The sequence below is a fragment of the Manacus vitellinus genome, unplaced genomic scaffold (assembly GCF_001715985.3).
Source record: "Manacus vitellinus isolate BGI_N305 unplaced genomic scaffold, ASM171598v3 scaffold_31_pilon, whole genome shotgun sequence".
Classification (NCBI taxonomy): Eukaryota; Metazoa; Chordata; class Aves; order Passeriformes; family Pipridae; genus Manacus; species Manacus vitellinus.
This window is the reverse complement of record NW_021940379.1, coordinates 5,938,214-6,202,978: the sequence shown is the minus strand read 5'-3', so window position 1 is coordinate 6,202,978 and position 264,765 is coordinate 5,938,214. Positions and strand designations below refer to the sequence as shown.

Here is a 264,765-nt window from a genome sequence, read left to right as displayed (position 1 = left end):
GGGGGAATGCACAGAACTCGTTAGCCTGTCTGGAGTTGTGCTGCTCCTCTGGAGCTGAGCTGCTCCTGCCTGGCGCTGCCTCTGCTCTCCTGCATCGTGATGGGTTTTGGAGGCTTTTGTCTCACCCTTTTGACAGCACATATGCAGAGGCATTACATTGTTCATTCTCTGTGCGTGATATACCTCTTGTGGTTTGAATATTTGTAATTAGAGCAGCTCCCGGGCACAGGAAGAGGCAGTTTGTACGTGGGGGTTTTCAGTGGTTCGTTGTATTGTAGCCACGTACCATCTTCATGGAAGAAGAGAGTGCTTTTATGCATGAGAACGTTCCAAGTCCATAAAATATTAACTTTACTATGAAAGATAGTGCTATTATCTTATATCTATATGTGAATATGTAAATCTGTACCAGATATACATATTCACAAAACTGAAATTTTCCTAAAAGATGTCCAATGGAAGAAGCTGCTCAGACAGACAGTCCAACTGGTTCCTGTAATCCTGACCATAAAGACCTGTCTGGTTTCACTGGAAGCTTGCTCTCACAGGATCACTGCTCATCCTAAGTTTCTACAACTGTGGGGTAATCAATGACACCTACCAATGCCAGGGAAAACCCTCAAGGAATTAGTGTAATACAGCAGTGATTATAACAGAGGTGACAAACCTGTTACAAAGTAAACCATGACATCTTATTTTTCCAGGTCTGATGACTAATAAGGAATCTATCTCTTCATATTCCAGATTTTCTCTTACCTCTTGTCTGTATATGATTTTCTTTTCTGCTGATTGATTTGTGTACTTTTGGCCATGTTGGAATGACGAGACAGTGACATCTGGTGTCCAGTTCTGTGTATGCATTTTATATTTTGCTACCTCACCATGAAAGTTACCCCAAATTCTGGTAATAACTGTAAGAAAACCATTATATAAACAGATCGATTATTTTCAGTGAGAAAGACCTCAGCAGGTGCCATGAAGTGCATATGTGAACATCACAATTTTAACCTAATCTGCTGGAGAACTAAGTATTAAGTGGCTGCTTCTCCACATTGCCCATTGCCACCAAGCTGTCCCCAGCCAGGTCCCACAGTGCCCCCATGGGTAGGGACTTGTGTCCCATCTGCTGGGGGCTTGGCCTGAGCTGTTGACTGGCCAGACATGTAGAGGGCTGTCTGTTATTTTTAGCTGTGGAGGAAGCAATCTTTGAAACAGATTGCTGACTTCTCTCTGTACCCCTTCACAAAAACAAAGCAACCCCCCCCCAACTCCTCAACCTAATCTGCCGTCACAGCTTTGGTGTTTTTTTCGTAAGTGGGCTGCCAGCAGGGCTCCTGCTAATAGTGTGATGCCTCAGCAGGCTGCACTTTCTGGGCCTCTTAATTTCATAAACAGAAACATCAGTGCCTCTCCTCCCTTCAGGCTGGGAAGGGGATGTTTATACTGTCTCTATCAGCACAGTGCTGTGGCTGCTAAAGCTTTTTCTCTGCTCCATCACACCACTGCTTCAGCTCTCCAATGTTCCTGGGGTTGTTCTGATGATATTGGAGAATAGATTGAATTTACCCAGAGATTCATGAATAAGAAAGAAATCAAGAGCAATAAAGTACAGAGCTGCCTCTTTAATCAAATGGGTTTCCTGCATTGTCCTGTAAGGAGCTGAGGATAAATGGCACTGTGTTGGGTCATTATCCTCCTTGGCACTGCCACCAGTGCTGCGAGTCAGGATAAACAAGGCTGTTGTTCTGGGAAGCAATTTGACCAAATGCTTCATTATCCCCCCCACACCATTTTCTTGGCTCCTCTGCATGGCTGGATATCTCAATGAGACCTGTGGTACCCACTGTGGGGAGAAGCTGTGATGCTCCATCCTCTCCCGCTCCCATTTGAGGCCTTTTCTCTCAGGTGGCAGAAGTGGCTCCGTGGCCTCAGTCACCAAGCTTGGCTCAGTGTGTGCACATTTGGGGTTAAACCCTACAAGTCCTGCTCTAAAAGGGATTTTGGGCAGAGCCCTCACACAGCCACAGCCCTCAGGCTCCTGCTTGAGCCTCCAGAGGTTTCTGCTCAGGGCAGCACTGTGGCCCTGGGGACCCACTGGAATGCTGGCAGGATGGATCCCAGACTCCTCCAGTCCAGGGCTGCCTGTTTAGCACACACACAACTAAACCATCTTCTTCTTGGTCTGCTCTCAGAGCCCAGCCAGGCTGGTAGCAAAGGTCACAATCTTTTCCTTCCTTCCTTCCTTCCTTTCTTCCTTCCCTCCTCTGTCATTCCATCATCTCATCTAGAAATAAATTTAAATTATCATAAATTACTTCTCAGTGCCATTAGTATCTCCACTGGGGTGGATAAAATGCTACAAAATTTACAAGACTAATTTCTTTACATATTGGTTCTTTCTGTGTTCCCAGCTCCTGCAGGGTTTTGTAGATATGAAAATTATGGTTGATCGGTTTTGGAAGTAAGTTTTAATTATTAATATTGTAATAAAACTATTATGGTGATTTTTGGAGTTGTTAAAGATATTTTCAGTTGTTGTCATTTTCCTAACTGTACCACTGGGTAGAAATAAGAATGGTGATTGCAGTCCCCTGACCTAGTGAGAGTAACCTGACAAATAGTAACATTCCAAAGCTTTTTTTCAATCTTTCTTTTTTTCCCCCCCATCATCTGAGCAAAGATGGATTTTTCTATAATATAATTATAAAAGATTCATAAACAATAACATTTTCCTTATTGTAAGGGTACATTTTAAATTACATTTAAAGCATCTGAAAGTAATTTATCCCAGAGCTGCATGGTGTCACTTGAGAAAAGAAAATCAAAATTGCTTTTGAATTTGCTGTGACTTCAGTAGTACTTGTAATGGCAGCTCAAGCTGCTGCTCAGAAAAACAGAGTCCCTGAGCATCTTGAGGTATGAGGTGTGTATATGTAATTTCCTCAGCTTTAAAGCTTCACTGCCTCATTCAGGTGTCTCTGGTTCCCCTGACCTTGTGAATATTTTAATGTTGTGCTTTCCAGAAATGACTATTGCAGCTGCAATTGAACATTTTAATTTGAGTGCTGTTTTGCAGTGGGTAATGCTATAAAGCCAAATTAGACAAATTACAATGTATGTTCATAGAAATTAATTGTTCCTAATGATTTCCTGCCCAAATATATATTCCTTTCTATGAATGAAATGGAAAGACGGTTCTTTACTCTGGCAAAATGTCCATATGTTTGTGCAGATCTTAATTTGCAGTCTCATTATAGTTCTGAATTATACTAAAATGTATAACTATTATATTTTTGTGGACTTTTTTTTCTTCTTGACTCTTTTGCTCTCCCTGCTGCCCACGGGTGGTTTGAAATTACAGCTGGTTTACTGTTCTGTTCAAGTTTGCTTTGATACTGTAGAAAATGATCTATTTTTTGATTGTGGCCGTGAGAAATCTGTTGGCTGTCTTCAGTAGAATAAATAGTTTTTATCCTTAAATCTCCACTTTGCATAACATTTGTATCCACAACTCCAGGCAGATGTTACATTTCAGCTCATGAAGTGCTGCAGGTTCTGGGCAGCTAGGGAACTCAAGTAGAAAATATTTCTTCTGCATCAGGACACAATAAAATATTATGAGTATGGATCTGTTAAAATATAGATCCTGTTGTTTATGTGGTGATATTTCTCTGGCAATATAAGGCATTCACTCCACATTCTGATAATCACTGAAATCACCAGCCTGCATCACTTCTTCAGGGTTCATTTGTTAAAATAAATATATTTTTTTGTGCTTTGTTGGTTTTTTGTTTGGTTGGTTTGGCTTATGTTGGGTTTTATTTTTTTAATCAAATGAATATTCTTTATGCTACATGTATGACATTAAAAAGCCCAGTCTTGTTCAGATAGTCCTTTTAATAAAGGATCTTGTGCTACATTAATGTGAGACCAAATCACTAAGTATGGAATATCCCAGAAAATAAAGACCTGAAAAGGCAAAGCAGTAACAGCAATAAACTTTTTGTCTTTCAGGAGTACAGAGACCTTGAGAGCAGAGCGTGAGCTTCCCCACCAGGAGGGAACACAACCCCTTGGATGGCTCAGCCTCACACACAGCCCTGGGGAAATGTGAAGGGGAGGACTCAGCAAAAGCAAAGGGTTCACTAATGTGAAATCCCAGCAAGAGGAAACACATACCCTTGAAAAAGAGGTGGAGGAGGTGCTGCAGTGGTAACTGGTGCAGAGAAACAACAGGATCCACTCTGATTTCACACTGGGAAAGATGCTGATCTCATGCACTTTGAGGAGCGCTGGTAAGTCCTGAAAAATTTGCTGTGGTTGCAGAATGATGACTCTGCAAAGTGTTTGATTGTCACAGGTAACATCAGCCCTAATGACAGAGCAACCTGGTTTAACCCACTTCAACCCTTCCATCATCTGACAACCTCCTTCCACCCTCGTCATCTGGCACGGAGAGCTGGAGGTGTGTTACCAAGGGGTATAACAGTTACAACTGATCTGTTTTTCAGAAGTTAACAGAAATGTGATGGCATAAAAAAATGAAGCTTTTAAGTGTTTCCCAGTCTACCCTATTTCTATCTCTCTCAGTTCTCACCCGTGCCAGAGGATATGGCAAGTCCTGCAATCAGTAGGCACTGTAAAGATAAAATGGCCAAGTGAAGATGGCAACGAAGGACAGGTGGTGAAACCCAGCAAGAAACATCTACATAGTTGTAAACAAAGGCAGTACATTTTAATGGTGTTATGGAAATGATCACCAATCATTTTGAGAAGGGTTAAGTGTGATTAGCAAAGGAGAAAAAAAAGACAGCTTTTGTTTATGCCTTAGCTCAGCAAAACTTTTGCAGGGTAACTTAAGTGTGGCAGTGTAGGTTTGCATTCAAATCTTAAAGAAAATCTCACCTCTTGAGATTGTCTTGAATGGTACTTCAAACCTGGATTAATGGGGGTAGAGGCTACCACAAGTCTCATTTCCACTGGAATTCCACAGCAGCCTGTCCAGTCTCTCAGGAGGAGGCAAAATTAATCACTCAGGTCCAGACAGTGACTTGTGACTTCCCCATTAGGAGGAGAAAACTACTCTTCCTAAAGCTGACTGGGGAAAAAATATTGCCTGAGGCACGTTGCTCTTTTTCATGAGGCATAACAGTATGTAAGTTGGAAGAATAAAGAATAAATGGAGGAAGCAGAGAGGAAATGTTGACTTAGGTGTTATTGCAAGTCACCAACACATGACTTTCCAGGGCGAGACCTTCGTGCTGGCCATGGCAACACTTTATAATCCCGTGTTTGCACAAGGACTCTGCTTGTCATAAGATCATTTATCTGTTCATAGCACAGCCTCAAACTGCTGTACAAAGAGGTAGACAAAAAATATTTGATGTTGTTTGAAATCACCTGCCTCACCTCCTGCCTCACAGAAGTGGGATGGCTCTTGGAGACAGAACACGTTGACAGTGTCAGCCCAAGGCATAAATTTTCTCAGAGGAGAAAATCCTATCTTGAGCCCCAAGCTACCTCTTTTTCTGTAAACCTATAAGATACATAAGTTTATATGATTTCAGTGTGAAGTTTTCCATTTTTTGAATCACAGAAGCCAGACTGAGCTCTGAATGCTTTTAAACATGTTGGTGACTCTTTCCTTTCTCCTCAGCTGTGCCCACCCAGACTTATTGCTAATTAATGTGCCTTTTTTTTTGGAGGGGGGGCATTTGGTGTTTGCCCCAAAGGGCTGAAAACAAGTGTTGCAAATGGAAAGAGCTGGTAATTTTTGTGACTGGTGCTGATTTGAGAGGCTTTCAGAGGAGGCAGAGCCTGACTGTGCAGAACCTGCTGCCTGGGGATTACCAATGCTGCAGCATTTCCTGCTCTGTCCCTCACTGCTCCCTGGGGAGAGGCTGCTTTCCTTTCTGTTGTTCAAAAATTCGTGTTATTGCTAGCCAAATGGATGGTCTGGAAATGTTAAATGGGCACTAATTTAAAACCAGCAGAATGCAATAAGTTTGGGGCTAAAAGAATTTTAAAAATAAGTAGCATCAGCTAAATTTGGAAAGCAGAGAAAAACTAATTAATAGAAGTGTATTTGAAGGAACATACAAAATGAGGCATGAAAACTTATATAACAAGTTCTCTTTTGGCAAGAAATATAGCACAAAATATGGAAAGAGTGATGGAAGTGGATAATAATGGTTTGAATGTTTTAAACAGGTTAGGGTTTGGAATATTTTCCACTTGAAGTGAATGCAGACTTCATGTGTTATTCAAAGGCTTGGAAGTCTTTTTTCTTTAACCAGGAAAGGCAGTAATAGATGTAGGTCAACCTGCTGGATAGTTGACAAAATATAATACAGAGGGACAGGAAAATATCTTTTCTTTTTTTTTCTCTCTTTCTGCAGTGCTACACAGGTGCTGTTTGGAGGTGTTGACAGTTTTTTCCCTTCCAATTTTAATTCCACCCAGAAAACACCATTCCTCTAGTGCCATTACCAGTGGACTAGTCCAAGAAGATATACAGATTTATGGAATTATAACAGACCTCATTTTTCTTGCTCAAACTAACACTTATCAGCAATTTTGATGATGTGTTGGAATCTGCCTAGATACTAAAGGCTCTTCCCAGTTAAATAAGTGTTGAAACTAAGTTGAGGCATTTGCTATTGCAAAAATCACTTTATTAAACTCTTTCATAACTATTCCATTCCAGCATAAATTCACTTGACTTTACTACAGAAAACTGTCTTCCTTAACAATTGTAAGTCATTGATGGCATATAATTTACCCTCCCAAAATCAATCCAGAAAGACAATGCTCAGGCATCTATTATTTTCCTAGAGGAATGTTTATAAGCACAGGAGGACAGTGCAGCCTGATAGTGAGGATTGCAGGTTTCCACCTCCTGGTTCTGTCAAAACTATCATAATGATGAAAAATGTTGACCAGGAGAGATCTGATGGGTGATTATATTTTGGCATCCAGGTGCTCTATCAAACTCTGTGTGGTCAGCAGGTCGAGGCAGGTGATTCTCCCCCTCTTCTCTGCCCTTGTGAGACCTCACCTGCAGCTCTGCATCCAGGTTTGGGATCCCCAACCAGACACAGATGTGGAGATTTTAGGACAAGTCCAGGGGAGGCCACAAACATGATCCAAGGGCTGGAGCACCTCTGCTGTGAAGACAGGCTGAGGGAGTTGGGTCATTCAGCCTGGAGAGGAGAAGGCTCCAGGGAGAACTCATTGAGGCCTTCCACTAATTAAAGAGGGCTTATAAAAAAGATTTTACACGGGCAGATAGTGATAGGACAAGGGGGAAGAGTTTTAAACTAAAAGAATGGAGATTTAGATTAGATGTTGGGGAGAAATTCTTTACTGTGAGGGAGGTGAGGCACTGGCACAGGTTGCCCAGTGGATGTCCTGTCCCTGGAAGTGTCCAAGGCCAGGTTGGATGGAGCTCTGAGCAACCTGAGTTGTCCCTCCCTACAGCAGATGGCCTTTGGGGTCCTTCCAACCCAAGCCTTTCTATGATTGAGTTGGTAGGAGAAAAGGAAAATTCACATACTGTGTGTAATATCTAAAGCTAAAGAAAATATGCCATAAGATACGAGATTTCAGGTGAAATTAAGCAGTTTTTTCCCCAAACTATCTGTGGTATTTCACATAATTGCTGTTCTGCTGTTGCTATGGTAATGACAGCATTTCTCTGTCTCTATAGTCCTCTTTTCTGTCATTCAGATCTACTTACTACATGGGCCCACTTCTGCTCAACAGATGAATTGCCCATCTAGATGATCTTTCTTTTTTTTTTTCATCTTGCTTTACAGCCTCATACCAGAGACTTACTTTAAGTCTACAGAGAACTTAAAAATAGTTATATGCTTAAAGGCTTAGCTGGACTGGTACCAGTGCATTATTTCTCACCACTGCTGCAAAAGTGATGGGAGCTCTCCCAGAGTATTTAAAGAATCTCTTAAATCAAGGCCAACATTTTCTCTTGAACTTCTTTAGCAAATTGGCATAAGAAAGACTGAAATTATGTCTATGCTATTTTAGCGACTGTAAACTTTCCTCATCTTGTGTGATCTCATATTTAGAGCTTGGCTGAGGGGAAAGGATTGGGGACTGACTGCTGAGCATTATTCATGGTTTATAGTGCACACCAGGATGCAGTGTGTGATTAGGACATGGGAGTTTTTCTTCATTTGGAAGGCTGTTTATAGAATTTCACAATCCAAATGACAAGGTTCACTGCTAGTGGGCAGACAATTATCACAGTAACAGAACATCACAGAGCAGAAATATTGTCATTTCTCAGGCATAATGGACACTTCACTTTCATCTTTTAGAAAATCAGAACTATTGACTTTGTGGGGGGAAAAAAAAAAGAGGAGAATGAAGTGCAAACTTTTAAGATGGGAAATTTTTATTACACAAATGGTTTGTGACTGATTAAGCCAGATTAACCCTTCTCAGAATGGGTTTGTCCATGGCAGTGTCGTGCAGTAGCATGAGAAGAGTTATCTGAGGGTGTGATTTGTAGCAAAAAAAAATGGTGCATATACTACTTGAGGGAGAAAATAAATCCAGTATTTCCTGGACAACAGAACCCATTCTGGTTGAATTTATCTCCACCTAAATTGTGGTCTTTGGAACTAGTTTGTTTTGGCTCTCATTCACTCTTCAGTACAGCGTGAATGACATCTTAGTTAAATTATCTTTGTGGTGCCTGCTCTGAATATGTTCTCCAGGATACTGCTATCACTTAGCAGAGCATCTGCTATTTTTTCCATAGACAAAGATAACTTTGAACTAAACTCTGAACCTCTCAGGATCAAAATATCCACGCTCCAAAACTGACCTCTGCTCCTGCATGATGTGTAGGAAAAAAACCACAATGGACAGATGGTGAGACGCTTTTCTTTCCAATATTATCTTGTTTCAGCCTCTTACCCCAACTTCTGCAGCAGACTTTTTATTTTCTTGGAGGAAACCAAGTGCATGAAAACATGAGAAAATGCAAATAGGGTAGACTGAGCTAACAAAACATATAATGTTGTTTTCTTCCCAATTTTCAGAAAAACATTAATCTTGTCTTATCTTTTTCATCTGAAAAATACAGTTTTCCTATTTCCAGTTGTTCAGTGACAAACTCCAACTTGACCAGAGTCCAGCTTGTAGCAGACTGGCAGCTGTAGACAGCATCTGTAATTTTTCTCCTGCCAGTTTTGCTGTGGTTTGTTGTTTGTTTTTTTTTTCTAACTGCTTTCCCATGGGACTCACTCCCATTTTGAAGCCTGAGTTGTATCCAGCACCAAACCCCTGCAGAAACCACTGGCCATGGCAGTGGCACCTGGAGCCTCAGTGTTTAAAGGCACCTACTGGCCAAGTTTGCACTGATGGGAGGATCTTGTCTCCTCTCTGTGGCCCAGTTTCCTCAAAAAGAGCAAAAAATTGTACACTTTGCGTTTACACTACGAAAAAAATGGATTTTAAAGGTAGTACACCACTGTAACTCATCCACAGATTTATGTGAAGGCAGAAACAAGGCACGCCACGTATTTTAGAGTTTTATAAATGAAAAAAGAACCACAGTAGGTTCAATTAACTGCTAAAGCTGCATAGAGAGCTGCAGAGAAATGCTAAGGCAATTTTGGCTCTTTTTTACTTCTGTATTATACATTGTAATGGCATTTATGGATATCCTGCCTCCTCAGTTCCACTCAGTATGTGAAGGATTGAACCTCAAATCAAAGCAGATTCAGATTTTTACACTGACAAAGACCAGAAACCGGTTGGAGAATCGAGTTATTAAGAAAGTCATTGAGGGGATTCAGGAGTTGAGAAGGTGATCTTTGGGAAGATGAAAAGATGAAAGTTTTTAATGGTTTGCCTGGGATGTCACTCTCTAAATTGACTGTATTTTTATCATTTTTTAAATCCATTTTACGAGGGTGATTATCAAGTCAGATGGTTCTTTTCAGCTCATAGTGACACATAGTGAAATTTAAAAAACCCACATCTCAAACTATATTTGAAAGGAGGATAGACTTTAATCCACATTTATAGACCACAAATGAGCAATGAAAACTGACATGAAGAAATTCTTGTGGTTCATCCACCTCTGCAGCCCATAGCAGAATGTTTTAACTCAGACTGCTCTGGTCCATAGTGCAACAGTAACAGGAAAATATTAATTATCTTAAACAACCAACAGAATGTCTTAAGATCCTGCTGAAACCCTCTTTCTTTGAAGAGTCAAAGAACACTGACATATTAGCTGACATTGTCTTTCACATAATAAAGGTGTGAATTTATTAGAATTTCTTCTTTCCATTGTAAAGAAAAGTAATTAACAGTACTCAACACTGGTTAAAAAGATACAAATTTCAGTAAGTGTAATGTATTACAGATATAAAGTGGATTTTTTTCCTAAATATGCCATATTTTAAATCCTTTGTAAGATCTGCTAAAGCAGCATCATTCTCCCTGAATAATGCTGTCTAATTCAACTTGTTTGTACTCAATGCTGAGGTATATTTATTTTTCCAGCAAAAGATGAGCTAACATTGACTAATCTATTTTCAAATTCCAGATGTGAAACTCAATTTATGAAGAATTTAGTGCTTAAGAACTCATAAAGTCAATGTCAAAGTTCGAGCCAGAGCCACAGGCTCTTATTATGTATAAGAATTAAATGAAATGATTTGGTAAATGCAGAGAGGACAAGAAAAAGAAGTGTCATTTAAAACAAGAACAACACTTGGAAGCCTCTTTAATGAAGAGGTGTGTTTTTGTCAGATGCTCTTTTGGGTTTGACTTTATGTGATTGACTGGAGTAATGTGTAGATCCCAACTTCCCAGAGACTTCTGCTTGTGCTGGATCCCATGGGATTACTGCTGGGATTAAATACAGGGCTGTCTGTGTGTTTGAGTGGAGCAGGGACAGTGGGACTGCACTGAAGTTCCTTGGGAGACCAACAGAACTATTTGTCTTCTGGTGAAAGGACAAATCTGCAAAGAAATTAATTTGGAGAATTCACTTGAGACTGCGAGTTACCTTCTGGAAGAGACCCTATCACACTGCAGACTAGATGACATTTTCAATAATATGATTTTTCTCAACAGAATGAGAAGGATTCTGATTCATAATTATATAGAACCACATGATCAGCTGATCAAAATCCCTGGATTTCAAGTAATGTGCATTCATTATACTGACTCCAGAAGTTACATACTCCAAAATTACCAATATTTCTTTTCTTTTGACTCATTCCTTCAGCCTTCACCTTTGAGAGCTGTTTCCTTTGCTCTATTTTCAGAGTAGGGTACTACTGATATAATGTTGATATAATAATGAAACCTTATACAAAGTTCATAATACTATATTTAAATGCAAATAAATCTTGAATTTGGGGTGTTACTAGTACAATGTTAACAAGCATCCCTGTAAGTCAGGATTGGAACAGGAAGCTGGGGTAATCTTTTGATGTCAGAGGAGAGATTTTGCCTGTGGAAGAATCCCCCATTAATGATCTTCATGCTCTCAGCTGACACAAACAAAGTGATGCCAACCAGATGCTTCCCAGGAATTGAGCTGAATTGCACAAAGATTGAAAAACCAACTTTTAACAACCAGGCACAGTGTTTCTGTGTTCTGAGGATCAGCTCTTACATTTAGTCTTGATGGCTCAGAGAATGTCATAGAGATTTCTGGAGACTCAGCTCCTGTATGTTTTCATTTGTCTCGTGGTAAAAAGGCTTATCAGCTGCAGCAGCTATAACACTATTTTCTCCTCATGCTTTCCAGAGGGAATTTCATCATTGTAGAACCTGTATCAAAACCTGTTTCTGGTGAGGTGTTCTTGGTCTCTCCAAGTGTCTGCAGGTTTGTTGCTTGATGATGTTACTTATTAGGTTGTGATGGCCATGATTTTTTTTCAAAGACAGTTCTCCTAGGAATTGTTTATGCCTATCACCACCCCAAAAGCACTTACAGTTCCTGTGTAAAGAGCAAAAAATTAACTGAGAAAAAAAAGACTTGTTCCCCTTGCTGTGCCACAGTGCAGTGGGCTACAGAAGAGTTTAATTCCTTGCACAGATTGATGTGTGGGAGAGTGGGAAGTGATCTCAGATCCCCTGTGGTGCTGAGATATAGGCCTATCCTTCTTGTTCAATTTAATTTAGAATAAGTATTCATTTCTAACAGTGCTTCTGTATAAATCATTTAGTAATAATCCATCCTCTTGGAAGCAAACCTATAACAATCAGCTGGATGTGAGTAATTGGTACTAAAAGATAGGTGAAAGTGTCTCTTTCCCTATAAAAATGTCCCCCTTTCAGAATCAGCTCAGCATTTTCTCTCTCCTCCAGAGGCAGGAGTGTTTGGGCTGCAAAAGGATAGAAAAAGAGTTTTGTTTTCATTAAAAATTCCTTTTGCAAAGATCAGTAAGAGAAGCCCCAGACCTTCATTGAAAGAAATGGGTTCCTGCAGCAATTCACCAAACATCTGGAGCAAGTTGTCACTTGGCCTGGGGCCATTGGAGTTCCAGGCAGCTTTGGATTCATTAATATTACCAGCTTGAATATTTCCAATAATTAGCCAGGCCCCTCTGGTGAAGGGTAGATAGTCTTTATAACTCTGAAGTCATGTCTCAATTACAGGAAAGAAAGTGAGTGGCTCCTCACATATGGTACAATAGGTAGTTTGGACATCTGTTTTCTCTGGGTGATTAACCAACCTGATGTCTCAGAGAGCTTTCTACTTTCTTTTCTCGTCTTTTTGCACAAAAAGTTGATTTTAGTTATCACAGGTTTAATTTAGTGACCCATGGAATCAAATGTGTTGCTGGAAGACATGGAAAGATTTAATGATTACTTCTTTTTAATGGTTGTTAGTGGTTTTTCCTTGATTGGTTTTTTTTTCCTCACTCCCCCCCAAGATCTCTTGCTCTCCAGGAAGCAATGCCTTTATTTCTTCTCCTATATCATTTTATGAAGGAACATTTTGGCAAACCATTAAAAATGCTTTGTGGAGAAATTAAATGCCACGAGAAGTGGAGATCAGGAGGCACATTTTAAAACTATTTAGCAATAAAATCCAAGGATCCTTGGAGAAAGTCATAATACTGCATATGCTGGGAAAACAGGGCTCTGTAGGTGTGTGCTGGACCTTCCTTCTTTAGAAGATAGTGATAGACCACAGAGGCCTCACATTCATGAGGAATTTAATCATCCTGAAATCAAGGAGAGTTTTTCTGGGAGCTTCAGCTGGGGCTGAAATTTCACCTTTGCTTTCTGGAAAAGGTGTTGGCTGCTTCACAGTTTAATGTGATTTATTTGTTACTTTCTTTTAAGTTCATCCTCTGATTAACTGAGTCTTGTGTGGGGTCTTGCTTAAAAGAGGGAACAAAGTGTGGATTAGAGAAAGCCAGGCACAAAAGGGTATTTATTCATGCTCTCTTTTATCAAAGTTTATTCTTTCACTCCTACAAAAGGTTAAAATGTACAAATACCTGACAAGGAGAATAATCACAAGGATAAATAGGTATGAGACGGATTATTGTGCTTAAAAAAAAAATTAGGAAGAAATATTTTAATATTTTAATGTTTCTTTCTAAAGAGAAATACTAAAATCATATACCATGGAAGTGGAGCTGAAAAGACACATTAACAATATCTGTGCTGCTCATTACTCCAGCCATGCAAGCTGATACAGAATTTGGCAACTAAAGAGCAGGAGATTTTTCCTGGAACCGAGTAGCTGGTATAAATTGCAGACTCATGGTCCATACATTAATTTTCAAGCAGATGCATAAAGCCATTGAGTTTGAGTATCTTGCACAATTTCCTCTATTAATGCCCCGTGCTCTGAGATCCAGGCTCATTATCTGTGTCCTGACATTGGCTTTTTGTCCTTGTGTACAGGGCCAGTATCAAAACTTGAAACAAAGAAATGCTCAGTTTAAATGAATTCCTGCAAGAAAATCATCCGTGTGCATGACAGCATTGCTAATTTTCTGTCATCTTGGCAGATAGAATAATTCACTGATGATACATTTGATGGTAAGGGGCTTGAATCTTGGCTTCTCCTTATTAGCCACTGGCAGTAACCCAGTCACAGAAACCTTCACTGGGCTCATTTTTACATATATTTTACAATATAAGCTGGGAAAAAAACTGTGAAATTGGTAGCAATTTGTTTTTTTTTTTTTATATTTGTGTTTAAATGTGTAATTAGAATCTGGCTTCACTGACTGATTACATGATCTGTGTGCCTACAGTTGCCTGCTGCCCTAAAAATTAGAGAGGAGCAATCAGGCTTTGGTGTCACAGACACTTCAGGCCTGAAACCAAATCAGAAAGACTTGTTTCTTTTCTCTCTCCAGTAAGTACTGGCACTGCCCCATCCAACCACCCCCCAACGAGTTCTCTTGACATTTACTTCTGGCTGGAGAACAATCATATCACTTTTTTTTTTTCCCCTCTAAATATAGTAGCTGAGAAACACACCTATTGGGCTTTGCTGTAGGTATCACTGGCTTTTAGCAAGTACATCAAAAAGTCTTTTTTCAAAAAGTTTTGCCCTGTTCTTTTTCAGATAATGAGAATTACCTATGGGTTTTTTTTTCTTCTTCTCCCAATTGCTTAGCAACCTTCAAGAGCTGGTTGATATATCAGTTCATATATATACATAGATCATGGGGCAATCCCTAGAGCTGGAATTTCACATTTTTTTCCACACAAATCTCTACAGAGCTTCAAATGTAATTTGACACACTTGCTCTCATGGAATTTCTTCTGTTGTCAACAAGCTGTGTACTGTTATTTGGAAATCCACTTCTGATAGCCATTAATTATGCCTAGTTAGTGTCAAAATAGTTAATTCCTTTTCTTCATTTTTTTTTTAGACTTAATAGCATGCTATCATCTGGCAACTTTATCTCTGTTTTAGTGAACAGCACCAACACATTAAAATGATGTGAAAATTATTGCATTAACTTCACAGAAAAAAAAGAAAACACATTAGTACGAGAAGCACATTGAATTCCTCAAGGATACCTCAAGTGCATGGATTTTGATCTTGATTAGAAGCCCTTCTGCAGAAATTGTTATTTTAGGATGTTAGCTACCCTTTTTCCCAATTTGCAATAAATTACCACTGTATGTCATAGATAGAGATATATATATTCTGTACAGCTACAATAGAATCTTAATGCATATAAGGACATCTTAGAGGATATAGTTAATTAGTTACAATACAAGTAATCACAGTTTTTAATGATTTTGGATGGAGGTCTAGGAGTGAGCTAGCATGACATATCTGTGTTTAAACAGATTTATCTGGAATATTAGCAGTATATAGACAAATGGACAGATTCTCTTTTTTGTTGCACTGTCACTGTTACCAGTTTTCCCACTGAGACTTCACCCACCTGTTGCAAAAACTTATGTGCTGTTCTAGATGTTGAAACCTTTCAGGGCCCTTAACTACCATAAGTTTTATCAAATCAACCAGAATTTATCTGCATTGTAGGAACTATTTCAGGCTGCTCCTGCTGCACAAAGCAGCTGTATATCTGGCACAGCTCAAAATAACATGAAACATCCAGATTTGGGGGTGAAATTCAAACTTTGCCAAGTGCCAAAGTGTGTTAGCAGATATCTCACTCCTCACTGACATTCTGTCTACCTGACTTGCTCAGGAGCTTCTGCAAACCCAGACAGACAGGTATGTTCACCTGTAGGTACCCAGAGATTTGCCAGTTTGGCCCTAAGCCTGTGAAGTGATCTACCTTATGACAGCAAAAATGGTCGTTCAAAAACTGCCTTGCAAAAATTGGAGACTGATAAAAAAACCCAGAAATCTTTCACTCAGTCTCTCATTTGTAAATCAGTAGTTCTTGACTCTCCCTCAAAAAAATGACCTTTCTGACCCATCAAATATTAGAAGCCCGTGGCATGTTGATCTTTCTCTGTTGTCTCTTCCCATAATTTCCAACCTCTCTCCCCATTTTACCAGTTTCCTGTGTCAGATTGTTAAGTGATTGTTCCCAGCTTCAGTTCTCATGGCCAAAACTCTCAATATGAGTCTTTCTCTGCCATTACTACGTTTTGCTGACTTTATTATTCCCTCACAGATTTCTAGGCCTGAAGGGAGCCTGACATCACGTAGCCTCAGCTACTCTTAAATCAGCTGTAGGGTTTCACTCTTTTATTGAGCCCAGTATTAGATTTAGATCTTTCCTGAAGCTATCTCTCTGATCCAGAAGACTTCAGGACATGGAGGCCTCCTGTCTTTCTTGGTCACCCGTCCCTCATTCCCTCCTGTCTCTCTCCTGGCATGACAGCTGGCTGAAGCCACCAGTCCTTCTCATGGCATCCTGCAAAGACCTCCTGCAGTGTCCCAGAGTTGGCTGCACTGCCCCACCTCGGGTTGTGGCAGAAAGGGCTTTGCCCAGACTGAGCAAATACTTGGGTGTTCCCACTCCCCAGGAGCCCCAGAGAGGACCAAGATTTCCTCCTGTGTGTGCACTGGGTGTGTGCTGTCACACCTCACATCCACCAGTGCACTGAGATGGATCTGTAGCAGATAATACATCAGCAAATCTCTCACTTTGTGCCCCACCCTGCTTTCTGCTCTAATTAGAATTGTGCTTTTAGGAAAGCCATTGTTTGACATATTGTTCATCCTCCCTTTTTTTTTTTTTTTCCCCTGCAGGCAGAGCAATTTTCCTTGATATTTCACCATCTGGGAATCCTTCTCTTCTCTGAATTTAAATGTTCTGCAGTCTCAGAAAGGCAGCTCTGTTCTCTCAGTTATTAATTATTCTCATTGTCTTGATTAATTTTCCTATGATTGGGTATCAGTATAAGAATTGTCCTGAACCTAGAGCTGTGAGGTAGAAGCCTGGAGGTCTGGGTCTGGATTTGGTTTTGGGATTAACTGATACACCCTAACTCCCTGGTGGAATAAGTCAGGATCTTCTGGCTACACCCCCTGCAATTTGCAGGATTTATGGCTCACACTTCTCCATTAGCCATTAGCATTGCTTTCCCTCCCCTGGCACAGTCCTGGGGGCTGTAGAATGGACACATTCATATTCTCCAACAGTCTCTTCTCTTTACCTTTACATTTTATTCCCCCCTATTTAAGTTGTGATTTCTTTAGCCTGCATTTCTCAGACGTCCTTTCTAGTTTTTGAAGATGATTTCATCTCTTGTCTCTGGAGGAATCTGACCTACAATGTAATTCAATATATTGCTTCAAAGCACCCAGAATGCCATGACCCTGCATCCCACGCCTTAATCTTAATTTCTGAAACTGTGTGAAATGAAGCCTGTACAGAGATATGTTTTTCAGGGAGACTTGAATTCTATTTTGTGTTTTCACCTTTCTGCCAGTCAATGTTTTCACACACTGAGTTATTCTTGTTTATTTTCAGACCTTCTTTATCTGGGGAAAAAAGGGAAAAAAAAATAAGCTCCATTTTGAATCCTCTGTCTGACATTTAGCATGAATTTTTATACCAATGATACCAACAGATTGCCAGATGTACTTTTAACTTCTCTACTTTAGAGATAAGAATGATATTAATCCTATCTTTTTCAGTAGTCTCCCAAAGTATTTACCTGCCTGGAATCATCATATTTATTTATTTTTGGATTCTAAATTCTTTTTTTTTTAATATCCCTCCAATATGCTTTTCATTTCAAGTTGCTTAGATGACTCATTACTAGTCTCAGGTAGAGGATGCATTTTCTGTGCCAGCCAATGAATAACAACTTTAGATGGATTCTTTTCCGTGGATGATTTTTATGATTATTATTTTTAATCTTAGCTATGCCTCCTTTCATGATGTGCTGCTGGGTACTAGCAATAGATCTGACTGCAGTTTGCACTGCAACTCTTTTTCTGACCATTTAAAGGAGCATTAAGGTGGGAGTAAATTATTTGTTGCTTTTTCCTGATCCTCTTAAACTGCCAACATAGTGAGAAGAGGATTTTGTGTACAAGACAGCTGTATTCTAAACGTTTCTAAAGAAGCAATAAGGAGTTTAGTCCCAAATGGATAAAGGTGAGAAATTTGGCTGTATATTTTTAAAATAAAGTTTTGTGTGCTAGAGGACTTCATTTAGAAAGCAATGATTTGAGTAGTTCTCCTGTTCTCACCAAGAATAATGTGGGAGAGGCCAGTTCCTACCCATTGGAGAAGGATGATCCTTACCCCAGGCATTTTTCTGGTTTTGTCATATAAATCATAATAGGTATTATAATTTTCTGTATTTTCTTCAGAGGATGGTCTTATGGTATTGCAGTTACAAGGATGTACCTTCAGACTCTCAGAGTGTCGTGGGGATATAAATAGAAATAATCCAAAACTCAGAGCAGATTTTGCATCAGGGCAATCCCTTCTCTAACTATTCCTACTCCTCAGGGCTTGTCTACCTTTAGCATTTTTCACTGAGGGACAATTGTTCCTGAATAATTTTATCTCCAGGCTCCCTGGTTGGCTTCACATCACCTGATTGCAAAGGTGTGGCAGTGCAGGGGTTCACACCTGAACTGCTCATCTGAGTTGTCAGTGCCAGCAGGAGTTTTTTCCCTTGTGGGAGTCCCTGGCAAATCTTTGGAGGATAAGATAACAAACATTGGCTTCTTTCCCTCGACTTCATATCCTGATTTCTGCATGGCAGGTGTTTTAACTCAGGTGTGTTCTTCCATGTCCTGGTTCAGAGGGGGGCTCAGCTCAAGCAGAATGTGGAGACCATCCCCCCAAACAGGAGTATTGTCGTGGACTTTTGCAGCTGAAGCACCTACTCCACTATAATTCAAATATGCTATTAGAGAATTTATTGGAAAAAATTCCATGAAAACACAATACTCTGTGGCTTAATACTCTGTTTTCTCAGCTAAGTATACTCTGCTTGCCAAATACTGAGCTGCAGTAAGAAAGGTGTCTTGAATGTACAAGGACAGAATATATTCATCAATCTACCTTAATTGTGTTTGGACTAGGCTTTTCCCCCTCCTTTTTCCTGTGCTGAAGATGTTGTATAGGATGGCCTTGTGACAGTCATAACTGCAGCTACAAACTGCAACTATTTACTCTGTATGAAATTTTCATGATAATGGAACAAGGTGTGCCAACAGGAGCCTAAAGTGTCAAGGGAGCCAGGTTTACAGTGGATTAAACTGGACTTCAAAAGTTTAATATATGGACAAAAGGCTGCAAAGGGTGGCAGGTAGTTATTACACTGATTAAACAACAGTAAAAAATAAATTAAGTGCTCATAAAGCTGAATCAAAATCTGAAAGTAGGCAAAATGGAGCTTAAGGGAACTTAAGGAAACTTTCCATCCATTTCTTTTTGCTGGAACATACAAAATGTGGTTTCCTGGCTATTTCTGTTGTAACTACACTTTAGCAATAAAACTGAGAGCCCACCAGATTAATGTGGGCTGCAAATAATTTTGAAACCAAAATGAAGCATTCTTCAAAATAAGGGAAAATTACATGTAAGTCTTAGAATGTTCTTTCCCCGAGGCCAGAGCTAGAAGATAGCTGAAATTATATTTTAAATGGGTTGTGTTTTTCTTCTCCTTTCAAAAGCATACCAATTACTCCTACAGTGAGCAGCTCTGGTTTCCCCTGCCTGAGAAGACATTTCTTAGATTATAGATAAGAGCACAATTCGATGTCCAGATGTGCATTAGCAAAGAAACAACTCCTTGCACCTTCAGGCCCTGCCTGCCATCTGTATGGTTCAGTGTGCCAGATTTGGACATCTGCCTTGGAGATGTCCATGGGCAAAAAAAAACATCCTCAGGTTTCCTCTGGGTGTCCCCCCTTGGTTTTCACGAGCAAAACTTCTCACCCAGGCACTCAGAAATTATTTACCACCTGCTACGTTCAGAGACTGGGATTTCCAGTGTTACCATCCCAGAGATTAAAAGCCCATTTTTTTTTACTGCTAGTGAAGTCAGGAGAGTTGCAATGGGTTTGGATGGGAACAACTGGGGGAAAGGATAGGAAGACTGGTTACAGAGGTGGTGCAGAGAATGAATCTCCACAATTTAACTTAAAAACCAGCAGACAAGGCTGCTGTAAAACTGCAGATGACACACAGCCTTTATCACTCATTCTGAATCCACCCTCAAACCAGCTGCTAGACTTTGAAGCACTTGTTGATGAAGGGAGTTGGGAGTTATGACTCTGAAAACATCAACTTCCTTTTGTCCTTAAGTTAGTACATAGCAGGAACAAAAAGCAGTATGGAGATAAGTAGCAGTTTGCTTTCTGGTTTTAATTAAGTTTGGCAAAATAAGGTCAGAAGAGGAGTATTTGAAGTTGCCTTGGGGATTTTTCAGACTTTTGCAGTCAAACTGCTGCTAAAAATATAAAGAAAAATATGAGATACAGTTTGGAGCATCATTGTCATAATTGCTTTGGAATCAGTCTCATACCCTCTAAAAGAAATGTGAAAGATTTCTGTTGACATGTTTGGAAAATGGATTGACCCAGTGTTTACTCAGTAAAATAATTTGATGTAATCCTGATCCACAGCTGGTTTCTGGCATTTGCTGAAGCAAAGAGTTGAAGAGGGGAAAAAAAAAAAGAGCAAGTAAATGTTGGAAACTGGCAAGGAAGTGTTAAGAACATTAAATATTTGCATCAAATAATTGTTTTTGTGTTTTACTCTCCAAATGAGCTTAGACATTGTGTATTGGTTACGTGTTTTATTTCTTCTTCTAAATTGTCTGAGCCTAAAAGCTTTCTACACTGTTCGACACAGGCATGTCAGAGGCCATGCATTAAGTTGCTCATCTTGCCAGGTTCCTGCAAAAAACAGGCTCAGAGATGTGTGAATTTCTATAGGAAGTTCACAAGGAAAAAATCCTGTGAAACCTCAGCTGAGAAATACGGAGCATGAGCCAGTTTTGTGCATCATCCAGAGCCAGTTTTGTGCATCATCCAGTTTCCATTCTTTCCCCACATCCTCTTTATCCTGTTCACCATCTTAGCAGCAGTCAGATGATCTCAGGCACTGAAGGATTCAGGATTCCTTCAGGCACTGAAGGAATACAGCAGAGCATCAGCCTCAGTGCAAATTAACCATGTGCAATATGCCTGTGCCCAATTCAGGTGAGCTGAAATGCCCCAAAAGCTGAGCATTAGTTCAAGTGCTTCAGAAAATCAGAATCACCATCAGTGATTATGAAACCCTTCGGAGGCCAAGAAGTTGAAAAGCACTTTTAAAAGATAAATGAAAATAATTAATGACTGTTATACTGCTGATAAAACAATGACATATGCAACTCGTTAGTACTCAGTCCTTATGTATTTTATTAAGATTAATGTTGTCAAGTTTATTTCCAGCAAGACATGACTTTTCCACCCTTAGAAACTTAGGATATGTAAGAAGGTGAACAGCTGCATCTTATCTGGTTAGCCTGGCTTGTTGCCAAGTGACACGATGGGAGAGAGTTTAAAATCCCTGCTTTTAAACCTTAGCAAAGAAGTTTTTTCTCCTCTCTTTCAAACCTGCACTGCTGTAATTATGAAAAGCCACTCATTTTTCCCATCACCTACAGGCAGAAGCTGTAGGCTACCACTTCTTTTCCTGTACAGCTGTCTGGTTCAGTAAATACATCTTCAGGGACTCATTTGCATTAGTTACCAAGAGATGATTTGCAGCAGTGAATGGCGGTTTGTGCTTTGTAATGGGCTTTCTCAGCCCTCACTTTCTAACATGATTATGAGCTCTTCTGCTCTTAAGGGAAGAGCACAGATCCAATGCTGTGCAGGAGACCTGAAGGTTAAGCCTGAGTAGGCAGGAGGGGCATCATCTGGCATTCCCCATAGTACCTTGTAGCACATTGATGCCAGACTTTCAGCCAAGGTCCAGCAAGGTTTCCATTTTTGAGGCCTGACAACTGGTTTTTTGCAGTTTCATTAGAGTTTCGTTTCATACTTTAGGAGCTCAGGAGAGAGAGTAAAGTCAACCTTAGTGATATCTGTAGTCATTAAAAAAGTAGAACAAGACAGCCAAAGGGGTCTGCATTTGGATTATTTCGAAGTGTTTAATGTGTGGATGCGTTATTTGAAAAACCACATCAACGAGAACCCGGCAGATGAGGCATTTTGGTTTTAGTGGAAAAAGAAAGAGGAGATGCTGAACCCTTCGTTGGGTAGGAGAACTTTTTCCCTGAGTAAAATGTTCTGACAGACACCTGCAGGTGGGTAGAAGTGGGGAAGGGAGGGGACTCTTCTCAGCCAGTCTTAACTCTTGTCTCAAAATTAAAGAATTCAGAGGAACCTTTTGGAACACGCTAGAAAATCTGGAGGGGACAGCCCCCACTGCTTTCAAAACCTCACTGTACTTGTTTCTTTAGGTAAAGCTGCACAGTTGTGATTTCAGGTTTTCAGCAACACACACTCAGGCACTTTATCACGAAGTGTTTCTCCTGGCTGGGCTGCAGAAAAACCCATGATGGCAAGAATTAAGAGTAACAAGCTCATTATCTTCCAATGGGGGCTCTCTTACTGGGCACTGTGAGTATTTCTGTGCTCACACAGAAACTGCTGTGCAGTAACTGCTTTACCTGTTGTGCACTGAGTTTCCAAGTGAAAAAAGGTATTTTCACCAAATAATGTATTATTCAGATTGATGTGCATATTGTTGTGATGTAAGTTTTTCAGGGTTTCTTCTGGTGCAAATCAGATTGAGTCTGAACTAAGGTGTTTTGTCTTGCAAATTTTTAAATTAATGATAATAATATTAGAGTGATAAAATTTTATTATGTAGCCATGAATATAAATTATTTATCTCATTGGATAACACATTTGAGATATCTTCTATTGTAATCTGGAGTGAGAAAAGAGAAGAAAAGGGAAAATATTCTGAATTGCAAATATAATTTAAAAATATGATTTGAAGTGGCCTTAATCATCACAGATACCTGTGTTCCACGTTGAAGAACAGGTTTTAAAAAACATCTGCAGAATATGCACGATTTTTTTTGTTCAACTTTCAGTGTTGTTCTCTCTAAAATTGTTCAAAACCATGTTGAAAACCAAAAGCCATTCAGTTCTTTGGGATCAGCTGCCTATAGATGTGTTAGCCCACCATTACAGCAGTCCTTCAGCTTTACCAGGTAGATAAATAGATAATCTGTATCTGATAGATACAGATACTGTTCACTCTGTTCTTACCTCGTTACACACCTTTGTTTCATAGATAATGATTATATCCATCAAAACCCATTTTAATTAGCAGGTTCAGCCCTTTTATCCTTAACATTTCAACCTTTTTTTTTATTTCCTCAGACCTTTTATCAGATCTATCTGCCAATAGTACTTCTTGCCTACAACAAATATTATTTTGAAGTCATACTCCAAACGTGAGAAGGACAATCCGTTTGCCCCCAGTTAGGACTGTTCTGTGGTTGATCAAAAATGAGGGTGGTGTTGTGAAATAATAGTATTGGGATAGATGATTGATGTCTCTAATTGGAGCCTGTGCTTTCAGGCTGGGTAGGCAGACCAAAGCCTAACTGGACATGAAAGCTGAATTCACATCTCACCCTTACAAATGAGCTCTCTCAGCTGGGCTTGGAGCATGTTGTTTAATCAGTGAGGAGCAGCCTCTGCTGAGATGCCTGATGTTGTTCCTATTTGTCATTAAATGGAGGGCATCAGTCTCCCAGACTCTCCCTTCAACCTTTGTATTAAATTTCTTGTAAATAAAACAAAAGCACTGATTAGTGATGTCTGACAGGGCTGCGGGTGCCTTTCTAGACCGGAGACCAAGTATAAAAATGAATCTTCGTAAAATCAAAAGCTTCCCTTTGTCTTGGAAGGTGAGGGGAGGATTATGGATAACTGAAGGTGGGAAAAGAAAATTGCCAGATCTGAAACATAATCACATTGTCATTCCCTCCATCAAAAAATCGATTTTGGTTGCTCTCTTTCCCCGGTTGATTTGTCTTGGAAGAAGTTCATATTTTAGAGATAACAAACGTCCTTTTACCTTGTCAGGTAACTTGTAAAAATGTAATTTTGCTTCTTGAATTACTATACAATGCTGAGTGTTTAGCATCCTGCCTTTCCTCACTGTATGAGCTTGCAGAGAATTGGGTTTGTTGCCAAATATACATCCACAGTTCTACTGAGGCCTTTCCTTCCTTCATGCAACATCTAGCCCTGCATCTTCTCCCTCCCATGCATTTCTTTGGGTCCTTTGCCTCTCCTCCATCCATGTCCTTTTCTTCTATGTTTAAAAACTCTTTGCTGTCTTTCCTGACATGCCTGGAAATGTGATGAGTTCTGACCATTTAAGCTAAAATGTGCCTTTGGTTGCATAGGTACCTCCACATGCAAATAGATTAGTTCTGGTTTTAGACTGAGAAATACAGAGATTTAACTTACAATAGAATCAGAGATACAAAATGAATGGGTTTGATGCTTTGCATTTGGGAATAACACAGCTGGGAATAGCATTCCTTCCTACTTGCCAGTACATAGAAAAGTGTGTTTCTTGATATTGATCAAATAAAATACATTTTATTACACTATAGTTGCAGATGGAGAGACAGAGGGGAACCCTTGTAGCAGTGAGAACTGTATTTGGAAGAAAAATAGCTTTAGGACTGAAAACTAAACAATATTGCTTAGATAACATGATAATGTTCTCTGTAGAAAGCTCTGAACAGATCAGACTGGAACTTACTGAATGACTCAGGAAGCTGATTATAGACAGCCCTTGGCTATTTGTCTGAAAGTACACCTTGAATTGTGCATGGATTTATTTGCTAATCATAGTAGTTCATGCAATTTACCTAATCCAGCACATCTACCTTCAGATACTATGTCTTGCTTGGATCTTTCTACCTTATGTGACTTGAATAAAAATTTCCATAAAACCTCTGGATTTCTCTTCCAGAATGCCTGCTCACCTGTGGGCAGGTGCACAAGCAGGAGAGAAGAGTTCACTGAAGAAGCAGCAGCAACAGCACAGAATTCTATGCAGTCTGCTCTGAACAGAGGCTGTAGCAGACTCTGTTCCTCAGTTAAATCCAATTCAAAACTTCACCAGGTTCAAGTGGGAATTAACTTGACCATAAGTGTTGTTCTGGCCTTCTGCAAAGGTCTGAAATCTTGCCAGAATTTGTACCTGGAATGGATTTGTTATAATAATTTAAATTAGGACATGATAACATTTGTACTCGCAGGTGGCACAGAGGAACAAAAGGGGCTGATCTTGCAGCAAAGAAATAAAAATAAAAGGTCAGTTAAATTAGTTAAGTGCATAGCCAGAGCCAATGTGAGATGCTTCAGTGCATCTTAAGACCTTGAGTTAGAAGGTAAAAGCAAACCCAGTGATCACAGCAGCTCTTTGCTCTCAGCAGCAGGTAGGATATGGCATCATTTGCAATTGATCTTCCTGTTTTCTGCTATGCATGTTCCCCAGCATTTATAATAATTTTGATGAGATCTACAACCAGAAATGCTCATTACAATAGCAGGTAATTATATACATTTTCCTCTTACTCAGGAAGCTTTCCTGTTTCTTTGAGCCAGTGAAACCATTAAGTGAATGCAAGTGTAAGCATCAAAATTAACATTTAAGCAGGACATTTCCAGAGGGCCATGACCCTTGTGGATGGCCAGGAATCATGCTAGTAGTTAACTGAGGTAACCTCTCTTGGAAGTGTTGTTCTTCACAGCAGGAGTCAGGCAATAATAAATCCAGGTGTTCAATTCCTTCTTTACTCCTCTTTAGCACCAAACATTTCTCAATCTTTGGTTGTGTTTGCAAGCCTTTCTGTGTGATTCTGTATTATTTCTCACATAATTCTCAATGTGGAACCATTTGGGAGCTTTATCTTCTATGAAAATGGACCTTGCTGCCTTGAACACAAGCAAGATACTTTTTTATCTCATTTTTAACCCCTTTGGAGTTCCCAGTTTGTAATGAATTGCAAATTCAAGTCAGTTTTGACTGAGGTGTACTCCAGCACCTGAGGCTTGTATGCTGCCTCAATGACAACAGTTTTGCATGTAACATTTATCTTTTCTTCAGTTTTTCTGAAGATCTGATCTCTGAAGAACTGATCTCTCATCAGTTCCTGGGGGAATTGGTTTTATCATGTTTCCAACCCTTCCACTTTCACACATCTAAAGCATCATTTTTCTGTTCTGAAAACCCAGCATCTGGTTGTGCTCACACTGAGCAAAATGAAATAGTAGAGGCAAGGGCATCCCAATAAGAGCACTAAAGAAATCACAGTCGGTTGCCATTTCCAGGAACATGCAGCACTTCTGCAAGACAATACCATGATTACCTTGCACTTGGAAGTGCTGCAAACTCTTTCCACAACTTTCATGGGTGTTTGCCTCAGAACTGAATGACTCCAGTTTAATTTAAATGTAAATGAAAATTGCATAGTGTTTAAATGTTTAACAACCACACGGAGGATTTTGCACAGAGCAGAATTGTTCACCTCCTGTGTTCTGTTGTGGTTATTATTCATTCATTGCTGCATCTAAAATCTTTAATCAGATCCAGATGATATTCTCCCTCCCTCCCCTTTCCATGTAGATGGCCCTTAGGAAGACTTCCCCAGGACTGTGCCAGCTTGGCTTCTGCAAGATACTGCTGGTTTCCTAAATCCTGGCTGGAAAACAACTTTTGTGATTGCAGAGCATAACTAATGCCTTCTAATACTTTCTTTGCAATGAGTAGCAAAATCCAAGCAAATGCAGGAGTTAGTTCCTGCAGCAATTCCAGATCCTGGCAGACTCTCCTCAGGAGCTCCTGGCCTCTTTTCACTGCAGTAAACTGCATCTTTGAAAAGAAGGACAACAGGTAGTCCTTTTAACTTGAAGCTTCTGGAGGGTTTAGAGGGATTGTTCCACAGTCTCAGAGATCAGAATAAGAAGGCTTGTCCATATCTTTAAAACCTCTATTATGTTATACTTTGTACAGCCATTTATTCTTAGGAGCTCACTATTCTTGTAAAGTCTTTCTTACTGGTAATTTAGATATTATTCTGGACATTCCATTGGTGTCATTATGGGTCTTGATCTACTTTATGTCTATGCAGTCTCCAGGCTCTTCTTTTGTAATTAGAAAATGTTACTTTTTTTAACAAAATTGCAAAAATAGGATCAAGTCAATCTTGTGTTACACAGACCTGTGGTAGAGTGATGCTCCTCTCCCTGCTCTGTCCCTGTGGACATCCAGGTGGGTCAGCAGTAACAGTACACCTGTTTAGAACTCCTCCAGCAATGCAGTTCTGATATGATTTTCCTTTTCATTAAATAGCTACACTATTGTGATTGCAAAAAAAAGGTCATCTTGGCTGTCAGAATTATTGCATATTCTAGTTACAGGTTCTTGCTACAGTCTATTTAATTCCTCTGCCAAAAAAAATTCTATTTTTTATCACCTCCAGCCTTTGCCAGTCCAGAGTTTTCCATATTTCCTATATGTGTTCAAATTAATAAGTGTAGGATTTGCTTTAAATGCCATAACATTAAAAATAGATATATTGAACCTTGCTGAATTTCACATTATTTTTAATTCTCTGACTTGCACGGAGATCTCTGGCTTGGGAACCTGTGAATAGTATGGACAATTCATTCTTCACACTGTCCAAGAGCTATGGATTTAATCCTACACATGGTAAATTTGTCAAATTAACAGATTCTTCAGTTTTGTTCTGGCTGCTGCTGGTGGGAAGCAAATAGAGGTGGAAAACCCATCCATCTGACTAGGAGCTGGCTCCAACCTCCAAGATGTAGGTAGCAACCACAAAAGTAGGTGATGGTGACTGCTGCAGGGAAAGCTGTAAATCAGGTTTTGTTGTACACGAGTTTCTTGGTGGGACAGTGCATGAGCTCAGCAGCTCTGCTGCAAAAGCAAAATGAACCCAATGTACAAAATTAATGCAATGCACTGAATACTCACAGCTGTATATACACATCTGTTCTGCCCAATTCATGCAAAGAGCAACTGAGTTCATATTAACAGGGTATACATATATTTATATATATGAGTTCATATTAACAGGTGGGTAGCTGACACTTGCACTCCAAATATTGGGCTGAACACAGAATACAATAAACCCTAGTGCACTCTGAGACAGCAGGAGTTCCCCAAGCAAGTGTACCCTCATACACCACATTATAGCAAAAGTAATTATTGAATTTACTCTGCAGAGCAACTGTGATAAATAATTTTAGTCCTTTAGTTACTCGCTTTAAAGAAGCCACATAAATAATTACTGATTTACTGACAGCGATTTAGTTGGTCTAACAACCCAAGATTAATAATACCCTCTTGGGCTTGTTTTCTGGAATAATAGCTTAGGTGCCATTTCTAAACATTATATATCTTTATCTTGGACTCTGATAACTGCCAGCCCATCCTGATCCAGGGAGCTATGAACATGCAGCTAAAATGGAGATTTCTTTTACCTCAGTAAATCTCTTCCCTTTAGTGCCTGTTTTTGCAATAGTCAGGATTCTAGTGAGGCAATCTTAATTTATTAGTTTAATCTGGGAAATTAGTTGCTGTAGGGTTTGGTTATACAGATCAATGGACAATAAAAAACATTTTGACTTGAGTGAGATTTCTTTTCCTTTCACAAGGATGCGAAGAGAATACTGAAAACATTTTGAGTATTATTGTTTTAGAGACTGAAATTCAAATACAAGGTCATTCAAAAGAAATATTGCACTGAAATCTCTGATAAAGGGAAGTTTGCTTCTACTCAGCTATAGCTGCCTGCAACTGCATAGAGACACAATACATTAAAAGTTTAAACAAGTAACAACTCTTATGTTAGAGCATCCCCTCCAAATATTATCATAAATTGTGCTTCAAAGGAAAAAAAAAAGGAAACATTTTTCAAGGCTTCGAGCTGATTTAGGAATTTAAGTTTCATCATCAGGGACATGGGGCCAAAACCACATAACTGTATCTTCAAAAGCATTTTCTGAAAGTAATTGGACTATAGTTGCTCTTTGAACGTTTTGCTAGGTCTCCATTTGCATCTGAGGAGTTAAGCATGTTTTAATGCCTGTGCCTATGTGATTTAGACTTTAAGAACTGCTCAGTGCCTTTTACTACTTGGGCTTCCAGCTGCCCAGTCACTTACGAAAGCAGGATTTAGCTGTTCAAATCCTTTAGACCTTGTGGTGCTTAGTGCAATGGCACGAAAAAAATTGAACCTGGGTGCTTAAAGATACAGCTTAAGTGCTCAGCAGCACGTTATAAAATGCCTACATAGGCTAGGCTTGAATTCAGTTTAAGACAAAATCACATAAGTGCCCATGGTGTTTATTGAATAGGGTGCAATTAGTGTATTAAAAAAATGATCAAACACCTTTTATATTTGTGCTTTTACTCTAAAGGGTTTTGTAGAATTTAGAGGGCTTTTTTAGCTTTAGCTTCCACCTCAGTATATTTGAGTGTAACATAGTCTTTAATTCTTTTCCCCCTTTTGTTTAGTATAGAGATGAAAAGCAGGGACCTGTTGAATGAGTTGAAGAATCTCCACTACTACTCTGACACTGGACTGCTGTGTAACTTGTGTGTTTTGGTTGCTTTAAGTTAAGGTATTTTCCCTGAAACATAATTTTCTTCATGATGAAACACAGTATGAGGAGGAAGTTGCACTTCAGAGCAACCTGGCAACAAAACATTGGTTTTTTCACCTCAGGTCTTCTGCTAATGTCCCTAATGCATTCATTAGAGAGACAATGGGTCAGTGTGGCACAGAACCAGAACAATATTCACACCAGGAGGTGTGAAAACACAATATTGAGACAGAGAATGGAATTCTTTTCGTGCACGGAATAGAAATAACCTGAAGATACATTATCTGGGTTTGATTTCCCCGAGTATTTTTCCCCCTCTTCTTACATTTCCTTTCAGAAATTTCATTTCTGTAGACAGACCAGGCTGCCCTACTGGGTTGTGGGGGTTAAGATTGTTCTTTTTGGTTGTTGATCTTCCTAAAGCTGATTTCTTTGAAAAAGTCACAAATGTCCAAGTCCTTCTGTTGGCATCCTGACATTTGACAGCAGGACTGGTCTGGATTTTCAGTTTGTAGCTAGTTTGAAGATAAAAAAAGTCTGATATTTGAGCCCAAATAGCTCAGATTTTCAAATCTACAAGTTTAAAGGTACATATTGATACATATTTGCATGCATACAGAGATCTCTAAAGAGTAGCAGACTTGCTTCTGACTTACAATTTGACTTATAGCTGGGAGACAGGAGTTCAGTAGAAATAGACAACTAAGGTTATATTAACTCAATAAAAAATGTAAGTTCTAACTCAAAAAATCCAGCATCTTTCAACAGAAGTCGAGTGATTTTCTCATTTTTCTGGACAACTTCTCTCAAGAGTTCATTACTCTTCCTCGATTAAATCTTTTCTAATGATTTCTGCCTGAATGAGAAGCAGAGAAATGGTAGTCACAAATCAGTCCTTAGACAGATTCTGACAGCAATGTGTATAACTCATTTATGTTCAGCTGGATATGTCTTTGATTCTTCTTCTAAGGGAAAGGGTTCCAGCAGCAACAAATATCCTAAGGGTGTAAATTCTAAGAAGGGAAACTTCTATCGTGTTAGAGCTGGCAGTAATTAGAAAATTGGAAAAAAATGTTGCAAGTTTATCAGGAATAAATGTCATAGTAAAAAAAGGGAACCGGTGTAATAATGCTAAACATTTAAGTTATTACAGTCCATTTATCTCGTAGAATTTATTTAGCTGGAGGAGAACAAAAGGCAACTTTTGCCTCTTTGTTGTATTTTTATAATTGGAGTGTATAAACAGTTTGGTCTGTGACTTAGCCCACTTGGAATTGAGTGACAGGCACCTTCTGGCTTGAGTAGAGTGACTTAGGAAGATTATCCTAGTCCAGACCAAGTGCTACAGAAGCTTCTTGATGCAATCAAAGCTTCCAGTGAAAGTTACAGGCAAATTTTCAGTTTATCCAAAGGATACTATCACATTCCAGCCTCAAGCAGGGTGCTCATGCCTGTACCTAACCTTGCCCTTTGCTTGGCTTTGCAGGCACACGTGTTACCAGACAGGGGGGTGAGAATCTCATTGCAGTGGGAACAGAACATTTCTTGTTCTGGAATGGACAGATCTTCATTTTGTGGTGTGTTGGCATCTTAACTTTATTTAGACTGAAACAAAAATTAGAAAACAGAAGTGGCTGTTACTCCAGCTGGGATGGTGGAGTTGAGTGGTATCTTTTCAGCATCATGGTACTCAAAGGATGCTCTTTTTGCTGGGAGGAAGAGAAGGGCTCAGCCTCCTCAGCTCCCTGAGCAAACCTGTGCTTACAGAAAATTAAACATGTGCTAGGTGCACACCAGCACCTTCCCTCAGTTTGGCCTTCCAGACAGAAGGGAGAGAAAAATATTCCTTTTCCCCTCAGCCACCTTTCATTAGTTGTTTTTCCCTTTTATCTACTTTTCCTCATAAGGCTGATTGTAAATACTGCCTTTTCTGACAGAGAACTGGGCTGCTCTGAGCAAGATAACAAACGTGCTCTTTCTCCCACTTTCCTTATATAAAATAACATTTCTTATTCTATTTGCTTTGCTGCCAGCTCTTATCTGTAATTTGGATCATAAACCAGGACTGTCTTTTTCCAGGAACACTGAATAATATAATGACTGGCAAACTGTGAGGATATTTTTCTTTATTAGTTTTTTTTTTCCTGTTGTTCTGAATTTATTGATGTTTCAAAATAGATTTGGTAACTATTCATACCCTATAGAAAAAGCAGAAACAAGAGCCTTTTATCCTCTTCATTTCTGGATGCTATGTCATCTTGTTTTCCAGTGTTGTCTTTCCCTTCTTTATTGAAAATTAGAGATGGATTTTTTTCAGTGATGTTAATGTGAGTCAAGGTCTGATTCAAAACTTACTGATGTTAGCACCAAAAATTTTGGTCATCTTCCACTGGTGGTGAGTACAACTGGGAATGTTACTGTATGGTGAGGGAATCAGGTCCTTGGGAAGGATTCCTGGCTTAGGCCCTGCTTAAGAACGACTTCCAAAAGAAGATATTCAAATGTTCCTTCAAGACTGATATTAGCAGTTCTGAAAGGGACCACACAGAGAGCTGGCTCTGTGCAACAGGTGCCAAGGAAAAGGGTGATTAATAAAAATAGATTATAGAGCCACCTCCAGAAACTGCTCTTACTAGTCATGGTGCCAGCACAAGGACCAGCAAGTAAAGTCAGGGAGAGATGTAGCACAAAAGAAAGGTTTTACTGCTCATTGTTCACCAAGTTTATGTACTGCCTTTTCACATCCATCCTACTGACCAGCCAGGGGACCAGCTATTACTCTGTTTATGCAACCTTGTTTCCTGCTGGCCCCTAAACACTTCTGTCATCGAGAGTATTATTTATATATAAAATAACAACAGTGAATAGCAAATAAGCACAGTAAATACTGTACAAGAAACTGCTCAAGAGAATACTTTTCACAGATTAGGGCACAGTTTACTGTTCTGTCACTAAATCTCCTGATATGACTCCAACTGCTAAAGGGAAGTGAATGAATTTTTGACTGAGGTGTGTTGGGGTTTGCATTTGTCGTCCAGTAGATCCATCAAGGCCTTCCTGTCATGCTTATTATTGTGGTGCTTGCCTCCTAGAACAGTCAAACTTAATTCCTTATTGACTGAGGCCTAAGGAGGACTAACAGGAGACCAGGAAAGTCAGGATCACTGGTATCAGCTGCAGGCAATGAGTCCAACCAGTGGTAGGAGGTACTGGCCTGGGGCAAGTTGCTGATTAAAAGCTGCTTTTCTGAGAGAGTCCTGACATAACCCTCAGTAAGGGCCTCTTTATTTCTCTTGAATGCCAATGGAATTATTAACAAGAAAATCAATTTTAAGTGCTGCTTCCAGTTTGGGTTTCCATGGAGACTGCTGACCTACTGTTGGAACAAGGCAAGCTTGGGGGGCAACACCTGTCTGGGCATAGGCTGTGACTTGGATGAAAATGCAGCAAATTACAGCTGTGTGTATCCAAGGCAGGGTTTATCCAGATGTGGTGAATCTCAGGGTCAATGGTTTTCTTCTTCAGATAAATCCTTTTTCCCTGCACCCTTGCAGGCTATGAGATAGCAGAGAAATTAGGCTGGAGATCAGTGACAAGAAACGTTCAAGCAGATCCTGCCTTGAGTCAAGGGCATAAAACAGGGCCTGGGCAAAGCCACATTCCCACAGTCCACTGCTGGGCTTTGAGTGGCAAAGGGTGAAATAACCTTCATTATGGGAATCTATTCATTGCCTGCTGCCAATTCACCCTTTGCATGGTGCTGTGATAGCACAGAACTGGGCCCAGTGACTGTGCTCCTGCCTGAGCAGGGCTTCAGAAACTTGTGGGGCAAACAGTAATTTTTACACTATTGCTTAGAGAAGCAGTTCTATTAAATTCAAACCAGCTACTTCTACGTTCATGCCCTTGATCTGTCTGTGTGGGGAAAACACCTTCCACAGAAACTGGTGTCTTCAGAGCCCCAACGTCCCTCACCTGCCAAGTTAAACTATAAAAGTAAATCAGGCAGCGAGAGGTGGTGCTGGGCAGCAGCTGCCAGTCCAAACACCACACCAGCCCAGAAGGAAGCAGGAGGCCCAGAGCACGAGCCAAAAAAGCAGAGGGGAGGTAAGGACCCAAATCAGAGCCTTCAGCAGGGCTGCAGTTGGGTTTTAGCTGCCTCAGAGTCAGCCAGAGACGGGTCCTCAGGTGGCACCAGCTCCGTAACTTAATTGATGCCAATTCACAGCACTTCAGGATCTCCTTCACAGAGCGTCTGGGCTCATGGAGAGCATGTTTTCAGAAAGCTCTTGGCCAGAGATGGATTTCTGTAAGTGAGTGTTTACAAATAAACCACTTACCACCTGGGCTCTACAGATAGCCACAGATTTCTGTTTATCACAGAACCTCATCCTCCCCAGCCAGGCAGAGCAACGCCAGGTGCCGATGTTAGAGGGGAAAATGGAAAATGTAGGCAGTGCAGAAAGGGACATTTACAGTATCTGATGAAAGTGCTGGCAAGACCAAGGCTGAAGAGTTAAATGAGCTAAAGAGGTATTTATGGGAAGGGAAGTAAGCAGCTTGAAAGAATGAAAAAGGAAACAAGAGCTGTGAACTTATTTGATTACCACAAACAGAGACCAGCTGCCTCACACATCCCAGACAAATACAGTTTGACTTGCAATTAATTTCATTCTATAAAACCCACCATCTGTAGGGAAGAAAAAGCAGAAGGTAAAAGTAACATAACATCTTCCCTATGCCAGTCCCAAAAATTAATACTGAAAAAGCAGCAGTACCTATAGACCACACAGGAGGCAATTGCCTGTATTTTGGGACATCTGCTCTAGTTTCACTTGAATAGATAATGCTAGATAAGTAAAACAGAAGAGATTGGGGAATGACTACACAAGTGACAAAACATTGTTCTTAAAGGCTTGTGGGAGGCACCTAGTGGTAGTGATGCACTTTAAGAAGAATGTTAATTGCCAGATAGACGAGATAACTGGAATTCGTGAGTTTTAAATGTGTTTATTTTTAAGTGTCATGAACTAAAAGTACTATTCAAACTGAAAATGCAAAAAGTATTAAAAAATGCTTGCAACTAAGAATCAGATTATACCTTTAGGTTTCAAATTGCTAAAAGAAGAGGTGCTATCCACGTATGCAGTTAAAACAAGGGGCTGTAGCTCTGGTCCATCCCTGGTGCTCTGCAGAGGAAATAATTACAGCTACCATAGTCCTGGTGCTTGTGTCTGATTTAGTCAGAAGCAGAGACACACTGGTTTTATAGATGATGTGTTGTGAGGTACTGGTTTTACAGATGATGTGTTGTTATGCTTTAGTATCACTGTTATCATGTATGAGAATTTTATTGTTCTCTGGCAGGAATATCTTGAAGGAGTGTGAGGGACTTTGGCCATGACAGTAAGTGATCAATTCTACTGTGGTTTTTGGGGAATTTCTTGTTTAGCAGAAAAGTAAATATTACTCCTCTTGGCACTCCCCATCACCCCTGTCCCTCCCAGGCAGGTATCTCTGTTCCTCTGAAAATGGGGGTTATTGTGCACTCTGACCCATCAGCAGGTCCTGTGTGTGCTGTCCTTTTTGCACAGATGTTTCTTGACTGAAATCAGATATTTTTGGCCAGGATCCCGCTGTGCTGGCAGCTGGAGGGAGTTTGAAGATGTGTATATGCAGTGTGTACACCACTTTCATAGACAAAGTGGGTTGCTGCCTGTGACTCTTGGCTCAAGCAAATAAGGCTGCAGCCTGTCTTGGACTGCTCATTTTGCATGGCAGTTTCTGGAGCTGATTTTTGTTTGTTTATTTGTTTGGGTTTTTTGGAGGGGTGTGTGTCTCATTTTGGGGAGGTTTTCCCCCTTGAATTGCATTTATAAGTTCTTATTTTCTCATTGGGAAAGTGCAATGTTTCACAAATTGTAGTGCACAGAAAGAAAGTAGAGCTTAGCTGTTTTGAGCTTCCTGATGTGCCTTTCTCTTAGTGCCATTACTGAGGCTGTTATCTGAAAAAAAAATAGCTCTATTAAATGAAAAGCTTTGATATGGAGGAAGAAGATTATCTGATATTTCTTTTCTTGTTAAATTATTGTACTGATGCACAGCCAGAAGGGACTGCATTTTTCTCTCACAAAGAACAGTTAGATGTTCATAGGACCAAACATTTCCTTAATGGGAAGATATTATTGAAAGTTGCTCTACAAAATGTTTGTCATTATGAGTTGTGGCGAATGTAAGAGTTACAGGGCTGGTATTTCAGGGAGTTTGCAGGCACACACGAGCTCTGCAGGAGGATTTAGGTGGTTGAAGGAAGAGAGCAGCAGAGTGGGATGTGGGAGAGGGAGGAATGATGCCAGGGCTGGGGAGCCCACTCAAGGTGGGGAGCGTTGCTTCAGCCTGAATGCAGAGCTGCTGTGGCTGCAGGAAACAGGGCTCAAGGGCTTTTCCTTGCCTCAGGCTTTCTCACAGTTGCCTTTGGTGGTCCCTCTTGGTGTGCCAGCACGTGTGTGGGGACTTCTGTGAGCCCTCTAAGTGCTGCTGTCAGCCAAGCCCCAGAGCAGAGGTGGGATTGCACAAGGCAGCAAGTGCTGGGCTTCAGACTCCTCAGTGTGGCTTTGTGGTGCCTCCTCCTTTCATGGGTCTATTCTGTTGATAGACTGGAAAATAAGTTTGATTTCAGAAGTTTGATTTCGATGGCCATGGATTCAAAGAGGAATTATTCACAGAAGTGACTGTTTTGAAGTCCTAGCACAACTATTACCCTTCCCTGTCCACTGAAATCCTCCTAAACGGCTCCTCTGATCCAAATAATCTCTGCTCTTAAGATGGCAGAGCACAGCATGAGTTATTTTATTTTGTGTCCTGTGTTGGGTGTCTGAGGCACACTACTCAGCAAGTATAAAATAATAACTGATTTTGACAGAAATGCCTTACACACTGGAGGATCTTCAGGCAACCAGAATGTGGCTTTCACACATTTTTTTCCAACTACACTGTAGAACAGAATGTGAAAATCCAGATTTCTGACATTCTGGGTGATTCCTGCTCCCCTGCTGAACAAAAAAGAAAAGCCCACACTGCTGCACTGGGGTGGTTTTTGTCTGTGACAAATGCACTGACATGACTTCTTCTGTGATTATTCTTTTTCCTTAATGGGTTTGAGGGGAGAGGAAGTTCCTTGGCAGTATTATGGAGAGAAGCAGCAACTACACTGTGTAGAGAGGAGACATAAGTCATGTAATACATCTGCAGCAGAGCTGTAGAACAAAATGCTGTGCTCTCCCTCTCCCCTGCAAGGTGTAAGGGATGCAAATTCCACCTCCCAGGAGGCTGTCTCTGGTTTTAGCTGGGAGAAGGGCACTCCTGAAGGCAATATGAGCTGTGAAAGAAAAAAAGGGCAATAAAGGAAACATAATTTGTGCCGTAAGCGAATAAAAGTGAATAGAAACGTAAATGAATAAAAACACAGTCGTGGATGAGGAGTGCAAGTGCAGTAAAGAAATGGTGAAGCATTTACTGCAGACTTTGCTGCAAAGACCCACTGAGGCTGCTGAGTGTATCTGTTCAAACTTGTATTCTGTTCAGGAGAGGTTTGTGTGTGTTTGTAGCACCACCATATTCAAGAGATGAATATTCCAAGGTCTGGCTGTCAGTATTTCCAGGGCACAGATCAACTCCCTCAGGATGTGAGATCTTCTCACACCAGCAGGGTTCAGTCAATTATTAGCTGCTGGTGTTATCAACATTTTACTCAGACTGTTTTCTCCTCCACACGGTGTGCGTGGGCTGCATGGTGATGCTCTCTGTGTGCCATTTGTCCTACACAGAAGTTTTGACATCTTTTAATTAAGTTTTCTTTCTCAGACTCTGATTGAACGCTGTTCCTAACACCTGATGAGCAGTAAAGGCTCCAGCAGGCTGCTTAGAGAGTTCCCAACATTGAACTAATTTCTTTTGGCAGGTGATAATCAGCCCCTTGTTTTGATATCCCCTTAGTTTGAAATTCTGATAAATTATTTATAACCTCACTAACTAATGGAAAGTCTGGTTTTAAGAACTAATTCTGGGATACCTTTTGCATGCTATGTGTTGGTTTGCTGCTATTAGCAGGCAATATTTAGCAGCCTTTCAGGGATATGAAAGCATAGGACTGAAAAATATCCTTCCATCATGGCGTTGATATGTAAACTTGCACTATTGATTACACATCAGAGATTTTAATGCATAATATACAATTTAAATGCCCAATATTCAGCTTACCACTTGTAAAACACAGGACACAGATACTTTTTTTTATAATTATGCTCTTTGCTGCTGCTGCAAAAAGCCATCCATGCAAATATTCACAGTTGCTGAGCTTCAGAACCTGAAGCCTCCCACATAGTCTTCAGCAGAGAGCAGGAAAGGCCACAGGTCAGTAAGAGGACTGAGCTTTGCCCTTTTTCCTCTATGAACACATGCCCACATATTCCTCCCTCTTTTTTCTTTTTTTTTTTTATTATTTTAGAGATGGAAAATTACGACAAATTAGTGATACACGACTGGCTAAATGAGAAGGTGCCACATCAAAAAAGAGTCACATTTAGTTGACCTGTGCAGAATCTGAAACGAAAATGCCAGGAGAAAACATTCTGCAAGCACCATAATTTTAGGTTGTCCAAATCCTACTGTGTAAGACACAGGTTTTCCAAGAAGCATTTGATCTTTGCCTGACTTGAGACGCTTTTGGAACGTAAAAACTTGGTTTTGTTTTATTGTGCATTTTCTTTCAGAATATTATGGGCATGAACTAAAACTTTAGGCTTTTGCAGCGGCAGAGCTGCTAATTCAGATGCAATTTTTTTTCTTGACCTTTTTAATGCTTTATTCTCTGTTTCTAAGTAGATGCAAGCAAATGCTTAGCACCAAGAATGCTTAAAGGAACACGTGCAATGCCCAATCAAGCCTGCTTTTGGACAAGAACCACAGAAAATAACAGAGGGAGAGAAAATTCCAGTTGCCTTTGGTGTAGGTAAATTGGACAGCCTAAAACTGCTCTGCTGGGAACTACTTTGAGCAAATCAGCCATTGATCAAGGAAGGTGTTTGGTAAAGATGCACTCAACAGTGCTTAGAAGTCCCTTATGACTCCATTTTTCTGTCATGTGTCAGCACCTGGTGAAGATGCTGATGTCAGTGGGACTGTAATCATCCTTGACAAGATGAAATATGGCCTCCAAATTCCAAGAACATATGGGATTATTGAGAAGGAAAATTGTGTGAACAAGGGCAATTATAGCAATAACTATCCATGACATATTACATGGAGCCATCCAAGCATAACATAGACATAATGAAAGTATTTTTAAAGGCAAACATGATGTAAACCAGTGCCAAAATTATCTAATTTATTATTCTGTCATGGATGATAAATGTTAATAACCTCTGTGTTTCACAGCATAGCAAGAAAGCTTTCTTTTATGCATGCCTTGCTATATGATTTGAAGGCATACAAAGGGAAAAAGGTTTATTTGAATATGGAAAGAGGACGAAAAACCTTCCTCATCCAAATTCCAATCTTTAATTTTTCAGGATATAATTGCTCTGGTTAATTTTCATCACACACCCCACCACATCTACACACCTATGCAACCCAGAGGAGGCAGCTGGCAGCCTATTAATCACCACAGAACCAGCTTTAACCTTGAAAACCTGAGCTGCAGGATTGCATCCCTCTGATGGAGCTGCTTGTTCATTGAGATGTAACATCTCTGGATTTACACTGCCCTTTTCAGGTAAAAGTGCAATAGTGGTAAAGTTTTAAACAAGATGCATCAGTTAAGAAATCCCCACTTTTAAAATTCATTTCATTGTGACCCTTTGACCTGCTACAGAGTGAAACCAGTCCTAGAGCCAAAGCTTCAGAATAATCTTAACAAATACAAAACTCTTTTAGGAAATTAAGATTTCTTATTTATTTGAGGGGAAAAAAACAACAAAACTAAATTATTTTACTGCTTACTGGCAAAGTCAGTCTTGCTACATTACCTGTTTTTAAAACTCAAATCTCATTCAATTAAGCTTTGATACTGTTGACAAAATGATGCTGTCCTGAAAAAAAAAATATTGCAATAGCTGCTATATACAAGCCCATAAATAAAACTGCAAGATTTTCAAGCTTCAAAAGATTGAGGACAGGAAGAGACTGTTTAGAGATTCATTTGAACACTTCGTATTCAGTACATTTGCTGCATTCAGTACCAACAAAAACACATTGAATCAAACAAGAAGAGTGGACTTAGATGGCAACGTGGTTTTTTTTACTGGTTTATCAAAAACAGAAGAAACCCCATCCCCAGTGCAGTATTATAAATACAGTGCTCCTGCTCCTGGGGCACGACCAACAAGATAAACTCCTTCACGAGCCACGTTCAACAGTTAAATCAGGGATGCAGGTTATCCCCAGTGGATCTCAGGAGATACAGGATAACAAATGCTCCCTCAACACACAATACATCTATGTCACATTCAAAAGGATAAAGCCAAATACATTTCTATGCTTGTCTTATTTTTGGAGAATAATTTTAAAATAGGGCAATACCTGGATGGAAAACTGGTTCAGCCCTTTATGCCACTGTCATTTTGTGCTGTCATTGGTATATCATGGGTTTTTTTCAAATGGACCTTGGGCAGTGACAGAGGTGACCAAGAAACATCAGCACAGGAGGGAATGCAGGCAATGAAAATTGTCTAGAGGGGAATACTCTTAAAATTAAGATTTTTTTTTTAAAAAATCTTTTATATCTTGTCTGGTTCACTCACGGAACTGTTTGTGCTATGATACAATGATCAGAAGAGAAATGATCAAGGAAGGTTTCAATCTATATCTCTGGTCACAGTGTAAAGAAATCAAAAACAAACCAAAAAATCAGACCCACAGTAAAAAAGCTCATATGCTCCAGTATAAAAACTATGCTTAAATATGTTGTCTGCACACAATACAAACTCTGAACTCTGTTGTCACAGTACTGTTCTGTTACAATCTCCTCCATACATTCCAAGGGCTCCGTCCACTGTGTCTTTTGGGGCAAAAAAAATATTTTCAGGCCACAAAAAGCCCATATATTTGCACAGTAATGCAGAAAAGGCAGGAAAAAGCCATACACAAAAGCCAAAATAAACACACAGCCATTTACATATTTAGCTTTTACTGACCCTCCATTTGGAGTTAGTTCTCAACAATTGGAGTTATTTAGCATTAGGAAACACGAGATTAAAGCCTATATATTTCATGCATGTATATGTGTGATATGCACTATGCCACATTCTGCTCTGTTCCAGCTGCAGAAATCCAGCATAGATCTGGTGCAAATAAGATAATTTCTTTAGAATGTTTTAATTTGTAGTCCCAAACTAACTTGGGTGGGGTCTGGAGTTTCAGTTTGGGGACCACACCAAAAATTCTTGGCCAGGAAGGGGAAAGGGGAGAAAAGGTTGGTCCAAACTAAAAGAGATAATTTTTCTTAGTGTAGGAAGGAAACATGAACAAAACTTAATTTGGGATCAAACAGAAATGAAATGCATTAAGTTTCTCTAAACTTTCAATTCCACGCCTTTTGGATTAAACACTTCACTACATTCAGTCCCAGCAGATGGATGTTTCCTGTTCCCTAAAGATCATTTTAATTTTATTTTATTTTTGATAAATTTACTATCTAGTAGAAAATTTCCACTCTGCACATTAGGATGTAAATACCTGTTCTCTTGGAAATCAATAACAGATATCTGGCTGGATTCACTGGGACCAGAAACGGTCTGAGCTGCTGAAGATACAAACATTTAATTAAGGTAAAAAAAAAATAATCACAAAACCTCTTAGCAAAACGTGAGGCTGAAGATTTGCATATTTTCTGCTTGTTGTAGTACTTTGATAGCTCAGTGCATTAGGAAAGCTAATTACCTTGGTGATTCCTGCAAACCAGTAAACCCAGTCTGTTACGGGGAGAGCAGACAGGGAAGAGCTGGGGATAAGGAGACAAGGGGAGGGGATCTCATCTTTGGAAATTGTTCTGGAGACCCTGGCTGCTAAGTCCTAGAGCAAGGCACATACTCAGGGACTCTGACCAGCCCCAGGACTTAAACTCTGCTTTCCTCCAGCTGGGAAGGTGCCTGGTTGGCACAGCGAGATCGAACTCTCTTGTGCTCCAAACACCACTCCGAGAACCTACAAAACACTGCTCTAAACAAACAGTATTTTTTCTCCTTAGAGTTGCTTCACAGCAGTACTAAAACAGCAGCTATTAAGTGCTGAGCAGAGTTTAAAACCACAGAAGGGACTGCAGAGACTTATTTAAAAGCTGTCTGTAGGTAACAATACACAGACTTATTTGTAGGCTGGCTGTCTTCACAGTGTATCATTGTGTTTCATCTTCGTGGTAGGAATTCAGTGTCTTGAAAGGACCAGTAAAAGCAGAAAGATAAGTCACAGTGCCAGGTTTTGATTTCTAAAAGCTGCAGAGAGTTTAAGAAATGCACTTGATGGACAGCTGTTGATTGCATCCCAAGGCTCCAGGCAAAGCAGTGGAATAATTTGTATTGAGACATGTCAGCAGACACAAATCAGCAATACAGAGGTTCTGGGCTGCTAGAGGACAACCTTAGCCATTTCTGCCTCTGATAGAAAAGGTGCCAACAGGAAGATCTAAAATACTAATGGACCACATACAGGAGATTTACATGTTACGTGTGCTCTTTATGTGCATACAGCTAATATGTGTGTATTAACTCTGCTAATCCATGCCCACACTGGGAGTGGAGTAGCTGGAACCTGCTTCTCCCTCAAGTCCTGGCTTCCCTGTAGCATTTAAATTAATCACCATACTATTTTGAATAAACTGCACTTCAATAACCGGATTCTGTAAGGTCATAAATGTAAACAGAGAGAGCACAGCGAGCCCGGAATAGCCCCATTACAACACCCCAATGGGAAGCATTTCATTTGAGGGCATAAAAATCCATCTTTCCAGAGGTACGTTGCCTTTCCTCAGTCCTGGGAGCTGGAATGATTCAGAGAGCAATAAGCCCTTTTTGCATACCTAGTGTTTTCATCATTGCTGACAAAACCATCCAGTGTATATTTGTGCTGGTTATTTTTGCAGGTATTGCTCAGAGCCAAGTGGTAGAATGTGCTACAGTTCTGAAGGCAAGCAGATGAGGGCTATTTACTCGACAAAACAACATGGCAATTCCCAATTTATTAGGCAGTGATTATAAAAAAAAAAAAAAGGCAGTTTTCTACTGTTACAAACAGTGAGAAAAAGCTGGTGGACACGGTGTCAGAGGTCCTGAATGTATGGCTTGATTTTCTCCGAGGAGCTGCTGTCGCTGTCACACTGCTGATAAATCAACACGGTTGGCTGAGTTGGTGCTTTTATCCCAGGTGTTCAGCTTGGTGGGGGTTGTGCCTGGCCTGTTCCCAGTCATCTGGAAAGCAAAATAGTACAGAAAATAGATTTATTTATTTCTCCAGACCACTCTTGCCCGGATGAAATAACAGCTTTGAAAGCATCTCTTTGCATTACAGTGTTGTCACAGGGGCTTGGGAGCATATGCCATAAAGGATTCTTAAGCAGTTATTGCCAGGATCTAAGGTGATTGGCAACGATAACTTAATAATATCTATCACTTCAGGTGTCTGGCTCTTCATAAAAACAAATGTCTTTTGCCTCTAGGCAATTTAAGGAAAGGGATAAAAGCATATTTACCTGTTGCCTCAAGAGTTCATCCCTCAGGTTTAAATGTAAGGATGCCCTATCAAAAAGCCATCATCATCATCATCAGAGCAATACACTGCTGGAATGCAAAAGTCCATTACAATTGGTGGGAATGATCTGATTGAACTCCAGAGTTCATAAATTATACTCCAGGGCTCATAAACCCCTGTTTCCTTTTATTTGATAGTTTACCAGAAAGCAGAATCTTGTCCTTTGCTTTCAAAACAGGTATTGCAGCTGCAACTTAATGCTTACTGATTCCACCTGTCTACAGGATGCACTAGGTTAGGACTAAAAATACCCATTTGCCTTCTCACGTCCTGTTCTTTCCAAGAGAATTTAATGGGGAACACTTTTAATTTAAAAGTGGGGGGGGGGAAGGAGGAATACTCACAATGTCTGAATTGAAGGGTTTCACATTGATGTTGCGAGTGGAACTACTGGTGAGGGACCAGACCTTGGTTTTGTGCTTAAAGGCAGCTCTGACCTGTGGGGGGAAAAGTGAAACCAGGTAGAAGATTTCTTTTGAAAAAGTTATGTTCATTTTCACAGGGGGAGCCTACAATCATTTCCCCATTATCCTTCCTCCACATCAACATCACTGTGCCAATAAACAAGACACAATCTTTATATTTATATAAAGATTTATATAAATTATATAAATAATATATATAAATAATATATAAATATATAAGTATATAAATATATTATATATATATAAATATATAAATAATAATATATAAAATAATATATCTATGAATACATATAAATGACTTATATAATTATTAATATAATTTATATAATTGTTTCTATAATATAATTATTATTTATTATTATACACTTTTCTTTATATTTATGGTCTTATTTTAAAATTTAACTTTACTTTTCTGAGATGTGACTGTTACCATTCATCTCATTAAAAAAAAATAATGAAAAATAATAAAAGTAAAAAAAAAAACCAAACTGCAGTGCATATAAAGATACATTCCCAGCATTTGCAGTCCTGGTTTGAATGATTTCATGAAATGCCCCTATACTGTTTTCAGCAGCTCTTATCCTTTTTATTTGTTTCAAACCTTTCTTAAATGCTAATTAAAACAAATGTCAAGCACGGGCCAAAATGCCGGGAGTTACAAAGCCACTAACAGTCATGTATTAATTAAAAGGCAATCAGTGACAGAGTAGACAACAATAATGGGGAGTCTGTTCTAGTTCTGCACTTACATTCTTTTAAGTTGTTAACACCAAATTCGTTAACACCAAATTTGTTGACACCATTTGGTTACATACCTCTGAGTTCAGAAGACAGTGAAATAGGAACATGAAAAATCCCTGGAAACAGATAAAAGGGAGAAGGGTGAGGGCTGGCTGTGAAGAATCAAATCCACCAATGTCATACACAGCAGCTATTGGGTAGCTGGGCATCTATAAATATCACAGAGTGCACTAAACTGTGCCCCGAGTGACACCTCAGAGACCTGCAGCATTAGGTAACTATGAGGCTTGTCTAGAACTCTTCCTGTAAGAAAGCACCTCCTAAAAACTTGCAGTACTAAAGGAAAAATCTGGCTGAAAACAGGCAGGAATTCCGTTTTCGTGACAACAAGAGAACTTTTTGTTTGTGCTTGCGAAGACCAAGGCAGAGGGAAATGCTATTTGGGAAACACCAGCTCAGTATTTTCCACACTAGAAAAGCACTAGGAAAATTTTCAAAGCAGAAGTTTGCTATCTGTGGGCTTTTTGTCCAATGTAAAGTGAAAAAGTTCCATCCTCTTTTCCTCCCAGAATAATTCTATATTTTTGGGGGGGAGTATTCAGCCAAACTTTTTTTTTTTTGTTATTTTGGATGAAAATCAGAACTTTTTTTACCAGCTCATGAGCAGAACCTCGTTTCACTCTTTTTGTGTCCATGAGACAAATAGGAGATTTACAGGAGTTTATTTTTGATTCCTCTTTGTAATTATTATTTGGGAAAGAACTGTAAGAACCTATAGGTTTAGGCCTCTACTGAAATGTCTGCTTAAAGCTAAGCAGATGTTTATATTCCTTCTTGGACAGAGCTATTTTTCTGGTTTGGTGCACCAGGAAGATGAGGGTCTAGTTGTCTGCATACAAGAGCCACGTGCAGCACATGGAATAGCTCCACTTTTGATCTTCCCCACAAACTCCTGTTCACTTTCATTCAGTCTCAGTAATGAGGCCTTAAATTGACAGTGAAAAATTGGCCTGGTATCTCTGCTGAAGAATCCTGCCCGTGGTACATGGCCCAGGAAGAATGGATTTCATTTCTCAAGCTCGCTGTCTCATTTATTTAATTATTGCTACTGGAAACACTAAGGAGTGGGATGGATACAAGTTCTGTTCAGAGACAAGCTATTGCCAGCACTGTGTGGTCAACACAGGCTTAAAAGACAGAGGAAGGAAAACACAGGAAAAAAAAATGCAATAAGCACAAGCATTGGAAAATGTTACTAATGATCCATTTAATTGGATCTCGGCACCAGTTCTGTAGCCAGAGACCTTCCCACCAGGTACTTACTTGTAGTGAATTGAACACAGCAAATATATACTGAAATACTAATGTGTGGGCATTGACAGCCAAAATCCCAAAGATCCACGAGCTTCCCAAGATTGGTAAGAGAACAGCGACGGCTTTAGCTGTCAGTCTGAAAGAGAGAACGAGAACAGCCAAGGTGAGGAGACAGTTAAACAGATTTCAGCCCCCACAATGTGTGTAACTCTCTTTGCCATGGAATTCTTTTCATGGGCAAGCCTTTTAATTATTTTTCATCTATGGAAATGGAGATAACAGAATCTTGGTATCACATGGGATGGATATAGATTGGGAGTCAATGACTGAGGGTGCAGGGGAAGAGATGCAGAGATGGTCCTAAAACTATTGAAATATCTTCAGTTTACAGTGAAATATCATTTTATCAGTGAGGAGTCAATTGTAAGAGTCAAAAACAGAGACCAGAAACTGGAAAAACGAAACCCACTGTATAGTACATCCAAACTATATATGTTCAGTATACAGTTGAGTCAAGAAAACATGGTATTTCCCTTACAGAAAGTGGTTTGGGATTTTTAATCACCACAAATGGGAATAAACATGTAACTCTGCCAAATGCAAATCCTCTAACACCTCAGCATTATTCTGCTACCACCCTGCCTTGTTCAGAGTTGATTCAGAGAAAAGTACATCAAATATTTAAATAGCTTGTGTTTCTTGGAGATCCCTACTGATATATGTTCACTCTGCTTAGTCTGGAGGAACTTGGCAGAATTTCAATGGAAGGTAGTATGACAGCTGAAAAGCTAATAGCACTGAGAATATAAAAGGGATTTTTGGGTTTGCCTTAATGAGTTATGTACAGGGTGTTTATTATGTACAGGGTGTTTGTTATGGTGGAAGATGAATTGAGTTGTAGTATATCAGAGAATTAAACAATCACAGAAAGTTTTCTGCAGCAGCCGAATTCGGTGGAGCAGATTTTATATAAAGACTAAACAAAGGGAACCACAGAGAAAATAAAGGCTTTGGGCTCAGAATTGTGAGGTCGCAGTGAGGTCTCCCCAGTGTGTTTGTAGCTGTCTCCATTAAACACCAAAGAATCACTTTCCACTTCCTTCATCTGCAAGAGGAATTAGGGGCAACCAAACCTCCCCTAGAGATCAGGACCCTGCAGCAGAGGTGTGGGAAACACCTGCATCCATTTTCTGCTCTAATCCAGCAGGGATTGGTGTGCCCAACACAGCTACACTTGTAAAACTGTCTGCATTGCAAACCACCCTGATTTCTTCTTCTTCTTTCTTTTATTCTCACACTCGCCACTTTTATGTATTTTTCAGTTTGGAATATAATTTTCCCCAGCTGGTTTGTTGCCAAAAGTGTTTCCAAATACTTGTTTTTGAGTCAGAGCATAAAAAGCTTCATCTCTAATTTGTAGTTGGGGGCAGAATAGAGTCAGGCCCTCAATTCCAATATTTTCAAACCCATTCTTACAGAGTGGATTTTTAGAAGCCTTTAACATCACAAATGTCTCATATACTTTTAAAAATCATGTATTAATAAAGACTGCTCACTACTAAGCCCAGAGTTCAGCACATGTGCAGCAGAAATTCACAGCTAAAAATGAAAATAGAATACAGACATGGGATTTTCCTCGCAGAAGTATTAATGTTTCATGCACACTCATTTAGAGGAGCAGCCATGTGAGGATGAAATTCATTTAAGACTGTCTAAGGGTCAGCTCTGCATATGATTCACTTAAATCTCATTAGTTTTTTTCCTAATTATTGCATAACTTTCTATGCTTACATGCTCTGAATTTCATCCTACATATGACTTTATTCATTCAAGGCATTTATGAGCTTTACTCACCAATCAAAGGACTCAGCTCTATTGTTTATGGTGCTCTTTTATTTTCTTCCACTTACCCCTCCCCTTCCCACCCTTCTTTCTTTTTATCTTTGAACTTTAAAAAAGAAAAATACTGACTGTAAAATGCTGTGTCAGAACACCATTAAGGTAGCAAGGTTAAAAAATCTTAGAAATACTAAAGTTAATATTCCACTAGGTACATTAATTCTGACACTCTGCACATACTTTATTTTTTTTTCTTATTCCCATTTTTCTTTTCCACATGAATATTTTAGCAGATTAGTTCTAGTACACTAAGATATAAAGCACAATCAAATAGATGTTGTTTTTGGAGAAGGAATACTTCTCCATGCATGACTTAAGCTGAGCGACTTAAAAAAAATGTCACTAGCATCACTTGAGTCTATAAAATGGGTGACATGAAGAAGCAATAATTTGGGGCAGGGGCAGGTCTTACTTTGCAGATACTGAGGTTCAGCCCCACCAGGACTTCAAAAACTCTGCTAAAATCTTTCTTTGTCCCTGTGCCCAAATGTGTCAGAAGACAGAATGGCCACTGCTTTAGAAAGGACCCTCCAAATTTCTGCTGTGTGCTTGTTCTCATGCTCTGGTCTTTGAAATCAGAAGGAACTCAGCAACCTGTTTCTCTCATACACTTTTAAAAGCTCAGATATTGTCACTCTTCTGCAGTCTAACAGCACCAATTTAGGTGAGCTTTTTGTCTCTCTGCACCTAAGTACACTGAAGGATCAGTCCTATTAATTAATTTGTAACAAAGCAAAACCAGCACAAAAGATTTCTTTTCTCCTTTCTATTGTTTTATCTTGCCTATATACATATATATATTTAAGCATATACCTGTTATTACTTGGACAACCTCTGGAAAACACAAAAATACTTTGAGTCTGAATAAATTTTTATATCTAGAGTATATGAAAAAGCCTTTGGGGTATTATTAGCTGTACATGACCTATCTATCAAATCAGTTTATGATTCAGGGTTATTCTCACTCTGCCCCAACACCAACAATCTCTTTGGTTGGGTCACAGAGACTTCTGAAGCGCCACTCACCAAGAACCACTTTGGCACAGCTTATTCAGATTTGTAAGCTTTTCCAAGCTGAAAAGCAGCCATGAATTAGTGCTGCACAGCACCACATCCTCTGCCATCAGAGGCTGCTCTTCAGATGTGGTAGGTCCTTGTAAATCCATACATAATCCCAGCACTCACAGTGGAATCCCACTTCCAGAGGGCCAGAGTGGAGTCTTTTAAATATCCTTAGATACATTATCCATTAATTTCTAAGCTATCCATTTAACATGCACTCACCCTTTTATTTTCCAGCTGAAAAAAAAAGTGTTTTTCTTTCCTTTCCCTCTTTCCTTTTCCTCTTCTTACAGCTTAATTCTAATTCCTGAGAGGTAAACCCTGCTCATCAGAGATCTTCCCCTCCAAATTTCTTCGACCGGCTTTTTTTTCACTTGCTTTTCTTTTAACATTCACTCCAGTGCAGGATTTTGATGTTTTCTGTATATCTTGCTCAGTCAGAGCCAGGCATTTCCCTCCAGCTGAAATCCTGGAGTGTGCACTAATCAATCAGCAGAGGAAGGGAAGTTTTCTGAGTTGGACAATTATCACGGCTCTGTCGAAGCCCCGGTGTGAAAGAAGTGCAGGTTCCAGCCCCTCCGAGGCGTGTTTTCATTACCAACATCATATAAAATCGTTGCACTGTTACTAAAGTTACCAGGGATGTTTTTCCAAGAGCACAGCCGGGCCTTCCAGTTTTATTGTATTTGCAATTGGTGTGGAACAGCTCTGCTCAGTTGTGATTGCTCCCTTCCCCTTAGTTAATCTCTGCCCTTTTCTGCTGTTGCCCTGAGCACTCTGTCGATGCCTCACAGCGAGGCAGAACGACTCCACTGACAGCTTACAAGAAGGAAATTTCACTCCTCGCAGAAAGAAAACTTTATTACTTCTGTAAAGGGGGCCCCCTAATTCACAAATCAATTTTATTGGTTCTATGTGGAGCACTAATCCTTTTAAGATTTCTGACATCCACTTTTCAGCCCTGATGCCTGTTGAAGTAAGAACTAAATTCAGACCCATAAGCCAAGATTATGTAATCATTGGAGGAAATGCTGTCTGAAAAAAAAGGCAGAAATCCTTCACCACAATTCACCAAAATTGATAACTTGACAAATAAGTCTTTTAACTGAAGTTTCTCTCTTGTTTCTTGAACTCCTCACAAGTCACTTCCAGCAATATCCTTTGTGCTTCGTATAAAATAAATAAATCCCCAGACCAGTAAATAACATTTTGGACTAATGCCTGGGAAAAATGGAATTTAGCTTGGGTTTCCCATTCGTTACAAGCAGCACTCACCCATTTCTAAGCTGGAAGCTGGAGAGCTGCTGGGAAGCCACAGGCAGCAATTCTGCCTGGGAATGGAAATGTTTTTCATGCAAGTTCAGCACACACCTTGTCAGAGGAACAGCAGGTCTCTGACCATGAGAGCACCCTGTCCTGCTGCTCCCTTTGCTCTCTTGAGCTCCTTTCGTTGCTCCAAGGAGTAAAACCAACACCAAGAAGGTTTAGGTGGTGAGTTGTCACCAATGTCAAACAGACAGATGGAAGGATATTGGTAACACCTCATATTTTTTAGGGATTTAAATAGCAATAAAAACACAGGGCTGATCCACAGCCACTGATACCATCAGGAATTTAGAGGAATGAGGTCCCTTGTGCTCCTCAAGAGAAAAATGGAGTCTTGGCAGAGTAGTGCACTGAGGGTGGTGTGAGCTGCTCAGCAGAGCAGCCAAAGCTCGGGCTCAGAGTCAAATCCCTCGGGCCCATTTTGAACTTAGCAACCAATTTACTCCCCACACTGCACCAAGTGACATCAGAGGAGGTGTGGGGGCGTTTCATTAAAAGAAATTAATCTCTGAACTCTGCCAGACATCTTGCTCTAGCGGGTAGAGCTCTCATCTTAGGAAGGACAGGCATGGATATTACTTCTGCTCCTGACACCAAGCTCATGAACTCCTGCAAATATAGCTCTACCTCCTTCTCCTCCTACACTTTGTCTTGGACAAAAAGGCTGATGGCACAAGGAATGGCTTTTAATTAGCACATACACGTTTCCTTGCCTAATCTTGGGTGATTTCTAGGCTCAGCTGTAAATTAAAAAAAAACAATAATAAAAAAAGAAGACAAAGCTACTGGTAATTGCAGAGGCCATTTCCCATTTTCCCAAATGTTATTTGCACTTTCAAAGTAATGCTGTGAAACTGAATAAGAACTATAAATTCACAGTCACTTCAGATCATTGCTTTCTCATGAGTGCCATTTATAACCCAGGAAGACCTTGATAATCAAAAGTATTGTAGCTACAAAAAAAGCAATTTAGGCTGCAACAGCAACTAAATCAGATTGATTTTTATCACATGAGTGGAAGGGGGGGTGGCATTACTCCTTTTCTGTACACTCTCAACCACAGACCCTCACAGTGAGGAAGATGTAGCCAAAGTAGTGTCACCTCTCACAGGCCTTCCCAAAAATTTAAAACTGCCTTTGGTAGGTGCAGCATTTGCCCAGAATATTGGAGTCTGGGCTCAAATCACTCACTCTTCTGTCCAAGGGAGTGCAGTGTCCTTCCTTCCAGAAAAGCATTTTGACTCCCGGCTTGGTGCTCATTCTCGCCTATTTAACCTGTTCCACTTATATTAAATAGTTAATATATAATATATCTGAACTCCACAGATTAGTCATCAGGCACTCCCTGAGAGAGGAGAGTCCTACCTAATCCTTGCTTTATTAATATTTCTGAATTTATATTAAATATTCAGTAGAGCAGGGACTGAAATTCAAGTCTCATTTCAAATCCCCATCAAGCCTGAAAAAATTAAGTCCATGACCAGAAATGGAGCTACTTTAAGAATTTTAATACTGAGAAGGCAATTCCAGTGACTGGCAGAGCTGACTTTTGACTTAAGCACCTAACCAGGGATTTAGGAATCCATGCCTTGCTAAGGCCTCCCAGAGGTCAAGTCCCATGTCATCTCCACTGCTTCTGGATTCTAAAACTGCAAAAGAAAAAAAGTATACTTCCCCCCCCCTCAAAAAAAAAACCAATAAGTACTGAACCAAAACATGTTCTTCTCCTTGTCTTTAATGTAAGCTATTAAAAAAACATAAAGAATTAAAATATAATGTCCTTGCAAGCCGAATTTTCAGTGTTTATGATTTCCCTAGAGGAACTGGATTTGCAGTGGGGTTTTTCCATTATTTTTCTACAGTTCCTTTCTCCAACCATTTTTGTTGCTAATTCTCTCACTGCACTGCTGCTGAGACAGCATTCTCTGCTTCTCCATCCCCAAGCCCAAGGTAAGAGCTAATTTTCCACTGAACTTTGCCATTGAGTCATCAAAGAAAATAAGAGCCTATTATCACAGTGGAAAGATGTCCCATATGCAGCCAAGAAGTGTCAATAACTGGGTTTGGATGAGGAGACCTTCACTGAGCAGCTTTGTGGCACAGCACACCCAGCTCTACACAAACTCATTCCCAAGAGACACCCAAAAGCTTCTCTGTTCTTGGTGAAGTCACCATTTTTAAAAGGTGACTGGGACCAGGTGCTAATGAATAGTCTTGTTGCATATTTGTGCTTTAATCATCAAAACAATGTGTGTCTCTGCACTTCCTCTCAAGCTCTGCTTCTCCTGAAGCATCACTTGAACCTCAGGAAGAGCCCCAGTGTAAGAGAACATGTTTTCCCTTTTCCATAGCAACTGCTAAAGGAGCATGCAGCACAAATATCTGCAGTCAGACAGTCACTGCAGGTGTGCTGAGAACAATCCCAACCCTTCTGTGTACGACCATTTAGAATAAATTCACAGGCAGTGGTGCTCTGGGCACTCTGCATGTGTGAGAACAAGTCTGATCCCTCAGACTTCCCCCTTCTTCTAACAGGGACATTGTGCCCAGATCTGCACTGGACTGAGCCCAGGAGAAGGAATTTGTTGTAACAGTTTATTCCCAGAAAACTCGTTACGTTTTTCTTTCGAGGACGAGGCAATGGAAGTGTCTGAAAGGGCCTGTGGGTGCCAGGTGGAGAAGGCAACGTGTCACCTACCTTTTTCCTCCAACATTTACACCTAATAACTTCTTCCACTACAATCTCCATTGTTTCATTCATTTTCCAAGCTCCCAGTGCAGGACTTCTTCCATCTCATGACAGCTTTCTGTCCCTAGGTATGTTGTCAGTGTGAGCCATGAATCTGCATCAGCCCAGCTCTTACTATTTTTAAATGGCTAAATCTCTGCAAGTCTTCTTGAAACAATATAATGAAAATTAGTCTTATTGCTCTATTTACAGCCATCTCAATCTTTTTTATAGTTATTGTATCATGTGGGGAATATCTCTGTTTTCCTGGCAGTAAACTAAGATGACAGACTCAATGCTAAAAAAGAGGGATTGTCAAATTACAGAAGTTATGAAAAGGACCTCAGAGTGTTCACTTTTCCTTACATAACAAGAGATTTGGAGGAAGTATTCACATGACTGGAATACTGATATGAAAGGGCACAGATTGTTCAGAAAGGACACACAGGGAAAAAGAAAGGGTCTGTTAAAAGCATAGACCTGCTCAAAGAACCAGGAACTAGAGGCAGACAGACCTTTCAAAAATCTCTGTGCAAAACTAAAGTATGGCAAAAATGAAGAACAGTGTGACAATGAACATCTATAGTGGCTCTCCAAACCAGAAGGCTAATGTGGATGGGGCCTTTTTTCCCCAAACATCTCAAGAGTTGTCCAAAGCACAGAATTAGGTGTCAATATGGAGCCATCTTTGTTTAATTATTTATAATTATAATGAAACACAGTTTATAGACCTGTTTTTTAAGATTTATAAAGCTGCAGTCAGTGATGGAAAGTCATTATGATTTTTTTTTCCTTACTCTGGGATGTCAAACCAGGAACATCATATGCTAAAAAGATGAAGTAGCCCCCACTTTGTGCTCTGTGCTGATGATGTTTGTGCTGGAGCATCATGTTGGGGTTTGGATTTTCAAAAGTTTGGTCCTTTGGAAAGACTGGAGGCAACCAATTAAAATTATTGATAATCTAGAAAACATGGCCTATCAAAAATGGGACAGGCTGCAATTTGTCCTTTCTTAAACTGTTCTTGTAGAAATGTCAAGGTTTTTAAGAGAAAAACCTTCTGAGCTCGTTACACCCTGCAGAGACTTAAATATCCATCACCAGAGCCTTTCCCAGTACAAGTGATTGTGTTCTATACACATTTCAAAATGGTCAGAGGCAATTACATAACCACTTGGAAATTTTTAGCAGACAAGTGGCAATGAAATCCACAGCTTGGTAGTTCTGTAGCCTGGGAACACCCAGAAAAAAAGCAGCCTCCTGCAGGAATCTGTAGGTTTGGCAAATATTTCTGGCTTTTAGCTTGAAGTCAGTGGGGCCCGTGGTTTAATTTAGGATGACAAAGTAACAATCACATCAAATCATGCACAAAATTTCTGTGGAGTAACGTTCTCCCCCCTCAGAGGAGCTGAACTCTGAAAATGATCCCTTGACCTGAACAGCCTCAGTGACCCTTAATTATGCAACAATATCAACAGAACGATCGTTCTCCCATTTCCATGGCAACGGCCCCAGGAACGGCAAAGCTGTCAAGGTCGGGCCCATGAACTGAGAAAGAAAAGCAGTTTTCTGTGTGATGGTTCACACGAGCTCTGAGTGCAGCAGTGGCAAAGAAACAGCCACGTCCTTGCTTGATCGTCCGTCTCAAATGTACAAATGGGGGGAGAAAAAAAGGATTGTGAGGATTGCTGGAGCACAGCTACAATCACTGCCCTGGGTTCTGCCAGCGGCTGCTGCTTGGGAGGACAACTCAAACTGCACAGAAACATCCAGCTCTATGCCATGGTGCAACGTGAGGAACTTGGTTTCTCATTAAACTGGTGTTAAAAAAGGCAGGCAACACGTGGCTTTAGAGTGTTTATCAAAATTAATGCCACAGTCGATGCTTAAGGCACATTATGTGTAAGTATCCTCATTATTCCCAAGGAGAGGTCACTTTGCAGATCAGGATTGGTGCAAGAAAGGAAATCAGTTTGGGAAGAACAGAAAAGTGAAAAGTGCATTGGCTGAGGCAAACTTTAGAGTCCTTCATTTTCTGCTTGGGTGTTGGAAGAGAAACCTTTTTCTTTAAGCTCTTGAGAAAAAAAGATGTGCAAAGCAAAACTCTAAGAATTTAATTCCACGGGGTGACTGCAAACACTATCCTGCTGCTTTCATTAATGAGTGGGAGATGTTCACTTTAATCACCCTGCCTCTGAACTGGTCCCTCTGCCTCCATGGCTTTTTGGAACCATCTCAAGCCCTTTGCTGCACTGGGGAAGGCTGGGTTCCATATACACCATGAACATGAAAAATAGACTCTGTGGTCACATATTGATTTATTTTCATTTCTGAGTTGAGAGTTTGCTGATTGTCTTATTCTGGACTGTGGGCTCAGACAAATAACTCCTGAAATGCTTCTTTATGCAGCTCCACACATATTTATCACATCTGTCTCTTTGCTGCTCACATTTTGACCAAGTGATCTGAATCATTACTACATCTACTCACATGAGGACACTCAGAGCTGCTTTGCTCTGCTACTGTATTCATATATTCCCTAGTTTTTAATATCATTATTAAATGGCATTATTAAAAGGCAGCTAACTTGGGAGGACAACTGGAGAAGCTACAGGAGACTTATTTGGGATAAGAAACCATGCAGAGTTAAAGAACATGGCCCTTCCTGGGGTGGTTACAGCAATTCACTTCCAAAATCTCACTATTCCTCATGTTCTTGTGCTTTCAGTTATCATCTCACTTAACTTTTTCATTATTTCTAGTATTGCTCCAAAAGAAAAGTGCTTTTTATTCAGTTTCTTTCACTAAAATGTGTTTCTGCCTCACATCTTTTTCAGCTGAAAAGAATTGAGCATAATGTCCCATTTCTATTTCCAAAACACCTGTAGCATATCTATCATTAATGGCATTCTATTACTGACCTGGAGAGAGTACCTGAAAGTTTTAAAGTAATTTTGATTCTAAGATAGGACTTTTTCTTTATTGTAATTACCTGTATTTTTCATTTATTTAATTTTATTTTGAGAGGCCATTATAGGGAAAATATATAAACCACACTTAGCTAAGGGCTGTGCCAGCCTGGGCAGTGATTTACAGGTTGCCCAGGACTCTGCACAAGGTGCATGCTTAAATCAGCATTTACCTTCTGCAGTGCCATAACTATAATATCTGTTCTTATTATTCTGCATAAAGCTGACACAGAATTCCAGGGTTATAAATTGGACCGAGGATGTAAATGAAGCAGTTCTAGCAAGGTCTTGAAGTTATTGCTGTTCACAGGGAATTGTGCCATTTCGTGATGGAGGATCAGCATTTAATTGTTACTCTGGTACCAGGCATGAAGCTGTGACTCAGAGCACCATCCTCCTCCCACTCCAGGCATTTTCAAGGCTTCAAATCAGATATTAAAAAACTGGAAACTAAATACAACCGGGACATTTTTTTAGAAATAACAAATTAATGTGAACTTCAAAGCTATAGATTTTCAAAACCTGAAAGTTTCTGCTGTTATAATTCTGAGATAAAGAAGACAAGCTATTCCTTAGACAGCTCTGGCAGCAGGGAAGAGGACACTGGGGTGACACCACACCTGCTCTGTTTTCACATGTCTCAATCTCACACAGTTAACAACACCCTTGACCCAACTCCTCTCTAGCTGGCACTTTTTATGCAGCAAAATACTCATCAGGAGTGATCCAATCTTAGGTATGGGGCCAGCAGAGAGTTTTTTCCTCATTAAATGCTGTATAAATCCTGATTTGCCTTAAGAAGGCCCCAACTGAACACAGTGTTCCCTCAGCTCCTGCAGGGAACAGATTACACCTGCAGAGACTGCTCTTGGAATCCAGCAGGGACTGATAGGTTGGAATCAAGGAATTGATTCAACCACAGATCAATAATTACAACAGAGGCTTCTAGACATTCCCATCTAGACAAGATGATAAACAGCTGAAGGGTGCCTTGGGATGGCCCCTTCTCTCACACCCTTCACTCCCATCACTGACTCTGTTGCTTTCACAGCAAAGTTCCATCACAGGGATTAATTAACCAAGTTTTAGTAAGCCTTAGTCCATCCTGACATTCAGATGTGAAAACAAACATGCCTAAGCATCTCTGATAAAAATTATTATATTTTTATACTCACCAAATCCAGCACCTCTTAACTATCAAGTTTTCCAAATATACTTTGTACCTACATGTACTTACTACCCTTCCTAACACAGAAATAGGCATGTGAGCATCAAAGCTGCTTGTTTGCTTTGGAGCCAAAATGAACAGGCCCTGGAGCAGCAAATCCTGCTTAAGGAGTAATGACAGACAGAAAACTATTCCCACAAAGGACGATTTTGGCTCAGAAGGAGACAACCAAGGTAAAAATAAGCTGTGGAAAGGCTCACAGTGTCATCTCGTCCAGCTCAGCCATCAGAAGGGGTCTGTTGTCGCTCCTGGCACCAGAATCAGCCCTGACAGGCAGCTGCACAACCACTTCTGAGAGCTCTTCAAAGGCAGCAGCTCAGCAGCTCTCCAGGTGATCAGCTCCATTACTTTGCAAGTCCCCTCCCACTACAGGAAGCTTAAAGATATTTGATTTTTCCATCAGTTTAAGCCTGTTACTATTTGTCCCTGTTTCTCTGGTTTTGCAGAGTAGCCTCCTCTCTACAGCTATGCTTTACATACTTTTAATCTTTTAATACTCCTCCCAAAATGTGCCTGAAATGCGCCTGAACAATCACAGCATGGCCTGGAGCCTTTCTCCAGTGCTGAGACTCTGAGCCTCTGCAGTAAAGAAACCACTACCATTACTGTCATTATGATCCCTAAAAGATTAGCACTTCCTCATTAATGCCCTCATTGGCAACATTCAAACCCATGTTATTTCCAGTCTAAAACTCTGAGTCTAATAAGGAGATACCCAAATTGCATTTGTATTTGTCATATTCAATGAGCCAAAAATTTAATTAGGTTGAAAACATTATCATTGGCATTAGCACTTCAGCTCACTAATTGTCACCGCTTAATACTTTCATTTTAATTATTTCCTTTATTATCAGTCAACTCCCCCCCTTCCAACAGTGTCTGTGAGGTACATCCCTCATGCTGTTTGAAGTGGTGTTCAATGAACACGATTCCTCACAGACAGGGAGGAATTGTCAAGAAAAGGAATATCTGGAAGCAGGTTTCACACTACTCTGTCTAATGGATGGCTCTCCTTCAGCAAAGGGAAAAAGTTCTTTTCTTTTTCAGCAGAGCACACAAAAACAGGTGCTTCGTGCCTCACGGGGTTGCTCTGCAAGCATCTGCCACCCAGAAAGGCACAGAAAGGATTTTCTAGTGCTACAGATTTTGATTCCCTGCAGACTTTCAGAAGAGTTTGCAGGTTGTAACTTGCTTCTCACCCCTTGTAGAAGGAGGAAAAAAAAAAAAAAAAAAGGAAAAATTGTCTAATGGCACCACAAAGGGGAGGAATTTAGTTGTGGAGGGAGATTACAGTATCTCCTTTGGCAGGAGAGCTCTCCTGAGCTTCAAGCAAGAGCTGTGATTGACAAGCACATTCTGTGAAAAAGAACAGCTGGGAATAATCCTTAGAACGAGGAGTCGTTGGACACCAAATGACACGAAACAGGGATGGTATCGCAGGAGCAAAACACAACAAATACACAATATCCTGCAGAAAAAATGGCCGATGTGGAAGCACCAAAGATATCAGCACCAACTGCCAGCGCTGGTATCCGAGGCAGGAGGTGACTGGTGTGTTTACAAACAAAGTAAAATATCGATGCAGAGTCGTGGCACTGAAGGGATCAGTGATTAAACGGATGAACAATTTGCCACAGCAGAGTGGGTGTGCTGAGGGGAGGTAATAGATGGCTTTGCAAAGTGCTTTGGAACGGCCAATTACACGGTTAAACCGTGCAGGTGTCTGCAGCACCACGAGCTGGAGGGGGACAACCCTCTGGGATTCGCACCTGGCAAAGGGAAATACTTCCATAGAATCATAGAATCACAGAATCAGCTGGGTTGGAAGGGACCTCCGAGATCATCAAGTCCAACCCTTGATCCAACCCCGCTGTGGTTCCCAGCCCATGGCACTGATGCCACATCCAGTCTTATCTTAAACACCTCCAGGGATGGAGAATCCACCCCCTCCCTGGGCAGCCCATTCCAATGGCTGAGCACCCTCTCTGCAAAGAAATTCTTCTTAATATCCAACCTAAACCTCTCCTGGCACAGCTCAAGACTGAGCCCTCTTGTCTTGCTGATCCTTGCCTGGGAAAAGAGACCAACCCCCACCTGGCTACCCCCTCCTTTCAGGGAGTTGCAGAGAGTGAGGATGTCTCCCCTGAACCTCCTCTTCTCCAGGCTGAACAGCCCCAGCTCCCTCAGCCTCTCCTCATGGGACTTGTGTTTTCTTTACAGCTTTTTTGTTTTGTTTTGTTTTCCCAAATAACCAAAGTAAGGAATGGATTTGCATCAAACCTACATGTTCCATTTTCAGTTTCGTGCAGAGGGGGCTGTGATATGTGGAAACATGCAGAACACAGCAGCTTCCATGACTTACTCGCCTGCTGAGCTTTCCTTGAAGTCCTGTTTTCCTCCCATGCATTGAAGCTACTGCCATTTGTTCCAAATTTCAGTCCTTAATTTAACTAAACAGAAGAAGTATTTTTGCAATGGAGAACTGTTTTACTGAGTGGAGCTTTGAGGGACGGAGAAAATAAGCAAAATGAAAGAAAGAATGGGGTTAAAGGCTAAGAAATATCTCTAATTTTGCTGTAATTGCTTTCTCCATGGATGATTATGATAGCTATCACTTCTGGTTCACTGGGTGCTGAAGTGTACACTTCACAAAAAAGACAGAGATTTTTTCCAACTCGTTGGACCATTTCAGAGCAAGCAGTGAGAAAGTATTCAATAAGAGTTGGACTTGACAGTTTACTCAAGAAAAGTTAATTAAACTGTCTCTTCTGGACAACACAATGCAGAAGTGAACTGGCTGGGAAATCACAGGGGTATGGCTGAGTAGATTAAAACTATTTCCTGCAAAAGAGATGTGCTTTTTATTTCTTCCTCTATTATCATTAATATTAGTCTTAGTGCAAAACTAAAATATTTGAGAATTTTGTCATATTTTAACCCTTGTAACCCAGGAGCCAGGCAACTCAGGTAGTCAAATAATTACCTGTGATAGGCAAAACCAGGGAAGGGTTCTTCCCAAGGGGAACAAAATGTGCACATTTCTAGCACACTGTCACATTAGGGTTTTTTTCTCACTGTAACAGAGAAGTACCTTTGCAAACAAACACAGGAGTGAGAGTTTGAGGGGGTAGAGCAGCAAGAAAAAAAGCTATTTAGGTCTTAATAAGAGATAATGAATGCACTGTTAGAGTTAAGTCTTTGGATGCAGCAGAAATAAGTAAGAAAAAGAGTTCAAATGGTCCATAACTCAGAAATGTAATCATGTGCCTTTTCAAGCACATGAGCAATTCCATTAAACTAAGCTGCTTTAATTGCATTAAGCTTACAGAGGCTACTCATGTGCTTAAACTCAAACATATGATTAGTTATTTCCCTAAAAAAAGAAGGGATAATTCAAACAAATGCTGTATGTGTGCATTTAAATGTTTCAAGGTATTAGATTCAGCATCCTATGAACTAAAACATTCAAATTAGCTTTTTGGCAGAAAATCTGTTCCCTGGATGCAAAATGTTCTCACAAAGACACATTTGAATTACTGCTCGAAATTATTTTGCTGAGAGTCAATAGCTAATCTTCTAATAAAAGGTTCAAGGACAATCAATCACAACTAAGTGAAAAGTTCCTGTTCTATATATTTGTTCGACACGCTTCAAAAACAAAACAAAAAGCATGTTCTTAAGTAAATTCAACTAATAAATAGGAGCTGATAATTCTTTGCTCAGCTCTTACCAGCAAACTGCTCTTGCTGAATTAAAGAACTAAAAAGTGGCTATTTTTACACACATACAAAAATTACTACAACAACCAAGTACTTGCTGTTGAGACTTTCACAGTATTCTATTATGCATTAATTAACGTCTCTGATCAGATACTGATTAATTATATTCATTTTGCCCTAAATTACTGGGTATTTTGCAGTTTATGTATCACAAAAACTTGCTCTTTTATGCTGCTCCTTCAGTTTATCCTATACTTTGTTTTGGGGGCACTATTATTATTTACATGAAACAAACAAATGACCACACGAGTAGGTCTGGAACTAAAACAAAATGTTCAACAAGATGCTTTTGATGCCTCCACTGTGACAAGTAACATCTGAACTTGAAGAGGTCAACCAGCCAACAATGTACTGCACTTCGTTCTGTGAGAAATGTGAATGGGGAACATGAATAATAAATTAGTTCTATGGCAAAAAAAAAAGAAAATGGAATTTTGTTCACAACTTCCTTTTCTGTTTTGGCTTTTAAACACGAAGTTTGACAGGTGCTGCCTTCAGAGTGGAGCACTGGCTCACCCTGATGCCTATTCTGCAGTCACGTTTGAGTCAGCACTTGAGAGGACCTGTTGCCATATGGAAAATCAGGAACAATTACTCTAAATAATTACATCAGTTTATTGCTGTCTGTTGCCAAGAGAAACAAGCCTTGTTGGTAATATCCACTTGCGTTGCCAAGTAACTTAATCTTTCAGGAAACTAAATGTGCTCCAGGCCCAGCACTTCTCTAGCAATAAATACCCATTCTAACTGATATCATGATGACTCAAAGTGAGTCTTTGCTCTGACTATTTCCTGAGGTAATCTCTGCTCAGTTATGGGCTGATGATGGCCTTGGAGGTGTGAGTTATCACTCCTGGCTTGAGACCTGCAGAGGTGCTTTGGGAGTACAAACCAGTCAGTCTGGGCTTCCCTCAGCCCTTGGGGAGAAATCAGAACTTTTAAGGCCAGTGAGATGAACACTAAACAGACAAGTTGAACTGCTTGGTGTCAGCAGCCATTTCTCCACAGCTCAGGAGTCCCAGTGGAGGTGGTGTCAGCTGTACTGAGCTCTGGAGTTTAGGGGAGATGAAGCCAGGTGAGGTCCTGTCCCACCCAGGCTGCCAGCAGCAGTGGAAGCCAATCTTTGTCAGCATGATTAAACCTCTCCTTTGGCAGTAGAGCCTGGCAAGAGGTGAGCCTGTTCTGTAAAACCTCTAGGCTGGGACTTTCAGGCTACGACAACTGCTCAGGTTTGAAGGCAGCAACATCTCAAGTGTGAGGCCTCTCAGTCAGGTGCTTCTGGGCAGATGTGTTGGCCTGAGTCACCAAGGAAAGGAAAGGTGGCACTGGCACCTCCCTGATGCTCCTGCCACAGGCACTTTGGGCATTCCTCAGCCAGTTTGCCAGGCCTTCCATTCATTATCACTCCTAAATGTCTAACCCTGCTGTTTAACTGCTGTCATTCAAACTGTTGCAGACAAAAACTGACTGTTTCTCTCTGCGCTTTCCACTTAAATTTCGTTCCAGCCTGAAAAGGCAGCACTGAAATCCCCCCTTTTTCCTCTCACGAGTTTATTGGATTGAGCAGTTTTCCCTTCCACAGCTCCTGGCACTGCATTTCTCATTTTCTGTCTCTGAGACCACAAACACAGCCCTGAAGGAACCACTTCTGCCTCGTGTCCCACTCGAACGCCGCGAACAACTGAGACGTGGTGACAAAGTGCTTTCCTGTCTCACCAGAGTCACGTCGTGCCATTTGGATTCAGCTCTGTGTTTGTGAGAAGGGGTTGATAAACTCCTCCTAACACACTGCAGCTCTGCCTGTGGCTCATCTCAGTGAACTGCAGCACTCACAGGGATGCCCCGCAGGCCCTTTATTTAAGGCTCACATTACACAAAGTGCTTTGCAGCCTTCGGTGATCCCTCCCTAAGCCAACTGAACTTGTTGATTCAAAAACCACCTCACAGTCCTCGCTGGCAGCGACCTGACAGAAACTACAAAGCTTATTATGTTTGTCTGATTTCTCTGTGTTCTGTCACTGTTTCGTTTTGCTGTGCTTATCCACTCTCAGGCGTTAACAACCTGCAATCAGCACCCTGCATCCTTTAGTGCTCCGAGCCACTGGGCTTTTTTCACTATGAAAAACCCTTCCCTTGTCATTCTGCTGTCAGAGCAGAACCTTCTTTTGTTTTGTTCCCTTCTTTTTTTGGGGGGGAAATGATAACACGGGCAGAATGATTTCACATTACACACATAAACCTCTTCACCTGTATAAAGAATACTGATGACAAGAGAATGAAACTCAGTGTTACAAAGGCCTTATAATTATCTTTTTTTCCAACAGAGCAGTTACTTTCTCCGTGACATCCCCTGTACATGAAACTCTAATTCATCATGCCTCACTGCTGTGTCAATCAGAGTATAAATACTCTCCAGGATCTGATTTGAACAGATATTTATGCCCTCCTCATTTAAAACTTCTTTTGAAGACTCATTTCTGTAATGATATCTACAGAAGAAGAGCTATTCTGTATGTTCTGTTTACCTTCTATTATACTTTATTGACTTAATTGAGTTCTGTGAGGAAAGATGTTCTATCAGAGCAGATTTCCCCTAAATAATTTAACAATTTAATGTTTCCAGCTGTATTGTTCCATTGGTTATCATTTTTCTCCCCCGCCATCACTTTTGTCAGGTCAAATCCTAAAAGTGTAATGTAAAAACTTCTTGACACAGAGAGAATCTCTGAGCCAGAGTGTCTGGAGAAGTCACATTTTCAGTACAGAGCTACACCATTCCAAATCTACTGCTGATAATATTGGACATATACTCCTCATTGAAGGGATTACATCTTATTCCTAGACCAATCATTCATCCATGGATTTATTTATGTGCACACACATAGTTTTCTTTGAAAAAATTAATATATATTAGTCTGCAGGGTACAGTGTGTATTGAAGATATTCCTTGCAATCCAAGTAAAATATCTAAGTACATAGAGCAATCTGTGTAGCTTCTCCTCTACTTATAGAGTTGTTTCTTTGTCTTCATACCTCTAATAATGCAGAGAAATTGGCATTGACAATATAGAGTTATTTGTTTCCTAAGGTTCTATGTTTCCTTTGTACTTCTGAAGGTCACAGGGACTCAGCCAAACCTGAAACAGTCATTTTGATTCCCAATTTTTTCTTTTCACTCCAGTGTAATTATCTTATAGATTTTCATGTAGATTATTTACTGTTTTTCTCTTCCTGTTGGATAAGTGTACAATAACTAAACTAACTTCGATTAGGTAACTGTCACCAATATTTAAAACTTAATGACACTTTCAAAATTACATAAGTAATCCAAGCATAAAAATTATTCTTTATGATACCATTTCAGAACAGTGGCACCAAATCCCTATTGTACAATAGCCTGTGTCTCAGAAACATTAAACAGAAACCATCATCACATTTTTCTTCTATGTAAGTTCTCTATTCCTTTAGTTATATACAGTGTCCTTTCTATATTTGGACCGAAGCACCTTTAGGAGATAGAAAATGGAATATTCAGCATCTTAATTTAACCTCAGTATATTAAATTATCTTCTTAGCTAGCCATATGTAATCTTATATATTTTAGAAATCAGAATTTGTCCTTGTGTATTCAGCAGTAGCTTTGTGCCTGCCTTACATTATTTCCCCTCCAGACTTACTGGTGCTATTTTAAAGATGATTCACTCTCAGAGGCCACCATCCCCAGAGGCTCAAGGCACTGTGATATAAAGACCTGCTTGGATTTAAGCACACATTTAAATCCAGCATAAGTCTCTGTGCTTTGCAGTATCAAGAGAGTCTTAAAGATAAGCATATGCCTAAATATTATGCTGAACTGGGCTTAGAAACAAGGTCCATCCTCTGAAGGAGCAGAATAGTTCCAATAGCCCAGCACAGATTAATGATGCTGTGTGGGATTTAGCTTTGAATACAGCAGGAAGAGGAAAGTCTCCATTAATAAAAGGGAAAATCACGAATCAGCAAATGCTGAAGACTGTAATAAGCAAGAAAACACTTTAGCTCCTGCTGAGCCACAGGTTTCATCCTGTGCAGCATTCAGCTTTAATAAAATATAGGTTAACTGGCTGCATTCAAGAGAATGATAAGCCACCTTTCACATTATTTGTTTTTTACTGAAGAGGAATGATGTCAATGTTCTGGGAGCAGGTCCACGATTTAACATTGCTTGAGTGACGTTGTTACAATATAATTTGAATGAGAAAAACTTACTTGAAGGCATTAGCATCTCCATGGACCTTATAGTTGTCTGCACTGATTCTGGAGATGACTCTTGTGACAGCAATGAGAATGCCAATATTGACCTGGAGAAGATGAAGGAACAAGACTTGGTAAGGAAAGCAAGTTCTGACCGTGTCAGAGGTGCAGGCTGCCCGAGGAGGGGATTGTAAAAATACAGCAGAAAACAGAAATTTGGTATTTATTTGGCAAAAAATGTTTTCAGTGTTGGACTGTTATAGTTTACCCCTTGTCAGTGATTTCTTTCCCCCCACAGTGGATAGTTCTTGCTTGTGTTCTCTTTCCTCCAGCAGTCCTTGGGAAAAGTTGGGATTGATACATTGCTTCACAGCCAAAGAAATGCTCGGGATCCCTGCTGTACAAATCAATACCTTAACAGCCTTCTGCCAGCTGACAAACCAGACAAGAACTTCACCAGCCAGGGCACGTGTCTGCATTCCCTTTGGTTTTGTGCCTGCCTGTGCACAGACTCCAGGGTGTACAACTCCCTTTTCTTACCAAAGTCTGCTCGCAGTTGAAGCCCAAGACTATTTTAAAACAGCGATGAGAAAAATATGTTAAGCCTGAACTCTGGTCTTCAAAGGCCCTGCTGCCTTTGATGTCGGGTCCAGCAGAAACATCAATAAAATGAAAAGAATTCCCAACAGAAAAGTAGGAAATCTTGAAAAGACTAACACTGAAAATGTCCAACAAAAGAAAGTTTGTGCTGGAGTCGCAGGTGAAGGAAGAAGGAAATCACTTAAAGGAAATGTGGCAAAGACTGTCTTGCTGTGCAAAGACCTTGGGTTTAAAGAATAAAGAAGAGTCAAGAATGTGAAGGTGAAAGACGTATTTCCCCCTTCCTGCCCAAATTTATACACCAGCTACAAAGCATCAAGTTAAGAGCAAAACTATCCTCAACTACAGAACAAAAAGAAAGAGAAGACTTCAAAAAAGTGCTGTTCCTTCACTAAAACTCAATAATCATTCTCTATTTGACACAAATATTCTAATTCTGAGGATGAGAGCGTGAATTATAAATGTTTAAGTTTGATGCTAATGACTTCCTTGGTATTTTTCAAATCTTCTGACCACTCTTTCAATTTTAGATTTCTAAGGGCAGATCATCACCTGCTGTAAAGTCAGAGCATAGTTGTGATAATTCCTTTCTGCCACATCTTTTGAGTCTGTCCAAAGAATACCCTGTGGAACCGACAGTTCTTCAATAACAAGAGTACTTGTTGTTCAATCAGCTTTACAGAGAGAAATAAGAGGTGAAATTCAATGATCTTGGGATCATTTCCCCTATTCCCACCAAATCATATTTTGTAAATAACTTTTATAAGTCCTTTGAGGTGGTAATGAGCATTTTTGAGAAACCCATTTATCTGCTCTACTTGGAATCTTTCACACTCTCACTCAAACTGGACCTGAACCTTTAGATCTGGTTATGAAAACAGCACAAGACAAATTAGACAAATTAGATGGTTTTCTAACACACAAGTTCTTCAGTATTTATAACTGATTTTTAATTTTTTCATATAAAAGAAATTAAATATAAAATTCATTTCCTAGGTAATTTGGATGGTGTAAAGTGGATTTAAAAGGCCTTGAGCTTCTCCTCTGGTGCAGTCAGTGTGACTATACCTTTTCCAGGGTGCAATGTTTAAAAGATGAGAAGGGAATATTGTGATCTCACTGCTGATGTAGAAAAAGGTACTCAAGTCCTGAAATTCTATATTTAAATTTCCTGAACCACTTAAAAATTTTTGCTTAGGTATTTTGAGAAATTAAAGTAATCTCATCCAGCCTAAATAAACAGATTAGCTACAAATGCCTACCTTTATTAATGCTTCAGTAAGTAAAGCATGGAGTTATTTCCACTGCCCTTACAATGGGAAACCAAAATACAGCCACTGAGTTGTTCTTTCAGTGATTTTTTTTTTTTTTTGGCATCTGACATAAATACTTTGCCAATGATTTGAACAGGAGAATGTTTAGTTGATGAAACACTCGTTATTCTTTAACCTATATTAGAATGTTCAAACTATGAGAATAAATATTTAGATGAGGCCACTGTATACAGTTCCTACCTCTTCCTTTCCTGAAAGGCCAGATAACCTGACAATGGTAGTTATTTTGCCTTAAAATTAGACTGGAACTTAGAATGGTTTTGCTTCCAGGTACTGGCCACACTCTACTTTAAAAAAAATATAACTACTAACATTAGTGCTTGTTCACTAATTCAGGACTCCTTTCAAGGCATCTTGTCCAACCCCAGGCACTCACAACTCTCTGCAGAGTCAGCAGGAGCTGCCAGTTCCCATTACTGGAGCCTTGATCCAAAGCCCACCGGAGCCCGCGGAAAGGTCCCGATGACATCAGGGAGCTCTGGCTCGCTCTAGTGGCAACTTCATCTGACCAAAAACTGTCAGATCAGGGAGAGGCTTAAATGAACAAAAAGAACCTCTTTCAAAAGCTTTTCTCGTCAAAGTTTTGCCAGACCAGATGCAGTGAGACAAATTCTTTTCCCTCTCTTCAGTCGCTTTGCAAGGATTTCACCTAGATTTCCTCCAAGTCACATGAGGTTTTTGTTTCTTCTTAAATACAGGGCAGAAATCCCATGTGTAAAACCCTCTGATGTGGTGTGTTCCATGCTAGCCAAGAAAAGGCTTGGCAGTACAGAGGAACTAAAAAAAAAGCAACTTAACATATTGCCTTAATTAAATCCATTGACCAGCTTTCCTCTAAAACCACAAACTATTTTGGGCTCCACTTCAGTTTCGGGCAATAGCACAGGGAGTTTAAGTGACTTCCAATTGAGGTTTAACTTCCTCTGTCATGGTGTGAGTGAATTTGATCCTTAACATGACATCACTGGTCACACACCAACACTGCAGCCCATTGCTGGGGCACATCAGAAACCATTCCTGGGCAATCAGCACTTCCAAACACAGCCAGTCGATTGAGTTACATGGATGTTAAAATTTGGGAGATATGTAGTAGCCTGATGCTACTTTTAGCTATCCCAGAGCAACTGCAGATGGAATAGAGTACACTGAATTATTTTGCAAATTAATTTGGGTTAGTGCATGTAGTATCACACCAGTTAGAGCTGAATATCAGAGCAAAAGCTTTGAGGTTGGAAAGGAAATACAGAAGAAAACAGATAAAGGAGCCCAACTTCTGCACTTTCCTAATATTAATCCTTAATATTGAATCTGTGCCCTTGTTCAAAAAAATCTTGCATGCTTTCCTGTTGGTTAAGTAAGAAGAACTTTAATTTTAACATAATGAAGGAATTTAATCTTAAAAGAATAAAAGTGTTCATAGCTGAGTGCTAATAAGAAAAAATGAGAAGTTTAGCAGGTGTGGTCTAATCCACCACAGCATTTAAGTAGGTACTTGATTTCAACGAGACTGAGGAATCCTACTGTCTCAGGGCCTTTAAACACTATATGTTCAACTCTGCCACCTTTTCCCATGATAAGTGATGCTTAATAAGAGACACAAGTTGTCACTTTTCAATCAATGTGAGTTGGACTCACAGTCTGACTGCAGAGTGAGACACTATCCATCACAACTGGTAAATAAAGGTGGGAATAAATACCATAAGGAACTTACTAAATCTTTTATGATCAACAGGTGTGGAGGAGATAATACTATTTTATAGATTGAGTATTCATGGGCAAGTACCAGCGGAAGACAATGATGGCAATCTCAGCCCAGGACCCAAGTTCCACAGGGTCCCATCTGAAGACAGTGGTCACAAAGCTGATGTCCCCACAGCACAGAACCCTTAGCAATATGCCAATGATATTCATTTAGCTCCATAAAAAGGCTGTTTTTACAAAAGACTGGTAAAAAAACCTGCAGGAAAATAACTACTTACAGGAAAAACAACAGAAAGGACTTGTCACTATAGCCCAGTATCTCCCCCTGCAGTGGATTGTTCAATCTGCAGCTCACCCACTGCTCCAGGAACACAGATGCTTTCCACAGAATTTCCTTAATTCTGCCATGTCTATGGAAACACACCAAGGCAGCAGATGGCTGATAACAAGCAAAGCCTTCTGCCAGAAGTTCTAATGTCTTGTATCAAAAATTCAGGTGCTTTGACAAGTGGGTTTTTTTTTCCACATGTCCCAGGCCAATTTTGGCTGAGCTTAGTTCGGTTTGCAAACTAATTGCAAGAATTTTTTTGTGAAGCTGCCTGAAGAGGATGATATAGAGGCTCATGTGTTGTGGTTTGGAGGGTGGGGGAGAGTGATCTTTAAGATGTAGGTAGAAGCCAAAAAACCTACATATAGAAGGAACTATTTCCTTCATCACATCCCTTGACTAAAACCCACAGAAAGAGCACGTTGGGTATGGGAATCCATATAGGGTTGGGAGGTTCTGTGAATTACTGCCTAGAAAAGTACGTGTGAGTGTTTTTTCCCAGTCACACTCCCTACACATCACTCTGTTTTAAGGCTCCATGATGTCTGTGTTGCCTGTGAGGCTGTGGCAGGACAAAACTGAACTGTGTCTGCCTTGTCTCTAGGGAGTGGGAGTTAAAAAGAGCAGTCCCCCTGTTTTCCTCACAGCATAATCCTTTTTCTTGGCAGAGAGAAACTGTGGATGGAACCAGTCAAAACCTGCTTTTTGAGGAGTGTTTTCGAAGTTAAACATCAGTTCATGCAACTGGTGGCTCATTTGTTATTTAAAGAGCACAGGCACACACGCACACAAAATACTGTTTAGCCTTGTTATTTCCCTATAGGCACTAACACATTTTTCAGCTGGAATATTCAATGCCCAGAGAGGGTAATTTGTCAGCCAGCTTGCTGCTATTTTGGGCAGACCTGGGTTTAGACTTATTTAACAAATTGCTCTATGTGAATCAACCTTGTGAGCTCACTCTTTCTCTTTCTGAAAATATTTGTACCCCTACAAGAATATAATTAGAGCTGCACAAATGTTATATATCATAAGTTAGAGCCAGACAGCTAAACTCTTACTTTCACTGGCAAGCACCTCTGCATGCAAATTGCTGAAGGCTGTGCTTGTTCAGGTGAGCTGCTGTGTTTTGGTTAACACCATCTTTGGACAGCAGCTTGGAAAGATTTGGTGTTATTGCCTGCACCTCATTTCCTCCTCTGATGCTAAACAATGACCAAAAAGCTAGTGCTAACGTGGGCAGGAGACACATGAATATTAGATTATTTTAATTGCTCTCCAATCATCAATGTCTACATATCTCTGAAAATAAACTCACATACAGAAGGTTCAAGAGACAGTCAACAAGGAATTAAAGTTTGTTGGAACAAAATCCATAGCTGTTTAGCCAGCTCTAACCTAGTGATCAACATTTCTTATTTACAGGTATATGCTCTCACTGAGGTAAAAGAAATTCTGCCCTTACTGTTTAGGGACTTTCGAGTGTTGCCATTAATAATTTGATTAAAATGCTAACATGAGACAGTTTCTGTCACATCAATATGGCAACCATTTGCATTGTTTTTTAATATATGTTTATATAACCTAGTTTTTCAGAGGCTGTATGGTGGGTGGAAGGTGCTGGGCTGGGATGCCTGGAAGAGATGCTGATTCCACTGTCTCCCAGGCAAATGTTAGGATGGCCACTCACCCACAGCACAAAATCCCCTGTGATGGTAAAGGTCAGCCAAGGAGCCATCTTCTGTTTGCCAAATAGTTCCAGAGATATGCAATGGTAAACACTAGTTATATTTATTATTTATTTATTTATTTATTTGTCCCTCCTTCCTTTGGCTTGTGAGCAGGATTTCTGGGGGGGGGTTATGCGAGATGAAATCTGGGATGTTTCTTTATTTTTTTTAAAAGGTCCATGCCTATTAAACCTAAACAGAGCTTTAAAGCCAACCTGATTTCACTAATCAGTGAGTCTATTTCATCTCCATACTTTCGCTCTGACATTATAACTTCTATCAAAAATTGCAGATGACCTGATCAATAAAAGTATTAGAAACTGTGGTGAAGAGGTGCTAATCTCCCACTTAGTCCCTGCAAACACCCCTGTCTCCTTAAGTAGTCACAGTGGTTAAGCTACAGCTCACTGTAGTTGGCTGTGTGAGCAAAATTAAACTGCTGCAGAGCTTTCCTGGTGCAGCATCCGAGCCCTGAACCTGCCCCCTCCCCTGGAAGGACACTGCTCATTAGAGGTGTTTGTGGCAGCCACCTGAACCCTCAAACCTCACCTTAACAGCCCTGCCTCGATCAGCCACACACTCTGCCCTACCTGACACCAAAGATCAGAGGAACAGAACAAATTCCTTAGTGCTGGAAGGAGACAGATGTGGAGGCAGCTTTTTGCCATCCCCAGAGCCCACCCAAGGGGTGACAGCTCTTGTTGTTCTACCCCACTCTTGCAAACTCTGCTGGTGACCATCTTCACTGGGGACACTCACAAAAGCTTCAGACACCAGTGGGATGGAATCAGGCTTTCAGCTTTTACTGGTGCATATGGAACACAAACCACAGAGTCTGTTCTTTTGGGGGTTCTTTCTGTTCTTTTGGGTTCTTTCTGAGAATTGTTGAAACTCCCAAGATTACTTGGTCCTACACAATTATTAATGACACCAGCAGGGCTGCTCCAGTATTTTAGGTCCTATCTTTGCAATAGTGAAATTACTAGTGTAAGAATTAATATGCATAAACCAATACAATACAAAAAAACTGGAGGAGGAACCAAGTAGTTCTGGAACATTCACGACTGCTCTTTCACTGGGCTGGCACAAGGATTGACCCCAAGCCTTCAACCAGTTCTGCTGACACAGAAATGCTACAAGAAAACAGCAACTGCTGTGGTTTTACCTACCAGAATGACAAACATTGCAGGCACCACAAAAGCCCAGATTGCTCCATTCTCCAGTGAAAGCCAGCAGCTGCAGGGAGAAATCAGAACGATTTCAGATGAAGCACACGGTCATTTAATTAGTAATGTTCTTAATTTAAAAGAGGCAATTCAAAAAGAGTGCAAAAAGACCGGTGAATTTTAAAAGCAAGAGACGTGATAGAGCACCAGGAAGAAGCTCCTTTCCCCCTCACACTCAGGGAACCCAAGGCAGGATCTCATTTGGATTTGTGTCTTGCAAAGAGTCAGTGACAGCTCTGCCCCAGCCCACTTTCAAACAGCATCAGGTGTGGAAAGATGGGAAAAAAGGAAATGTTTTATTTGCTCTTTGTTGTTCTTGTATCCTCAGCCACAGGCAGTGATTTCAGTGCTGGAGCACTGTCACTGCAGCCAGGGACAAATTGAAGCCTTCCCTGCCTTGCCTGGCCGGTGTTGGGGAAGGGGCTGCTCAACACACTCTCAGCTTCGTGGGCCCTTCTTCCAGCCCAGATGAGATAAGCCAGGGTACCACACACAAAATAACAATCTTTGCTCCAAAGCTTCTGCTTACATTATGGTAGGATTAAATCCTATCTTGGTCTTTCGGTTAAATTCTCTCTTCTTTTCCTAAATTAGAAAGGAACTTAATTTTCCAAATGTTGGACATGATCCATTCTAGATCTTGAGATGTGAAGGAAAAATCAGATTATTTTAGCCACTTTCCCCCAAGTAAGTGTGTTTCTGTTCCAGAACTGCAGTTTTCTTCAGAAGATTGAATATCTTTAATCAGAGATTACCCTGAGCAGGGGGTGAGCAGGGAGCTTACTGAGGAGGCCTCGTGCCTCTGCAGTGAAAGATAAAACAGGCAAAACATCTCAGGAGCTTTTTGTGCATCAGCTCAGCAGTGAAAAGCAAACCTGAGGCTTCTATGTTTAAGAAAATCCCAGAATATGTCTAAGAATAAGAAAGAGTCATGCTTTTGCAAGTTATCTCCCCTGCTCCTCAGGAGGATCTTGCAGCTCCACAGCCCTGTTAACACATCTACGAGTTTCCTCCACGTCAGATTTTCCATCCTTTTTGCACCTGGAGTGGGGACATTTTTGTACTCACTTGCCACTTTCTCCATAGCTGTCTAGGGATGCTGTTGCAGAAATGACACAAATCACCAGTGGGCAGCCTGCAGAAAGGCAAAGGCAGTGGCAATATTAGGAACAAAAGCACCATCTTCCAGTAAACCCAGCAAGTTCTGCCAGATTTTGTATGAACAGAACAGCTCAGAGTCATTTTCAAATTAAGTCTAACTTGACATCCTCCTGCAGCTGTGTAATCCAGCTTGCTTTAATCAATTGATGTCAGAAAAACAAAATGGCTTTTCAATAAAGCACTAGTTTAACAGTTAAACTGAATTAGTGCAAATTTCCTTGACAATTGTAGTCCTCTTTCAGCCTGGTTTTTGTTGGTGTAATTTCTGCCTCTTGCTACTGAAGTAGTGCTACCATGTGATTGTTGGGTAATTCTTGTATGATTTAATAAAATGTGAAGGGTTGAGCTTTTATCATCTTACAGAACTTAATAACCAGGTCCCAGACAGAGTATTAGACATGATAGCCTCAAGTTTCAATTTTTCTGTTTAATTCTTCAGGTTCTCTGCATGAGGGTTTTACAAAATTCTCTGACAAGCAGTTTCTGTTTAATTTTACTACTATCATCCTCACAAATTCTATAAAATTTTCCTGTAATGACAGACCTATAATTTTTGGAAGAAGTATTTTCAGTCTTTAATGATTGCAGCTAGAAGCACATTTATAAATATTTATATATTTATATGTCTATGTATTTATACAATGAAATACTCAGTAGTTAAGAAGCATCATCTACAGGCATTGTTTAGGTCTTAGACTTTGAAATCCATCCTGTAGGATAGAGTTTAATGTCTCATGAGCTTCATTCTGCTTTCTCGTGCTTGTCCAAATCAGGAATAATATCTTAAATGTACGACCCAATCAAAGGTAAGATTTTAGTTTACTGCCTCACTTGCCTATTTAAGAAAGGAAATTCCTACACACAGTTGAACAAAATCAGAAATAATTATATTCACCAGAGCAATTAAGCACAGATAATCAATATGCCATGGATATGTGAGTTGCCTGCACTAAAGGTCCCACAGGTATGTGTTCACATTCCCAAGCACATCTTTGGTTGCAGAGTAGATACTGAATATAGATATTGTCTGCTGATGCAAGTTGTCTTCCCACAGAAGGGACTTTGTCACTGAAGCAAAAATCCCTGTACCTGACTAATTCTTCTTTATATTTCTAGTCCATCTTTTTTTTTTTTCACCCAGTCAAATGCTGGATATTCAAAGGATTTAGCACGACTCTTTATCAATTTTAAATGGCAGTGAAGAAGAAAATTAAATAGAGTTCCTTTGGAAGATAATAAAACTTATGCAGATGAAACATAGAGCAGTCACCAGCATTAGAAGAGCTCTTAAGTCAGTGAGAATAAAATGATCTGCAGCCTGTAGTGCTCTGTTTACCTTTTCATTGCATTAACAAGACACTAAATGGATAATGGCAATGGAGGAAGAAGCAAGGTTTTGTTACAGTAAAACAAGAGTATTTTTCCTTTAAGGAACAGCTATTCAATTAACTCCATAAAGGTTGAAAAAAAAATATATTTTTGTCCTAAGGGGATCATAAGATTTTATCTGGATTGAGGAATTCATGTGGATTATACATTATGCACAAAAATTAGTGTGTTGCTTAATTTTTTTCAGCAATAATTACATAGGAGTTGTGAAGCTTAGTCTACACCCATAACACATCTCTTCCAACCCAAACCATTCTTTCTTTCTGAGGCACTACTGACAAATAAAATGGAAAATGCCTGTAAACTTGGATGCTGTATTTTGAAAGTTTCTCTGTCTTCTATATCAGGAAAAAAAAAACACTAAAATCAAACTAGCAGGCTATAGAAAATCTGTGGCAGACAATTTAAAGCAATTTTAGGACATTAGTTCTAAAAGGCTAAATATGTCATCTACTGAGAAAGATGAAGCATTAGACACAAGTGAAAGTATATTTCCTTCCAATGATGAAAAGATCTATTTTGCTTGATGGGAAAAAGTATATTCTCCCATTTATATTGTAGAAGTTCATTTTCTATGATTTTCTTCTGCTGTGTTATGTCATATCTAGGCAGAAGTCTGGGACTGTATCAACTAACAGCAAACAAAGAAATTTATGTCTTTTGGCAGCTCAGAACAAAGTCTTCAATCTGTGACAGTCTCTCAAGGAAAGGAAATGGGCTGAAATAGGAAAACATGCTAAGGCCAAAGTGCCACAGCAGAACCTCCACTATCACAAACTCTGTCATCAGCGTCCCAAAAACGATGGGAGGGAAAAGCTTTGCTACAATAATCTCTGTGTGTTGTCCTGAATCATCAAGGCAAAAAAAGAAGGTGTTTTTTTTTTAACCCAATCGATTTCAAGGTAGTTTTAATGGTAGGATACCATCACCTTCCTCAAATTGCCTTTTTTTTTTCTTTTTTAAATTCCTGACAACTGCAGGCTTTGAGTTAATTCCAGCACCCTTGGGACTAAAGGCAACACGTGGGAACTTCCATCAGCTCTGCACATTTGGTGTCCTGTCTCTCCCATTACCACTGACCTCATTTTACAGCAATAGCACCTCTCAGATCCCTCAACAGATGTTGGGAGGTTGGTGGAGAATTCCTTGTCCCCCTCTCCTCACGTGGCCTCAAGTTTTGATTTGTCATCAGCAGGGATTTTGCAAACAGTTAAACACAGACTCAGCCCAGTGTTTCTGCTTAGATAAGAATGATGGGCCTGGGTTTTTAAATTCAGGAGGAGGGTTGTCTTTATTCCAGGAACTACGAGTTTGCAAAAGCCAAACATATTCACACTTCAGTTGAAAGCACAAAACCAATAAATGAACTGTCTGTTTTGACTAACATGAGATGAGACATCCTTGTCTTCAAATTCCTACAATCATCTTAGGTCAGTATAACAATTAGGTAAGCTAAAGCATAAAAAAATGGTGCAGTGGGACCTCCCTCCCACAGTCCTGCTCTTAATTTGGTAATTCAGGGTCTGATTTGGCCTTGAGATGTCATGGAATTCACTGCAGTGGAATTAGGTTTAAGGACTATACATTTTAAAGTCTGATTACAGTCAGAAAAATTATGCATTTTCTTATCCAACAGACCTATTCTCAGAAGGCAAACTGTGATCTTAAGATGACAATTTCAAATATGCTTCTGAATATAATCTGGTCCTAGAGTGAGGAGACTTAAAGTAAGCAGCTACTAAATGCTTACCCCATCCAACTCCATAATAGTATAAGTGCTTGCTTTCTTCTGACCCAAATACTTTGATCACCATACTGTAGAGATGAAATCCTTCCACCAGCATCCAGGCAAAAGCACTCAGGAAGAAAAAATGAAGGAGAATGGCCAAGATCTTGCAAGGCACCTAAATTAAGAATAAAAATTAATGCATTACTTCTTTTTGATACAGTCACATTGGTTTTCCAATTTTTATTTAATTTCTATATACATTTACGTGCTAAATTACTGAAGTAAAAGTCTTTAAAAAAAAAGCACTAGGCAATTTCATTTTTCTACAGCATTTTCAGACAGTTTCAAATCCTTTTACCTTTAAAAAAACAGAAAAAAAACCCAAACAACATTGCCAAACACAATGTGGAAATCCAAATGAGTTATTTATTTCTAACAGCAGGAGCAATACTCCTACCAAAGTCTACAAAATATTTAAGAATTCAAAACTGAAGTGTCTGCATCCAGCTCCTGAGCCTGTAGCAAGTACAGGAGTCAAAGAAGTGGAGTAACTTCTATGCCTGTGCTGGCATTTTATTCTTTTTGTTGATGATTTGGGACTTTGTACACTAATGAAAATTAAAATGTTGGGACTCAATAGTACAATGAAAATTGATGCTTTCCTGAACGTTCTCACTTGTACTCAGCTGGTTCTGTGCTAGTGCAAAGACATTCTAATGCAAATCCAATGTGACTACATGTATTCAAAAGCAATAAATTTGGGGTTAATTCGTGTAAGTGAGGTCTGTATGTGGTTTAGTACTTCGCAAAGTTCAGGGACATATTATTAAACCAGATTAGCTTATTGACAAAAATGGTAAAAGCCTTTCCAGTTAGTTTTATCATAAGGCTATAAAGTGCATTTTAATGCCTTTTGATTTCCACCAGAAGATTAAGCCACAAAAATATAAATGCAACATAAACCTGACTTACAAGTTAGTTCTGTCAAATGGATGCTTTCCAAGGTTTGAGTAGCCAAACAACATGAATCACAAAACAGCAGAAAAATAAAACACAGTGAAGTAGCAGGAGGCTGGTCTGCGTGTAATTCTGTATAACACTTAGTTGCAGATTTGTACCTAAAATCCATAGCAAAGTTGCTACTAGTTCTGGTTTTGTGCCTTAATGATGGCTTAGAAGTTACTCTTAAATGACAAAATTGCCTTTTTGAGAAAGCATTGAAAAGCTGAGCTTTTCTGTGCTGAACCCAAGCATGTCTCCCCTGCTGTATCATAGGATGTACTCTGCTTTTAGCACAATACTTGTAAAAAGGCAGATCTCATTACTGTTACTCTTAGAGTTGACTACTTGTGAGTCTGTGGAAATAGAAAAATCAGCCCAGCCAGCAGCAAGGCCCATCATATTATAGTTGTTGAGAAAGTAAAGCAAATTCTCAGAAAGGCCTCTCAGAAATATATTAGTCATGACTCAGAGGACAGTCTTAAAACAGACAGATAATTTTATACATATATCATAAAGGAAAGCAGCTCATTTCATCTCTCCATTTGAAAGTGTTTTCAGCAATGCCATGCAGGAGTACTGAGGGAGAAACAGCTCCATACACCGACCCAGAACTGCAAGTAGCAGACACATTAAATTTTCTGGTTTTGCTGGGAAACCACAATGCTGCTTAACACCTTATATTTCAATTTGCATTTCCCTATGTTTAAACAACTCTTCAGTTTTTCCCACAAACACTCTCAGGCCTTTGGAAGGCTTTAGGAGCCTAAAGAAATGTTGATGGTGAACTACTTGCAAACACACGCTGTGGTTTGAGAATCTGTTGAAAGAATGGTGCTCTCCAGTCCATAGTAGAGAGTCAGTAACTAAGACTGCAAAGCTCTCTGAAGAAACAAATTTGTCTGTTGCTGAAAGTCTAAGGGAAGTCATCAGATTGGCATGTGGATAGTAAAGATATCTCAGAAACTTGGCAGTATAGGAAGAAAATGTTTCGTGCAAAAAATATTTACTTTTTCTAGAAGAAAGACAACCTGGTTTGGGGAATAATTGCCTTCCTGGAATATGCCATGATCATTTGAGACTCCTGTTTTAGCACTACTGATGTTAGGTATCAATGACCAGCTTTTTTATAAATCAGTCAACCAATTGAGTGTATTACAAAGATCAAAGTCCTGTGTGTGAAAACAGAGGTTCGTGGTTAGAAATCAGTCTTACTCGACAAAAGGAAAATTGCTGTAGTATAAACTGTAAATTATTAAATTACACATCCAAAATTACCAGGGGAATGCTCTATGCCATATCTGGAATCAAAAACTAAATGTCCCTAGAGATGGAGGCAGGAAAAGGATGGAGAGGCTCAAAGCAGTCATGCAAGGAAGTGACGCCAGCTCAGGGTCTGTTTTTCCCTGTTGCACTGCATTGGCTCAAGCAAGGGGGTACCACAAAGGGGTCCCACTGGTTCTCTCAAACAAGGGCACTGCCAAACTGCCTGGCACTGATACTCCATCTCTGGCAGAAGCAGAAGATTACAAATTCACACCTTCTAGTGTAAATACTGCCTCCCTCTTTCTGTAAACGACCACTTAGCAATTCAATTAAAGCTGCAATTAAAGGTATTAAAACTGCTGTCAGAGCCAGTGAGAACAGAGCATGGAGTAAGGACGTGAGGCCAATAAAAGGATGAATCACAACCCCCCTGATCCTGAGAGGCTAAAACGATAAAAATAAAAGCACAGCAGACAGTGTTTACATCACATTCTTCAACTTTAAGATCTTTACAGTGTTATGTTCTTCAATTACTGCTGTTATAGAGCAGGTAGGGCTGAAATATCCATGGATTCTGTGAAGCATTTCACTTCACAAAGCCTGTGGTGTAAAGCAGGTCTTGCTTTCTGTGTGCTACTGTTCCAATTTAACTTACTTAACTGAAGTAAGTTTTGAATAGGTTTAAGAGAAAATATGCACTTATTAAACTGCAACTTCAGCCTATGTGAGTGCTTCACAAGCTTGACTAAACAAGCAAGACACCTGTGTGTGAACAAGGCATGGTATAAATGCAGGTGGACACTGGGACAGGCCTCTGGAGAACACGAGCTCCACCCACATCCAAGTAAAACCAGGAAACACAACCAATGTTTCACAGGATTTTAAAGACTGGAGGTGATGCTGGCCTGGATAAGGTGTAAAGAGGCTTTCACACACTAACTGAAGTGACTCAGCTGGATTGTCTGAAAGCCTGGAATGGATGAAAAATGAAAAACTGTGAGAAAAGACACACTGATACCCTGAGTGAACCCATTATTGCTCTCAAGCCCACATCCTTTCAGCAGGGTTTTAGCTCTCTACTTAGAGAGGATTATTTTCATGCCTGGTTTCCACTTTCTTCAGTTTCAAGTTATATCTTTTGCTGTCTCCATTTCATTTTCCTTCTAAACCATTCCCTGCCATTTTCTCCCTTGCATGTTGCCTCACTCCTTCAGGACCCACCTGAATGTTAAGCAGCAAAAGAGTATGAACTTTATTTTACAAAGTGCTTTTAGATCCTCAGGTGGTAATAGCCTATGCAAAACCAGGCATAATTGTTATTTATAAACTTAACAGAATTTCAAAGGATCCCATTTGAGCTGAATATAAATTTAGGTAGCTGTTGTATTGGCAAAATGAAGAATGTGCAAACCTCATCTTGACTTGCGCTGAGAATAAACAGAAGGAAAAAAAGATTAATAGAAGCCACTCACTGCTTCTGAAAAGTAATAGGGAGCAACAGCTGGGCACCAAACTAGCCAAGTTTTGATCATTACAAAAACAGAGCACACTGGAAGTTTATTGTAAAATCAGGTTTTGTTTCTGCTTTTCAGGTGGGACTTTCCATCAACGGACCTTATGTTACTTTAAATTGCATTTTTTAAACACAACAGTGGAAAGAAATTGGTTTTACTGGTATGTAATACTGTTAACTTGGCCTATTTGTCTCAATCTAACCCAGCTGTTTTAGATGCCAGTTTTAAGGGTTTAGATCCTGGTACTCTGCATGAGGAATTCCCACCTGCAGCAGCAGATCCATAAAATCAATCTGTAATTTCAAGTTCCAATCTATGTGATCAGGCAGAAAAAAACCCTATACATGCATAGAGCTTAAGTACCATGTGAGCAACATGAAGGTGGTGTTGCTTAAGTGGCTGCCTTAGATGGCCAGAGAAATATATACATGTTTTACAATATCTTGGATTAAACTTGGATCAAACTCTTACACAGTGATACTTAGTGTTTTCTGTCACCTCTGGCTAATTAAGCAATAGTTGCTTTACCTTTGGCATTGATAATTACACAAATCCTACTTTAAAATCATCTAAATCTACAGAGTAGAGATCATCATCAATAAATCTGCTATTCAGAAAAACAGTATGTTCTGCCCCACAAACAAAACTTTTTGAGCAAAAAAACAAAGACCTTCTGTTTTGCCCTCCAAGGCAGTAGAAGACATTGCCAAAGCTCAATCTGAAAGCTCATTGCCTTCCATCGAGAATCAGAAAACTTTTTAATGCGGGGTAAAGAAAAAAAGAGTCAAAAATGTACCAGAGCAGAGAGCAGACAATTAAAAGAAACCAATCCCCACCAGAAAAAAAAAACAAAACCAAAAAAAACCAAAAAACAAAACCACAAAATCCAACCAAACCAACCCAAAACCTTAACCCAAATACAAATACCTTACCTAAACACACAAGATATACAATATTCTCCAATAGAGAATTCTTAAAATTTTAAAGGGATGAGAGAAAGCACAAGCCATGTCAAGTAGAATCAGCCATGACATCTGAAAACACACTGAGGTGTGCTCCATTTCTACAGTGATTTTTCCATTGGATGGGTACACATTGCTTTTGGTTTGGCAAACAACCAGACACACAGATAACACTGTTTGGGTGCACAAAATGCTTTATCCAGGAGGGCATTTTTTGGCTAAGGCATGTCAAAAATAGGAGATCTCACGTGGAAGACGCTTTTCTTGCACATGGCACTCATTCCAAACCAAATTATTTTTCTTCTTAGGACTTACAGTGCCAGGGGTGAACTGGAAGCTGGTGAGGAGCAGGATCTGGGCCACCAGGACAGCAAAGGACAGGTTGGCGTGGATGTGGTAGCGCTGGTTGCGGATGGTGCTGACAGACCTGGCAGAAGGCAGAAACACTCGTGAATAAAACAGCATTGCCAGAAGCATTCCGAGAATGTATTTATGATTTATCAGCAAGCATTTAGATTGACTTCTGCATATTGGTTTTGGTGGGGTTATCACGATGTCTTCTGAGCTCTCCTTCCACCAGGATGGAGTGGCACCTGAGTGGTTGCTTTGATATTCTGCTGCTGTCCTGAAGGCAGTAGAAAGATTGATTTGCACATGAAAAAGCTCTGTTCGTGACTAGTGGCAGAATGTCTCGAATGTTGCTGTGATACAGAGGAGGTCAGACCTGCACCTCACAGAAAGCACACTGCACCTTGCACCAGTCAGCCCACACTGTGCCACAGAACTCCTGGATTTATTTTGCTGGTATTTGCCTGTGTGAGAAATAAGGGAATGTGAAAAGACCTTTATTATAATTTTGACTTATACTATTATCAGCTTCTGGGCACAGGAACTATAGCTCCATATGCAGATGGGCAGTGCCTATCTTGACAGAGACCTGACAGTGATTACAACATCATTTGAACACATCTCTCTTGGCTTTGCAAAAAACAGCTGGAACTCGGACAAGAACATGCTTTCCTGGAAGTCTTCTGACCTCGTGTTTCTGTTCTCATCCAGAAATAGGAAACAGAAAACAAAAACACTGATCCGAACATCTCGGGCCTTTCCCACAACTTCATTCTTCACTTTAAAAAGCAGTTCTGGTGATAACAGGTTCCCCATTTCCATCCATGCTGCCTGCCAGCCCCCACCAGCAGTTTTAATCATCTCGGGACACCCAGGCCGTTGGTGATGGGAACTGTTGTGTGTCTCCTCCACTCAACTCCACCCACTCCCATCCTTTTGTTGTGTCACACTGGATGGGGGTGACTCCTGCAGCCACTGTGTGTGTCCCTGCAGCAGAGTGACATGGACTGGACGATGCAGACCATGGTTGTGTCAGCCCTGCCCTTCCAGCACTGCCGTAGCCAGCGCTCCGCTGGAAGAGAATGAAGAGGGAAACGACGAGAAGTATCTGTGTCCTAAAAGGAATCCAAAGAGCCAGGATGTTTTGCCTGGTGCCAATGGCTTTCCAATAAAGAGCTTCTGGTGGTGGCAGGCTGGGGCAGTGTTCCCCAGGAGGCGAGCAGGACTGCCTGCCCTCCCGGGAACCGCCCGGCGCTGCCGGGACGCGGAGCAGCGAAGAACGTGCCAGATTCTTCTCCGCTTACGTTATGGTCATCTAACACCACATTGCAAAATTTCACTTCAGCTGTTTAACGAGACCCTGCTCTCCAGTGAAAACCTAATCAAATTATTTCTGATTGGCAGTTTGAAGGATCCTGTGTGTAGGTGGGGTGCTTTAACCCCGGGACAGTCAGCAGGCCCCAAGCTCTCTTCCAAAAGTCTTCTCTTTGCCTCCAGTTTCTTGAGGAGTTTTCAGCCCTGCTGCAGCCACACCACCTCCCTTTACTCCTTTTTCCTTTCTAAACACTGTAACATCCAATTTTGCACTCAGACAAAAGTGGAGCAGATCATTCCCCTCAGCCTAAACATGCCCACAGCGCAGTGCCAGATAGGCAGACGTTGGAGTTATTTAGAGTGGGTTCTGCCACACGTTACACATTTAGTCCAAGTATGACCAACACAGATCTTGAGACTTGGAAATAATACGGGGTTTGGAACAAAGGAACACTGCAATCAGTTTACTGTTTTTACAGCAAGTCCTTTTCCCTAGAAACTGGCCTCTTAGTGGGATGTCCAAAATACATTCTTAGGCACAGAAATCAAAAGTTGAACTCCTGAGTAGGAAGAATATGGTTTAGTGTGTGAAAGGAGACAAAGAATCCCATTCCTTGCTGCTCAACCACTCTGCTGCACAACCTCAGTCAAGTTGCTTCACCCTTTGTCATGTTTTCTGGTTTTTGTTTAGAAACAAACCTCTATGAAATCTTCTTTCTTGGAAATGTTTGTATCAAGGCCAGCTGGGCCTCAAACTCAGTTATCACTGTTGGAAAACAAACAGGCATAAAGACCCTGAGTGCCCTGTAGCAGAAACATTCCAGTGCAAAGAGCCCTCCAAGGGGCTGCCCTGTTCCAGGCAGGAGGCTGCAGGGATCCAGAGGTTTTAAACACGAGCTGTGGAGTGAATATCACACTGCTTACAGTGTCCTTCATCCTCCTAAAACAACACATTAGATAACCAGCCTAATGGAGAACAGCAACTCGAAAATAAACGTGGCTTGTATGATGTAATTGTGTACATGTTGCACGAAACAAAAGGCAGGCAGCTCTAATGTTCACTGAGACTTCCTTTCTGGGCATTCCTTTATAAACACACTGCCTTCCAGCCCAAGAGCAGACAGAAGGACTGACTGTACACTCCAAGCAACCCAAAGATGAGGGTAAGGGGGGCAGAGGGGGTGATCCTGCAGTCCTTGCTCATATTGTACTTGCTTTGAGCTCCCAACCAACTCTCCATGTTTTTCTACAGTTCAGGAGTCTTGCAAGGAGGCAGTAGACTCCTGAACTGTAGAAAAACATGGAAAGTTTAAAAAAAAGAAAAAATCTAAAAATCCCTCACGGGATGGAAATAGCTTGCTGTATAAAGACCACCCCATTTCAGGAAATGAAAGTAATTTAGAAATAACCAGCCAACTGTCACAAATACATGTGCAGAATCCAATTAAGGGAGGTTGTAGAATTAATAGCCTTTGTTTTATCCTGAGCACCTGAAGGGATCCTACTCGGTGGCCTGAAATGCGCTGCTTCCCTTCCTGCAGTGATAGCTGCTCAGCGGGTTATTAATTTAAAATTACTCACGACAATATAGCAAATGTGACCAGCGTGATCGTCAGGCAGAAGATGGACAGAGCACAGCCAATGTAAGTGATGGAGGAGAGGGCCACCTGGTGTTCTCTTGCTAGCTGCACACAAAGGAAAGAAAAAAACAAAACAAAACAAAACAAAAACGAAATAACAACTATTAATTGATTTATCACACTGCAGAACCACGGGTCAGCGTTTCCTCCTCCAGCCATTCGTGAGGAAGCTGTTCACAGTCATTCCCTGCTGTTACTAGAGGGGGAAATGAGGAGCCAGCTCCAAACTCAGTCACACAGCCAGGGGATCCACATGCCCGTGGCATTTAGCTCCCTCTTTTATTTCCTCAACCAGGCTTTGCTCAGCACAAGCTGGAGTTTCTCTGCTGCTGCAGCATCATCCAACCTGGGAACAGAGCAGTTTATTGGGCTCACAGGCAGAGTCAGTGGTGGGATCTGTCACAGGTAATGCTCTCACACAGCAATAATTTACATCACTATGCAAATACCAGAAGTGCTTCACAGCAGTGAGAACTGACAAACCCAGATAAGCCATAAATCACAGGCCATTTATAGCCCTCTCGTTTTGTTTAATTGTGTCACGTTTTCAGTGGCTCTTGAAGAGCTGGACTGACATCTACAGAATGGAAAACCCCAGAAAAGACCCAGCATGAGCAGTAGGAGTGCAAACCTCTCCTCTCAGCCTCTGTTTTTATCTACAGGCACCTTTTGTAGAAGTAATTCACTTTTCATGAACATTTAAACTGTAACTCCACAGTGCTCTCCACTAGGATCTGTGTTAAACCTGGATAGAGTCAATGCTGGAGGGACACCATGGTTTGGCCATTCATCTTAAACTAATCAGAGAGTGTGTTTTAATTTTCCATGCAAGTTCTCATAAAAGAATGACAAAAAAAGCCCCACCCAACAAAGGGAGCCAGGAAGTATTAATATATAATAAGTAGAACGGACTGAGGCAGGAAAAGGTTTTCTCATCTCAGAAGAATTTTCAAACATTTTTCCTGACTTGAATTTGGATAGAGTTGACATTTTCATAAACTGAACATAAACTGGGGGGGGGGGGGGAGGAATATGTAGTCAATCAAAAAGTTTTAATTTTGATGCTTGAAATATTATGTTTTAATTTGAATCTCTGTTCACCATAAATTAAATTCCTAGCTGAAAACTCATTCAAAATATTTACTTATTAGAAAAAATACTGAAAGGAACAATATCTTTTCCAACTTTTTTACAGAAACTTTTATCTAATGAAAACTAATCCTTCCTCACATGTTTGGGACTTTCTATTGTTTTCCACATGCACAATAAAAATTTCCCTCCCAAACAAAGTATTTCATTAGAGATTATCAAACCCAAGCAGCCCCACCAATAAACTTCCCATTAAAATTCCTCTTTAAAGGAGAGAAATAACATGCCATGTGGTTATGAGGAAACAGAAACACAGACAAAAAGATGTGTTACATATGTACATTTTTCCTGCAATTATATGCCAACAGAACCACCCCATGTACAGTAAGTTTTACAGCAGAATAACTTGTGGCTCACTCAGCAATCTGAGAACTATTAAAGGATGCAGCAGCAGCATTGGAAGACAACTGTTGCTATGGTGTTACAGTTCCTAGGAAATATGATGCAGCTCTTGAGTGGTTTTTCCTCTTCCAGCCAAAGGCACATTTCTTTTCCCTGACTCGGACAGCATCAGTTAAAGAAACAAAAGAGTTCTGTGTGCTGGACCAGCTTAAAAGCTCCATATAATTCCTACAGAAGAGATCCTATCATCTCTCATTCCTCAGAGAAGCCATGTATAGCCTTTCTTCAGAGAATATTCCTGAAATAGGAGTAATCTTTGTGGTAAATTGAGCAGTTTAGAAGTGATTTCCTCATCAGGGATATTCATGTCCAGAATGGATGGACCTTATTTCCTGATATCTCTGATACACATCCTTTTCTCTGGCTACAGGTGGTTTGCAATTCTACAGAAGGAGGAGGGGAGCAGAGGAAGCTTTCACAGCTTCAAATCACTCTGAAATCAGTGCTTCTCAGCAGTTCAAAGCTTTCCTTCACTCCTTTCACTCCCAAACTCCTGCAGCCAGAAAATGTTCCCTGGGGAGGTCAGAGCTGCTCAGTTCTCATTCAGGTTTGCAGGGATCTCTCACAGTGTTTGCACTGGCAGAGGATCTGCAAAGGGAAAATCATATACAAATACAGAAGATACAGAGGAGCAAACTAGTGGAAACTGGCAAAAATCATGGAATTCCAGAATGGTCTGGTTGGAAGGGACCTTAAAGCTCATCCAGTCCCACCCCCTGCCACGGGCAGGGACACCTTCCACTAGCCCCAGGTTGCTCCAAGCCCTGTCCAGCCTGGCCTTGAACACTTCCAGGGATGGGGCAGCCACAGCTTCTCTGGGCAACCTGTGCCAGGGTCTCCCCACCCTCACGAGGAAGAATTTCTTCCTAATATCTGATCCAGATCTACTCTCAGTGGGAAGCCATTCCCCCTTGTCCTGTCACTCCAGGCCCTTGTAAATGGTCTTTCTCCACCTTTCTTGTAGCCCCTTCAGGTACTGGAAGGTCTCAATTAGGTCACTCTGGAGCCTTCTACAGGCTGAACAATCCCAGTTCTCTTAGCCTTTCCTCAGAGGAGAGGGGCTTAATCCCTCTAAAAATCCACAGTTTTGTTTTTTTCCACAGTAATCCAAGAGAAGATGGTGATCACACAAACATCTTTTTCTCACTAATTTCTATCAAAACTAACATGCCTCTAAGACAGTCTTTCTCTGGGTTTTAGTTCAGTCTTCCTCCAGAAACCCCTGCAGGGCAAGACATAATGAGAATCAAGTTCTCCCAAATGGAGCCTGTATTACTTAGAAACAAAAAAAAAAAAAGTGGAAAAAAAATCTCTTAACAATAAAATGTAGAAGATTCTCTGAACCATAAAATAACCTACACAGGGCCCTGCATCTGCAACTGGAGATTGCTCTTGCTCTGGTAAACACAACCAGAATCTAATGATGCTTTAAGGATGGTGCTCTTCATACCACATCAGTCTGGTGGGAGCTACTTCAAAAGCAACAGTGCAGCAGTTCACCCCCTCATCTTGCCCAGTGTGAGGGACAGAAAGCCTGTAGTTAGCTTGCAACCTTTTTTTTATCATTATTAAGGAACCAGTGATAGGTGTTCTCAAACTGAGCTGTCGGGCTGGAGGGGTCCAAGAGGGGGTCCCTGTTCAGAGCAGCTGGTGAAACCAGCTCCTTTCTGTGGATCATGTGAATTCCAGGGGGAAGGATACAGCAGGAAAAGAAGGCCTGGGATTATTTCCAGGGTGTGCAGCCTTGCTTCAGGGATATGTACAAGAGAGAAGAGAACCCGTGTTTAAGATATCAGATCTCTAACTCCCCACAGCCCAGCTGTCACAGCACAGGTGTGGAGTGCTCCCACTGTAAGGGATAACAAGCAGCAGTTTGTTACAAGTACCTGGGTAGTCAAAGTGTTGTGAATCATCAATTGAGCAATTTCCTACAAATTCCAATGCTCTGATATGGGCTGATTTCATCTTACCTCAGCTTGTCTTTTTTAAAAGTTTTCAGCCTTCCTGTGTGATGTGGAATAGAAAACAGTAATTTGGGATGATCTTGTAGTCAGCACAAAAATGCTAATTGGGCTGTAATGTTATTATTAAAGAAAATAGCGTGAAAAAGTTCCAAATAAAACATTGAGCAATCTGTGAAGTAGTCCCACGAGCCTGATTCTCACACTTGTCCCAATCCACATTAAATTATTCTTTTCTTCTAACAGGTTTTGCTTCTTTTGGGTTTATACGGTCATTCTCTTACTCTGCAGCGAGCTGAAAAGCCAGGAAACGAGCTCATACAGCCCCGAGTGTTAGTAATCACAAACACTAAAAGACAGATGTTTCTTAGTTCCAGCTTTGACAAAGTCAAATCAAAAATTCCTGCCTCACAGAACACTCCCACCCTTTTGGTTGAGGCTGTAACACCCTTTACCTTGCAAGTGTTGCTAACAGCGTGGGCAAAGAGCTGGTGCTTTCAGCAGACCCACCCATCTGTGGTATTAATCTATTGTCTCAGCCTTGTTCTCCCTTGTAAAAGTCAGTGCATTGCTCAACACTTTTATTTGGGAAACTCTCAGGCAACTGGATGGCCTGAGAAACAATCCTGGAAAGACACCAGCTCAGACTCAAAATGTATATTTTTCATTTCTGATGCTGTTCGTGGTGACATCTAACGCCTCTGTTCAAACAGAGCTGCACAGGGAGATGAAAATATATTATTGTAATGGGATGGTACTTTTCATCTCTGGGAAAGGTCAGTTCAGGCTGAAAGGTTATTCAATAGGCTCTATATCTAGATCAGAAAATCTAGTTGTTTATCTCAGGTTACTGAGTGACTGTATAACAACCCAGCACACCAACCCACCACAAAGGTAGATGGGCTACAGGAACACAGCTCAGAGCATCTGCCTGGGCCACACAGGGCCCTCTGCTCAGTGTGCCCTTGCTTGGTGTGACATTTGCACCCCTGTCCCTTTTGCTCATTCTTCACCTCTCAGTCACTTGACCACAACTCTTCTGCTTTGCAAAGGGTGTACTTTGGGCTTTCTCCAAAGAAAGGGATGTTTTGGGGAAGTGCTAACCTAAAATTTTCTTTTTCACATACTGCAAAACATCCCTCTGTGTCCACCTTTAAAAGCAACACGTCAGACAAAGGGCTGAGTTCAAACACTTAAACCAAGGTTTGTCACAGCTGATCCTGAAAGGGTTTTTCCCTATACCAAATTACAGCCATTTAGGCACTAAAAGTAGTAATTTCACTGTCTAAACTACTTTAGAAATCTCATTTTTGAAAAGCAATTCATCTTCTTCTAGAAAAAGATAAGTTCTTTAACCAAAAAATGTTTTACAGACTTCAAAAAAAAAAAAAAGTCCTGCAAGCTAAGGATTATATCATCCCTCCCATTTGTATCTTAGTGTTACTTACTTTGAGAACCCAGAACATATCTTTGCATATGATCATATAGTGCATACATTTTATAAAACCAAAGTTATTTGTTCACTGGTAGAAACATAAGACATGACATTTGCATTTTGCCCTGAGTGCAAACGTAGGAGTGAGTTATATTTTAATGTCCCTTTTGGTCAGTGTTCCATCCCACAGGATCATTCCCACTGTGACATTACGAGGAGGGGTGGGTTTCTCCCTGTTTATCCAACTGACAAATCTGCCATGAGCTGTCCACCCTCTGGCCTGGGCTGAAATCCACCCTCAGCCCCTTCTTGTGCAAAGGCTGAACAACCTCTTCTGACACATTTCCTGGGGGGAGGAAAGGGGTGAAAAATCAAGGTTCAGCCAGTGCTATTGAAGCTGCACCTTTAAAATGCAATCTGAATCCAATTAAGAAAAGGATGAATAATTAACTTTGGCAGCCTGAGTGTCTCAGAGACATTAAAATGCTGGCCTTGGCTGATGAAGCTAATGGTTTTAATTGCCTCCAGAAAGGCTGCTGAAATTCAGTTTCAGTCCAGAGAGGCCTTTATTTATATGTTAAATAATAATAAAAATACAAATCTCTGTTTTCCTTCAGCTTGTCAAGCACTTTGCTAGGTACATAACATTATGGCTTCTCCAAATTAACATCTGTGTTGAGTTCAGGAGGCTCAATCTACTCCCTGACACCACAGAAATTATTTTGGTGGGGCCATGTTTAATGGCACTGCACAACCACTACTCACAGAAAGGGAAGTCTACCTTGATGCAGAAACTTCTTTTCTCAAGTCACAATGTATCAGACACTGCGAGCTCGAAGAAAAAAAGGCCTCTGAGAGTCACACTTTGCGGTGCAATCACCTTTATCAGCCATTTCCAGCAGAATTGCTTTCGAATTCCCATTCTCTATTAACTCCACAACTCCTAGGGATCTGCAGTAAAGTGCTACAGAGGGGGTTTTTCAGGATTACAGGTACATTTTCCTCCAGCCAGCCCAGCCTGGTGCTGCTTATTTAAAACTTTTCACTGTCGCGCGAAAAAGACAGAATTTTCCAAACGTCTCTGCCAAGATATTAATTAGTATTTTTAAAAGCCCCCATCATTTTTCGAAGCAGTTCTGAGCAAGATGCCATCAAACAGTAGGTAATCTGCTCATTACAGATCTCACACAGCAAGTTCTTGGTTCAAATGAAGCTTGAAGGAAGCGTGGCAGGGAGGAAGGACTCAAGTGGCGAAGCCCTGTCAGATTATAACAAAGTTTGGGGATCAGAAAAGCAGGCATTTTCAAGTTCTTCATATCTGTTAGTGCAAAAAAAAAGCAGTGTGGGTTTTCTGCCTTCGTTACAGGCCTAATGCTGGCAGTGTTTCTCAGGGAATGTTAAATGCTGCAGTTACAGCAGATTATCCCCTGTGACACCCAAGGAGCTGCTCTTGCCTGTACACCTGAGACTTGGACATCTGTTCTCTGCCTTCTGTTCCAGCCAGAGCAGGCTCATCCTGTTCTCCAATTAACAACCAAAACAAAGTCCACCACAGAGAGCTACCAGAAGGATCAAACCCAGCAGGGCTCCTGCAGGCTCTTGCAGGCAGAGGAATGATGGTCTCCTGCCAGACTGAGTGTGAGACTCTTCAGAGCAGTTGAGGTTAATTAAATACCCAGCTCCCAGTAAAATTCTACAAAAATAGGTATGTCTCCCTTTGACTCAGAAGGGTCTATTTGGATTCAGGGCTGTGGATAACTGAGTTTTGCACTGCAGCCCAGCAGCAACAGGTACCCAGCCCTGAACCACCCCTACACCACACTTTGGGGAGAAAGGGCATGAAAAGGCCAACACAGGAGACAGACTGAACTCAAGAGTACAGAATTACTAAATTTAAAAATATTCAACAGAGAACAGTGATGGATAAAGGTGCAGTATCATAACTTTTTTATACTGCGTGGGGAAATCCTTTAGTCAGCAAGAAGAACTGGCTGCCAAGTGGTTCAATGCTTTCATTTCCACCATGGAAAGGAAGTCTCTGTTATTTTGCTAAGTATTCTGATTCAAATAGAATATTCTATCGTGCTTCTTGAACAAAGCAGTTCTTTTGACCATTATAACACTCTTAAATATTTGTGCTTTCCAAAAATAAAAAGTCATTTTTTATTCTCCTCTGCTGAGTGAAATTCAGTAACTGCCAAACAATTCTCTAAGGAATTTGAAGGGTTTAGTATCCTGCAGCACCAGTCCAACTTTTTACATGTAATTCTGTGGGATTAAGGACAAGGAAGGTGTCTCCTATTTCCTCCCATCAAAATCAACGAAGCTGTACTGGCACAGGAGTGGAACAGCAAAAGAATGAACAATTGCTCTGAGTTAAAAATCAAGACTATTGCTCAATTTTCAGAAAAGATGAGCATGGATATAGTAAGGACAAAAGAAATATGATGCACAATCACACTGTGAACACATCAGAGAGAAATGCTCCTCCATGGGGACAACTTCCACTGCAAGAAAATGGAGGGGGAAGTGGAGAGAGTGAGAAAGAGCAAAGAAAGTTTACAAAGCAATACTAGAATAAACACTCAGGCTGATTTGTCTTTGTTCATCTGATGGGTAAGGGCTGTTTGAACTGTCTGCAGAGATCTCTTCAGCTAAACAAACTGTCAATGGTAATAAACAAGGACCAAAGAAATCAAAATGCCTATCCAATTTTTAAATATGCAACACAAAAGAAAAATCACTGGGCTAAGGCATTATTCTTTTTATGTTTCCAGCAATGAAAAGCGTGCTGAGAAAAGTAATTACATTAAAATTACAAAACAGCAGAAATCAGGGAGTGCCACATTATTTCCATTTCATTGTCCTATTAGAGAATGTAGCTGGCTGAAAATTTTAAGAAAAAGGGTTATCACTTCAGACTGCTATTTTATTGCACCCAGAGTGCAATGTTTGATTAATAACTGCAATATTAGATTTAGGAAACAATGCTCCAAAGTTATAAATTACACACCTATCCCCCATATTTTTAAAGCATTCACAATATTAAGACATTTTCAAAGCCTCCTTTATAAACAGCAATTGATGCACTTTGTTCTCAGTCAGTCATACGTTATCAAAACTTACTGTCAAACTCAGCTATAACAGTGAAAAATAAAATAAAAGCACACATATTGCCCCAAAGAAGAAACTCGGGATGCCTTTCTTTTTGTAAATAGAACCTCACAGCTAAATCCCCAAGCCTTTTCAAAATCCTGGGCTCCCTGAAGATGCTGAAGATGGGTTGTCTCTACAGCTCCAGCTGCAAGATCAGATGTTTTTAAACATTTTTCCCTTTATAAACACTGCTCTGCTTTCAAGCCTGTTGGTGAGGGGCTTGTGCTGTATTGATTGATCCTCTCTTCTGAATTATGAGCAGGACAAAACCCAAAGTCATTTCTAGTTTTAGAAGTGCAGAAAATGTGGTCAAAACCCCAAACAATTTCTACCACAGATTGTATGACACTATTGCTTCACTGGAAATGTCCATCCACATGTGAACTTTATAGTAGTAATTTTTATACTCTCGCAGTTGGAAAAGACAGGAAGAGGGAAAAAAACAAGGGAAAAGGACAATTTAAGAGAATGGTCTGTGAGTAATAAATATTTCAGTTGTGTCTTGCATTGGTCCCTTGGGGGAAGTGGACCCAAGCTTCGAGCTCTATTTTCTGTGGGAGACAATGATTCCCCTTTAGAAGGATTTTTGAACTCTGGGTCCCCAGGTGTCCACCATCCTTTTGCTGAACTGACATTTATGTGGCAGATGGTACAAATAGCCTGGCATGCCTTGGAGATGTTGGATCACTATAAAAATAAAAACTGCCAGATGGCTGGCATGTTCCTTGGCAGGAGCACAGGGCCCCACTGAGCGATGAGGGGAAGTAAAGCTGCCCAAAATGAAATAGTAGCATCCGAATTTTCTTTGAAGTGCTTTTGAGATGAGCCCTACTCCGAGTTGGGTTTGATTCCTGCTGTCCAGGAAGCACCCTGTGCCATCCCTCTGTCTGTCTGGGCCAAGAGGAGTGTTGCTCGTGCCTCTCCTCCCCGTGTCGCCTGTCCCTCCTGCCCCAGGAATGGGACCTCTCCACCAGCCTTTTCCCCTCCAGCCAGAAGTTCCAGGGGGTGCTGGGTGCAGGAGGAGGTGTTGCAGGTTGAGATCTCCCCAGGCTCTCTGCCACTTGAGGGGACCTCATCTCCCACCCTCTGCTGCTCTTCTCCAGGTTCGGGCACAGCAGAAGATTCTTGTACCACAGTGCCACAAGAAAACCACCACAGGGAGCACATCACCCTGGGTGCCTTCTGCTTGGGCTTCCTCCAGAAGAAGCAAACATAAACCAGCGTAAACACACATCCAGCTAAAGGGATTATTTCTTTTCCCTGCCACAGCTGTACGAGTGCATCAGTGTCTCCCTAAGCACAGCACTGCAGGGTGCTGGCAGCAAAGGTCTGTTCTGGCTGCACCAGCTGAAGGAAAAACTGGAACACTGGCCTGTGGGTCAAGGAAAGAGAAGGACAGATGTGAAGTCCCAAGAGTGCAGCCTAAGCAATGGTTTGCTGTGAGGGACTTCACCCTCCCTCAGGCTCCCTTGTCAGAAAGAGAAGCTTAATCAGAGCAATGAGTTTCCCAGAGGAGGGTGCACAGATCAGCCAATATCACACCTACTCTGAACATCCCACTTACATTTATTGTTGGGAAGATGCAGTTGAATAATTCTCCATCTTACTGACTTGATCACAGTAGTGAAAAGAGTTCTCAACCAAGCTTCCAAGTACTGATTGTGTGCTGACCTTAATTACATCCATGCGACTCCACGAAAGCAATCAAGGGCTGAACATGTCCCTTCAGGAACATTCCACTCATCTTTGGTCACATTTTACCTTCAATTAACTTATTTATTTGGTTAAACCAGCTCATGACCATTAATCTCCAAAATTCAAAATAAATGCTATAATTCCTCAAGTGAAAACCAACAAGACAAATGAATCTCAGCGAGCAAGAATTCGGGCCAGGCGTGATACAGACATAACAGCAGAGTGATAAAACACAAATAATTCCAGCATTCCTTGGGGGCCAATTCATCAGCAGGCTAACAGGTCAGTGCCAGGCTGACATCTGAGCACCACATGGTTGTAAGTTTTTCCAAGATGGTTATTTCATTCCCAAAATAAACTTGTTACAACTGCTAATCCCCTGCATCCCTGAAAGCATCTAAACCTCACACATGTACCCCGAGCTCATCAGCAGCATTGTTCATGCCCTTCTTTCACAGTCACCACGACTCCAGTGCTTTCAAGCTCTTGCTGAAATGAATATAAAATCTGGAGTGGTGTTCAACTACATTTGTGATCCGAGCTCAGTTTTAACTAATTCACGGCATTTAAAGTCCTTCTTCTTCACATCCTGGTGTACAGCCCACAGATATGAGAGTGAAGGTTCATTTTGTCACATTTAAGTTAAAATTCCAGAATTTAAATTTTTTTCTTTGTGACCGCTCTCTTTCAATTTCTTTCTCTGAATATTGGAATAAAAACACCTTTTCATCTCAGCAGATTTCAGCCTCTGGAGATTACTTCCAGCTGGCATACAGTAGAACAGTGACTGAATTAATCTCACCTCTTTTGGGCCAAGATCAAGAAGAAAACTCAAGAACTCACAGCTTGTTGCTAAGAACCTTCTTGCATTTCTATGCTCCCTGGAAATTAGACCCACCTGACAGTCTGTGCCATAAACATCTAACAATCCAGCATCCCTCAGCTCACAGCTCAAGCACTCAAGAGAAAGCACCATCAGATGCAGGATATCCTACAGTTTTCTTCCTATGAGTGTCTCACTGAAACAAAATGAAATCCATGTGAGACAATTTAATTCCTCCCCAAGCCAGGTGCATATATTACTATCACAGTTCTGTATCTTACAATAAACTTGCAATGATAAAAAACATTGGGAATATAGCAAGGGATTTATGTGCACAAGAGATGCAAAAAATGTGTAAATATGTAGAGTGATCTGCTGGATATTGGTGCAGGTGGGAAAAGGAGCAGGAAGGGAGGCACTGGGGGAGGGTGAGCAGGTCAGGATCATGCTGTGGTTCTGTAAGTGGGAAAAGGTAGCTTTGACCATGTGAAGGAACAAAGAGAAGGAGTTAAGCAAGGAGATTCTTGCTGGAGTTTAACACAGCTCGGAAGAAAGAGTCACCATCCTCGACAAACAGTTCTTGTACCAGCTCAGCTCTGTGGTCATCAGAAATGCTCACCACACCCATTCCTGGGGCAGAGCAGGCACTTCTGAGGAAGGTCACTTATTGTTGGTGTTTGTTGCTTAGAGACACCTTGGCCTTGCCTGCACTCCCTGAGGATGCCGTGCTCTCCGGGTGGGAACAGCAAACTCTAAATAACTGAAATGCCTCATTAATGGAATGATTATACTTTTTTTTTTTTCTTTTTTTTCCTGAGCAGAAAGAAAATCAATATGAAAAGGAGCTGAGAGAGAACACTTATCACACTGAGCTGGTCTCAAGAGTTCATGGATTTCCACACCAACAGTGCTCCCCCAGCTCTGTGTGCTGGTCTGTATCACAACCCTCTACAACTGTCAATATTCCCCTTTTTAATTTTGTTAATTGTTTTCTGTGCAGCTGCCTACCTTTCTGCAAGGAGTGGTAGAACTATTTATACCTGGTTTTACTGCTGCATTAAAGGCCATTCTGGTGCCCTTGGAGAGGATGTCTGACTCTTGCTGCTCCCCTGAGAGCTGCATTTATCAGCATGATGGAGAGAAAGGGAAATTATACTTTCCATAGGAGAATGGAAATGTAAAACACTCAAAGAATTCCCATGAAAAATGAATTAACTTTTTTTGGTACCAAAATATAGCATTTGATGAAAAACGCTGCAGTTTTCAGGCAATGCATTTCCAACAACTTATTTACATTTTTTATGAAAAACAGGCCCTTTTCTGCAAGAAGAAAATGAAACATTCTGTCAAAAATAGTGTTCATATGGAAAAATTTCATTCATTTCTATTTTTATGGCCACAGATATATAATAGCTGTATAAACAGAACTGTTCAAATGTGGGCATTTGCATACTCCTACTCTCTCTTTTACTTGTCTCATATTATCTGTGCACTTCATTTACGATAAGAAAAATAAAATACACACAAGTTCAAGATCAAATATAACATCATTGCAACAATTTCTTAGAGCATTGACAATCTAATATTCCAATGGGTGATTCAAATGGGCCCTTTGGACCTTGGCTTATGAATTTCAGAACATGGTGAATGACATGAATAGGTGCTTAAAACCCACAGCACTGTAACATTTACTTAAGAGGGTTCCAAGGACACCTGAAAGGAGTTTCCAATTGTGTAGTTGATTCAGTGGGCTCTAATGCTCAGACATTTGAGGCAAATACTTAGGGAATGTTTCAGGAATTTGTAATTGAGCACAGTCTTCTTGTACAGCTCAAAAGCCAGGAAGCCTGTCTTTGTGTGACTCTCAGCTTCATGCCAATTACACAATGAAGGTAACACTTTTTTTCACTACTTAAAATATTAATACCACAAGATAAACATAGATGGTCAATTTAAAGGGTATGTCCTGGACAAAGATTTGGGATGAGATTTTCCTTTTATTGTAAAAGGAGGGGAAAACAACGCAAAAATATTCCACACAAATTCAGGTGGATGGAAATGCATTAGACCAAAAATTTAAGGAGAGAGGAAATATTGAAAATGGAAGCATTAAAGGACTGTGAGAGAGATACCTGAAGGTTCATCCACATCCAACCTTTCCTGCTTATGCATTTCAGACCTCTTCAGGAAAATTCGATTCCAAAGGCTTTGATGTGAAATCTCTTTTTTCTCCAATTACTAATATTGCACAATACTAAAACTTATTGCAGAGTCCCACTAATCACCACAATTTTAAATCTGTTTCTTTGAAAGCTGGACCTTCAGAACTATTCCCCAGTTAAAAGTCAACTACTCTTGCAGTGGCCTTTTATTGGTGGCTGTTCCTGTTCAATCCTGGCTAATTCCCTGTATGCTGCTGTTTAAAAAGGTTAATAACAGTGCATTTGTCTCAGGATACTTTTGTCTCACAAGGTTGGAGGTCTTCAGTGAAAGCTGCATTTTATTATCAGTATGAAGATCTCCTAGAAAAATTATACTTGGAAAGCAGCTGGAGTCATTAGGTGCTTTGCAAGTAATAAAGATAATAACAGATAAAACCCAGATGACCCAAAGAAGCCAACTCCCGGCTTCTGATCTGGGATGAGCCAGTCCTTGGAAGGACTTTGGTGCTGCTCAGAGGTGTAACCCTGCTCAGAGTTCCCTTGCACTGCAAGCTGACCCCTGCATCTGCAGGAACCTGTGCTGCCCTCACCAGCCCACACTGCCCATCCTGCAGCAGGTGTTTTTTTGGCAAAGCTGCTGACTAAAAGGAGAGCAAACCCATCAGTTAAGCAGAGCCTGAGACAAGGCCATATAATCAATGGGCCTGTGGCAACAGAACTGACAAAACCCCTCCAGCTGCACCACAGAGGACACCACCCTTGTTAGCAGCACACAGGGATAGCTGTGGCAGGAGGAGTCCTCCTGAAGCTCTTCAGCCTGTTAATTTATATTATTGGGATGGTGTCTGCAGAAAACTGAGAACGTGCCAGAGAGTGTAAATTTGACAGACAATTTGTATATGCTCCTTTAAATGTGCCGTTGGTAAATTATTTATATTACACGTTCATCATTTATTAACTGAGGGTTGCTCGGAGCAGAGCTTCATCCCTATCTCCACTGAATCCTCCCTGGCAGAAGTACACCTAAAAAAAGTGGTGAGAACATTTCCCATGCTCATGGCAGTGCTGGCTGTCTGATTGCTAAGATCCAGGATGGGGCTGACCTTGCCTGCTGCTGGGTTTTGGAGAGGGAGTCCTTCAGCAGGAGCAGCACTTCACCTGTCAGGAGCAGGCACTCTGCTCCATCTCTGTACCATGAAGAGAAGACCATGTCTGGTGTGCAAAACAATGTCTTTGCCATCAAAGTTTCATCTGAAACCAGTGACTAGTGTGAATAGCAAGCAAAGGTCCTGGGTAAAGAGAGAAAGAGTCACGTTCCACATGAAGAGATGCTTCCTTGCCAACTCTTTGGACAACGGAGCTGAACATAGAGAAAACTATACATAAGGGGTTCACCCTCAACTCTAAAGCACTGGTTTGCTTCTCATGCTCCTTCTACACAAGCCCCTGCTTGGCAACAAGGTGAAGAAGCAGCAGTGGGGAGACACTTGGAAAGCTGGCAAAGATGAGAGCAGGGGCCAGCTGGCAGCAGAGCTCACTTCACATGGAGTTTGAGCTCAGATGTTCATATTCCACAAATCTAGTTACCAAAACCCTAAACAGCCACATCTCAGCTGTCTCTGTCTTGAAAACAAATCATAAAAGCCAAGGTCACCTGTACAATGTCCTCTAGTGCTTTTCCTGCCTAGAACTTTAAGAAATCATGCCCAAACACTGAGAATAAGGTAAAGAGAATTCTGACCTACCACAGGTATGCTTCATTTCAGTTCCCAAAAGTTTTAAAACATAAATATAGTCAAGAAGTATTAAAACATCCCACCAGATAGCAAGATGTAGAATAAATCTGAGTTGGGCATAAATGAGCCCAGTCCTAATCACTTAACTGATGAGGCATGAGGAGGAAACTGATGTCTTTATGCTTCATTTTTAACAGATAGATTTATTCCTTTGCTTAATCTCACCTTCAGAGGCACCACTTGCATCAGAATGGCGAAGTTAGTGAGGTGGTTACAGAGACACACCGAGTAGTTGAGGTCCCCACTCTCACGCACACAGCCTTCATTAGACCAAACACCAGTTCCATCGCTGCAAAGCACACAAAAAATGGAACACAGTCTCTTAGCAAAATGCATCTTATGCAGGTTAATTTGACATGCATTGTACTATATAGGAGATAAAAATTTGGGATGCCATCTCAGGCTGGAGCATCCACAAACACTGCTAGTATCTTCTCAATTCCATCATAGAAATAGTTAAGGAAAATATTGACCTGGACAAGGTGCAGTTGAGTCCTCTACATGAATGTTTCTAGAGATTTCTTCCCAGTTTTATAGTCAATTGGGTTTTGTCACATCACCCTCAGGGGCAGCAACAGCAGCTCCTGCTCTGCTGAGAGTGTGGCTGGGCAGGCTGTGGGACCTGAGCCCAGGTCTGGGAGATGCTCATGAGTCTAACTTTTCTTGGAGCCAGGGAAAAACAGAATTCCCTGTGCTATCACAGTCCTGAAGTGGGGTGGGGACAGAAAAGCCACAGGCACAGGTCTGTGGGTGCTCTGTGGGCTCAGGCACCAGAGGTCACCCACCCAAACTGCCCGACCTTCACTATTTATTACTTTTGATATCATTCTGGGTCCTGCAGCTCCACTGAGTGATCTGCATTGTCTCAGTACTTATTTTAAGGATTGGTATTACCTCACACTTCTGTCCTTCGAGACCTCCTTGAATTCTCAAAGAGAGTCTGTTGTAGGTCACAGACTAATTCCTTATTCTTTAACTACCACGCACTAGGGAATAAGATCACCTTGACACAAATGAAACTCACTTGGAAGGACAGATTTCATATTTAAGTTTCTACCCTGAGGCAAAGCCTCAAGGGCCCAAGCCCCAGTGGGGAGCAGCACAGGAACAATGCCACAACCATATTAATTTGCTGCAGTAAAATCTGTTTCTAATTTATTGTAATTTGTGAGTAACCATAACAACGGGTAACTGCCAACAGCTGGGACAGTTCAACACATTTGAAACAAAACTTCAATAAAACAATTACAGTGACCTTCCCAAGTGCAAGCTGGTAGGAGGGATCACAGCATGGGCTGTTGCTACATAAATTAGGCTTATACCGTTATGGCTCAAAAACTGTTAATCTCCATCAAATTCAAAATTCAGTATTTGTATTAATTCTCAATTAATTCAGTAAGAGCAGCACGTTTCCAAATCAAAACCAGATGAAATGTATTCAGAGCAAAAAAAAAAAAAAATAGAAAAAGAAAAAGCTAGTTCTTTTCCATAGCTCTTATTTTCCAACTGAAATTTGAGGCGTTATTTGTTTCCCTTTAATTTCAATTTGCATTCAGGGATGTAATATTTATCCATTCCGTGCACTGGCCAAAATTCACAGCTCTGAAATACTGATCTCACATGCTGTTGTGACACAGGCACAGGTCCAGTGAAAACAATGGCTGTGCTGGAGGTTTGCCACCGTAAAACATCCAAGCATCTGCCCAAGTGGACATACCCATAAACCAAGATAAGCATGATTTGTATCACTCTGCAGTTTTGATCACAAAATCTTTTGAGTCTCCCAGTTACCCACCTGATGCAGGGTCTGTGAGTAACAAGTCTCCTGTTTATGGTAAGAAGCCACTATCAGACTGCATTTTGTCTAAACCAGTGGTTCCATTTCTTTAACTGTTTCCATGAATGGAGGGAAACAAGAAGGAAGTAGGTAACACACAGCATCACAAACCACGTGTAATTTAATTAAAGCAAGTTAAAGGATTTGAAATTATGTAACATACCTATAGTCCAGAAATGCACAGTAAAGATGAACTCTGTTACTCTTATTTAGTGCTTGGCTGTATTGTCTGGGTGTCTGCAAGAAAAAAAACCACAAACCCTGAGGGAATGTTTAAAAAGGATTAAATTCCGCTATTCAATTCCTTTAAATTCTCAATGCTATAATAATTTCAAGAGGCTTATTCTAGATTAACACACCACAACTGACAGCAAAATTGTTCAGTCCTCGTAGCTTTAACACAGGCTCCAAACACGCAAAGGCTGGTATTCAGTCTTAATTTTACACACTGGGATTAATCTCACGCCACTTTGAGTGAGAAATCTCTGTCCCATTTAAGTAAATAGCAAACCAGGATTATTTATTGTGTATAAACACAAATACATGTGTTAATTTTTGGAGGATTGGGGCATTATTCTTTGGCATGTGTTTGGCTTCTTTGGGTTTTGTTCATAGTTTGTTCTCACCGGGTAATAAAAATGTCACATTTTAGGATTAATAACATTGAAATATTTGCATTACAATGACCAACTCACAGACGTTTTCTTTCCACAATAGCAATTATTTTAAAACATGTAATCAAACTGAAAGAGGAGTGCCATAATTCAAGATTTTATTTTAACACACCTCAGCATTATAATGACATAATTTCTATCTTCTGTAAACAGATTTAGCAAATAACTCAATCTCCTATATTCAAGAAGCTTTGAGAGCCCATTCTCCCCTCTGTTACACCAGCTTGATGACAAAATAATTCAAATTATATTGGACCAAAGTAATAGTTTTGTTCCAGACAAAATATGCAAACTAGAAGATTTCCGGGATTTGCTCAACCCTTTCTAATACATAAATTCCCAAAGTCCACATTGTGTGGACCCTACCTTATGGCAATTTTTTTAATTACAAGAGTCTTCAACAGAAACAAATCACTGGTGAATTAACAGCTCTGGGATTATTACAACACAATCCTGCTGTCAAGCTGAAAGATGACCAAGTATGGCTTTGGAGACAGATAACCAAGTTATGTTTCGGAGAAAGAAGGGAGAAAACCCCACCACCTCGTCGTGCTGAAACTCAACCAAGTACAAGGAGTTCCTCGTGCAATTTTCCTTCTCCTCTCCCCCAAGTCCCACAAGGAGTGTCAGGCACAAGGCAGCACAGTTCCCTCCTCACCAGTGATGATAAAGCATTTCTGCACAGCCCAGGGCACCCACACATGCACACTGGATTTCCACACACCTCAAGTAGCTGTGCTGTAGATAAGGACATTTACTTCTTCTTAACTCATGTCTCTGGGGAACATAAATGGAATTTTCCTATCTGCTTGAGCGCATCCCTGGACAAAACTTCCAGTTCCTTACCTCACCCTGTTATCCCCAAGCCCTTGTCAGGGAAACAGCTGAGGTTGCAAGTCAGGTGCTTTGTGGAGGGGAAGGGCTGTCACTCACCTGCTGAGGGTCTCTGCCTTCCCCTTAGGTTCTGGTGGCACCCTGCAGCCCTTTTTCACCAGGCAAACACTGAAACCCCATACTCTCACACTGGGAAAGGATAATGGGGCAGATTCACAACCCTCATCATCAGGAAATACCTCACTGATATAACCCCCAATCTGCTCACTCCATTTTCTTTCCAGCTGAGGTGAGGGAGGTGTGGCAAAGCCAAGTGTGTGATGTTAATTAATGGTAATAACAGAGGAGTCCTTCCTCACCTGTGAAAGGGTGGTCAGGGACTGGAATAGATTGCCCAGGGAGGTGGTGGAGTCACCAGGCCTGGAGGTGCTTAAGAGGCATCTGGATCTGGCACTGAGTGATGTGGTTTGGTGGTTACAGGGGTGGTGCTGGGTTCATGGTTGGACTGGATGATCTTAAAGGTCTCTTCCAACCTTGATGATTCCATGATTCCAGGAAAGACCTTCCCCAACACTGGCTGCCCAGAGAAGGCCTTGTACAAGGCTCCAGGGTTGAACTGGTATGTTCCCTGCTAGATCCATCAATCCTAACCTTCTGGTTCTTTTCAGAAAGTGCCCTGCCACAGCCTCACCTTTAACAACGGCAGGTCCTGCACACCTTCCACGTCACAAACTACCCATAAAATAGAATGTCTGACAGAAATTGCTTCCTTCATTAATCCCACCTCTCGCTGCTCAGAGCAATCTTGAAGAGCACTAGTTCAGAAAATGCAGAAGGCTAATGATCCATAACCCATGGCTGGAAAACTGCCTTCTGCAACTTCAGTTAATTTGGAGTTTTGTTGGCAGAGTTCCCTTTATTTCACCAGCAGCAAGAGCACTGTTTGCCTGTTGTGCTCTATAATGTCATGTCCATCATGGCAATAGCCTTCCTGAAGTAAGCAATTGGAAGAATCTACAGTCAGCCTGTATTACAAATTATTTCACTTCTATGACAAACAGTGGCTAAAAAAAAAAAAAAAAGAGAGAGAGAAAAGAGGGCAAGATCTGCTGCAATAACAGCTAAGATGGAACAATAACTGTCATTTCTGATTTGTAAGATATCTCTAGATAAATCTGGATTCTTAATGCACTAAATGGAAAGTGCATTGGGGTCAGGTTGGAAGAAGATGTAGTATTGCAGTTGTGTATCTTTTTACACAGATAAATCCCAGATGTATGTTATACTCTCAATTATGTATCTCTGGCAAGGGACAAATTATTGTTTTTCTCCATCTCAACTCTAAACACAGATGTCACTCATTATCCAATGAACTGCACCAAGTGAGGCCATACAGCCTCTGACCTGTCCAGAATTTTGTGTGTACCTGGATGGAAAAAATAGATAAATAATAATTACAAATAAATAGATGAATAGATTAAAAAATGGACAAGAAGGGTCCATACTAAACTGCCTTTTCATTTCTCTTAAAGAATATGTGCCATGTTTTATCACCCATGACACAACCTTCACAAGGCTTTCCAGTGCCATTTATGATAACTGCATAAAATGCTCATCCTCTCAAACTTCACTGAAGTTCTGCAGCAAAACTGCCATTAGATTAGAAAGACCCCAACATATAAGAAAGTGGCTACAGAGGAATAAACTCCTGATCCTCAGCAGCTCTACCACGAAGTACTCTCTAATCTATGAAAAATGAACTAACTGTACCAAAATACTGGACTTCTCAAGTTAAACTGTGTGTGACAGCTTATATGTGACTTGAGTTCTGTAGAACTGAGGATATCGATTTAATGACATTGATAACAGAAAGCTTAAAATACAGGTAGGCTTTTGCACTAAAAGATTAAGTCACTTGAGTGTTTATAAAAGCCTGTGAAAGGACAGTTTATGAAGCATTCAGGAGTGTGGAGAGGGAAAGTACCAGCACTAAATGACCCAGGATCTGTGCACGAGCTCTCCCTCATCTACATTCTTCTTATCAGTCCTTCTGCATGGAGAGGGCCACATGCAGCTTCTCAAAGATTACATTAAAAGAGAAAAGCAACCTCTTGGCACCAAGAAACAGGGCAAAGTCTGTGTCTGTGTCATGGAGCAGGGAACTTGAGGAAGGACTGGTTGGACTCGATGACCTTGGAGGTCTTTCCCAGCCTTAACAATTCCATGACTGTGCCTATTTACATCACGGCTGTTCATCATCCCTTACAGTCACCACTTACCCTCAGTGAATCTGTCACACTCACAAGCAAATCCCAGAAATCCAGTGTGTGCCTGGAAAGCTTACAGCCAATGTGCATGGATGTGTGATGGGGATGAGGCACTTGCTGGGAACTAGGAACAAGCCATGGTTAGTGGGGGAGGAGGCCAAAAAAAGGGGGATGTGAGCTGAAAGGACTGCTGGAAACCTTCAGGAAAACCTACTTGCAGGAAATGTCATGAACACAATTGCAGAAGAAAAACAGGCAGCCAGCTGCTGCTGGGAAGGCTTGCCAAGGAAGAGAAGCCAAGCAGAGGGTGGGGTGAACCTTTATGAGATTAGCTCTTGTTTCTCCTCTCCTCCCCTGAACGTAAAAAGCAAATCTTGAGCTACATGATGGTGGCCACCAAGAGAGGAGGATGTGCACCTTCATTCTCCAATGTGGAGAAGGAAAAACCTTTGGGTCAGATCTGTCACTGATCTAAATTCAGCAGCTCCAAGCCCAACGTGGTGGGTGTTGGACTTCCCGTCGTCCAAAGCACTTCATAATTTGCCCTATTAAGTTCAATTTGGAGTTCACTTGTCTCTGTTTACAAAACACAGAATTTTGTCTAATTCAGAGATTTTGAAGCCTTGTTTTCTCAACCTCCAAAAATACCGTGGATTATTTTGAAGGTGGCAAGAAAAGGCACAAGAAAAGACAAACATGCCTCTTGTCCCTATGCTGGTGTCTTTTGTGAAGTTCATAGCCCCACTGAAATATTCTCATGTGTGTATTGTTCTAAAACACTTTTGACTCTGGTTTATGGATTAAATTAGAGCCTAAAATGATGCTTCTAATTTAAGGATTTCCTGTCCTCACAGTGACATCCTGACTGTTGGCGTGACCTATTCAGGGATACACGCTTTATTGACTTCCCTTTCCACCTACTTCTGCTAATTACCTAGAAGATTAAAACTTTAGTCTACATTCATCTACTCAGTTACCTGGAAAAAGACAGACAGAAAGAATAATCACCTATTTCTATAGTGGTTATATTGGCTGTTTTCTTCCAAGCTGTGAGAAAACTGCATTGCAACAGACTCTGGGCTTAGATCAGCCAACTGTTTTAATTTAGAGCCCATTTGACTGATTCACCCTGAGATGTAACCAGCATGTGTAATGAAAAAAATTTACAAATTGTGCAAAAGGAATTTAGCTTTTGAATAGGGAATTATAGTGTGTTATGGGTGAAAGCCAGACCTTTAGTTGTTCCATTGTTGTGAAAAGAGTTGTGCCAACACACTGAAGCCATGAACAAAACACTGCAGGCTCCCAGGGCCAACAGGAAAGTTTGTTGAATGTATTTCTTAATGGGACAATTATACAGTTAAAAAAAATTGCATGATATCACAAAGGGTGGAAGATTGTGACATACAACAATATAAATTTAAAACCCAGTGAAATATCAGAGGTTTTAAAGGCATCTGAAACCAGAGAAGGTTACCATATGGATTAGGTTTGGCTGTTCCTTTGCCTGAGGCTAAAAATAGTTGACATATCAATTTCCTGCAAAAACAGTGTTAATCAAATGCTACACCCATAGCCTTCCCCAGTTCTCAGAGTTCTCCATTTAACAGCTGCTGTATTGGGCAGGCAGTGTGAGAACAAAAAAAGTCATGAAAAGACCCATGAGCAACAGAATGAAAAATATCTTGGCTGCTCTACTAGATATCATTTTTACAAAGAGAGACAAAAGGAGGAGGGAATGGATGAGGAAATGGTCCTGATACTTTCTTTTTTAATTTTTGCACGTAGCAAAAAAAAAAAAAAAATTATTACCTCTGAATGTGTTCAGCATCAGAAGGTCTTGCTATGTTTTGACCAGCAAGTCCACAACCATTTAAATAAAAATGCCATCCTGCTAGACATTTAAAAAGGATCCAACCTTTTTAACAACAGTGCACAAGGGGTTTCATGCAACAGCTGCCAAGTCAACATCTGACCACTTGCAGGTCTCAGTGTGGGTTGTCAAGCTCTGTGCATCTGCCACACACTTGTGACCTACAGAAACTGGAATTATTACTTGGTGCTCATCTTCCTTCAGCTTGTCTCTTTGATCCCATTCCAGTTACTGCTTACAGCACAGGTGAGCTTCGTGGCACCCAGAAAAGCTGAATGTACTCTAGGTGCAATGTCAGGACTGTGTTCTAAGAGTAACAGCTCTTCTCTCTAGTTTTGGGTGCTAAACAGCATAAAAGCCATTTTTTTCCAAACTGCATAAGGAAATTTGGGCAAAGGAAACCCTGCAACCCTTGAGCTAAAGTTACAAGCTCAGTAATTAAAACACACATGCACAACTCCCAAGTGGCTTATCTTTAATTTTACAGCTACAAAACTCCCCCTCCAACTCAGAAGTTACACTCATGAAGATCCCTCAGGTACTTAACACAGCATCATTGCTCAGTGCTGAGGCCTGGACTCCTCGAGAGTTTCTCAGCCCAAAGTACCTTACCCACTGTGGTGGTTTGACCCCCACAAAAAATCCAATTTCCAAGCTTCCCCCCATCTCCCCAGAATTTTCCTCAACACCGAAGAGAAACTTTCAGGCACAGCTCTGTAGTGGGGGGGAGAAGGGAAAATATATACATTTACATTTCTCCCCCCTTTCCTTCTCTTTGACCTTGTGCATGTGGGCATGAGGGGTGTTCTGTGTGCCTTGGCAAACCCTGGGCAGTGCCAGGGAGTTGTGTGCCAAACCCTTTCAGATTGAAAGCCAGAACTGCTTAAGATGCAGCTCTGCAGTGCAAAGCCCTGCCAAACTCCCATTGACTGCAATCTGGATTAATAACACTCACAATACTGTTGTAAATCATGGTAATAAAGGGGAGCATGGAAAGGTTGAAAAATAGCCACAGAAAGAAGTATGTTCATTCTCATTAGAGATGCATGGAGCTGGCTTCAGTGGAAGGCATGCACAAATAAAAACAAAAGGAAAAGGAACTTTGAAATTCAATTTGGGCAGCAACCAAGTTACTTCAATAAATATTTGATGTTTAAAAAATTTAAATGCCAGTCAGTGAGAAGTGGGGCTCAGCAGCCTTTCTGATGTGAGCACCAACAGATATAGGATTGAACTGATGGTCTGCATGAAAAGCTGCCTTAATGCTCAAGTGAAAATATTTCTCATGTCCCTTAAAGCACAGTTCTGCTCTAAAGAATGACAAATTGAAAATATTAATATTGTCTCTCTAGAAATTTGAGTAATTAGCAATATAGCAGTTGGAGGGTTTTGCTATGTCCTTACAGTTAAACAGTAATATCCATATTTAAGCAAAAAAAATTATATGTACACAGCCATCTAAACCTACATGTGACTCAGACATGGAAGGATGGATGGAGTGCAAAGTTAGGGCAATGACACTGATGCACTTGGGACATGTTTTAATTCAAATGAGAGAGCAAGTGAGAGCCAGTTTCTTTCCTGTGTGTTATTGGTAGAGTTTTTTGCTCAGAACTAGAATCATCAAACTCCTTGGGCCACCCCACATTACCTCTGACCAACCCAGGGCACAACCTCCAAGCAGACATTACCTCTCCAAAATTAATGAACACAGCCTGGCTCCAAAGACATCTGATTTAAATCAAGGGATTAAAAATGCAAGTTGTTTCGCTCAAGGTGCCCGTGTTGAGGCAGTCACTTATTGCTTAAAAGACCTGGTTTTGGTTCAGTGTAATGCAAAGCCCTGCAGAGCAGCTGTTCTGTCTTTGCCAACTCCCCTCCCATCCACACTCACTCAGCTCCAGAACCTCTCCCTGGACAGAAGAAACCCAGCATGATTGTCAGGGCTCAAAAAGAGTTTTTCAGACTGGCAAATAAATAAAAAAAAAAAGGGAAATCTATCATTATTTTTATTGGTAGACCCACCTAAAGTGGGGATCCCAAAGGGACCACAAACACAGACTCCCATGGGCCCTTCTCCCCTAACCAAGATCTCATTTTTGTCTCCTATGCTCTGATCTGAGTTGGATGGGTCAGGCTGAAAGTAACCTTGGAGCATAGATAAAACAAAGCTAAAAATCCCAAACCACCCCAAAGGTTGGCATTTGACCCATTTTTCCACAAGGTAATTTTGCAAGATACTCCTTGCCAAGGCTGGCTATTCATGCAACTGCTTGTGGTGTTCATTCCTCAGGTCCAAGACCAGGTTGCTTTATGCTGCCCCTGCACTCCAAGGCTCCTTGAAAACACTATTTTTAATGCAGGTAAAGCCAACCACTCATAAAACTCTCTGTGCAAACCATCCTCCAGCCTTGAGAAATTCTGCTCACATGCACTGCTGGAAGCTTACAGGACTTTTTGGAGAGATGAATGAAATATCACTTCAGCTTTTCTCCACCCTCCTTACAAGCAGCCTGATACAATAGATTTTGTGGTCATGCTGATACAAGCTAATGATAACTTTCCAAAACTGCTTAGTGAAATAGATGACTGTGTCTTTTCTTAAGGTTTTTTTGTTTCCTTTTTCTGCTACTTTGCATTATTATATTAAAAATTTGTTGCTTTTCTAAAACAAGAAGCAGATGTGCCTTCTATACACCCTTTCTTAATCTGCTCTGTTTCTCTAAACTCGTGCAAAAGTATTACCAAAGGAAAACAACTGCTCTGACTGATGTAGAAAAGGCTATTTAAAAATGGGCACGTTTTCTAATCCAACAGAACCACAATGAAAGAGGCAAATAAATCTTTTTTCCCCCCATTCACCTGTAGTATTTTGACATAGGCAGAAATATTTCCCTTTGCCATACAACTATCCAGGCCCAACACAGAGCTCTTTAACAGGAAACATTGTCTGGGTAATGACAAGAGCTGTGACAGGGACCAGAAGGCAGGCATAAAGCATAATCCCTTAAAGGGATGCACAGAGTAGGATCAGTTTTAGGAATACTTTTCCTGTGAGGTAATATTCCCACAATTCCTGGTTTCCAAAACAGTGCTTGGACTTTTCCTCCTGATGGCCTTTTTTTTTTTTTTTTTTTTTTTTAAGAAGAGAAACATTTGCATCAGACAAGAGCCATTCAAGATGCTCAGATTTAGCACTTGTAATTCACAACCTCCATGTTATGGGGGCAGAGAGAATTTAAATCAGAAACAAGAAATTGGGACAGCACCAGCTGGGCAGGAGTTGGGCCCTGTGCCCCCCTGGCACCTTGGAGGGCAGCAGGATGGGCAGGCAGGGCCTGGTAGCATTTGTTCCAGTTTCCACAGCCCAGACACCCATCCCCCAAATAAGACATGCCTGGATTTTTGATAACTAGATTTCACAAAGCTCAGGTGGAACCAAAACCCCTAAAACAGAGGTTCAGTACCTACAAATAACAAGCTTCAGCAACAGCAAGAAGTTGCACTGAATTCAAAAGCAACACGAAGCTGGAAAACCCAACAGCAGTGGCAAGTCTCACTGGTTTCGGTTTTACATCCTTCTTTGCCAAATCAGAAACGAAATCTGAGTTAGCAAACATCTCTGAGTCCTGCAAGAGTGAAAGTCATCGTTATAAGAAGAATCAATCAATGTTCACTCATATTTATTATGGGAAAGCCTTTAGAGACTATTTAGGCAATTTTTCACACACAGTAGTTATCCCAAGATAGGTTTCCAAGTGAAGAATCAATATGTATTACCTTTTCTAAGTAGATAAAAAAAACTACAATCACAAAGATGTCTTAATTTTCCCACACAAAGACCAAACAAAACCTGTGCTCTTCATCTTGAAGAGCTCAAGCTTTGACAGCCTGGAGTAGTGAAACATTAAATTTCATTTACTCTGCATGATAATAACAGGAATGATGGACTATTTATGGAATAATTGGGAATAGAACGTTTCTCTTTTTTATACAGACTGCAATCCCCTGCAGGGAATTTGTAAGATATTCAGTTGGTTCATCCTCACACATTTGTAGAGGCATCTTTGCTCACATTTCTTTCCAAACAAAGGACCACGCTTTAAAGGGAGTTTTGAAGACATGATTTAATGAAAGCTTTAGGAGGCGTTTTAATAGTTCACGTCAGAAACAGAGTACCAGGCTTAATGGTAAAAATATTTACCACTCAGTGCATTCGCTGCTAATATTTTTTTCTAGGACTGGATTTATATGGTAGCCTTTTCCATTCTCATTAAAACCGTGGCTATGCGAATGTTGCCTCTGAAAGGCAGTGCCTCGCGTTCTTCGTGAATTATATGTGGCAGCCTTTGTTTTCTATTGACCCTTTCAGCTCTTACAGCCCCCGACTAGCTGCTAATCGTCGTTTATCCTTTCCCCGGCTCAGCTAATCTCCGGGGAGCGGGTGGGACAGGCAGTCAATGGAAGCGATGGAGTACAAATAATGACAGAGTACAATAAACATTCCGGTTGTGATGCCCCAGCTCATGACAAAGACACAGCGCACAGTCCTTCTACGATAAAATGCTGTAACCAGACTGGAAAATATGACAAAAAACTTATGCCTGCTTAAGGTCAAGATATTCAGGCCCACTAGGCGAGATAAGGGAATGTTTATTCTGTGTGATCAGAAAATCACCCGGATTCAGGACGTTTGGTTTTATTCCCTAATTCTCTTTTCCCAACTTTTCACAGGTTCTTTCCCGTCTCTGTGTTTAGTTTCACATTCATTATCCCACCTGCTTACTCTGTCATGTCTCACACTAAAACATGACACCTGTATCCTGTATTTTGCACAGTGGGAACCCAGCTAAAGGCTGCAGAGACCAGTGTAGACCAGAAAGCTGTGGCATTTCCTGGTAAGAGCCGTGGATCAGCTGAATACAGCTTTTTTCCCCTTTTTTCTTTTCACTGTGGGGAAAAAAACCAACAACAACATCCTCTCTTGAGAACATTCATATTTTTTTCCCTCCGATTTGAATCTTTTCTCCCATTCCTGCACATTTGCCAAATATGAGTTGTCTTTTAGTCTGTTGTATGAATAGGGATGAAATTCAGACAACTATTTAGTGTCATTTTTTCATTCATAGGAAATGTCAGGGTGCCAGAACTATTTGATTTGTGCATCGGCCACGTCCAACAAATTGAGAACCAGTCTGGAATGAGGCCTGGTCCATTAACTCCAGCTACAAAATTGAGCAATATGAGACTAAGCCACTGAGTTGGTTTTTCAGATGGGAAAATGGAAGTCAGTGGAGCTTTGTGTGTGTCTCCAGACACAGCACAGATAGAGATGTTGTTGCTGATACAGCAGAGACAGAAAAATAGCCAGCTGGAATTTAAGGCAGGGCCCTGGCTCTGGGAGGATGATGCTGCTGCACCAGGACTCCAGTTCCTCATGGAGCAGCCTGGGTGAGCACTGGGGCTGGAGAGATGCATGTGCCCATCTGCCAGCCAGCCAGAAGCCCTTGGAATGGCAGGAACCACACAAGGCTGGGTTTTCAGCAGCACAATAAATGCAGCGCTCCTGAGGTGCCGGAGCTTGGAATTTTCATCATGAGGAGGTTTTTTTCCAGGATAACCAGGATGGTGGTTTTAAAGCAGGGGCACATTCAACCTTTCAGTCTTTTGCCACTTTGCAGATAACACCAGCTTGTCCTCAGCTGAAAGCTGACAGGAATGTTCATCCAGAGGAGTCGTGTGCAGCTGGGCACGGCAAACCCAACCTGCCGCAGAAAACACGGGAATGGGAGCAAACCGCTGGATAAGGGATTGCTGCCGGCCAGTTCAGCCAGGCCTGTCATGGAGTGCCACATAAAGGCATCTCCTGCCATAAATTCAAATCCCTCCACCGTTACTCAGCTCCCAGCTCACGCTGTTTGTCTGGAGCTCAGTTTTTCCATGAGATTCCTGAAATCAGCGGCAGGTCCCTCTGGAAACTGAGCTAATGGTGTGAGGAATGCAGCTGTGGTCGTTAGAGCTTTGCAAAACCTCCAGCCTCGCTTGTCAATGAGTCAGTACAACGATTCAAAACGGGCAAAGGATGAGAAAGGATGTTCTCCCTTCCATGGCAAAGCTGCCGCTCTCTTCTCCTCTCTCCTCCTTGCACATCAGCAAAATGTCACTGCATGGTAACCTGGATTTTTAAGCATCTTGGCACAGAAGATTTTAAGCTCCTGTGACACAGGCACCCTGTAAATCAATTGATGTCTTTTTTTGTCTTGTTGGTTTTTTTTTCCTCAAGAAAAATATATTACATAAATAGGGGAAATGCTTTTAGATCTAATAAAACTATAACCAAATGTAAACAGAAATGTCTGAGTGCACAACTTAATTTACCAGGATAGTTCTGTAGAACATCAGAAAAGTTACAAACCAACAGTCAAAAGCCTTCAGCAAACTGCTATGTGCCAGTACCTTTATAGGGCTCAGATGCACCCATTCCATTCCCACTGAACCCAGGAGGGAAACTCCCAGTGACTTCAGTGGGTACAAGGCATAATATTCCTGTTCTGCTGTGGTCAAGGGTTATTAAAAAGAAAGACAGTCCATTTTTAGGAACACAGTGTCTCAGAACATTACAACAACGATTTCAGTGTCATCTGACTGCTACTTCAGGGTGTTTTGTGCCATGGAGTATGGAGATTTCTTTCTTTTGCTAAGCATGCTATTTTTGGAAACATTCTTGCTAGTGTTCACGGGAATGTTTCCAATGGGGCAACACTTCCAATTAAGACCTCCTTTTTATAGTTTATAAAGACTCTAATCAAGTGTCTGGTAGCTTAAAAAATAAGGGCATTTTTTCTAATAAAGAGATGATGGTTAGCCTGACACAGAGTAATACGCAGGCCAAATAAGTCAAGAGATTCCTTCCAACCATTACTTAAAGCTCAAGAACATTTAGTATCCTCATAACCAAAAATGGCACATGCTGTGCATCTCTACCCCATGTTCATATCAGCCACTGCTTATTTAGAAAGATGGAAAAGGTGGTTCATTAAAAAAAAAATGCCAAGTCTTTTCTTATAGAGACGGGAGGCTCTTTCACAAACTTTTGTGGTGACTCAAAATTGAGTATTTCTGAACAGGGAGAATAGAAGAGAGAGGCAAAACAACCTTCCCCAGAGATGTATTTTGATTCTCTGCAGCACAGTAAGTTATCAGGGGCATCAGAGCAGTCACTGGGATTCTTGGGCTGCCCTGCACACCAAAGGCTTTGCTGCAGTTAATGGGAGCATCCCAAGCACTCTCATAAACCAGGACCACAGGGCTGCAATTTACCTTGTGGGGATTATGATCACTGTGGGGGACAGCCCAGGCTGTGCACACTAATAAATCAGAAGTTTAAAGCACTACAGTGAAACAGCCTTGAGCATCAATACAAAGAAAAGGAATATAATTTAAAGGCAATCTTCTAGTTTGTGGCTGTTATGGTCTCCTCGTGCTGCACACAATCAAAAAGCAGAAGAGCCCGAGGGAGGAGACAGAAAAATGAGAAGAGAGAAGAGGGAAGAGAAAGCACATCCCTTTCTTCCTCTTGGACTCAGCCACACATACAGTGAGTCTGTAACCCAACCCAAAGTACCAGAGAGAGAATTTCAAGTTTCAGTGGAAGAAAGAACAACTTTCGAAAGTAGCAAAATCCCATCTGAAATATGATTTACTATCAGAATTATTCCTGATGCCTCTTCAAACTGTGTTGCACTACAGTCATCTACCTCTGGTGCTACCCAGTCCATGCTGGGTGCATTTTAAGATGCACTCAGTGCACCCAGTGGAGGGCAAAGACCAGCTCAGGGAATCTTCTCAGCACCTGCAGTAGCACAGTCAGGCCTCTTATTTCTCTTTTACACACTAGTGATTCATTTCTACTTATTTCCCACCAGAAAAATGTTGCTCCAACCAGACTTTTTTCTGGTGTTTCGTTCCTACTTCTCATTGTTTGCCTTGGCAAACTCTCTGGGTTCTCTCTACATTCAACCTCAGCAGAGTAGGAAGAGCAACAAAATCAAAGGACCACATCCAGTATGTGAGGTGAGCCAGGATGTTTCAGGGATTTCTAACCTTTAATGTCTGCTACCTGTAAAAGCAGTTTTTAACAATTTGGTCACTAAGGCAGCTGGAGGTGCTGAGACTGAGGTGTAACATAAGTGTCTGTATGTCCAGCTGAATCTGCCTACAAAGTGAGCTTCATGACAAAATCCATGGCTTGATCCCAAACCCATTTAAGCCAGCTACAGCCTTTCTTTGGATTTAAAGAAGTTTTGGACAACTGTCTCCATTACAGGGCCAGCAAAATTCCTCATTAACACCCTCAGAGACTCCATACTCCCTCAGAATCCATTACTAGAAACTGTTGCCAGCTCAAGAGCTTTTCAGCACCAGAATCCTTTACAGCACAAAGGTGTGGCCCCTTACAAAGGTATATTTTCCTTTTTATGTGTTTTTTTTCTTTTTTTTTTTGATTTTTTGTTTTGATTGACTCAGGTTGCCCTAGTGCTTACAAATGTGAACTTCTGCATTCAGAGGAGCAACTTGTGTAAGGGAATGTTCAGGACAGAAAAGCCCCTGCTGTTTGCAACGGTCCTTCCCTCTCCTTAATTTATTCTGCAGGTTCCAGCTGTATCCTCTTCCCAAAAGTACAATCTACTTCTCTGTAAAGAGGAATTTACAGCCCTGCTGGAGGACATTTCAACCATCTGCTCTGAGCTGAGGAATTGCACATCACAGAAGAGAAACTGAGGGACTTCTGAGTTAAGATATGAGCGTCCTTCCCACTCCAGTCTCCCAAAGAAAGGACAGGGCTGCTCAGGCACCAAAATCGTGCAGGTCCTTTGGTCTGCACCACTGCAAGCAGCTTCTCATTTGCTGCTGGTAGAGGCATTGAAGGGATGCAACAGAACTATCATAAGAGCTCGCATGAGAAGACAAAAAGATAAAATACAGGTGAAGACATCTGGTGAAGTGCAAACACTGAGGAGCTGTTTGTCACCCTTCTGAGGGCTGTGGGGTGCAATCTGTGCTGCAGACATGTCTTATGCTTCAGGAATCAAGGTTATTAAAATACTGTTTCTCCCTAAATCCACATGCCACTTGTACTGCTTTTAGCTCTTCTTTCTCCCCTCTCCTCAAGGACTGAAATCATAACAATAATCACCTTATTTTTAAATTTAACAGACAAAACAGTGAAACGAATTCCAGCCTTGGGCAGCCCAGACAGCAGCAATCTACTCTCATCCTTAACTAATCGTATATAGATGAGACTGGAGCAAGATTGCACCTTTTTATCAACCACAGGCTGGGGAACTGGAACGTGGGGCTCCTCTCTGCTCTCTTCAGTGGGTGCCTCAGTGGGAACGTGGGAACAGACTGAAAAATCTAAAGATAAATTAAAGAGGTAAATTAAAGCACACACAGCAGCACGGCCCACGGAGCAGAACTGCTGCAGATGGCCATGGATGCAAACTGCACACGTGGTACGTGGATATTATGGGTTACAGCCCCTGCCAGCCTTGGGGCCGACTCCAGCAGACAAAAAATGACATCTCAAATGCCTACTTTTGCCTATTTCTTCCTAGCAATTAACAGAAGCAGCCTTTAATGTGTGTCACACCCAGGGACAGAGAGCTGGTCCTTCATCACACACACACACACAGCCCAGCAAACGTAGCAATCATGAGGCTCTGGCAGGGCAGGCTCCAGCTCCCAGCACCAATTACTAACACAACAGCTATATAAAGCAGTTTGCTGGCATGCTGAGGGCTGAGGCAAGGTTTAAAATATCCCCAGAAAACTAACGTGTGCAGCTATCCCACAATCAAAGGAAAATTTCTTTTCCTATTAATTTTGATTTTTACACTTGTGATTTTTTTTTTTTTTGCTTTAAAAAAAAGGCTTATTTTATCCCGTTGGTGGGTTGTGGCTTTTAAACGTACTTTTCTTAGAGGGGCAGTTGATGAAAACAAAGGAAAATTATTGTTTCTCAGCACTCCTTGAGGTCACAAAACTTTCTTTGAGGGAATACCTTCATGTTAAGCTGAAACAGCGTGGATGTTATTCAAACTAAACCATTGTTGTCTAATTCTAACTTCATGTGTCTATAATGTTTCTTTTACTCTGTTTTGAAGCTGAAACATATTGTGTTTGGGCACAGCCCACAACTGCAAGCTAAAATACATTCTCTGGTCAGTGCCAGCAGGGTTTTGAGTGTGGTTGGAACTCACACAAACACGTGAATGAGCACAGGAGAGAGTCTCCAAAAATACATTCTGTTCACAGGATGAGCTCTCTCCAATTAGATGAAATTATACTCCAGTTCATCTGATAGTAAAAAGGATCACACCCAAAAAAATAGAGCTATAAATGCTGAGGGCACAAACGGTCTGTGCTCAGCCCCAGCCAGGAGCCCAACGAAATATGAAATGACCCAGTGGGAGACTTGGATACTTTTCTCATAAAGGGAAAAGGAGAAAGAAATCACATGTATGCCTGTCCACGAAATTGCTTTGTGGTGTGAAATCACTGAGTTAAAGCATTGGACAGAAAACTCAGAAATTCATGAAGAATTGTTTCTTATTTTTCTTGAAATTTTACACGAAACAAACACTCCTCTCTACATTTTGTTTGTATGTAGGGGGAGGGTTTTTTCCATTTTTTTGTGTAATGAGGGACTGGAAAAATGAAATGTCATGAAATTCTAAAAATTAAAATATTGAAAGGTCTTAATTCTCCATTTCCCTCAAGAAATCACAAAGTGATAGAAAATTGTGCCCTAATTTTGCACGGAAAAATTGCGACATTTTGAAAATATTTTGATATTTCTCTTCTGGATCACATTCTCTTGTTTTTCAGCCTATATGCAATACAGAAAATGATTAAATTATTACATTCAATCATACTAATCTGCCCAGAAGACATATCTTCATCTCTCAGAAGTATCCATTATCCCAGTCCAGAGTCTGACAACAGAACTTGTTTCTCTGTGGAACACAAACTAAAAGCCTGCAGGTTTATTTATCACCCACATTTCTAAGGACACACACGTGGCATTTTTCTTTTTGCACATTTTCCCTGACTATAAATAGTTTCCCTCCTGCTTTACCCAAGCTTTCCCTCTTTCCCAGTATAGGGAATTCATTCACTGATTTTGGTGGCAAGAGAATCAGATCCACAGAACTCATGTAAACTACAAGATCAGTCCCACCAGGGTGATGATTTCCAGAGATTTGCATTAAAACAAAAGAGAAACAAGAGAAACAAAGTTTTTGGGGTTTTATCACAAGAAAAAGCCTGAAGGCAACAATGTCACTTATTTGTCTGAGTCTTTGTGATGGAAAGGTTTCTAAAAAGCTTGTTTTCATTTTATGAGGAGAGAGGAGGGAAACAACTTTGCATTGAGATGGTTTCTACTATTTCAACTTTTAACTTTGAGAATAACTTCAAGGCCAAACTGAGACACCTAAAATACAGGGTTTCTAAAGAAAATGCTGACAGCCTATAAACTATAAAAGTTATGGAGAACCCTGTAATAGTAATAATAATATCTTTCATTTCTATACAGTGCTTTTTCTCCCCAAACATGGCTTAAGCTATAAGTCAAATAATCTCATCTGTGGCAGTAAAAAGGACTAAAATAACAAGTATTGTAAAATTCTGGAGTGGAGAAAGGTTCCACCCCAGTTCAGCTGCTTCTCAGGACTTTCTTTCCAATAAAATTGAGTTAAACTAAACAGACTAATTTGGGCAGCTCACCTGCTCACTAACACAGGCAACGAGTCACCACTATAAAAATATACAGGCTCTGTGTCTGGATAAATAAACAGTGGAGAAAGAGAAAAAGAAGACAAATGTCTCCAGCACAAACTAGTAGGAGTGCAGTGGCTTCTCCAGCTTCAATTAAATCTTTCTGTTAAGTTAGTGACTTCAACAGAGAATAAATTTTCTCCTCAAGTTACTCCAGGAGACGAAAATAACAATAAATAATAATAAAAGCAAAACATATGTGAATCCTATATGAATGACAGAAGCTCAGCACACAGGCACTTGAAAATAGAGGCTGTTTCTTTGATGTCAGCTATTTCCCCTCACGTTTCATGGTATACACTGAAAACATGAAATCATTACGAAAACAATTCTAGACAGAACTTTGTGATTTATTTGGGTTTCTTCTCCAAAGATCCCACCAGAAAGCTGAATAAAAAATGTCCAATTCAAATTTATGGTGAGAAATGGACACAAACCAAATAGTAAAATATTTGTGGCATATGGGAACCAGCAGCTCTGTGAGCTGCCCAAGTTGTTTGCAGTTAGATTCTCTTGCTTTTATTGCAAATATAATATCTATACATAAAGAGCCAACTCCTGGTCTTTGTGAAGTCAGTGGGAACTGGGCCATCGACTTTAGTGGGACCAGAATGTGGCTTGCTCAGATCTTATTTGGAATGGGAGGAGGGTGGGAAAACTGTTTGGGGTTTTAAAAGTATTTTTAAATATTAGAATGGGGTTTAAAAAATATTTTTAAATATTAATTAAATTTTTAAATATTGGAAAAGGAAGACCCATCAGAAACAATATCATAAATTATCTGCCAATTAATTTCAACCAGTGATGCAGCACAATATATCCTAAAATCTCTGTGCCAAGTCTGTGTGTCAAGTAACATGCCAAGCACTGAGCACACACACACAGTTTCAGCTCTGAAGAGGTAAATATCTAAACAGGACAGAATGGTTAAGAACAACAACAAAAAAAAAGCTGACAGATCATTGTGTCCATTTGACAGACGGGAAAATTGAGGCCCTGAATTGCTCTGGACTATTTCCCTCCTTGAGATCAAGGAGGGAAATATTTCTTTTCTTTTCCTATTTCTTTTTATTTCCTCTGAGTGACACAACCACGTTCAAACAGTTTGCTCCAGGTTACAGAAGTCAATTATGCCAGTTCAGAAATGGGTTTTTAGGTATCAAATGCTTTGCCAGTGTAAAACTATCTTTTCACTCTCCTTTTGCACTTGCAAACTCTCCCTTTGTACAACTGCAGTTCACAAAGGTAATGACTGAGGGAACCACAGCAGCCCTGACTGAGGGACCACGTGTAAGGCAGTAAAAGCAGGGGGGAAATATGTGAAAATAAGCTTCTTATGCAAATAGATTCATCTGAATATTCATCCTTACAGAAAGCAATTTATGGTCTAGTTCAGCAGCACTCTAGAAAACTGTGGGCAAAAGAAATAAGAACAAGAGAATTCTGAAGGAGCTTGACAGATCATCCATATTTTTGTTTCAGAGAGTTAGGACAAAGCAAAGAGCCTGGGAGAAGTTCTGTGCTTAGCTGGAAAAATATGAAGCATCTGAATTGCCCCCACAGCACCAGAACTCCCAGGTGTTGGGTTTTGTATCAACCCTGAGAGCTGCTGGGGATGAAGACAGATTTTCTGATGGCTCAGCTTGGCCCTGTTTAAAATTGGAGCAGGCATGTCAGAGGAAAGGGGGGAAAAAAATTGAAGAGTGGTGCATTGGCAGGAAGATGAACTCTACCAAAACCAGATAATTTTGTGTCTTTTTTTTTTCTTATTTTAACTTTAGAAAGCTCAGAAAACTGGGACACTGCTCCAAAACTGCATGGTTTACTTAGAGCATATCTAAAACTTGGCACACAAACTGCATCTTTTTCAAGCTCATGGGAATGACAGTTGCATGAGATTGGCCGTAGAGCCTGGTTAGCCACAAACCAGGAACGCCACATAAAAAGCTATTTTAGTCCAGCTCAAACCCAAATCAAGACGTGCATAGTCTTACACTGTATTTTTAAGTTAACTATCTTTTTTTCAATCTCATAAAAAATCTAGGTGCTGTTTGGTTCAGTCTGAGCAAAGGTTTACCTAATTTTCATTTTTATTAATTTTATTTAAATTTCTTACAGTCTTTTAATCAGTTCTTCAGAACTGAAGAAGTTGCCTTATTCCACAAAACCTTCAGGGTTTTCTGGAAGGGGTGGCTTTAAACTTTACCTTTATAATTTAAGTTGCTGGTCAGATCTGTTTGCTTTAGGTCAGCCTCAACTGCTACCAAACAGGGACAGAATTGCATCAGTGCTCACTGTACATCCTACACAAAGTGCAGGAAAATAAGGAAACAGAAAATAAAGACTGTGTTCTCAGCTCAGTGTGAGAAAGCCAAACTCCTCTGAATTCAGCATATTTTATAGCAGTTTACACTCACTGAGGACCCTGACCCCAGGGCAATCCACCTTGCAAAACACTGCAGACCCTTGTAGCTCGTGGATTTTCCCCAGGTGCTTCTATCAATTACCTGTCATCAGAGTAGGAATAAGAGGATTTGGATAAGGGAATTTATCACTACCAGAAAATTAAGAAGGCAGCCTGATGGGGACACTTTGAGCAATTCACTTGTGGCTGGGTCTCTGGATCCAGTAATTCCACACAGTTTGAAACAGTCAAAGACAAGAAATATCTCATTGTAAATAAGGTCACAGAGACTATGATTAACTTGCACATATCCACTTCTAACACCCACCAGTACAAGCTTAAAGCTACATGCCAAATCCTGTTGTTTTTGTCAGAAGCTATTTCAGATTAGCAAAATGACATCCCACGATTAATTATTTTTTAAAACGTGGAATGTGAAGTGAACATCTATTATTTTCTGGGGGGAAAAAAGGAGCTCTTTTGTTTTAAATCAATCTAAATCACTCAATCTACTTGAAAGGGTAAATTACAGCTTGATTGTAGGCCAATTATTCTGGTGGAGATCACTTGAGTGACTATAATGTATTCTTTCACAGGCAGTATTTGATATTTGAACAGCGATGTTATTAAATTAAGGGATGAATAATGTCTCAGGTACTTAAGGTCAAAACCACATTGCAATGAGTGTTGTTCTACAAATATGCTATTGTGCTTTCCTGGAATGGGTCTTTCAGTCTTTGAGCTCTGAGTCCCAGGCCTCAAAATAGTTTTGCTGATGTTCAGGGAGCCACATCCAAGGAAAAGCACAGAACCTAGCACATGTTCCTGATGTCAGGATGCCAGAGCAGCACCTTGTAAGAGTGAGCCCTCAGCCACACAGAAAGGTGACATCCTTTGGAAAAAGCAGTCAGGGGCTCTGCAGGTTGAAGCAATCCAGCAGAGCAACCAGCAATTCCTCCATGTGTTCACCCCACGGGTTGTATTTCACTCGTGCTAAATGGCTCTAAGAAAAGATGCAGTCAAAGTTTTTGAGTTGGCCCCCACTGCTTGATGCCTCAATCACTCTGCCATTAAAACCTGGATCACCATAAAAAAAAGTGTGTGCAGAGTTTACACTCTGAACAATAAATTATCTCTCTCTCTAGAAATGTTATATCCAAGGAAAAGTAGTGCAGAACTCATTACTGAGAGCTGATTATGAAGACTGTGAATGATGCTCTGGGTTATTATAATCTGATTAGTATATTAATCTATTTTATCCTGCTCTGTGACAGTTCAGTACAGATTATCTCGAATACTTCAGCTGGGTGTACTAAACCCACTGAGAAGTTCTTCCAATTGCACTGACTAGCATTAACTTAAAATGAAAATGTTGACTGTGTTAAAAATAACCCTTTCAGCATTTAGGGGAAAAAAATCATCCCTTTATTTATATTTATCTTCTCATTCTTCACATTTTGAGTCATGTCTCAAGATCAGCTTATCATGGTGCCAATGATATAAATCCTTGGAATTTATGCCAATGGTTTTGTTTGTCATATTTATTGGAACTGACATTTTTCTGGACTCTGTTCACACTATGACTTATGATCTTAATTGGGTTTCACTTGTTTTGCTGTTTAAAATAAATTAACACCAGGCTGTGGGGGGATTTATTGTCCCTCATGATCCTTATTTGCTAATACTGTGCAATGTGAATTCAGCATTCTAATGCCATCTTATTAGGCAAGACCCTACCTAGTGTCCTGATTTTGCTGGGATAGAGTTAATTTTCTTCCTAGTAGCTGGTGCAGTGCTGTGTTTTGGCTTTAGGATAAGAATAATGCTGATAACACACTGATGTTTTAGTTGTTGCTAAGAAGTGTTTGCACTAAGCCAAGGACTTGGCAGCTTCTTACACCACCACCCCAACTGGGGGCACAAGGAGTTGGGAGGGGGCACAGCCAGGAGAGCTGTGCCCAACTGACCAAAGGGATACTCCAGACCACATGGCATCATGCCCATCATGGTGTGGCATCAGGGGGGAAAGCTGGACAGGGACCTGGCTGGGCATCAGTCTGTGGGTGCTGAGCAACTGCATTGTGCTTCACTTGTTTTTTATATTTTACTTCTTCTGCCATTATTATTAGTTTTCCCTTCCCTTTCTTTCTTATTAAACTCTCTTTATCTCAACCCACGAAATTTAATTTTTTTCCCCAATTCTCTCCCCCATCCCACACTGGTGTTTAGCTGCCTGATGTGTTAAACCATGACACCCAGCTACTTAAAAGATTGTCTTCATTTCAGAACTACTATTTTATTTAATCCTCATAACACTAATCAGGGATCTCATCTAGTTATACTCATGCTAGGGATGAGGAGCTGAAGCTGAAGGCTAAATCAGCAGCTGTGCCTGAGAGGAGATGGTTGCACAAGCTCAGTCTCCCAAATGCAGTCTTAGTGTCAAATATGTTTCTAAAATAAGCAGCAACAGGGCACCCACTGGGCAAGGTAAGGCTTAGAGGGTCTTGAAAGGTCTTAAAGAAAAAAACAGTAACAATATAGGATAGATCACAGAGTCATAGAATCATTAAGGTTGGAAAAGACCTTTAACATCATCAATCAGACTTGTCACAAACTATCACAGTTCAGGGAAAAAAGTTCTTTTCCTCTGATACTGCTGAACAGCAGAAGTCCTTGCCCTTCCTGGTGGTCCTCTGCAGGCACAAGCTGCCCAACAGAGGCCAAGGAAGGTGGCTGTGGAAGTGGATCCTGCAGCTGCCTTCCAGAGGGCAGGTACTGAGAAGCTGTCCAGGACCCCTCACCCGAGTGGAACCCACGCCACCACTTTGCAATCAAGGTTCATCTGTCTCTGCTGCACTCCAAATACCTCTAAAGCCAAATCCAGGCTACACTACAGGGTAGTGGTGTAATAATATGAAATAATAATTTCATATTATATGAAATAAAAAGAGAATAAGGTGATACAAATCCTTTATGCTGTTACAGTTAATTCCTGCTCTAATTCCACGTATTGACAAAATGCACAGTTCTGTCTGGGTGAAGCCCAGAAGACTTGTCCTACATAAGCTTTTATGCAAAACTCAAGGCTGTCCAATTGAGCTCTTGCATCAGGGAGAGCAATTGTCTCCAAGGAGGGAGCCACTGCACCAGAAATGAAGGCACACTCAGAGCTTGGGTATTTGAGATAGAGAGAAAAGAAAGACTCGCCTAATCTGAAATGCTGTAAGCAGAAAAGCCTTTTATTTATTCCTGATTCCCAAGGCTCTTCACTGATTCTCGGAGCACTGTTTGGGTTCTTCTTTGAGGCCAGAACATTTCAGAATCACGTTGTGAAGAGTTTTCAAAACACCCTAACAAAGGCCACTGCCTGGTTCTCATCGAATTTGCTCAGTGGAGTCAGGAGTCAGAATAACAGCAAAACATAGCATTCAATTCTCTTGTGGTGAAGTGCAGAGGCAAGAAGCTCTTGCAGGGTATGCAACACTTTCCCCCAAATAAAACCCTGCCTAACAACAACAAAATTGCAAAGGGCCCTCAAAGCTTGAATATTGTAGGCTTATGTTAAATGCTTCTATTGTGTTTAAGTCTGAAATTGTTCTCCAATAGTCCAGATGTTTGGGATTTTAGGAGACAGGAGCCACTGAAAGAGCTGATGACCCCTGGAGAACTCAGGGGTTATAACAGAGAAAGGCAGAAAACTTGCTTGACAACCACAGGTACATTATAATTATACAACTGCCCATGAACAATTTGTTCTGAAGCCTTGGAAAAAGGGGAAAGGCATGAAAGAGAATGATAATTTAAAAAGTTAGTTCAGTTATCTCTTTTATGTGGATAAATAAGGCTGATGATCACTGAGACAATACCACCTCAATTAAATGGACAACTATTAACAACAAAAAATTGTTTGGGGACAGGAGTGACTGGTGTCTGCTAACAATCCCCAGGTCAGACACTTACTCCTCCTAGACAGGAATTAACTTCTCAAAGAGGAATCTGAACCAAAGCCAAAAACTCTCAATGATTGCCTGGAAAACGGCAGTTGACATGACTAATTTCTGAAGAAAGAAACATTGATGACAAAAAAGAAATGCTGTTTAAAACTAACGCTGTGCTATTTTAAAACTTTCATGCTGATGCCCTAAAACACCTCAGCTCTGCTTGTCAGCTGGGGGGAGGACATTAAATATCCTGTTTGCCTCTGAAGAAAGCCATACATGTTTCAGCTTTTTTAAGAGGGTACAGAAAGGTGAATACATTTGAAGCTGCTGACACCTGCAAACTCCAGACAGGAATATGGGCACTGATGAGTGAAAATATATTCACCTGCTAAACTCCACATATATTTCCCTTTATTTTGTAGCTTTTTGCAAAATTTTAGCCTTGTACAGTTACTTCACCTTAATGTGTCTTATTTTCCATTCTGTTATTGCTTCAGTCCAATCCATCCTGTAATTTATACAGATGGCATTGAAGAGTTGATTCATCTCACAGTGTATCAACCTCGTGCTTACTTAACAGCAAGGATTGATTTCAATACCCCCTGTTTCTCCTAAATTATCTTGGTCCCTTGCTTATTCCCAAAGATTTCTCCCACATGGAATATCCCCCTGTGTAAGTCCTGCTGTGTCCAACAAGGACAAGAAATGCCCAGTTCATTTAGTTTGCATTCCTAGCGTGGAACCTCCTTGTTGGTACGAAATCGGGTGTCAAATGTGCCTGTCAGACAGAAGAGGATCAGGATTGTTCTGAGCACATATTCTGGTGAGATAAACAACTCAAACTGCAGGTTTGGTGTATATCCTATGTAGAGTTATGAACAGACTCCCAGCATCCATCTTCTCACTATTTACAGACACCGTTTCTATGTTCTGCTTTCTAATTCAAGAGTCAAGTTATGTTATACATTTGCCATTGTTGATACAGACAAGAACCTGCTATGCAGGACAGAAACTGGACTTTGATTTTGTATGGAGAGCACAAAGAAAGTGAACAGAAATCCCTTAATTCTGACTTTTCAAACGTGTACACCAAACTTTGTGGACACATTGACAAGAAGGACTGAAGGTGAATAAAAATATTATGAAAACACTTTGCTAAACAGTTTGAGCACAGCTTTCAGTTAAATTCACTGTAATTCCCAGAAAATGGAAGAAAGAAACAGAGCCAAAAATATCAGAGACCCACAAAGAATACTCAAAAGTAATAATAAAAAAAAAATGCCTGCAAAACTTCATCTTTATAAAGTGAGATGTCACGATGCAAAACACACCCTGAAAACTTTGCCCCTTCAAGAAGTTGGTCAGCATTTGGTCCCTAAAGGCAGCAAGCACTGTTTGGTTGCTGCTGATGGGTCAAGAAAGAGAAAACCAGAAGCTCCTGAAGACCAGAAGAAGGTGGCTCAGGCACTGAGCTGAGTGTAGCAAAGAGCTGAGGAGCCTGGTTATAGTGATCAAAACAGCAAAGAAGGTTGGAAGGTGTAGTGAGACATCCTAGACTGTCAAAAAAGCAATTTGCTCCTTTGATACAATGCCTCTCTACATGTATGTAACAAAACCTTGAGTCTTGTTTCATCTTTGACACAGAAAACACTGAAAACGTTCAGATTCAATGTGTCATGTTAAAAGAAACATATTCCATGTTTAAATACTGAAATAAAATGTTTCCATTTTAAAAATACTACACAGGTTTATAAATACTTTGCCAGAGCTATTCAATCCTTTCAGCACAACTGACACCTAATTCAGCCCATCCAAAATTACAAGTTTGAGCGAATAAAAGAGCAGTTCAGGAAAACATTTCCCAGTCGTAAATCTCAGTTCCTTCTCCATCTCCCTCTGGCTGTCTCAGGAACCTCAGGCTCTTTGTGAGGACATCTTTTCCTGTGTTCTGGAATTTATTGGAAATGGTCTGTGATTCAGCTAAGTTCACACTTTAGTCAGAGCTGGACTTTGACCAGGACCACTAACATTTTTTGGATAATCTTCGAGGAAACCTTAAATCACAATCCAATTTCTTAGAAAACAGCCAGTCCACGTGAATGAAATGTGTGGCATTAATTCTGCTGAGCTGCCATACAGTTTGTACTACAAATTGTGGACTGGGAAGCAAGAGGGAACCCAGCTCTCCCCCCTAATAATCCTACATGCTAAATCTACATTAACAGTCCTGAGGGTAAGGTGGCACAGAGACAGAACTGGTCACCTGGACCATACCATTCCCCAGTGACCACTCTCAGATATTCCCTAACCTGCTTATTCCAAAGGGAGGGATGAGAGGAGAAACTTCACATTTCCTGGAGCAGAGGCATGACCCGAATTCTCTACCTTGCCTCAAAAAAAGAGAATTTCCTGGATTTGTCAGCACAGACTAAGAAGCACAGCACAGACTCTAAGAAGAGTCAGACCAATATAGAACATTTCCAAACATCTTACTTTACATGCCATTGTTCACATCTGCAAAACACGGATGGAGAAATCAAGGTACTGTGTTTTACATCCCTTCTTTGCAAATGTACATGACTCCTGCAGGCAGCAGTGAATTGGATTTGTGGATTTTTTTGTCCTTGTTTGTCACCATGTCCACATGTGACAGCATGAAAAATAGCTAAGTTGTTAGTACAGCGAGGTAAAAGTCATGAAAGCCAAAGTGTATCATCAATATCCTTCAATACTGTGATGTAAAGGTTTTTATGGAAACACTCTCAATAGCACAGATGTATTTCAGACATAGCAAACTATTTTAATAGGAGCAAATAACACATTTCCTTAAAAGGGTGTTCCTAAGAAACACCCTGAAATTATTTATAATTTGTAATGACAGAAACCAACACCCCCCCTAAAATATTTTAGTACCTGGAGAAATGCAAAGAAGCAAACAGTTTGCCCATGGCAGGTTATTGCTTTTTTCAGTGATTTCTTGTCTTTTTGTTTGAACTCTATTTGCTGTATGTGCTCTAAACAGCAGGTGCAGATGTAATTTGGCTGTGTCAAACTAGAAATATTTCCTGAGAAGCCTTAAAGAGCTAAATACTGTGCCCTACTTGGGAGAGCTGAATGCACCCACCTGCGAGAGGAAAGTCAAACACGGGCTGACTGCAAAACAAGAGCGCCCAGTTGGCCTCCCCCTCCCAGCCCTGAGGAAATCAAGTTATCCAGGGGCCAACAGAGCTCCACAGATGTGCTCTGCCTTATAAACAAATGAGTGGGGTGCCTTGGGAACAGGCACTGTAATGCAGGAAGCAGATTGCATTCTGCTCTGCCACGAGGGAAGGGACGGCCGAGCGAACAACCGACATCTTCATTTCCATATATTTCCAATTCTTTCTTGCACCAGGCCCCTGACACCTTCATTTCCATATATTTCCAATTCTTTCTTGCACCAGGCCCCTGACACCTTCAGCACAAAGCTGGTTTCTCCAGCTCCTGGAGTTTGGTCCCACAGCCTCCATGATGGAACGTTTCAGGGGATGCAGACAGGCCCAAATGCATCTTCTTTCCCAAGTGGAAATGGGCTGGTATTTGGGGAATGTTTGCCACAGACAGATTTAAGGGGTTTGGCCAGAAATAAGAGGGAGAATGATGGATGTCCTGCTGTCTGCAGGTGAACCAGAGTGGTGTGGATATATCAGGATATTACACAAAACTACCAGTTCTTTGGCACCTGGAATTCAAAGAAACCCCAAGCAATAAAAAAAGAGGTTGGAGCCAGTGAGAATTTTACAAAGAGGTGCAGAGCATGCCTTTTTGTGACATCCCAGGGTTATACTTCTTAGGGCTTCCTTCTCATGGAAAGTGGGGAAATGTCTCTCATTGGAAGGACTGCAAAAGCTAAAAGTGGGCCAGAAAATTGCCCTGACTGTTTTCTCTTTCTGACCTGAAGGATGAACAACACAGATGATAAACCAAGAAGCAACAGATGTTTTAGTGCCCATCTTGAAAGTCAAGAGATTCATATACCCTCAGAGACTAAACAAGAACGGCAGTTCCTATGACTAATGTTGCCACATCATAATCCAGGTTTATTTTCCCAGCTTTGTATTTAAGTGCTCACCTCCCCTGTTCTTTTAAAACCAATAAAATAAAACTTACAGATTTTGTTGCCATCTCGCACTCAACCAAGAGCCTCCTGAGACCAAACATCCTGGAAACATCCTGCAATGTCTGAACCACTGGAAGTCTTAAAATCCTTTGTACCTTGAGATGATCCCTTGTTACAATTGAAATGGGGGGAGGGAGGGGGAACAATGAACAATAATGGAATGGGCTGTGATTTAAAAGTCAGTAATTATCAAGGGGCTTTTTTTTCCCCCAGAAGTTTTAGTCCAATCTGACTGCATTTCCAATACCCCATGGAAGGATCTGACTCTCCAACCGCAGCGGGTGGTCTGAGAAACTTGTAAAAAAAGGCAGGATTATGTCACAGGGAAAAGTGCTTTGTTTTACAGATTCACCCCAAGCAACCTCTGTCTCTTTGCAGAACTAATTGGAAAGGTCTAATTCTCATGCAACCCCTGCACTGCCAGAGTTCATACAACCTCATGCCAACAGGAGGCAATAAAAAGGTTTCACCAACCTGCCTCAGGTTCCAATAAATTTAGGAAAATACATATTCACATTAAAAGTATAATATGTCCATGTGAGGCACAATCATTAATGGCTGGAAAACAACGTCTGAGCTGATCTTTTCTCTCAGCTGGGCAAATACTCCTGTTTTTAGAGCAAATACTGTGTTTTTATTAAGATTCTTAGGCCTATTCAAATTTAAACATTCTATATTGTGTGAAATGTTAATAAGTACTCGAAAGAAAGCTTTCTTTTTTTTTCCTGCAAAAATCAAAGGAGAACTTGAAGACACTTCGACTTCCCAGGAGCATCCCAGAGCTGAAAACAATTTAAAGACAAGGATTCCTGTAAAGCTGAATGTGTACAAAAAGTTAAGTCTCACTTAACCTAACATTTTCAATGAAAACACAAGCTAAAACCCAAGCACAAGCACTTTAATTTTAAAGTACTACTTCTAATCTGGAATCTCTTATGCTCTTGATTATGGCCATTGTGGTTGTTACCTGTGTTGTCTTCCTTTTAAGCTCACAATCTACATGAAAACAGAGACAGAACATTCTTGGAAGGGAGTTTCTCTCTCCTTCCATTGCAACTGATATAACTTTAAAGATATTTTTCTGTTCTAGCATCTGCAGTTATTTTTTTTTTTTAATTTTCTTTTTTGTCCTAAGACAGACTTTACAAGTGTCTTGTTTCTTCACAAGTAACAGCTGTCAGGTTTGGAGGGAAGAGGCTCTGCATCTTTTGGAACACAGCTACAGAAAAAAGACCTTTGTTTTGGCCAATGTTTTGGCCACACACGACCAGAGAAAATCTTCCTCTACCTCACACCAGAATTTAGAGGATTAAGGCCCATTGGGTTTCTTCTGCAGTTTTGCTGTTAACATGGGACCTGGTTCACGCTGAAATGGTCTTTACATGGTTGTTCAAAGGTTGGGCCGAAAATACCCCTCAACAACATTGGAATTTTCAGCTCAGTTTCCAACTTTTCTATCCACAAATATTAAACACAGTACTCCAAATGTCAGGAAATTTGACATGTTTAAGTCTATTCCTACCTTATTCCTTTTGGGGCAGTCATTGCTTTTAAAATAGCATCTTGTTTCTGCTCACCCTGTATTTAGGCAAGGCACTTATTTCTGAAGATCTGGTTTTAATTTACATTTGACTGCCACTGTACAGTGGCCATTCCTGATGAACACATTCAATGAACTTAACAGCCTTATGATGTGCTGCTTCCTGAGATTAATTCCATTCTATAGCATCTGTAGAAAAATACATTATTTTTTTTTTAATTTGCTTTTGCTCTCTAAAAGAAATTTAATGCCAGTGGTACTGCAATATAAAGACTTATTAATAAATCAAATTTTTTTCTGCTTTGTCAAGTTTTTCATTGCTAAGAGATTCTGACATAATGCCTGGTTTGGAATCTCATATCTATGAAGGAAAATAAAGACAGTCTAGAGCCACACTGCTCTAATTATTTCTGCCCTTAACTTGAACTAAGTAAGCATTCTAACTGGTGGTTGATAGTTGCTGTTCTGTAGACACTTTGCCTCAAAAAAATTCAGCAATCTACCAGCTTAGATCTCGTCCCTGTAAAGAATTATGAACATGTATCTTTAAACAGAGGGTGCTAAAATGATGCTGTTTCTATTTCAAATTAAACATCGTGTATACCTTACTTATTCATGATTTTTAGAAGATAAAGGTTACTCAACATTTAATTAAAACCAAAGCACAGTATTTTACAAGATTTTTCACAAGGACACACTGCTGTTTCAAATATCATTAACAGAGAGGAGACATTACATTACTAAGGAGATCTGTGTAATCTGTAATTACATTAACTGTGAGGAACTGACACCTGTAGTAACAAAATAGGAACATCACCTGTATTATTTGACTATTGACCTACTCAGATGTCACTGCAATGACATCTTAATTCCATACTCTTTAATATATTAGAGAGAGAGAGAGCAATTCTCTTTCATGGATCAAGTTTCCATGAGTTTCAAAAACTGTATCCATAACAGCTTAAATCAAATCCTCTGAAGTCAATCACAGCCCACCCAGCATCTTTGATCAAACCTAGCAGAAGGATGGAAGTTATGGTTTGGATCTTGGAATCAAGATCATTACTCTTCAAGCTACTAGTTATGTAGGAGAAATTAAATATAGGTCTCTGTAGGCTTTCAGTCCAAAATTACTTATTTTGCAGTGTTTACTTGTAGGAATAAGCACATATGTTATGGCAATAATAATGCAACTGTTTATTTTTCAGGTTGAAAAGACAGGAGATCACTCAGCAGGTTGTTAGAAAAAAAGCTTAACAACACCTTAGAAATATCATAAAAATGAGAGCACAAATTTCTGAGTGACTGACTGAGGAATCTTGAAAGTGGGAAGACTCCTGTGTCTCTGTTACCTTCCTGCAAGGAACCTAAAGTTTTCACAGATAGCCTTTAATATGTTACACCAGCAAATAGAAAGGATTTCAAAAGAAACTTTCTTCTCACAAAGCAAACAGAAACCAAACTAGGTCTTAAAGGGTTGGTGCTGGGATATTTTCCTGCAGATGATTATTACCCATTGACCCACCCAGACCTGGCACAGTTAAGCAGATGTGATATTTGAGCTGTCTAGTTTATTCAACACACATTCCCAGTGATAACATTTTTAGGAGAAAAACCGTCCCCATTGCCTGGTGCTGTCCATGGAGTGCATTCCTTCAGCAGCCTGGCCTGGCAGCACCAGGCACAGCCCTGCTGGAAGGCACTGCCTCAGCCCTCACATTTTTCTTGAAATCTGGAGTTTTTGTAGCTGGCACGAGCAGGACAGAATGAACCCTGGAAAATACTTCCCCAGATTATACCAAAGGAATGTAGGGCAAGGATCAGATTATAAACCAGAGTGACTTTAAATGAAATAACACAGCAGGTTGTGATGGCTGTTTGATGTGGTCTTTTAGGATCTGATTTTCCAGACACAACAGAGGAGTGGGATGTAAATGTAAGAAAGGGGAAGGGACTCCTGGCTTGACTGAAGGCTTGCAACAATATCCCAGGTGGGGTCTGCACTCCTCCTCCTTCCATTCCTCCAAAATACTTCTCCTTGACTTGGAGCCTAGAAAACCTGGTCACCTTGATATACAGTTGGCAACCTCTCAGTGCAGAAGTCCACACTGACATCTGAAAGGGATCATTTTCCTGCCCACACTGGAGGAATGTTTCCCCACAGGAATAAGGAATTTTATGAGCGTTATAAAAAGTTGCTGGCACTACAACCTATTATCACTGTGACATAAATTACTGATCTGCATGGCAGCTTGGGGCCAGCAAGGCCAGCAGCCAGAGCCATCTCCCTGCTCCCAAAGAGGGCAACTGCCTCCCTTCCCAGCCTTCATCCTCGGCATCACCCCACGGGTTCCTCCTCAGGAGGCACAGATTCAAACCAGGAGGCAGAGAGGGGCAGAGCAGAAAGCTGTTGCACCACATGCTGATCATAGCAAAGCTCTTCTGTTCACATTTGTCTTGCTACCAGTAAGATTTGCAATGTAACCCTGGTTTTCATCAATAGAGAACAAAGCTGCCGTTCTGCCACGCTCTCAAAGCTTGGAGCAGAATAAATGGAGTATACTTGAATATGCTCATATATTTAGTTCTCAAAACATAAGGTACTTAGATTCTCATCAGACCATATGTTTCAGCTGCACTTTTTTTTTTTTTACTACCACTCTGAAACTTACCTTTATTTTTAGCCTATATTTTCTTGAAGTTGTCAGACAGTGTGTCATGGGAGATAATTGTGTACAAAATGCAAAATACTACTGTCTGTACTGTCCCTCCTACTCCTAAATTAAACTGGTTGAGCCACCCCCCAAGCCAGGCAATACACACAGGGAGGTGGCACTTGGCACAGGGCTCATCCTTCCCTCTCTGCAAGGACCAAATGCCATCTGCACCAAGCCAGGCTTGCCCAGGCTCAGCCTGGCTCCTACCTAGTCCTTCACGTTGGGGAAAAAGCAGCATCCAAGCCCTGATCCTTTCATTTGGAGTTATGTAACTGAAGAAGTGCTGGATGCTGTAACTTAGCACAAACCACAGCTGGATGACACATCTTTATCTGCTGCTCACAAACCCAGTGCTGTGGGACAATGTCCTATGAAGAACAGTGTCAGACAAATGAGAGAGGCTGCAGCTCAGACTGAAACAATTCATCTGGATGCAGGGCTTGTCATCATTTCTCATTAGTTTGGAAGCTCCAGCCCTGTCAGTGATCCATCAGTGGTTGCAAGACACATTTTTATTTTCAGGGCTCTGTAGCTCTGGGCTGAAATGTCACATTTATGGTGTCATCAAAACGTAAAATCTGGTTCAGTCATGCAAGAAGGAATATGAGGAAAAATAAAGGACTTTCATAGTCTCAGTATCTTTGCCTTTTAATTTTTTTTTCTTCTATCTTTCCAAGTGCATTCCTTAGGGTGAAAAAACTGCATGTTCCAGAAAATCCAAAATGGGGTGAGTTTTTCTCAGCGAGTAATCAAGTGTCAACCATTACAAATATAAATCACCATATATCATCTGTGTAGTCTTTACACCAGGCACAAATAGCACCTCTAATTCCTTAATGTATCCTTATTGCACCCCTCACATTATTGCTCACAGCAGCGAACTTCCCTCTGGGTCCTGATCTGTGTAACTGTAAGACAGTAGGGTGGGGTTTTAGCTGAGCAAATCGAGATGTTTCTCGCTCCAGTTTCCCTTATCAGTCCAGATAAACAGGAGCAATTCAGCCAAAACATTTTAAACAAACACTTTGGCATGAGATGGATCATCTCCTGGAAGATTTAACACCTCTTCTTGACCGCACACACAGCCTGGGCTGTGGAGCAAACAGGGAGATGTCAGTCCTAGGGGATGTTAAAACACAAAAGTGTTGCTCAAACACACCCTGCCCCGGGTCTTTAAATGCAAACCAAACCGGGTGCAAGCTTCACTCAAAGAGAGGGGAACTGGATACCCAAATACTTTTAGATCTGCATTTTCTGATTTGCTACAGGAACCCACTGGAACAGCAGTGAGTGAAACTCCAGCTCCCAGTCACTGGACTGTTCCTGCCTCCTGACCCTTGGAAGGTCCAGTAAGGATTTCGTCTGCTCTTCATCGAGTGCAAAGGGCAGCAAGTTCACCTCCAACATTTTGGCTTGATATTCTGCAGCTCAGAAGCCAACAAGCTCTTTGCTAGCACTGATAAATGCTGCAAAACTTGGCAAGAAAAGCTGTGGCATGAAATGTAAAATTCCTCGATGATCCAAAAGAAAATAGATGAGAAATAAATAGAAGCTCAGATATCAAGTAATAAAATTCTGTTCTACAGGACCTGCACTCCAGCAAAGATAGGGATGAAATGTGTGCAGCAGGAAAGTGTGAGTGAGCAGCAGCTCCTGGAGAAGTAACACCAGTAAAGAGTCCTTGCATTGATTAATTGCCTTTATACAGTTGATCACTATATTTAATCCAGTAAATCCCTGAGTGTTTTGACATGTCATTAGCAAAGACAGAGTCAGGCAAATATGTATAACACATCAAAAAAAATAGTAGATACCTAGGAAAAAATGTGACAGCTTGCTTTTTGGAGTCTGCCTTCCAGGAACAGTCTTCTGTAACCACTTAAAATTTGCTGCTCTGCTAAATATTCTTGCCAGTACATTTGTTTTCTGCTGGTTAGTTGATAGTTGCAGGAAGCAAACTTAAAATCTTTTTTTTTTCTGAAGTGGAAGAATATTTATGGCCTTTTTTTTTTTTATAATATTTACTGAGTTCTAACTTTCCTCAAGAGGAAGCCAAAGAATGAGCTAAAATATGTAAATCTAGTTCTGGGATATACAAAATATTCAAGCTGAGGAAAGTAAAAGCTAATCAACAGTCTGCAGACTATGAAGAATGAAAATATACAATAAAGAAATACACTATATACTGAAGTTGTGCTTTTGTTCCCTTGGGTACAGACTTTACCACAACAAAGCATTAAGTCTCTGCAATTCTTTTAATAAATTTTTAATTGGAATTCTTTCTGTCAGGTTTTATGTTCACAGGATATACTTGGGTTTGAAGTTTGTGTGGTTAACTGCGAAATACATGATTTAAAGTGAAATCACCTACTCAGATAAGTATAAGGATATTTGTTTCTTAAAATAAATAATCAGGCTTAATAACACATTTTAAAGGAGCTTGTTGCCTCCACGCTGCCTTCAGGGGATTGTGTGGGACTTTTAAACTGAATGATTTGCACCCAACATCCCATCTCATCCCTCCCAACTGGCCATTCCCGTGCTGCTCTTTCTCTCTTGTACATTTGAACAGCTAAAGAGAAATCCACAAAAGAAAGTAAGGCAGAAAATTCCCTGTTAGGCAGATAACATCTCACCAGCAGGGTTTAAGGGCAGGAATTCCACTGTCAGACACAGACTGGGCACAGCTGGCTGCAGGGACTCCGAGCTGGAATCCTGCACATTCCACATGGATTGGTGCAGTGAGGAACATCCAGGGACACACCTTCACCCCTCCTGCCAGCTGGGCCAGCAGTGCAGTCATAAATGGGCCTGACTGAACCTCACTCAGCAAAAGCTTTGTCCCAAAAGGTTAAAAGTTTGCCCCAAGCTTCCCCCCAGAGCTGACAGCACTGGGTCACTTTGCCAGAGCCCTCAGTCCCACAGGGGAGGCTGAATTCTGCTTGTTCACCTCCCACTGGCACCTGCTCCCACGAGCAAAGTGCTGAAACAGGAATGGTGTTGGTGCAATATTTTCTTCTGCTGCCTGAAATTACTCCCTGGATGATTTTCTCCCTTCGCCCACGCCTCCCTTACCCCACCAACACTTCGTCTGACTCTTGGCGGGTTTTCAAGGTAAATATTTCTGCTCCTCGAAGGAATTTGCATAAAGCCCAACTGCTTTGCCAAGGAGAAACACGTGGAGCTGTCACAGCTCCTTGGTGACAGTTTAGGAGGGCTCAACATTGCAGTCACAGGACCAAGAAAGGGAACATTTTGATCTCCTCTCTAAGCGCGCCCTGCCACTCATCACACAATTGGACTTTAACAGTTAAAGTTTCAAAGCTTGGACACGCCAGTCTGAAATAAATGGTCTGAAATAATAAATGTTAGATCTTGTGGAGCTTTTTGTACCAACCTATAATGCACATCACAGCAATCTCCCCAGTGCCTGGGGACAACATGTCCTGATGCTTTACATGACCCCTGCCCTTCCTCCTGTTTATCCAGAGGGAAAGTCCTGAGGGAACTTCACAGAAAAACCTCCAAATCTTTGGTAACATCACCAATTCTTACACTGAACAAAGACATTTAGCCATAGTATACAGGATTAATTCATTTCACAGCTCTTCGGTTGGCATGAATGCAAAATAATGAAGCTAATGACTTCCATTGGACTAAAAGCTCGTGACTAAACATTTTTCACCAGCATCTAGGGATTAATTCCACCCTAAATCATTACATGATCTGTCAAAGCACATTTCATCAGCCTAACCCTGTAAATTCTTCCTGCAGTGCACCATATGTAAAATAAATAAATGCCAGTGGTTTAATTCCAGGATGGATCCTTGTATCTTCCTTCCACCAAAGCATTCAGGCTCAGCTAAAGCCCCACATTATCTAGGGCAGCACTCCAGCTCTTGCCTGTTTTACAGCAATACAGTGTTTAACATTAGTCATACATATAAATATATAAATAGCAGGCTATAAAATGACTAAATTAGGATACAGACATGACAAGCAAAAAAAAAATTTACCAGTTGACCAGATTAGACTTGCTCTAACTAAACCTGAGAATTTATTTTAACTATTATTTTAAGTATGTATTTATTTCTGATTTCTCTGAAATCAACCAGTAGATTTTTAATTAAAAGTACCTGTGCCCCTGAGACATTAGTTTCTATACTTATCTTTATGAGGATTTCCAAACTGATCTTTACATAAAGCATATTCTATGGCCCCTTGCATTAGAAATACTTATGAAACAATTCCACTTAACCCCAGAAGAACAAATAAAAGCAAAACGTTAAAATCCAGTGACCCGAGAAAAATAATTCTCAAAGGAAAAAAAGCGTTTAGAAAATTTAAAAAAAAAAAAAAAAAAACAAAACATGAAAAGAAAGAAATTAAAAGGGAAAATGTAAGGGGGTTTGTTCTGTTTGTTTTTTTAAGACCGAGTTAGTGTTCTGAATTAGAACTTTAAACTTACCCAACGTTTTTATGGCGAATTAATTAAATATCTTTCAATTTTATTTGTTAATGGGATTTTTCTATTTACGATTTCCACATCTTCTATCTCTCCTTGCTCAGCACTACCTAACACCCGACTTGGCACCGTGCCCGACTCAAACCACTCGAGTAATCCCCCCTGGAACCTGTTTGCTGCACTCTGTGCTGCCTCTCCCAGGCTGTGATGCTCCGGTTGTCAAACAATGTGTTATCGCAGGAGCTCTGCCTTCATCCCGAGCACCCTTTCCCCTTCTCAGAGCACATGTTAGTCATTAAAGGATAGCTTGGACAGATCGAGATTACTGAAATTTATAGCGAGCCGCTGCAGAGGAGGAAGGTATGCAGGGCTGGCTGCAGGGTGAGTCACTGAAATGCAGTTCCTCTTGGCTGGCCCTGTCCCGATAGGAATCTCGCTGCTGAGCCAGCTTGTGTTGCCTCTTAAATTGGGAAGGACTGGGCTTTCTTTTTTTTTTTTCTTTTTTTTTTTAAAAAAAGGGAAAATCCCTCCTTAGCAGCTGCACATTTCCTGCTAGAACAACAAGTCCAAGTTTTTATTACGAGCTGTTAATGTCATTATCTACAGAGGGAGTGGAGTTCATCTGCTTGGGGAACGGTGGGGAGGGGAACAGGCAAACCCACAAATTTACCATCCACTGCCTCCTACAAAGTACAACTCCTCTGCCCTTTCTGAGCTAAAATTAACGCTACTTGTGAGCCAAAGTTTTTATTTATCTTGTGTGAACGAAGTGCAAGCAGTGTTTTAGGTGGGTGATGTTCCTGTAACACAGCCCATACTTAGCCCGAGCGCTGCCCTGTCATTAGTTCAGTCGGAGCTGCCAAACACCCCCGGCTGCCTTCGGGTTTGCCTTGGAGAAATTCCACTGGGGAAAGGCAAAGGAGATCACCCTCACCACTGCTGAGCAGGTGCCTTGTTTTCCCATTGTTGGTTAAATGCAACAGCTCAGGAGTGTAATAAAAAGGGTCCAATTAATTCCAAAAATCTGTGCAGTTATTTCTGTGCTAACGCTGCTAATCACCAGCAGCAGAGCAATAATCTTTGCCTCTATTAGAACTGTATAACTGTTATTTTTCCCTCAAACTACCCCACTTTACTATTATGGTTGTGATGATTCTACTCTTAATGCAGAACATATTCTAGTTTTCCCACTCAGTGGTCCAAGGCAATATTCACATTTGCCCGCAGAAATTGGGAATATTTAAAAGGGGAGGGGAGGATATAAATATATGTTAAGTGGACTTGTAGAGTTTTAAATCCTCAAATCCTAACTATAAATTCATTCCATTTGGAAACTGCCCACTATTTCTTTATCACCAGAACAGCAAAGTTGGAGACAACTTTTCAACCCTCATTATCATAAACTAAACTTTCTGAGTTCCACAAAACCATAGTGAACTCCCTTACATTCATCATTCATGTCTAATGTGTGTAACCTGCCAACAGGCAACTTTCAAAAGTTCCTGGTCCAATCCCTCTTAACTGCAAGCCAACATGGAGGAGTTCCATGTTCAAAAAGCTTAAATAATCTATGATATAGAAGCACATACAAAGGAATAAATTTCCTGTTACTATCCATATCCATCCATTTCTTGTACTCTTTTGGACACACACACCCCAAAACCAACCAACCAACCAAAGAAGTGTTTCAAGGGATTAAAAGAAATGTTTATGGCCTTTCCACATGTTCTAACCCAGAGTACAAGCAAGGGACCCTATTCTTCTCCAAACACGTTACACCTTCACAGCCTTTCATTACCTGCTCATTTCCAGCATATTTTTGCATATGTTTCCAGAACATAAACCAGAAAGACAAAAACAGATTTAGCACATTTACAATTTTCTGAGTGAAGTATCACTTATTTCTGTGCCTTTAAATATCGTCCATTCATGCCACATAAATCACTCCTGTGAGCTTAAGAGGTTTCACAGAGACATGGGCAAACACTCCAGAAGCCATGGGGAACTTCAATAAAAACATGTGATAATGTCTTGGATTGACGAACAAGAAATGCAAACCCACAATCTAAAAGGCAAAAAGAGCAGCACCAAAGAGCTCAAACTCTGCAGAACTAATAAAAGCAGCCCAGCTCCCCCAACACTTACCACCAACCTTTTGAAGGCACCACTTGTGCAAAAAAAACTAGCAACTGTTACACCAGAGTGACTCAAGGAGAAGGTGCAGCAGGTTAGTCACACCCCATACTCCTGAAAGCACTAAATCCCAAATTAAATAGGGTTGCAGGTGGCACCTCAGCAGTGAGGTAATAAGCAGTAATAACTAGGTCAATAACTAGCAAGAAATTTTGTAGTGAACTCTCAACTTGTTATGCAAAGTGCTGACAGAGCTTTGCATTTTCAGGAATTATTTGTACAGAGAGCCTTTGCTCTGTTCCTCACAAATGCAGGCCCATTTATTTATCTGCCAGGACCTGACCTGTGCAACAAGTGGTATCTCTGAGAGGCAGAACCACCTGCCATGTTCAACACAGAAAACTGGTTTAAGAGCAGTTCTTGGTGCTCAGGTATGTGCTCTACTCTGATTTAATTGCCATATGTGAGAACACAGCAGAAAAAACCCAAGTAGCTTAGGAAAGTCTAGATGTTAGAAGCTTCCAGAGTAAGACTCCCAGGATGAACCCAGGCAGTGTGCAATGTGGCACAGCTGAAATGTAAAGGATCAAACTACCAAATCAAGGACACCAGGCAAGAACATCTTCCTTAAATTTCCCTCCACCACAGTAAATTATTTGGCTGCTAACCACACTGACCAGGAAAACAAACCGAGCTGAACCTGCCCAGAGTTCAAGCAATGTGTCCAGAGGATCTGAAAAGTCCTTTCTGCTTTTGCTTTGATGTGGATTATTGAAGATGTAACTCATGGAGAGCTAGCAATGTATTGGTATTGGATTTTTTTGCTCACTTAAAAAAACACTGGTTGCCAGTACAATCAGCAGACAAAGTATCTGAAACAAACCTTCTTTTTCAGTCTTTGGATTTGATTCTGTTTTCTCTTCAAATTGTTAAAAATAATGAGGAATGGACTGTACCAGTCTGAAAGAAACATTAGATCACCATCAGAGTGAGAATTGAAAGCTTGGCCCCATGGGAGTCAGCAGTTCTAGCACAGATCATAATTAAATCAGAATTTTACTCTTTATATTTAATAGGTCTTATTACAAAACAGCTGGGAAAACATACTGTCTCCAAGCATCTGACTCTACTGACTTTGAAATTCTCAATCAGCACAACTCTTTCTGACCTTTAAAAACCCAAAACAAACCGAAAAGAAGATGATTTGGGCATTTTGAATCCAGAAATTTCAAATGCTACGGTTGCCTTGTGCCAGTTCAAACCAACTTGGCCTCACCAGGAGAGATTTTACAGGATCCATGTTCACCGTGGGGATTAGAGACTGGTGGGGTGTTATTCTCACTTTTCTGTTTGTTGTTTTATACATCAAAGTCATTAACATCTGAATGTTGTCCACTTCACCTCTGCAGCAAGTTTTTTTCTTAACATTTAAATATGTATCTGTCTGTATTAACAGTGTCCAAAGAAACACAAGGACTTATAGCAGAAACCCTGACAGTTCATTAAATGTAGTGAAACTGGACAGAACTCCTGTAACAAGCCATCCCCACATGAAAGGATTCCTCGAGGATTTAGTCACTGATGGGGAACTTAAACAGGAGAACTAAACCGAATTTAAGAATTGTGCTCATGCCTGGGACAGAACTCTGCATTGCAGGTTTGATCATGTCAAATATAAACCCCATAATTTTGTTTTCCATTATGACAAATGTTCAGGCAAAGGCAGAGTGAGGCAGCACAAGATGCCACAGTTCTGTAAAACAGGATGACTGGGGAATGCAGTTTTGGGTGTGTAAGTCAGCAAGATTTTTGAAGTTTATTGCTTGGTATTGACTGAGCTCCAACTGCTGATGCCCTGTCACTTGCAAGCAGAGATTTGAAAGAGAAAAAGCAGATGCTTTTTGCCATAGATTGATAACAGTTGGTTCCAGTCACCAGTGGTTATTTTCTTTAGGCAAGAGGTAATTTTATAGCTACTAAGTGGAAGCTTGCATATAAAATTACCCACATACCCAAAGAATAAAACTCAGCAAGTAAACTCCAAATTGAAAGCAAACTTTACTTGCATGCATCCAAAAACACTCAATCACCTCATGAAACCCTCACTCTTGTTGCAATATCCACCTCAAAGGCAAAGGACTCATTTACAAAGAAATATGAGGACTTGTTTCACAGCAAATGAGTGATAACACAGGGAAAGTATTGTGCCTCCAAAGGTTTAAAAGGTTTTCCTGTTCTGACATGGAAATTAAACCTTCTATGAATTACAGTTTATTGCAAAGCAGTCCTGATCCTTACAGCAACCCATCTTCAATGTGCTTAACGAAAATCTATATTTTTTTGCAGCTGCACCTTTCTAGGTCTTTTTGGAATGGATTCCTATGAGAAAAATAAGTCCTGGGATGTTTCTGTTCATAACATTAACAAAACTATTGCTGTATCATTAAGAGATGCTGTATTTCATCATAATGACTACTGGCGTTTTAAGGTTGCCAAGGAGCAAGAAAATTAGCTGCAATTATGTCCATTTCTCATGTGAACTCAATGGATTTCCTTTGCTCTTTATAGCAAGGACTTAACTGGTGTAACAAAGTGCCAAACTTTGCATCGATTTTTAAATTACAGGCTTTATTATTATTTTTTTCTTTTTGCTTAACTGTGGTACATCCTGCCAGAGTCACAGTTTTAATTGTGTTTTAGTCAAGTTCTTTCTGTCAAAGCCCCTCCAGTGAAAAATTATACCTGCAGGTGTGGGCAAGAGTCACCCTTTCTCCTCAGTCAATATATAAATTAGTCAACACTTAACTTGCCATAAAAATAAATTGGCTCCACATTGATTTGTCTCTCTCGTGGTAGCACTAATATTTGTGTACAAATGGGAATTGCTTCTTCCCTTAGTTTATTTTCTTATCAGCAATGATGTTAAACAAAGCTCAGGATATTGCATGCCCAGGAAAAAGACAGAAAAAGGATGACGTTCAGGGTACATTTTAGGGGCAAAAGTCCCATTGCCTCATTAAAAACTCAAAGGAAAACATTCCTTAACTTTGTGCCTAACTTCCTGAACTGCAAGAGGACTTTCTATAGGAGCACTTTCCTATAAATGGAGGAAAGTTGAGAAGAGAAGAGAAGAGAAGAGAAGAGAAGAGAAGAGAAGAGAAGAGAAGAGAAGAGAAGAGAAGAGAAGAGAAGAGAAGAGAAGAGAAGAGAAGAGGAGAGAAGAGAGAAGAGAGAGAAGAGAGAAGAGAGAAGAGAGAAGAGAGAAGAGAGATCTATCTTTTCCTGGTACTTTACCACCTCCCAAGGAGAGCTCCAGGAGGGCTCTTCCCCGACATTCAGGCTGAACTACAATGAATGCTGATGCTCTCCTAGGACTCCTGATTCTGGAGGTTTGAGAAAGTCACATTACAGAAGATGAGATGGGATTAAAAGGAGAAGCTGCTAAAGCTCCACTGATGGAGTGCTCAGAAAGGAGCACAGAGGAAGCAGGTCACAGTGGGGTTCTGATGGGAAGCATTCATGGCAGAAAGGAACAAAGAGCAGCAGCAACTCCTCAAAAAAGAGGAGGGAAGCAGCTGTTTGAATGATTCAGTGCAATAATAATATGGCAGGAGAGATTAACACTTTGTGGTCAGGCAGACAATTCCCCAAGCACTGTGTTTGTTAAAGTGAACCACACAGAGCAAAGGACTGAGAGGGAACAATGCTAAATTAGTCCTAACGTGGTAGTATCTTAGTAAAACATGCATTTTCTCCCGAATCAAACAAATATTTAAAGTGGCATTTCCCCAAATATATCTGGGGGGAAACCAGCTGCATTAAGAATTCCCAATTTGCATCTAATCTTCATGTGAGGCCTCTCACACAGGGTGCATCAGCCAGGAGCTTACAGCCCTCCAAAACTGCAGCTGCACGTCCCCCTTCTGCAAAGAGGAAAGACAAAACAAACCCCTGGAGAAAACTACTTGGTTTGAAAGTAGAGTACAAAAAGTTTTCTTCTAGATGTAAAGCAATTTTCTCTCCAGTGCCAGTCAACAGCCAGGGATCACCAGAGCAGTGAGCTCTGCTGCTCCATGCAGGGTGTGACTGCTCCCCTTCTGTCTCATCACCTGAGGCAGTCCCTTGCCCTCTCTGCACCAAGCAGGCCTGGATTTATATCAAGCTGCTGTTTCTATAAGCTGAAAGACAGTCAGCTGCCTTGTCAGGAAACACAAGAATTTGTAGCTACTTTGCCCCCAGAGAATCAAAAAGTGACTTCAACATGGTCAAAAGCCAAGGTCTGTGCTACATAACCATATGGATTTTACAAAATATTGGTGCAGTTTGACACCATTTCTTCCTCTGTCGCCTCCTCTGACTTTTTCCAGAGCATGTTGTGTTGCATTTCAGCCTTGACATTCATCTCTTCTGAATTTCTACCCCGTGCTGTAATTTCTTGGATCGCACAAGCGAAATGTTAATTCTTCTCTGGTTGCTCCTGCTACGAAAAACATCTTGCTGGAAACAGAAATTTATTTTTTTTTTCAGATAATCATTTTACAAAATGTACTGTTGCCTCATTACAAAACATCTGGACAGGTCAAGACTAAGCTGTCTCCAGCTACAAACTACCATCAGTCTTCACATCCTCCCCCACACACTGAAGGTGTGAGTTGATTCCTGTTATTTTTTTTTTGCTGGAGACAGTAGTTCATCCAAGCTGCTGAGGAGCAGGGCATAATCACTTTTTAAATCAGTTAAAAACATGTCTGTGTCACTGAAATGTTCCTGAATAACAACTAACTATTGTTACTTAGTGTATCAACTTCTGTCTCTTAGAGGACTTAATTCAGACAAAGTTCTGCTGATAAAGAGAAACGTATATATTCAGTGTTCACACTGAATGTCCTGCAAGTACAGTCAATACTGCCAATGAATTTGATTTTCTTGAATTACAGCCTTTGATAGTTTTTCACATAAGCTCTGGAAAGAAAACAATATGTACACAGACAGCAAGCCCTCCCCTCTCTCTGTACAGGTGTGTGCTGACCTGCAAGGCTGCCTTGGGACAAATATTGAATCAACAACATGAAATCTTCAATGAGATTTAGAATCCTACTTTTAATAAAACAGCTCAGCATGGTGACAACAGATCTGAGTCTATACAGTGTCACAAAGTACTGCTGGTTCCCTCTCCTCTTCCTCTTGCCCCCCTGAGCAGTGGAAAGGAAGGGACAGTCATTAAAAAGACCCATTAAAGTAATTCTTCCATCTGTAAAAAGTCTCAAGCAAAAAGGCCCTTGATGATGCCCAAATATCACAGGAAAAGCTGTGTCATATCTACAGAGAAGGAAAGTGAGAATTGCTTTTCACCCCCAGCTATGTCACTGTGCCATAAAAGGAGACACCGTGGATAAATTTTCCTCAGACTGGCAGAAAGAATAAAACTCTTAATCACTCTATATTCTCATGCAAAGAAGTTAATTCTAAATCCTTGATGATGAAGACTTCTTGCAAAACAATCTTTCTCAAGCTGTTAATAGTTTCATAAGATAAAAGAAAGAGTAACAGAAAAAGAGGTTTTGGGGACTTTGCAACAAAATAAAGTGTTGTCAGAATAGTGGTGATTAAAACACTATAAGTAATAAAACATACATATCTATCCTATCCACAGGGAGTCTTTTCTTCATAAGAAGGATTTAAACAAGTGATATTTTAATCCTGTGAAAAAAAATAATGTGATGACTTATTCATCCTGAATCATGAAAAATTCCATTTTAAGTCAGAAAACCATTTTCCACTAATGGAAGCTCGACCAGAAAATTTTCTGCCTGCTCTGCTGATAGAGAGAAAGTCAACCAGCAATACTGGTCCCATGAGAATGGAGCTGTGAGCCTGAACATCGAGGCCTAATGGCTGTAATTACTGATGTCCTTTTCTGATGGAGGTGAGTCTGCAGTTTGGTCTCCCTGGTCCTTGAACACATAAATTAACTGTGTATTTACTAGGAGGTGACTTCTCAGCTCCTGTGCTCCAGTTTAGCCTCCAGCCTGTCCCCCTCCATGCCCTCTGCCCCTTGGTGCTCTCTGGAAAAGGAAGCATTAACATGTCATTTATAAATATTCCCTGTATTCTTACCTAATTGATTAGACAGGAGCCTCACTTTGCATCGCCTCATGTTTCAAAACAAGAAACTTCATCATCTCACGAGCTCCCAAGAGCTATGTAAGAAATGCAGATAATTTCAGAGAAACCCAGAGAATCCTTGTTTAGGAGGAGATTTAACTAACCATGGGTTGAGCTGCGGAATGACAAATGCTCTGTGAAGTTTTGTTTCAAGAGGTGATATTCAGTTCACAGGCATTTTCTTTGTAACTACTTCCTAAAATAGACATGGTTTACTTTACTCCCATTTTTTTCCCCCTGTTGCTAAATGATTGGCGTTTTTCCTATACGCATTAGAAGAAAAAGAATTAAAAAGTCAGACTCAAACTTAAAAATTAATAAAGAAAAACGGTTTGTTTGGACTTGGCATTTCTTTATTTTTTTCTTATTGCACTTTCCTCTGTTAAACTGAGAACATTATGTGGAACAGACAAACATTCAAATGTTTCTCCCCTTACTGCAGTATTTTAATGGATAAAGCAGGTTTGTAAGCCAGATTTTATGCTCTCAGTTTAATCATACTATTCAATCATAAACTTAGATAAATAGCTTGACTGCTACTCTTTAAAGCACACACCTAACACAGTGATTTTGCAGCCAGAATTTCTTTTACATTTTAAATTCTACTTTTATTTCATGAGGGGATCATGCTCAGCCAAATGAAACCACTCCAGAGTGAAATCATACGTAGTGGGAAAGAAAGGATCTGTGCTGGGATCATATGAAAGCTTCCAGAGACATGGAGTCATTTCCCAATCTGCTTAAGTCAATTCCCTTGAATTGACTTCTGTAAATTTGCTTAAGTAATTTGCTTAAGTAAATTCATAAGTAAATTGTCTAAATTTATATCGTTCAAAGTTATTCCATGGAATTCACTGGAGACACAGCAGCGTAAAAGAGAACAGATTTAACCCACTGCTGCCACACTCCCACATAACTGGAATAATCTGCTCATCCATTCCTTAATATTAAACCTCCCCATTAATTAAAAGCCAGAAGAGAAATTATATTCTCAAAGCCACAGGTGTCAGAGGCAAGCAAGCAGTTTTCCTATCAAATTCAGTGTATATCCCATTTCAGCAGAGCTGCACACATTCTGCTCAACTCCTTACTACACCTCTTCCCCACAGACAAATATTCCATGTATTTCTACCTACACTATAACTTTGTTTCTAAAGATTACTCAGAGAATTTAGAATCCATACATAAGATACCCAGAGGCATATTCCTCACTGGTTAATGCCCTTTTTTAAAGCAAATTCACAAAAAAAGCAGAGTAGGTAACTAGATGTATTCCCACTGCCCCGATCTTATAGCTTTATTAATTCTCTTTACAAACTTGTATGCCAGGTTCTCTTTTTAAACAGCTATTCCAATGATAAATTACATTTCTTCACTGGGAAATCAATAGATATTAAATACAGCAAACCACCATTTAAATAAAATATTTTATAATGTCAAAAGAGATTTTCTGATTGAACACGTTTTGTGATTTCAGAACATTTTGGTGCTTGAAGGTTTTTAGCATTTGGAATTTTAAAAGGGAGTTTAGAAATCCAGTTAGGAGATCAACAAAGTGCTTCACCATCAGGTAACACTGAAATAAGGTTCTGAAACAAGCACATAAAATACCTCCCACCCTTACATTTAATTTTGCTTTCAAAAACACTGGGAAAATGATTATGTAGTTCAATGTGGGACCGGCTTCTAATTGAAGTCCACAGATTGTTGAGGGGAAAAAAAGAAACAGTGAGACTGTGACTTTTCTAACCCTGCTCGTGGAGAAAGTATCTCTTGCATCTCTTGAGCTTCAGCCAAATTTACAGGTTTGTGCAGTTAATAAGATGTAAAACCCAGCAGCAGATTGTTGCTGCAGGCAGTGAATAAGAAGGTAAAGAGTTCCCCATCTTTCAGAGGGGTGAACCTGCTGTGCCTTCCCCATCTCCTTTCAGGGCTTTGTGCCCAAGAGCAACATCTAACACAGTCATTATCCCAGCACAGCTTATTGGGCAGAATTCAAGATCATGCTCTCTGCACATTTAGAAATGCTTCCTGCCTCGAAATTCTCAGAACTTTAAATATAAATGTATTTCCCTGACTGACTTTGAACAGTGCTGAGCTACTTTTTCGATGCTATTGGAATAGGATGTTTCTCCAGCTTCTGCAAGGGTTTTAAAAAATAAATAATAACAAAAAAAATAATAACACCAAAAAAAACCCTCACAACAACAACAAAAACCCACACATACACACACACAAAGAATGCCACAAACGAAACCCAAGTCACACCTGAACAGGCAACATTTCTATCTGTATACCATGGTACAAACCATCTTAACAGTGAAAATTAAAAACCCACGGGTTTGTTTAACAACCTCCTAGTAAATCATGATAACTACAGCACGAGGAGGTGCCTGGATAAATAAAGCAAAGTGCAATTTGCAAAAAACTGTCAGCAAAACAACACACTTCACTCCTGTCCCTTGGGGATTTTTCATTTCCTTCCTGTAGCTTACTCCATCTTCATCAGAAGGCCAACAGCAAGAAGACAAACTGGCTCAAAAACAGTCAATGGAAGAAAAACATGATTCAGCACTTCGAAGAACATCTAAGAGATGTTTTCTAGGAAACATTTAAGAATTGAAATCTTTCCTTTGCATTTCCATTCGATGCTGTAAGTGGGTCAGAGATGCTGCATTCCTCTTGCCAGTTTGAACTCCACTCTTCTCCATTCCACTGACAAGACAAAGAGACACCTCTCCCTCCAAGAGCAAACAAACCCAGCTATTATTCCAGTTTCCTGCTGGAATGTGCTGATTTGGGAAAACTGAAACACCTTACTGAAACTCAGCAGTTTTATTCAAATTTTTCTCCAAGTTTGCTCAGATTCTCATATTTCTTGGCTCTTATTCTCAGATTCAGAAAGCTCTGCTCTCTAAAAAGGGTAGTTCAGACTCGAGCAGGGATTTGAACCTGCTCCACTCCTACCCAGGAGATGCTCTGCCCAACATACTTCTACCTGACCTTCTCTGGGTTTATTCATTCAGAACCCCTCAGTTATCTCAGTGTGGATTAAGAGCAAAAGCAAAAACCACGAATGAATTGGTTTTGGCCACTCTAATGAGAAAAAAGCAATTTAACCCACTCTGTTGCAGGCAGCACAAACACACCCTTAGAGCAGCACACACAGAAAGGCCTAAAGCTGCACTTGTCACTTCACCTTCTTCAACAACACGTGCACTAATCAGCCTTTTGCAGTGATGGAGACAGGACTCACAGTGGTTGGAAAAACATCATATTGTAGCCACAAACACCACCTCAATTGCTACAAAAAAAATGCCCACAGAAATTATGAGAAAAATACAAAAAAGTCACCACGGGCACCGAAGTTTTGAACAGTTTTGTGACCTAAACTGGTAGTTTGCATTTCACTTACCAATTTGTGGGTGAGGTGGATGGTGATGAGAGGAGATCCTGACAGATTGTGGGACAACTTGGGTAGAGGTTCCACTTTGATAGAGATGAGATAACTGGTCGCTGAGATCATATAACCTTTGTAGGCAGCAGCTTCAGCAATCCTTGGGAAGAAGTAAATATATTAAAGAAGAACAACAACTTTTTTTTAGTTCATCCACAACACCCACAACAAAGGAACATGGGATCTCCTTTTTCCATTCAAGCCAGTTAATTTCTATAGGAGAGTGAGATCCTACAGGTCCTACAGGACTAGAAGCCATAGTATAGGGAACAAACAACCTGGAGAGTTGGCATCATTAAATATCCCTTCACTCTGCTCCTCTCTTGCTTTTAGCCTTGCTCAAAGTGCTTTAGGTAATTAGGGAGAATCCTATGAAGGAATCTGAAAATGCTCTCAGGAAAGCAACCTAAGTGAGGAGGAAACTTGTGAGGGGTTTCAGGCTGACTAAAGACACACATCAGTGTGTAAGACACACACATATAATGCATATAAATATATACACAGGAATATGTTTAGAAGTAATTTACAGCTTTACTTTGGAAAATTGATTATGTCCACTTAGGTTTGTTAGAGAATAAGTCAGGTCACAATACAAACAGCTGAACTTGACTAAATATCTGATTTGTCCAGGTAATACATTTATTTTTAGTCTGAAGTAATTTTGCATTATGTAAGAACCCTCTTATTTCTGCTTTCAGCTAAAACTTATGACTTTGGCATTTTTACACATTTAGGTGTAACTGAGATCCGTTTGGCTGCAGGGTAAAATTTTTCACCCTACCAGTAACAAACTGTACAAGAGTAAAATGTTCTCTGTCATCTACCTTTGGAGCATGTGAAAGAATGGTATTGTCTGTGAGAAATATGAGACAAAGCAAACTAACCACCACCATAGGTTTGCAAACACAGCCCACCACTGGAAAGAGCTGGCTTGCAAAGCACTTAAAAAGCCACTTTATTTACATTTGCCACCTGTTTGTGATGCTTTCTTATTTTGCTTTCAGGAAACAAGAGAAAAAGTCATGTCAGACATTCAAATAACCACCCTGAGTTCCTTGGCAGGGTCAAATGGAACAGAACTCATTTAGCACAGCCCCAAGCACCAACCCTTCCTTCTGACCTTAAAAAACCCATCAGTATCAGAGATTACTTCTGCTCCCAGCAACCAGCATCTGAGGGTAGAATTTGCCTCCTCTGGTATGAAAAGTTTAAGTTCAGAGAAGGACTAATAATGTTCAAACCTTTATCTGACATTTTGAGATTTCTCCTGCAAGGATTAAGTGTTTTTTCCACACCCTTTATCTGGTGTTTTAATTTCAGAGAGTTTGGTGAGTTTTGAAGTGTGAAATAAATCTTCATCAAAAGCAGAAAAGGCACAAGCCTTCCTTCACCATGGCCTTGGATGTGAGATGGCAGATTTACACAACCTGTACATGAGCAGAACTGGGCTCAAAGTATTGCTGTGTTTCAATTTTTTTTTTATAAAGAATCAAAAGTTACTCCCCTTAGAAAGTGCTATTTATGTAGCCTGAAAATAGAAGTCATCTGTGTGTACAGCACAAAAGCTCCAAGAGTTTTGGGTTTGGTTTTCCACCACAAAAGAAAAAAATGCCCCTTAGAAGAAAATGGACAGGGTTCAAATTACAGGTGTTCAAGTAGCCCAGTGCTAGAGGGAACATTTAAAAAAGTCTTTAAAACAAACTAATCTGTGAAAAAGTTGTTATTCTACTGAAAAGTAAGCAAAAAAAGTTATAATAGCAGAGCACAAAAAAGAAAAGTCAGCAGAAGTGCATACTTATTTTTAAAGCATTTTTTCAATACCTGGGGTTTGATTCCAGAGAGGAAAAAATCACTAAGCTAGAATTCCTTGTATTATTATCACCTTTTTAGATGCTGTTTTGGACAGACCTGCACCTACAATTTTATAGACATGATTTTGCAGTGCATTACACACTGCAAGCAGCTCAAGTACTTTGAATTAACTATAGAAATCTAGAAAACACTTCTTCTCCCATGTCTTTGTGCTTCTATTTAACATTGTGACAGGGTCAGATCCCTCCTTCTTTAAAAGAGTGCTGAAACCACACACAACTCAGGAGACCAGGAATGTTGTCCTATTCCACAAACTTCAGAGAATGTCCACAAATATGACACAACTGTTTTATTTTGCTATGTCAGAGCCCCAGGATATACTACAATATACTACAATACAGTGCTTTGCCATGCAGCATCTTTAATCCTATTGTGTTTGCTAAACTTTGACCTATGTCAGGACCATACTCAGCCTCTTTCTCCCTTTGAAAAATTGAGATTATTATCTTATTAGCTGATTATCTTAATAAATTGCATTGATCCTCCTGTCTGAAAAACAAAAGCCCTCATAAATTATTGCCTCTATTTCTTCATGTCAGTATGAAATATTGCACATTAGTGACATGGTTCCCTGGCAGCCACCTGCTGAGTGTCCTTTTGTTTGAGAGAGCAGGGCAACCAACAGCACAGCTTGCTATGGATTTAGAAATGCTATTTAGTAGTAGTTGTGTGATTATCTCAGGGTGATCAACATGGATTGTGATCCAATCTGGATCAATCAAGCCAAGATTCTTTACCCTGAAGTTCACAAAAGAGTTCCTGTGACCATAAACTCCCTTGTCAGGAAAGGAAGGTAATCCCTGATATTGAGGAGAGCTGAAGTGCTGCATCTTTCCTGCTGTCAGAAACAACACAGAAAAAATCACAGATTGGAAAAGACTGAAAGTGTAAACTGCTCTCTGTACCCCAGGGAAAACCAAAGGGAAACACAAAGTCATCCACTTGCCTGAAAGGAAAGTGTAATGATTTACATGAATGGCCTTGCAAAATCCCCTGGGGAACTGTATTGCAGGGAGTTTATACAGCTCTGCATTTACTTTATCTTATCTGCTAATGATTTCCCTGATGGAGTACATAAAACAAAGGGTCTTTAAAGCATTGCCTGGTCTCCTGTTGTAAAATTACCTTGCGGGTTTCTAGGATTAGGATTCAGATTTTGTTTTCTTATTTGTTTCATTTAAGTGCAAGCTTTATCTTGATATGTGTCAGGAGAGAAGACGCAATTTTCTTTTATGAGGCAGATTAAAATTATGATTTTTCTAGTACCAGATCAGATGAATGGAAGGAGAAGACAAAGAAAGACAAACACGTCGCCGCGGGAATCTATTTTATTGCGACGTAAAATAAAACATCTAATGTAAACTTTAATCTTTGTCTAGTTAATGACTACATGTCCTCAACATTGTAATTTATTTACAGCTGATAACCACACGGCTGTTATAAAGGTATATCACTAAGGTAATAAACAAGCTGTTAAAACATGAGAGCTCTGAGATACTTACTTGGTATCCATAGGGTTGATATTGTGAAAGAAATAATGCATGTCATGGTAAAGGAGGCCAACAATGGTAATCCAAGCTGTGGAAAGGGAACAGGAGTTATTCCTCAGAGCAACAGTTCTAAGCAAGGGGCACTTCTCTCCTAGGCTTGGAGCTCCGTGTTAATTAAGAACCTTGATTTATGTTCACCTTCATATTGTTCTTTTAAGTAAGTGGAACATCCTGGACATATTGTGCAGCACGAGAGATGGATATCAAAAGTAAAATAGGAGGAAGCTTGCCCTGCACAACCAAACTTCCAAAATAAGCTGCTGAAGTAATCAATTGTCACTTGTAAATCCCACACCCAGCACCAGAAAGGGTCTCAGGACACACCAGAGTCGGTGTCTCTGTAACCTCAAGGCCACTTCACCACCACCTACACAAACTGGCAGCTTGTGAAACTCAAACACAGGCAACCAGTTCCCATGCTGGTTTTCTGTTTGCTGCCCACATTCCACTATTTTTGGGCTCTCCAGCATCTGAGTGAAGAGACAGATGTGTATTTTCTAAGAGTGAACCACGCAGATGTCTTTTACTACCCCTTTTGCTGGGTTCCAAGTATTTATAGTGTCAACTGTTTAAGGTGAAATAACAGATTTTTTTAGCTTAGCTCATCTGGGCAGTGTAGAAGTGTGGCCTGAGGGCTGAAATTTCTCAGAAGTGAGCTTTAGGTGGAAAAAGAATAAAACATTTAATGCACTGGATAATTTTGGGATACGAAGCATGACAACGTTCTGAAGAAAAAAAACTCTGCTTGGTGAGAAATTTTATAAGTGGGAAAGGAAAAAAGTCCTCTCAAATGCTGGTTTTGGCCTTACAAGTAGGTTTACAATTATAGTTGTTCAAGCCTCAGAGTACTTGCAGTGTCCAGCCAGAGCCCCTGCCAGTGCAAAGCAACAAAGCTGTCATCACAAATCAGGCAGACAGTTCAGTAATTATTAGAGAATTTCTCACTGTAGGTTATTTTCAGCTAACTTTGCACTTTGTGAAAAGGGACTGACCATCCTTTGACAGAGGTGACTGCAGAAAGGTCTGTGGGTGAGCAAATTCTGTGTGTTGGAATTTAGGGCACATAAGTCAGACTTTCCAAGATTTGAGGATGGGGGTAGATACTTTACTCAATCCCAGAGTAAAACAAAGATGATTAACTTCAAATAGTTATTTTAGAGTCTTGAATAAAGCTGCAGTTTTTTGCCATACCTTGCTTTTGAGATTATTAAAATGTTGGCTTAGGTATGGATTTCTGAGTGCTGCCTTTTTGCCATGACTGCAGCCTATATCTTCATTTCGTTTCTGCAGCTGCTATTGCTTAAACCTGTCATTTTATCATTTAATTTCACACAAAAGAGCAATTTTGCATGAAGGGATAAGCAATACCTAATCTGACAACCTGGAATTTCTTAAAAATAACCAGTTCAGATGATTAAAACAAATTTACGAGATTAAGGTTTCTCTAATATAAAAATGTGTCAAAATTAAATGGCTTCAGTCTCTGTGGCCCAGATCTATTACTCAACATTAATTCAAGTAATATGAAAACTCTGTCATTGGTATGACAGGACAACTGCTGCTTCCTCAGAGCCAGTACAACCAAGAGGGATCAAATCAGTTACTTGGAAAAATAAAGTGAACCAAAACTTGGTTACAAGCTAAACCATTTTTGGATACCCTGTGTACATGACTCCACTCCTCCCTTTAATCTTTTCCTTACCTTTTTCATGGAAAGCTTCACTGGGAATGGAAATATAACTCTGCCCCCGAGATGGAAATCGATAGTGGGACAAATTCAGAGTCTGAGGATGCATTTTGAGCACAGTGTAATCTGTGTGATAACCCAAACAAAAATATCATAAAATCAATAGCCTCTACAACCTACTTGACTGTTTAACTAGACTTCCCTAATAGCTGTTGCAGGTCTTGAATTTAAAACCCCATATGTTAGTAAATATAGTAAATTCCCCAAGTATAAAATTGCCTTTTATTTCTGACTTCTTTATGACAGAAAAGGTGCTACGTGCACTGTTAATATACCATGGATCACTTCACCCAGCCTCAGACACTGAGTTTACCAGGGCAAGCAAAACAGATTAATAGCTCTCTTCCACTGACATTTGAAGGCATTATTTCAGTCCTCCATTTGAGAATCCCAGTGTCCAGGAGAGCCCATGCAGTGATTAATGGTGCTGGGGACTGCTCAGGTTATTTACCCCTGAAGGCACAGCAGAATGCCAGAAGAAATAAATTACCTTTGATACCTGTAGCATCCAAAGATGCAGATGAAGTGAGGGTGCTAGGACGTTAAAGAGCAGTAAAATAAAATTCTGCAAAAAGGTCAAGGCTATTCCTATTATTTTCAGCCTCTTGCAAAAATTAAGATTTTGTAGCACCCAGACATCTGTGACTTCAAAGTGCTGCATAAGAGCTCTAGGCCCTTTAACTCTGTTAGCATAGTATTACCAGATTCTCCACATATAATTCATATTCTGAGTTCCTCCCCACATAACCTCGAGGGAGTTCAAGCACAGTCAGAGCCGATTACCTCTGCACTAACTGCACACTCATCTTTCTACAACTGAAGCTCTGGTTTGCATTCAAAAGAGAAAATCACCCAATTTGATTCCCTCCTCTGTGTTGGCAGAGGAGGGGCTGCAAGCATGGAAGCATTTGGGACACCCAGACAGCCCAGATGGAACATCCCTGCTAAATCCCACCAGAGGGAACATCCCTGCTCAATCCCACCAGAGGGAACGTCCCTGCTCAATCCCACCAGAGGGAATGTCCCTGCTCAATCCCACCAGAGGGAATGTCCCTGCTCAATCCCACCAGAGGGAATGTCCCTGCTCAATCCCACCACAGGGAATGTCCCTGCTCAATCCCACCACAGGGAATGTCCCTGCTCAATCCCACCTGCCACAGGTGACGTGCCCTCGATAGTGGAGGGAGAGGAGTCCTCGTCCAGGTTGCGCGTCACGTGAGACATGACGGTGTCCACGGTCTGGATCAAGCTGCCAAACACGTGAGCTATCTGAGGGGGGAAGGAAGAGAAGGTTCTGCCATTCACAGCACAAAACTATGCCAGGTTAAATCCCTGCCTGACTCATCATTCGACTGCCCCGAGCCAAACGTGGCCTTTTCCACGTCTAGTGGGTAAAATGTTACACAAACTGATGCCACCCAGAGCCCAACTATATAAAATACTGTGTTTTATGGAATGCCTCCAAATGACTGTTGCTCCCACCAGCATTTGACAGTCAATTATACTGAGGATTCAGCAGAATGAGGCCAAGAACTGTGAAGAATTTTTTTGACAATACTTAAAGATCAGTTTCAGGTCTGTGTTGGAACACAAGATGAGAAACTACAGTTGCATCTTATTAAAATGCTCCTTTAAAGCATAAAGCTGCTTTAACCCTGCAGGTTGAAACCTGATCCATAAAATCTCAGAGTTAATGCATGTTTCAGTTTTATCTGAAATCCATTTACATCAGAGATGATCAAGGATTTCAGGCTAAGAACTTAAATCAATTAGACATCTTTTTGTCTTAAAAGCATTTTAGACTTCAATGAGACCTTGATTTGCTTTAGCCTCTCCTTCTCTCAGTTTAAAAGCTCTCTGTTCTGCAAGCTGTGCTTTCTTAGGACTCAGGCAAAAATCTCAGGAAACTCCTGGATTCACCCTGCGGGTATTCCTTGGCACAATAATAGGTAGAAAAGAAAGAACATTGATACAGGTAATTTTTCCCCATATCAGGTCTAATCTCTCTCAAAGCTTCAGATCACAAAACAGGTAAGCACCACCACATATTTCATGTGCATTGAAAAGCATCAATCTACCAAAAAATATAAACCTTTAAATATCAGAGGTCAGTGCTAAAAAAGGAGTGGTTAAACACTTACTTTAGAGACAATGTTTATTATTTTATAAGTACAGTTTTGTTTCATTCATCCTGAAATATGTGGAAACAGCAGCAGAAAAAGTTCCTTTGTTTTAACCCTCAAGAACATATTATAAAAGAGAATTACATAATTTTTTCCCCGTGTATCTTTACTGCAAATATGGAAGTGACAGATAAGAAAATAAGTGAGTCACAGTGCCAAAAAAGCCCTAACAGGCATAATAATAGAGACAACCAGTTCCATTACCATCCATGTGCATTTATGCAACCAAAGCAATCTACAAATCTGAGCCCATTTGTCTTACCTGTGGTCCATCAATCAGGTTGGGCAACAACATAAAGTCTTCAATAGCTTTTAAAAATGCCTAAAAGATAAATAAAACTCCATTATTTGATTATTTATTAATCAGTTACATCTCCTGGTAAAGGATCCAAGGCAGGTCTCTGCTAGGATTTGTCTGAGGTTTATGCTAACATGACAAGCCCACTGCCATTCAAGTCACAGATCCATCTCTACCTGCCAGCACTCTCACCATGTTCTGCATGGTGACATTTTAAAGTAATAATTTATTTATTAAAAGCAACACCACTGTGTAACTCCCAGAGTGCAGTGATTATCCCACAGCTGAGCTGACACTCAGTGAACTTATTGGGAACTGAACACTGAAGTGAACTTATTCTCCCATTTTGTCTAAACTCATATGACATCAATAGAACCATGGAATGGTTTGGGTTGGAAGGGACATTAAAAATCATCTTGTTCCAGCCCCGCTTCCATGGGAAAGTTTCCACTATCCCAGGTTGCTCCAAGCCCTGTCCAACCTGGCCTTGGACACTTCTGGGGATGGAGCATCCACAGCTCCTCTGGGCAACCTGTGCCAGGGCCTCACCACCCTCCCAGGGAAGAATTTCTTCCTAATATCCAACCTAAACCTACTCTCCTTCAGTTTGAGGCCATTCCCCCTTGTCCTGACACTACAGTTCCTGATAAAAGGTCCCTCTCCATCTTTCTTGTAGGCCTCTTTTGGTCTTAAATGACTACATTTTTCCACAGCACTAGATAAATTTCCCCTCACTTAGTACAGTCTATTAGATGCTTAACTTTTGCACTTAAAGTTTGGTTTTGGGGTCAAGAGCTGTCACAGTGGGCACCAATCAAGTGCTCAGCACAATATAGTCACAGTCCTAAGGAACCTTGCCAATATACACAAATAGAAGGAGAAAAGGAAGCACAGAAAATGGCACTGAAAATTAAAAGAGAAAACCCCACAACTCCTGCTTAAACTTATCTATTAAAATGTCTTTATAGAACAACTGAATACAGAAGAAGTTCCACTGTGAAGTATGGAAGACATGACACAGCAAAACACAAACCAGATCTGTCAGAAGCCATTCATTATAAATGCGTGTCAGGAATCAGAAAGTTTATTGTGTATCACTTAAATCAAATTTCCTTGTGCTGTGAGGCGTACAACAATCAGGACAGAGATAACTCCACAGAAAAATCACATGCATGCTCAGTGCCTGCCTTTCAGGGAATTAGCTGCAGACAATACAAAGCCCAGCCATCAATCAGACAAATGACAGAGTGGGGATGTATGATCAGGATTCTCTTGTGTTTATTTCCCAAAATAGCTTTGCTAAAGATAATCACGTCCCACATTTTTGTCTGCAAATCACTTTCATGGCAGACAAAGCAGCATCAGACAGCATGAATGAGCAACCAAAGAGCAACTGGAACGATGTGGGAAACAGGTATTGGTGTCTGGCGGGGCCATGTTCCATTTGTGGTTTAAAGCCCACACAAATTTTTCAGTAAAACAAAGGAAACAATGTATTAGAGCTTTTTAGAAGGGGTTTTGCTACATATTAAACTGTGATCCGTGAAATCCGAGCTTTACAGTTTGCAAACGCCAAGCTTTTAACCCGACCTATCAATTGCTGTCCCGTGTCGTTTGCAGAGGCATTTATTTATTTTGTTTGTCTGAGTAAAGCATCCTCCTCACCCTGGTATTACCCGCGGGCTTAAAGGAACAATCACCAGCGGGGCCAGAGCTGATTACTGTAACAATAGCTTTCTGGCCTGCTGAAATCAGGGAATTAGATGCCCATCATTTTACAGCAGGCTAACTTTATGTTAGCAGAACATGACCCCATAGTCTCAGCTCAGACTGCAGAAAATGCCACCTTCTTTTTTCTCCCTGTGGCTTAGCTTAAGTTACTTAGGTTGGGAAAGATCTTTAAGATCACTGAGTCCAACCAGTAGCTCAGCACTGACAAGCCCACCACTAAACCATGTCCCCAAGTGCCACATCTACACACCTTTTAAACACCTCCAGGGATGGCGACACTCCCACTTCCCTGGACAGCCTGTTTCAGGGCTTGACAACCCTTTCAGTGAAGAAATGTTCCCTAATATCCAATCTGAACCTCTCTGGTGCGACTTGAGGCCGTTTCCTCTTGTCCTATTGCTTGTTATTTGGAGAAAACTCCTACCTGGCTACAACCTCCTGTCAGGGAGCTGTAGAGAGCAACAAGGTCTTCCCTGAGCCTTCTTTTCTCCAGGCTGAGCCCCCTCAGCTCCCTCAGCTGCTCCTCACCAGATCTGTGCTCCAGACCCTTCCCCAGCTCTGTCATCCCCTGGACATCCTCCAGCACCAAAATGTCTCACGGTGAGAGATCCAAAGGCACTAAATAATACCTTCAAGAACCAATGAGATCTCTAAACCATCCTCTCTGGTTGAAGCTCACTTTCTGCTACCCCCCCTAAAGCAGCCACTGCTTTTTTCACACCTATTTTCTCCAACAACAAGCAAAAACTTTAAAAACCGTGTTTGATATTTCCAGGTTCTGGAGAAACTTCAGCACCACCTGGTGTGAGAGACACTTACCTCTGTGAGGCTCAGAGCAGTGTTTTGTGACAGGGACTCGTTGGGCAAGCTGAAGGACACGTTCTCCAGGTACCCCAGCGTGGCCTCGGGGGAGTGGAAATTCTCTCTCTCCTGGGTGAGGTTGGCGATGATGGGTCGATAGGCGTTGGTGGAGAGCTACAGCAGAGGCACAACTCAGCACAGGTTATCCCATATGGACAGCAGGATTTATGGGTTTAGCCCCAAAAGGGAGCTCAAGGCACAGCAGGCTGCTGTGGTCACACACAGGAGGCTACAGGAGCCAAGGGAAAAGGAAAGCACACAGATAGATAAGATGGATAGATGGATAGATAGATAGACAGATAGACAGATAGACAGATGGATAGATAGATAGATAGATAGATGATAGAATAACCAGAATATTCAAAGATTAATTTTTTCATTAGCCATTGCTATCTGCCAGGGTTTCCTGAAAGCATCAGTGAACAAGAACTAAGAGAACTCTGATACTGCAGAAAGCAAGAACATGACAATATACTGCAACAGCTAATTGCACATGGGCTGATTACAGCTAATTGATTACAGCTAATTGTAGCTATTCTCCATATGAAAAAATTGGTTTTATTTTCATCTTTTCCATTGCACCTTCACTAAACAAATGAAAACCAGTTTCGTTATCGTGGCGGGTTTTTTTTCTAATTTTAAAAGAAACAAAAGGAACAATTATCAAAGTGATTTTTCATGTCCTACATCTTCAAAGTTAAATGTAATACTTCAGAAGTTGCTACTTTTTTCCCTTTTTAATATAAAAAATATTTTATTTAACAGTTAATTTCTTTCATCTGTCTTCCTTTAGGAGTTGTGTAGTACTTCCATCTTTCCATAGTGGCTAAAAATTCTCCCTGTGCATATCCAAAAGTATATATAATTGGGGTACTAAGTGCCATTAATGCAAATTATGAAGTGAGACATGTCTGTATGTAATATATGCACGTTCTGACATCACAGAAAAGAGTTAGGAGGACTGTCCTACCCCAGGTTTTGTAGTGGTTGTCATCAGAGACCATGGAATTGTGGAAGAAAGCAAAACTTGCACCCCTGGAAAAATACAAACACAAGTGAGAGCATTAACAAATCTGACATTTAAATATCATATACATATTTATATATATATATTTTCCCTCTGCAAGCTGAATCAGTTCTACCTGGAAGCAACAGATTTGCTGTTCTGTAGATTTTACTTATTTTCATTACTGCAGTTACACATGCTTGTTTAAGACATTTAATTTTCCGATTCTCTCATCAATTTTATTTCCTCACCTTTGTGTGGATGAGCACTGCAGCAGTCTAAACCTTAAATACTCACATCTTTGCAAACAGGAATTTCAAGTGCTATAATTTAATTTCAAAGAGGGCAAGTGTACAGTTGAAACATTGGAATCCATCTTTGTCCAACAGCTCTTCCCCCCAACACACTCGGAGGCCCCAACTCTCTCTGCAGGGTTTCAAAAGGGAGCTACAAACATCAGTGTCCACCAACCATGATGTTTTGAGCCCCAGTAAGACTCTTTCCAAACCAAAGTAGAGAGGGGAGGAGTAAAAACTTAAGCCCTGAGCAGGATTTGCTTTTGTGGAAAGGGCTTTCCACGGTGCCTTGGTTATTTATTGGAGTGAAGATGGGAAAATAGGAGAGCTGAGGGTGGTAGCTGCGAGTTCACAAGGATTCAAGGGGTTAAAGAAAAACAGTTCCCTTTGTATTTACAGAAGCCATAGTTCTGTGACAGTGAGACAGGGCACACATATAGATGAACCAGGGCAATTTGAAAATCTGCCGCTCTTGAGTTCAGCACCGTAACATTCTTCTTGAGTTACATTAATCAAAGAGTCTGATTTATGGTAGCTTTGAGTTGGATGGTGTTATAGTAACCCTCAATTGTTGTGAAAGATACAGCAGCCAAATACAAAAGCATTTTTTCCAACATGACTAGAGCATTATAAATTTTTTTTTAAGTTTTTAAAGTTATTTCCTGTATCAAATGACTACCAAATGAATAGTCTCCCAATCAGAAGTTCTGAAGATTTTCAGAGGAATCACTTTTTAAAATAAAAAGGCTTTAATATAAAATACTTGAGTGAACTTCCTACTATTTGTGTGGCAAATCAAATAGATTGCTTCATTATATACCAGGTGGAAGGTTTTCTTTTTCAGTGACATCAATTCCGCATAAACTACTTTATACTTTATTTTTTATAAAACACGTTTTGTATATATTTGATTGGCATAATCAAACTTTGAAGTCACAAACAAGCACATTTTCATTTCCAGGCACGCATCAGAAGTTCTGTGTTATGAAAATGGTTCCCATGGGTTTAAAAGCACATGAGTTATGGGTGTAACTGCTTTAGCTCTCAGAAACCTGGTAAGAATAAACGAAGGCAGGGAAACTTCCAGCAAAGCCAAATGTTCCAGGTGCCCCATAGCTTTATTCCTAAAATGGATGCTTTCTAATTGCTGCTCACACTTAATAGCAACAGTCCTTCTTGTAGTGAAAGGTTTATTATAAGGATCCATAGAACCACTGACAGGATTTGCTGGCCAGACTTTGTCTTTGTTCTAATCCTGATTCTTTGCCTTTTCTATTACATTTCAGTTGATCTCTTTTTCTATTACATTTCAGCTGATCTCTTTTCTTTTAGTTCCCAAGCAGTTAATAATTCTCTTTATCACTTCAGGTAAAGGAACCCAAGATGAAAAGGCTGCACATCCAAAGGCAGCCGAGTGTCCCGGTGACATTCAGAGCTGACATTTTGCGCCTCTAAAAGTTGTGCTGAGCAGCTGAGAGATGTAAAACAAATGCAAACCCTGCACACTGAGCATTTATAAGTCAGCAGCTTTAGAGATGATGAACTCTAGCCATGCAGACACTCACCAATAGCAGCTGTGAAGTACTGCTCCACCTCCCGGGGGGTCAGTGCCCTTTCCCAGATGATGAATTCATCGAAGGCCCCGTTCACGTAGCGCTTGCTCTGCTCCCCCTCTGTCCCCGTCAGGAGGTTGGCACTGGGGTCTCCATAATCATAGAACACTTTCCCATCTGGGTCAGTGGTGTTCAGAGTTCCATTGACATAGACTTTCAGCCCTTCTCTTGATTTCCAAGTAAAGAGAATGTGAGTCCAATAAGGACCTGCAGGACATTAAAAGTCACAGCAAAAGCCATGAATCAATCCCATTTAGAGCCTTTCCTGTTCAGGGTGGTTTTGCTGACTCTTGCAATGGTGTGGAGCTGCATAGGAAGTGCTAAGAGTGACTTATGGAATGCTGATGCTGTGTATATTAATCTTTATACCCATGGGGAAGCCCATGCTTTGGCAGAATGCCTGCTAGCTTTTGTCTGAACTTGGGCTCACTGCAGCTCCATAAATTACAGCTGTTGAGTATTATTGGCCAAGACTTGAGGTCTCTTCAATACTGTCTCAAAACTCAGCTCAGCAAGAACAGCATAAAGGCTGCAAGAACTGGAGAACAAGTAAACAGATTAATTAAAAGCTGTCACAGTTTCTTTGTTATGCTTGAGATTAGAAAACATAATATTAATTTCCAGTAGGATTGGATAAACCACAAAAGTGTGAATTATTCTTACCATTTTGCATCTTTTCTCTTAAACTAAGATTTCTAAACTGATCCATTAAACTTTGCAAAACTCTGCTACTATGAGGTTAGAAAGTCCTATTTTAACAATGCACAGGTAGTCAAATTAAGGCAAAAAAATATTATTGAATGTCAGTAGCACGATCAGAAGACCAGAATTTGTTCCAGTCATTAAGTATTACAATACACAGTTTAGATAGAAGCAGTAAGATATGTGATATACCAGAATGTTTATTAATACTATGGCATGGCATAGAAAACTTGACACTCAACAGATAACAAAATTATGAAAGCACTAAACACCCAGTTAGATAGTTACCAAATAAAGTCTTAATTTAGGAGGCAGCAGAGACAGCCCACCAGTTTTGGAATATACTGAGAACTGTCAGGGATTAACCAGCATTCTTTGCTCATGTTTCCATCTAAACATGCATTAATCTATTGATGTCAATAGTTCAGAAACAACTGGAAGCTGGATCCAAGGCCTGTTACCGAATGGCAAATGTTCTACAACAAAATATCACTTTTTCAGTTTGTACTTTATCTCTCTCTCCCCTCATCAAGAGAATTCTCAAGCACAGAGATCTGTAGCTATTTTTATATATCTACTTCTCTTTCCTGATGTTGTGCTCTTACCACTACCTGTGTCTGCAAGCATAGAGCAAAAAGTAACAAAGAAATTACATTTGTTTTTGTTTTTTTTTAAATTATAAATTTTACCTGGTGGGCTAAAGCTTGCTTTCCACTTCATCATTGCATTCCCACGGGTGTAAAATTCCACTGAGCCTTCACCTTCATTTGAACAGATTTTGAAACCACTGGAAATTACCCGTCCACCAGAGGCAGGGAGAAACTTGGCCTGTTGGTCTTGAGTCTTCCAGAAAAAGGAAAATGTTACTCCTGATAAAAGCAAGTGAGAGGAGACTTTAATAAAATAAAAAAAAAAAAAAAAAGAATGCAATTAAAAATTTCCAATATGTAGAATACAGCCAGTGGGAATGCTTTTGAGGCCAGATCATCTCCTAGCATAAACAAGGACAGGGTTTTTAAAATCAACAATGCTCTAACAGTTTAAGCCAAATAAACATCTCTCCCTGTTTTGCATCACATGTGCACACACAGGACACAGCAAGAATCAGTGTCCTGAGCAGCTTCTGTCAGTTAAAGCCAAAGGTTTTTGATCACAAGTCTCTTTCTCCCACATTTATGCTTCCTTTCCCTCTGCCTTGTCTCTCCATTCTTTTTACCCCTCCTGTGATGATCCCCTTTTCCTCCTGTGATCTTCATTTATTCCAGAACACCCATTGTTCACATATCCCCATATCCTCCCCCATATCCAACACCTACATTTTTTTTGGTGTTCACCCAACACCATCACAGCCAGAATTAGTGCATTGACCATTCCCAAGCTACTGATGCACTGCCTGGCTGCCCTCACTTATTGAGTAGCACTCATTGCTAACCACACTTTAATTCTTTAAGCATGCTATTACATGTGTTTTCACACTTCAGTGCTCCAATAACTCCTGAAAGCAAAGAACCAGTGTGAAAGAACAGAATAGCTACACATGCAGAGTCACAGAAAAAATTCTGACATCCCCACCTACACAAAAACAAAAGAATTCTGCTCAAATGCAAGTGCAATCCTGCAAGTCCACGTGTGATTAGCTTTGTCCACAAATAATACTGTTTGATTCACAATAAATTTTACTACTGAACTGTAAAATGGAGGAGCTCTTCAGATTATACCTTAGGAAATATGATTCCCATAAGATAGTGGTTTCTTTATTAAAGGTGACCTCAAAAGGCTTAACTGAAACACAAGCAGCAAATCAGATCTCCCTCACACTGCAAAAGTTCTCCTGGCTCTACTGGAGAGGTTCTGCAGTCAAATACAAAGAAAATGGCTTGACTAAACAGTTCCTAAAAATGTTCACCTCAGAATTCACAGTGCAAAGTGCTAACAGTAAAATCTGAGTTCAGAGCAGGTTGACGAAAAGTTTCTAAGTACAGAAGTGGAAGAGGTTTTGCCTCCAGGGATCACAGTGAATTAACAAGGCAATGACCCTGAAGATCACCTTATCTAAACTGCCTGCTCAAAGCAGGCCCAATTTCCGAGGTAGGTCTTGTTGCTCAGAGCTCAGCTGGGATTTTAACATCACCCTGGATGCCTCTCTCTGGGTAAACCACTCCAATGCTTGGCCACCCACACCGGGGAGAATTTTTTTTCCTTAGATCTAATCAGCATTTCCTGAGCTCAGATGTGCCTGGGTTGCCTGGCACATTTTCACTGTGCATCTCCAAGGTTTTTTGGCTCCATCTGCTTCTGTAACCACTCATCAGGTAGGTGGAGGCAGCCCTTAGAATCCACATTTCCTCACGGTGTAAGGAAATGCTTCAGCCTCCCCTCCCATGTCCTACCAGACTCATCTGCCAGACTCACTCTGGCTTGTCAGCACCTCCTTTGTGTCAGGGGACAGAAATGGGACATAGCACTTCAGAAGAGTGCTGAACAGAGGGGAATAATGGAATAATCACTTCACTTAACCTGCTGACTATGCTCTTTTTTACGTTTAGTCAAACTATCTATCTGGATGATTTTATAGCCAGCAGTTCTGAGGCCCTCCAAGCAGTATGAACTTTGCCAATTTGCTACCAGATAGCCCAGGACAAGTTAATGAAGCTCTCAAACTACTATGTACATTTCTTGTTAAATCCATAGATTTTTACATGTTTCATAGTTTTATGATCAAAGACAGAAAAGCCTCAGACAGTTCATGATAGTCATCAGAAATGCTATATATGGTGCATAATTTTTTTTATATTTCACATAACCTTTTAAATAAAATTAACTTAGCAGGAAAGCTAAAAATTGTTACAGAATAAATAATTTAACTAAGTTCTATCTTCCTGTCTAACTGATCTTTGTGTCCATCCTCATGACAGCAACCATCAGTTTGCATGGTCTGCATTCCATTCCCTTTATGCTTTATACATGATAAAATAGTCACCATGGAAATGACCAACAAACATCATTGGCCACCTAGAAATCAATCAGCAAATGAACATCATCAGCCTCAGTTTGCTTGATCTTGATGGGTGTGGGTTTAAAGCTGTAAAAATGCCGTGGACTCCCCGCTGAAGGATTTGAGGTGTCTTGCAATCAAGCTGCAATATCTTCATCAGCAGGTAAATCTGAGTTCATGTTTCAGCTTGTTTACCACACCAGGAGCAGGCTGAAACACTGACCCAACTCTTGTTCCAGAAAGCCATGGGTGTCCCTTGCACAGCACCCTCCACCCCCCTGGTGACACCAACCTGGTGACACCGAGCCTGACCACGTCCAGCTACTCCTGCTGTTCACGTGATCCCTCTGTCAAAGCCTCTCACAACCTTTTTCCACTTCTGAAACGTAGGGAATTGCTGTTATTCCTTCTTTACAGGCTGGGAGATGCAGTTTAAGTTATGTAGACAGTGAGACTTAATTTTGCAGCCTGTCTGCAGTGGAGCTGGTTTGTCCCATCTTTGACTGACTGTCCTACTGGAATGTCCTGTAGGAACTGATCAACCTGTGGCCACGGGAAAACTGCATCTAAATCCTCATTATACCTTGGATCAGGATATTCCAAAACTAAAAGTAAAAATTAAAGGCAGGCACATAACAAACACCCAACTTTATGAAATGTTACGTTGCACAGAATTTTTAAAATCTTTTTTGAATTTCAACTTCACATAAATTAGTTAAATCCCGCTTCTCCTAATGTGCTCAAACCAATGATCATGAGAACATTCTCTTGCATCTTCCACAAATGTTTCTTTTGACTGAAAATACCACTCCAACGAGCCCAAAACTGCTCACAGACAAACCATTGTTTGAGAAAGAGGAAGGTGGGGGAAGAGCGTTTCGACGTTTCAAAAGCGAGAAGAATTTGTTTTTGCAAGTAAAAAATAACAGTCCTGAGATGTTATGAAATTATTAGCCTAGGAAAAAATAGTGGGATTTTTGTTTCATAGGTCAGAGTATTTCATCTGGAAAGATCCCAAGACCATTTCGTTCCCCTGGTTGAATGTACTCAACACCAGTTTCACCCAAACACAACCAACGAATCAAGGGATGTTTTAGCAACAACAGGCTGGAATAAAACTACCTTTCTTCATAAAATTGCACCTTATCCTTGCCACAGGTGTATTTGATTAGAAAAGACACTCCCTTTAGACAAAAGAGTGTTGGCTTTTCCCCTTTTTTTTTATTAATACCTGCTACAATGATTTATTATTTATGGTTTGTATGAGTTCTTCACATTTTACCTACTGGACATTTCAGTGTTTTATGCTTTTAATGTCCTTATTTGTGAGATACTGGGAGTGCTCTGGTATTATAAAAATAATTAGGTTATACTGTAGACACTGAAACAATATGACTTCCTGATGATTTTTATTTCCCAGTGGTATGAAAGAAAAGTACGAAAAGATACAGCATATTTCAGAAAATACACCTACAGTTGGATACTGAATTACTTTTTCTAATACTCTCATGTAACAGCCATGTAGCATCTGCTCTCTGAGTGTCTCCTACTTTCACGAAAAGTTCATACACAGCTCTTGTTTTATCAGCTCAAAAGTAATCCTATTTCAAGCAATGTCACCTGTTTGAAGAACAGCCTAAATCAATAAAAGCAAAAAAATTCAATATTAACAATGTTTCTTAAGTTTAGGGACTGCTGGAGTTTATAGAAAGCCTCATTTTCTATTGAGCCTCAGACTTTTAAACCCCTGGTGAATGACTGATGCCATGACAAGGTGAGTGTTTGGTTTGACAGTCAGACACAGTTTGAGCCATTTTCTGTAACCAACACGTTGTCAAACCTGTGCCCTTCCCATTCCACCTGTCATTTGGTGCCCTAACCCAAGAAAAAGGGAACAGAAACAGAACAAAGAGATTCAAGTGTCTGTGAGGACAAATGGATTCCATAACACCAGAGACCTGCAAATTTTGTTATCTCTGGAGATAAATGTGAAAAACCCAAACCCATTCCTGCTGAGAGGCCACACTGTATCTGTCTCCTAAATTTGAGGTCCGTGTTACAACTTCTTTGCTTGTCAAACTGCTGATCTTGTAGGAATTAATTAATTTGGTTGCCACTGGTTAGATTTTGGACACTGTAAGTTTATTTCTGGCTTTGTTTGAATTAATTACACTGTAAAACATTGCTCTGAGTAGTTGGTGACCAGTTCTAATTTAAACTGCAGTTAGAAAAGACTAAATTTTCAGCAATCAACACTCAGTTGTTTTAGAAGTCAAAAAAGAGTCAAATCAGATTTTTAGATTTCATTCCAATGAGGAAAGAAACGACAAGTATTGAATTACATAATTTAACAGCAAAAGAAATGTAAAAAATAATTAATAAATTTTCTCACCTTCAGGTCCACAAACTTCTGGATTACTAATGCAAGAATTTTGGTAGCTTCCAAAGAAGAGAAAGGTAACTCCTTTCTTTTCAGTGACGTAAATTCCTTTGTTCACCATTCCTTCTACAATATCTAAAGGAAAAGCAAAATATAGTTTAGCATTTACATCAAAACTTCAACAGGCTCTTACACCTCAGATGTTTATCTTGTTCAGACCATGTGTTTGCTTTTGTTGCTTTTGTGTGTTTGTTTTTCTTTTAGGTGTTTTTGTTTGTGTGAGCTTGTTGGTGGTTTGTTGTTGTATTTTTAAAGAAACATACAGATATCTCTTTCAAGTTCGTAAATATTATATCTGTCACTCAGCTCTGTGATTAACTAAGACTGTTTAACAGAACCCATACACTCCAAAATTATTATTTTAAAGTAATCTGAACAAATCTTACGCTTTCCAGATTTCTGAATACCAGACACATCCTAGAGGTGTCTTACTGTTAGTGAAGAAATTCTTTAATTAATGAAAACTGGCACAGGGGCAGTTAGAGACAGACCATCTGTCTCGAGTGACCACCATCAGTCCTGCTGTCACTGCTCCCAGCCTGTGCCTTCCTTTATGCAACAGGGACATGGGCAACACAACATCTCCTTTCCAAACTCCAGACAACCTCCAGGCAGGAGGGCAGCAGTCCCAGTGCAGGATAACACCCCTCAAGGACACAGCAACAGCCTGGCATAGCCCTCACTGAATGCAGCTTGAAATATTCTCTTATTTCAGTACTTAATTATCAGTTTTCGGGTATCTTCCCCTTCATCTGAGGAAGGAATCACCAAGTCCTGCCTCTAACTGACAGATAAAATTTAGTTTCTTTTAAAACTGTGAGTGTGCACTATGGAGCAAAGCAAGCATTTCTAAGTTCTTCCTGAGGCACTTGAATTAGAAGTTAATCCAGCCAGAATAAATCCCATAAGGTAATGCATTTCTGTTTCCATAGCATCTCCTTTGCCACTGATGTCACTCTTTATAATGTTCATATTGAACATATTTTATTATGTGAGAACTATGCAAATGGTCTATAAAGCAGATAAGAAAGGACTGAAAGGAATTAGGGTCATGTGAAGTTCATTATTAATAGAGTTCACATTTGCCAGCATACTTTTACTGTTAGAGAGTAAAAAAATCGTAGGTTTAGTATTCCAATATAAAAATCTCAGTATCTGAGCAGCCCAAATGACAGTTTCACCATTTCCATCCTTCTGCTTAGGTCAGATTTTCCAACAACTTGATGGGAGTTAATACCTAAGCATAAAGTGGACAAGAGGTCGTATTTCAATTGCACCTACACAGTATAAATGTTAGTGACTTAAATTAAGTGACTTTAATATCATGCTGCTGTAAATGTAGCTGGTTTCCAGCCTGTCAGGTTTCTGCCTGGTGAGTTGTGATTTTCTGTTCTTCCTTTTATCTCCCAGTGTGTTGATGTTAAAGAAAAATACAGTCAATAAATGGACATACATATGCAGATTTTTGCTTCCCTGTTTTTTTTTTTTTAAAACTTCATGTGAATCAAAGTTGTCGTGGTTGACAAGATCTTCCTTCCAGGCTTTGCAAATTTGTTTGCATCTGTCTTTCTAAAAAATACTATGAAACAATTAAAAATGGAGTTTTAGCCTTGAAAACAAGAAAAAAAAAAATCAACCTATTTATTCTTATACGTTCCTCTGAAACATCATCTCTGTTTTAATAAGACTAACAAAAATTTTTTAGGTTCTGGAGGACCACTAAGGCACATCCTCCTCTCCTAATAATTGGGAGCAACTCAGGTAACATTGCAGGAGTGCTTTTTCAAGCATGTGTGACAGTGTGAGCATAAAACCACACAACCACTTGACCCAAAACTCAGTTAATTTTGAATCCAACGTTACAAGAACCATCCAAGCTTGACAAATGCAGAACAACAAAAAAAAAAATATGTAAATCCTCACCTACAGTTGCAGAGAAGTTAGAGTAGGCAGAGTCATTGGTATATACAAAGGTAGAGTTATGGGAAGGAAGCACAGTGAAGTTGTGGATTCTTAGAGCTGGGTGGAACAACAAAAGAAAACAAGCAAATAAGCAAAACAATGAATCAACACAATCAGTAATGAATTGACCAGTTCATATCTCTCAACTCAGCACAAAGCACAGATGTTGAGCAGTGGCCTTTAAAATGATCCCACAACTTCTCCCTGGGATCTGCAGGAGAGAAGCAAATCCAGTGTCACTAAAACAATATTTTCTTCACAGTTACTGAGAAGAAAAAAAATATAAAAAATGCAATGGCAGGTGAAGGGCTCTGAAATATATTCCTGCTGGTGAGGAACTCTGCATGTATAATAAAAATCATTATACTGGTACAAAAGTTATGGGCAATTCTCTCCCGTGTCCTGTTGTGGGGTCCCCAGTATAAGACAGGGACATACTGGAGCAAGTCCAGTGGGAGGCTGAGAATGTTGGGAACTGCTCAGCCTGGAGATCTGAGGGCTCAGAGATCTTCTCAATGTGTGAAAACACTCCATGGGAGACGTAAAAATAGTGCCAGACTCTCCTTATTTGTACCCAATGAACAGACAAGAGGCGATGGGCACAAAATAAAATACGAAAAATTCCATCTAAACATAAGAAAAGCCCCAACTTTTTTATATCTGACAATAAAATTTTATTCTCTAATTTTTTTCTGATGTTGATAATTTAACAGCATCTGGCACACTGTAATTTTTTTACCCTGGGCAGGCAAATAAAGCTTGATGGAAAACCCATGAAGGTAAAGGGAGAGACATTGATTTTGGATTTAGACCATCTGAGCTCAGAGAACAAAAAGACAAATGCTCTTAAAAACAAAAAAAAAAAAAAAAGAAAAATATACAGAAAACCCTCAAGATAAAAATGCATGGAAAACAAGGGGTCAGATTGAAAACCTGAATACGGCCACTTTTTTTTTTTTTTATTTGCTATATTTTGAGTTGATTGTTTCCCTTCAATTGCTTCCACTGCTGAGATAACCAAAAATTAATTTGCTGACACGCTCTCACAACATCAAATGCATTGAGAGATATAAATCTGGCTTTGTGCACAATGACTTCAACAAATAAAATGGATTAACGTGACGGACAGATTATGATGCTTCAAGGGTTCAAGAGGAGAAACATGGAATGAAAATAATTGCATGATATGACGAGTGGAAAAACAAGAAAGACTCCAGCAATAAACAGAAGAGTTGTGTCATCAGAATGGTATCAAAAACAAGCAAATTGTCACCTGCAGTCGATTACAACAATAAAGAAAACTTTTCTTGCATATCAAAGTCAAATATCAGGCAGATACATAAAAGCTCTGCTGGAGGCAGTTGAGATGATATCTGTGTCTTATCAAACAGAATATGAGCAGCTGAGAATAATTTGAGTTATCCACTACAAAATTAAGGAAAGAACTCAGCATGGTCAGAGTTGCTCTGCAGAGATAAAGACTCGGCTCCTGGCACCCTCTGCAAATAATTGTGTGACAAAGTCCTCCAGATCTCTTCAGCAGAGTCATGCAGCTGGCTCATTTATGAAGTTTTTTAACACCATGTCATAATAGGAGTCAAAAGAGATCCCTCTTGTGAGCCAGTCCCATTCCTGTAAGTGAAGGTTTGTAGGATCAGGAACTTCATCTGTTCTGCTTTATCTCTGCCAAGATACTACTAAAAAGATTTCTGAATTTTGCTGAAATAATGTCATTTAACAAAACTTGAAAAACAATCTGACATTAATTGTAATTTTTCCAAGAACTCTGTTTTATATTTATCATTTTCAAGCACTTTCCAAACAACTTTGTTGTAACATGATTGCCAAAACAGTGCTAGATATGCAACACTTTGACTTTTTTGAAACTACGTGAAATCCATTGTCAGAAAATGACTTTAACACACTGTTAGAGAACTCGCATGGTAACTTTTTGTAATACAAATTATTATTCTATTGAAGTCAATAGGAATGCTGCCATCAGCTCCTAATGGAAGCAGAATATTGCCCAGATATATTTCTGGCCAGCCAATTCCATTCCTTTCAGAAATTTTGTGGAAAGATAGGTCAAAGTTTAAGCTTAAAATACTTGAAAACTTCTGCAATAAAAGGGTTTAAATATTTATGGATCTTTTTCAGACTTAGGACCAGAGATTGATATTGCCATTTTTGTGTAATAAATAGCAATAACTTTGCACTTCTGGTAACATTTTTCACGTAAGGTTGTCTCTAACTCCTGATTTAATCTTCTGCAGTGGTTCTTTCTGGATAAAGATATTAAAGTCACAACAGCCCCTTCCTTGCACTGGCACAAAACAGCTCAGCTGCCAGGGTGGGCAGCCCTGGAGTGAGGAATCCAGGGGAATGCACAACCAGCACAACTTGGAAGTGTCAGAGGAGAGAAAACAGTTCATGTGAAAATTCCTGAGGGACCACAGTGGTTCTGCTGGAGCCCCATTAATGACATCACCTCCACATCCCTGGAAAACCCCACACCCCCTTTTCGGTCCTGATGTGAAACCTCAGATCCAGAGAATGGCTGAACCCAACCAGACTGCCCTTTAACATCATTCCCTCTGGGATCCTGCAGTCCTCACAACAGACCCTTTAAATCAGTGAGTTTTGCCTTAAAATCTCTCTTGATTTTGCCTTATTGGAAAAACCCCCAAATTAATATGAACTAATGCTGCAATACTGTTTTTAAGGAAATACCCAAAAGCAGATAAAAATGAGTAAGAAGTATCCAGATAAGAGCTTACACTTCTCTTTCTATGGATTCTACATGCAATTTTTAAAAGTGCATGAGGAACTTGGGCATTTAACTCCTTCCAAAATCAAAAAGGAGACACCTGCACTGCTGGCATAGCCCAAGATCTCAGTCACTGAGTGTATTAGTGCATGCAATGCATGTACCAAACCAACTAATAACAATGTGATTTCAATGACTCTTTGGATCATAAACCTTTTCTCTTTATAACCTTAAAAATGCACAGACAGCCCATAAAACCTCTGAGAATACTCTATAAAAATCAGTTCACAAATAAGATATCATTTGGACATCAGAGCACTGCAAAAACACTAGCTGAGGAAAAAAAAAAAAAGCTGAAACTGCTGTGGCACACAAGCTGAACCCTTTCTTTTCTCCTGCTCCTCTTTTACTTACAGACTGCCACAAATACTTATGTTATTGCCATTGTCAGTGAATCCTTTGTCTACCTCCATTCGCATCCCGAAACTCACGAATTCCATCCACATCTTCCAGTGGCCAGTAATGGGAAGCTGATGCCAGAACTTTGAACCCTTGCAAGAAACACAGTTGAGAAGATTGTTAAAGACAAGACCAACAAGGAGTGCAACCAAAAATAACAATAAATGAGGTCAATTGGTTAAGTAAATGAAAATGTTTTCTGTATACCCAGTGTGGTACATAAGTGAGGTCATAAATCAACACAGTAGAGTAGATAAAAGCCATCTGATTAACCACTGCAGAAAACCTGCTTTAAAACTCAACTGATTTTTATTTTGGTTATATTTAAAATGTGCAACAATCTCTGACTAAATCTCTGCTTGTATCCAGCAGCATTCATTGAAGGAACAGCTGAGGAGTCAGCCAAGAGTAATTTCTAGATTTTACTGAGATTTCAAGCACATGGTGGGTAGTACAAAGCACTGTCTCTAAAGCAAACTACTCCTGCTCCTGCCTCCCCCAGAGGTAACTCAGCTAAATGTTTGCAGTTGTACAGAGGTTTTCCCACAGAGAGGGAGCAGGAGCATCAGTAGATAAGATGGAGAAATCTTTAGGGGAATTGATAAGGTTCTATGGTTACATATTTCCTTTGACTATTAGGAAGAAAAAAGCAAAACTGCTAATGAAGGGGCAAAGGTGCTGCCAGCATAAGAGAACAGTGACACAGAATAAGCACATACAAAATCCAATCTGAAATTCCAAGCAACCCAAACTCAACTAAGCTGAGCATGGCAAAGCAGGCTGAGAACACGGGATATAGGAACAAGACCTTTTGCATTTCTATCTTCAAAGAACATATTCTGGCTGCTGCAAAAGAAATGAAAAGTATAAATTTCTGTGGCAGTAAGAGCATCCACATAGGCTAACCTGAGCTAACATACCTCCATCTGACTTTCATCAAACTCCCAGCTCCATTTGCAGAGCACAGACCACACCTGCTGGTTCACAGTGTGCTTATATGCAAACATCTCTTGCTCCCATTAACATCTCCCTTTTGTATTAGGGGACAAAAAAGGATTTAAGAGAGGTAGTAGAAAAAAATAATTAGAAAAAGAGAGAAAAAGAGAAAAGGAAGCTCCTGGGAGAAAATTATCTGGTGCCAAAAAACGTGTCACAATATGGCACAAGCATTTTAGTAGCAGTAGCAGCAGCATCACAACAAAGGCATTGCCATGGCTGGCATCAAACTCAAAAGAAGCAGAAACATTTAAAAGCTGTGAAAATAGACAAAAAAACGGGGGGGGGGGGGAAGGGAAACAGATATACAGCAAAGAAAATTGCCCAGAGCCACGCTGCATGTTGGTGGCTTTCCCAGCTCCCAGTTCTGAACTCCACAAAGCTGTGCTGTTACCCCACTTTCAACCAAAAGACCTCTGGAAACAGATACCTGTTGCTCTGAATGCAATGTCCTTTCCATAGATAACTACACCGATTAGAACAAAGTCACAGGACTTTTTTGCAGCCGGCTTCAAATCCAGAGAGCATCTCTTGCAGCTGTGCTTCACACACACACACTCTACTCCAAAATCAGGGCTGGGTAACTTGCCCCCCTCATTGCAGGAGGCTTTTTCCCCCCTGTTGTTCCACCAGCCAGGAGCCAGTGATCCTTATTCATAGGGAATGGGGTTGTATTTCTTGTTTTTGAGCAAAGGTGGGACAAAAGAACCTAATCAGGCTGAAGCTGCTGCACTGGCAGCCAACACGGCACTTCCACGGATCTCCGTGTTTGACTTGAAAATAATGACATGTGGTTAAAACTAAAAAGCACAAAGCAATACATGAATTGGTAAAGCAGTAAAATTGTGCTTGTACACCACCATGAGGCTTGAGGTTAAACTATTTATATAAACAGAAGAATTCTGCAGTTACACACACACAGACCCCGAATAAGCTTTGAATAAGTTTTTTCTACATTGAAAACAGATGAGAGATCCTTTAATACGCCCTGTGACTGATTTAAACTGAAGAGTGGAGGCTGGGAGGAGGGTAGATGACTTGAAGCCATGCTAAAGTACTGCAAAGTATACAAGCTGACATATCTAACACTAAATCATTGAATTGAAAATGCTGAACATTGAGGGGAAAAAAGGAAAATAGTCTGTGTGGAGGTCTGGTTCAGAGAAACACACTCAAAAAAATTAATAAGTGTATACAAGATTTTTCCACATAGCAAATACAAGCAATTTTTCTGCAAATATATTTCTATGCAGAATATTCAATAGGTAGGTTGCTGAATTTAAGATGACTGGGACAGTCTGATACTTTAGACTATTACATTTTTAATACAGAGCTGACATTCAAACACAGGATCACAGTTTCTTTGGAGGTACTAAGAGAATAAGAAATACAAAGCAAAAAAGCAAATGAATATTTAAGCACATTGTCATAAAATGTAAATAGAGCATTCCTTACCTGGGTGTTTGGGGAGCTGGGAATAGTTTCCATACACCTGCACATAAAATATTACATAATGAGACATAGTGAGGCAAAACTTGCTAAGAGGAATCCAAGTATATCTCAATACTGACCACATTCAGAACATTACCTGGTATTTTTGCTGCAATAAAATCAGCAGAGAATAATGACAACAGAGCAGGGATAATAAACTTTCCATGGTCTAGTTCAGGTTAAAAGTACAACTGAAATCAAACTCCTGTAAGATTTCAATCATAAGTTTTCCTTTGCTGCTTTTGGTATTAAAAAGGTCATTTTCCATGCAGGTTCAAAAAGTCTGTTCCTTCAGCGATGGCGAAATATCCTTCCAGACCCTTTAAGTAGTATTTTCCTGCTTCACACTTCGATATCTTCATTTAACTGCAAATAAATTCCCATGATTGGAGGAAAATTAAAAGAAATGTGCATCAAATCCGAAAGTTGTGCCGTTCCGTGGGAAGGAGTCAAATATTTCTGTCACAATCTCAGCCAAAAAAAGAAAAGATCTTGTTTTCAACTTTCTTCCTACGGTTGCCTTTTCCTTGCAGTTACTTTCACGTTGTCAGAGACCCGAAGCCGGTCGTAGTTTTGCTCGCAAGAAAATGCACTTCCTTATAGCACATGGGGCGGAAAACTCTCCCTCTTCCCTCAGAAACTGAGCTGAAAAGAGCTGCAAACTCCTCTCTTGTCCAGCTCACGTTTGCACCTCCATCCCAGATCTTTTTGGGTGGAGAGCAAGGCTGAGTGATGTCATGCTTTCTCCTCCAACTTTGTCCCATTCTGGGTCTCTATTTATATATCACGTTGCTGCTGTCTCTTCTCTGGGTCCTAACACCAGCCAGCCAGGAACAAGTGGAAACGAGTCCATGTGCTTCAGCAAACAGATAAAAAGAGAGATTACTGCTCGTAGCAATCTGCACACTCGCAGAGGAATCGAAGCCAGAACAAGCGTTCACAATTCGAACGCTCAGGAAAAACAGAGCAGGGATTTCTGAAGGAAAGCTGAGATCTGTTTACTGAAATAACACATTGTAGTTCAGCCTGAAGAAGCATAACCTCTAAAAAAACCACTGGTTTAAATCACATGGCAGTCTGAGGCATTGATTGTACCATGCCTGTGTCTAGCAGGGGAAACTGAGGCATTCACCATTTCACTGATTTGCTCAAAGTTGCACAACAAAACCAGTAAAAACAAACCCCTGGGAAAAGACTTCTTGAAGTAGTTGCTATTTTACTTTTTTACATAAAAATAATTACATATAAGTATTTCTATGAATCTCTCAATTACACTCTGAACTATATCACAAATAGTAATCAGCATTTTACATGTAAAAGAAAAATAGCTAGATCTAGTTGATATTTTTCATTTATTTTATTCTGTTATGATAAAATCTTGCTTTCAGCTCTCTCCAAGGTCTTTATTTTCAGTGAAATAAACCAGAGTAATATTTTATTCACTTTATTCACCTGGTTCCTTTTGTCAACTCTATTTTTTCCGCTGTATTATCCCTCTTACTCCTCTGCTACTTGATGGCAACTTCTGCACCAACCTCCTGACTGGAGTTCATTATAACTTTTAGGATGAAACAGTTTTCCACTGACACTTTATATAGGTATTATATAGCTGGAATGCAGCAAACTTGGCAGTAGCTGTGGTCCTGATTTACCCAGCTGGCTTCCCAGATGTGTTCTGAACTTCCAAAACCTCTGGTGGTAACAAGCTCCTGGCAAATGACTGGCAAGTGGAGAGGAACTCAAGAGTCCAAGGACTGAAGAGATCAAAAATTAAGTTTGGAAACCCCAAGACATTCACACTGCCTGGATGCTCCAGTGTTACCAAAGTTTAATAATATAAAATCTCGGTATTGAAATCAAAAATGAATTTTGTTTGTAATCCTGACTGAGGACCTACAACAGAATAATTTTGAAAACTTTGAATTTCAGTTCCTTCAAAAATTTAGCTTCCCATTTAATGATGACCAGTCTGACTTTTGCTTATTTTCTTCCAGGTTTTTTCCAGACTTCTTCCCTCATTACTGTTAGCCACAATCTCCTTGATATCCCAAAGGAGGAAGAGGAATTCTGCATAAACCCCAGGAATTCTGCATCATGTAGTGACAATGCAGTGACATGTAGAGCCGCCCTTAGAAATAATAGAGAGCTGCAGCTAAAAATCCTGAGAAAAGCTAAAATGTAAAAAGAGAAAGGCAGGAATTCGAAATATTTGCCAAGAGGGGCCTGTCAAGGGAAAGAATATGCTTACCAAAACAATTGTGAGAATCCAAGCAAACACGTTCGCTGCCAAAAATTTTCTGTGGAACCAGCAAATTGCAAGCAGACATTGGGAGATCATTTGCAGGAACAAATTCTGAATTTATTCCTCTGATCCTCTGGAAACCTGATCTGAGCAGTCCCAGAGCTCCCAGCGCAGCCCAGGGGCAGCACCGGGCACCTCGTGTGTGGAACAGAGTCCCTGACCCAGCTCTGGGAGGACAATCAGTGCCAGGGCATTGCTCCTGAGGAGCCTGAGGATGGACCAGTGCTCATTTAAAGCACTTCCATGTCAATAAAAGCACAGAGGTCCGTGGCTGGGCAGCCCATGCCAAGCCCTCTGGGTGGTTTCCCCCAGCACAGCTCTCCCACCCTGCTGCCCTGGGAGTAAGGAGGGAGAAAGCTCTGCCCCCCTCCCATGTTACAGCCCCTGAAAGGACCCTGGATTTTCTGTCTTGCTCAGGCAGAGAGCAGCAAAAAAGGGCCAGGGAGGGGCTGCTTTGCAGTGGGGCAAAAGTTTAACAAAACCCCAAGATCAATGGCTTTATGTCAAAGGCTGTAGCTGACATTTACCAGGAGACAAAAAATAAATTGAAGTTAAAAATCTTTATTGCTAACTACCTAAACACAAGCACAGAAATCATCATCTAAAGAATGCTTTACACTGCAGAAGGCAAACAATCTGTAATACAGTTCTCTTCCTTTGTTTTTGTTGGAATCACTAACTCACTGCAAGAGAGCTGGTGCATAATTGGGATTGAAATGTTTTAGCAAACATCATAGAAAGGAGTATTGTAAGAATCAATCTAACAGAGTTTGTAAAACTTCTCTAATGTCACAGTCTCTACTAACACACCAACAAATATTCTGGATTAAAACGACCCTCTGGTCAAACTGTTTCTCTGTCACTAATAGACATTATTAATAAGGTGATTACAGCTGATATATCAACATCTATCCACTTAAATTTTAGTGCTACCTTTTCTGGCTTCTAATGGACATCCCAGGTAAGTAGTTGTAGAACTGATTTTATTTAATTCACTTGCAAAAAACACCCCACAGCTGTGTAAGGGAATCCATCTGGCCCTTGCATCAGGGAAATACTCAGGTGTGTATAGGTGCAACTGGGTTTGATTTGCACTTTAAAAAAATCATTTGCCAACTGCAGTACCTTCAAAGAGACTGAAGAATATGTTTCCTCCCCTGCCTTGTTCCTTAATGTACTACAATCAAAGCATGATAATGGGCTATACTAATTGGCCAAGTGACTATGGAATACAGCACAGGAGCCCCCTGGTTCTAGACAAAAGCAGGAAAACACAAATCTCACTCAAAAGACAGAAGGTTTTTGCTTAAATTGCCAGCTGTTGCTTATAAAAATAAAAAAAAGTGCAAAAATTGCTTATTTAAAAGACTATCATCCTCATATTAACCTCTATTGATGTACTGGGTGGGGATGAGGCAGAAAAGGCTCAGTCCCGCTGTTTCTCAAGGTTTCCAGCACACAAATCCTCTCTTTTCCTCGAGGGATGGTGTGCACGTCCAGCTGTGGTAACACACCACAGCACTTTCTCCTGGGCTGCAAGAATTATGTGGAGTCTCTTCTCAGGCATTTAACAACTACACCCCTTTCCATTGTCACCCCTCACTCAAACACATCAGGGCTCCACTACACTTCCAGGGAAATCCCAGCCTATGATAAGTTTTCCTTAAACTGAAAACTTGTGTAACTTTTGTAACTCGAGAGGACGCGATTCTGAGCAAACCCAAAATATACAACAGAGAGGGTTTGGTTTTTTCTTTTGTTCTGATTTTAAAAACTGTTTGTTAGTGTTTATTCTCGTGGATGTCATCATCTAGTGTTGTTGCACTAAACTCTCCACACACAGCTTTTGCTACAGGCCCTGTAACATTCTTTTAACTGGTAAACACTCACTGAGCTGTGGATGCCTATGAGTGAATGACAGCTTGAAGTACATTGTACCCATTTCCTTAGAACATTAAAAGAAAAAGCATTTAAATATTTTTTTTTTCTTTTAGCACTTTCCTGACCAAACAGACAGAAAGTTTAACAAAGTTATTTTAGGTTTGTAAGTTTTCTCTAGGTATGCAAAAGGTTGGCTAGCAGCCTTAGTGCTTCTCTTTCCATTGAAACTTTGAAATTAAGGAAGCATGGGTGAAAGTGCATTCTTATTAGAAAAAGGGAAGAGGGTTGAATAGTTGGCATTAAGGATATGTTTTCATGACAAGAAAAGTGCTGTAAGGGTGTAGCCCTTATAGCAGCAGAAACAAAAATACTGTGGGTGGCAGAGGCCAGCAAACATGATTTATATCCAATGATCTAACCAGGTTTAGGTGACACAGCTTCTCTTCTATTGATGTTTGTTGAATATTTGATACATCACCCAGCTACAAAACTCAAATGCTTATTTCTGCACTTAGAACTAATACAAAATTAAATTTTCTTTCATGTCTATCCGTAAGTCCTTTACTAGAAAGGCTTTTTTTGTTGTTTTGTGGGTTTATTTGAAGCAGAGATGAAACCCATAGGGCTGAAGTTCCCCGGGATGAGCCACAATTTCTAGGGCTCGTACAAACACAGGTTAAGAAACAAGTGAAGCAGGACATTCTTAAGAAAAATAAATGAAACTTTGGCGTGCCTGGGGAGTTCACCAGCAGAAGGAGAGTCAGGAGTGATAAGCCAGGAAGCACAGAGGGATTTGGACACGTGAAAACAAACAAATCTGTTCTACACACTCCTTGCAGAGGAGTGGGAGGGAGGGGCTGTGAAATCTCCAGTACTGGATGCCCTGAAGAACAGGCTGGACAAACACTTGCCAGAGATACTATGGAAACAGTTGGTCTTACCTTGCAGCATGAAGGTGAGCTAAATTAATTATTTTTATCTGTTCCAGCTGTATTTTGCCATCATTCTGTGACTTCTGAGATCACTGATGTACTTCCATATTCTCCTTTTTCATTTTTTCCTCATGGTTGAACAGTATTAACTTTGGTCAGTATCAACATTAAGATTTTCAGTGCAAATCCTGAAATATCATAAATCTTAATTTCCAACATATAGAAAAAAAAACCCCATAAAATAAAAATACTCAAACAAAAACCTTCAAGGCACTCTAAAGAACAATTTAAAGCAGATTAAAGTAAAATGTAGACTTTTTAAACCCTATGGGAAAGCATTATGCATAAAGATTTTGTACAGGCTATACAAGCTGCATAGAAGCTTTATCAAAGTGAGAAACAGTTACGAACACATGCAGATTTTATGATTCCTGATAAAGTGCAGCTTCTCAGAGTTGTGATTTTAATAATGCTGAATGAGCAGCTTCAGGTGTGAGAGAGAATAAGACACTTCATGAGTTCTTCCCTGGGCCCTGCCTCTGGCAGGAACACCCTGCACAAAGACAGTTGTTGGTGAGTGACTCCAACGCTTCAGATCAGCAAAGAACCACAAAAGTGACGAAAAAAACCTTCACAGGTAAAAGAAATTCAGGCTTTACAGCTCTTACTTGCACAATGCCACCTAACAGGAGGCTACCAAAGGGTGGCAGTGGCCACTGCAGGACTCTGGTCCCCAGGATGTACCAAGGAGTGGGAGATATTTTGGCCAAATGAGTCAGAAAGCAGAGCAGGCTCGGGAGAACATTGCGTGAAGCTTTCTTTGAGCTGACAGCACTGAAAAGGACAAACTGAACAGTTCAGATCGGAGGAAAAGAAAACAAACACAAGCCCTGGAGTTAATTCAACAAGGCTAACGCTATGATGGAGAAATATTTTTCTAATTAAGAAAACGAGAAGTTGCTGGTCGACGCCAGAAAACGAAATATGGCTTTTTGGCAATAAAATTTAGGCCTAATCAGATGGAAATACTTTTGCTCTGCAACATATGTAATATTAAGCTGATTTAATAGATATATTCTTTATGAAGACACTGATGGTTCAAAGACCAGTTAAGCAGGTAGATAAAAATAAATTATACAGTTAAAGTTTCTTTGGATGAGGTCCCACTTACTGATTGGATTACACTTTTTATTGTCTTTTTTTGTATCCTAGTAGTGCCTTAAACATCTTACTCCATACACTGAAGAAAACATTTGATTTTTGCAAAAATAGTTTAGGCTTTTGTGCAAATCCCAAAGATTTAATTTAATCAAATCTTTGATTATCTGAGCCTTAATGTCAAACTTACATAAAATTGGATAATTGTATAAATAACACATTATACAAATTCTTTTTTACATGACTAAGCCAAATCCTTTTTGCCAAAAGCCACTGCCTGTAACTGTGTATGTTTTGGGATCATTTAGGTTGTCAGATTTTCTTAATTACACAAATATTTCACCATGATAAACTTTTGCCTTTAGGATTTGTGCCAGTTTTTCTCTTACATCCTTACTTATTTCTCTCCTGCTCTTCTGGGTAAAAGCAACTCCACGAAAAGTTTCATTCAACTGCTCTGTGAAACAAGTTCACCAGCCCAAAGGGAGAATACACCCAGAAAACAATGGAAATTCCTTCTCAGCAAGGACATCTGGGGGTGTTATAGATATATATATATTTAAGGCTTTTCAATCTATAGGAATGACACAGTTCCTGTGTTTTTTCCTTTGGATCTAAGTGGCAAAAGCAACGAAAGGGTGGGGACAGAAGAGAGGGAGCTGGCTGAAGTGTTGGCAGTGGCTTCCAAATCTACACTCTTATTAAAACCTGAAGAGTCATCAAACCTGAAATGCAACTCATTAATTAATTTAAAAGCACAAAAACTGAATTCCAGAATTAAGATCCAGAATGAGTTACACATTTTCAGGTGCTGATCTTACCTCTCAGGCCAACACAACCCAAACCCAGCATAAATTCTCTTCCATGACCTCTCAACCACTGTGACTTCAATTGGTTTGCTCCTCACTCCTCTGTAATGCTCAATAATCTGAATAATCACTTACATCTGTTGGCTGCAACAGTCATCCCAAAGATCCTAAAATCACAAGACACACCCTGGAATCATGGAACTGGCTAAAAACATATTTTCAATACAATAAACAAAAGGAAAAAAAAAATCCCATTTGTATCTGCCACTGTTCTTAATGCATACTGCAGGAAAGCAAACTGGAATAAAATCAGCCATTCAAAATGGGATTCTGACTATGAAAATGGATATGATACGGAGATCAAAGAAATCCCCCCTTTTCTTTTTCTAAAGGATTTGACAATGTGTCAGTGATTTTCATGGGCCCCCTACAGAAATGTAATTTCCAGATGTCACTTGCAGCTAAAGAAGAGGGATGCGACCTTCTTCAGATCCTTTTTAATTAGTTAGAAATACAGATTTTTCAGGAGATTACGAGTTTCCCTGCTCCCTCTTGGGCTCTAAGCCTTTTTTTAGCACGTGCAAAGTCAGCTGGGATGAGGAGCTGGAAATAGAATCATCAAGGAATACCCACCACATCAGCATTCACGTCTGCAGAATTAAATACAGAAGAAAGTGTTCTGTAGTCAGGCCAGTACCTGTGAAAATGGCATTATAAAACTTAACACGTCAGATTTTAAGCAGCCAGGGATATATGACGTGCATTTAGAAGTAGGATTTATCCATTGCTCAGAGGGAATAAAACCATCAGTTTTATTAAACCACTAGTAACCAGTATCCACTCAGCAGAGGGCAATGGCAACAGAAGCACAAATAATTTTCAAAAGCACGATTAACCCAAGCAGATGGAATTGTTCTCTCTATAAGTTTAAGAAAAGCAGAAGAAAAAAAAGGTTTTATGTCCATGTTTTCATTTGCATTCATTCTGCAAGGTTGATAAATGATATGAGAAATAAAAACTATTGTTTTATGTGTGTTTTACTGAAGCTTCCAGGTCAGAACATGGCATTAGCTGCACAAGGCACTGTGTGCACATGTACCAAAGAGGCAGTGCCTACCCAGTACAAGTCTATAACCACAGCACTTGAAGAGCACTAGCAAAAGCAAGCAACTGAAAGGAGTAATAAAGCTGGGAACAGAAAAAAGCTTGCCCCAGGGTGTAAGTCTTTTAAACTGCAGCACAGAATATGCTACGTGCCTAAATCGTATTTCTCTTTCACGTGTTACTCAAGGTCCCTGCTGTTCATCTGATCTGAAAACAGCCAAGTTATTCACCTGCAAGGAAGTGGCCAAACACTCCACCTGACAAGTAATCTCCAAGTTGCAGGGTGTTAAGGGAGATTTTCTCAGGCAGCTCCCACTTAAATCACAGAAGTTCTAGCAAAGCCAACTGACCTGTGCACAGCGAAGATTAGTGGTGGAGGAAACTCATTTCTTTCCTGTTAGATCCATTTCTTCTCACTCAAGCTTTTTGCCATGGCATCCTGTCAGCACTGCCCAGCAAAGCAGGGCTGCAGGATCAGCCCCTGTCACGTCTGGGCACGGGGAGTTCTTACAATTTGTTTGATACAAAGCTGTTCTTACTTTAAATTCTGTGTTGGAGAACCATCTAGTGAAGCTCTCAATCACCAGGAGAGTTTTGTTATTTCCCCTCCCTCTCCAATCTGCATCTTTCTTCCCCCCACTGCTTTCTTCTATTTGGATTGGTATCTAACAGCAGACTTCCATTGAGCATAATTGTTACTAGTTAGTGATGCTCTGGAATGTTGCATTAATCATTATCACATCAGCATATGAGTATTTGTTCTCTAGTCTTAATTTATGCTGTGTCTGTGCTTTCCTCCTCCTGCTTTTGAGTTCCCTTGTACTCCTTCCCTTGTACTGATGCAGCCCTTTAGGACAGCAAGGCCCTCTCCTAGTGCCACATTCCCCTTGTGCTTTTCCTTACTAACAGCCTAGGCTATGTTTCCCAAAATGCCCCTTGGGCTCTGTGCCACGCTGCCCAGTCTCCTGTGCAACATCCACACAGGAGATTCCATGAGTTCCATCAGCTGGGAATGTGCCTGTGTGCACTAAGTCAGCCAATTGCTTATTCCACACTGAACCAGGGGGCTCAGCTGGACACCACGGGGGGTGTAGCACCTCCCAAATATGCCAAGTGTAGTTGAGGAACTTTTTAAACACAGCCCTCTCCAGCATAACCAGAGAAAACCATCCCAGAGCCACTCTTCCAGCTACCCCAACTCCAAATCTGAAGGTCTAAGAGGAGGAGCATCTTTCTCCCTTATTTACATTCTCTTCACAGCCAAATAGGCACTGTAATACTCAGGATACAGATCTTTCAAGCTTTCTGTTCATTTTGCTATTCCTAGGATAAGTTTACTACAAAAATCAAACCACAAATGACATGACAGGACTGTGCTAGATCTGACTATTGCATGTTCCTCACATTTTTGTTTCATAACATTAGGTGATCAGCACTTAATGCATGAATTATTTTTTCAGGTGAAATGATTCTTTCATTCAGTGTCAATTATCAAGGCTCTATATAGTAAGCTCTGATCATAACATTTTTTTTAGCTTAAATCTGGGAAAAAATAAGAAAGAACACGATGGCAATGCTAACAGCATTAGGATGGAAAAAAAAAATCCTCTTCCTATTCACGGTCTTGGTGTAAATCCACCGAGAATGTGAGATAACTTAAAGAAAAAAGTCTATTTATTAAATGGGACTAAAAGCCGCTGGGCGGGCGGTTTGTGCCACCGCGTGGCCGAACCTGGTACTGCAAAATCCATCTCCGGCTCGGCTCTCCTGGGAATCCCATTCCAGCCGGGAATCCCATTCCAGCCGGGAATCCCCCCGCGTTCTCAGGGGATACAGCCCACTTGCCAGCAGGAAAAAAAAAAAAAGAATTATACGGTGACCGCTCGATCTCCACGACAAAGATGTTGTAAAGCAATATCAGAAGTGTTCAGCTGGTGAGCTAAGAACGGCTCTCACTTGGTTTAAGCCTCGCATCAGCTGGGAGAAACTGCACTTCTGACTGGCAGGTGGTGTGTCTCAGATAGTTCTTTTACATGTAAACTTTGCAGAATTACTGAACTCATCTGCTACAGTTTGAAGGAAGTTTTATAACTAGGCCTCAGTTTAGGTATTCAAACAAAACAAAGCACGCAGGTACAAGTAAGAAGCAAAAATCCTACATCCAGAATCAAAAGACAAAAATTGCAGATTTTGTGTTAGTTACAACCCACCTTTTAATTTCCAAATGCAACAAACTTCTGTGGCTTGACCTCTTTCCCTAAATACTTGCCCTGCAAACCCACCACAAGACTCAGAAATTTTCACAATTTTGGGGTTTTTTTTAATGATGTAATCAATTGAAAAAGTCTGACACGCTGCTCCCCACCAGTACTATTTCTGAAAGCCACCAAGTTGGGAAAAGGTCATCACTGGGTTTGTGCAGTGAAAAGCTTATACAGCAGGAGCAATGGGAATTGTAATAATCACTACTGGGCAATCAGACTGCAGTACTCTTACCTGCAAACTCTTACCTGAAAAAGAAGTTCAACACAAACAAGGACCATTTATTAACCACTTGATTTGCTGTCTTTGGCTTAACACTTTGTACAGAAGACTTAAATAGTTGCATCATGAAAGATCCTGATGCTTCCAGAGTATCATCAGTGGCTTTGTCTCCAACAATCATAGGAGGAAGGACACTGGGTAAGGTTTCCTTAGATGTTATTGATCACCACAACTTTAGGAGCTCCTTGCTTATGACCATTTACTTTGCAGTTAGTTTTTGGTTTAGTTGCCCTTTTCAGTCTTTGTTCATAAAATCTCTACATGGAAACAGGCAACTGCAAGTAACCTGCCATTGCCTCCTAGTAACCTGGAACTGTATTGGTAACATTCAATTTTGAATGCTTGCACTAAAGATTAAAAACCATGATTTCAGAGATTGTGGATCAAACATTAAAATTTCTGTTAATGTTACTACAAAATATGACATTTTGTTTATAATATTATTGAGGAAATTTGTCTCAATTTTTTTTCCTTCAAGAAAGTAGAAATATGGGAACCTGATTCTTTTAATCACAGTATTCCAGGCTCACAGCAAAACAGACAAACACTTTACCATTCAAAATAAAAATAAAAATCAAGCAGCCTATTCCTATACTGAACTAGTGCCCTAATATGAACAATGGCCTGTTTCAGTGGTGCAGCTTGTGGAACACTGGAATTTGGGGGAAGTGTCATTTACTCACTGAACATTCTGTTCACTCTGTGAACTAGAAGATAATTACCCACACAACCCAATTAAAACTGTTTGCCTTGTACACTCAAATCTGTAACCCAAGGTTTAGGTTGTGCTAGAGCATAAATAATATGTTTTATGTGTCAACATTCCTATGATTATTGAATAACTAGATAAATAAGGACACTGTGGTTTGGGCTCATCAGTAAGTCCCACTAAGTCTGTTATCCAAAAAAGCTCCTGGCTGGGACAAGCACAGTCATTCATGTTCTCCCAACACAAGTTCTCAGCTCAAAGTGTCTCCAACCTTGGCCACTGGCAGAGATGACCAAGAACTCCTTCACAGGATGCTCATACAGCAGCTTGTACTCAAAAATAGATCCTTAAAGGCAAACTTTTCAGCTCAGCCCAAAAGTCAACACATACACACAAAGCCAGCCTGTAAATTAACACAGCCTGGTGAAAACAGACTGATCAAAGGTGCAGGTTTATTGTCTCAGTTACCTGTAGGATATTGCCATCACTCCTGGCTTAAGAGGGCCAACCAGCTTGCCAAAACTCAGGTGAGGGAGCGACCAGTACCTCCAGTCCAGAGCAGGAAAAAAATTGGCTTCAAACTGTGCAAACTGTTTCAGGAAGGTGAGGGTAGAAGTTTATCTCAGCACAGGTCTCTCCACTGGTTTAGATTGACTGTATGAGCAACACAACAAACCAATTTCTACAGGGAAAAGACAAAGTTTGTTGCCTTGTAACTCGACTCCAGCCCTCCCGGCACACTGATTTCCAGGGCTGCAGAGAAGTGTCCCCCAGCATCTCTAAAAAAAAAAAAGAAAGATTCTGTGCTGGAATCCTGAGATCCAAGGGCACCCCTGGTGTTCCTAAGGAGGACTTTAACTCTCCTTCATTTCAAGGTTCAGTAACCAGCACATTTCCTCTGCCAGTTTCCTGAATTGATGCCTTTGCCTTAACTGTTTTGCACGTTCTCTAGTTCTCCGACTACTCTTCTGATACAACCCCCTGGGCTTGAGAACTCCCAGCTTTGTATCACATGGAATATGCTGAGTTGGAAAAGACCCACAAGGATCATCGAGTCCAACCCTTAGCCCTGCCCAGGACCATCCCCAACAGTCACAGAACCAGGAACAGTAAATGGCCCAGCACCACTTCCAGCTTCTGAGTTCCAGCTGAGCACGGTCTGTCCTGACAAGTTCCCTAAAACCAATCTGAAAGCAGAGGTTTTATTGTGAAAAAGCTTACCCGGTGTAGGAATACAAAAACTCCTACAATTAACTGACTCAACAGTCAGGCAATCAAGTGCAACACAGCAGGTATCCCAAGGATTTCCACTCATCACTCAGTCCTGCCACTGGTAGAGCTCCAACAGGCTCATGTGACTGCATAGTAGAGGTTCTCAGAACACGAGTTTTATTTTCCTCGTTACTTAACAGGTAAAATTTTGAATTGCCTAAACCCAAGTGAAAACTTCCTTAGAAGGGTGATAGTTAAGGAACTTCAACTGAGGAATCTGCACGTGCATTTAAGGCTACATGCATTATTTATAATCAACAATTACCAGGGACTAAACATAAAAATGCTGCAAGTGGGCTTAACTCCACTCCCAAGTTGCAAGTTGAAAAGACTCCTTTACAGCAGGATGAGCATTCCTGCCTACATCAGACCCGAATTTTTCTGGACTTGAAAGTAGCCCTGAAGATTAAAGCTCCCAGCAGTTGTACCAGATTTTAACAGCTATTTCACCTTTCCAGTTGTTCCGCAGGAATTCATGCTAAGGGCAGTCCCTGTGTTAAGCAGGTGAGCTGTAAAGATAACACCACATACACACTATGAAACAATAAAAATGTAACTTCAGTGCTGCTGGTTTTTCTTCTTAAAGCATATCAATGCTGAGGCACTACTGAAGTTTTCTATTTTGTGTTTTTAAGCAGTACATTTCCAGAAGTGAGACAGCTTGAAGACAAAAAAAGCTACCACACCTAGTAAAGCAGCAGCAGCCAAGCCAGCAGGATTAACCAAGATATGCACAGGTAATTAGTAAGACTACAGGCAAGAACCTACAACATGAAGTTAAAGCAGGATGATGCAGCAGTTCAGCAAAACATTGAATCTTTGTCCCTTTACAAACACCACGTGTACAACATTCCTCATTTTCATCAACAATGAGGTTCAGGTCCTAAACACACACAACTCAGCTTCTGACTGACTAGCTAAAAAAAAAACAAAAAAACCAAAAAACAAAGAACAAGTCCAAACCCACAGAACTCCACCTTGAACTAACTTAAAAAGATTCCTTTCCAGCAGTGTTGCACAAGTAATAACTGCAGTCCACACTTTTTGCTACCAGGTTGCAAAAATTAAATATTCAAGTAAGAGTTATGTACACAAACATGCAAGTTAAAAGGAATAAATGAAATGCTCCACTTTATTAAGAAACCAAAAATACAAAACTGAAGAGTTCAAGGCTTCATGTACTCAAACACTACTGAAAAAATGGTAACTTAGTTTTGTTTACTAGCAGTACTAATATTGACCAAGATTCATGTCTACAAGGTAGTGTTAAAAGTTGACATTTTCCACCATTTGTGCTGTAATAAGCCAGTTTCAAATTAAGAACTTGGTGCAGTTACAGTAAAGTCTAGATATTTAAATCAACATGGCTTTAGTTAATACAGTTTTGTAGGCAAGAGCTTTTCAGCTCAAACCATGTTTTCTAGTTAGTGAATTTTAAGATGCTTAGAGTTTGTTTAGCCAGCTATAGCTCTACTGAATGATGTTCCATGCAAAAACACAGCTTAAGTCACCTAAGAGACCCGGACGCCATTTGCTTCTGGCTGCCAAAAATACAGAGCTCTGAAGGTAGCTTGTAGAACATAGTAACAGTGAGAGTTGAGACTGTATCTAATTGTAGCACATTCAAGCTGAACCACACACTTTGCTCTCCAGACACCCTGCAGACCACGAACATTCCCATTTGCTGGGAATGCTGATCCAGTCACACCAGACAAGTGCTCACTGCTTTAGTTTTGCCTGGCAGTTAGTTCAGCTTTCCTCAGATGCTTCAGTTATATGCATCAAGAAATAAAGGAAAGGTTAACTGTTAGCTCTGATTTAGCAAGAGGAGCATAATACAAGAAGCAGGAAGGAAAACAGAGACTGAGAAATGCAGTAGACAACCAAGTATTAGCCTCAACTGAAGAACAGAAGACACTTTGAAAGAGTTTTCCTAACAATGCATGAAAGTTCACTTGCTTAGAGATACTTGAAATACAACTTTATTATCTAAACAAAAAAGAATGGGAATGACAGAAACAGGATTTTCCACTTAACACTCTGATGTGACTGCAGCAGTCTTATATTTGAAACTCAAAAGGGGAAGTAATTGCAGTCCATAAAACAGCTAAATATGCAGGTCCAAAATATGAAGTTTGTTTTGGTTTTTTTTTTCATTTTTGTTTTTTTGTTTTTGTTTTGTTTTTTTTTTTTAAACTGCCACATTCACTCCGAAGCCCATTCATCTCTTTCAGCATCCCAAAGATTAAGCACATGTTCTGCTCAGCTAGATAATAAAGTGGCAAACACGCTGCACCACTGACATCACAGGACAGTTGCCTATAAAACTAGACTTCTGACGCTGGGCTCCAGCTTCATCCCTCACAGGTCATCATCTTCATCTGGCAGTGCAGTGGTCTGAGCAATCTGGAACAAAGAGAAGTTACACTTAAGAACTATTCTTCAATTCTTTGCCCCAGGAGTCTGAACACCAGTTATCAGGCAGCAGTTCTACCTCTGTGCCCTTTCTCACTGACCTGTAAGTCTTGCTCATACTGTGCTGCCAGTGCTGGGTCCATGACAACTTCAGGTGGTGCGAGCGCAGGCATGGCCACAAACTCCAAGTTAGGATCTCCAATTAGCTTTCTAGCAAGCCACAGGAAAGGCTTCTCAAAGTTGTAGTTACTCTTAGCTGAAATGTCATAATACTGAAAAAAGGACATATTATACATTATTAAGAAACCCCTCTGACTAATATTTAGGCCATACCAAGATTAACACACATAGTCAACTCTACTTTTACCTTACTTTTTTTGACTGCATGACTTCTGTTTGCACTTCCATAAACAGTATGATCTAAGTGTCTAGAAACAGTTTCAGGCAGAAACTGGTAACTAAAGGCATTGCATCTTTTAAAAGATGGAACCTTCAGGAGGCAACAGTGCCTCTATCTTTTTCCTGTGACTTGATCTACTTCAGTCTCCCTTCTGTCATCAGATGAGATTCTGAGCAGTGAAAGCCAATTGCACACAAGCTCTTTAAGAACATCACAGCTCCTGCTCAAGGCCAGTGATGATCATCTTTAACACCATCATTTCCCCTTTTCCTGAGGTTTGGTTCAAACAGCCAAGAGATGTGAAGCTGCCTGTAGTGACAAAGGCAGAGCACTCGATTACTCTCTAGAACCCAACTGCACTCAACAGACCCAACCAATGTGGTTCCTACAAACTCATACCAACTTACCTGGAGATTCTTCTTCCTATGGAAGACAATGGATTTTGCCTTGACTTTTCTGTCCTTAATATCCACTTTGTTGCCACACAACACTATAGGGATATTTTCACATACTCGTACCAGATCTCTGTGCCAATTAGGTACATTCTTGTAAGTAACTCTTGATGTTACATCAAACATTATGATGGCACACTGAGCTGCAAGAGAACAACAGGCCAGTTACATCAGGAGAGATCACCTGCTTACCCAATGGGACAGAGGTACCCTCAGAGATCCCACACTAGGGTTAAGCATCTGCATTATCTTTTCCCTCTCGGTGTCACAGTTCTGACAGCCCCTGTTCTATGAATGAGTTCAATGCACAAGCCCACAGAACTTGGGCCGTGACCACGTCACCTCCCACCCCAGCTGGTTTTACCAACTCAGTCCCACTTCTGAGGTACGTGGTGTTGCATCATAAAATACATAAGATGACAGAACTTGGATTTACACAAGAAATTAGTCAACACCTATTTCACTAATCTCAGACAACCTAATGAGGCTTTGAAGTAGTTTGAGAGCTTGTGGTCCACACCTCAGGATGCCCTTGCCCAGAGCATTTCTCGAAGAACATGGGGGCTTGATTTCATTCTGATACTTTAAAAGGAAAAGCAATGTCAAACTCAAATAATACCTTGTAAAATTTTAAAGGTATGCAGGTGAAGTACACATAGAGTAAGGAATGCTATCATACTTGTTTAGAAAAGCAAGTAAATTCTGGCATGATGTTCAGCTTCCTCACTGTATCTAAAATCTTAGAGTTTCTGTGTTCCAAGTCTTTTCCTTAGCACAGTACAGCAGTACACATATAAATCTGTACTAAATGAAGTTTCAACTTCAACACTTTCACCTCTTAACCACCACACTTCACCAGCAGTATCTAGTCATTAAAGGTGCACTTTCATTAACACCAAAGCCCACAACAGCACACTGGAACACAATCTTGGCGTGTTCCCACATTCACTCAAGTTGCCTTTAGAAACAAAAATTATCCTAGTTACACCAAGAGTGTGAAGACTGCTAACCCAGCCCCTCACTGCAAGCCACACTGACAGCTTCCAGACTGGTTCACATGAACAGAATGAAGGAGTGAACTGTAAGAGGGAGAGAATACTCCCACACAAACACACATCTTACCTTGAATGTAATAGCCATCACGCAGGCCACCAAACTTCTCCTGCCCAGCTGTGTCCCATACATTAAATTTAATAGGGCCTCTGTTAGTATGGAACACCAGGGGATGAACTTCAACACCCAGAGTTGCTACAGAAATAACAAAAAGCAGAACACTCAGCAAGTCATGGGCTGCACTTCCATTTGTGACAAAGCAGATCTCAAACGTTTCCTCAGACATACCTACATACTTCTTTTCAAATTCACCAGTCAAATGACGTTTTACAAACGTTGTTTTACCAGTGCCACCATCACCAACCAGGACAAGCTGTTGGTAGATAAAGGAAATAAGTCAGAGCAATACACTTTGAGACATTTATCAGTCATTTTAGCACAAATGCTAATTATTACTACAAGGGCCTCAGTACTACACGATCATAAAAAACAAAAGGCTGAATTTCCCATGAAGCAAATCCACGAACTGGGAACCAATTTGTTAAGCCCATCATGCTGCAACTCTAGTCAGTCTTACTTAGTCCCTGTAGGTGAAAACTACAATGCACTGTTTCCACTAAACTACTAAAAGTGACTGAATGATATTTGGAACTTTCAACTTGAATGTGACCAGATTTAGAGAGGAAACAATTTAAACACCTACTGGAAAACCCCATTGTTACCTTATAATTAAAAAGAAAAATAATAAAAAACCACAACAACCCACCAACATCTGCACTATTAACAACTGGAATACTCCAGCCAAGCATCGCAGGAAATACAAGTAACAACCTTCATGAAGCTGTCTTCAGAACTTCAGGTTGTTAAGATAACAAAAAAATCCAACCCACCAGCCACAAAAAACATCAGAAGACGCTCTTCTGGAGCATTTTAAGTTTTCTTCCCTGAACAATTAGTATAGAATAGAAAGCAGACTGTACTCATTCACCTCAAGCGCTTTTTGTAGTGAACCCTGCTTCTGAAATTTAAAAATCATTGTACAGGCAAAGATTCATTAACATTTATTACACTAAACTACAAAGCCATCAGACTGACACAGCGCAACAGACTCTTTTTGTACAAGCTGAATGCAGTACTACAATGCTACAACGCACCATTAAGGGAAGACCAGCCCTTCAAAACCAAACCTACCGTCCACGTCGGCACTGGAGAGTCGCTCGTTCCACTCCGCTCCTGAAGGCGAAAGAAAGAACCCAACCCGCCAACCACCCCCTTACCTTAAACTGCACTTGGGGCTCTCCTTGGGCGGCCATGCTGGGTCTGCAGGGGAAATGGCAGCGCGTGAGCTCACCGCGGGCCCGGCCGGAAGGGGCCGTTTCCAGCTCCCAAACCGCCTCCCCGACCCGCGCGCTCCGCGTGCTCCGGGCGGCCCGGGCGGAAGCGCCTCCAGCCGCGTGCGACGGACCGCGGCAGGCAATGGGCGGCGCGGCTCCCGCCCGCCCCGGGCGCCCGCGGCTCTCGGGCCCACGAGGCAGAGGCCGAGCCGGGCCTCCGAACGGGCGGTGGGCCGAGCCGGCCCCGGCCCCGCTCCGCCGGGATCCTCCCACCCCGTATACCGGCATCCCGTCCCCTCAGCGGATCTGCCACTCGATCGCGGGAGTCCTGCGGAGGTCACGCTCCCCGCCGGGGGCTCGCCTCCCTCCCTCCGCCCGCACCGGGCGCGCTCCCCGCCATGAGCCACCATGACTGAGCAGCGCCGCCTCCCCCCACTCGCGCTTCGAGGCCCGCGGGAACCCGACTCGCCCCTCCCCCACAACCGCCCGCCCTTTTACCCGGACGAGCCGCGCCCTGTCCTGCGGTGGAAAAAGCCGCCGCACGCCCGCGAGCGCCGCAGTACGCTCCTCAGGGTGCAGCCTCCTGCACCCGGCCATCCCCGCGCGGGCTAACGGCGGCGCCACCCTCCGCTCCCACCGGCGGCGGTCGGCTCTGGGCGGCGCGCTCGCCCCTGTGCCCGCGGCGAGCGGGGCCCGGCAGTCCGGGGCCGGTACCTTCCGAGCGTCTCCCCGTCCGTCGCTCCGTGCCGGACAGCGGAAAATGCGAAGCGCCGTTCAAACCCGGACGCGGGGCCGCGCGTCACGTGGCTTGCGCGGCAGCGCGGAGAGGGAGGGAGGAGAAGGCCGCGCGCCAGATGATGGAGCGAGGGGGGATTGGAACGGCGGAGTCACCGTCTGAGAGCATCCAGCCCCACCGGCCGCCCCGCACCGCCGCTGGAACCCCTAAAACACTAAACCACGTCACCCAGCGCCGCATCCACCAACACCTCCAGGGAGGGGCGACCCCACCAGCTGTCTGGGCAGCCCAATGTCTGACTACCAGTTCCAACGTCTGACTAACCAAACAGTATTTTTTCTAATTTTTTTCTAATTTCTGGGTTTGATTTTTTTTTTCCAATATATAATTGAATTTTTTCTAATATTAAATCCGAATGTCTCCTCTCTCAACCTGAGGCCATTTCCTCTTGTCCTCTTACTGTGCTTGATCTGGAAACCTTCCCACTGCTACTGAGTGAAGCTGTGATGAGAGAGCACAACTTTTTAAAGAATCCAGCAAGCCCATGGTCCATATTCCAGCAGGTTTCCTGAGGTTCTCCTCTGTAAAACCAAACACACCGTACTTGGCATCAAGTACGACAGGGAACACAGGGCACAGCAATGTGTCAGGAGGGAGGCGGAAAAGGGAACAGTAGAAGAGATGGACACCTCACTACAACCTCCTTTCACAAGTTGTAGAGAGTGATAAAGTCCCCCCTGAGCTTCCTCCAGATTAAACAAACCCAGCTACCTCAGCTGTTCATCACAAAACATGTTTTCTAGACCTTCCACAAGCCTCGCTGCCCTTTGCTGGACATGCTCCAGCACCTCAGCGTCCTTCTTAAGGTGAGGGGCCCAAAACTGGACACAGCACTTGAAGTGCATCTCCAGAGGTCCTTCCCCATCCTCCAGAGGGATGCAGCCCGTGGGACACATGGAATGGTTTCTTGGCAGCTCCTCCCTGGACAGCAGGGCAGCCTCTGGCTGTGAGGGCACCCCTGGCATCCCGGGGAGGTTTGAGGCTGAGCTGCTCAGGGAACCCAGACGCCTCCCTATTTAATCATCAAAATCACACCAGGAGGTGTTTCACTCAGCTGGTGATGCTCTCTCTGCAGACAAAGTTAAAATATGACATGTAGTTACTTAAAAGAACTACTAAACTGCCTCCAGCGTGGTTTAATAAAGTGGTTTTTAACAGCGGGAGAGTTTAATTGAAGAACTTTCAGGTAAAAAGGGCTGTGGTCAAACAATGCACCTTGTGACCATTATTTTCCATTCTTCATATAAACTGATATGCTTTCACTAGAGAGGGCACAAATGAAAGCAAAAGTTGTTTTGCAAGCCCTGGATTTAGAATAGTTCTCTAAGCTCTCAAAACTCTCTTCAAACTTCAGTGGAACAAAGTTGTTTGAAAACTGACTTTCAAAGAACATCGTAGTTTTGCATATGTCTATAAATACCAAGTTCATGGGTTCACACTGATTTTTAAGGTCTCTGATTTTTTTAATCCAGTGTACTGAAATTACTTTTATGTGGCCTGCATAACATTTGTTGGTGCCCCCCCTAATATAGAATATTTTTTTTTACGGATCTCTGAATGGAATTAACATAGAAAATATTTCATGACAGGTGATATATACAAACATAGCTTATTTCTTGTTATTTGTCTACAGACATAGACACAAAATACAAACAAAGTTTTACAAGAGTGGCTGAACTGTGCTGTAACTTTTGCTTTATTTGATAGTGTAATGCCTAGCCAAGTGTTGCATAAGATTTTCTTGGAAAAATCACTAGCATGTTGAATTTGCCTTCCCTTTTTGGGATGAGTTGGGTTTGTGTGGTTTTTAGCATTTTTGCTGAGCGCCTCTAGGTGTCAGGATTATTTTTTCAGAATATGTAACTCATCTTAAATTTCTCTCAGCACAATGCTTTCCTTATAAAACCCTTGTGAATTCCACCTCTCTTCCTGACAAATAGGCATGTGTTCATAAATAGGAGCCCATAGAGCCACATTAGTGGAGTTTGGCAGATTTAAAGAATACAAACACAGAGGGGGAAAAAAGCAATCTGTAACTGAGTATAGAACATTCACTGTACTTCAGAATTTTCTCAATATTGTTACAAATTTATTAGTGAACTACTTTTTCCCTGCAAACTATCTAATACCTTAATTTGGAATAATTAAAAAGTTCCCCATTCGAGCTCCTGGCAAATACTTATTTTGTTGTTACAAAGGTACATTACTATGTGGAATTTAGTTTTTATCATGTTTTATCATCACATATAAGTAAGTGTTCATTTCCAGGCACTCATCAGCAGTTAGATCACTATCTAAAAGCTTAGAGCCCATGAGATCAGGAGGTAATCAGCAGAATAATTACTCTTAAAAGGTCTTTACATGTCCTATATCTTGACTCAGGTCAACTGTGAACAAACTCAGCAACTGTGACACAAGTAAACATACAAAGTAAAAAGCAGCAGGTACCAAGTGTTTGAAGGTGCAGATGGGGAATGGTACAAGAGATGGTACTGGGGATAAACAGTCACAGAGCTGAACAGCATATTTGAAGAAAACTGCTGCATTAGCAGGAAAGAAAACAATTTTTGAACTGTAAATGAAGGAAACAACATACGAAAAGGAGCATAATTGTACTTCCCAGTTAAAGCAGTGATTGCGGAAATGCCCCTGGAATCCAAGCTCCGGCAGGAACAGAGGTTCCACACACTTGGGGTTCAAGGCAACACAGGAAATTGCTCTAAGGAAATAAGCCATTTTCAGTATAGATAGGTAAAATGGGTCACACAGCAGCAAGATTCAATCAAAATATGTATTCAAAAGACAAGCTTTAGTCATTTTTTTACCAAGTAAAATATGTTTGACTCTGGGTTTCATTAAGAAACTACACTCTCAGAAAATAAGCATTTACTAGGGCAATGATGAAAGACATATGGAGATCTAATTTTTTTTCAGAAAGCAAAATTTCAGCATTTTACTGTCATTTAAACAGCTTGCATTGCTAATTTGGTATCTTTAAATTCCTTATCCAGCACTGGAATGAAATGCTTTAAATACATGAGGAAAATTATGCATGGATTATGCTCAGTTTCCAAAAGTAACATTTTTAGAATTTGTTGAATGTGTAGTCTAGAAGATAAAGTCTATATATCACAGAATCTCAGAATGGGTCAGGTTGGAAGGGACCAATGTGTCAACTGGTTCAACCTCTCTGCTCAAGCAGGGTCATCCCAGAGCACGTGGCACAGGTCTGTGTCCACACAGTTCTGGAATATCTTCAGTGGGGGAGACTCCACAGCCTCTCTGGGCCATCTGTTCAGTGTGTGGTCACTGCATAGTAAATAAGTTCTTCCTCAAATTCAGATGGAATTTCCTGTGCATCAGTTTGTGCCCATTGTCTCTTGTCCCACTGCTGGGCACCCCCAAGCAGAGCCTGGTCCATCCTCTGCCCCCTCCCTGCAGACACTGACAGACATGGGTGAGGTCCCCTCTCAGTGTCTCCTCTCAAGGCTGAACAGCCCCAGCTCCCTCAGCCTTTCCTTGTCACAGAGATGCTCCAGTCCCTTCATCCCCTCTGTAGCCTCCTCTGGGGGGGCACCCATGGCACCGTTCAGACCCCTGAGCTCTCCCACATCGAGGATTCATCTCTCCTCGTACACATCCACGGAATCACGAACAGTTTGAGTTGGAAGGGTCCTCAGGGGCAGGTGACATCGCAACGTGTCCAGCTGGGGTTTGAGCATCACCAGAGCAGGAGACTCCTCGCCCTCCCTGGGCAGCCTGTTGCAGTGCTCTGCCACATCTCTGCGGCAATCACAGAATCAACCAGGTCGGAAAAGACCTCTGAGATCACAGAGTCCAACCTTTGAGCCAACACCACCTTGTCAACTGGACCACGGCACTGAGTGCCACATCCAGTCTCTTCTTAAACACCTCCAGGGACCAGGGACGGTGACTCCACCCTGGTCAGCCCATTCCAATGTCTGATCACTATCTCTTTGAAGAACTTCTTCCAGCCTAAACCTCTCCTCACACAGACTGTGCCCTCTTGTCCTACTGCTGGTTCCCTGGGAGCAGAGCCGGACCCCCACCTGGCTCCCCCCTCCTGTCAGGGAGTTGTAGAGAGCGAGGAGGTCTCCCCCGAGCCTCCTCCTCTCCAGGCTGAGCCCCCCCAGCTCCCTCAGGCCAGCCTCTCCTCAACAGCACCTGCGCTCCAGTCCCCTCACAGCCTCGTCGCCCTTCTCTGGCACGCTCCAGCCCTCAACATCCTCCCTGAACTGAGGCCCCAGAACTGGACACGAAGGGGCAGGGCTCAACCCGCACCTCCGCCCGTGCCCGGTGTCCGCGTGCCCGCTCCCCGCCGCGCCCGCCCGCGCCAGGCGGTGCCCGGAGAATGTTGTTGCCGCGCCCCGCCGCACTGGGGGCGCGGTGCCGCCTCTTCCCCAAGCTGGGCGCGGGCGGCGCGGCCGAGGGCGGTGGCGGCGGGCGCGCGGGGGGCGGGGAACGGGGCCCCGGGCACGGCGGCGGCGGCCAGGACCCGAGAGCCGCGGCGGATGGACCGGCTGGACGCGCCTGCAGCGTGCGAGAAGGCAAGCAGCGGGGGAGGGTTTCGCGGGGGGGGGCGCCGCAGTGGCCGCCCGAGGTAACGGGCAGGGAGGGCTTTTGCGGGATCCGGCGGTCCTGTGGCTGGAGCGGCCCGGCTGCCTTCGCCATCCCTTCTCCGGTGTTTTACAGCCCCCCGACGGACAGACCCCGCGGTCACCCTGCTCTCGGGCCGCGGGGTGGGTTTGTCCCCCCGGGAGCTGCTCGGCCCTGGTGCGTCAGCGGAGCTCTCGGCAGCGTTTATTTTCCGCGTGTTTACAAAATGGTAGCTGGCCGTGTTTATACGCGCTTTTCCTTTCCCTTATTTGTGCTTTGGAAACAGTATCCTAAAAAAAGAAGGGAGAGTTGAGTGTGACGGGGAGGTACCGTCAGTCTGTCTGCGACAGGATATGGCCTGGGTAAAATAAAAGGATATTTGGCTTCTTTTTTTTTTCCTTTTCCTGAAAAGAAATGGAAATGGAGAGCACACAGGAGTTCCTGTGATAGTTCCAGGACTCCACATACATGCAGAAGTTGGCGTGTGTTGAGCTGCATGTAAGGCTCGTTCACTTTAAAGAGTAACGTCATATCTTCCGGATCACAAAATACATCTTGGGAGCTCCATCTGTAGTGATGGGATTAGCAGTCTCTTTGTTTTCCTCTCCCGAAAGGATGAATTAGCAGCTGAAAAGTTTTAGCAGGATTAAATTACGGTATCTCTACCAGGAATGATGTTTTGGAGTCATGCCAAAAAAACCCCAAAAGTGTCATTTCTTTCAGGTGTCCTCATTCCCTTCTCCTGTTTCTAAACAGTCCAGGCTGTAGGAATGTGTGCCAGATTTCAGTAATGATGCACTGTCTTCCAGATAGAGGAAGGAACAAATGGTGATCCAAATTTAGTTTTTAATTTATAATCCTAAACCTGTACACTTAATTCTGGCTGAGGGGAAGCAGTAGTGGTCTGTTGTGTGAGTTTTTAATTTAAAAAAATCAACTCCATGCCCTGACACTCCCCCCCCATTGATATTGTTAGAAGTGTTTAAAGCAGCTGTACGTACAGGTTGTAGGCCAGCTTTAGTGTTTGACATCTGAAAACTACAGCAGCAAACTACTGCTTTAACTGCTGCAGCAAGCTACTTTAAACACTGTGGTCAGAAATAATGTATTAACATGTATTTGCCTATTTTCTGAACTGCTCGAGTTTGATCAGTGCAGTTTCATTGCATTTTATTTGGCTAAATGAAATAGTGAAGAGTAGAGCATAGACATTGTGGTTTTCAAACAGGCCTAGGCCTGCAAAATCTTCAGGAATAACTGTGCCTTGCCTCTTTCCTTTAATATAAGGATTTCATTAGATGTTGCTTTGGTCATGCCTTACCTGTAAGTTCCATCCACTCCATTTCCCCCAACAGGTTGTTTAAGAGATCCCAGTGCTGTAGTCAGTCTACACTGACCTGTTTCAACTGAGCACAGCATCCTCTTTAGCAGAAATGTTAATTTAACATGTGTTAATTTAACATGTGTTTGTTTGTGTGCTCCTGTTTTTTTGGTTTTTTTTTGGACAGCCAGCGAACTATTTTGTCATTCAAAGTTGTAAGTTTTTCCCAGATTTCCCCTTATAAAGAAGAGGGAGAAATGTTACCTGTCAGTGTTTGTGGCTCATTAACATGAAGTTAACATGTTGATATTTTTAATACGCTGTATTTAGGTAGGTAAACAGTGCTCAAGTAGTTGCTGGAGAAAGAAATTGTTGAGGACATGCAGATTATGTAGCCTTCAGATAATGTTGCTTCCTCTTGATTTCTTAGCTAGAAGGAGTTTTGCAAAGTACGTGCTTTTTCAGAGGATAGCAAACATAATTGTATTTGTTCAACTTTAGGAGATTATTTTAATGTCATTTATAAATTATTCTGAGCGGGCCAAAATGAACGTCTTGCAGCTGCTTCAATTGTCATTTAATACAATTACTTAGAGAATTGATCAAATCCCAGACTGGTTTGAGTTATTTTGAGCACAAATAAGTGTAAGATTAAAAGGTTCTCTCTGATCCAATACACTGTTTTCAGCAGTAGTTTATAGTAGATATTTAGGGAAGGAAAAAAAAGACTAGTACATAACTGTGATTGCAAAATATTCTCCCTCAGTGGTTTGATGTTCACAGATAACAAGTCCATCTTGAAATAGCTTTAAAAGAGCCATAGAATCTGTGTTCACACACCCAGATGAGCACATTTAGCTTGTGTCAGGTATTAAAAACAGATGTCCTTTTAAAGGTCTGTTTGTAAAACTCATTCATACTTTTTTTGGTTTTGTTGTTAAATCCTTTAAGACAGGGAGAAGATGTAAACCTCTGCTCATGTGTGATGTTTTAGATCTCAGGTTCGGGGTGCACTGTCCATATGGCTCAAAACTTACCTCCTTGTTGGATGCTGAAGTGGATGCAGAGCTCTCCACTGAAATCCATTCTTTGTGCTTGATTGGTGAATCATTTAAGAAGTTTGGGGTTTATATTCCTTTGCTCTTGAGTGTTAATGAAGATATTTTACATTTAATCTTGGAAAAATGTTTATATTTGACTGTAGCTTTTTTTTAAACTAGGACCTATAACTTGAACAGAACTGCACTGATTTTTTTCCTAAAGTATTTCTTGGACATTCACTTAGTGCCCCCAAAACTGTTTAGGAATGAGTGAAAAACAAAGTCACAGGAGTTAAAATTGTTAGAATTGGGTGGTATGGAAACAGATGCACAATGAACTTTTCCAGCAGGAGGAAAACACGACCGTGTCCTTTTTCGCCGAGTCAGCCTCTTACGTGAGACTTTGTTCAAACATGGAATTTTCTGAAGATGAGCTGTGTGCCTTCCACGTCCTAACAGTGGGAAGTGATTTATTGTAGATGGTTACCATATGATGTTTCCCTGGTTGTACAATAATGCTGCTAAATGCACGTTAATGATTGACCTGCCAGAGCTGCCTGACAGCTCTCCTGGGCCCTCTGTGAGCCCTCCTTGGCTGCTCTGATACAAAACGATTTCTGCACACGCTGATGCTGTGAGGAGAAGCTCTTAAACTCTGTAAGGTACTCCTTGGGCCTGCTTCACTGGGATAATGGGCAGTTATTATCCTTGCAGCCTGCCAGAGGAATACACGTGATCTGCACTGAGAAAGGACTAACCTTGAATTTCAAGGGCAAGTTGTAGTCACGTTTTTCAGTCGAAAGCTGTTTTTGGTTTCAAAGGTCAGTAATTATTAAGATATCTCCAGCTAGGCTTATTTCTGCAATTCTGTGAGGTATTAGAAGGGACAAAGTTTTCAGGACAGCATTTGCTTGGAGCTGAGAAGTGATACTGTTGGAATATGTGGGTTCTGTCACGTGAACCGATGTTGTGGTTTAACCCCAGCTGGCACCTGGAGCAGCACATGGCTGTTCCCTTGGCCTCTCCCTCACTTATCCCACTGGGATGGGGGTCAGAATTGCAACGGGGGAAAATTCCTGGGTTGAGATAAACGCAGTTTGAAAGGTAAAAAGCTGCACACAAGCAAAGGAAAACAAGGAATTCATTCCCCACTTCCAGTGGGCAGGCAGGTGTTCAGCCATGCCCAGGAGAGCAGGGCTCTGTCACACCTCACGGGGACTTAGGGAGACAAAATGCCAAAGGTGTGCCCCCCTTCCTTCTTCTTCCCCTGGCTTTATACACTGAGCATGATGCCATGTGGTCTGGAATATCCCTTGGGTCACTTGGGGACAGCTGTCCTGCCTGTGTCCCCCCCCAGCTTCTTGTGCCTCCCGGGCTTCACAGGTGGGGTGAGGAGCAGAAAAGGCCTTGACCAGGCTCAGCTCAGCAGTAACTGAAACATCCCTCTGTCATCAACCCTGTTCCAGCACAAATCCAAAACACAGCCCATACCAGTTCCTGTGAAGAAAGTTAACTCTGTCCCAGGCAAAACCAGCACAAACAACTCCCGAGGAACTCGATCTATAGTTCTGTAAAGTTTATGGAGTTGTATGTTCCAGCCCTTCAGTCCCAAGGTCAAGGTATGAGCTGCAAACAGACTTTATTAGATTGCTCTTGGCATTGAGTGAAACTTTTTATCAGTTTTTTGTGATACTGTTTGTACTGGGGAGGTGAAGTCTGGGGGAAGTAATATGTTTCTGCTAAACTCAGTGATAAACATGAGTCCTTGGTTGTGTGCTTGTCAAAAGAGCACATCACTTCAGTTGAAGAGTGAGCAAATAAGCTGTATTTTAGGTAAAAGATGATTTAAGAACACAGAGAACAGAGGCTGACAAACTCATCAGGTGTCTCAAGTGCTGATGTTTGAAGTAGGTTGCCCATAAATCCTTCAACAAATTGTAGGAAGCAAATTGATCTGTCAGTGGTGTCGCTGCAACCAAATATGAAAGCGAAATACAGGTGGCACTGACAGTGGGTTGGGTGATCCCGATGGAGCATCTCCAAACAGGACTTCTGAGGGAGAGTTTTGTAGCTTTCATTTGATTAGGATTCACTCAGGTGTTAAATGTTTTGATAAGATCTGATCAAACTAAAAGCTGATATGCCAGGTCTCTTAGCTGATGCTATTTTCACAATTTTTAATTTGTTATTTTTCACTCAGTAAATATAAACAGAAAGTGTTCTTTTGCATAGGTAATGAAATTAAATGTCTTTAAAGCATAGCTCATTCTTAAATATTAACTTTAAACTGGTAGCTTAGTAGCAGTGCAGTCTCTAGCATGGTAAAAAGTTGAGTGACTTCATTTGGGCACAGACTTCCTTCCATATTTGTGCAAGACTGTTCATTGATTACAATCTCTAAGGACAGATAATTTGAGTTCTAGTGATCATTTCCCCAAAGTCTTTAGTGACACACAGCACTAGGAGTGGTTGGAGGGTGGTTCAGGAGAGCAATGACAGCTCCATTCCTGTGTTTCACTTGGGGCATTGTGGTTTTCTCTTAGTATAAAACCCAGATGATTTCTGACAAACATATTGCCAGAGGGCTTTATGCATCCACTGGATTTGCAGGAAAGGAACTGTCACAAAGTATAGTAACTTCCCTTGAAGATTTGGAGCACTCTTATATTTTGATGCATAAATCTTAATTGAGTAAAACTTCCTTTATTAGATAATAGCAGTGTTTGACGTTGGATTAGATGGCAGAATTGTCACACAAATAGTATATATTTCACCTAATTTAACAAAACCAGAACCAAAGGGCTTTTTGGGTAGTAGGATCAGAGGTTAGAAGCAGGGAGTGGGTGTTACAAGATCAAAGCAGAGGGCCTTGTTCTTAGAAAGGTGTCTTGGACATGAAAATCCCTCAATAATACCTATCCTGTAGTTTGGGTTTTTTTTCTAACTGATAACCCCTTGACTGTATGTTTGAGTAATATTTTGGTTCAACACAGTTCAGACAGTCTGTGCTCTACAAAGGGAACTGGAGAAGAGAGAAGCTGGAGCTCTTTGCCTTTCCCTGATGCCTGTTAATTCTCTGTTTTCCTGTGACAAAAATTGACTCTCCATTACTCTTAAGATTCCTGGATTCCCCTGGGCTGGCTCAGGGCTTTGGGAGGTGTGACTGTGGGAGCTGTTGGGCTTTGTGCCCTGGAGGTGTGGGAGAGCCTGTCAGCTGCTGTTCCGAGGCTTTATCAATTATGCAATGCATTTATAGTTTAGTGTAGTGTAATTATGTCTAAATTGGTGTGGAATGGCAGCCTTGAAAACACCTCAGGGCAAAAGTAGTAAGTTGGTGATGGCTTTTTGCTCTGGCTGTCGTTAGATATGTAGTTATTACATCACAAGGCAGCTCTCAGCACCTCTCTCTGTATTTCTTTGACAACTCTGTAGTAGTCAGGTGACTCTCTGTGGCCTCTCTTATTTGTTTTTAGATGACAATCTGCAGCAGTGGAAGACTTTTTTGACCTTGCAGGCTACTGACAAAAATGTGTGTGCATTTGTGTAGCAATGTGGTACAAGTTGCAGTTGTTTCAGAACAGTATCTGGAGTTTTATTTCATAGGTTTATTTTGTTGTCTCTTACAGTATAAAGGAAATGAAGATGGGGAGACAGTTATTATTGAAAAAGACCATTTCATGGATGACTTTTTCCAGCAGGTAAAGTTACAATTTTCACAGTGCATTGAAGATTTAATGTTTTCTCTCTATGCCTTCCCATTTCTGTAATTAGGTTTAACAATTCCCTTCTACACATACTCTCCAGTATGGTTTGTAATGGTTTGCCAAATTAAATGTTGGTAACACTCTCTGTTACTTATTTCAGGGTATTTTCTGTCTTTATTGCAGAGAAGTGTTTTTAACTCCTATTGACAAAGGAGTTTGCTAATAGAATTTTAAAATATTTTTATTAAGAATATTAGCACTTAAGTTTATGGCCACACAGAATATATTTGCTATTAAGAATTACATTTTTTATTTAAAAGTAAGATTACAAACTTTTTAAATATCAACATTACTGGGATTTCTGTCATGTACTTACAAATGTTGCAATGAAATAATTTATGATTTTTATGACCAATTATTTTTTGTTTAAAAAAAATGTTGCCCTGATTTATTCTGATGTCTTCATTGCTAAATTTCTCTTCCTCCAGGTTGAGGAAATTAGAAATAATATAGCAAAAATAGCACAAAATGTGGAAGAAGTGAAGAAACAGCACAGCATTATCCTGTCAGCACCAAATCCTGAAGGAAGTGAGTAAAAATTTTTAAGATTTCGTGTATGTGTGGCTAGATATTCTGAAATACTGTTTGTTTGGTTTAGCTGTTTGTAGGAATAAAACTTCAGGTGTTCAGAATGCGAAAGGTAACCCTATTTAAGTAACTATGTCCATCTTTAATATTGAATTAATACTTTCATTTGCTTATTTTTACCTTTTTGAAGTGTCATTTGAAAAAATGCGTTTTCAGAATATTTGTTGCCTCATCCACACTTTTTCTAGTTCAAAACTCAGTTTGATACGGTGTCTTGAATTTGATTTTGTCTTCAGAAACTTAGAAGCTACTTACACTTCTTGTATTTGTGGAAGTGTGGAAGTTGGCCACTGAAGCTTATACTGCAGAGCTTTATTCTTTTACTCTCTTTATTCTTCAGCAGGGACAATGTCCTGTCTCCCACCACAGCCACAGTTAAGAGTTCCTCTAAGGAACCCTAGTTTTAGAGGCTTTAACCTCAAAGCTGGAATTGAACTTGTGCTTTCTGATCAGAAAAAGTTTAGGGAACTTGCCCAGAAACATGGAACCTTCTGTGTTCTCAACCCTTGTGAACTCAGGGCATCTGGGCAGGGCTCAGAGAAAAGGGAAGAAAAGATGCTGAGATGTTTTTCCTCAGTGTTGCAAGACTGGCTTGACATTTATCATCTTGTTTCATCTCGTCGATGAAAACTGAGCTTTGGATGTTAGTTCTTTATTGTCCCCCTATTTTCTCTGTTTCTGGATGGGTGTTTGTATTCTTACAAGTGATTTTGGGGGCTGCTTTTTGTCTTAACAGTTGTATATAGTTAATGAATCTCAGGCTTAATAAGGGTTCATCTAAATGTTAAAAGTCCGTGGTCTCAGCTCATTTGTCAGCTTGTGTTTGTGCTAAAAATTATATATATCAGTAATGCATATGAATTGCATAGGAACATGACAGCTCTTGTAAGTAATGTGTGTTCCTGTGATTCTGGTGTCTTCAGTAAGCCCAGTGACAGAGATCTAGTTAAGTTCTTCATGAATGCTCTGTACAGAATTCTTCAAAACACATAGGTCAGACATAGTACAGTTACCTTAAGTGTAAAAGCAATGAATACATGATGAACAACACAATTTTTAGAAAAAGGGTGAGATGAATCTGTACTTTCACTTGTATTTAGAACTCAGTAAAATTTAATTTTTGACTAACAAACAGATATTACCCAGAAAGTGTTAAGAGAAACTGTGGAATATTTTATCACCTGGTTTAGTTGATGAGTTAGTAATAACATTTCCCAAGTGTAAGCCTGTCACAAGAAGCAGGAACCTGATAGTATGCTGTTACAAAAATGGTATTTAAAGTACTTAAGACTATAATAAACTTCAGCTCTGCATGGTTGTTCTGAGTACAACTATGAGGTTGCAAGGTAGAGTTGAAAATGGTTGCTGACTTACTGTTATCAATCATAAACAGTTTAAAAAAATTACTGCTTTTTTAAAGGAACAAAGGAAGAACTTGAAGAATTAAATGAGGAAATAAAGAAGATTGCTAACAAAATCCGGGCCAGGCTAAAGGGTGAGTTGTGAGCACAAATAAAACTGCTGTCACTTGCAATGAGTCAGGATAGGTGTTTATTGTTTAAAGCCCATTTTGCTACACCTTTTAAAATTTTTCCAGCATAATAGTGGTGTTACTCTGTTGAGGCTGTTGAAGTAATTACTGTGTTTAAAGATCTGTACCAATGATCAAAATTATTTTAAGATTTTATATGTATCACTGCCACCCCTGAAATATTAGGCATGTAGAGAACTTGTATGTGTAAAAAATAATAATAATATTTACAAAGTAATTGAACTGCACTGTTAAATAACTGAACATGGACTCAGAGTATTCTTGTCTTGTTCTCAGCTATTGAACAAAGTTTTGAGCAGGGTGAAAATGCCAATCGGACATCAGTGGACCTCAGGATAAGGAAAACACAGGTATGAGCTCTTAAACTAAAGAAAATAGAAGGGTTTGAGTAAATTGGAGAATAACTTTTCTGAAATAATTTCAGAACTTCCTGTTCTGTTTTGGGGGAATGTGAACACCACTCTGAGTTATTGTGCAGTGCTATTTGCTGTATCAAAAAAAATAAATAAATGTTTCTCTTCCACCTTTTGAACTCCTCACGCCCAGCACTCTGTGTTGGCTCACAAGTTTGTGGAGGTGATGACGGAATACAACGAGACCCAGACTCTGTTTCGAGAACGCAGCAAATGTCGGATACAGAGGCAATTAGAGATCAGTAAGTGACCTGAATATGCTTGTTTAAAAAAATAAAAATTGTATTCTTAGTACCTCTCTTGTTTCTTGTTATTAAAAGATGGTGCAAAGCATCATCAGCTTGGACATCATCTGGGAGCATGTGAGAGAGAAGAAACGATTTTAGTGTGTGGCATAAACTCGTTGATATTACTCTTCAGAACAGCTGTAAAGAAAATAGAGAAAACTCACTAAATCGTAAAAACTATTCAAAAAATTATCTTTTTCCTTTGCTTCATTTATTTCCAGTGTTGCGACTTTAAATGAAGCGTTAAGAAAAGCTGCATTCTGAAACAGCAAGTGTTATTAAAAGCCATTCCAAAATTAACATGCTTCTACAGGGACACTTTTTAAATTCAGCTGGCATAAAATCAGTGCTGCTGTTATATGTGCTCTGATCATCTGTTGCCTGACTCATGTATGAATGTTGATTATTAGGATGAGTGTTTAGAAGGCTCCTGACTCTACTCTGAACTACAGAGTTCAGAGCATCTGACCTCTACATCTGCCTTGGAAGGTGTCTGAAAATCTCTGTTTCATCTTGTACCTAAAGTTGACCCTTTTTAATGTCTCCTGTAGGAGCAAATATGTACATTGCTGAAATAGGGAATGGAAACAGCAACTGGCAAATTATAAGAAGACTTTGCTTTTCACATGCTTCTCAAATTGGTCATTAGTCTCTAATGCTAATGGTCCAATTCAGCATTTCAGTAAAGTTTATTAGGCAAGTTAAGTTGTTTTTTGCTATATGTGTGAGGGGAGGGACACTAATACCTCAGTTCTTTTAAGTTCAAGTTGTTATGACCCAATTAGAGCCTTCAGCTTTTCTTAAGCACTAAAAATTTTAAAGCAGATTTTGCAGCATTCTTGGGTATTAACATCAGAAAGTAATACTCAAACTGTAGCTCTCTCCTGATAGGACAGAATTATATAAGTTGGTACAGATATTCAGCTTATTTTACATTGGAAGAACAGGGCTTTGATATGGAATTTTTAAAACTGTACAATACAAATCACTTGAATGTGTTGTGTAACTCATAACACTTTCATTTGTGGTACCAGTGTGATCAACAGGATTCAGTTTGCTTAAACATGCAGTAATAAATTACATGAATGGTTACTTGTACTATGAAAAGCAGAAGTGAAGGGGCACTGTGGGTTATCATCTTCTCTGTGTGGAATATGGATGGAATCCTGTGTTGGGAAAATCAAATTTACGTAAAGATTTTATTGCCCACACAGTGGTGGGGTGTGAGTGGGACATGACTGAATAGGTAAATATTGAATGTTTTATAAATACTCTCAAGTATCTCAAGTTCTTCCTTCTGAAGAACACTCCACTTCAGAAGGTTCATATGTACCTTGTAAATATTTCTGATCAAACCCTTCAATTTGACAAAAAAACCCAAAACTAACTAACCAAGCAAGCAAGCAAAACCACTCCATGATCAGGAATTCTTCATGGTGGCTTTGAATCTGTGTTTGTTTTCTGACTATCACTTGATACTTTGTGGGTTTTATTCTATGCAAAATGGCCCTTGGTAATGGCTGACCACTACAACGTTTTATCCTGCAAAATGCTCGAAACAAGAATTGTCTTTGAATTGTCATCCTTCCAGAATGGTAAAATGTTGTGTTCCACACTGAACCAGTGATGTTATGTGAAGTCCTGTTGTTTTTATCCTAGCTGGAAAGACCACCACTGATGAGGAACTGGAAGAAATGTTAGAGAGTGGTAATCCTTCCATTTTCACTTCTGATGTATGTATTTCTGCTCCAGCTATGTCTCTCTTCTATTCTACTGCTCCTGCTCTTTAGGAGTGTGTCAGCAGGTCCTTACTTGTGTCCTTATCTTTGTCCATCCTCCCAAAGATTATATCAGACTCTCAAATAACCAGGCAAGCTCTGAATGAGATCGAGTCCCGTCACAAGGATATTATGAAACTGGAATCCAGCATAAAGGAACTTCATGAAATGTTTATGGACATGGCAATGTTTGTTGAGACTCAGGTAAATGAACCAATTCAAACACCTTTATGTAAGTGGTGGCTTTTTTCCTCAGTCTTCCTCTTTGCAACGTGCAGGAGCAGTTGCTTATGTTCAGATAGTGCAGACTTAGAGTGTTTTTGGCTGTGATTAGAATATAGAAAAGTTAATCACAGGAGGGTTTTTGTTTTGTTTTAAAGAAGCTTACCATCTCTGTGCTTGTAGGATATGCTTTCAATAACTGACCACAGTTGGCATATATAACATTTTCTTCACCATGCTTAATTGCAATATACTTGAACATTTTTGTGCATGTTTAAATAAGAACAACTCTGTCCTGGAATGTTGGCTAACACCTTGGGAATTGAGGATTCTCAGACATGGTAAAGAACTACTGTGGTAGAATAACATGTGTGTTAGCAACTTAATACAGAGTACAGTTACTGCTCTGACTCATGAATGTGAAGGGCTTGACAAGTCCTTCAAGTCATCTCTTTTGTTCATAAACTTTGTCTTGACATGTATATAAATTTGTTCTGTTTGTAGTCTTTACATACCAGTTACCCAACAAAAATATTTTTTGTTTCTGCTCTTAAAATTGTTTGACTCATGCAGGAAACTGAACAGAATAATGTTAGGAAATAAACTTTCCTGAAAAGGACTATTTTTTTAATTGGTTTTTACTCTACAAGTCCTGTGTTGTTTTGATATTACATATACAGCCAAGAGAAATTGGTAGCAGTTTTCTTTTGAATTAGAAATGACCAAAAGTTCCTTGTGCATCATTCTTTAATGCTTTGCTGTTTACTGCTGCTGATTATTTCTTCTGGGGGACAGAAACACAGGTAACAGACTTAACTGTCATTTTTCACCAATCCTCCATTTCATTGCCAAATTTCATTCACCATAGTTAATTTGAATTTGTAATGTATTGACATCCCTCCATTCTGAGGAACTCCTATGTGTGTGTTTCCTTGGATAACTGTTGAACCTTGTGTTAAAATAGTCAATTATCCTTCCCCACTTGCAGACACATCAGGGATTTCCCATCTCTATTTAGTTTGGGCTGTTAAAACATACCTCACACACAAAGGTATGTTTTCAGGTGTTCAGTACTTATTCCTGCAAAAGGGAATGTGCCTGCCCTGCCCATGAATGTTCCTTGTTTGGTGAGAACTGTGAGTCCTTGCTTCTCATTCCCTTTTCCCTTTACATATCAAAGCAGAAAAGACATCACCCACTAAAATGTGCATCGTTCCCTTGCTGAAAGTAATTGCTTTTCATTAAACAAGGATCCATGGATTCCAATAATAGATTTTTTTTCTTTGAAATTTCATTTTAAGGGTGAAATGATCAACAACATAGAGAAGAACGTGATGAATGCAACAGATTATGTGGAACATGCAAAAGAAGAGACAAAAAAGGCAGTTAAATATCAAAGTAAAGCACGAAGGGTATGTTGTCTTTCTTAGTTGTTCTAGTCAGTATTTTAACTTAGCACAGAATGAAGTGACCTTCAATTTTAGTTGAACTTTTGTTGCTGTATTCACTCCTTCAAGGTAGAATTAATATGTGCATTTTCCTTGTTTGCAGTTGTGCTTTTTAAAATTAGATAAGAAAATGTTGTTATGAATTACTGTATTGCAGAAAAAGACTTAACAAAGGACTTTACAAGCAAACAAACACCCCACCGCCTCAAACTGGAAGAAATCAAAACATTTCCAAAGTGAACAAATTTGTCATAGCTAATATTAAAAAATTATATTACCAGTAGGGGACAGAAGCTTCTTGTACTATGAAAACAGATAAGCAATTCATGCACAGCTAAGGGTGTGTTCACAGGTTTTTTCACAAAAAGTTGTCATATGTAAAAACCCCAAAAGAAGAATTAATACTTTAAATTATTCAGATTCTAAATAAGCTTAAAAGGTTTTGGATTTTTTTATCATCAACAAACTTACCTGGATTTACAGGTATGAAATCTCCATAAGTGGTGTGGTGAAGCAGGCTTTTTTAGAATCCTCTCTGTAATTATTCATTTTACAGATGAATTAGGAGGATCTTCCCTCTGGAAAGGGAGTGACATTTTACCACAACACTGAAGTTGTGGAGGGTTTGAGTTCAGAGTAACGTTCAGGTGTTTTCCGTGGCACTTGTCTTGTGTCCAGGTGTCTTCCTTCCCATCAGACACCAAATAATATACTCTGAAATCAAACTAAGGAGTTTGTTTTTACATTATCAGTTCCCCTTTTGAGAAGCTGTGCAATTTTGTGAGGTTTTTTATGGTGAGCTGGATTTGAGGGAATAGTACATCTTTATTGATAGATACCTACACAGAGAGAACACACCTGTTGTATTTACAAAAGATTGTTTAAGAAGTGTCAAAAAGCCCATTTAATGTGTTTGTAAATGGTGACTGTACCATCTTTGACTGTATAGACATTATCACGCTAGTTTACATGTAAACACTGTTTAAAAATGTTTATTCTTATGTATGCAAGACTACACACATAAATTTATCTCAACTTGGAAATACTGCAGGCTTTAATAAAAGTGGTTGTGAATCTAAAAACAATTTAAAAGAACTGAGAATAAATGCATGTCTAAATGTGCTTAATATTAACAATACCTTGTTTTTTGACAGAAAATGTGGATAATTATCATTGTGTCAGTGGTGTTGGTTGCCATAATTGCTCTAATTATTGGTTTGTCTGTTGGTATTCGGTGATGGTTGGATAACCTCAGCATGCATGTCTTCCTGCCACTGTGGCAGTAAGTAACTAATCAACTAATTTTGCTCTTGTTTTCTCTGTATTGTTCTATTAACCCTTAATATCTGTGCAGTTATTGCTGGGGGGGGGGTGGAGGGATGGAGCTGCATTGCTGGATCTTCCCTCTGTGTCCTCTAACAGCTCCATGCACGTGGATATTGCCAACTGACATCTAGTGGTGAACTGCTCAATGCACAGAAAGTCACTGCCTGACTCAGGAACAGGAGCAGATGAGACCAAAAAGCCAATTATTGTCTCCCATTCCTTTGAGTTTCTTTTTTTTTATACAAAAAGTTCACGTTAGCAAACAATCTGCACTAAGATATGGAATGCTAGTTAACACTTGGAACTTTATCAGATGGGGTTTTCTTTAGTTTTAAGCAGAGCTTTTAAAAAAAGAAGTGTCTGCAACCAGGAAGTTGGCTTTTATGCCTTCCAGAACATCCTAAAATGACTTACTTTGAAGCTGTTTATTAATACCAGACTAAATGAAACAGTGGGAAGTAACAATGTGTTCATAAAAGGAAGTCTGCAGAGATTGCAGCTGGAATCCTAGGACAAAAATGAGGCTTTTTTCAGTCTTCAGGTATTTGCTGTACTAATCTACCATTTCTTGTCAACACCTAGGCAGGCTAAGTAGAATTAACTAAGTAGCAATTAACTCTTTGCAATCCAGCTTTTTGTATGTATTATCTTCCTGCTCTATACTAAGTGCTCCAAGGGGTGTCAGTTCAGAGAGCTTGTCAGGAATTCAGGTTTCTGTACTAACACTCTTTGAATATCAGACTTTGAGGTTTGGTGTTATGGATTCTTCTCAGCTCTGGTTCATGGGCAGAGAACAGACTTTACTGTGTCATTGCTTTTAGTCAGAAATATCAGATCTAATGTCACATTTTGATGCATTCACACAGGACCACCTCTTTTGGTTTTTTTTTCCCCTTGCAGCTCTTTGAGCTGTTACCCACAGAATGTTCTTACTGACATTGTCCTGAACTCCAGTGAGTGTGCAGGTGTAAAGGTCTGGGCAGGCTGCAAATGTTTATCCAGGGAGGGTGGCAGTGAGCAGTTTCTGTACTAAGACTTGACCTACATCTGTTTCTGTACGTCATGGTATTTACAGAAGTTGGGCACGAGTCATAAAAATTACCCTGGGAAGCAAAATACAGGCACCTTACACTCTGTCTTGTGGCTATGGTTACATGTGTGTTAGAAAACAAAGACCAGCAGGAAATCCTAGCAGTGATTAATCTCTGGAAAGAAAATCCAACTAATTTTCTGTGGCTCTGCATTTATTTAAACAAAGTGTTTCAATCTCGACTCTCTCTCTCTTTTTCTTGCAGAAATTGATGTTCATCATTATATGTGTAACTGTATTGCTTTTGATACTTGGAATTATCCTTGCAACAACACTGTCCTAGCAAGCACATTCCAAGAGTTATGAACCTTCAGCAACTCCAAAATATATCTTTAGTAAAACCAAACCTTGACCAGAAATGATGCCTTACACTGTTCCGTGATGATGACCTGTCACTAATGGCTCAAAATGAAAGCAAAATCACTCTTAATGTTTACTCATAAACAAAGATCAGAATGTATTAGGATGTGTATGGATTTTCATCAGAAACTAGGTTTGTAAGACTGACACTTGCTCTTAATTGTTTTGAACTAGAGTAATTTAGGTTTTTTTTCATATCTCAGTGTTATAGTTTAAATAGGGAGTTGAGAGACAATTGAGTTTTTGACTGTTTTGCTTTTTTCCTATTGCTAACATAATTCTAATCATGAATTTAGTACCTTGCTGGTGCTGCCTTTGTTAGTACTCTTGTGAACATTTTTATGAGATATAGCCTTGTCTTTATTAATTATTTAGTCACCTTAACCTATATAAACTTTATGCTTAAATATTTTCTTCTCCAACAAGTGCTAAAATATTTTAACCTGAAAAGACTTATTTAACTGTCTGCTTAGTGCATTACACCCGAGAAGAAAAAAAAAAAAGCTTTTTTACACTTGGCAGTTTATTAATTTTTTTCTTCAAGATAAATTGCTTTAAATATTTCCTTCCTATTTAATAAAAAGTTAGTTGGAACATTTCTGGCAAAGGAAGACTGCAGTGAAGCACACTGAATTTGCACTTGAGCAAAGGAAGCTGATGGATCAGTTCAGCCTTATTGTTCATATGAATATGACAAAAATTACATTATAAAGCCAAATCAAGTTTTCTTGTTTCGAGCCTTTGCTAATGCTGATGTATGAACATGGCACAGGAGGATGAACTCCTTCAGAAAATCTGCAGCATAATACAAACTAAGACACTGACTTGTTATGAAATGTCTGTATATATAACATATATGAAGTGTTTTAGTGTATACATGCCTGTTGTAATCCTAGCTTGCGTGACTTGAAATACTTCAAATGTACCCAAATAACTGCATTTAATGTTACAGGTTATTTTTGTATTTTTTTTTTTGTGTGTGTGTAAAATATTTGTAACTTGCCTTTGTGACTCCTCGTTGTTGAAGCATATCCATGTAGATATGTAGATCTAATTCTCTTACAGTGTAAATATAGGAAAGGATGATCTGTGCCTTTTTAAGCACAGTCTGAAACCACACTCGTTGATGTTTTCAGATACTCAGCTCTGATCTGAACTGCAGTGACTTGGTCCTGCAAGGTTAGAATCCTTCAACTTGCATTTTATTGGAAGTGTCTGAGATCAAAGTTACTCTGTAAACTAGAATTCAGTTTGACTTCATGAAATTCAGCAAAGTTTACAATTTATATTGTATGTATGAATATTCCTGCTTTGCTGTCCAAATATACTGTGAATGTGCTGGAGTTATTCAGATGTCAAACGTTTAAAAACCAACAAAAAATACTATTATTGGTCCTTTTGCAAGTCAGCCATAAAGAAGTCGCTTGAAAAATTTGGCTTCATTAATGAACAAATTTCTTTTACCTCTAAATCCAGAACACTCACTGATGTTTGTGAGGAAGTTTACAAGCAAAGTAAGGAAAGATTGGTTGCCTTAGTACTTGTTCTAGGTAAATATATTTTTTATTCTGTAGTTTTCTAGGTTTTTATCAGTATATATTATTTATACAGATACACAAATTACATAGAGGGGAGAAATCAGTCCTGTTATATTGTATTTTTTGTTTTTCTTTATAATGCAGTAATTTGCCCATCAAGACCAGAAATTTGAATAGGCTACTTGTTGTACAGCTGCCTCAATGAGTTTGTTTTAAAACAAAACACAACTTTGTTTTTCACAGGAGAATGTGAAATCTTCTTGGAGGGGAGTAAATCTCTAACCTATGCACTAATAAATTCATCTAAGCGAGTATCTCGTGTCTATTTTTATATTAAGGATTTTACTGTGACCCTTGTGAATGTTCCCAGGGAGTGTTTGAATCAGGCTGGGATGTTTTTGCAGTGACACCTGTCAAACAATGGTTAAAGGCAGTGGGTTTCCTGAAACTTCTTACCAAGAAAGGTGTAGAGATGAGCTGAGTACACACAGAGGTAATGATGAAGAAAATAATGGGATTTATTAATTTAAACTATGCCCATGGGGGAGGCGTTTCCAGGGAAATGTTGAGGTAAGAAATGCCCAGGGTTTCATTTCAGTCAGTGCTCTTTTCATACAAAAATAAGTTGTTATAACTTCTGTAACAGTCCAACAGCAGTGAGGGTTTGCAGCAGGGTTAATACCAAAGCACTTAGAAAAACGACCTATTAATGACTATCTGTCAGTAGAAACAAAGGCAGAATGTTAGAGAATCAGCTAAAACTGTTTCAGATTTTTGATTCTGCCTCTGTAGTGTAAAACAGAAAAGTTTTAGGCAAAGGAGGATTTGTTTAGCAAAGCACTACCTGAGTTTTAATGAATAAATTTAGAAGATAAATTTAAAAGACAAAGGGAATGAGGGAGCTGCTGCCTACGAGGAAGGATACTTTTCTCTATAACAATTATTTAAAAATAAATTAGAAAAAAAGTGGTTTTGAGAGAACAGTTTGAATGTGGGGTTTGGTTGTGGGGTTTTTTTTAGGGAGGGATGGATGGGATGTGAATGGGGGTTTAAAGCCTTGGGTTACCCAGTGTTAAATTTGATGTGATGTGTTCATGTGGCTCATATGCCAGCTCTGAAAATAGCCATGGCACTGTCCCTGTGCTGCAGCCTCTGCACCTGTGGGGTGGCTCAGGGGGGGCTGGCAGGAGCAGACTTGGCTGCTCGGGGCCGTGGTGCCACCACAGCCACCTCTGTCCCACACGTGGGAGGTCCTGCTGCCAGCACAGGGCACCTACAGTGAGCATTTGGGAGTGGAAACAGCATTTCACAAGCACTTGGAACAAGTACTGAAGAGCGAAAATACTTTGGAATAAAGGGATTTACAAAGGGCAGTAACTAGAGATGGTAAGTAATGATAAAATCCTTGTGTTTCTGTGTTGGAAGGAGCAGTGGCTGCTCTTTGCATTTCAAGCCATTTGACTGCAAATAGGGGAGAGAAGGATTTTGGTGTTCAAGAGGGAACAGTTCCTAGAAAATGGCTGAGTTATGATGCAAAGAGCTGACAATATGCAGCAGACTTTGTGAGGAGGAAGAAAACAAGGATTATTTTGCATACAAAATTATATTCCCTGTATCCAGCTTTTAACGTGACACTTGGTTGGGTCAGCCCATGCCAGGTACTGTCAATTCAAGGTAAACTGAGCTGGGCAACATTAAACTGAGTTTAATGCAACTCAGTTTAGAGAGTGTAACTGGACAGAGGTGCTGTTTGTGTAACTACATCACAGAATGAAACACCTTTGATTTTGATTACCTTCTAGGTATAAATATTTTTGAAAGAAACCAACAAAACACACTTTTTCTGTCATGGTGGTTCAGATAGTAGAACAGTATCTCTTAATCCTCTGTGGATGAATGGAATTGTTTTTCTACAGGAAGTCCATCAAACAAAATAACATTTTGCTAGTCTAAAACTTCTTAAGGAAAGAACCCAGCCTTGAGAAGAATTTTGTTTTCCCTGCCCTGTTGGTGGGACACATTTGTGTTCACTGAGGGATATAAATGGTTATTTTGAAGGGTATATTCTGGACTAAATGTAGAATATCTGATCATTAGACAAGAGGCAGGGGTGACTGGCTGTGATATTTCCCAACAGGTACCCAGACAGCAGTTACTCTTTATGAGTCAGCTCAAAGCCCCTGAAATGCATCTTTGCCCAGTCAGATACTGTGAAGTAGAAGTGAAAGAATGGCAACTATTTGAAAGCCTGTCCAAGGCCTTACTTACTCCCATTTGTAGGTCACTGTAGACTCAAACCCTCATCAGGGCTATGACAGAGCTGCTCTGTTTGGCTGTGGAATGGGAATATTAAGCCCTGTTTTGTCCAAGTCACTGAAATGACTTGTCTGAGGTCACAGAGGATCCTTGTGGCAGAGCACAGTGTGTGTGCTCAGGTGCCCTTTGCAGCTTCCAAGACACTCTTTGCCTTTGCTGTGTGCAAAGAAATACTCCTGGGAAACTCCAAAGTTCATCCATGTCATTGTTGTCCAGAAATTTAAATGAGATTGATGTTTTCCCATCTTCCTTTTATTTGAAATAATTTTATTTTGAGATTATTTTAGCCAGAGGAATGAAAACTGCCTGCACAGTACTGTAAGATCTGTGAGTTACTCTGCCCCAGCTGGGATTTTTTTCAGAGCTATCTGGCAGTGTTGGGTTGCACAGTTCTGATCTAGAGCGTGGTACAGTAGTAGATGTCAATCAGTGAAGGCAGATCTAAAATCTCAGGTTTCAAGGTTCTTTACAGGAATTCACATCACCATTGTGGCAAACTGCTTACACTTTGCAGATGTGGGAAATGATTCAGGGAAGGAAGTTCAACTGAAAGAACTGGTACTGACAGTTCAATTTTCTGCACATTTTCTTTCACTGTTAAAACTTTGGAGCATGTATAGCACGTAGACTAACTTTGCAGTCAGGAGTTACACCCACTGTTGTAAATGAGGTCTAAATTTGGTTCCTCATTAAAAGTGACAATAACTCCCACAGAAGAAGAGAAACTGCTGTTGCAGCTTTGCACTCCAGCAGCTGAAGCAGCCTGGGAGTGAGAGATGCCCTGTCCTGTGGGAACAGGGATGCAGGAGGGAGGTTTTCCTCATTAGCTGTAATCCTCCATCAGTGACGCAGTCAGAAGTTACCAACCCCTTTGCTATTAGTCCCATTCATTCTGAGGTCTGCAGTAATGTTATTTCCATCACAGTTCATCTTCTGAACAATTTGGTTTCATCATCTTAATCAGCATTTCTCCCTGCAGAGGCTTTCATGAGGGTTTTCCAGTAGTATTTCACACACACCTCCAGGAATTTGGCCAGAATGGAGGTGTTGTGTGTTGGCCAGAATATCCACTGACTTGGCAGGTTGATTTGTGTTCTGTCCCTGTTCCAGAACAGCTGGTCAGGAGAGGTTCTGGCCTTTAAAAACATGGCTAAACCCTGGCTTGTTTTTAATTTATCGCTAGGTTTTATGTTGAGAAAGTGGAAAGCAAATCCTTTGAATGCTGGCAATGGGGTAGACAAAAGCATTTTGTTTAGAGGTGGAAAGGCTCTCAGAAAACACAGTTAATTCCACTTTTATTCTTCCAGGTCATTCCCTGGGATTTCTGATTTAAGCACAGCTACCCATCTGGCCCCGAGTCCAGGGAAAAGATCTGATACCTGAAGCGTGTTTAGCGAGAGTAACTAAGCTCCAGTCCCCTCTGGAAAATCAACTTAAAGCTTGAGAGCACATCTCATTCCCAACAGCTGCTGAGACAGAAGCAGGTCTCTTGCCTCATTGCTCTGAGTGCTGAGAGCTTTCTCCTAAAGGGGAAACTTTGGGGAGTAGTTTGGAGAGTGGTACTCTGGGAACTGCTGGGTGCTGCAGCAAGGCCTCTTCTCCTAAACCATCACAGGCAGTGGCACAGGTACATCACCAGAACATCCCTGTGCAGCCACGAGTGGGAAGGGGCTGCTGGCAGGACTTATTGATCCATGGGAAGAATTGGAAGTTTGGAAAGAGATGAGTTGAAATTTTAGGGAAATCTGAATCTTCCACGTTTACAGCAAATATTGTAGCACCTTTGGCATCTGCTGAAGCAAGATGTGACCTTAGTAGTGGAGTGAGTTTAAGAAAAAGCACAACACAAGCACAAAAAACTCCAAAAATATTCATTTTCACAAAACATGTCTCAGTTCTCTCCAGTCTGTGGTTGCTGCTGATCCCCCTTTTCAAAATTTTAGGAATCACCTTAATTCCCTTTCCAGAGTTTCAAATGTTGCTGCTCTGTCTGCTGTGCCCCTTCTGTCTCAGGGATGGGCTGATTGCTGACTCGCTCTGCACATTTACTGTTTTCCTCTTGCCACTTAATTTCTTTAATAGACTTTAACAGACTTTTAAAATACCATGACTGGTAAGGCTCAGCCTTCTGCAGTGCTTCAGATTGACCTGGGACCTGACCAGGGAAATATTTGTCTTTTTTATGCCATTGCTTTAATTACTGGAAGTACTGACAGAACGCTGTTGAAAAAAAAAGACTCACTTTTCCAAATGCAGGCATTCTCAGCTATTGAGCCATGTAATTGTGGGTCTCAGATTTTCTGCCCACTTCTTATCTTGGTCTCTGGCTTTCCTTTTGTTCAGGCTGTGGCTTTTAGAGACATAGTTTATTTGTTATTGAATCTACCTCATGGTATTTGTAGTAAAGAAAAATGGCAGTTTAGGTAAGGCCAGACATCCATGATAGAGACTAATCTTGGTTCTATCCACACTGCTGTGAACCATCTTTAAATGGATAAATCCAGCTGCTAGCAAAGGAATCTTAACTGCATGGGAAAGCAATCTGAAGAAAGAAATACATACATTAAAAAATCTAAACAAACTGCTTTTAACCATCTGAACATTGCAAAAAAAACCCCAAAAAATGTTTCAAAACATCCTGGGTTTAAATCAGTTCATATAACAAACACACATTACATTTCCAGCTCACATCCTTGCTCTGCTTTTGATTTTCCCTTTTGGCAATTTATTCAGAGTAGAGATAGTGGTTAGAATCTCAGAGGAGAATAAAAGCCAGTGTTTTGAGAACTAATGAAGTAATTATCTAAAGCATTATTTACAATGATTATTTAGAAGATAATGAGACCCTTTAATTATGTTTGTTCTGCATAGCTGGCCGTTCAATAATTCAGGGTGTTGCCGTACAACTTTCTCTGTATTTACTTTGCACATTTTTGTTTAGAAAAACATCACATTTTTGTGCTGTCTGTAAAGCACAAATCTGAGCCCTCTCCTGGATATCATTTGTTACACAAGAACATGCTCACTTCAGTTGGAGTAGCAGGGTTTTAGGTTTAGGCCTCTTCAATGTGGTGGGGAACAAAATAAATTATGGGTGAAATAAAGCTTCACTTTGAAAGGCTCTTATGGCTTTATTCCTATAAAAGCACTATTAGAGTATTTACATACATGTATTAGTCCACTAATGTTTCTGTTGGCATTTATCTTACTGGAGGTGAAGCTTGACCTGCAGTTCATTTCCATTTGGGAGTCCTGATGATGATGTTTCCAGTGTGAGGGTTTTTTAGAAGAGCCTTTTGTGCACGAGAAATTCAGAGCATCGTTAACATTTTAGGAGCTAATAAAAATTTCACCACATCTGTGAACTTGCTGCTAAAACAAACAGCTCTACTTAAGCATATCATAAGTGCTTAAATAGAATAAACTCCCCGAGGGGAGGCATCTTTTGTCCCAGGTCCTTTGGTGCACCAGTGAAGTGTTGCTGCACTGATGGCAGCGATGCTGCTCCAGGTTGCAATGTCTGAGGCTGATTAGAAATCAGTAGGAAAAAGCTAAATATCAGAGAGGTGCTGAAGGCTGGGAGTTCCTGTCCCAGCATGGCTGGCCATTTATTTAGAATCAAATCTACTCCCATAGGAATCTTTCCAGTGACTCCAAGAGATGATGCAAAGGGTGGCTGATCTCCTACCTACCTTCTGTTCCTTCGAGGCAAATAGTCAGCGTGCAGAGGAGTATATTTTAATTTTACTGGAGTATATTTAAAATACGTGACACAGGATCGTTCTAGAACGTGGTAGAAGTTAAAAGTTCAAAGTGCCTGTCAAGCAATACAGAATTGGGTTTCACGTGGTTGCTATGAAAAAAAAATCTAGAAAAAACTCATTTAAATAGTGAGGCAGACTGCAATTAATTAGGAATAAAGAGACAGCTAAGTGAGATTCTGAAATACCTGTACAAGTACAAATGAGCTGTTTCAATCTAGTTTCTCTGCTGGGCTTTTGGGCTGCTGAAGCAACCTCTTATTAAAATTCCCAGCAACACTCCTGTTGGCTTCAAAGACACCTGGTTCAGACCTACATGTGAAGTAGACTTAAACCTGGGATTCCCGAGAGGGATAATTTTTGCATTCACCTCTTGTGCCAGGAATCACAATTCTGATTGAAATCTGTTCGTTGCCCTCCAATGTTTTCCTTCTGTTACCCACACAAAGCTCATCTTTTGCCCTTCTGAGGTGTGTTAATGCAGGCACAGACTGCAGGGCAATGCCAGGCAGGGGGTTCACACCCTCATTAAACAGGTGACAAAGGCATCAGCAAACTGGCATCTCCAGTACAAATCTTTTCATCTGGATCCTGGTAAAACCAGCTTTCCAGTCCCAGCTGGAAAAGCCAGAATACACGAGACAGAAAGCTTGTGTGGTGCTCAGCAGGAGCAGGGACAGTCCTGATTGCTTCCTCCCTTCAACCCAGGCAGGAAGCTTAGACCGAATTCCTCTTTACAAATGCTGCAAGAATAACTTCTCTTAATGTGGGTTTTAGCTGTTCCTTAAAATGTGTCAGAACTGGACAGACATGACTCAGTGGCTTGGTGCCTGACCCATGATTTTATATTAGGGAAGTGATTTTATGTAAGGGAAGTGATTTGTCTTTTGGAACTGAAACATTGATTCTGTATGGAATTGCCGGAATATAGAGTTTTCTTTTTTTTTTTTCCCAGGAAAGACACCTTGTTTCATTCTATTTTTTTCAACTTTCAATTTTTCCATGCACTTTCCATCTGATGTTTGGATATATTTTCATAATACAAGATCACTGAATTTCAAAAACTCAATCATTTTTGCCTGTTTTGCAGGTAGTTTGCAGGTATATTTTCCTTTCAATTACTTTTGGATGGATTTTTAACTATTCTTATGCAAAATGCTGTTGAAACTAAATGAATTCACTGCAGAGAAAGCCTGATGTTGCTTCTCAGCATCATTTGGGAGCTGCATATTGTACCCTTTTCACTTGGATGCTTTATTAATTGAGGAGAAACGTGATGCTCTGTCTACACAGAGATTTCTGTTCTGGGCTTTTTCATCTCAAATTGGGTCACAGTTCAGAACAAAACAGAAAGGTAGGTGGAAAGCACCATCTCCTTCTGAGGGCAAAACTTGCAGCACTCAGACTACCCCCTTCTAGAACCGTTTGAAACATCAAGTATATACTTCCAGTAGAAATTTACCTTTCATTTTTAAACATAATTAAAGAAAACCCTGGAATATGTTTCCAGGTGTCGACACACAGTATTTTGTTTCGCCCTGTATGAATCTTTCAGACTGTTGCCCTAAGACAATGTTATTTATGTCTGTCCCAGTTCTGTATGGGAGGAAAATTACTGCCTTTCTGAAACACAGTTGAGTTGGTGAGGTTCACTCCCTGGCTGTGTCTGCAGCTGGCACACCCAGCCTTGTTGTATCAACATTACACTCAGCTGTTACAAACACCAAAGTAATAACAATTTAACATCACTCCATATAAACCACTTCCCACGGGGTGGGGAATCTCTGGGTGCTGACAGGAAGCCACTTGCTCTCCAGAAGGAAAGACACGGTGCTGCTGTTTTAAGGAGTTGGACCCATTGTCTCGCAATACCTACCAACTTTTGGGAGGCTGTCTCACTAAGAGTGCTGCCTTCCAAGGCCAAAAGCATTTTGGCTGCTCATCTACAATGAAAAAAGGGAAAATTTGAGCCATGCTTATTTCTCTTGTGACTAAACATCTTGGTTGTCTTTTGAAAAGCCCTGGGAAGACAAAGGGAAAGGCAATTTCCTGTGCAGGCAGAATTCCCACCCAGCACCTCCAAAGCTTAAAGATGCAAGACAGGCTGGGAATGTTTTGGAAGGGAAGGAGGAAACAAAGGCATATAGAAAGGAAAGAAGAAATGTCCCAGTAATGTGTCTGTTACCTTGAAACTGTAGCCAGTGAAATGATGCTGCCTGACTTTATTAAAAGTCTGAAGTCCTTTAAGCCAATTTAGCCTCTCTCTAGAGAGTTGAAATGCTCTCAAGCTGCTTTTCCCTCTATTCCAGAAGAAGGCTATCAGTCATGTTCTGGAGCATGGCTGTTCTCTACAGGACTCCCCCAAGGCAAATCAATCACTTTCAAAAGTGGATAAGCCCTTGACTAAAGAACAAGAGGAAGACAAAGTGGTGAGTAACCATTTCCAACCCAGGGCACGCCAGAATTTGTCTGGGTTTTTTTTTGTTGTTGTTGTTTTGTTTGGTTGGTTTGGTTTTTTTGTGGATTTTTTTTGTTTGTTTGTTTGTTTGATTGTTTTTTGTTTTTGTTTTTTGGAGGGGTGGGGTTATAGGCAACTGTTTTAAATAAGCATTTTTAAAAATCTTACCGAATTGAGGAACTACACATAGCCTTGTTAACTGAAAGCTTTACAGTGTAGGATATGCCTCTAATATGCAAAACAATGGATTGAAACCCCAAAATCCTACTGTTTGGCAGACAGCTGAAAAAGTGGAGGTGCTTTTTAAAACAGAAAGTATGGACAATAAACACTATCAGAACACAGCTACTCGTGAGCTCTAAGGTCACATTTACATAGTTCCTCTGGCTACAGAGTTGGGGTGTTTTGGTTGTGTAGTGGCTGTAATCACAAGGCCAATTCTATCAAAGAAAAGTTGTTCTGGAGCTTGTGGAACTTTTGACAGCAGGTCAGCTTAGATGTCCTGGTAAGCCTGAAGTGAGTTGTACATCCAATTTTTTTTGAAAACCCAGCTCCTAGTCCCAGAAGGCCATGGCTGCTCTTTCAATCTGTCCTTATTTCTTGCACTTCAGCTGAGGAAATACATTTATCCCCACAACAAATAATCTGCATTAAGATTTCTGGTTTAGTCTGTGCCTCTCTCTCTCCCCTGGTTTTCCCACAAGGCATCACAACAATGGTTTATACAAAGTGCTTGCCTGGTCTGTCTTCAACTCTGTCCCCCACATCTGATATCACCATTTGTGGTGAACTGATGTTACTGTCCCCTGTACACACATTTTAGGCACTCATTGTTAAAATAATTGTAGCTCCTTTTCATCTTCCCCATATTGAAAAAAAAAAAAAAAATCTCTGCTTCCTAAGCTGCCTACCAAGTGATACATTTATTTTTAAAGAAATTCATTTGCATGTGTAGAAGGGCACATTTAGCCTACTCCTACAACACAGAGCTATTTCTCACCACGTATTTACACAGCTCCTCAATAGTCACTGATGGCAGGACTTAAAAAAGGAAAAAAAGTTCACCTAAAATTAGGTTCAGAACCATTATAAGAACCATAGCAGGTTCCTATGGAGGGCCTTGGGACGCTGGGGAGGATGTTGTGTGATGGGCACTTCTGGAGGGTTGACAGCCCGGGTAGGAATTCAGGAGGCTAATTTTAGGTTACAGTAACCTTGCCCTGTGCCTGGAGATTTGATCCACCCCAAAGGGTCACCCACTCTGTCTGCCAGGACGAGCTGGGGGAAGAGCTCTGGTGTCCTGCTCAGCCCCAGAGCCCGACAGCTGGGCACGCTTGGCTTTGGAGCTATTTATAAGACTTTTGTCAGAGTTCCCATTCGTACAGTTTCCCCCCCTCAGTGTATTTTTGGGTCTGATTACCCTTGCAGAATGAGGCAAATAAACCCACAGAACAAATCAGCCTCAGAAAGAAAAAAAACAAACTCACAGGACGATAAAATTCAGCAAGTGTTGAAACATATTTTTAATCGCAGTGGATATATTTATTTTTTTAATCCCTGAAATAGCAGAAATTACCATAAACTTCTAATAAGTTTGAAGAAAATAAAGGCAAAATCCCTGTTTCCCTGTAATCCAGCTGGATTCATGTACCCACAAGAGCTGATATATTTGTTTCTATGTCTTTTCCCATCGAAGCTGGTTGGTTGCTAAGCTATATCCAAGCATGTGCTAGGCAGGGTGACTCACAGACTTGTAGGCCAGGATGCTTTTCTTGGGTTTCCATTGAGCATTCTTTTTATCCCACACGGATATAAATAATTGCCCTCGCTGACTTTTCTATCATTCAGTACTAGGAAAGTAAATTTGAAATTATTTTAATGGCATTAAAATATGTCTTCTATGATTAAAGGGGAACTGTTTCATTAGCATCTGTTTATAACCTTCAAAGTTCTGCTCTTACACAGTGATACCCATCATGCCACAGCACAGTGTAGTAATGTAGAGAAGAAGAAATAAACACTGAATTGCTATAAAATAGTGATCATTTATGAGGGGAGAAAAAGAATATGTGTGTGATGTTCTTTTTAAAATGAATTATTTTATTGCTCTTTGAGATAAATCTGACAGGTTTGGGAGGAGGAAGTGAGGTTTCACAGACTTCACTGGTTTGGGAATGAGGGCTTGGAAGGCAAGATGTTTTTCCCATTTCTTCCTCTATGCTTAGGAGGGGAGACAGGCTGTAAGAACAGACAGGGAAAGAGAGGGTGTGGCAAGGCCAGGAAATAGAGGGTACCTCTGAGAGAGCCTTCCCTCTTGTCTTCCCCAGGGGTGGCAGTCTATGGCATCAGTGCCAGCTGCTGCTGTGATCAGTCCTGGTGGCAAAACCCCCCTTTTGCCCTCCCCATCTCCATCACAATGAGCTGTGACAACTTCATCTACACCTGGGGCCAGCTCAGTGTCCAGCCAAGAGCTCATTCAGTTTTATTTCTATTTTAATCTGCATTTATTATCCAGGTACTAAAGAACTAAAGAAAAGGAATTCATACTTATCTGCTGTACCAACCAGGCTTACATATATGGTCTTATTAAGGCTCCAGCAATGACAATTTGATTTTTTTTTCAATGCCTAATTCATGCCAAAACTGTTTGGATGATGATTCCACATGCACTGAGTTTCTTTGCTCACAGCCCCCTCTGCTCTTCCCTCTCAGGTGTGTTTGCACTGCTTGTGTGCATTTTTTCCCTCCAGTTTCAGTGTCTCTTAGATGTGGTGAGTTCCCACCAGCAGAACATCGCATGAAAACAAGAAAAATTCAGAGACCATGTGGGAAGGGACATTGTTTTAATTTTCCGGCAAATATTTCTGGATTCCTCCCAAGCATCCTGGCCCGTAGCAGAAATCATCACAGCTCGAGCAGTGACAGATGGTTTGTGTTTGTGGTACGAGCAGCTCTAATGACCACCTCTGGTTCACAGGCAGCGACTGCAGAACAGCTACATGAGAGGTTCCTTTCCCGTTCCAGGCAGCTATTTGCTTCATTAGAACCAATTCACTTCTTCTTTCTACTTGGTTTGTTGCTTTGTCCTCCTACCACCCTCTGCTGGTGGGTGATAAGATCATTTTGAGGCCTGACTAGAGAAAAGAACAGACTCTCAACTTCCTTTTCTGAAAAGAGCTTCTTGCTTGGCATTGCAAGGTTCCTCAAAAATGAAACCCACACCTCAAACAGTACTAAAGATCAAGTCATGCTGGCCAAATAGAGACAGCCTGACTCACCATCAGCAGAGAAAGCATGAAAATAAGGGTAGTGGTGTTTGGAAAAACAGATCTCAGGCACTTTGTTTACCCTCTGGGAGCGGTCTTGGTTATACAAGATTAAATGTTATGTAAAGTAAAAAAAAAAACAGCTGCTTTGCCAGTGCTTATAGACAGCACACACAGCGAGGGACAAGGGAAATTTCATAGTGGAATTTCTTGTTAAGCATCCACGAGCAGAGGAAAGAGGGATCAGCCTTCCTAAAGGAAAGGGAACCAAGCTGCCTTGAACTAGGCAATATGGTACAAGGGCAATTTGCTAACTGCTTTATGATGTTTATTTAGGTTTGTAAGTTCTAGGACAAGACTGTCTTACACTGAATGTAGCACACTGTAAAATTGACGTGTGATTTAGCAATGCCTTGAAATTTAAAAAAGGAATCGATGTGAAAATCTCTGTCACACTTAAAATAGTATTGCCTGTTAACTCTGTACCCTGTCATTCTGTACTAGGAAACAGCAGAAGGAACAAAGGTCCCTCTTCGTGCACTTCTTTATCCCACTTAATTCCAGGGATGCAGCAGAAAGTGCCTGCTTTTGACTGAGTAATCTGATGAAGCAGTGCCATTTAGTGTTTAACTGCATGCTCCTCACATCCCTGCTGTTTTATCCATCTTCCAAATAAACCCAGGATGAGATTCTTCCTGAGACTGACAAGGAGACAAAACGACATGTAAGGAACAAATTGCTCCTGATAATATTACTTATTCCTTGGGTTGCAGGAGGTGTCTGCTGTCCTGTTCTGTGGCACCAGCACAGCTCACACCACAGTGGGCACTGCACAGGGCACTGCCACAGAGATGCCACGTCCTCTGCTGCTGCCTGAGTGCCACCTCTCATCCCTGCCATTGACTCTCTTTGTCTACACTTTGAAAGTTGTGCTTTGCCATGCAAGAACAAATTGATTTCAGACCAACAGAATCACTGAGACGTTTTAGATGTGCTCTGAGGTATTTTAATGAGCTATTGCTGCATTTCGTTCCACAGTCCAAAAAGGGCAACAAGAAAGAGAAACAAACATCTGAAAAGTCTCCACGCTGCAGATCTGAGGGCAGAAGCAAAGAGCAAAGCAGCTCAGTAAATGTTAAGAAGAGCAAGGTGAGTGTAACGTGCCCTAAAATCTTCCAGGGGCTTTCCTGCCAACTGCTGAAATGGCTGTCATGGCACTGGCACAAATCACAAGTGACAACATGGCAGGTGAAACAACTCTCTGCACCCTCCCTGGCACCTGGAGCACTGAGATTTATCTCAGGCTTTGCTTCCCCGATGTGTTTGTCTTGGTTTATGGTCCAGCACGAACTACGTAATTCTTTACAGTTTTAGGAGTTATGTTATGAGTGTTAACCAGTTACAGGACTATCCCATTATGACTTTTCTTTTTTGACTCTTCTAAGGAGAGTTATTTGCTGTTTTCATTGTAAGATACCTAATTTAAAATTTTGGTCCATTTGAAGTGATACCCCCCAACAAAAAAATTACATGCTGATATGAAACACCTTTTGCAATGATTCCAGCATATTAGTTTGCACACCAGGCTTCTGTTAGAGGGGGATCAACACCTTTTCTAAAAACACTGAGCTTGAGGTTGGCATAGTAGAAGGAAGAGGTGAGGATAACCTCAGGATGCCCTTGAGATGGAGACCCAGCACCCTGTTTATCTACAGAGAAACTGCTTTTCCAGTGACATTGGGGTGCATCAGTGATAGGGAACTTTTATCTGATGTTTCCTCTGATTCATCTTTTCTGTTCACTAATGGATCTGCTCTCCAGAGCTTTCAATGCTTCTCTCTCCAGTAGATACCAACGTGATAAAAAATGCTTTAAAAAAAAAATCAATAAACACTTAAGTGTTTGGCAACTCTCGGACTTTTTACTGTATCATTTACTCAGCAGTGTAATGCTTAAAAGAAGAAACTTACCTGTTAAATATTCATGTGCAGATTTAGCAGATATAACACCCTCCAGTTGGTTCTGGTTTTCTGGCTCCTCATTCATGACCAAATCAATTGTTCCAGAGCACAGGAACTGCGTTTGCTGGGGAGTGACACCTGATTTACCTGTTTGAGGTCAGTGTCAGGACCAATTTGTGAGAATCTCCCAGTATTCCAGGTTGGGGTTTCCACCATTCAAACTTTGGAGCCCTTTTTTGCTTTAAAAATTGCAGAGCCAGTGTGGGCTGGCCTGGTTGGCACAGCTGCATCTCACTGATGTTCCTCACCCCTTCCCTCTCTGCCTCCCCCAGGGAGGGGCTGGCACAGGAGGTGGAGCACATTGGCAAAGCTTGGCTCTGGGGGGGTCAGTTGTCCTTGGATGGGTTCCAAATGCAGGTGTGGGATGGATGTTGGTGCCTGGTGTTGGGGGGACTCATTTTGGGCAGCCCGAGGATGGTCCCTGATGGCCCCAATATGGGCACAGCCGAGCCCTTGTTAGGAAAGGGCATTTCAGAAAGGGCAAAACCTGCCCAGAGGTGGGGGAAAGGTGTGAGAAATGGCTCTGTGAGCACCCGGGGCTGGGCAGGAGGAGGAGGAGGAGCTGCAGGTGCCAGGCAGGGTCCCTGCAGTGGGATGGAGGGACCGAGGGGAGCAGCTCGTGCCAGAGGAGACCTGTCCTGGAGGGGAAGGTGGAGAAGTTGGAAGCTGAGCTGGGGAAAGGCGTGGGGAGAAGGTGTTGTTTTAATTTTTGCCTGTGTTTCTCACCACCCAAACCTACTTTTAACTGGCAACACATTAACTTTCCCCAAGTTGAACCTGTGATGGCAAATGGCAGGGGATTTTCCTGCCTGGTCTCAACCCCTGAGCTCTCCCGTGGGCTGAGAGCTGCTGAGCCTCAGAAGGGAGCCCCAGTTTCTCCCTCCACTCTCACACAGTAAGTCTGGCAGCACAGCAGCTGGTCCCAGGGCAGGGCTTGCAGCGTGGTGGAGCACACCTTTGGGAATGCAGCATCCTGGAGGTGCGTGCTCAGCAAGGAGAGCTTCCTAATGACTGTGCTGAGGGAAGGACAGAAGTGGTGGCTGAGCAGCAGCACTAGGTTGCCATCAAGTGGTAAATACATTGGTATTTAGTTAGGGATCATGGCTGGCTGGAATCCACTGAGTGGGGGAAAAATAAAAAAAAAAGGAAGGGAAAAGAAAAGAAATTGCTTTTCATTTCTTTGAGTCATCCCTATCTCTTTACTGGTGATTGATCATGGGAGATTGTCTCTCACTCACTTACAGTTTTAATGAAAGATCTGAGGAAGAAAAGTATCAAATAATTCACTTAGGGTATGATTTTTGAAGGGATTTGAATTATATTCTTTCCCTCAGACAAAACTTTAGCAAGAATGACATGAAAAATGTATTTTCTCTTTACCAGCCTGTCAACCCTTCAACTTCATTGACATTGTCATCCAATAACACCGCTGTCATCACAAAACCAATCACCAGAACACTTCCTCTAAAGCAGAAAATGCACTTTGTCAATGTTAGGGCTCAACATCTGCAAAATATCAACAAACATTCCAAAAGTATAAAAGATCTGGAGATCCAACTACTGCAAGGGGAGTGTGAAGAACTCAGAAATCAGCTCGGATTCCTGAGGGTAGGTAAAAATCCAGTTCTGTTCTTGGTATCTAACTATGCTGATAAACAGTAACTGAGAATAGTTTATTGATAGATCTGTTAAAAGCAAGTAGAAAAAAATGTTTTTCTGCCCATTTCTTATTCAAACAGAATGTTTGTTAACATTAAATATTGTGTAAATTATCACGTGTAGAGGAGAGTTTGGGTCTGAGTTCACAATATTTCTGGTTTAGACTCAAGACTTTCACTAGGGATATAAACTTTTACTTTGGAATACTCAGTGGCATTCCTGTACTCTGTAATTGCTCTTCTAGCATCTAAATCTTCTCACCATTGTCTTGTATTAATTTTGTACCCTGCCAGCAGCATCTCAGAGCCCTTTGTTACAGCAGCATTTCATGTAAGAGGAATAACTTCTAGTTCCCAAAGTTTGGAATTGCCCATCTTGTTTTCTACCTCAGTCTAGCCTGGACTGATTAATAGCCAAAAGTTCTCTAACAATGAAGTATTAGGGTGCTCGAGGTGTGGGTCGTTTTGCTGCTGGTGCTTGAAGAGACATCTTGCTTTTTAGGGGGCAGAAGATTATTAGATTAAACACAAAAAAAAAACCAAACAAAAAAACAAAACCAAAAACAAACAAAAAAACCCAAACATGCATAAATACAGCAGATGTTCTTGTTTAGTTAGAAATTCAGCTATGACAGATCATGTGTTACTGTCAGCACATATTTGACAAGATAGAAATTGAAAATGTCCTGTGTTGCAGGAAGGGCTGATGGGGCAGAAGTCGGGAGACCCAGAGGAGTTACTGAAACAGTCTCAGAAGGAGCTGCTGTGGCTTCAGAGACATCTGTCCTTCATCTCCACGGGAGGCCCTGTGTGTGTTCTGGCAGCTGCCAAGGTGAGCTCCTTTACTGTGCTCTCATTCAAAAAATGGAATTAGGGAGGGAAGGGTTTTATCACCATTCTTGTTTTATTGAAACAACACACTGCAAGATTTATTTTTCAGGTTAAGAGTGCTAAGAGGAAAATTCCTCTCTTAGGAGGTATTTTAAATAATTGTTTCATGTAATGCAGAAAGGCTGGAAACAACAAGAAATTCATTCTGACCTGTGAAAAGTTACGTAGTTAAAATGGCATTTCATAGAGCCCTTATCATCCACAGAAAGATGCCTTATGTTCTGTCTCTTTTTCTAAAGAAAACTGTCTGTCAGAAAGTGGAGTCATTATTTTGGATGTTATTCTGGGGGGATTTCTTGGCCTGCCATCCAGAGCTGTAATTCCCTTTCTTCTCTCAACAAAACTGATATATATGTGCATTCCTAGATGCCAGCAGCCCATCATCAGCATTGCTGCATCCAGCAAAAATTACTACCAAGCTATGTTTGGTAGTAATTAATGCTGATATTTGGCCATATAAACTACCAAATTAATGATAAAATGTTTATATTGATAAGTATTAATGCTGATATTTGGCCATTTAAGCTACCAAATTAATAATACAATGTTTATGCCAACAATGCCCTAACATCTTACAGTTGCAGCAAAAATGTCTGTTCTCATCTGCTGTGGCCTAATAGGTTACCTATGTCAAATTTTTATGACTCAAATTTCTTAACGTGTTCTTGGGATAAAGAATATGCTTTAAAATCTTCATAGCAGTGAATCTGTACTGATAGTTTAAAAAGTTAATTGATATTTTACTTTCAGAGTGACTTCACTGAATTTTTATTCGTGTCATTTTCCATGTTTTTAAAACAAGACTTCCTGAAAATTTATGATAATTTACATCTTTTATACATATATATATCCACACACCCCCATATACAGATATACATGTTTTAAATCTACCCATGAAAAGGAAAAAGAAAAGCTGGTTTGGTTCAATGGAACACATTAATAATGCCATTTTACAGTGATCTCATTGATTTTTCAAGTATCAGGGTGGCTTAGTAAATTTTTGGTTTGTTTGTACAAAAGCACCAAAAGGAACAGTTATGTTCATTTAGTCTCCAGCTCAGACAAGACAGATTTCCAAAATGTGTCACCTGGAATCTTCTGGTCTCACTTTGTGTCATATGCTGCAGATCTGGAGTCATTGATGAAGCACAGTGTGGTGAGTGCTGGTACAGTCAGAAGGAACATTTGAGTTTGAAGCTTGCATGGAGCTCAGCTGAGGGGGAAAAAAAAATCTAACTTGCCAAAATTAGGCTTTAAAAAGAAGAAAAAAAAAAAAGAAAACCATTTATGCCACGAACTGGTTAGAAAAGTAAGAGTGCACTTGCCTCATGATCAAAGTCATCATCTAATCTGGGAAGGAACATATGAACCTGAGTGGGAACAGCTTTTCTCTCCAAAAATGTCAGAGTTTTGTTCCCATTATAGTCGTGAGTAATCTCATGGAAGGTCATTTGGGGCTGAGATTTGCACAAAAGAGTGGTCTTGGATGCCTTATTTTTAGATGTTAGACTTTCCATTCAGAAAACTCGAGTCTTTCTAGAATGTGCCAAGGCAGACCTTCAAGGAAGAAAGCACAGATTGCCTATAACCCTTTTGCTCATGTATTTTTTTGCAGTATCACACAACCAGGGATCAGATCTTGAGCTGTTTCATTCATGTAATGAGGGACAGATTTTTCAGCAGCAGTTGCAGATTTTTCAGTTGCTTTGAAGATCACACTGTGTTGCTCTGCACCATACTTTAATTCCAAACCTCTGAAGAGAAATGTGTTTCATCCAAGTGGGAGTGGTGGTTCTCTTCTGCTGGAAGCTTTGGGGGTAACACCCTTAGCAAGGGGCTCAAATGGATTGATGGCTGAGAACTGGAATATCCAGAAATATAAGTAATGCCATTCTGGAAGGATTCCTCAGCTGTTTAGTAAACATCCCAATTCATGGTTCACATTGATCATGAACTAGAAGTCCAGATAAGACAAAACTTGAGAAAGATCATCTGACAAATCCCTCTTCCATGGCTCTTAATTCAGTGAAGCACCTGATGCTGATAGTTCTTGGAGAGCAGGGTGTTCCCATGCACTTCAACTTCATAAAGAACTACTAGGCTTTAGGGGAAATCTGACTCCTTTTGTTAAGGCCAAACTTCTCTGAAAATTCTCCTCCTCTTCCTCATTATGCCTGTTAGTAAAACTGTGGGAGGAAGACTGGTACCTGAAAGGGGACTGTGGGAGAGGCATTAATGAATGGAGAGATGTATTTCTGCAGATACTTTAACAGAATTCAATATCATAGTGCCTTGAGAGTGCAATATTTCTTTCCCCTGTTAAATACCAAAAGGAAAATGCAGAAGTTCCACTCAACATAACTTCAGATGTTTCTTTGATAGTTTAACCTTCACCAGCCTGGAGACTTCAGTTACATTATAGTGAACACACTCCCAAAGTGGTCAGGTCCTGTCAGTCAGATCATCTCTGCTGAGGAGAGAAAAAAAGGAACAAAAAAAAAAAAAAAAAAAAAAAAAGATGGGAAAAAGATTAAAGCTAGACTTCCAAAAACTAATGTATTTAAAATTTTTGCCTGCATCCCCTTAGAGCATCTCCCTCTGAAATCTTTCCCTGTATCCCCTTAGAGCATCTCCCTCTAAAATCTTTCCCTGTATCCCCTTCCAGTGTCTCCCTCTGGCTGCTGGGGAGATGCTGTTGCACCTCGGAAGTTTTGCGTGAATTCACCGCACGCAGTTTTGAGAAGGAGCAAAGGCAGAACGGTGGGGATGCTCCAGGTAATCTGCCTTAATGCCCCTTCTGCATCGGGCTTTCTGCGCCTTCCATTGGGCGGGCCGGGCAGCGTTAAAAAAAAAAAAAATAAAAAATTGCCGCTCGCATTTACAGTTCATTGGTTCGTGCCAGCAGGCCACGGATGACCTACTGAGAAGATCCTGTGATAGCATTACTCGGGAGGTAAAATAAAATCTCCCGACACCCGCCTTCCCCCTCCCTCCCCCGTGCGAGACGCAGCCCCGCCGCGATGCCGCCCGCCCGCCGCTGTGGGGCTGGGGCGGGTGTGAGAGGGGCGCTGGCACTGGGGACAGCCGGCAGGGACAGGGACAGCCGGCAGGGACAGCGGCACAGCGGACAGCCGGCAGGGACAGCGGCACAGGCAGGGACAGCCGGCACGAAGGGAAAGCCATCTTGGTGCGCGTCTGCGAGCGAGCGCCGCTGTCTCATAGGCTCCGGCAGCTGCTGCATGGCCGATGATGCTCGCCCGCCCCGTCTCCCCCTGCCTGCCTGCAGCCGGCTAATGAATCATTCCTAGCCGAGCGCTGGCCGTGCCAACACGCCGATGCTGCCGCCGTCCTCTGCCCGGCTCTGAGCTCACACGGCCACTGCGGCTCCGCTCCCGGCGATGATCTCGCTCAGCTTCGCTCGCTTTGAAGGTACGCGGAGATTTATTTCTTTTTCCCCCCTTTTCCTAAAAATAGCTGTTTCTCCGTTAAATGCTTTTTTTTTTTTTTTTTTTTTTTTTTGAGGGTGGGAGGGCTGAAGGTTTGTGTGCGGGGGGGAGAATCCTCTTTTTAGCTGGCGGTGATGCATCAGGAACTCTTGTCACGGGCAGGCAAACTTTATTATTCTGCAGCAATTCGGTGATGCCCTTCACTGAATCTTTTCTTCTAGGTGCTGCTTAGAATAATAAAATGTGTTAGCACCGTGCATGAGCACTAGGTAAAGGGATTAAACTCTTGCTAGATTATTCCATCCTCCCTCCGATTGATGTTTAATCTGATGTCATTTTCCAGTCACTTTTAAGGTTTCCAGTAGAATAAACACTATATTGCCAGGCTCGATGGGGCTGTGTTTCTGGTCTGTATTAGTGTCTGTGGGCAAAGTTAGTGATGATACTGGCTGGCAGCTCTCCCCTGCCCCCCCAGCCCCAAGCATGGTGCATATGCACAGTATGTGTTTGCTTTGCAAATGTATATTGTCGTGTCATGGCAAAGTCATCGATGTGACTGCTCCTCCACAGAGATACTGCTAATGAAATGATGTGTGCTATTTGTCTGGCATCTGATGCTAAATTAGACCAACTGCACATAAATACCTCATCTTTTTTTGGTAGAGACATCTGCAGATAAATACAGATGGATACATATCCATATGGACACACTATACATAGCAGTATTTAGGGGAAGTGTGTCATGTTTATGAGCATGTATGACAGAATAATAACATTTTATTACAACATATGCAAATAAATACCAGTTAATTAGCACGTACCAGTGTGCTGTGCTCAGTATTATAGGGGATACTGCAGGGGTTTTTATTAACCTCTTTTCAAAATTGACTATTGCTTAAAGCATTGGGCAGGGGAGGTGTGTCTTTCCCGGAGTGATGTGATGGTCGACATTACAGCTGTACATGGTCTTAGTACAATTTTAACTGAGCAAAATCTGAAAGCATGTGAAGCCTTTGGTTTTTTCTTTTTAAACTGCTGCTGTCTGTTCTTTTAGTGGTAAAACACTGACTGGGCTTTTTTTCGTCCAGTGCAGGTAGTGATGCAGAGTTTATATATAAAATAACTCAGCAGAATAACTTATTAATGAGCCTTGACAGTGCATCTAGTAAATACAGTGCCTGCTCCTTAAGGGATTGGATATATTTTGAAGAAATGCCTAAATTCAAAGCCATTGATTTTAACATTAAGAATTGCACCAATTATGCTGAGACAGAAAAAGAATACTATGATGCCAACATCAAAACACAAGTAAGGACTATTGCTTAGCAAGGTAGAAGAGCTACCTTGAGAAAAAAGCATGAAATATTTAAACACAGACCAAACAGTAGAGAGGAAATTATAGCATTCCCCTAAATTCAATAGATAAAAAATAGCAGTGCACGTGAACTGATACGAAAGTTACTGTAGTCACATTGTATTTCGACTTTTTTAATCAGAAGGTGTTACATTTTTATTAGAGGAGGGCTTTCAAGTCTACCCAGTTGACAAATGAGGAAGGTAATTCAGATCAAATCTTAGAGATGTCAGCCAGGACTCACCACTGTAGACATCCTTTGAAGTACATGTGTTACTTCTAGTACCCCAAAGGAGGGTGTTGGGGGTCTTTTTTAGGTGCCTCTTGGTTATTTTTTGTCTTGATCTGATGGTCTTGGTCAGTGGCTCTGTGCAGACTATTTTCTTTTTTGATAAGGAAAAGACCTACTCTAAATGAAATTAGTGAAATGGTCATGCTGCCTGCAGACTGGAAAGCAACTCTGATTTTTTCATAATTCCATACCTGAAACTATATTTCAGCCTGCTAAAATGCAGCATGACTGTATGTTGGAGGCATAAGAGAGGCACAGTGTTATTACATACAACTTCATATATTTGTGTGTACCTGGAGCACCCTTTTGAGAAATGCAATGTGCTGAATTTTCTAGAATTATAACCAAATTACAGCTTTAAAACAGCACATGGTTTTTAGGGGTAGGAGAAGCGAGATGGAACAAAATATGGGACAGTGCAGTGCCACAGATTTCTGCATGAAAATGGTCAGAATAGCTGATCCCTGCTACTTTAGGTAACTGGCTATTACAAGCTCAGAAATCTTAAGCATCTCTCTCTATATGTGGCCAATCTCATATTTATGCAAGCTAGGTATGTACTTTTGCATACATACAAAATATGTATCTCTTTGAATGTCAGCTTATTCTATTTTAGATGTGTCAGATGTGCACACACACTGTAGGTTAGACAGGTGTGGGATATTGAGCATGAAATGAATGTATAAGCACAACAGTGTTCACTCTGGCAGTGGCTGATTACAAAAGTCTGAGCCTTCCTGGATTGCCACAGGAGAAATAAGATGCCTGGGATCACTGGATAATTTGTATCCTCTGGTGTTATGGGTTTTCTTTTTTGTGTGTCAAATGCCCCACCGCATATTGAAATTAAATATCCAAAATCACTCTGACTGCACTCTGTGAAAAGTAACTGGTTGGTGATGCATCACTGTCTTGCCCTTTCACGGTGTATGTTGAGTGTTTGAGAGTCAAGGCTGTTTGTCATTTCATTGAAATTGTTACAGGCCTTTGTCACTGCTACAAAATGTGTCACAGTAGCTGAAATATTTGTTAGTCACGACTTTTTTGCCTGGGACTTGTTTTTGGGTTATTATTCAGCAAAAGCTCCTGACTGAAGTGGAATTTTGTGTAAATCCTTTGTTTCCCCTGTTCATAGCATCAGCTTGCATGTCCAGTGAGCTCTCTGATAGAATGGCAAAGCTGAAGAGAAAACAGTTCCTCACTATCATTTTGAAAATCTTTCCGTGCACAGCACTAAGTGATCAAAATCTATTTAAGATTTTCTGGAAAACACCTTTTGCCACTGATGATTCTCTCTCTTCTGACTGTTGATGTTCCTCCTAAGCTACCTGTCCACCACAGATGAGAATTGTGGTGAAGCATTGCTGACAGCAGTGTTTTCTCACTGCTGTTAGAATTGAAAAAAAAAACAAAACAAAAAAACAATATCATGATTAAAAAGAGAAGTGGAGTGTAGCCACAGTGCTGGGAAAATGCAGCTCCTTCAAAGCAACGTGTCATGAAACAACTTTTCTGTTCACTGGTGGAAAAGAGGGCTTTTGTCAGCCTTATTTGCCCAGAGTGGGCTCTTGGGAAGTGGCAGTGATACCATTTCCCTGGGAGAACAGGCAGAACATCATCTGGAGCAGCTGGTTGACTCTGGAGTTTGAATGTGGTCACTGAGGGTTTCTTTGCTAACTGTAGCCATCCTGTTAAACCACATGTTGGAGGCATGTTCATCCTGTAAATTATGATTGTAAAGCCCTCTGTGGTTGGGATTTTGGTGAGGAAATTGAGAGTGGCTTAAAGGCTCGTGGCTCAACACTCTGGCTTGTGCTTGTGACGTGGTGCTTGATAAGGAAACCAGAGTGTGACTTCCAGCTCTGCCACAGATTCTGTGAATGGCCCTGAGCAAAGGATCTCGTGGGCTCTGCTCTCTTTCTGTAAATGGGAATAATAATGAACCCTTTCCACTACATTCTCTTTATTTTATCTGCTTAGGAAATGAGAATTTCACACCAAATACTGTTTTCTCCATTAGGATGCTGAATCCCAACAGAGGCTTCGAGATGCTACTTATAAATCACTTGACAGTCTGCATTGTGCCTTGTTGCTCTCTAGTATAATATTGCCGAGTGCCAGAAGAATCTGAATTGATTCTGAGCTTTCTGGAATAACATTTTATTAGCTAAACTTTCTGTTGTGCCCCTGGGGTATGTTCAGTTTGGAGTGAAGAGCCTTCTCTCCCTGCTGGTGGCAGTGGTTTGGTAGAAACATTTACAGAGCAAATGTCAGGACAGAGGAAATGGGCCTGTAGTTCGATTTTTTTTCTTTTTTTTTTTTAAATTGTCATAAGGTTTAATATTTTCTCTTACAGTGTAGCACTTGATTTCTAAGGCAGTAATGTTACTGTGCCCAATATTTGATGCTCATTAGGAAGAAGCAGCAGTGCAGGGTGTTACTGTGAAGAATCAGGAGGAAGGCAGTGCAGATATAACAGGATACCACAGTCTCTCTTCTCTGTCCTCATCTGGTGACAATTAGAAACCATCTTCCATTTTTTTCCTTTAAGATCATCCCACAACAAGCTCTTCAGTGTGACACCTTCCTTAGGGCCTGAGCTGAGCTGATGAGCAGCCAGCTTATGGGCCTCTTTCCTTCCGTGCTCCACCTCCTCTGGGACTAGACTGATTTATTTTCTTTTATTGAGGAGCATAAATCAATTTATAGACATTTCATTAAGTTTTTACACTGGATATGTGGGGGGAAAATTACAACAATACCCTTCTCACCAACTTTGAAAGGAAAATAAGGTTAAGTTGTTTAGGGTTGGCTGAGAAAAATACTAAAGTGAGAGTAAATTCCTGCAGAATTGGGTATTTATTCTGAGGTTTTACTATTTCAGCTCCTGCTGGATATTTCTCTGCCTCCTTCTCATACAGTTGAAAAATGCTATTTGTTACTCCTGTATGGCATATCATGGTGCCTTTTCACTGGTATGGACAGTGCATCTGTAATGAGTACATTGTCCAGCTCACTTAAAGATATTCTCTGATATTAATCAGCAGGGGCTTTTGTAGATCTGTGCCAGCTTACACCCAGAGGGATAGCACAGCACAGTATCCCTGGGAGTGTGCTAATGGGCTAAACACCTTACTGGAGACAGATAGAATTGATGGTGCTTAGGATTCAGCTGGATGAAGCTCCCAGTTGTCACTGTAACGAGCAATATGTGGTTGAATCTGTCCCCTGTTCACTGAATTTTCCCTCTCCTGTGACATTCTGAGTTTTACCTATTTGTTAAAACCTCCTTTCCGTTCTCCCCACTTCCCTGCCCCGAATTCTGAACGAAGTTTGGCACATGAAGAATATTCCCTGTCAGTTCCAGGAGTATATTCCTTCCTTTCTCTCTTGTTTACCGCTTGCTAATTAAATTTTGTAGGTGGCAGTTTGAAATCTTAGTGGGACGTGTCATGTGACTGCTAATGCTCTGCAGATCTCTATTACATAACCTTTAAGTAGTTTGGGAAAATGTGCTTGTGTCATACTGGGCCTGACATAAGGCTCTGTCTGAAGCCAACAGTCTGATCAGGTTTTTTTATGTACAGTGACTGTAGAAATCTTGTGGATGGTTTGTTCTGGCACAAGATTTGTGCCCTCGGTTGTCAGGTCAATTGTCTTACTTCCCTGAGATGCTTTGCAGTCGGCTGTGTCTGCCTTTCCTGCAGGGCAGAGGAGGGGAGGGGTTAGATTTAAACACTCTGGCATGCCAGGTAATGATCAAATGAATATTAAATGCAGGATGCTAGGATCCCTTCTGTTCTCCTGAGAGCTTTGCTTGTCTTGGCTTTGAAGTGACCAGAGAACAGAACAAACAGAGAAAACCTCTCAGTCTCCCCCCCCCACCCCTTCACCTCCTCTGGACCTTAACTGCTGCATTATGCAAAATGAAAACATGAATCAATAGAGAAGTTTAAAAACATGCTATGGAGGGACGATCAATTTTTAATGCTTGGTAATTCATTAGGTTGCTGTTTTGCTAAAGACGTACTTTTAGCAGTGACAGCATTGTATCCACTCACAGAATAACAGCTCCTCTCGCTTTCTCTGAACCTGCACCAACTTTTGGTCCTCCTTCCCGGACAGTTTCACATTTTTGTTGTGTAAAACTTATTTGTACACCATCCAATGCAGCTCCAGCACTGCCCTGCTGATGGACCAGCTCTGTGCCCTGAAGAACGTAAGTCTCATTTTGGTTTCCTGGCTGGGGTGTGGTTGTTGGAGCTGGGTCCTGTTTGTGGCTCTGACCTGTGTTTTCCAAGAAGCCACAGACGCTCCTGCCTCAGTTTCTTTATCCGTTGGGAAGGCTCAGTGGGAATAAACCTCTGTGGCCTTGCAACAAAAGTTGCAGTTGGAAACTAGGAAGACCTGGATGAAATTTTGGGTGTTGGTTTATTTTTTTAGAAAGATATCAGATTTTCCAGTTTATAATTTCTTATTGAAATTTGTGATTGTGTGAAGCTGCACTTTGTTCTAGAGTAGCCTTTAGCCTGTAATAACACTTTTCAGTAAAAGCTCTTTACTGAGTACTGAAGAATGATGGTTGATAACATTCTGTCCATTTTGCAGATGAGAAATTTTCAATGTGCTTTAGGTTTATTTGCCCAAGATCATTCAGCAGGGTCGATGGAATTGGGATATGGATATTGTTTGCAGAGTCCAACCTAACATTTATCCACTGGATTGCTTCTCTTAATTAAATGTTGTATAAGAAAGGAGGAGGGGGAAGTATTGATCTCCTAAACCCAGACTTTTTTTTTGCTTCATTTTAAATTAACTGCCTATGTGCTACTCATAGTAATGGATTTGTTAATGTATTAATTTTTAAAAAAATTACTACTAACATAAATCATGGTGGCTGGAGTGAGTTTGTCTGTTCTGATGGCTGCCTGTTCACCTGCTGGGTGTACTGGAACTGCAAATGTCTCCCTGCTGGAAAGGTTCTCTGTTGCTCAACAGTCTTTAACCTTCTATATAAATGTATGTATCATACACTACTCCCTGTGATTTGGTAAATTTGGCTTATTTGAAGATTAAGTGGGTAGAGTTAACACTGCTATGTTATCATACTGGATGAATTAAAATCAGAACAAAGAAACAACTGTAAAGCAGTTTTATGGGGTTTTTTGTAGGGCAGTTGGGTACAGCTTTTGTGTTTTAAAGGGAAGCTGTCCTGGAGGCAGTTGTTCCTGTTAATAATGTGCCCAGATGAGCTTTTTGGGATGTGAATCTCTTCCAGTTGATGTGCTGTACAGTCACAAAGGGACAAGAGAGCTGCCACCCTGGCAAGCTACATCCTGGATAGTTTCAGGATGCAATAAGTGGCTGACCCAAACAAATGAAGGAATGAAGCCTTTGAATAACTTACAGTAGAATATCTTTTCTTGCCCTATCAGCAATAATCTGATATCTGCCTCACCTGAACTGCCTGTGCTCTGTGGGCTTGAGGATTCCTCCCAGGGAGGAAATACAAGCAGGGATTTTATAAACCTTAGAGTAACATCCTGTACAAACACTATTGATAAGGGAGAGGGAGCTGGAAGGAAGGGTTGACCCTTCGTGTCAGATCCATCATAGCTCTGATGGCTCAAATGGACTGCAGTTTATTTCCTGCAGTGGGGGGAAGTCACACCTTTCTCTCAGAGTTCCAAAAGGTGAAGTTTCTTATGCAGCCAGGGTACAGCAGCCCTGCTCAGTGACTTCTTGGTAGATATTGATCCCAGCTCTTAGATGCAAATGAGATTTTTGCCAGCTTTGATATCAATAGTTGTTAATTATCACAAACCCTAAGCCTTCTGCATAGGTTACAACCCTTCTAATTTGAAAAAATTTCTGTTTAATTTCTGTAAATACTGTTAAAAGGAAATAAAGCAGATAGAGAGCTTCAAGCTGCTGATATTTTCATAATCTAATGCCAGACGTTTTATAAATACATCATTTTTTTTCTTGATATATGGATTATGGAAATTATCTTAAAATAAGACAGAACAATTTAGAAAGCAAGACAAGCTGTCTGTGATGATGAGAGCTCAAAGAATCAAACAGTGAATGAGGTCACTGTGCTGCTGACACCACTGGAGTGATATACTTGTGTCTGTGGGGCTCAGGTGGTTCCATTGACCCTTCGTGGAAAAATTGCTCTGAGCAGAAAGCAGGAAACGATGCTGAAAACATAATATTTGTGTACTGTAAATAAACAAATACCCACGTTCCATTAAACATGACTGGCAGTGTTGGTGCAACAAGTGTGTGGCATTGGAAGTGACACCAAGCAACTGGAGCATTGCCTGGTTCTGATCTGCAGGAAGAGCTGCTGGCCAGGTCCTGAGCACCAGCTCCACTCAACAATTCCCAAACAGCTGCCAGGCCAGACATCCAACTGGACACAACAGAGTGATGCAGCATTTGAGGCAGCACAAAGGAGAAGCCTCCTTCTCCTTCCTCCTCACCCCACTTTTTAGCCACTTCCAGAGGTGTTGTCTCCCCTCCCCTCCCCCTATTGTGATTTGTGGAACTAAAATTTAGTCTGTTAGATAAAGAGTTACCAGAGCATTTAGCCAGTGTTGTTGATTTTTAATGTTTTATTTAATAGCATTTAAGAGACCATGCTGCTGTTGGAAATTATGTTTTCTCAGCTCTGACTTCTGTAACTAAGTAACAGGAAATTTTCCCTAACACTGTAATGTGTGCATGGAACTGGGCTCCAGTTGAGTTGGAGGGCATGTTAAGCCCTGTGTGCTTTGGTGTTTTGTTAGTATTTATGAGATCTTACTCCAGGCCCTGTAGGAGACTTATAGATTATACTGCAGGAATTTACTGTGGGGATTTTGTGCCTTTTTCTTAAGCACCTGATAGCCCATTTTGCCTGGACTGCATGGGTCTGGAATCTGATCTAGCCTGGCCATTTCTATCCCTTTTCCTTACAATCCCAAAGAATGACTGTCAGAAAAGAGTCTTTATGTACATTAATGTTGGAATTGGGTTTGTGGATATTTTTTTTTTTCATCTTAAATGGGAGAAATTATTTAGCCACAAAAAGAGGAAAACCAAAATCAGAGAGTATTTCTTCAATTAGTGGATTTGGATATTGTTTCCGGAGAGGTTATAATGCCATGGGTAGTTTTCATCCCCCTCATCTACATGAAATTAGTTTGTGAAAGAAGGTCTTTTGTGCACCAGGGAAGGTGTCTGGAGCAAAGCATTCACTTGGGCTGGTGGTTTTTGGGTTTTTCCCAGCCTAGTTTGCCTATTTTGTAGCTCTTCTTTGTAGAAGTCAGATCAGAGGCTGCAGGATTTCTCAGGCATCTGAACGAGGGAGGAAGAAATGGAGAGGCTTAAAAAAAACCCAACAGAGTGAGAAGGTGGAGTGGAAAACAAAGGGAGGGAGGTAAATCAGAAACCTTGATGATAAACCTACAGAATTAAGAGGTAGCATCCATTTATTTTCCACAAGGAAAAGGGATTCTACCATTGTCTGTCCAGGCTTGCATATTCTAATTGTTTGGTGTACGTGACAGCTTGGTTGATGCAATACTGAGTTCAGAAATTCTCTTTGTCAGATACTGATGAATGACAGCATCCTTAGTTCATTGTCTTTGGTCCTGTCTTTGTCCTCAGTAATATATTACAATTTAGCTTTTCACAAGCTTGTAATTCATGGACTACTGCCCCTTCCAAACTAAAATTTACAAGTAAGCAAAAAGGGACTGTCTTTGACATCAAATCTGCCTTGAGGGCAAAAATATTTTGTTTGTGGTGTGTAATACTTGGCAGGAGAACAGAATTTTCATAGCAATCATGGCTCTTAGAAAAATACAGATTTGAGGCACGTAGCACTGTTTATTGTCTTTTTATTCTCTGCAACAGTCATTAAAAGTATAATTGCTGGCGTTAACTAGGAAGAATAATACATGTCCATGAGCTGCAGTGCTTCTAGATGTCCATGTTTTTCCTATTGTCAGATTCCTCAATTTATTGGAATAACTTCAGGGCTGAAAAGGTTTTCTTTCCTGATGGGTTGGTGCAATATATCTAAATTCAGATAGGTGGTAAATCTTTTCTCACGTGCATAAATCCCACTCTTGCAATCCAGTGCAAGTGTGCATGGGGAAAAAAAATCCATTTGGATTTTTATAGTCCCATCAAACCTACTTTATGGAAGAAGGCCTGTGAAATCCCACAGGAATGTTCCACTACCACTATCCATCATTATTGGGTTGATAATGGGCTACTGTTACATAAGCAATAAAAACATCAAGTAAATACTTCGAGGGAGTTCTCACAACATCCTACTCTGTGTTGCACCTCTCTTAAAATTACCACACACACATTTGAAAGGGCAGGAGAGAAACGTAAGGAACAAACCAGATTATTTCCCTCATGAATAATTGCAACCATTTACGTACAGTGAGAAATGCTTAAAATGCATCTTAAAGCTCTACCTTTTTGTGTCAGTGGAGGATTTATGCTCGAGGAAGAGCATGGGAACAAAGATGAATTGGAACTGGAGCAGGCAAAAAGCAAGGGCCATATGAATAAACCAGGAGTTTGGGGAGCTTATGTTACGAAACATTAAAAGAGCTTATTATTTGTTGTCTAATAGTGACAAAATGACAAGGTAAGTCTGATTTCATGACTAATTCTGACTCTCAGAGTTTTTAAAGTTAAGCATGTGCTTAGTGCTCCAATTCAAACCCCAAGAGATTGTCAGGATGATAGAAGGGTTTAGAAATGTTATAAAGCTGTTCATTTTTAGTGTAACTTTTCCACAGCATCTGTCTGGCCAAGGTTTAACCTGGCTTCAGTTCTTACCTTATTGAAGTGCTTCATGGTTGAATTCAGTAATTTTCAATGAACCCTTTCCAAGTGCTGCATGAATGCCATTTATGTAAGAAAACACCTTTTTCTTTTCAGTCTTTACATGGTGCCTGTGGTATTTTTCTCAGTGTGGGTGACTGAATATTTTTAAATGCAGAGTTCCTAACTAAAAGATATATCTGCTCTGGAAGCCCAAGGTTTCTCCTGATCTCTCACTGCCACAATATTTGGTGTATTGTGAATAGTTCTGCTGTTCATTTTTAGGTTTTTCCCAAAGGTGTTCTTGGGAAAAGCAGAATCTTATTTCAAATTGTTATTACTGTGGGGCCAAATACATTGGGTTATTATTTGTGCTGTCTCAAGAATACCTGGGCAGGTTTATGCCAAATAAAAGACAATCATGAAAATGGAGGAGAATCATCCAGGGAAATTTAACACTTTAATAGCACACCCAAAGGGGAATGTCTGTTATTAAATTGAAGAGATGGGGAAGTGATTTAAAGAACATAACAATTGATAGAACTCGCTAACAGCCACGTAAGGATAATTTAAAGCATGGTGTGTGTTTGTTTGATTCAACTATGAAGAGAAAATTGAAGTTACATCTGTATACTTAGCAGCAAAACTTCATTAAAAGTTAAAATAACAAACAACATGTGCCTCAAAAAACCATTCAGACCATGGTCATGTGAAGGGAGAAAAGAGAGCAGGCACAAAACTGAAGACAACCAAAGAGTGACAGTCCCTCATGCATCTGCTTCAAGTAATGAGCTATTAACAGATATTCAATTTTTCTCAATAAAGGTACAAAAGAAGGTCATGCTAATAAGTGACTACATTTATGGTAAGTTTTCCCCGTTAAAGATGATCTACTTTTTGCCATCACTTTGTGTTCTTTTCGATTTATCTCTGTTACCTGGACTGCTCATCATGGATTACTGTCGCCTTTTCCATCCTTTCAGTCTCCAGGAGGATTGCAGAGCAGCTCTGCTGGAGCCCACCCTGAAGATCAGGTTGCAAACGATTAAACCCACAGCAAACAGGCTTATTTTGTTTTCTTAGTCACAGGGCTGGTTTTGTACACAACCTGCATGTTTGTCTCCAGGCAATTTTGTTTGATACTGGGGGTGTTTCAGCAATTCATCCCTAGTGAGGTTTGGGGGCACAGAGTCTGGAGGTTTGGGGGCACAGAGTCTGGAGGTTTGGGGGCACAGAGTCTGGAGGTTTGGGGGCACAGAGTCTGGAGGTTTGGGGGCACAGAGTCTGGAGGTTTGGGGGCACAGAGTCTGGAGGTTTGGGGGCACAGATTCTGAAGGTTTGGGGGCACAGAGTCTGGAGGTTTGGGGGCACAGATTCTGGAGGTTTGGGGGCACAGATTCTGGAGGTTTGGGGGCACAGAGTCTGAAGGTTTGGGGGCACAGAGTCCCCAGCTTTTATTGTCTCCTGGCTCTGTATGTACAAGTCTGTTTAGAATGGAACAGTAGGAGTTTGCCTTTTACAGGCACAGGATTAATGGTTAAGAAATTTTAAAGGTGTTTATATTCCATAGATACATTATTTCATGTTTCAGGGATTCATGTGATGCACTTTGTCTTTCATCTTGGGATTTCAAAGAACTCCCAGACGTTAATTAACAAACTCTTCCTGCACCTCTCCTTGGTAAGAACAATTAGTATCCCCATTTTGTTTAGGAGGGCACATGATTTTCCCAGGTTTCTTTAATGAGTTGGTGACAGAGCTGAGAATCAAAAGTGGATGTTCTGCCCACACTGTAGCTCTGCTCCCCTGAGTAAAGTCACCAGTAAATGTGTAGGTTTCTGTACAGTGCATCTGAAAGGTTTCCAGTCATTTCCTGCTGCAGAAATTAAAAACAAATGAATAACCAAAAACAAAAACAGTAGTTGTGTACTGGGGAGTGAAGTGATGAAACAACACTTAGTGAAAAGGACACAAATAGTTTTATTGACTGCTTTAACAGGTGGTGTAGTTGCCTGCAGGAAGGCAGCAAGCATGTCTGGCTCACTTTGCAAATACTCATTTTATCTCCTTTCTGGACATAGTGGAGGCAGAAGTCAAGATTTAGAGCTAGCAGGGAGTTGTTCCTGTTGCAGAAGAACAAACTGCATTTATTCCAGTTGCTGAAAGAGGTTTTCACTGTTGTTGGCTCAGAAGGATTGGTGAAGCAACGTGGCTTGTAATACCTTCCTTAGCCTTCTCCCTTTGTGTTGCTGTCATCCAGATGTGAAGATATTCTTGTTTGTTTGTTACATAACAGGATTCACTTGCTTCCCATCCTTATTTGATAATGTACTTGTCTGTAAGATAGTCTCAGGATTGTGTGGGACTCGGTCTGATCACCTGGGGCTGTGTTTATGTTGGACTTGACCTGAAGATTTCTGGACTCACCTGTGATGACTTAAATTAATCTCTGATTATGAACCATTGATGATTTCTTCTCTTAGCTTGAATAGCAGAGGTGTATGCCTTTGACCTTAAAGTCTTCCAGCTGGAATTTCTAGGGATGTTATGACTGGAATCTGAATCATGCAGACCTACGAAGGGTGATGGAGAGGAATGTCAGATCTGCTACAACCTTAAAAATAAAGAAAAAAAAAATCTTTCTTTGGCTGAGAGGGAATTCTCCTGGTCCTAAAAATCCTGCTGAGAATCAAAGTGTTGCTGGAGGTTTCTAAGGAATGGTTCTTTCTGAGAAAATCAGGCCAGGATTTGCCTTTTTTATCTAGAATTTAGAAGAGAAAGTATATTTAAAGACATCCATTCTCTTCCTACATGAACAGTGGCTCGAATTTAGCATGCTGTCTGCACTGGAAGTTTATTAATGTAATCACTCAAGCTGCAGATAGTTAAAACATTGAAGGAATCAGGCTGGCAGTGAGCCTAATCACCGTGCAAAACCAAGCCATACCACAGCAATATTAACCTTTCCCGTCTGGAGCTTTCTTAGTTTCCCTCTAGTGTGCTTATCTAAGCTTGCCAGCAGAATATGCAAGGTAAAGACTTACAGGAGATGTGGTGGTGTGGTTTTTTTTTTTTGTTTGTTTATCTTTAATTGAATTGTGTGTTCCAATATTTGCACTAATGGCTTTCCTGCAGAATTAAAATAGAACGTGTTCTGATTTGCTCTGGGGAAGGTGGGAGGTGGAAGGTCAGTGTGAAAATGGCACCCTGATTCATAGAGTCATAGAATCATGGAACCATTTAGGTTGGAAAAGACCTCCAAGACCATTGAGTGCAGCCTTTGACCGATCACCACCCCTGGGGATGTTGTTCTCCTTCCCCAGGAAGGGAGTGGCAGTGCAAGATTAGGCAGCAAATCCCTTTGAGGTGCTCCCTTTAAGGTGGTAGAACTCTACCCAAATAACCTAGATCTGTTCACACCCTCTTTACAGACTCCCCAGATCCATCACCATGGGAGTGGGACTTTCACAAGCTGAGTCAACCTCATCCTTTCCTCTGCCCCGTGGCTCTTTCACTGTGGTGTCTCACTGACATCACATCCCAAATGCATCTTTTCAGCCTGACCTGCTCCCTCCCTCCTGCTTTCACCAGTGTCTTAGGATGGGACCATGGAGCAGAGGGGGCTCCATGGGCAAAAAGGCAACTGGGAATGTGCTGGTCAGGAAGGCCTTAGCAGAGGAATTGCACAGACTGTACATCAGCCCTGGACTTTGGCCGTTCCTGTTCCGTGCTCTGGTTATCTCGCTCTTCTCAGTCTTAGAGAGGAGAAGCATTTTTCTCCTCACACACATGTACAGTTGTGGTGGTTTGAGCCCCCACAAAAATCCAAAATCCAATTTCCAGGCTTCCCCCACTCCTTCCCACAATTTTATCTCAACACCGAAGAGAAACTTTCAGGCAGACACCTTTATGAGGAGGCAAGGGAAGTATATACATTTATTACTATACAAACAAATACAGTCCTACCATGACTGTGGATTCCATATTCTGGAAGAGAAAGGGTATTGTCCTGAACCACTTCAGTTCTGACCTTCCAATTAAATCATTACCTTGATGAAGACTCCTTTTCATCCATTTTGACATAGTTGAAGTAATCACTTAAATGCTACTCCAGTACTTGCATCAGCAGTTAGAAATACATGATTTTGGTGTGTGAGAGAGAGAAAAAGCAAAAAACTTTTTCTACAATATTTTTTATACCAGTTCAAGATGGAGTTTAAGTTTGTGGAGCTCAGTCAGTCTAGATTGCTTTAGACAGAAGATTTGTATTAAAAACTTTGACTGGCAGTGATAAAGAAACAAGATATCCAGGAGAAATAGAATTTAGTTGTGACGAAAAATACTGTAAGCTTCAAGGAATCTTCAAAGTAACCACATCCCTTAAATGATGGAAAGTAGAAAATTGCAATGAATCTCAATTTCATTAACTGGATCAAAGTAGAAGATAGATGTGACTTGCATATCATCAGTTCTATCCTTTTGCTTATACAGGATGCAAATGGAGGCTGGAGAAAAAGAAAATCCTTTAACTAATCTTCATATGACTTAATAGGAAAGTCAAAGTAAATTGATTCTCACTTCCTGGGCTTAATTCTGGACCTGTGATAATTTAGTTATTTAACTTGCCTCTATTCAAAGAGCTCCCCTGGAAAAGGGCAAGTGTCAGCAGCTATTACAGGCACAGTTCCATATGAAATGAAGGTGGAAGCACAGATGTATGTGGGGTTCAGGTGGTCTGTTAAATGACTCACAGGAAAAGCAAGTGGGAAGTCAAGGTAAATTTGCTGTAACTCTAGCCAGAGAAGGGACCAGTTATAGCACCAGCACAGAGAGACCATGATGAATGACTAATGCTCAGGCAGTATGGGAATTTAGTAATAAGTTATAAAAATCAGATGGAGAAAGAAAGCTTTCTGGTTTTAGTATCTGTCTCAGAGTGGATACAAATTACATCTTAGAATGCCCATTTCTCCATTCACTGTAAGAGGATCCAGTCAACTAGATCAAGTGGAGGTGTTTATATACCTCTAACGATAAATAAAATAATCTCATGAAGATTTACATTTTCAATCTTGCATAATAAATGTGATTAACTTTTAATAATAAACAACTTTAATCTCTATAATTGCAATACAGTTTGAAAAATGTTTTCTAGTAAGTGTCGATGCATCGTTCATAATTTCCATATAGATGGTCCAAGACTCTTAGTGCCTGAAGGAACAGTTGTGTTTCTTACACTAAATGGTGGCTTGGACCTGAAGACTCGAGTCCAGTGTGGACACATCTCTCTCTGATTTTATACTCCACAGGCTGAAAAATCTCTTGATTAGCCCATTAGTGCATGGCCAGGATGACAGATTACTCACCTGTAGAGCTAAAGCTGTGGACTGCAGTGTTTTTGGAACGCAGGGGGAAGCCTGCAGTGCTCAGGTGGCTGTGCTGTAGGGCTGGTCTGTTTGCTAATGTTTTTGGCTGCATATGTAGGCACAGATCCAGCCAGGCTTATGTCAAAGGCTTGCACTGGGGGGAAAAAAAAAAGGCTTTCTCTCTGCAGGTTCAATTTCTGTTTTGGCAGATACATTTAAGCTTGGTCATGACATCACTTATAATTATCAGCAGAGCCCTGAGAGCGGCCGATCACAGAATTAACGCCGGACACGCGAGGCGTTGGAATTACTGCCCGTGGGAGAAGACAGGAAAATCATGGGCTGTGCAATGCAGGTTCAAGAGGCCTGTTTGTCTAGTGCTGGGAGATTCTGTTTTTGCCAAAAATGGTGCTTTTGCCGCTGCCAAAATAGGGATGTCAAACTCGGATGGTTTGGCTACTATTGAAAGATCCCAGCTGTTACCAAATGCCTTCTGGCATTTTTGGTTTGGGATTCAGGTTTCTTTACAGGGATGAATCTTTAGTTCTTGTCCTTGTTGTTTATGTCAGAGGAAGTCAGACGTTTCCCTGACTGTCATTTTCTCATAAAAAGCCACCTCAAATCCTTTTTAAAGGATTTACATTTTATGTTGATAATACTTAGGGCTTAAAGGCCTGATTCTCCTTAGACTTGTGGTAGTATCACTCAGGGATAATGCCAGTAAGAAAGATATTAGTTACATGTGTGAAATGAAAGCAAAATTGGTCTGGCTGATACATAATTCATTTAAATAAAAATCAACAGCCCCATGGAAAATACAGGTATTATATTTTCTCGTGTGCAGTTCCTGCAGAATGATGCAGTGGCTTGTTCATACATGCCTGCTAAAAATTGAGGTATAAATGCTTTGCTGAATGGGAATGTAGCTGTGGCAGCTTTGTTCATCTCGTGCCACGTGGACCATGGAGTCCTTTGTACTTTCAGAAAGCCACAATGTAAAGTATGCATTAATGTATGTGGTATTGTGAATTTTGTGATGAAAATGAATATTCTAGAAGCTTCAGCACTAATGGATATCTGGTGCTCATAAAGGCTTTTTTTTATTCTTAGTCAGGAGATTTACAGAGGTTTGAGTTGACAGTTAATGCAGAGCTTCTTTATAGTCTGTGGAAAAAATGGTTATGTGCACGTTTAGCACAAGAGTGACTTCTTATACCAGTTTTCCAGTACATAATTGCAGCATGAATAAAATGGAGAAATCACCCTGCCTTAGGCAAAATAAACTTTTTCTAATTTGTAAACTAGATATTCATGCTTCGTTAAAGAAATACTTGGTAACATAGAGATGTCATAAAAAAAATAAACAAAGCTATTATTCCATCTAGAGAGGCAGATTTGTATTCTTCCCAAGAATCACATTTCTAGCTCTTGTTGCAGTATTTATTTACATACTCTGTGATGCCCTGTATTCTTACACATACAGTTAGAAGTGGTTTTCAAATGTAACACACCAACATGAGTGGTTTGCATCAGAACTTCCTGCCCAGGAGGTACCAAAGTAAAGTGGCTTTGAATTTATCATGAAAACTTTGACAGCAGACTCCTCTCATTGAATTTAGGATGGGTTTCTGCAGCTAGGTGTTTAACTAATTAAATTCAGAGCAATTTGGCACAGTAGCTAAAAATATGGGAACCCTCAAGACTGCAGTGCTTTGGAGAATTGGTGTCAGCTGAAGCAAGAACCATTATGAAAATTAGAGTGATTGAGAATTTTTTAAGCTGAGAGGGCAAACCAATGTGATACTGGATGCATAGAGAAGGGCAAAATTAAAGCAAGGATATGGGAAGTGGTAAGAGGCTTTTGCAGATATGAATTTGCTATTTGGAGCTTCTATCAGTGCTAGATTTTGTGAAGAGTTTCAGTTTGGTGGAGGAAGTGTTTGTGTGCTGAGAAGGTTGCAGAATGTCTGCTTCAAAAAGTGAAGAAGGAGCACAAAGTGATGGTGATCTTTGATGGAAAAAAGCGTGGAAAAATAGTCTGGGAGTTTAATAGTTTATAGTGTAATATAATTTTTCTTCAATTTTTTCCCATTGGTTGGGGGGAACATTCTATTGCTTATCAAGTGTTTTTCTCTTGTCATCTGTCTGCTTTCATTTTATCATTCTGGTGTTGTAGACTATGGGATGTTTCTGTTCCAGTGCTGGGATTGCATGCCTGGACAGCCTCCAGTACTGCCTATTGTTCCTCCTTACTTTGAGTTGCAAGTGACAAGCGAGCTCTAATTTTTTAATTTACTTATTAAAAACTCTAATCAACAATCTTCCCATTCACAATCAAGATCACCATTCACCCAAAGCTAGATCTGTATAATTATCCTCAAGCTAAACTTAGCATTTTCAGTTGTGTTTCCTATTTCCTACCAGAATGGGAATTGTTCAGTCTGGCTAATATTGGAAAGATATTTGAACAGAGATATAAGGAATTGTTTTGTTTGATGACAAACATACCTTACTCACTTATTCTTGATCCTGTGAAAGAGCTGGCAATCCCCAGAGCAGTGTTCATTAGCAGCACAAACTAGTGGAGGAAGCAAGATCATTAGAGGTCACAACCTTGCTACTATTGAGCCAGAAAGTGAGTCTGTGTTTGCATTTTAATCTAGAAATTTTTACATATCACCACAGCTTGATTTCAAAAGGATGTCTGTCCCATTGTATCTCACCCAGAAGAGGGCAGTGGAAATACACCACTCATTTCCTATTATTCCCAACAGTGCACCAGGGTTTCCTTCAAGATGGTAGACCTTGTGGAAGACTTGTCTGAAATACCCAGTTCTGGGACGTATTTTGTAACTGGAGGTTTATTATGTCTTTACATAAACATGTTTTGAATGGGTGTTCCAGCTGGGAATGCTGAAATGCCAATCCTGAAATACTCTCGTGCTTCAGAAACCCCAAACTAGAAATGGAAACACTGAATAAAATGGTGAAGGTTCAAGAAATCCTGAGGTTTAACCAAAGGGTACAAGTGGCAGTGACGGGTGTAGGAGTATAAGGAACATGATATAACATAATTCTAAGAACATAAAATTGCTTCAGGATGAAGGTCCACTTAGTTCAGTCTGTGACTTCCTGGACACAAGGAAGAGCCAGGCAAGTGCACAGTTATTATTTGTGTGCATATTCTTCAGTCTTCAACAATTTTCTGCTGAGGAGAGTTTCTGAACAAGAGATGGTGTCCAGAGTAGCTCTTAGTGGATGTTTTACATAGCATGTGCTAAGTAGCTTTGCACAGCAATCCTTTTTCTTATGCAATCTTTTCAAAACAAACAAACAAACAAAACCAAACAAAACCCCCACACTACCTTTTATAAACAGATGTGAACTCATTAATAAATACCCCCGTTTTCATCCTGATTGATGCTCCAGATATTAGTGAAGTGAGAAATCTTCACATTTTTTGATGACCTTTCTCATGGACTGTGCTTTAAGATTGTTTACTCTGGATCAAAGGTTTTCCTTGGTAATGATGACATTAAAAATGATATATTTTTTTCTCTTTTGCCACTATACCAAGAAGTGACATCTGCATGTCTGAATTCTGTGGCACACAAACATTTTCCTTTGAAATGCCATGAGTGCAAAATGGAATAAAAGATTTCATACTGAACTCAATGTGCAGGGGAGATCCTCACATGACCTGTTGTCCTAAAGACTGATACCCTGGTTGCCTGAAGTCTGATATATTCAGAAAGCTGGTAGAAATCTCTATGCAACTCCACCAGGTGTCATCAGTGGAATATTTTGGGATGGTGCCTAGTCTAACCAATGAGCATATTTTATTCTATGCTTCCAAAAAGTTATTTAAGAAGAAGTTCTGATTCTTTCTTTTGAATTCCCTTTTTATGTTTTCCAATGACAGCTTGGTTTCAAAACTTGCAATATGATGGACATAATTAGGTAAGGACTGTGCAGGGTAATCATCCCTCCTGAAAACTAGTGAGATGAGCAGAACCACCATCAGAGTGGTGGCTGATCTCAGCCTGCTGCTCATGAGACTGCTTGTTTCTGAAGCCTAAGCTAAATACTCATTCTCTTCAGATGGCTAAGAAGTAATACTATCAAGCTCATTGTATGTATTTTTGATAGAGTTTGTATTTAATTTATCTTGCAATGGCATCCCTTTCAAACACTCAGTTTATTGCAAGATAGTTCTGTAAGTGTCTTTATCTCAAAGTAGGCTCAGAAAAGCCTCTTTTTAAAGTGATTCTGGGCTGGGTCTTCATGTGCCTGAAAGGTAATTTGCTAAATGGCCACAATGGAAACATTCTCCATCGTGTGTGTGAAGCATATTTGGGCTTGGGAAGAGGAAAATAGCACAGGTAAAGGGTGGCAGAGGGGACCACTCCCATTGTCTGGGGGTTTGTGTAGGAAGGAGTGACTGTGAATTCTCTGAGCTTTCTTGCTTTTCCTGTGGTGCCACATAGAATGACTTGCTTCAAATGAACCTTCAATAAGCTGCATATCAAACCAGAGGGACAAGAGTATATTTAGTTTAATTAAAGACACTAAAATCAGGCAGGAAGGGAGATTATCTAGCAAGAACCCTTAATCTGCTGGGAGGACTCTGTTTTTAGTAGCAAGCCCAGTTAATAGATGCAGCAGGGTCTGGAATATTTTTGTTTGCTCCCTGCACTTTGTCATGTATGCAGCTGCTTCTCCCACTTTGTTTTTATTTAGTCAAAAAATATCCACAAAAATGAATTGTGGTTCCATGCACTTTTGGTGCTGTCATCATTTGAAACTATTTTTTTCTCCAGTTTTCCAGTTTCCAGTGGCTGGTAAGAGTCTGAATTTTTCGTCTGTGTCCCATAATGGACCCCCAAAAATAACAAGTTTTAGGGCACCTTCTTATGTATTTGGGTCCAGAAATTATTAAAATGCTGGGTTAATACTCCTTCCCTTCACCCAGATTTTCTTTTGGTGGAATATCTCCCATGTCATGAATATTTTCAGGTTCCTGTTTTGTGCATACAGAGCTCTCTCACAGCTCTCAACCTGCAATTACAGCTCTCCCTTATAAATATTTAAATGGCAGTTCAGCTTTCAGACAGAGTACACCAGTGACAAAGATCAAGCTTTCTGACCTTTTGTTAATTTGCTCAGTGAAATAGGATTCCCTTGGTCTCATTTTTAGTATTTAAGAGAAGAAATTTGCATACAGAGAGGGCGTTGGCTTTTCTCATTCTTGTTGCTGATTTACTTTTGGTACATTTGTTCTAATAGACCATAAAGAAAAAAGTCACTAAACAGTTTTTTATCAGTTATGCTTGAGAATATGAAAGATAGAATTTAAGGAAAAAAAAAACATTCAGACTCTTTATCAAGAAATGACAAGAAATATTTTTTTTATCATGGTGGGAAAAATATTCAGCAAACAAAGCAAATGTGTCTGGACCAATGGAGAATTTTGCTACTCCAAATTCATTTGGTGTTGCAGAGTGCTTTGCATGGGGCTGTTTGGTGATTTGTAGCCCTTCCTGAGGGATTGATTCCCCCTCAGAGCATCAGAAAACTCAAAATGAATTTACAGAGAGTGGAATAGCAATAGCTGTTGACTTACTGCTGGAGAAGGGCAAATTTTGTACTTGGCATAGCAGGGATTTTACCCCAGTCAAGGAGGAGTCTGGGGAGAGACTAAGTTTTGATAATCACAGTGATTTGAAGGGACAGGAGGCAGGTTAAAAAGAGAAATCACACAGTGTGGGAGATGTAAAGTAGAAAGAAATGGCAAAAGCAGCTCCCAGGTTGCAGGACCTGATGATCAGGAGGATGTGGCTGTGCTGGCTGTGACACTGCACTAAGGAAGGGACATAAATTGCTTTTGGAGTAACTAGAAAACCATGACCAAGCTACAGACTCTTCACATTACCAGAAAACTAATCAATGAAATACACAGCTATAATCACTAATTCGTTGGATTTTCGGAAACTGCAAAATCAGAACTGTGTCAGTCATGGTTTTGTAAACACTGGCTAAAGATTTGGGGTTCTTTGTGTTTGTTATGAGCTTGGGGATATTTAAAAAGAAGGAATGCTTGCAGTTCTTGGAGCAGAGGTTGGGGCCAGCCAAATACTGTGACAGCTCTTGTGTTGGCTTCAGAGTTTTCCAGGTTGCTCTTTGTTTCTTATTTTACGTGCAGCCATAAATGAATGGACACAGCTATAAAGTTGATTAAGGAAGGGACTTAATTAAGGGTTGTAATTAAACCAGGGGAGGAAATTACAAAGGAATTGAAAATTCAGAATGAGCCCGTGTGATGTAAAGGCTAATGGTGTTAAGGCAGTAATCTCTATGAAATAATTGATTCTGTAGCCATTAGTCTTTCCTAATGAGATTAAGGACGAGGTGGCACGATCTTGCTAATTAATTTGTTTTGTGACTTCGAAATATGATGGGATGCTACAAAACTGGGGATTGTTCAACGCACCAGAAAGCTCTCAGATCGTGAGACAAATATCATCAAAGTTTTTTTCATGTTCTCAGTTTTAATATGGCTGGAGGATGATATTTGGCTCAATATTAGAGAAATAAAATGAACATTGCATGGTGTGGCCTTACTGATGGAGAGATACCAGGAGATTTTTAGGATTCACTTCTCCAGGTGGCATCTGAGGTGTTTTGTGAGGACTTCATACTGACCCTTATCAGCACCAAACCTGGTGTGTGGAGCATTTCTAGGAACATTAGTGCAGGAACTATCAAAAATTTTCTGCCATGTTGTTTTACTGGTTGAGTCCTTTCGTTAACAGCAGGGAGTAATAATTTTGCAAGTGTTGGAAGGGTTTTTTTCTTTCTCTCACAGTAATTTTCACAATTCCTCAAGGCTCACTTCTTAGGCAGTATCACTATCTTAAAAGCTTTTTGGTGTTGTAGAAAGCTTGTTACCTCTTCTCAAATCTCTCCCCTGTTCCTGTATATATAATTTACAGCTAACCTCACCCAGTGTCAGTGGCTGTGTAGATCTGCTGTTTTGGATAACATTTGGTGATAATGCAGAATTGTAATAAATATATTATTCTTTTTCGGTGAAAAAGCGAAACATGAAGTCAGATTGCAAAGCACAATGAAGTGGGTTTTTTTTCTGCTGGCAAGGCTGCATGAAGAGTAAAGGGTGTGTTTATGTGTATCATTTGTAAAGGTGGTTGCCTGCAGCCAAATCACTGCACTCTGACCCTGTCAGATGTTATCAACTCCACAAGGTCAGGCATGGGCCAGGGACATGGGAGGAACCATCTCTGGAAGCTTCAGGCAGTTGTGTTGAAAAAAAAAATCAAAATAAAGCACTTTATGTTTCTTTGGGGTTTGACTTTTGGATCAGTTCTTTTTGACATGTCGAGGAGGAGCTGTGGTGGGGTTCTGGAAGGAGTGATGGTGCTGTGTTTTGGGTAAGATGCAGTTTTTATGCTCATAAAGATCATATAATGCTTTTGCACATTGAAAAAGCATTTCAATGTCACAATGGTTTCAGTTTTCCTTGCTGGTGAAATACACAGGCAGATGTAAAATTTCATATTTCTTAATTTTTTTAAAAAGACTGTATATGAACTACTATGGACAAATACACCTTGTAAGCTTGTTGAGGCATGAAATATTTTTCTGTGCTGTGAGTAGCAGACTGTGTCATATCCCTTGACTGAAACTCTGCCATACTGCATTGCTTTATTTGTTTTATTTATTGCATTGGTTTTTTGTAAGGTTTTTTTTTTCAACCTAAAAAATTAAGAGGCATTTCCACAGTGCTGCTAATCCAAGGTTTGCCTTATTGTTACCTGCTTAGATTTAATGGGACAGTAATAAATTGTAATAAATTAGTTATAGACTGTAAAAAAATTTATTGTCTTACTTAGCATCTGTATTAAATATGTCTTTCTCTGCACACACCCACACACAGAGTGTGGAGCTGCAGAATTATTGCACATTGTAATACTGCTGATTATTTCACTGAGACTGAGTATTTCTCTGATAGAGGCAGAAGAAAAAGGATGTGTTAAAAGCAGAGGCAGGTCAGACTAATCCTTTCAATTTAAGAGGAAAGACTGAAGTGTGTTGTGTGAAGGATTTATTGAAGTATCTTACATTACAAGCTGAACATTTAAGAACTGCTTTAATAGACTGATAACATATAATTGTTGACATTTTGCCTTCCATGTTCAATGTTATTGTCCTTTGGCTACTGATTCTTGGGTCACAATTCATTTGTCATCTGCAATTTAAGACCAAAGTCAACTGCTGGATTATTTTTAATGTATAGAGATGATAAAAGATATGACACAGTGACAGCATCTTTCAAATTAATTCCCAAAACTGTTTCACAGCACAGTCAAGTCAGAAGTATTGGTGTCATTTGGGTTTGTAATTATGTTTTTTTTTTTCATTTTAGAAGTTGGTAAAATATTTCTACCTCCCCAATAAGAAAGAGTTCAGTTGGCATAAAACACATTGAAACAGTACTTATGCAGATCACAACAATCAGAGTCCATTGGGATTTCCAGTTTTAAGGAAACTTTAATGAAGGTGTCACTTCATAGGTTCTCCTGAGAACGTCTGTGTTCAGGTTTAGATCTTTACCTTTCGTTGACATTTGTGTCTTGCTGATCTCAGCTCGAAAACAAAATATGTAAACTGATAAACTTGGATCCCTGATGGACCTTGATAAAATATCACCATGATAAAGTATCATAGACACTTTTCTGTGTCTATACTTTGTGTCCCTGGAATATGAAACAGCATAATAATTCAAGTTTAACATGTCCCAATGCAGTTTTTGGGACTCACACACTGCTTTTTTTCTCTTACTCCTATCTGAAGGTGAGTCACCCCAATATATTAAGGTTTCAGAACTGTTCCTTATGAAAACATCTGCTTTCAGTGAATGGCCAATAATGAACCATATGCATTTAATCCCTTTTAGATTATATGCTGAAAAAATATAAACAAAATCTTTTGCACAGGAATGGTGCAAGAAAGGAGATTAAACTATTTAAGATCACTGGAATACTTGCAGGAAGATCAGCTATAAAAACAATACCAGGAAGGTTTTTAAATGAATGTATTAAAGGACAGGAAATGTTGGAAGGAAAAATCCCTAAGGAGATGTTTGTCAGGAAAGTGTCAGTGGCCAGTCAGCTGAACACAAGGAGTGAGTCTATTCAGATTTATTTAATTAGAGTAAATGTATTTTCACCTCCTCACTCATCTTTTATAACCATCTGTTTTCATGTTGTCACTTCCAATGGTCTCCAGAGGCTCCCTGTTTATTTAGTGAGGATTTCCTGGTGTTTTATCTGTAATATAATGTGCAAGACCATGCCTAGCACACTTTCTTGTGAATTGAAGTGATGCCTGTCCTCAAAAATTGATACTTCCCATGGGCCTAGAGGGAAACTGGAATCATTATTTGTGAAATAATTTGTGTTTTGAACTGCTGTCCAGTGCAAACAGAACAGTAAACCAGATAACTGCCTATCCAGTCCAGGATCATGCTATAAAGTGCAGGGCTTCATGCCAGTGGGACAGAGAAAGAGCTGGAATGTCTTTTCTCATCTTTCCTATGACAGAGATAAGTCGTGGTTTTAAATTAGAACGAAGATACCAAAACACCAAAGCCCCAAATTGGAGGATGAAACTTAAAAGCAGCCTTTCCCCAGGGTTCAGAGCACCCTGTGGGAATGCACAAACCCCAGCTAAACGACTGGGTTTTATATTTGCTTCTTAATTATGCTGGAGGTGACGTGAAAAAGGATTTAAACCCAAACTTCTTTGCCATTATGAGCATAACCCCTCAGTGCTGTGCTTCCTTTGCCACCCCTTGCTGTGCAGTTGTGCAGAGCTGCCCAGCAGTGATGAGAGTCTGTCTCTTGACCTCGTGGTGAGGATTTTCCTAGAAAGACCTTTCCAGCTTTCCAGCAAACTTTCATAACCTGTGTATGCTGCAGCAGGGATGTCTGGAAAAGGGACAAATCTTCCTGCTGTTTCTGTTCCTTGAAACTTCCCTGAATGAAAACTCTATATGGAGTATTATCATAAGTTTGTGGCTCTGACAGGTGATTTCTTACCTGCATTTGCAGCAATACTGCAGTTATTAGAGCTGTAGATTTATCTGTCTCCAGTTGACTCCTTGTTGTTTTTACTCAGAGAGCCCTTTGGTAAGGCTGGGATTTCAGAAAAATGGTAATAACTCTTATTAAAAAACACCCTTTGATTGCAAATCCTGTGGATGAACACCAAGCTGCAGCTGTGAACTTGCATTTTTAAGACCTGTGCCCCTAAATCCTCCTACTGCCCACGGGCACAGTCCTTGCAGCAAAACGTCACCATTAGGGGTGTGAACGTGCTTTGCTTCATTTATGTTTTTAAGAAATAATGCTCTCTCTCAAAAAACCAAACTTTGATAAACTTGCACTGCACCAAGTGACTTCTCCAAACATATCTTCCCCAGCAAAAGGCTTTGTCATTGTGAAACAGAGTTCTTCAGCAGTCAGCTTGCACCTTAATGAGTCATTCAGATAAACAGGTTCCAGGGAAGATTGAATTACGATCCTGTTCAGCTGACACAAAGCAACCACTGGTTCTTCTCAGGAAACTCATGAATAAGTAAAAGATCCTGTGCTTCCAGGCCCAAACCCAACAGAACTGTGAGGGTGCCTCCTTTTCTGGTGATTTCCCATGTCCTACAAGCACAGCCTTGATGTTGCCACCAGAATTAGATTTGTGCTGTTGAAGACATCAACCATTATGTAAGTAAAGGCATTTAAAAATAGATGGAAATGTGGGGGTATGAGTGGAAGTATCTATCATTAACTCCAAACAATCTGTTAGACTGCAACCTCTGATATTTAGCTTGTGCCTATAGGAAGCAATTCATATGCCTTGCCATTCTGTGTGTGGAGGGACACTATCCAAAGGCATTTTTAGAATTCCATTTTAGGGAAAAATAACTCTTTGGAAGAACTTATTCATGCTTATCATCTACTGAGGCCAATAAATATGTCAGCTCTCCTCTGCTGTTACATGACTGTTTTCAGCACGAATTCAGGCTCCAGAGGGTGTTGTGCTCCACACATGGAAGATCAAGAGTGATTTCTCTGAGAATTTTTGCAGTTTAGCAGGTGATATAAGAGCAATAAAACAGAAAAACAGTGTGGGAGAAAGTTATGCAACAATGCTGCTGGGGACGAGTGTAACCTTGGAGTGTCACTGGCTGATTAGTTCTTAGTTTTCCAAGGTGCCAGAGCAACTGAGGATTTTAAGGACAGTTGGATACCTTTGGCAAACGCTCATAGGGAAGTTTTTCTTGGCCATAAGGAAGAGATGCTTATGTGAAAATGTGGCTATTGAGGGGGCAGAGCTGTTGGGTGAACAGAGGTGGGAACTGATACCTCGGTGGTTTTTAGCAGGATGAAGGGAGGACGAGATCCAAGTGTTGTTTGCTGGGTGGAAGGAGGCTGTTGTCGTGTTTTCCTGCTGACTGCACAGTGTGGGGGGTTGGATCCTGAGGACACTGCCCTGTGTGGGCTGTCTTTGAGCATTTCTGAATTTCTTTCCCTTTGCTGTGTTGCTGAAACGAAACCACCTCTGCAAAAATTGGGGTTCATCAGAGTTTAATTTAATCAGCAAACCTCTTTACTCAATCTTTTCATTTTCTAGTTAGTGAAATGCAACCTGAATCAAACATTATTGGAAGGTGCCTCATTGCTTCACAGCCCTATTTGCAACAAAATTTATTTCTAAAACTGCTCTTCCAAGAGCTCTAACATCTTTGCACTTAGGTTGACCTCAATCCTGCAGAAAGAGGGATGTGAAGAAGGAGCATATGGTTCAGGGTTGTGAAGAGTTTGTGCAAAAGGGAGGACACGGAGAAAGTTCTCACAGAAATTAACTGCAGAACACCCTCTGTTTTCTCCAAGAGTATGTCTGTGTGGTGGGCAGACCCTGGCTGGACACAAGATGCCCACCAAGCCCCTCCATCCCTCCCCTCCTCAGCTGGGCAGGAGACAGAAAACATAATGAAAGGCTCTTGGGTTGAGATAAGGACAAAGAAAATCACTCAGGAATTGCTGCTGTGGGTAAAACAGACTTTACTTGGGGAAAGTAACTCAATTTATTGCCAAAAAAACCAGAGAAATAGAAACTAAACTTAAAACACCTTCCCCAGGGCTCAGTTTAACTTCTGAATTCTCCACCTATGGGGAATGGGGGCTGCATTCTGTCCATAACACTTTGTCTCTGCTGCTCCTTCCTCCTCAGTGGGGGAATTCACACTCTTCCCCTGCTCCAGCATGGGGTCCCTTCCATGGGAGACAGTCCTCCATAAGTTCTCCAATACTTTATA

At 40.6% G+C, this 264,765-nt stretch overlaps 4 protein-coding genes across 5 annotated transcripts in view; 2 read left to right on the top strand and 2 right to left on the bottom strand.

Annotated features, from left to right (window-relative positions):
* Positions 1–42,457: 42,457 nt before the first annotated feature.
* Positions 42,458–176,388, bottom strand: ADGRD1 (adhesion G protein-coupled receptor D1). Its single transcript, XM_018076207.2, has 25 exons — positions 176,300–176,388; positions 176,167–176,203; positions 173,724–173,807; positions 168,480–168,602; positions 163,782–163,961; positions 162,343–162,597; positions 160,446–160,510; positions 159,434–159,589; positions 156,848–156,907; positions 155,554–155,671; positions 154,358–154,468; positions 152,608–152,683; positions 149,192–149,333; positions 100,924–100,997; positions 99,089–99,212; positions 84,286–84,389; positions 81,358–81,469; positions 76,323–76,476; positions 73,091–73,157; positions 71,966–72,032; positions 65,119–65,210; positions 45,889–46,015; positions 44,640–44,681; positions 43,744–43,836; positions 42,458–43,059 (listed from the first exon to the last, which is right to left on the bottom strand). The coding sequence occupies exons 1-25, from the start codon at positions 176,366–176,368 to the stop codon at positions 42,964–42,966; spliced, it is 2,628 nt and encodes an 875-aa protein (XP_017931696.2). The 5' UTR covers positions 176,369–176,388; the 3' UTR covers positions 42,458–42,963.
* A 14,484-nt stretch (positions 176,389–190,872) lies between these two features.
* Positions 190,873–194,630, bottom strand: RAN (RAN, member RAS oncogene family). Its single transcript, XM_008920726.2, has 6 exons — positions 194,511–194,630; positions 193,522–193,606; positions 193,303–193,428; positions 192,136–192,323; positions 191,430–191,600; positions 190,873–191,319 (listed from the first exon to the last, which is right to left on the bottom strand). The coding sequence occupies exons 1-6, from the start codon at positions 194,544–194,546 to the stop codon at positions 191,275–191,277; spliced, it is 651 nt and encodes a 216-aa protein (XP_008918974.1). The 5' UTR covers positions 194,547–194,630; the 3' UTR covers positions 190,873–191,274.
* A 5,105-nt stretch (positions 194,631–199,735) lies between these two features.
* STX2 (syntaxin 2) lies at positions 199,736–217,019 on the top strand. The gene is made up of 11 exons (XM_029961219.1): positions 199,736–200,123; positions 205,945–206,039; positions 206,534–206,633; positions 208,114–208,188; positions 208,522–208,595; positions 208,792–208,900; positions 210,605–210,678; positions 210,790–210,927; positions 212,247–212,357; positions 213,548–213,675; positions 215,015–217,019. Exons 1-10 carry the CDS (start codon positions 199,736–199,738, stop codon positions 213,629–213,631), a joined length of 1,248 nt encoding a protein of 415 aa, XP_029817079.1. The 3' UTR covers positions 213,632–213,675; positions 215,015–217,019.
* A 14,935-nt stretch (positions 217,020–231,954) lies between these two features.
* Positions 231,955–264,765, top strand: part of RIMBP2 (RIMS binding protein 2) — a 129,484-nt gene continuing 96,673 nt past the window's right edge. The window contains exons 1-2 of one of the 2 annotated variants that reach the window (XM_025895487.2): positions 231,955–232,137; positions 232,885–233,019. In XM_025895487.2, the coding sequence (XP_025751272.2) occupies positions 232,006–232,137; positions 232,885–233,019 (267 nt within the window). In that variant the 5' untranslated portion in view covers positions 231,955–232,005. Of the gene's footprint in view, positions 232,138–232,884; positions 233,020–236,415; positions 236,508–264,765 lie in introns of those variants that run through there. The other variant, XM_025895486.2, reaches the window with a different exon arrangement.

What these genes read in the sequence shown, in the direction of transcription:
- ADGRD1 (XM_018076207.2), bottom strand. Translation starts at nt 176,368, where the DNA reads ATGGAAAGTTTATTATCCCTGCTCTGTTGTCATTATTCTCTGCTGATT. An exon ending in GTTTCGGGATGCGAATGGAG is followed by an intron (nt 168,603 to 173,723) that starts GTAGACAAAGGA and finishes CTTTTCCTTTAG; the next exon opens with ATATTGTAGAAGGAATGGTG. An exon ending in GTACTTCACAGCTGCTATTG is followed by an intron (nt 160,511 to 162,342) that starts GTGAGTGTCTGC and finishes GTATTTTTCCAG; the next exon opens with GGGTGCAAGTTTTGCTTTCT.
- RAN (XM_008920726.2), bottom strand. Translation starts at nt 194,546, where the DNA reads ATGGCCGCCCAAGGAGAGCCCCAAGTGCAGTTTAAG. An exon ending in TGATGGCTATTACATTCAAG is followed by an intron (nt 192,324 to 193,302) that starts GTAAGATGTGTG and finishes GTTCTCTTGCAG; the next exon opens with CTCAGTGTGCCATCATAATG. An exon ending in ATAGGAAGAAGAATCTCCAG is followed by an intron (nt 191,601 to 192,135) that starts GTAAGTTGGTAT and finishes TCCTTTTTTCAG; the next exon opens with TATTATGACATTTCAGCTAA.
- STX2 (XM_029961219.1), top strand. Translation starts at nt 199,736, where the DNA reads ATGTTGTTGCCGCGCCCCGCCGCACTGGGGGCGCGGTGCCGCCTCTTC. An exon ending in TGGATGACTTTTTCCAGCAG is followed by an intron (nt 206,040 to 206,533) that starts GTAAAGTTACAA and finishes CTCTTCCTCCAG; the next exon opens with GTTGAGGAAATTAGAAATAA. An exon ending in CAATGTTTGTTGAGACTCAG is followed by an intron (nt 210,928 to 212,246) that starts GTAAATGAACCA and finishes TTTCATTTTAAG; the next exon opens with GGTGAAATGATCAACAACAT.